A 202,710-nucleotide genomic window follows, 5' to 3' on the forward strand; every position below is an offset into this window, starting at 1 on the left:
TTGCAAGAGCTATTCCCTCTACGCAAACGTATTGCTTCTTTTCACTAAGTCTTGACTCTTAATTCCAATGATTTTCACAGTTAAATAAATTCATTCCACCAAAAAAAAGGAATAAAATTGTTAGACAGAAACAAATACAGATACACAGTAGACAGACTGTCGATAGATCAAACCATTGAACATGACTGGCATGGCTATAAAGTGCTGGTACAAGCCGAAACGTTGGAAAGACCATGGACACTCCTCATGCAGAAAAGCCTGGACTATTGGGATTAACAGGGACGTGTTTTACGAAGAGTGGGCGCCTTTAGGACAGTTACATATTATAGGAATTAAGAGTAGCTAGACACTGGGCTGAGAAGTGTTTCCTCTGCAGCAGGGATCACGCACAGATTAAACCATACACAATTAGTGGCTGAGTAACCAGAGGTGTAACCCATTTATGCACAAACTTTAACTCCCTGGCCGACGTGGTAAAACAGTGCACCAGATAACACTCTTTCCTCGCGAGACCATCTATTTTGTGAGGTACACCGGTCCTTCTTGCAACCAAACACCCACACAACACGACACCGTCACCTCCGTTTTTCATAGTGCTCTCAGGGTTGCAGGCTCCACCTCTTTTTTCACTTCAAATGCATTGATGTTCATTATGGCGAAATACTTCAATTTTAGTTACACCAGTCCATGGGACATGTCTCCTAAAATGTAGGTGTTTGTCCCTGAGTGCCTTTGTTAACTCTAATCTGGCTTTTTATTTTGCTTTTGGAGTCATGACTTCTTCCTTTCAGGGTGGCCTTTTAGCCCATGTTTGGTTCAGGACTTGTTTTACGACACCATCAGCTTCACCAAGTAAAACAGAAACTGATTCTGGTTTAGTCTAATTTAGTGTCAGTCAGGGAGAGAGAAAAATATTTATAGTTTACATAATTATCCTGTTTCAACTGCAATTATGTCACGTATAGCCTAAACCTTAAGACACAACATAAATATCTTAGCCAATCGGAAACCCCCAAAACCCTTCTTTCTGTGAGTAACCTGAGCTAAAGTTCAACGTACCAGCCTGTAAGACTAGCACACTTGGAACCAGAAGTAGGAGGGACTGCTGCCAGTCGTTCTGCTTTTATTGTACAACTGCAGGTGAGTCAGGATGCCTGTCTCAAGCAATGGATCAGTGTGCAGGAAACAACATGAGCGCGACACTCATCACCATGTATCTGAGCAGACAAACCGTGGTCAGCTCTCTCCAGAGGATGACGAGCACCGGTGCTGACACAGACTGCATAGACAATTCAAACTTGGCAGGGAATGCTGTCTCGTACTATATGGTTGCAGCATTGGCTGTTGGATTTGTCCTGTAAAGTAAACCCACCACCGTAGGTTTGCTTTATGTGAAAATGAGGGGAAAAAATACAATCTTAGCACATACTAAGATGGATTGAAAGTTTGAATAAAATATTCAGATAGAGACAGGCCCTAGAACTACCCCCACTTTGTTTTGAAATAATCAAATCACGTTCTTGATCTTTCTCAGAACATACTAGTGTCCATTATGGCCACAATGCAATGTCTTCTTGCTTGTTTGTGATGCATTTCTTCTAAAGATAAATATACTAGAACATCTAAAAAATCTGTATGTCATCCAACATTTGAAACAGCAACAATTCTTGTGGAGAACATCTGTGAGTTTACCTCTGATTTATATATTTAATCAACTTCTCAAAGTCTCTGCTTTTTCTCTGCAATTGCTATTTCACAATGAAAAAAAAAAAAACACTATCAGCTGACTCATTAAAATGCTTTGCATTGACCAATTATGGTTGAATCTGGATGTGAAAATGGTACAACATAAGGCAGAACCTGGGACATTAATGTTCATGTACAGTTGTGATGAAATTTGTGAGGAAAATTTATGAGGAAATTTCCATACTGGTGCATGTGTGGTTGGTTTTATAAATCTGCCTTTTTTGCCGTACGTACACTTCTTGTACAAATTCTATGCAATGTTTCATAAATGATCAATGGTCCAACATCCAGTTTTCAGATGAAAGTATATTCTGCATTTAATTTGGAAATCAATGTCTAAGACTGGAGGAAAAATGGAGGTACGGAATCCATGTTGCATGAATTGCAGAGTGAAGTTTCCATAATTATTGATGGCTGCCAAGTTGTCTGTCAGTTCTGGTCTTCTGGGTTTTCTGAAGTTTTTTTTCAATGCAGTCATCCACCAGGAAATTCTAGAGCACTTGGTGCTAATTTCTTTTTCCAGCAGGACTTGTTGACCTGCCCACACTGCCAAAAGCTGCTTCAATGACCATGGTATATCTGTTCTTTTTCATTAAACCTTTATTTAACCAGAAGAGTCACCATTAAGATTAACAAGCTCTTTTTCAAGGGAGACCTGGAGAGTTCTTGATTGATTGGCCAGAAAATTCCCCTGACCAGAACTCCATACAAGATCTATGGGCTTGTTGTCAAGAAGAAGATGAAGTCCACCAGACCCAACAAGGCAGATGACCTGAAGGCAGCTATCAAAGTAATCTGGGCTTCCATTACACCCTCGCAGCACCACAGGCAGATCACCTCTATGCTGCGGTGCATTGATGCAGTAATTCATGCAAGAGGAGGACCAACCAAGTATTGAGAGCATATAAAGGGACATCCTTTTCAAAAGTTTGACATTTGTCCTTAAACATCCTTTTTGATTGGTCGAATGTGATATTCTAATTTTCTGATACACAGAATTTGGAATTTTCTTTACCTGTAAGCCTTAATTACAAGAATTAAAAGCATTTTACTCTGTGAAATGAGTTTTCATAAAAAATAATTTCACTTTCTGAAATGACTGCCAAAAGGTATTTTAGATATACCTGTATGATCTAAACTAGACTATTACAGAGCAGTTGACAAATGATTTCCATTTAGCTTCCATCGTTTCACCTAAATACAACAAGTTTTTAAATAGAAACATCTACTGGACCTCAAGACAAAAATACTAGTAACATACTGTGGTCTCCCTTTTTTTTTTTTAATCCGGGATAGGATATCTTTGTCTACAATTAGGATTTTGTGGAAATATAAGACTTTCATGCACAAAACCCATGTTATTATGTAATAAAAATACTTGAAATCAAGCATAATTCAAGTGCAGATTACACCCTCGGTAAGGTTTAAAGCCATATTCCCTCACACTCACTATCCACTTTATTAGGATAACCTCACTGGTACAGGGTTTGACAGTCTATTGCCTTCAGAGCTGCTTTAGTTTCTTCCTGGCACGGATTCAACAAAGTGTCAGGAACATTTCTCAGAGATTTTGGTTCACATTACACTTGACACATAACACAGCTCCTGCAGATTTGTCGGCTCCACACCCATAATGCAAACCTCCCATTCTACCACATCTCAAAGTAGTAGTAGCTCCACTGGACTGAGATCTGACTGCCGTGGAAGCCACTGGATTACAGTGAGATCAGTCAGATGATTAAAGCTATATGAGTAGGTGCATTATCCTGCTGGAAGTAGCCTTGAGAAGATGGGTACACTGCAATCATAAAGCAATATTCCCCTTGTAGGCTGTAGCAGTTAAACAATATTTAATGGGAATGAAAGGCCCAAAGTGTGTCGAGAAAATCCCCCAATCTAACGCTACCACCAGCAACCTAAACCCTTTGATAAAAGGCAGGAAGGATCCATGCTTTTAAGTCGTTAGTGCTAAACCACCCCTAACCATCTTAGTGTTTGCAGCTGAAATTGAGACTCATTTACAAGGCGATACTTTTTCCATTGTGTTGTTTAATAGTTTTGACAAGTCAATGTGAATAAAACATTCCTCAAATGTCAATTTGCTTAATAAAAAAATATTGGAGTCATACAAACAGCGGTAAAGCTAGAATAGTTTAATTGTATGAGTCAAATATTGAACAGATGTGTGCTGAATGTTGCCTCAACAGACATGTTATGGCAACAGCAAAACACAGCTGTGCTATCTGCTGGAGTGATGATCGTGATCATGTAAAGGGAGTTTTGCCATTGATTTTCCAAAACCCCAAATGATTGGCGAGGCATGTCCGTGTTGGATACGGATGCAAGCTTGTAACCAAGAGGACTTTACTTTGGAATCTGACCAAAAGATATATATCTGTGCTCTCTACATTTCATAGTAGGTAAGGAGCTAATACTTCAATGTCCAGACTTAATACCGGTGATTGCAACATCTATGCAGGTAGGCTATGTTCCTTTGGTTTTTTCTTAGCAGAATAAAAACATCATCATGCAATCCATGAGGGGTGTTAATATGAGCTTCAGCATGCACGTTTCCATAAAGGTTTTTTTGATGCGCATTTTGAAGAATTGCATTAGAAGGGGTTGTTGGAAACGGCAAAATTCAAAATACCTCACTAAATTTCGCAAAAAAAGTTTTTACGGTCGCAATAAATGCGCTAACAAGGAGATGGAAACACATTTGTCGAATCAGTTCTGACGTAGCGAACATTTACCTCACATGACTAATCAGCTGTTTCTGTTGCCCATATTGAAAGCAGGACTGGAAGAAACAACAGATACGTGTGGACCAATGAAGAGACACAAGCATTTCAATGTCTCATCTGTTACAAGAAAGAAATAACTGAGCACATTCATTAAAGCCTCTCTCCATTACTGATTTGTGGTCCTTGCTAGCAAGCATCATCTACTTCCTGTTTATTACAGCCATAATTCGCTACAAACCAGTAAATGGAATCTCTCTCTCTGTCTCTCTCTGTCTCTCTCTCCCTCTCTCTCTCGGCCTCTGCATTTCAACCAACGTTTAAAGCGGTTTTATGCTAGGTTTCTCTGTCAAAGCATGTAGAAATGAAGCTCCTGGGAGGACGCAATCGTCCAGAATGATTGGTTTTGCAGTTGTTGCTATCGTAGTTTGCACCCCAGCTTGTCCAACAGGAAACCTGGGCTGTCTCCGGGCAAATGTGACGTCGTTTGAGAAACGTCCCAATGACGTGACACCACCTGACTGTCAGTCTTGGAGGCTCGTCAGTAACTGACCAATCAACAATTGCAATTTGTCCCAAAGTGAAGTTGCTCTTACACGCGGGAACTGCAGACCCTTCAGCTCCAACAAGATTCTGGGACTTTACCTTATGGACCTAGCATGAAAAAAATCTACTGTAGACTGCAGTAACTAATATATATATTTAAGTTAGTTGTAAGTTGGGTGTGCAAACTTGGGATTTAACATCAATTTGTCTGTAATTACCGTGAAATAACTTCACTGACACGATTTACAACTTGTTTGGAAATTTCTTTCACGGTCTTCTTTTTTGCCTTGGTAGATAAGGCAGAATGCCTTTGGTAACGCTGTCAGCTTCACTATTTCTGCCATTACAATGTCTATGTTGTTGAGAGTTGGAGTACCCTTTTGACTGGGCAGAGCAAACTTACAAGTTGGCGTCACATGAATTGTAGGCTTAATTTCCTGATCTAAACTGACAGTAGTGGCCTTCTGCTGCCTTGCCCCATCTCTTTCAAGGATCAACATGTTGTCTGTTCAGAGATTTATTCCACATACCTTCATGAGAATCAGTCATTCAATGAGCCACTGTTGCCTTTCCATCATCTCAAACCAGTGTGACCATTCTCCTCTGACCTCTGACAATAACAAGGCAATTTATTTCACAGCACTTTCACTCACTTGACATTTCTCTTTTACTGACCATTTTCTGTAAACCTGGAAGATGGTTGTTCATGAACATCTTTATTTCTAAAATACTAGATTAGCCAGACCTGCCTTTCTGGCTAATCTAGTGTTCCAAAATGTATATAAGGATATAACCTATTAACCCAAACTTTCATTAAGACTCTAGTTATGATAATATCTATAAATAATCTAGTTTTGCTGATCAGATGATTATGTCACTGAATGCTAAAATACTATTTTCAGTCTCTTACAAAAACAAAGGAGATGAAGGTTGATATAGTGTGAAATTACACTATATAGGGAGAGCAAAGATACAAAGAAAACTCATAACCTTAGGTTAAAAAGAAGTTAGGTTAGAAAGTTAGGTTAGAGAGAAGCTGTTTCCTCCGGACTGTTACAAGTGAGAGGACCTAATGTCTCTGATAAATCTCTAAGCAACGAAAAAGAAGAAAAACTCCCCCTCGGTTGCAGCTGGTAAGATCTGCCTGTGGTCTTAGTGAGAGTAAACACATTACGGACCATCGGCGGCCACCTTGAGAAAAACTGAGCATTCCAGGGTTGCTTTCCTGGCTAGAATGATAAACACATCTCCACTCCAGATATAGGAATTGTAACCACTCTTTAGTCCCTGTTTACTTTATGCTTCCACTGTTGGTTTATAAACAGCTGTAGTAAAAACTACACTGGGACTTATAAGGCTCTGTTATCATAATAAAACTGGATTTGCACTACATGTGTGTAATAGTTCCTTCGGTTTCCTCTTCAGATGGATGAGAATGATCTTGTATGAGCACATAGAGCTATTCTGATGGTTTGGGGAATACTCCCACTCCACCATGGTCTTCTGAGTGTCTTTAGTTCACCAAAGAGGTGTTCCTGGAAGGGTAACAATGATTAACTTACCAACACTGCCTCAACATTTGCAGATCTCAACCACCCTCAACTCCACTGTACGTCCCTTTAACCATTACTTATTTACCTACATACAAGAACACATCCATTCAAAATTCACTTGCCTCACTATCCCCAAAACTTCTCTATTCAACCTCTTCTCAGCTTCAGATGATAATTCAGACTTTTGTTTTTGCAGAGCTGCTCACAGAGATTGATATTCAAGCGTTATTTTGTAGTAAGCATTTCTAATGCTTACTACAAAATGCTATGCTTACTAATAAACAGTTTGGTTCCTTAGAGGTTCAGGTGTGGGGGTCCATGTCAAAAGGCACGGCAGTCAAACATAAAACAATAGAAAAAGAGCAAAACAGTGATCCAGTTCAGAAAACTGCAGAGTGTAGACTCTTACATGAATAGTCAACAAAATCAACAATCACTAACATAGTGACTCAAGGGCATTTTATTTTTGTCTTGAAGAATCATGCAAGTGGATGTGTGTAAAGTAATTTCAGAGCTGTTCCCTGATGTAAGTAAACTATGCAAATGTACATGCCCCATGAGTCACTATGGGGTTGATCTCGAGCTTGGCCCACCTCATTTGTTTATTATTTTGGGGTGGGAGGATTGGCGTTGATCCAAATGTCCTTGATTTAAAAATGTGATTTAAAAAAAAAAACATGTCAATTTTATTATTTGACATATGGGAGGTTGTTGCTTCCTTTCATTACAATTTTGTATTTTTCTTGCTTTAGTGGCTCACTTTTAGAAATTCAGTTTTAATTACAGGCTATAATGACCACGGCCTGTTTTGAAAATACGGTAAATTGTGGTATCTTGAATCACCTAATGAGACAGGAAACTCTCTACTAGTTTAGTAAAACTGGAGGTAGGGCCAGGAGGCAAAGATGTTGCTAAGGGCCACAGAAAAAGCTAGAAACGGCCCTGTTTCATGTTTTTTTTCTTTTCCTTTTCTTTTCCCTGTTTCATGTTAATACAAAGAAAGAATCACAGAGTGAGAGGAACATCAGTTTGAAAGACAGCCATGGACTCAAGTGGATTCAAATGAAAAGCCATTAATTTTCTCTGATTAGGAAAGACAAACATCGGAGACGATTATGTAACAGGAAACAGAGTTGTGAGAAAAGTCCTTGTCTTTGAGTGGAAAGAAAGGACAGAATGTGTGCATTTATGAGAACGTGATAATCAGTCTGCAGACGAGCAGAAACAGGTGTGTGTGTACTTGTAGCTAAGTAAGAATATATTTTCTGTATTTTACCACCAAAGTGAAGACTTTGATGTAAAGTGAGGACTTTTTCGTTGGTCCTGACTTTTTTCTGGGCTAATGGTTAGGTTTAAGGATTAAGGTGTCGATTAGGTTTACATTAGGGTCAGGGTTAGTTTATGGATAGGATGGAAAATGAATGGAAGTCAATGGCAAGGTCCTAACTTTGTATTTAAAACAAGGATATGTATGTATGTATACATGCATGTATGTGTGTATCAGCATGGACACCGCTGCAGGCAGGTTATCAGCTCCCCCGATAGGAAGTCTGCTCTCTGACACCTTGCTTTGGCCGTCATAACTCAAAGCTTTCAGCAGCCACAGAACACACAGAAACAGGCTCCTGCTGTAGATAACGGGAGAACAAATGTGGATCCACATGGTCCGGGTACAAACATATGAATCAAAGAAACGCACAAAATCACCACATAATGTCCAGCCTGCTTTCCCCCTGTGATGATCGGCTTAAGTATCTGACCTGCTTTTGATGATGGGAGGTGGAAACTTCTGGATCAGTTTCCATGTTCCGAGTCAGAGAGATATTTCATCTATTAGCGCAATTCAGTTTTCAAAGGAAAAAAAAAATGTTTTGGCTTTCAGCTCTCTATTTGCTGCCTTTGATCTACCTGATGTTTTTCTAAGATTATTGCAGTTTTTCAGCAGGGCTTGGAGTCATAAAGACGGGCAAACACACTCATCTGTTAATTCTCTGAAGGCTCTTTAGACACTTGATAAGACAGGATGAAGAAAAGAAAAATCCATAAACACACTTTGCTGCTTTATTTGCAATGTAGAAAATTAGCCTCTGGTTTGTACTTTAGGTTTTATTTCATATGGAAAACTGTCAGTCAGTTGTGAGATGAAGCTTTTTGCATGTGATGCGTTTGCTGTCTCAAACAGAAACCTGGCGCTGAGAGATGAAACGGCTCTCCATGCCTGCAGATAGTCATTGAATGTACGACTGTTATTCATAGAGGATATATATTTCACACAGCTAATAATAAACTGCAAATGTTGAATCCCAACTTATTTAGCTTTAAACAGTAAATAAATCCCACTTTCTTATGAATTAAAAGAACGTAACACAAACTCTACACACCTACTGTATACATACCACAATCAACTGGACATCCACCCATATGAGAGGTCCAACAACGTCCATGTTAGGAAGTCCTCGGGTCTCTGGAAAACACCTGCAGTGTTTCAATCAACTGGCATAACTATGAAGATACATATGGGCTCTGTGGCTGCTTTTTCATGCAGTGGTGATCCATTCATGATTCTCGTGTTTAGCCCACATACAACTAGGATAAAAGTAGTCCCTTCAACAACACTGAAAATGACAAAGCAGTTTTGCAAACTAAATAAGAGAGGTAGAGCACAATGAAAACAGGCTATATAAACACTGTATATCATCTATTAGGTGACTTCTAAAGATATGTGTCTGGTCCTTGGTCATCTCTCTTTGAAGGCTTCTAACCAGGAAACTGATTGTACAAAAAAAGGTTGTGACGCAAGAAGCATAGATGGACATAAAGGCTCAGGTAATTCATAGCAGCAGCACGGTCTTTTTCTCCTCATTCAGACACCGAAGTTCTCTCAGCTATAAGGTTTTGTCTTGATTTGATGTTGGATGGCGCGTCTGGCAATGTGCCGTTAACTGGATTGACTCAAGTGGTTGATAAATCCACTTAAAAAAAAATAAAACCGTCTTTCTGGCGATCAACATGGTGCATTACCACCAAGCAGCTGGAAATACCTCCGAGGCGAGCGGTTTTGCGTCATCCTAAATTTCAAACGAGAGATTCGTAATTATGACGGCGAACGGTAAGAATGGAGAAGGAGGAGGTCTGGCTCATGTGGGTAGGAGTGCTAAAAGCATTTTGGGCCCATTATCACCATTTTCCCCACCCTCCGCAGCCTTTTAAAAAGCAGTGTGCTTTGACACTGTGCCTCTCTCAGTGATTTGTACTGTAACTGCATACTCGCCTCAACAAGAAAGTGTGAAATCATGTTGGATGAGGATGAGTCAACCCAGTGCTCCTTTAAAGAAGTTGTCATTTCCCTTAGTGCATCCCTCAGTTTCCCTCCCGCTCTGTCGCTCTAAGGTGGAGATCAACACCTTCTCCCCCATTAGAGGAGTCCTCTCTACCTCACATACTTGTTTTACATTTACCTATTGTCTCCATATTCATAAAAATAACGTCTCATGCCAAATAAGCTCTCCGTTTTTTTGGTCACCGGAAAAAAAACCTTTTAACTTATTCTTTCCCCTTCACACAACCAAAAATAATTGTAACTCTCCATGATAGCCTCTGTTTTTCTCTCATATTTCAACTTTTGAATTTTAAATATCAGTTATAACAATACTGGGATATTCAAGTATTATGAATACACCTTGGGGTGTGGGGTGTGTCACCGGGGAGTGTTTCCCAGCCCCACTTTCTGGTGACGTGCTTGACCCCGATTTTATTATACATCTTAGTCACCTTTTATTTATAATGTTCTCACAACACACATATGGTTTTTGGCCCTCAGTTTTAAACACACTTGAGAACAACATGCAACATCATGACGTCTGAGCAGGCTGAGGCAGGCTCACACTCGTGTTCTCCGATTGCCACCCGCAGTCTGGGGGCTGGAGGAGGAGCAGGCCACCTGGTCTAGGGTCTTGGCTGGAGGTGGACGTTGAGGTCCGGATGATCTGCTGGGGCAGGCGCTGGCTCGCTCCTGGCGGGTGCTTTGCGGGGCCTCGGGTCCCTGGGGCCCATGGCTGGATCCACTCTGGCGTAGCTGGTTGCCAGTGGAGCCGATGGGCTCGCTCCGGCATTGTGGCTGTTGGGGGGGTTCCTGGGGCCTGTCTCTGCTCTTCCCTCAGGTGGGGGAGGCAGCTTTCCCTGTGTTGGCCCCTCTTGGGCATCTTTGCTCGGGAGTCCCTTCGGGCATATGGGATTTTGTTTCCCCTGGCGTATGCCTCGCCGCTCTGAGGGTCTGGTCTTTGGCTCCTCACAACCACTATTGAGCATTTTTCTCATGGATAAACCTTACATACACAAGTGCACTTTCACACACATACAGGTGCTTGGATTCAGGTGCTTACAGATTCACTTCTATACGGAAAACCCCTATTATTATCATCATCTTTAGCTGTCCCTTTATACATATTGTATCAATTAATACTGTATATTTTTCAGTGATGGTATCAAGGCATGGGCTGTTTGTACCTGTTATACCTTATCAGCTGGTTTTGCATCTCTTTTTGCAGGTGTAGGATTAGACTCAGAATATGTTATATTGCTCTCTCCCATTCCACTTTCTCTCCCTTTTAGCATTTTGTATCATCTGTTTTGTTAATTTTTCCCCCTCCCCCTTTTACCTTCTCATTTCAGTGTCCATTAAAAATGAAATAGTCCCAGCATAAAATCTAATAAAGTTTCTTGCATATATAAATCAAGCGGAGCACAATGGCGAAAGCACTGAGGCTCCACTTGTGAATGTAAAATCTGTTGAGCTCTTTTTGGCATTAAGATAATTCTTATTGCCACATTGCCAGATGGGAGACACACAAAAAATGTATTATCATTTCATACAAATAGATTGGAAGAATGCCTAAAATTGCCTTATATATAAAAGTGTACCAATGATGGAGCCTGCGGGTAGTCAAAGACAGCTATCCAGCCTGAAAACATGACTCGCAATGATGGGTCAAATTGTGGCAGTTTGTTATAAATCTTAGGGCAGAATGATAAATTGTGTCAATCTTGTGAGGACACTGAGCAGAAGCACACATGTACAAAAGGTCACCAAAATCCAATAGACAAAAAGTTGGCAGAACACGTTGCTTTCTTACATTAAAAGAAAAACACTTTACTGTGACAAAAAACAAACTTCAGTTTCAACTTTTTCAATAGTTGGAGCACATGTGCTTTAAAAGTGAGGGGGCCACCTGTCTCTATGCTCATCCCATCCAAAGCAACCGTATTAGGAATTGTACACAGCCTTAGAGTTGCTAAAAATCATAAGCTTTGTCTCAGAAACATTCAGAACAAGCTTCAGCTGGAGTAGGTTATCCTGAAAGACATTAAACGCAATCTGTAAGTGCTTTAAGGTGAGCTCAAGAGAGGATGAAAAGCAATAAATGACTGTCATCAGCGTAAAAAATGAAAATTTATATCAACCACATTTATGACCCAAGTCATATATAGTCAGACTTTTATCAAGTCTGACTACCCCAAAGGGCTTTACACTACAATCAGTCATTCACCCGTTCACGCACACATTCACACCCTGACAGTGGTGAGCTGCAGACTGACAGGAGCCAGGCTGACATACATCGGTGCCACCGGACTGACAACCGCCAGACAGGACAACTTCCCCAAATCCTGCGCCACCGTCAGCTGAAGACAATAATGTAAACCTTTGGTGTGTTCCTTTAAATAAATTTCTTCTCCAGATATAATAAAAGATCAAACATAGGATTTTTTTACTGAATATTTTAAAGGGATGTCCTAATTTTGTAACAAATGTATCCTATCTATCCACATAGAGTACATTATATACACACACATTTAATGTTTCACCTTGTGACCGTACCGTCATTTGCGGTGTTTAATCTATCTGTAACTTGTGGTGAAAATAAAATTAAATATAGGTGCTAAGGATCCCATGATCATGACCAACCCTTCTTTTAACCAAATGTCTCCACTCACATCTTCCTGCATGCTCTCAACTGGTTCAACTGTTTGAGCCGACTGCGTCCGTCTGCCGACTTTTCCGCATTTGTCTCCACTAATGAAGCATGTTAGTGGCAGAGATGCCGAGCTGTTCCGTGCCGGGCTGCAGCTCCTCGTACAATCACACAAACAGATACACAGACCAAGTGATTGATGAAAAGTCACAAGAGCTCTGCCGCATTGGAACTGCTGGTCTCAGGGTGGAGAAAGTGTACGGGAAAGTGGGATTTGTTTGAAAGAAAACAATTAAATATTAACATCTTTCCAACAATGATTTGTTTGCCAAAGTGCATTTTAAGAACAATTTACTGAAACAATCTAAGGGATTTTAAAGCTTGTTGCGGATACAGTAGTTGCCTTTGAGTCCTCAGAAGACAGAGAGGTGAGAAAAGCTACTATGGGACAAGTTTCAGTAACACTCTGCTGATGCAACAATGATGATAAGGAAGAAAGATACCTCTGCTGTTTGATGCAAAGACACACAGCAACTCAGAAATAAACAGTTACTCGTGAACCTACAAATATCCAGCAGTAAATTATTTACGCAAAGGTTTTCACACCTTATAGTGATGCGGTGAGTTCAGGAACTGGTCAAACTGTCGCATGTTATACGGGTGTTTCCTTCAAAGCTTCTCCATGTTTCTCTGTTGTAGCACTTGTGGCTGTCAGATATAGTGACATGATCTCTGATTGCTTTGAACACATTTTCTTCTATTTACTGATGTGAAACCATTCACCACAATAGTTATTTACTTTTCCCCATGTGTTTGCTCTCTGTCAAATCATACATTTTCTTTGACAGTCCAGGCTTATCAAATCGTAATTAGGCATGAAGTCTTCTGATTAAATTAGTTTTTTTGGTTTGAATAAAACCTAAGGCAAACCAGAAGAAACAAAAAAAATAAAAAAATAAATAAAGCATGCATAAACATGCAAATACAAAGTCACAATCAATAAATGTGATTATGCAGTCCCATGAGGCTCATTTATCAGATTAAAATGTAGCTTTTGATAACAACCCTTAAGTAGGTATCAAACATGCTTATCATTAAGCCCAGATTTCTATTAAATGTTTGTTTTATTGGTCCAATGTTATATCCTAATCTTAAAATGCCATGTCTTCATTAGGTGTAAGCAGAAAATCATCATAATTAACCAAATTTCATCAGTCTGTGTTTAACTCAATCTATATAGTGTGTTTCACTTAGTGAACAGAGTTACTGAACTAAAGGAGCCATTCAATGATATTCTAATGTACAGAATATGACTGTATATAAAATATATGCTGCCTTTAATAGTCTGTATATTATGCATACATCAGGTAGGGTTTAATGTGATATATGCAATCATTATATAAGTGGAAAGGTGAATGTCCCACAGATAGACCTACACATTAGGGACAAAGATATACATATGAAAGTAGATATTTGCACACATTGTATAATAGGACACAGCCATTGTTCCTACTGTCTGACAGAATCAGACTAAACTTTTGCTGATTTGGTCAGTTAGGATAACCACAACCATTCAAGTTTGCTGAATGTTTGATTATTCAGCGAGGAACTTATTTAAAAGATTGTATTCAACTTTCTTGAAATCTAGAATAAACTAACCATAAAACCTATTAGAATTTTCTTGAAAATGTATGTCTTGGATCAAATGTTTTAGGTTTCCTCCAAAAGCTTATCCAGATAGTTTGCTGGAATTTTGGCCCATTCCTCCAAACAGAACTGGTTTAGCCCTGTTAGGATGGTAGACCTCCGTTTTAGTTTATTTTTATTGTTAAACCTTTATTGAACCAGATAATACACCCACTGATCAAGACTTGTTACACAAGGGTGACCTGGCCAAGACAGGCAACAGCACACTTCAAAGTGGACAAGAAAGAAAAAAAAAATATATAAGAAAATAGCCATTGAAATATATAAAGTGCAAGTAATTCCACAACTAAAATGCAGGAGTTATTGTTACAGTAACAAAATCAAATTATAAACAGTAACAAATCAGGATTTAAAAACACAGGGATTGTTCAAAGGATTTCCATCACTTTTTTCTTAAGATAAAGGGAATAGCTTTCAGTTTTGAGATTTTTAGTTGAGACTGGAGGGCCCTCCAAGCAGAAGTGGAAAAAGAAAAAAAAAAGCTTTCTTTCCTGTTTCAGTTCAAACTGAAGGAGCAGAGATCTACAAGATGCCATTTGAGTGCACTGTATAGCACCTTTGCACTTTCCAAAGAAAAGTGCAGGAATAAGTCGGAACCAGCCCGACAAGAGCCTTGTAAAGGCGGCTACAATCAGTGACAAATCTCAGAGCACAGTGGTACACTGAGTCAAAGACTGTAGGCAACAGGCCATCCATTACCGTAATCAACTATTAGCAGAAGAGAGGCTGTTATTAGAAGCTTTTGAGCTCTGAGGGAAAAACATGACTTGTTTCTGGAATAGAAACTGAAATTCACCCTTAATTTGGACATCAAATGTTAATAATGAACAAAAGAAAGCTCAGCATCAATAGTTAATCTCAGGTACTGGTGACCATCTAGAGAGTTTGCTTAGGGAAGTTTTAATTTGGGGTTTGGTTCTTTGAGGAAACAGATTAATTTGGAGGGGGGGGGTGTTTTAAAAAAAAGCATCGTTTTGGATTTTGCAGTAGTGCAGATCCAGATGGAAACCAAAAAGTTATGGAATACTAATTAGATGTCCTTAGACACTCTGATTAAATTAAAGGAGTAAAATGGAAACAAAAAAGCTTTAGCTAGATCATTTATAGAAATTGCCACGGGTAACAATATTTGTGCCAAATGTGAATTTTGCTCTCCCCCACTGAATAGATGCACCTAAAATTCAAATGTCGGATTTCAAAAATAGTTTAATTTTGTGACTGTGCTCCTGGATTGAAACATTCATTTCTTTCAAGGCTTTAATCCACATCCTTATCACCGTGCCAGTAAATTGGGCTGGTTCTGGATTGCATTTCCATGTGGACACCTACTTTACAGTCTCCCTGGTGAGCACTTTGATTATTGTCAGTTTATTAGCTCCTCTTTGGGGAAGTTTCTTTATCTCTTAAAATAATCTTCTCCTGTTGATACAGAAAAGCTAAGGATTAATTATCTTTTACCTGAGAGGAAATAAGACCACAGTACCGTGGGGGTGGAGGATCATTGCACTTGAGGAGAGTTAGATTGCAACAGATTCTGCCATTATCTCAAAGACAGCACATTTTGTGCTGATGTGGTGAGAAGGTTTACTTGACAAAAATGCTTCAGATATTAAGGAACCAACAAAACGGCCCTATTTTTTGGAGGATATTAGGTACTTCATATTTTTTTTTACTCTTTTTATAACGTCAAATTGCCAGCGTCAGCACACACATGCTCTGAATCGGCAGGCCTTCACAGCTTGATTGGTGCAGACACTTCCCGACAGCGCCTTCCTGCTTACATAACCTTACCAAGGTCACGATGACGCATCGAAAAACATAAAATGGATACAGGTGAGAAAAAGAAAGGGGGAAAAAAACTGGTGAAAAAGCTGTTTTTTGGTGCCATCTCGGTCCCAGGCAATGTCACAAACAGATCTCCTTTAGGTCTGGCAAATTGCAACGCATGCGTCAGGAACCGTGAAAATGCAGGGCACATTTTTCACAAAACTAAACTTGAACCTTCACCTGACTGTTCCGCTGGGTGTATGAAAACCTCCGCTTACATCAAATGCTCAAACGGACCCTTTAGGGATACCTAATCCTCACTATAAGCCCCATGGTGGGATTCTAAAGGGATCCGACGCTCACACTTTACAAGTTATGGGAAGTCAAAAGCTACCACAAGAAGCTTTAATGCTGTATCATCTCCACTTCAGGGTGCACAACCGTGTGAGCAAACGACCCACAGTTTGTCTAAGGGCTGCTGGACAGGCTGCGGCCATAAATCTGCCCGGCTGTTACCACGCTGATTTACAGCTTCATAGAAACCATAAACATCAGCACTGAGCGGGTCCGCTGCCCTCAGAGGGCTGAATTAAGTGGTGAGAGTGTAAATTTGTGTGTCCCCAGCTTGAATCTGTGTGTGTGTGTGTGTGTATGTGCGTTTTCTCAAGGGCATCCCTGGCTAGAGATGAGTGGCGACTTTTGTAATTGGCCGAGTTTCTGAGGGGTGATTAATCTACGCCGGTCCATTGGCTGTGACGGCGGAGGGGAGGGGTTACTGCAGCTGGACAGTTAGCTGCTGTCAGCTCTCTAATCTGGAAAATCCTTCAATATTAGATGGAGGGCGGACGACCACCGGGTCAAACCGGCCTGCAAGATTTCTTTGTCCTGTCTCCTAATTTCACTAGTTAAATATTGTTTTAACCATTCCTCTATAGTTCTTAAGTGTTTTCTCATTATCTTTCCTAGCCTTTCTAGTCTGTGACGCATTAATTGGAAAAAAACGTAAATTAAACTCATATCTAATTCATATGTAATGCTGTAAAATGTAATGCCACTGAATAAAAGGACACGAAAGGCGTGTCCTGGAGCTCCGCTGGACTCCAAAAGCTGACTAGCAGCAACGCGATGATGCAACTGCAGGTTATGGAGGAAACGTCAACTTTGAACTCAGTGTAGGGTCTTGAAACTGAAGCAAGGGGGAATCCTCAATCCCAGCAACGGTCATACACGAGCAGGCTGAGACGGGCAAACAAATACTGGGATTAGGCTAGAGGCGAAGTCCAAGCTACAGGCAGATTGTCAAAGTCCTGATATCAGAAGTCTGACAGGGGCAAGACGAAGAGCAGGGAATCCAAAGACTAGAACAGGGTCAAGGCAAGGCAAGGCAAGGCAAGGCAAGGCAAGGCAAGGCAAGGCAAGGCAAGGCAAGGCAAGGCAAGGCAAGGCAAGGCAAGAAGTAAAGCTGGCCACATACTCACACTACTGCTTTCAGATATTCTGGCAGCATGAGGCTGTGGGAGCTCAGAATATAAAGGTAGGTGAACAGGTGCAGCGTGTTAACTAATGAGCTGATGGCAGAGGAGCCCAGGTGATAGAAGTGACACTAATTAACATGGAGCAATGGAGGGACGGAGCAGGCAGACAGCCAGATAGGAATCATAACAGAAAAAGGCTGTCGATGTTGAGCCCAAAAGAAAGTAAACACTGTTTGAGAGTTCTAGTAAAATTCTTTTCAACCTTTCCTCATATATAGAAAATGAATTTCTCTGTGGTGCTAGATTTGCTGAACATTTGCTTTATTAGAAAAATATTTTTACCAAGCAGCAACTTTTCAAATGCAGCTTGATCTTAGGGGCCAAAGTACTCTGTTGCGCATCTGCACTGAATCAACATGGTTTGGTTCAAAAAGGTCTGGCTGCACAAACGTTTACAAAAAAAAAAAGCTCGCTCTGAAAAGATGCTGTGAAAAGTTTTGAAAACCTCTAACCCAATACTTTCAAGCTGCTTTGGAGAGCATCAGTCAAGCCAAGGTTTTATTTTGGACATGTGTACTGAACTTTTTTTCTGAATACTGTTCAAGGAAGAAAGTCATCTTTACAAAGATGGGCCAAACAAAAGCAGGAGAGACAGATCAGGGTTAACCTGGCCATTCAGACTGATCATGTGTAGCACTCTAGTTCTGCACATGATCGATCTGAGACTGCTATATTTGAATTTGTTTGGGGAAAGGAGGGAATTTCGGCAGAAATCTCCAAGCTGACTGGGCGAAACAACTCCTAATTTCTAATGTAGGCGCGCACAAGAAGGTAAGCTAGTCAAGCCACCTTCTTGCTGTTCTTCTTCGAAGAAATTCTTATAAAACAGATGTGATAGCAGCAGCTATATATGTGTCTTCCTGCGCTGCCATGTTTGTGTTGGTGCAGCAGTGGGCTCGGCAGCTTTTGTTGCACCAGTGTGTCTGAAACCTAAAGGTAAAGTTGATTTCACTCCGATCTTCATAAAGTGCTTGGAAAGGCTGGTGACGAACCACATTATCTCCAACCCAAGCACCCAACTCTCCCTTTTGATTGTATCCAGTTTGTTTCTCTTTTGTCTTATGATTTTAAGTTGGGGCCTTGCAATGAAATTTCACTCAAATGTGCATTGTGAATGTGCAGCGGAAAGACAATAAAGTATGTCTAAGTCTAAAATTCATATTTAGTAATCAATACATTACCCCTGGTAGGCAGAAGATGTATAAATCTGAGTTTGGAGAAAGAAAGAAAGAAAAAGATATTGTTGATGAAGAAGGCTAACAGCTAGTACAAATGTGTCCTTGATTAGTGTTTTTACGGATATTAAAACAAGAATTTAAGATAGTGTGAACTCTGTATAACTGCATTTTTAATCATTAAACTTTCAAAGGCGGCACAGTGTCCTTTGTGCTATTTTGCCCGTCCCATGCCAGTATAAGTGCAGGACGTTACGTCAGGAAGGGCATCCGGGGTAAAACTTTTGCCAAATTTACCATGCGAGTCAGTAACATGATCTCCACACCAGATCGGTAAAGGCCCAGATTAACAACAACTGCCACTGCTGCTGGTGACCCACATGGTACCAGTGGAATATGGGCTAATCTTGGTCAATAGAGAAGAAGAGGAAGACTTGTCTGTAGGCAGAGAGAGCAGAGAAAATGTAAGAATCTAATTTTGAGGTCGGAGTTATAGGGCTTTACAACTAAATGAATGAATGGCTTATGAAATAAATCAAATACAACTTTGAAACCTTCATGTAAAAAGCTTATAATAAAGTCTGACTCGAAGAGAGAAGAAATAATAACACCGACAGGTGCAAGTTCATTTCCCTTGCAAAGAAGCCTGTAATCTGAATTGCTCAAGGTGTAGCAACAGAAGTTTAGCTGACAGAGCAGGATTCAGGTATACCATATTTAGCAGCTTATGTATCCAAAGTTTTGATTAAATCTCACCATAAATGAAAAAAATATCAAGATCAAAATGAGGAATTTATTATTTGACCAAGACCCAAGAAAATCAACTTAGAATTTGACTGTTTTATGTCTGCATCCTTTTTCCAATCAAAGAAGGGAGGAACAAGGAGTATCACACTTTGATGACACCGTAAGATCCAAACAGAGACTTCAGGGCAACAAGAAGACAATCAGATTTATAAGACCCACCCAGAATGAGCAGATACTGAAAACGACTTATTAAAAAGATCACAAAATGTTTTAGGCTTTCTAATGTGTTTTACTGCAATTTGTATATACACCGTTTATATATATATATATATATATATATATATATATATATATATATATATATATATATATATATATATATATATATATTACCTCAGTTTTAATTGAATACCCAGCCAGTAAAGAACTGGTACAACATGTCTTGAAATACTTAAAAACATAACTATTTCAGGGTGGGGAGGAGCCCCTGGTGTTTATGGATCCAAACACAACTAGTATGGTAGTATGAATACAGGGACTACTAAACCCAAGTTTTAAAAATAAATGTAAACTTTTTAATTATTTTTACTTCCCTGCAGTGAACAAAGTACAATGAACAAAGAACAACTTGATGCAGTCTGCTGGGCTTCCTTAGATAAATAACCAAATCTGACTTTATTGGATTATAAGGATCAAACTGGAACGAATTCAACTGAATGGAATAAGTCTGTATGATTATAATGTATTGGGATGATTATATGTCTTAATGACTGAATATAAATTGGACATGTTTTACTTGTGAAGTGCTTCAAGACCAGATTCGTTGTTAATCGGTACAGTAAAAATTGCATATGTTTTATAATTAGGAGAGTGCCTCTGTGTATTAATACTTTTTGTCTTCAGATAGACTCATGGGTTCCCGTAAATTCCTCTAAAACTGGTGTGATAAAGTAACCTTCTTTTTGCATGCATCGCTATTTAAGTTAAGGGGTTTTGTAAACAGCACTGATTACAGACAGAGCAGATTAAAACATGTGATGCTGGTCCTTTAGGTGCATGTTTTTAATACCATCTACAGAAATACACGGCAGTCATGTCTGGAAGGCAAGTTCATTCCACGGCGAATGTCTTGCCTGCGGTCCCCAAAAACCAGCGCTCCGATGTTAGAACCATAAATTAGATTAAAGGATGGCCTTTAGCTTTAGTTGTAAATGCAGGGATTAAATCTTTCTAAAAAAATGCCCAACCTAACTCTATCTGATAGGCTGTTTTAAGATAAATGATGTTATTGGAACAGCGACTGAAAATCTCCACAACCCCCCCCCAGTTTAGATCATGAGGTATAGGTAGATATGTAAAGTGCAAGCCACAATTACTAGTAAAGGTACATGTGTCACAGTTTTCCATCCCTCATAAATGATTAATTTATCCCTCTAATTTTACTGGTCTTTTTATTCAACATAAATCTTTGTTTTGTCTGTTTACTTAGTTTAATGCTCTTTGATGGCTGTCCTGTTTTCAACATGTGCAAAGAATTTTGTATAACACCTGCTGTCTGAAAGTGATCAATAAATAAAGTCTGATAGAGTGACCAGAATATTTATTTATTAATTTACTTCAATTATTCAGAATTTTATGAAATTTCATATCAGTAATCCATTACTTTTTATTTCCCAGGGTATGCATATGACACGATTCACAAAGACCAATTTCTTTATGCCTCTGGCCACTGGGCTGGACGTACAATAGGACCAGATTTATCCTTCCCCCAGGCACAGTGAGGAAATAAGAGAGGTAGAAAAAAAAAATCACCAATGCTTACTGTTAGAGAACTGCAGCAAAGTGGGGCATCTTGGGGTCAACAAGTCTCCATAAAAACAACTGGACACTTTCTACGCTGCATTGTAGCTGTTTAGGAATGATGCAAAGTAAGAAGTGTTTTCTGTTCTACCGTCACAAATGTGGATTTTTCTAAACCCTACAGAGACTTCAGCTGAAACTGTGCTTTAGTCAGACGAGAAGAAGGCTGAGCTTTTAAAAAACAAAGACTTCAGGTGGTTTTGGTGTGAAACAAAGTATGAATGTGTGGAAAACAACCAAAAGCCCACCGTTGAGTACACTGGCGCATCTGTGTTGCTGTGGGCCTTTTATTAGAGTTCATCAGAGTTCATGAGAAAACATAGAGGGCACTGTATTTTTCTCCTATTATTTGTTTGTAACTTAAGGTCAGAATAATGCCATGCTTTGTTATTTTCAAACTGTAAAGCTGTTTTTGTAGGTTTAACTAGTGATTACCAACCCTGGTTACTGAGAGCCCCCTCTTCCAACAGTGATGCTTGCATGACTCTTTAGCACACACACGTGCAAGTGCCATAGGAAAAGTTTGCTAAGTAACTATTTCTTAATATAAGGCTTCTTTTTTCAAAACCATCAGCCTCCTTTGTACTGTTATACTTCCATGTCAGATTTCAGCTGCTTATACAGAGTTGCTATTACTTAGACAACAAGCTGCATTCGGCAATCGTGCCTTTTTATTTATATGATTTTTTGCCTCTCAGAATCCGCCTGAAAAGTCTTCAGTTCATCATAGTGATGGATTTTGAGGCCATCAGTAGCGTACTTCCATACTGACAGCCTCTGTACGAACTCAACAAAACAAGCCGGTTTCCTTTCAAATCATGCTTTGTTCTTTTTACTCCATTTAGTCTACAAAGTTTGATTCAGGATGCCATGTCTGCCTGCTGAGCTCATCGAGATTTATCAATCATTTATCGTCTACACCCCTTTGTCTTTGCAGGATTGTTGGGAGGCTGGTGTGTCTATCTCCAGCGGTCGTTGGGTGAGAGGCGGGGTACATCCTGGACAGGTGGTCAGTCCAACACAGGGCACCCAGAGAGAACCTGCATGGGAAGATCCTGCATAAACACCCCAGGCTTGGATTCAAACCAAGGATCTTCCTGCAGCAAGGCAACAGTGCAAACTACTGTACCACAACGAATCCCCACCCCTGTGAAGATGAGATTTAAATATGTGTGCAGTGATTGTGGGTTCTAACACTTTAATTTAGGAGTCTTCCCAATAACCCCACTGAATTGTGCTTACAAGTGATAGGTACACGCTGTTGTATTCTGTTCTAGTTCTGGTATGCTTCTCTTACTGGCTTCCATGTTTGCAGGCTGCTGCTCTTTTGCTAAGATAAAATACCAAATGCTGCGCTCTGTTTTGGGAACCCTGGGAACTTTCATATGATTGGCTCAGGAACCAGGAAGTGAACACGGGATACACACTGATCCAAACTAGCTTTGCACCGTACCTCCAGGCTTAAAAGGAGAAAAACTTGACTCAGACATTGTCGATGGAGAGGACAGATTGTTTGTAGGGAATGTTACTTCCATCCCAGGAGACAAATGGGAATGATTTAGGTTCATTCTACTGTAAATGTCTTACTCAGTGCGCCTTTAAAAACGTAAACTTGTATGTAATTGCAGCATATGACACATCAAAGTTTGATTAGTCTTTTTGTTCATGTTAGTGGGTTATTATTATTTTCACTGTAAAAACAGAGCTAATAATATGTATATTTTTTCTTGAAATCAGTGTATTTGTCCTTGATTTGAGCTGATAAGATAATCTGCCAATGGAATGAGTATTTCTGCACTTAAAATAGGAACAACTCATCTCCATCATCTTATTTCAAGTGCAGTATATCTTATCTTATTTCAGGGGTAAAAATACTCAGTCCACTGGCAGATAATCTTATTTACCTGCCCAAATCAAGGACAAATGCACTAATTTCAAGAAAATTGTACTTATTTAGTTCTGTTTTTGCAGTGTTGAATGTGTGCAAACCATATAAACTGCCTGCTTGGCGTTGAAGCCCAGGACCTCTCCTGAGTTTTTCAGGGCCCCACACCTTGAGAACCCTTGGGCTATTACAGCTGTGGGCAATTCTCACTACAGTGACTGCTGCATTTTTACTAAATTTTGATTTCATTTATGTTTGATAAATGGAAACAGCTTAACGCTAAATTGCAAATTTGAATGAAAGCATTTACTCTTTAATTGTTGCATCTCTGTGTTTAAATCAGCAGTCCCAAAAGCATTCAGAAGCTATTTTAGCTCCTTTTAAAAGCTCCTAGGTGGATTTTATCAAACATTTACCGTAGCAATAATACAATGACTTACTCAGTCTACAAGGAGATCATGGATTTAATTAAAACGTGATCGTAACAAAGGGTTTTATTGCCTAATAAGCCAAGTTATTTTGAACAGGTGGAGAGGAAAGAAGATGGAATACAAGTAAAATATGATTCAGGAAGTGGTGTAGAGATGGAGAGAGAATAGAAATGAGTCTGTGTAGGGAGAACAAAAAATAAAAAGTCAGACATTCCCCTGAAGTGCGTCTGCGTCTCCAGAGAGGATCACAGATTTGAGAGACGAGTGACCTTGTAGTCATCCGTCAGCCCCTCTGACTCAGCTGGAGGCCAGATATCTCTCAAAGGGAGGGGGGGGGGGCGCACTAATACACGCATGTTTGAGCACAAACCCATTGTACAGCACACTGAGGAGAACATATGTGTTCTTCACACATTCTCCTTCACACCTCCACACATACAGATTTAGCTAAGGCATGAGGTAGCTTCCTGCTCCATGTAGAAGCTGTTTTCACGTACAAACGACTGCGCCTCAAGATTTTTCCCAAATAACGGCATAAAGGGTTTTACACACTGATATCCTTTGAACTGTTTTCAACTTGTCAGCTACATTCACATATGCACAGCATCTCATACATGACACATCAGAAGAAAATGTGAACATGTTTTGATCTAGATGTTCTAAATTAAATACTGAGCAGAAGGACACGGTTCACTGTGGATAGTTAGTAGCATTTATAACCACATCTCATGGCCTTCACTAGGATTGCAAGGCCATCTGTCAGTAGGATATTTATGAGGGGAAAAAAAAACTAATTACTCAAGCAGCAAGATCAAGCAAACTGCACAGATTGGACCTAAAAGTATCTTTTGACCCGAATGAGTTCTAGCAAACTAACCAAATTTCTAAACTGAGTTGTGGCAGGAAGGACTTGGCTCCTGGGGACCTGGCAAACTGAAAGAAAACAACTTACTGACTGCCCTACTGGATAGAACTGGGCTACTGAATTGGATGTTAAACTTCAAAGGAGAATAATTATAAGTAACTTTGGGAGCAAATTCTGCAAAACTAATAATAATAATAATAATAATAATAATAATAATAATAATAATGTTGCATGTAACTGTGACAGATATTTTGCATTCACAAAATATTTCCAAAGGTAATTTTCCCAGTAAAAAGGCTTTGCATACAGAACAAGGTAAAATTAGGAATTTATTGTAAAAACAAATCTCTCTATTCTCTCTATCTTATCTTATCTCTTATTGTAAAAGAAAATGTTCTTTTTTTAAGTATTGACTAAGGGTTCTTTTCCACTTAGAGGTTGCAGGGTTTTTGTTTTTCAATAAAATGAAGCAAAAGTGTGCATCAGTACTACGTCTTCAATTTTTAGTAGCAATATCGTCACCCATTTGGTTTATGCAGGCTGCAGAAAACCAGTTCCAATGGCCCAAAATAAAAATAAAAATCTATTTGCATTTTATCAAAAGTGCGGTATGGACTATGTTGTTTCAATATTTCCACGTCATATTCTCTCGACATGATGCCATCTTTTTTTTGTGCAGTGCACCCTCCTTAAGCAAGCCATTCCCAATACATTGAGTGGAGATGATGTCCTCATCCCCAAGTGTCCTCCCATTTCCTTCAAATGTAACACAGGTTATTGTAATCAACATTTTATTTAAGTTTTACTAAGTCTCCAAAGGTTAATCCCTGACTGCATTCCCAAACTTTATCCAGTTGTTCATGTTGCTTTTGGTTTTAAGGCTTTTCTCTTATCAGCTCTAGCCAGCATCTTCTATTGCTTTTGTTCTGAGGTTGATTTGCACATTTTGCACACAAAAAATATCTCTGGTACACACAAATTGAATGATAAGGTTGGACATTACCATTGTTTGAGCAGGATATTGTGACATCTCCAAGGACCTTGAAAAGTGCCCAACAGTGAAGTAGAATTGAATCTTAGCTGATTTCTTTAAGTTTTTGCATGATGTTAACCACAAAAGCAGAATATTTGAGCCGTTGCCCCCCATTAACCTAAATGTTTTGAATAAACCAATCAGAAGCTTACAGAGCAAGGACATAATGTTATGCTTCAGAATCTGAGGTAACCTTGGTGTGTAAACTTCAGACTCTGCAGAAATTTAGACAATATTATGTAGAGAAAAACAATTTCTGGAATTTAACCAATATACATAATTTTAGTCAGTCAAGCTGAACTAAAACAGAAAACATTTAACCTTATTTCATGTCGAGAAGTTAGAAAAAAAATTGTATCTTATTAAACTGTGTATGGTTTGAACTTTGATTGTTGAAACAAAACAAAAATATAACAGCCTTTATTGATCTGCTTAAGATAAAAAAATGTTCAAAACAAAAATGTTCAAAACAATGTTCCTTTCTACTATTTTCTTTACAAAAAAAAAAACATGTCCTCAAGCAAGGTTTCCCACCTGATCCCTGGATGCTGCACCTGCTGTTGCGAGAAAGAAAAGCCAAAAGGCCGGAGCTACTTTTCTCCCTAGACCCCTAATTACTTCCCGACATAAATAGGTTTCATTTCTAATATTTCAAAGTGTCTCTTAAAGAGGACTCTTTGAAATATATTCTCCCTGTGTTCTTTAATTTAAATGCTTCATGGCGAGCAATCAAACAGTGTGGCATTCCTTTTATAAATGCTACTACAAAACAAATTCAGCGATTATGTACGAAAAAAAAAATCTGATTCCTCGTTATTCTGCAACATTGTATGTATACACCTGTTCAGGAACAAAATTTTTGCAATGTGTAGAGGCCTGTTGCCATTTTAAATATAATCTGTGCTTTTTCTGCAAATTGGAAAAATCCATTAGAATAATGCCAACATGTCAGTAAGTGATGGTCAAGTATTCATGATCCGAGATTTGGTTTTATTATACTTATTCAACCAGAGAATACATGCTGAAACCTACCATGATGGGTTATGTACGTATAAACGAATGAGTTATGAAGTCAGACAAAATAAAACTATTATTGTGGTTTAGTGCAGAGAGGAAGTCTGTAGCCTGATGGCCTGAGGGAAGAGACGGATCTGAAGCCTGCTGGTACAGCAGCAGATACTCATATATGGCTTGCCAGAGGGCAGCAGGGTGAACAGGCTGCGGCAGGTTTGTCTTTTAGTATCCTGTGGGCTCTGTACAGACACCTCAGGTCACCAACACAGAGACTGATGTCCTATCTGTGTCTGCACACACATCCCATGCCAGTTTATTATCTTTCCAGTTAGGATGCCACTGCATGTGCCCTGTGAGACACAGTGATGAAACTCCTGCCAGGAAAGTCTGTAACAAACAACATGAACTTAACGAGTCTATACAATGATTTTTTTCCCCCCTCAACTGTTTTTTTTTTTTTTTTTTTTTTGGCGGGTGGTTGTAATTCTTTACTCACTATCATCTCTTGATGTGTTTTACTTGTGAGGGTCTTCCAGCCACTAAATCTGAAAGCATGCTCTGCTGTTTCGGCTGTCATATCTAAGGACACCGTCTGTCAGCCCCTGTGACAGACAGCTGATAAGTTAGCCGTCACACATTTGGCCCTGGAAAGTAGTTGGCTGAAATTTTTGGATAAAAAAAAAATACTAATAAATAATCTGTCATTTATTTAGCTCAGACCCTAAGAGAGAAGTCCATGCTGCAGCCAATTTAAGGGTAAACATGCAGACAGATTGTCTGTAGAGACTGGTTATGGATTTAATTATTGATGCGATCAGACGTTTTGCACTGACAACACAAAAATTAAAACAAGATATTTTCTCAGCTGGGAAACATCATGCTCAGAACCAACACCCATGCTCATTTCCATGGTCTGGCTGCTACCTCCTTCAGCTATCTGTAGCGTGAACTGTTCTGTGCCACCCATCCTTCATCCTTGGATTGTCATTTCCCTTGATTTCCAAGTCGTTTTGTAATTCTGTTACAAAGAGAGACTGCTTTTAGTGGGCAAGGAGAAATCCACCCTTAAGTACTTTCATAAACTCAACTTTTCCTGTGTACACTACATCATCTTCCATATATGGTAGTGTCCTGTGTTTTTAAGAGCATTGGCTTCAAAGTATCTTTATGTGTCAGAAAAAAAAGTGTAAAAGTGTTTAGAGAATATTTTCTGCTTTGTACTACTTTTTATTTATTTATTTGGGCTTTTTAAAGAAATGTATTTTTAATTTTGTGGCAGTAGTGGCCTTTATTTGAAAGTGTACTGACAGGAACAGGGTTGAGGAGAGGGAGAAGATATGCGGCAAAGGTCAACGTGTCGGGAGACAAACCTGGGACAGCGACGTCGAGGACTAAGACACGTGTAGATGGGTCACATGCACTAACCCTGTGCCACCACAGCTGCACCATGGGCTTTAAAATTTGATTGTATTTTCATTGTATTACATGTAAATATACAGCAAAAATAACTGAAGGTTTGACTAACTGGAAAGTAAAAAAACCTGCATGAAATGAAACTGGTGTTGATAAAATGCTGTAAGTACATGAGTTCATTTTTGTGTTTGAAACACTAATAGAGTAAAATAACTTTTTTTTCTTGGTGTTGTAAACATTTGTTCACTAAATATGGTGTACGTATCAACTGTTATCCTTTCATTTGCAGCTTTCTACCATTTTAACCTAATGTCAGTAATGCTTTCATTCCTGGACCTCCTCCATCTGACTGTGTTTCCTTCCATTTCACGCTCCTCTTGAGCAATTTGTAATCTACGTCATGTTATGATCTAATGGAAGCTGAATAATGCCAAAAGTATTAAAAACATTACAATGAACTTCATATGTGGTTAAATGGATGAGAATAATGGCTACAGGGACTGGTTTGGGCAGGGATGAGAAAACAGCGGTATGGTTAGCTCACCTGGACCTCCAGGTTGCTTAGCTGTCCAGAAAGCAGCTTCTCCCTCTGGCTGCCCCAACGGCTCCCACCAGTACCTCACTGAGCAGTCAGCCCCAGTCAAAGGTTTTCGGTTCAGTTTCATTTCTAAAAGGTTGAGTTCTCCTCAGGGTAAAACCTTTGTTTTTGCTGTAAGTGGTTTTCTTTAAAAACAAACAAAACACCAAACCGTGTATCCTCTTTGTTACTTTCTGAACTCTCCATCCTTGTTTGCTTGACACACCCACAGGTGATTACTGATTGTCCTTTAAAGGGGACACATGATGCTTTTTAATGCCTTCTTTTTCACAATGAAACGATTCAGCTGTGGTCTATATAAAGGGAAACTGCAATGCTTTGGTCTGAATTCCTTGTCAATTTACACCAACAAGCTCCTCCTTTACCCCTGCTCTGAGGTGCCTCTGAGGGCAACTCATTTTGGTGCTGAATGGCTTGAAAAATGTAACTCAAACAGAAAATAAAGATATCTATGCAGCACCTGGATAAACTAAATCCAACATTTCTGTAGTCCTAGAGACTCTAAATACACAAAATGTATTTAAGGGCTTAAAAAAAAGTGGATTTTGCATGATGTGCCCCCTTTAATGGTAAATAACATTCAAAATTTTACCACAACAATTTTATAAAGACTGACACAGACACTAGGCCCATTAGGAGTGTTGTCTGCCTCAGGCTAAAACACAAGGGTCAGGAAATATTAGCGAGGAATGAATAATAAATGTGGTCCAGTAAATTAATCCGTCTCCAATCCCGGTAGGATTGATTACATATCTGCACTGAAGGCAAACAAATGAAAAATTCTTGTTCGTTTCTATTTATGTTCCTGCATTTTAATCACTTATGTTGTTTAAGAGATGTCTGTATGAGATAGTAAGATGAAAATAAAATGCTCAAACATAAGCGGTGCATTGTCTTGGTGCTCATGCCTTAAACATAGAGAATGGTGGAGGTCAGAGCAGAAAAGACGGAGGAAGTTTAAGAAGAGTAAAGGGGGGTGTAAAAAAAAAAGAGTGCAATTAGGAATAGGAGGAGAGGAGGAGGACAAATACATGTTTGGTTTTGTGGTGAGCAACAGTTGTGATGGTTATGTGTCCTCTTATTTATGTAAGGCTGATTTTAGGACCATTTTAACAATTTGCAGATGTAAATTACTATTTTGTCAGCTGGTGTGTGCTGCATTTGAATTATTGCTCAGACACGTCTGCGATTTACTAACAAATTCAAACCGACTCACTAAAGCAGCTACTGAACACCATCACACACAAAAAAAAAACAGAAACACAATAGTTCTTTGTTGTTAATCTGCGGTTGTCACTTGTTTTAAAGACAAACCCTCTGAACACATCACCTTGGAAACAAGTTCCCCGTCTGTTTGCTGCAGTCCTTGATGTCAATTTCCCACCTCTGCTTGCAGGATTATAAGTCCTCAAAGCACAAAGAACACCTGTAAAGCAACAACAGCTGGTTTGAATTTAGTTTCTGCATTTCTGAAAAGATTTTAGGAGTGAGACAAATAACTCAGGCAAAATATTTAGCATTTAGAGGTAATTTGAACTGAGGAACAAACTTTCTGTTATTAGCCAGATCCCCGTTTTTGAATGACGGTCATTTTGGATTAGCTTTCAGCTATCATCATCTAATATAAACAGCTTTTTCCGGTACAGATGCTCTGTATCTTTCAAGCTGTAGATCTTGCTCTGCTTTCTTGTAGATATCCTGATGCATCTCAATAATCTAGGTAGAATAATAATAATAAAAATTTCAGTAGGTCCTCTGGATGGGTTCTTCTTTGATAAAAACATTTCATCTCTTCTCTCAGAGACTTCCTCAGTCTGAGGAGTTGTAGGTAAACTCTGCCTTATAATCAGCACCTTTGCATGGTGGATCAACCAGTTTAACGGTGACAATCTAAACTGGTTTCTGGCATGTAAAAGAGGACCATCAGCCCACAAACAGATCATTGGCGCTCTGCCAAACGCTTATTGTTCCCAAGGGGCAGACTCATGCTCGCAATTACAGCATTTTAAGAAGGGGACAACTGGACATTGAGGCCTCCACCCGTGTTAACAATAGATGGTTTCTCTCCACAAAAAATGGCTTCCTTTACTCTTCTCTTCCCTATCCAGGATGAGAACATCTTCATCCCTGAGGGTTTACCCTCATCTGCAGGCCGGCGGTCGCTCTGTCACCATGACTGGTACAGAGTAATAAAACCTTCTACTTTTCATCTTTGATACGCCCTTCCTTAATTTTAGCACAAATCACTCACCACTCGTCTCACCTTCCCTATCACCCAGCTTTCCCTTTAACCTCTCTTTTCCTCCTAAATTATGTCAACTGTGCCACCCTCACTTTTCCTGTTTCACTCAGGTTTTATAGTCTTTTATCACTTTTTCCTGATGCCAACACGATCCATTTCTCTCTCCCTCTGCCTCCGTCCCCCACATCTCTCCCCCCCCCCCCCCCCCCCCCCCGCCTGACCCAGAGGTCCTCGTTTCACAGAAATCCAATCCCCTCACTTTTCTAAACCTGCTGTTCCATTCCGCTCCCATTTTGTCACACTGCAGTGCGCACACAAAACCCCGCTCCTCCCTCATTTCAGCTCTTTTTCTCCGTCTCCACAAAAAACGGACACGCACAAACATACGGGCTGACACATTAACAAACATTTGTACAACTGCATTAACCAGATCGAAAAATTGGCCGGCACAGAAAGAAGACGACTTAATTAATCCATCAATCAAATTTGAGCTCTTGGTTGGATTTGTACACACAGAAACACACGCATCCACCTCACACGCTCCCTTGTTGCTCGGACATCCATCACAGCTTCACTGACTCCATTCAACCTCGACTTACAACCAATCACACAGAGGTTAGGGACTAACTTGTGTGTGCGTTTGAGAGAGGATCACAATCTGCTGGCTTTTCATGCCGATCTGTATTGTTTACTGTGGAAAGATTCTGCCCACTGACACCGAGGCACAGAGGATCAGCTGCTCTCTGAACCACACACATTTATCCGAGGGCTGGTAAATGTGCTAATTCTCAGCTTGAAGAACGTAAACCACATCTGAATTAAACTAAGAGGCAGTCTGGGTTTCTAAATAATGAACGGTACCATCAAAAATACAGAAATCATGATGTTGTCCATTTATTTTCGACAAATAAATATAAAACAGGCAACAAAATGTTTTTGCAGAGCATGACTTACATGTTTATGTTATAAGAATCACTCATTTTATGTAACGTGCACAATGTGTAGAGCCTAATCCTATGAAAGTAACAGGAGGTAAAGTAAGACAAAGTATGCATTAATATTTTACGGCTGTTAAAGCCATCTGTCTGGTGAATCAAAGAGAAAAAAAGTCTTCAATATGTAAAATACAGTGATACACAGTATAATCAATGTCCAACATTTTATTTTGTAAACACTAGGTCTGCTTTAACTAATGCTCGTTGTGCTTGTGTCAGGTCCTGCTCTATCTTTGGGTGCGTGGCCGCGTCATGATGAGGACGGCCTTTCACTGTTGTTTGAGGAAAAGAGCAGCTCCGGTCTGTATCCACTGGTTGGGGTTGGCTCCACAGGGCAGGGAGATGTGAGTGACCACCTTCACTCTCTCTGAGCTGGTGTACAGCGGCAGCCAGATGCTCTCCTCTGGATCAGTGGAGTCAGCTACAGAGCCCTGCAATGAAATGTAACACTGATTAGCATATAGACACTATTACTATACGTTAAAGTTGTTGACATAAAAGTATTGAAAAAATGTTTCACAGTCTGGAAGAAGGATTTGAACAGTTGCTTTGCAAAATCATTTTTGGTGCTTGAGCTTTTTATAAACAGGGCCATTTTACAAACATTGTATTTATCCGTGATTTACGTCTAGGTGCTGCAACACAAAGCAGCACCTAGCTGTGAAGTGGAAGGGAAATAATACATGTTGGTTTTTTTTTTTTTTTACCATTTTTAACACACGAAAATACGGCATGGCTTTCTGTTCAGATCCTTTAATTCTGATATGTCTTAATAAATAACATCCAATGCAAACTATCACCATCAGATGTCACCAAATTATAAAATTGAGTTTAATTTACTCTCATAATTAACCGGTCTGTGTAGACATCAGAGTTTTCTATCTGTGGAAGAGCTGCAGGGATCCAGAACCAAGTCAGTTTTGACATATTTTATAGAGGAATTGCAAAACTGTTGAAAGAAAACAATAAGAAGTTTTATTTTCAGTTTCCTGCATGCTATGCAAGGTACACAGCAGACATGTGGAAATAGGTGCTAAAGTCAGATGAAACCAAAAACCCTTTTGCCGAACATGCACAATGTGTGTTTAATCCTTTTCTCACTATTACAGTTATCTTTTTTTGGACAGCATGTTTTTAAGTGCTTTAGAAACAAAGTGGTATGGTATATGTGAAAGAAAAAAACTGCACATGACCCTTAACACATCATCCCCACAGTACAGCATGGTAGCATCCTGCTCTGGGAATGCTTTCATTGAGCGGGGACAAGGAAGCTGGCCAGAGGTTAAAGGTGCATGGAGCTAAATATGGGTCAAGTCTGCAGGGAAAGCTGAAAGAGGCTGCAAAATATATGAGTCGGAGCTGTATGTTTAAAACAATACGACTGTGTCTTTTTTTATATAAGTTTTATATAAAATGTGCTCCTAGATATAGGAGAAGGCACGAGAAAAATAAGTATGTCCAAAATATGACATTTTGATGTCTTTGCTTTCAGAGGGTATTCCAAAGGAAGCGGACAAGAAAAGCATTTAGCGATTTATGTTTTTTTATATTTTGTTTTTATATTTTTATGCTTTACATTGTCAGTTAAAACCAAGATTACACTACTGTGTTTTTTAAGGCTTTGAACATGATAATTTGCGGACATCAATGTTCTAAGTTGATGCAATCTTTTTTCAATGATCGTTTTAACTTTCTTAAGCTTCTCAACAAAAACAGCTCTTTTCCTCAAGTTGCTGTGCGTGCAGAAAGCCCCGGCTGCAGTCTGCAGAAGCACTTCGGTGTTTGAGCTCTGCATGTGTCAGTAGAGAACATGCTAACTCTGTGCAGAAAGACCCCGTCCTTCTTGCTGCAAGGAAACAATGCCAACAACTGTGCCACCGTGCAGCCCAAGCAAACTAACTAGTTTAACAAAAATAGCAGATTTTTGAAGAAACAATACTGAATCAGTTAGTTAATACATTTATTGTTGACTTATTCAACAGTAGTTAACAGCAGCAGCCATATAAGCTGCCCTCAAATTTACTACGGACTATGCTGGGCGAACCGACACGTTGTTTAAAATGATGCTCAGACTGCCTGTCAGCATAAGCTGCAACAGTATCTCATTAAGGCGCGTTTCACCCCTGCACCCAGTATCCAACAGATGTTGTGACATTTAAACATCACATATTTAAATTAGACTATAACTACCTTCTGCTCCTGTTTCCAAACTGATTCTAATGGAAATGAGATAGACACGAAATGCAAGTCTAGTCAATTTGCACAGGTAAAGCCAGAGACAAAAAGCTTGACCTATAAAACTGCTGACAGACAGAGGAGATTATTCAAATAAAGGGTGTCCCTCAGCTGTTATGTTCAAATGAACCCCCAAATGCACCTTTGATCTTTTAAAATAAAAGAAACTGAGTTTCAGTCTTACGTTCACATACCAGAATCACCCGTCTCTGTAATTTAGTTGTTGTGATCAATTTTCTTGCAGATTTGAAGGTCAAACAAAAGGTGAAGCAAATTGGAAATCAAACAGTCTGTCGATTAAAAGGCCAGCCAAGTCAGAGACAGCTTTGCCAGCTTTTTTTTTTTTTTAAAGTGAGAAAGTTTAAAGCACAGTGACAGTGAGCTACCTGTGGGGCCCAGGCCATATAGCATGCCGGGACAGCTGAGACGCTGGGGGAATCGTGTTGGTTCTCACTCAGATGGACCCCGTCAAAACGGCACCCTTCCAGCTGGAGGCCACCAACCTACGGATCCAACAGGAAAGAAGGGCAAAAACGTAAAACTGACTGTGATGACGAGGAGAACAAATAATGTCAAGCAGGAGATTCACAAGGGCAGCATACATGGAGCTCCCAATTCAAATAAGGGCCTAATGGAGCAAATAGGAACCATGAGAGGGTGACGAACACTGAGGTCACTTGATTAGGAAGTTATAAACAGATTACATGTGAGACACAGTTTGAGTGACTCAGGGATTTTCCACAGAAGGCCAGACAAAGGGAACCGTGGCACCAAATCTTTCACGCGCAGACGACTACAGCACTAAATCACTATAATCGGAGGAAGAAAAAAAAACATGAAAGGAAGCGAGAGACAAATTTAGAAAATGCATCATTGTGTGCTTGTATTTGTCTGTGCATAAGAAAGCTCAACAATTACTCTCTCTCTCTCTCTCTCTCTCTGTTTCCTTTCCTTCTCTGCAGCTGCAAACTCCACCCTTCCTGTCTCTCTTTAGACATCTTAACTAAGTGCATCTTAAATCATGCCAAGTCCTATTGGCATAACTAGAAATGAAACATTTGCTTTAAAGTTCAAAAGACAATGCAAATATAGTATCCTCGGTCACAGCATGAAGGACAGGAATTATGGGGGAGCTGAGCTGTTTGGATAATTAGGAGCCTTAATATCTTAAATATTCCTGTCCATCAAATTCCTAAATCACTCAAGACTGATTTCAAAGACGGCCGACATATCCGTCACTAATTAATGTGCAGAAATCCTTTTGCTTTCTGTCCAATTTTGTTTCCTTCTTAGTTCCTGCTTCTGTCTTCCTATTTACACAAGAAATCCTTGCTTGTTGTCTTTTACTCAATTATTTCCCAATTATCTATCAGTCAACCATTCGCTGTTTTGTTTATGGCAACAGCCTTCTGAAGCTTGATGGTAGGATCCACCGCTTGCATACATGATTTGCAGTGTAATTTATGTGCAGCGTATAAAAACCCTTGGGCGAGTGAACCGTCTGCATAGTACAGCAGGGGATTATGTAATATTATTTTTGGGTCATTGCTGTGATATTTGAGTCACAGTTGCATTGATTCTCCGGCATTGGCATCCATGTGCGGCTTACATGATGTGTGAGAGCTGCGGCTCTCAAATGGCAAAGTTTTTCTGCATCCCAAAAAAAAAAAAAAAATCAGCTGTACCTCGACTTAACTGTGACCAAATTTTGCGCACTTCTGTATTTGATGTATAGGAAAGGTGATGGAGCGTTTTTCTTTATGAGGCGTGTCTTCTAACCCCATTAATATTGAAGACGGACACACAATAGTGTGACAGGGGTGTTGGAAAGTGTGAGGAAAAAGTCATGCTTCAGAAAAATAAATATTTTATTGCTAAGTCACTAGACTTAATTGATTTTGATAACCAGCGATATGGAAATAAAAATAATTCAAATGACTTGTCAGTTGCTACATAATGTTAATCTACCTTAACTTGTAGCTTGGCCTGAGCAATTGGATTCCTCCAGGATGAGAGAAACACCAAACTATCCATTGAACAGCCGATGGATCTGAAGAAAGAAAAAGAGCATTATCGGAGGTAAGGCTTTGAGCTGCGCTTGGTTCATACCCACAAGCTTTCATTCTTACCTGGCCGTTTCTTGTCTCAGAGCGTTCAGGAAGGTATCAGGGTGGAAGAGCTCTGATAAATCAACGGTGTCAGAGAGCAGAGCCTGTCTGCTCGCACGCTCAACCCAACTCTGTGTACACAGGCGTACCATGGGACACACACACACACACACACACACATACACACACACACACACACACATACACAGACATCAAGATTTATAAACCAATCTTTTAGAAAATAAACAGACTCTGATAATATATAATTCAAGCATGACATGAATTTTCTTCCAAGTCAGACAGAAAAGGTTCAGAGGATGATTTCCAGATAATGAGTATAACTCACAATCTAATACGTGATCTAAATACTTATCATACCAGGGTAATTGTTTGGATTCAAAAAACAATTTAACACTGAACAAGTTTAATGGTGTTACGTGGCCATTGAATTGATCAAAATGAACCAATCTGCAACCTGAAAGTCCACATCTGAGTTAGACGGTGCAGTAAAAATATTAGAGAATAAAATGTAATAAATATTTGATATAAACGTGTGATTAACAGGCTTTTCCTTGCATTGTATCACCACATAAACACGCTTATGATACTCGAATAAAAACATTTACCAGCTGATGAAAATATGATATGATAACAAACGGAAATAAATTAAAAACCTCAAACTGTGGAGTAACATTTTTGCACATTTTTCTGTTCTGTTGTTTATTTATAACAGAAATCGTTATTGCTCTTTGCAGTGTTGCACAGAAAAACAGAAAGCACAGTCGAGGGCTTAGGTACCCATGCAGTCCTGACTGTTTATACAAAAAATAAATACATGAATGGACAGAAAGGGACAGAAAAAAAAACAGATATAAAAAAAAAATATGTTGGTGAGTGTACATTTGCATAGCTGAGATAAGGGTCCTGTGAGCCTTATCCATTATGCTGATCTAGGCCATCAGATTCGACATCTGCTTTGATTAGATAAGCAGCTTCTTTCTGTGTCACTGCAAAAACCATTTAGTTTTGTCCCCAGGACAGCTCATTGGGTATATATAACAACACAGTCCTGCTTCTTAGCATTTTTTTTAGTTCTATTTATGGTTTTGGGAAAATGTTGCAGAACTCCAGAAATGATTTTGCTTGAGCAGATTGTTTGTCTTTTTTAACAGCCAAGCATCTTTTCACTCAAACATGAACAATTGGAGCGGAAATATTTAAGCCATGAGAGTCAATGTAGGATTAAGGTCTCAATCTACACTCTTTGCATCTTCTTTGGTAAACAGCAAATCGGTTCTCGGTGTTGACTTCAGGTCTGGTGAAGGAAAATGCTGATAATCAAAAAGCAAAGTGAGTTAATTCGAATCTTTAGCATGGCATCATTCCACATTACGTATCAGGCTGTGACAGTTTGGACAGTTTCATGAATCTGGCTATGATCACCGGTAGGGAAACTAAAAGTTAGCTATTTCTTTAAATTTCTTTAAACACACCCAGGTGCTAATGGCTAACGTGGCAAGCTAGATTGATCATGATGATCAATCATTGATCTACACATGATCAATCTGTGTCTGCTCCCGTCAAATCCATTTAGGGAAAGGAGGGACATTCAGCAGCACTTTCCAAGCTGATTGGGCGAAGTGACACCTAATGCCCACCTATAAAAGGTTGGTATCAAATGAAAACATCGTAAGCAGGCACAAACATCTTTGTCATCCAACAATGCACAAAGCTCTTCTTGCTGTTCTTCTTTCGAAGATGAAATTGTGGATACTGACTAAACAAATGTGATAGCAGCTGCTATGTGTGCGTCCTCCTGCGCTGCCATGTTTATTTTGGTTCAGCTGTGGGCTTGGCAGCTCTTGCTTTCATCACAGCAGTATGTCCCGCCTTAAACCTCAATAATGCAACATGATTGGCCAACACGTGCTGGGTCAATTCTCTAACGGGTGCGGAGGGGGGAGTGGGACAAGATGGATTCTCGTGTTTCTGAACACACAAATACCGCAATATTTTCCTGTATTTTAATCATGTAAAGCACTTTGCATTGTCTCTGTACTGAATTGTGCTATACAAATAAATTTGCCTTGCCTTGCCTTTGCCTTGCAAGAATTCAGCGTGCAAGCGAAGGCCACACTGACACCGCACTCTTTTGTGTAAAAGTTTCTAAGAAAATATAAATACGGTGGGAATTCACAAAACGGAGCAAGATCCTCCAATTTTTCTGCAACTGTTCTGAACCCGTTATTTGCTTTATTTGTGCACCGGGCTCAGAAAACAGATATCACATAACAAATGCTGATGAAATGGGAGCAATGAATGAAGAAATCTAAATGTATCTTTTTCACTTTTTATTTACTAAACTAGTATTTTTAGTCTAAGTTTTGACCAAACAAAATTTTCCTCAAAATTTTAGGAGAAGCCATATCAAAATTAATAGGCACATGGAAATGGTGGGATAATGCATCCCTTTAACCAATTAATTAGGATTTTAAAGCATTCATTGAAGTTCAAATGTATCAGCTAAAGAAATCATTATGTGCAGTCTATACAAATATACTTCAAGAACTTGTAATGACATGAGAATAAAAAAAGATGTGCGATTACATGCGGCTGGCATTGTGCTCACACACCTTATCCTGATCCTCCTTTTTTCTCTCCTGCACCATAATTACCAGAAGCTTTTAGCAAGCTGTGTTTCTTTCTGTAAATCTGCATAACACAAACAGCCCTTGTGTTCCAGAATACCAAGGAAATTGTTATGGCTTTAAATTACATAAATATATTTTAATATGTGCTGGCTTTCCCCTAAATGAATGCATAATACCTCATTTGAATATGGTAACTGTATCAGTGCAGAGAGAGACTGCGAGGAACAGATCTGCCTCAGCTTCTACTTACAGAACTAGAACAACGCACAAACGCCAGGTTTCCCACATTTAGCAAAAGCAAATGTCTCTGTGTATGTGCCCCTTAGTTAGTCACTTTTAAGTACTGGTGAGTAAGTCAGAGGAAGCCAAAAAAAAAAAAAAAAAAAAAGTTAGAAATTTTAAGACCCATAATTTTTGCAGGCGTATGCCTATCAGGATGCTACAACAGGAAGAGGATCCCAGGGTGGCTGAACGTTTTACTACAAAGGTCCTCAGTTTCAGCCTTTTTTGTTTCCAACGGCTGAATGTCGTGAAACATGCTTGGTTTGAAAATATTGGCAGTGTAAGGTAAAGGACTACTTGTTAAAAAAGAAATATACAAACAGGAGCTATAATATAAGTTGTCCTAAGTGCTAATATATGATGCTGAAAAAGGACCAAGAGGTCACCTCCCTAATTATTTACTCTGAAATAATTAATGATCAATCATCAAGGATTTTTAAGGATTGTGTATAGTTACAATAAATGAATCATTGAGGACTATGAGACAGTTGAAAACACATCTGACAGCAAATAAGAGTTTTTTTTTCTTTCCTATGGATGAAGTTGGACAAAGCTGTTATTTATTTTAAAAGGATTTGGTATAAAGACAACTTTGTATATTGCATCTCTCTAGTTGGATGTGTGGAAAAGCAAAGTTAGTTAACTAATATCCATCCATCCATTTTCCAAACCGCTTATCCCTCATGGGATAGCGGGGGTTGCTGGTGCCTATCTCCAGCGCCCACTGGGCGAGAGGCGGGGTACACCCTGGACAGGTCGCCAGTCTGTCACAGGGCAACACAGAGAGACAAACAGGACAAACAACCATTCACACCTAAGGACAATTTGGAGAAGCCAATTAACCTAACAGTCATGTTTTTGGACTGTGGGTACCCACGCATGCACAGGGAGAACATGCAAACTCCATGCAGAAAGACGCAGGGGTGTACTCGAACCCAGGACCTTCTTGCTGCAAGGCAACAGCGCTACCCACTGTGCCACTGTGTCACCTGGTATAACTTGTAAACATAGGACAGTCGAATAATCTGCAGGATTTTTCTGCATTGGTAGATTTCCAGGGATGCAGAGAGAAGAAGTTAAGCAACCTGGTTCTGTTTGTGAAAAAAAAAAAAAAATTCTTTAGTTTACAATAAACATTTTAATTTTGGATTTTTCCATACAGCATACGTGTATTTCAGGAGGGTGCGAGAAAGTCCTTATCGTACTCAAAGAGAAATCCTTTGAGGATAAATTAAATATTGGTTGGTCAGAGCTTTTTAAAGGAGAAGTCCGGTCAAAATCAGAATTCAAACTGCTGAAAGTACTTTAAATATAAAACTACTACATACTGTGCAAAAAATTATACGTTTTTTTAATTATGAATAATTTTCATTTAATCATGTTTATGTGGAGGAATCCATCTTGGTCAAGAATATTACTGTCACCTCCCATTTTTTGTCGTCACTCGGCGGACCCGCAGTTGAGCAAGTTTCAACGCTCTGTTTATCACGGCGCACTATTTTCCAACATGGTGACGACGAAGCAGAGAGTGATGAAGTACTTAATGACAGTGATGGGAGCTCCGTGGAGCTGTCATCGTCTGATAGCAATATGGATTTTTTTAGAAGAGTTTCTTGACAGAAACCGGACTTTTGACGGAATCCAGCGTACTTATTTCCAGTGCAAACTCAGTCGGGTCCTACAGTATATATGTATACACGCGTGTGTGTGTGTGTGTGTGTGTGTGTGTGTGCGCGCTCCGCCGCAGCACGGTTTTGCCGGCGCTGCAGCGGAGCGCACACAACCACACACAGCGGAGGAGAGATCGCTGAAGTGACTTAAGTTATACATTTGCCCTCTAGTAAAAAGGGCAGGTGGTCATTATTGTATAAATATTAAAATATAAGAGTGTTCCAGCACATGCTGGGGCGGAGGGATACCACATCACATGTGGTATCCCTCCGCCCCTCTGCTCGGTGACCATCCCCGCAAATTCTAAATAAAAATTCTAAAATAAAAAATAACTTACCGAAAATCCTCGCTCTCATGTCATGTTCAAAACATTCTTCTTCAAAATGGTTGCTGCATATGACGTGTTTTCTCTCTGGCCAGAAGTTAGATGGCAAATCCGCTCTGTTCAAGTTGGCAATCCAGCAACGAGCCCGGTGGCTCATGAATCGGGAAGTTGAAATAAGCAATGTTTTTTCCACTTTTACCAGTTGTGTTGGAACATCCGATGGCCATGCACGTGGGCATTGTTGCTTCAGCAAAAAGCTCTTGGGAATGTCAGCGGCGAAGTCCTCTGGAAATCCGAAAAAATTATTGATGATCGCAGCTATGTAGAACGGCTCCTATTGACTTTGCATGGAAAGCGGAGAGAAATGCTGTCGCCGCTTCCGCTTTTCCACGCCCCAGGATGTGATGTCAAACGCCCCTTACTGCCCAAATATGGGCAGTAATGTCAGCCCCCATACACAGTGATTCAGACGACAATTTATGTTTTTATTTTCTTATTGATTAAAGATAAGTTCATTAAATAACCACAAACGTATTAGTTTTAGTTATAGCTAATGATACCCTGATTTTTCCTTGTTGACCGGACTTCCCCTTTAAACAACACAGAGATGAGAAATTGGTCGAAGAATCTCTAAATTGTGCATCTCTAGTATTGAGTAATATATATTAAAGTTAGACAGTGTATGCTAATCATACAGAGGTTATTCGGGTACAGCAGAAACATCCGAGTTTGTTATTGCTACGGTGGATTCATGAGTCTGGGGAGAGCGTGCTGCTGGCTTTTGGATCTTTAGCAGCTCTGGATGGCTCTGCCTTGATTAGCTAAGAGAATACAGAGAAGCTGCTAACACAGTTATCACTCAGCACTGATGAGCTGAAAGAGACAGTGAAGGACACTGCAGCCTCCAGACAGACATGCATGAAGACAGATAGAGTTTAGCTAGACAGTGAGGCTAGTATAAAGGATAAAACGAGAAGCATCAGGAAGATGTATGGACACAGGAGGACAGGTGGGTGTGCAAACAGAAACAGGCACAATGCTATGTGCTTCCAATCAAATAATGAAATGCATCCGCACAGAAATGAATTATTTCTAAACGTCTGAGTGTCTGTGTGTGTGTCCTAGTCTGTTGGAGCATATTGAGGTAGGCGTGCAGTCAGACACAGCTGAGAGGAGAACCCTTATTTTCTGTCACTGACCTAAGAGTGAAACTTCCTACAACCTGCTGCTTTCACATTATGTAGAAAACCGTGACAGAATTTCTCTGGCAGGTTTTTTAATAAGCGCATCCCCTGGCAACTCTGAAGATCATAAATCAAACTTTGAAGTCTTTCATCTAAAGCCTTCTTGTCATCTCAGGAAACATGGAAAACAAAACAAATGCACATAATGTAAGAACTATTTAAATAATCGCATTGGATTTAAGAAAAAATGGGAAGATTTCTAAAATGTTTATACCGATCCAGCGCCGCACAAAAATTCTGAGCAGCCCTCATATTTCTACAACTTTAAAGAGATTAGACTTAATTGTAATTTTTAAGACTTGATAAAGACCTTTAAAGGTCAATTATTTAACTGAAAATATAAAATCAGCTTAACATGTGAAAAATAAAAACCTTACACATGCCTCAAGTTAAAGATGTTATAGTATGTAGTATATTTCTCAAAGTAGTGAAGTTAAAGGCGTCTCATGCATACTGTTTTAGATAACCCTGCACTACCACTTTGACCATTTTATTTTCAATGGCAAATATATTTTAATAATTCAGTTTTTAAGACAAGATATTCATTCTGTGTTTAATACCAGACAGCTAAGACCTTTATGACGAGATGGGAATTTCTCTCTCATTGGAATATGGGAAAAAGATGCTTATTGCAATCATCTGTTTTTATTTGTTAGAATAGTTTGTGTTTACATGGAAGAAAAATTGAAGAAGAGACTAGATGGCGTATTTCATGACTGTACAGTGTTGTGTTACCTGAATAGCTAGAGCCCGTGTTACGATGGCTCTAAGGTACTGCATAGGCTCCTCTGGTCCTTCCCATTTATTCTGCCACGTTACAGGACACTGATACATTAGTGAATACACAAAAAAAGAGAAAAATAAACATTAGAAGTTTTATTGGAGAAAAACACAACACTGAAGACAAGCATGGCCAGGATAAGCTATATGACATTTAGCTGCTGGTAAGTGTCTCTATGTAAAACGAGCAGCCTGAGTCTTTCTCTCGATCACTACTAATATAAGGACTGCTGATTTGCTGAATTAAAGGTTGGTTTAAACTTTCTCAGATTTATCTGTACACTTTGGAATTAAATATATTAGACAAATAAAATAAAATTGATGATTTAAGCGCTCATCATTCATTCTCTCCCACAATCATCAATTGCTACCAGCTATCCAGATGTAACTGATAAGTCTTGGACTCTGTTGAGCTGCTCTTCAACTACTCCTAATACTTGCTTCACAAAAGCAGATTTCCACGTGAGTTTTTTTCCATGTATCCGATAATTGTACAACCTCATCTGACACGTATCATGTCATATAGGTAAGTAAATAGAATCTGAAATAAACAACACAAGTCATATCCCTCTGTAAGATCATTCAATAGAATTTAAACCATAACGTTAAAGCAGAGAGTGGAAAATGCTGGTGCTACTGCTATAAGCTCTATTATGTTAATACCATACATTTTAGAGGCTACCTCCATAATTGACTTTTACCGTTTTACTGAAGAAGCATTTTTAAAGGCACACACTGATGTAATTGCTTTTCATGTTGGCTGAATAGGGATGCAGCTCGTTTTCTGGAAGTTAGAAAGAAAGTAGTCAGCCCTGTCATGTTGACAGGGCTGACTACTTCTCATTAAGCTGGTTGACAACATTCATTCGCAAAAACATTAAAGAAGCCACTACTTCTTTTAAATAATTAGTGTGGTAGCATCTCAAGTACTCATTAGAAAAAGGAAACAGTGACAGAGTGTCAGACAAAATAAAGACAATTGGTAAGCACTGTGAGAGTACAACCACTGGTTAACAATACTAAAGTTGACATCTCATTTATAGCTCCTTATCACCCTTTAATTAAAGGATCTTTTTAATCAGTCTAGACAGTATTTCATTATGTTCTGCTCAAAAACTAAAATACCATACAAAATTATTCTGTAATGAACAGTGTCTTTTTTTCTTTTTTTTTTTTACAAAACAGTTTGAGATTAATGGGACCATTATTCTACTGCTAATAAAAAACAAAAAGGGAGCCTTTTTGCCGCAGTAAAACTAGACAAGCATTAAAACATCGATCTATGGACTACAATATTCTACACTGTTCATAGATTCATTAAATAGTGTCATTCATAACTGTACTATATTTACAAAAACAAACTCCAAAAACACAAAGAAAGAATTGCAATAGTATCCAAAAATATTGGTAAAATCTAATCTTGGCAACCAAAAGCATATTGTATTGTCTCTGGATATATTTTTACCCCCCCCCCACCCCCATCAGTGAAATAAAGCACCGGATGGGAGGCAACGGTTGTGTCTGAAACTGTTACAGCATTCTGCAGTACTTAAAGCTGTAGAACCAAAACAAATGCACAACACAGATACAAAAACGAGACTACAGGATGTGAATTTGGAGTGAACTAAAGATCAACATCAGAAACTAAATAGAAAAGACACTATGTGTGTCCCTCAGGATGAGAATATAAACATGCAAGCTGAAGTTCAGTCTGTGTCACGTCTAAGGTACAAGCAAGTGTTTTGAAAAACGTTCTCTAATCGTTGATCAGGGTGACAAATCAAAGGCGGCAGAAAAGCAAATCTACCGGAAAAAGCCTACTGTGGCATGCTAACTACATTCTTCAATTATGCAACTGCTTTCAATAAGAAGAATTTTTCCATTTATTCAAGAACCCCAGTTTTCCCTAAAGGAAAATATTGACATGCCTGTAATTACAGCTAGTACAGAAAAACTCAATGATGCCAAAGACGGCTCAACTTCTAATAAAAAATGTTTTACCAGCATCACATCTTCATATTAATGGGCTTTACTCTGGCTATAGACAGTGTGGATATTTCTTTCTGTTTTGCAGCCCTGCTTACCACTCTGCTCTGATGGGTATCTTGGCCACTTTCCAAGCAACTAATTATGTTTTACTGCACAGCTGAGCAGAGGGGCAGTGGAGCTGATCCCTCACGGCTATGCATACCATACTTTTATATTATTACAACCCCAAACGGTCCATTTTCCAAATAGATAAATCACCTCCCCAGCTCATTCTGGTCCTCTTCCACTGGTTGAAAATGGCCCAATAAGTAATGGCTGGTTGGAGCCTGTGATCTGACAGCTTTGCATAATAATGTTTCCTAAAAAGTCTCCACAGTTCATTTACACGCAGGTTTTTGATGCAGTAGCAACCACCATCTGTTAACTGGATAAATATTAGACGTAATTAGGCCTTTTTGAAATACTAGCTGAGAAAGTAAACTACTCCATGTCTCTTAACTCAGAATATCATAGAGAGCTTTAATTTTATTTGGCTTTATTAGCAACCTGTAGATACACCATATCAGGATAACCAAAAAAATAATTAGCATTTGTTGACTTTAAGTCACTTTGTCACTGTGTGTCCTCTTTGTACTGCTGGAGGAAAACTGGCTTACAACAGTGAGGTCTAAAGCATTGTCCAATGTCACTACAGAAGTCATCAGATGTTTGATACAAAATTGGCACCAATTAAATGTGGTGTTCATCTAAAATGCTCTGGCCTGGCAATTCACAAAAGCGTTATCAAAGATGAAAGTCACTGCTGTTTCACTGCAGGGTTAGTAGCCTTTTTGTTTTTTTACTCTTCTCACCATCTGTCTGATACACTGACATGTACACAAATCAACCATAACATTATGAATACTTACCATTTATTCAATGGAGACACCTAACGCTAAAGCAAAAAAACACCTTAGGTTATCCTATGGTGTCTTGTAAGAGGAACTTTGGCAGAATGTCTTTCAGGTCCAGTGAGTTATTTATGCAGCTTAGATAATGTTTAAAATCTTAAATAACAATCAAATTGGAAAATTGGGCATTTGAACATCTGATGACTCTTTGTGGTTCTCTGGTCATTCCTAAGCAATTTTTGCATGATCTGCCGCTCTATTGCAGAAAGAAGAAATGCAACTCATAGGTATTCCTGTTGTCAGGATCCTCTGAGCTGTGGACTTGTTTCTGTTTATTGGCCTCACCTGTTGATCCCCTGATTAGCACCTGTATTTAAGTTCCTCTGTTTGTTTTTCCCGTTGTCGGGTCATTCTGTGTTCACCCTCTGCGTCCTCCTGTGTTCTCCCCGTGCTGCCTGAGGTCTTGTAAGTTTAGTTTCATTAAAATATTTTTGTTTAACCCCATGCGCCTGCCTCTGCCTCGTTGCCGCCTAGGTCCTCGCCTCCACAATCCTGACAGAAATGACCCGACCACGAGAGGGCCAGGCAACGGGGCTAAAAGGAATCGGGCTGTGTAATCAGCTCTGGAGACAGCCCCTTGTGCAGCTGCCTCCTAGCCGCTCCGGGGCTCCTCCTGTCTGCCACCGCTCTGGCCAGCCCGATCCCTGGGACTCAATCGGGAGGACGCTCTCCTCCCACCATGAGCAGCTTCGGTCGCTTGGGGAAGCAGTTCAGACCACCCAGGATCTGCTGCGAGGGCTGTCGGGCCGGATCGGTCAGCTGACGGTTGCTGTCCTCGCCCGCCAGCAGAATCGCCCTTCCGCGGCGCTGCCCAGCGCACCCGGACCGCCGCTGCCCAGCGCACCCGAGCCGTCCGAGGTCTCCAGCGCACCCGAGCCGTCCGAGGTCTCCAGCGCACCCGAGCCGTCCGAGGTCTCCAGCGCACCCGAGCCGTCCGAGGTCTCCAGCGCACCCGAGCCGTCCGAGGTCTCCAGCGCACCCGAGCCGTCCGAGGACTCCAGCGCACCCGAACCGCCATCCGAGGCCTCCACTGTACCTAAGCTTCCTGATTTTCCCAGCGTTCTGGAGACCTGTGATCTTTCCAGTGCTCACGGGTCCTGCCGCTGGTCTCTAGGGTTTCGGCGGCTGCCTGAGCTGCAGCTTTGTCTCCGGGGTCTCCTGCAGCGGCGCCCGCCGCTGGCTCTGCTTTTCCGCCGCCGTTTCCGCCGCCGGGGTCGTCCACCTCGACGTCCACCTCTGGCTCTAAAGTCGAGCAAGTTATTGGTGTCTGTTTTTTTTTTTTTCTCGTCCTTCCGAAGGGCCTCTCCGCCCGCCCTGGCTGGATTTTCTTTTTTGGACTGGACATTGGTGGGCGTCTGGAATCCGCCCTTAAGAGGGGGGTAATGTCAGGATCCTCTGAGCTGTGGACTTGTTTCTGTTTATTGGCCTCACCTGTTGATCCCCTGATTAGCACCTGTATTTAAGTTCCTCTGTTTGTTTTTCCCGTTGTCGGGTCATTCTGTGTTCACCCTCTGCGTCCTCCTGTGTTCTCCCCGTGCTGCCTGAGGTCTTGTAAGTTTAGTTTCATTAAAATATTTTTGTTTAACCCCATGCGCCTGCCTCTGCCTCGTTGCCGCCTAGGTCCTCGCCTCCACAATCCTGACACCTGTCATATGGACTGTTTAACACGGTGGTCTAAAAACTCAAGTCCTCGAAGACCGGTGTCCTACAACGTTTAGATGTGTCCCTACTCCTACGAATACAAATCAAATTACCTCCTCAGCATGCAGTAAATCTGTACAAAGTTCGGCTAATGATCTGATTGAGTCGGGTCTGTTGAAGCTGAGACGTGTCTAAAAGTTGAGGACACTGGCCCTTGATGGCTGGAGTTTAAGAGTCCTGATTTAATTGGTCTCAAAAACTGTTTGGGTGAGTGTTGCCAAAAGTCTGTCAAATTATCACCAACAGGAATGCCACTAAACAAGTTTTGCCAGCAACACATCGGATAGTGACAAGGTGAGTAGTGTTAATTGTATTGTCAGTGCTCATAAATGTATGTGCAGTTTAGCTATATAAACTTATCACCTGAGAGGAGCCATTTGTTCAAAAACGCGCCCTAAACCGGTTTAATCTCCTCAGCCACAAGAATGTCAACTACTGGATTTATTACTCAAACAGATAACAGCTTCCCTTTTAAATGTTTTAACCCTAACTGCTAAACAGTTGCTTATCTTGCCACGCATGCTGACATTTTAAAAACCGGGTGTAATGCAGGTTTTAACAAGAAAAAAATGGATGGAGGCATTCTGCAAGACCACCAAGCACTGTTACGTCTTCCTATATCCAGCGTGCCAAGTTGAGTGTCTACATTAAGGAGCCAGTGAGTAATCCTGTCATTGCATCATTGCTGCGATATTTGAGTCACAGTTGAGTCAAATCTGTAGCAGCTAAGCACATGTGAGGTAAATCTTGGCTTGAGAAAGCCGTGGAGCTCATGCAGCGGTACTTTTTGACATACCCAAAAAATCTCTGGGAGCCTGGTCAAATTGTATTCTGTATTGAGGTTTAGGTCAACCTGCCGCGCCTTCATCCTGATTTACCAATTAAAGAGGACATAACATGTAAGATCCTCCTTTTCAGTCCTTAAATCCATTTTGTTGTGTGCTTGGGGCCTCTGGAAATACTGAAAAGTTGAATTAAGCCTTCCAAAGAGTTCTGCTTTCTACTACGTTTTCTTCACTTGTACATTACAGCGTTTTTGCGGAATGTCTGAATAAGGTAATAGGTGTCCTACCATGTAGCCATCGCTTAAATTTAGTAGTTCAAACTCAAGGATGCCGAAGCCATTGGTGGACAAGTCTAAATCTTTGGTTGTTGAGTGTGGTGCATATTTGGCACATAATTTCTTGCCAAAATAAGGTGTTTTTATAGAGGAACTGCTTTGTAAAAGAGGCTAGTATCAAATGTGCAGTAAAGCAATGCCAAAGTGTTATTTTCTAATGACATTGTGTCTTTCTGTGTCTTGAAATGAAAGGCAGATATGCAATAGATTGGATTACAGATGCACTAAGTAGCTCAAACTATTTCTACAGCTGCAAAAAATGTGTTAACATACTACTGTCACCATAAAATTATCTTTACCATTTCCATACTGCTTTGATAATGATAAGGAGATGTGATGCATTACTCTGTGGTTGAAAACTTTGGTCACTCCAACACTTTCTGTGGCGTCTCAATAAAAGGATTTTAAACACTTGAAGTGTGCAACCAAAACTTAGCAATTTTAAAAACATAACTATTTAAAATGTTGATTCTGGTAACCGGTGTGTGTGACAACTGAAACTACCAAAAAAGTTTAGGAACATTTCAATGCTTGAATCCTAATGGGGATCTTACAAAAAACTGATTGGGAGCTTAAAAAGAAGCTTAAAGACATTTTTGGTTAGGATTATTGGAATAAGGTCCACTTAAGAACCCGTTTTTGTATTTATTGACACCTATCTATGGAGAACAAGAGTTACACTTTGAAGCTTAAAAATTACCATGTGGACGGATGAGTTCAGATTAAAAATTTTTGTAGATAGTAATATTTTGGGTAATCTTATGTTAAAAGCCTGTAGGAAGGTTATTTTTCAGGGTCAACTAAGTATTCATAACATCTACAGACAGTGGCGCAGGAACTAGGAGTTCGCCCTCTAACCAGTGAGCTGCCGGTTTGAGCCCCCACTACATTCGTCTCAGTCGTTGTATCCTTGGCAAGGCACTTCACTCACTTTGCTGGCTGTCAGTGGTCAGATTGTATGTCAGTCTGCCCCAGGGAGCTGTGGCTACAATGTAGCCTTCCAGAGTCAGCATATGAATGGGTGAATGAATGGGTGAATGACTGAATGCAGTGTAAAGCGCTTTGGGATCATCAGACTTGATAAAGTGCAAAACAAGTACACACAATTTACCATATTAATCAGGGCACTTCTAGCATTCACTGTGCTCTAAACTATTACAGCAATGGTTGACAAGGTATGAGATTTGTCCAGACAAGGATTGGCCCCCATGGATTTCAGACATTAACCCCATCAATTAGTGGGTTGCATGTCACAAGACTTGAAATACAAACTAGTCCACTGCTGACAAATTATAGTGGAGACATATGTTTCATATTCTGAATTCAAAGTTGAGTTATAAAGGTTTGTTGTGTTTGCTTTTTGTTCTTAATCTGCTCTCAGGTGTATATTTTCGAACTAGATAAATACATTTTTACAAAACTGAGTTATTTTGCTGCTGTTTTAAATACCATTTGGCCCGCTTCCAAATGTAAAGCTCATTTCAAGGCACAATTTTGAATCGCATCTCCCGTTTTGGTGACTTTTGGTAAAAGATTATATATATATATATATATATATATATGTATATGTGTGTATATATATATGTGTGTGTGTATAAATATATATGTATACATATATATATATATCTATCTATATATAATATATATATATCTATATATATCTAGATATATATATATATATAATATATATATCTATGTGTGTGTGTGTGTATAAATATATATATATATATATGTGTGTATAATATATATATATATATATATATATATATATATATATATATATATATATATATATATACTATAATACAACAATTATTCTGTTTCTATTTCACACATTCTCCCATTTGTCTTGTATTAATTACATGTTAAACAAATAACATCATTACATCCTTTATTCCACAGCGTAAAGACAGACTTATACACCCTTTACGTCAATTGAAGCGAAAAACGTAGACTGGGTCAACTAAAATCTTTGCGCACTCTTTAATCGGATGCAGAATTTTGTTTTATCTATATACAATAGGTTTCCTAATTTAGGATTATACAAAAATAACTAACAGAAACAAACAGCAGAAAGCTTATAGATCTGAATAGGGTAAAAAGGCAAACAAAAACATAGTAGCTGTAAACTGGAGGATGATGAAATACAAATGATTGGTGGAAAAAAAACAACTAATACCTGCTGATCATTATAAAAAGAGAGAGTAGGAATCCAGTGAAGAAAGATTTTGGCCCGAGGCTTCTCTTAGGGGATTATAAACACAAAAGAAATGAAAGGGTACTCGGCGTCTGTTCCTCTCTACATCATCTTATCTGTTTTGTCCTTAGTTCAGCCTGAAGATATCCACAGATACAGATCGTGTTTGTAAGATACCTACATGTCAGCGCTGTATACTGTGTATGTGTCCCTGCCCCCCTGGCCTCGATTTCCCCTTAAAGTTTTTTTGCAATAATGGCAAAACAAATTGAGGAAAAAGAAGGCGCTATCCTGTACTACTGTGGAGGAAGACAAATAAGAAATGTGGAGAAATATAAAGATTTAAAAGCAATGTATAAATCTGTCTTTGGAGGATCTGTTGAATCTCAGTGATTTAACTATTTCATTTTTCAGCAAGTGAAAAGGAATTCCTCGGGGGAAATGCAATGTAGCCTCTCACTGTTTATCGCTTTCCAATTCACTAAGATACAGAATCATGTACCTGAAAACACAAACTGTTAGCCAGCATGAACTAGTTTTACACTTGCCAATCTTACTTATCAATGCCATCTCCGTGCATCTCAGTTTAAATCTGGTCTTCTCTTTCTTACCTCTTGATTTAGCAGGGCGGTGGCTAGTTTCTGGACCTCAGGAGTTAACAGTTGGGTCCCTCTGATGACTTTGCTCAGTGCAGCCAGAGACTGATGAATACTCTGTGGCAAGAAGTACATTTTAAATACTGAACATCCGATCTACAACAAATACCAGGTAGCTGCATAGTTGCTTAAAATGTCATTGCAGTTTTCTTGTTCAACGACAGCTTGTCCTCTGTATAGGAGATTCCCTTTTCTAACTTCAGTGATTCAGATTTTTTTTTTCAGAAACCTGAAAAAAATGGCTTGCATCTAAAAAGTACTGGATGTCTTTTTAAAGATATAGAAGATGGCTTTAGTAATAAAATAACAGGATGGTATTTGTTGTGCGATTGAGTCCTTGTCGTCATGTTTGTTTTATTTTCCCAATAAAATTAACATAATAATTAATTTAACATTTTTACACATTTGAACTCTTTGCTATAAAGAGCTGTCTGATGCATCCACAGTGCCCAGCATTCATAAAATTTAGTTTTAACTTAATTTTATGAATGAGATCAACATAAAGTAGACAAATAAGCTTGGAGTGGAATAAAAATAAGCAAAGGTTTTAAACGTTTCTGAATAAAAAATTAGCCATTGTACTAAGACATTACCTTACTTGTAAATGTCATTGCAAGTCTCTTCTCAAAGTCTTTCGAGGGTATGTCTGTACAAGCTTTGCATGCTTAGAAACAAACAATTTAGCTCATTCTTCTTTGCAAAACGGCTTTAGCTTAGTCAGATTAGACAGAAAGCAGCTGTGAACAGCCTTTTTTAAGCCTGGTTCCCGATTCTCAGTTGCATTTAGATATGGAATTTGACCGGGCCATATTTTAATGACATGACTCAATTGTACCCCTAAATGCATGTTTAGGGTTGCTGTGCTGCTGGAAGATGGACTGTCGTACCAGTCTGTTGCAGCCTGTAGCAGGTTTGGAGGGATGGAGGGAGAACAATACAGCATTACCCTGTATATTTCTCCCTCTATCTCTCCATCGTCTCTTACCAGCTCCCCTGTCCCTGTGTGACAAAAATATCCCTACGGCATGATGCTGCAACAGCCATTTGTCTGTGTAGAGATGGTATGTTCAGGATAATTAAAGTGTTAGTTTTGAGGCACACATTGTGTTTTGCATTAATACAAAAACAACAACAAAACACAACATTTCCCCTTCAAGAATTGTAGCAAACTTGTGTGTCTTTTTACATTAGCTTCCTTCTTTCCACTCTCTCCTGGAGGCCAAATTTGTAGGGCCCTGGACAGATTCCCCCACCTGAGCTATGGGTCTATGCAGGTTCTTCAGAGTGAAACATGGGTCTCTCGGTTCAATATTTGTTCTGTTTGCCCAGCATGTTCACATGGACAACCTTATGAGGGAAGGTTTTCAGTTGTGCCATACTCGATTAGGGCTCTGTGATCTGTTTAAGCTTTGGATATAGTTTTAAATTCAAACTCTGCTTTAAACTTCTGAGCAACTTTATCCATGACCTGACACGGTGTTCGTCAAGCTTTCTGTTCACTTGTGTTTTCTAACCCCTGAGGCCTTTATGTAACAGCTGTAGGCATACTGATAATGAGTTACGGAAAGCCAAATAACCAAATAGGGGACTTCTGATGACATTAGTTTGAAGTGGATGTTTTGGGAGGTATCAATGCAAACTCAAGTTACACTTGTCACATTTTTTATTTCTAAAAACATAAATAAAAACCACGTATATAAATTATGTGTGTGGTTACAACGTCGAATAATGTAGAAAAGTTCAGGGCCTATGAATGCTCTTGACAGGGCACTGCATGTGCGCTAAAGCTCAGCGGATCAATAACTGATTTAAAAACGTTATTGTGTCAATGACATTTATGTTGAATACCTGTGCTCTTTAATGAAATCTTTTGGAGCAGGCATAGACAACGCACACACACACAAAAATCGGTAAACGCCGTCTAAAGAGAACGAGAAAATAGCTTTGTCCCAGATACACACCTGGACCAGGCGGATGGCATTAAACTGCTCCAGAGCAATGAACGATAGGATCGGTGACATCTGACCTTCTGTAGGCGGCTCCACCTTCTGATGGATGAGCGTAGAACCCTGATAGAAAGCAGACAAAGGAGCACGCGCTTTTCAAAACTGCATCTAACAAAAAACAGAATACTTTCCTGCAGCACAAATAAACTAAGTCAATTTAAGCACATAACACCACGTGTACAGATTTAAAATAAATCTAAAGTACAGAATAAAGCAGATGTATGGCGAGTGAACAAGGGAACACGCACAGAGATTAAGATGTAGTTCAATAAAAATAGCAAAGTCTTAATCTACAGAGTGTTCCTTTGAAGACGAGGGATGCATGCACGCAGCTGCTGAAGAGTGAGCTATAAATGTGATAACAGAAAAGCTGCTACAGCCTGACTACAGCAGTGCTATTTAGTCTCTGGTCAGAAACAAAATGTCACAACCACATAAAGATTCTTATATTAGTTTGCTTTCTCACGCTTCTCCCTCAGCTACAAACATTTTCAAAGTAAACACAGTAAGCATCAAAAGCTGCAATCCTATTTATAAGATGAAGAGACAACGCAAATCATGAACGTAAATGTGCAAGCCAAACACTTTGGGGCACTGCTGGTCAAACGCTGCACAAGTCAACTGATGACTGAGGAGCTGTTAACTCAAAGCGTACCGCAGTAGATCCTGAACTAAGTGACACAGTCATTCTCCTTTGTGCGTAAGTAACAAAACACAACTCCGGTTTGAATGAGCTGACAGAGCGATGGGAGGCTGAGAGGCAGAGCAAAGTGGAGGTGCAAAGGAGAGAGCAAGCAAGTGTGTTTTATAGCATTCGGGCGAATAAAAGTAGCAGAGCAAGAGGACGGGAAGATGGTAGCTGAATTATTTAATATGAAGGTACATGTCCTTTTGATTTAAAAAAAGGTGCCTGTCTCCAAGCAACCACGCACAGGAGAGCTGGCTGACTGGGCGAGCCAGCAGTTATTATATTGTGATAAGCTGACGACTAATTCACAATTATCTCTTGGCTGCTCGCATCGATATAAGCACTGTAAAAATGCACAGGAATTCACACCTGTTCAATTATTGGATGCCGTGCTCTCAATTACAGTGAAAGACACTGATTTAAAATGCAGCAGATGAATTGCAGCATTCCTGCTGTGTGCTTTAATGAGCAGATCAAAAATAAAACCGACATTAAATTAAGGAAAGGGAGACTGAAAGGAGAAAGACGAACAGACCTGGTTAAGTTTCTTCCATAAGTTGAGAACAGGTGAAAGGCCATTTGACCACAGCTCCCGGTCAAACTTGGAGCCTGTTGCCACTGAGCGGCTGAGGACACGCAATTGTGAAATAACCTGCAAGAAATAAAAAAGTCAAAACAAGCAAATGGGAATTTTTCTATCATCAAGTATTTTTGATTATTGTGGTGCTTGTTAAACTGTGAAAAGGAGGTCCAAACCTAAAAGGTTTGTTGTTATTGAAGCATACAGTTAGGTTTGTTACACATAAGCTTCCATAAACACATAGCAAATGTTTTCCTAAACCTTTCCTTGTCATTTGAGAACAATGTGTAGAAGAATGTAAATACACAATGTCACCCTTAAAAGATTACAATTCGCAAAAAAAAAAAAAAAAGTCACTGCAGAGACTGTTGATTCTATTTTGGGTCCTGAAATATTAAAGTGAAAAGGGGGCATCATGGCTGTAGTTTGCACACTTTATCAAGCCATTAGCTCCAGGCTTTTAGAGTGTTTGCACAGTGTTCTTATCTAGGTGTTCATGGAGCTCTGCAGGTTCATGCATGTTTCTCTGCGACGAGAAAGACATAACATCAAATAAATTGCTTTAACTTGTCTCAAGACAACTGTGCTTTATCATGCATCTTTAAAAAGTGAGTTTATATGTGTGTGTAACAGTATGTAGGTTTTTGAGTATTTAGCAGAGAGATAAGAAAAAAATGACAACAAATTATATCAACTATGGTTTATTTTTTAAAATAGGAGAAATAGCAAGTTCTGAGCAAGAAGAACATCTAAGCAAGAAAAAAACCCTTGAGAGGTAAATATGGGTATCGGTAGTGACAGCAAGGCCAAATTGTTCAATAATTTTAGCTCATATTGCTCAGAAGCTAAAATCATTAACCAAGTAGTAATGGTCAAACAAGATATTACCCTAATAACAAGTAATTGGCTGACAGGCAAAATTACAGAACCTTGAAAAAGCATTTATACCATTTAAATATGCCTGTGCAAATTCTGAGTTATCTGGGTCACCCCAACAGCAAACAGGCTTAAATCATTGGCAACTGGCATTTTGCTCAGTTCTTTCTGAAAACATATCCAGGAGTCTTTGTCAATTCTGGTGGATACACTTGAGCAACCGCCTGTTTGCCTATACCACTTAAATCCTTTCACATGTTGTTTCAGTACAATCATAAACCTTAAATGTGCATAGCCACGTTATTTTGACTTTTTTTTTTATTTACACGTCAGTAACTCACTCTGGTTGTGTACAAAGTCTTTATGAAAGATTATCACATCCTGCTGATGTATTAATTATTTTTTTTGCCATTTTACCCTTGTTTTTGCTCAATTTGTTAGTAAATAAAGCCCTTCATGTTTATTTATAATAACAACGGAAGTACGACACTGTGCATGTGTACAGCAGGAGATGAACCAGGAAGCAGCTAAGGGCTATTAGCATCTCCCAGCGAACTGTGGAAATAATGCAGAAAGGTCCAAGAGCCATAGGGGAAAAAGTATGATTCCAAGACGGAAAAGACTGGAATGGCGCTGGGAATACAGTATGAACATTGGTGTTCGCTGAAATGGAAGCTAATGCTGCGAGGCTCAGATATGACTGTGGAGTTGATTGATATGAGTAAACGTCCTTATTAACACTGATAATAGTAACAGCAATGCTCCTCTTAGCTTCCACAGTGTGAAGTACAAACAACATTATAAATAGATCAATCGATTGATCCTTACCTTGATGCTGCGTTCCTGTTTATATTTATGAATGGGAATTTTCGTTCTCTGTGATGTTATGATATGAGGCTCTTAGAGATGTCTTAGATGGGTTTATTTAATTAATAATGGTCGGTCTTCCTTCAAGGTGAGCAGTCGCATTACAGCGAGGCATTTCAGAGGGTCATGCTTGGTTCGGCATTATTATTAATAGTGATTTAATAATCGCTAAATTGCTTTTTGATATGTCAGCAGTACTGCCGGTAGATGGCGCCACATCTGTTTATTTCTGCTCATCGTGCTCGTTGCTGGGGTTATATTTAGGCTCAAAAAGAACTATCAATACACTATCAGGAAGAACACTCATGATCCAACAGTTTTTGGTCATTTTTTATGGGTATATAATGTGGCTAAATACCCTTAAGGGATTTTTGGGGGTTTTTATGTAACAGACTAAAGCAAAGTAGTGCATAGCTAAGAAATGGAAGGAAATTAAAGAAATTAAAAAAAGAAAAGTAAAAATGAAAATCAGAAAAACATGGCAAGTATTTTTATTTGTAAGTTCACTCTACTCTGATAACCCTGAATAAACTGTAGTAGATACCATTGAGTTCAGAAGTCACCTAATTAGTGAATACGAATCTGCGGACAAGACCAACTTCCATAAAAGCCAGAACTCTGCAGCAAGGCATCACTCTTGCCTCGCTGCAAGAAAGTTCTGGGTACCAGAACTGCTGGTACCACCAGTGTGTTCTGTGGTTCACACAATTTTCTGAAACAGGCTATTAGCAGCGAATGGCATACATAAGAGATGTATGCTATTCTTATTAGCTGTCTAAATAATTATAATTTTTTGGGGTAAAATGAAGGGATTTATGTGTTAGTTCAGTTTTAATTACAGATTAAGTCGCATCTCAAAATTTTGCACAACTCGGAAAAAATGTTTTATTCCTACGAAATAAACGTGCACCAGGATTTTACTTCAGTTGTGTTTAAGCACAAAGTATAGGTAATTGTCTGGCGAGTAAGTCACTGGAAATCACTTTTAACTTACATGTCTGCTAATAATTGTCAGTCAGTCACAGCAAACTACAGGAAACACTCAATGTTCATCCACATCCACTATGACCTTTGCTGGGTCACACATCACAGTTTGACTTTAATTTTTAATGACTCGAACTAAAACTGCTGTGTGTTTGTGTGTGTGTGTGGTTAAATGCATAGCAAGCAGACATTGGTCTTTTAGGAACTAGAGAGCGTATATTAGGGGAAAAGAGAGAATTAAAAAGAGAAAACAGCAAAGTGTTGGTGACAGATGACAGCAGGAGGGGAGACAGTAACATATGTGGGGGACAGGTAAAGAAAGAATCTCGGAGACACACGCATGCACACACACACGCACACACACACACACACACACACGCACACACACACACAAGGGCACATCCATGTGACAACCCCGTAAGTGCTATATGAATTGAACAAGGTTGGTGCATTCAGTGATCACCAGACCAAAATGACAGTAGGAATGAACTTCATCAAAGGGACAGCGGCATGGGGGCTGTGCGGGCAAGCTTTAATGGTGCTACAGGGCTAAGCGTGCTTGCTAAAGATAATTACAAATAATTAGGGAAACACAAGCACCAACTAATTCTGTCAGTCGCATCAGTCTTTGTTATACATTTTTCATATTTCCTTGAAAAGACTTATGAAACCATGTTGTGTTTAGAAAACACTAAAGAGAACGGTTCACAGAGCAATAATGTAACACATTATGACTTATATGGTAAACAAATTTGCAAGTTATAGATATAGCCTCTTACAAATTTTAGAAGAGCAACAACTCAGTCAAAAAGTGAAAGGACACCCTGCAACACTGGGTGAACTGCTAAGGCACACCACAAGAAACATGAAAAAGAACTCCATGGATCATCTTAACCTGGGATTCGACTGAGATCAACACCACAGGATGTCTCAGGAGGCCTTTGCATGTAGTCATAAAATGAACATGTTTTACAAACGGAGCAGAATTATAGGAGAAGATCGATATATAAAAATGTTGCAGCAAAAACTAATTTGACTGCACAATTAGAGTACATTGCTTGAGTATGACAAAAAAAAAAAAACTAAAGCTTTCTTATAACACTGATTACAAAAAAACGTCACCATTTCCTTGGGCTGATGTCCCATTTCCTAAAATCTTATGTACTTTGTACGTCAACAAGTAATGTGTAAAATAATAATAATAAAAAATGTCCATACTGATGCATGTACTAGAATATAATTTAAAAGCTATTAAAACTGAACAAATCTGACCTGGTCTGTATCTTTAAAATTATAACATATTCCCACTTATCTTTAAGAACTTCCAACATCTTTGGCATTACTGTCTTAAATTTCAAGTAACGTTTGCATCATCCTACAGGAAGGTGTTTTAATAAGTCAAAATATCAGAGGTCAAATAAGGGATGCCTGGTTCCCTATTAAATCCCAAGGATGGTATCGGTTTCCAGATCAAGATGTTTTTGGTTAGATGACTGTATCAGGATCACTAATGAAATTTATCTTCTGATACCTGCTGGAGATCTACGGTCTGTGATGGCGTCAGCAGTACATGCAGTGAAGCTGTGCAGCTGTGCTTTGCACTGGGACCTCTTGACAGTCATATCTTATTCTTATGGGGACAGCTTACAAAACTGCATTTTAGGTTGCCTATATTGGTTTTTAGATGTAAGGTTTCTCAGCTTTTCCCAAACAATAAATACATATTTAACACTCACAAATAGCTCCACAGTGAAAGAGAGACTGTATTTAATGCTGTAGCTCCCAGTCTGTCTGTGTCATGTGACCATGGTGCAGGGCTAAAATAGCCATAAACAGCACTTGATGTGGCAGAGTGAGGTGATATCGAGTGAAGCTGAAACAATAGTTACATTCAACAACAATATGTGTTCCATTGAGGCTCATTTGTCATAAAAGTACACATTTTAAGTACAAATTCCCTGTATTAACAATGTTTCTCATTAGTGTGATGTAATATTAAATGTTGTGGTTTCATTAGCAGTAGGCCAACAATTATCAGAAATAAAGACTTGAAAACGTCTTTATGTAATTTATCTACATAAAGTTTTTGATTGAACTGAGTTACTGAAACACCTGAGCCTTTCAATAATGTCCAAATTTAGTGAATATAACTGTGATGTTTAAACCAAAATTCTTAATTCATGAAGCCAGATGACTTGTTATATGAATTTGGTCGGCAAACAATTAACTGGAAATGTGCTGCAAATGCTATGATCCATATTATCAGCTATTCAAACCAAAACAGAGAGTAAACATGCTATTGGTAGCCTAGCAGTATAGAAAACGATGAAAGAACTGTCAGATTGAGGTACACCTGCAGTAAATATTACAATACATGTGTCAGTCAGACAGCTTTTAAGAAAAAAAAAATACAAGGCTGTGCAACTTGTAGAGGACCTGTTAACTGTTATTTAGAAGTAGCTTTCTAGATTTAACCAAATTTGACAGACCATATTGAGGATAAACTGCAGAAACTCTGGTTAGAACAAAATATCTGTTGCTCTAAAAAAAAAAATGGATCAGAGAGACTGTAGTGAGTGAGTCGGTGTAACACTGATGAAATGAAGTGTTATATTACTGCACTTTGAAGATGGCAAGATTTCAAGCATGTACATGGCATTGATTTTATTTACTCAAATGATACACTGGGTTAGAACTTGGGAGAATGCCTACATTTTAAAAGACTTGGATCAATATCAGGTGACAAAAAATCCTGACTGGGACATCCCATTGAAGAATGGTAGGTGTTTTATTTAAGTTGTCTACTCTGCTTGTATATTTCAGGGTTACACATGGGAATTACACTGAGTTTACCCTGATCAAGGAGGAATAGCACTCAGTTCATCAGAGACTTACTACACCTTCAGGTTTCCATTTTACTAGAGAAGAGTTCATGATGCAACAGAATATATTTGCCCCGAGGACACGTCAAAGGTATGCAAAAACAACTCAAAGATCAAAGTTGACCATGAAAAGTTGACTTTTATATGCTTTCCTTCTTGGTCACCAGAACTCAGCCCTACTGAACTTTTATGAGCGAACCTTAGAAGCAAGCCAGCCAAGCACTTCTGAGATCAAAAGAAGCTCACTGGAACAGTGTCAAATAATGCTTTAATTGGAAATCAGATATTACAAAAATAATAATTTAAAGCCTCCTATTTTGTGGTCAACTTTTGGATCACCTTGTGTAAAGATCCCTTCACCTCATTTTTTAAAACTGCTCCATTAAGTCTGTATTCAGGAAAAGTGTGGTGGAGGGATGTGTGAGTGTATAAAGGAGGAGATGGCTGTAGGTGTGTGTGTGAACCTGGGAGCTGATGATTCTCTGTGAGGATCTCTCTATGTTGGCAGGCAGACCGAAGAACGCAGGCCGGTCATCCTCAGGGAGATTCTCCACCACACTACGGTAGTCCTGAGAGGACACACCAACACATATAGGTCACACACAGAAAACTCTAAATCATACTATCAAAAAACAATGGAAAAAATCTGCTGAGATTACGTTGTAATTTCTGCAACTCAAAGCTTAATTTAAAGTCAATCTCTCAAATTGCTTGTTCATTTGTTTAAGCTATTTCATATTTATTCGTTAAAAATGTATGTTGAAATAATTTTACTAAGTCTTCACAGACGGTTGGTTTGTGACTTAGTTTAGAATACAATTTCATAAAATTAACAAAAAACTCAAAAATACACCCGGGAAGGATTAAAATATAAATACATTTTAAAAATGTGTAAACTTGGAAGTAACTAAGAATTAATTTTTAGTTTCTACAACTACCAGAGATCGCCCACTGACGATATTACATGAGGGAAAGGTTGACTGGTCAGAGTTCCTATTGCTATTTGCATATTTCTCTGTGATTTTGTCCCCCCCCCCTCCTCTTTTTCACAGGTTTGCAATAAAATCTGTTCTTCAGTGGTATTTAAAATAAATTTTACATTGCTGCAGAGAAACGCATGAAGTAAAGCATGCATAGATTTCTTTAAAGCACAACAAAAAAAAAATAAATAAAGCAGAAGGAATTCCTGAAGAAGATCTGAACATAAAAGAGAATATAGATTTTTTCTTTTTTTTTTAAATCAAAGAGCTGCAGTAATTATTTCATATTTATAAATTCTTCATCTGAGTCGTATTAATCAAGGGAACATTCCAATAGATTAATTAAAAATGTTTAAGTCTATGTTAGAACATGTCAAAGGGTGCTTGTTCATCACAATGTTTACTACAGCCATCTGAACCTTTTGAACCTCAGTGACTACTGTCGGCTCTTGCTGCCTGGCGTGATGTTATTGAACCAAATAGACAAAGTCAGATTAGGATTTGGAAATTAGGATTGTTTAAGCACGCAATATAAAAAAAGCTTTGTACTTTTTGCTGTGGTAATTAGTGCTTCATTAACCAGCTGTGTCTGTAATATTGCTGTGCGGTGAAATGAAATGCATTACTGAAAAGTTTGTCTTAATAAAAAAAAAAAATTAAATGACTGACAAAAGTGTCCAATATTATTCCAAAACAATTATTGCTTTTAGATATGTTTGCTTTTCATTGTTCACTTGAGAAGCACAGCTTGACGTTGCACTTTAGAGGTACAGAAACCATACCACGTAACATGAAATAATGTTTTGAGTCACACACTCCAATCACTAAACTAACTATGGCTGCAGTGAGATGTTACTACCACATATTATCCTAACAACTTACCACGATGGAGCAGGAGTTTGGGAGACTGATCTGAGATGGAAAAATGCGTCCCCCTCCTTTACTCCTCCTTTGTCCACCGGAGAGGGTGGACGAAAGGAGTCTGGCAGAGAAGAACTGCTCCAGGTAAGAGCGCAAGATGCGGAGGTCAGAGGGGTTGTCTATTCGTCCACCATAGATGGCGCTCTCCAACAGGCCATGGACAAACTCCCATTGGAAAGCCTTACCACCTATGACATAAAGAATATCAACAGAAAAAATAAAGCTGAAGAAATGTGCAGTGAGTTCACTGAAAGGGAAAGGAACCTAGTCTAGTCTTGTACTGTTTCTGAACAACTTGTTCAGAAGAACATTTGGTGGGAGTAAAGTGAACCGAGTCACTTCATTTGTTGGCACAGCACACACTGTGATTTGTTCATTTATTGCATTACACAGCGAATGAGGCCTTTAAGATTTAGGGGGAAAAAGTCCAAATGACTAAAATTACAATAGAAGGAAGGGCAAGAATAAGCCTTCGATGAAAAATGGCAGATGAGCTCTGACTTTTAAAGGACAAATCTTTAAAATATCAATAATTAAGTCTTTGTTTCAAAAAAAGTTAAATGACCAGAGATCAAAAAGTGAAACTGCTAAATTCCCTTTTTTAACTCTTTCATGTCACATGATAAAGAGGATTATTTTTAGTTCACAGTTTTATGTCCAGCATCTGTAAAAGAGATAAAGTTCAAACCCTTCACCCACTAAGAAGACTGGGCTCCTTACTAAATAAAGAACAAGATGAAAACACAATGTATTTCTGGACACTACATTTAAATACAAAGTAATACAACCATATTTCTGCCTGAGGTCCCTTTCTGTTTAGTTAAACGTGGCTAAACATAATATATCAACAATTATCTTCAACATTGTAGCTATTTTATTTGTAGCCATTTTCTGATTTATAAAGGCCTGCCTTACTTTCCTTGCATTTTGTCTTGTAAGCAGTTCCAAGTCCTCCTACCTTCAAAGAGCCTGTCGATGATCTCAAAACCAGCACGGAGGTCAGATAAAGAAAATTCGTAGAACTTTGTCCAACCCTAAACATAAACACATTTTAGATTACAAGATATCCAGGGTATTTTATCCTCTTTTTTCCATCTTCAAAAACTTAAAGCTGAAATTACAAAACCCATAATAATCACATTAGTTGGATGTTTTATTCATTTATAGAGCAAAAGAGCAACTGGATGCCCAACAATAAAGTTCTAATATGTTTAACTGGTTGTAATGTTTGGGACCATTATTTATGAGTGTTGCGAAATTTACTTCAGAATGTCCTGACAAACTTACCATCCTTAATTATAATTACAAAAAACAAACTTCTGTAGTACTAAAAAAGAATAATAAAAAGTTGCAAAAAGCAGCTGAGGTTAAATGTTTGTTAAATATAAAATGTATTTTGAGAACTTTTTTAACTTAGATCCAAACAGGAATTAAATGCGTTTGCGCAACATCAAGCCTTGTCACGTCTCTGTCCTATAAATATGATTTATGATTCGCTCCTGAAAAGCATCTTGCATAGATTGTTGAAGCCTGCTCCAAGAGATCATTTGGGATTTTGTTGTTCTGACATTGATGGTATTGAGACAACCACATATAAAACTGCAACCACCCATGCTAGCAGAAACATTTCCAAAATGTTTATGCAAACACCACTCTAACTTATATACAAGTAAGACAAAAAGGAGAGTCGGGAAGAAAAGAAAAACTTCACAACAGCTTCTAAGTCACATGCACATTTGCACAGTTTAGTTTAGTATTTTGAACATCTAAATTTCAATGATAATACAACAAACAACATGTTTAGGAAAAAAGAATCATTATGGACATGTTCTGAGCTGTGGAAAAGGACACACAACTAAAAATTGAGCCCACATCTCCTTGTGCTGGTTGGTGGGAGACTGAATAAAGATGCAGGATTTTTCTCACCACTATAGCTATAATGCAGTATTTAGCGATCACGGTGTGAAAAAAATCCCTGCCTTCACACTTACCAATGACGAGGGGAGAGGAGGAGGATTAAGAGAATAGGCAGAAGGCACGACACTCACAGAGCTCTAAGAGTTTATCAGCCACAGTGATTAAAGTGCATACAAACAGATTTGGGATACTGTGTGCATGGTTCCCTTCATACTATCCATAGCTGCACACTATCCTCACAAACACTGGCTACAAGCAGGGTGCAAATGATGCCTCAACAATCGGTGAGGCGTGTTTTTTTCCCGAATATGAAAGCAAACCTATAAATATACACACATGTGCTCCAGTAAGCCGGAGTGTAATTTTCCAGAAGTTTTCATGTTTTGACTGAATGCCTGTCATTTATATAGATTACCCTGAATCAGATCCAGTTCAGCAGTTTATAAAACAAAAGACTGCACATCAGTCTTTGCAGTCAGACGTCACCTACAAACTATTCTGGAGCATAACTGCTAGAAAAACAGCCACTCATCATCAGACAAGAGCAGACCAACACATTCTGCTAAATCTAACAACACAAAACCTGACAAAGAGAGAAATGTTACTACCAAACATTTACAGCCATAACAGATCCTCACCTGTTATAAAGAGGTGGTTCAATAATTAAATCAGCTATTTTCTTAAAGGGTAACTCACCCCCAAATCAACTTTTTCTTGCTGATAAACTGCTAACTTTGTTGTCTTATAGTGCTGTCTACATATCCTGGTTATTATTTTGACTGCTTTTGTGTCTAAGATCGTCATTGTGACAGTTCAAAGGGTGTCTTGCATAGAATTTCGAATAACTATTGGTTCAAAAGTTTTTATGATGCCACTTTGAGAAACTGACTTCAGTAGCACTGCTGCTGTGGGGTATAAATATCTGTTTTGGCAGGATCCACGGTTTCATCTTTGAAAGAAGAAGAGCAAGAAGTGCCTTGTCCAGTGTAACTTGTGGTTTCTCATGGCTCCTGCTGCTTATATTTTCATTTGATACCGTGACTGGCTAAAACCAACCTTTGGTAGGTGGGCACTAGGTTTCGCGTCACACAATCAGCTTGGAAAGTTCTGCTGAATCCCTCCTTTCCCCAAAAGGATTAGATGGGAGTAGGCCCAGGTTGATAATGTGCAGAATTTAGAGTGCTACACATTATCCATCTAACTTGCCAAGTTAGAACTCGAGTGTCTCTATTCCCCGATTCCAGCTGCAAAGAGTCAGATTTTCCAACTCTAGCATAGGCTAATGGAATATTCAAGTTAAATAAAGGAAAGACAGCTGCTGATTTACAAAACAATGTGAGAAAACTATGCAAAATGGATGATTGTACAAGCAAACACCTCAGAGTAGCTAAAGCATGTGCAAATGTACATTAGCGTCTGAGGGACAGCATGAATAATTCTTGACCAGATCAGAACCCCTGCATCCATTAGCATGTTGTAAACACTTATGGCGTCTGTTGTGAGCAGCAGACTTTAAATCTAGCAGTAAATGAGATGAAGGACCTATGGAAGCGCTCTTATTAGCATTTAGGGTGAAGCAATACGTCACTGAAACAGCTCCATGCATGGGGTGGGAGACGTCATCCATCAGTGATGTTATTTTTCAAACAGTCTTTTTGTCTCCCACCACCTGCATTTGGTCCAGGGGGCATCCCAAGACAGAGATGACCATCCAAATGAGATTATCCAACCGCTTCATCTCAGTTACACTCATTATAAATGTATGAAAATGGAACATCGACATGCTTTGCAATTTTCAACCTTTTCTTTTTTTTTAATCTCTTATAAAATGGTTAAAGGCCTTAATTAGAGCGTTCAAAATCTCCAGTTTCCTACTGTAATGTGAGTTTTGGGTGAAAGACAGCATGTTTAGCACAGCAAACTCTGCTCTGAAAACAAAGTTACAGTAGTTGTTTGCACAATTATATGGGTTGGAGCTTTAAAAGCCCATTTCTTCTTTTATTTTATTTTTTAGATCCTTATGGAAGATAATAAAGCTAAATTAACACCATGTTAAAGGTACCCTATAAATGGCCAACAGCCACCAAAGTTCTTAAAGATAACAAGAAAGTATTTTAGCACAAAAAAGAAATGTCTTCTTTTAGTTCAGATTTAGCAGTGGGTCATAATGTATGTACTAAGAAACGGTTCAAAAATCATTTGTGCTAAATGAATGATGCGCCTTTTAAAAATCAACAATGCCTCCACATTTACTGATTTATCTTACTAAACTAGATCATAGCTGTGACCTCAGACTGTCACAAGTGACAGTACTGATGCTAGATCTATGGCAAGTCTGGAATTTTATCGCTATAGGAAAACACAGGCAAGCCAGAGCAATCCACAAACCCTGACCGCAAAATCATAAATCGATTTAGTGAACCTTTTCACTCCTAGTTTCCACTAGTTTGAGTCAATGCGGTGACGCAAGCAAAGTCAGTATTCCATGTTTTATTATTGGCCTGGGACTATTTTTGCACAAACCCCAGTCCATATATGCATAGGAACATCCTACACTGTGCACTGAAGGATAGAGACGTAGAAGTGAGCTCTAAGGTTGAACAATCAAAGACGACTGAGATCAGTCAAATGTGATTAACGCGCAAAAGAACACGCTTAGACAAACATGCAATGTCTCAGAGCTGACCATTAAAAAAAAACACACACACAGATGTAAAGCGTAATTGAGTGTCAGGGCTGTTTCAGGTCAGTTTGTGTGTTTGTTGCACTTCACTGCTATTCAATCAGCAGTTGTATTCTGCTTCCTGAGAGTGTAGTTGAAAAAGGCATTGGAGGAAAACTCTGAGGACATGTTTAATAATTCTTTGTATGATGAAGTGTACACTGTTTTCACAGTAATTTTGTACTTGAGTTTGGATTAATTCATTGCGTTTGGGTCTGGTCTGTGTGATGTTTGTGCTTAGAAGTGAAGGCCTGCATTGGTTTTGCTTATATATAACCGTATGGTTATTTATTATAGTAGCAGAGTAGCTTCACTGTAATAATAAAAAGATACAAATACAGTCAAAACGCATTAGAAAGGTGAGATATCCTCAAAGAAAGCTCCTTGTTTTTGCATTAAAACCAAAAGCCACTGGTTTTGTAAGGCATAGATCCTAAAAACACAGGTGAAAGACTGCCATTATTGTCCTAATAGGGGGTTTTCAGCTGACGTCACGCTCACGTGACTACTCAGCGCGTCCGCCATATTGGGTGGCAGTCGTTTCGCACCGTTGACCTGCATTGTATGACGCCTTAGGCAGTATTGGAAGTGAACAATGGGGAAAACGTATTTAATGGTTGGTTGCACGGCCCGTGGAGGTGGAGATCAACGCTCTTTCTATCGCCTACCAGCCGTAATCGTGAATCAGTGTGAAAAAACAAAACAGCTGTCTGAACAACGCCGTCACCTATGGCTGACACGGATATCCAGGTCCGATTTGGACGGTGTTAAGCTGGAATACGCCAGAGTCTGCGGTGCTCACTTTGTCACAGGTAATTAACTGTTAAGTATTTAAAACATGTAAGAAGAATATATTAATAATAGGGCTTGGGCGTCATGACTTATTACTTTCCGCGGCTGTCATGTTGACTGCCTCCGCCGCCTCTACTGCCTATTACTACCGCATACTGTACTCCCTCTCTCAGCCGTGTTTTAATTTGATTAATTTCACCTTAACTTGATTTCAACCATGGTAAACCGTTGCTGTATTGTGGGCTGTAACAGCGCAACACATGATCGCCATGGGAAAAACATAGAAACAGATTAATTTTCCACCGCTTTCCTGCCTGGAGGCGCAACCACGGAGAACAACTGTTAGTGATAACAAAGAGTCGTCGGCTCGCTTGGATCGCGGTTGTAAGTCGACCGATCATAACTTTCCACAGTATCCCGATGTCAATGAGAGTGTGTTCCAAACGTTTGAAACACATAGCAGCTAGTTAAAAGTACATTACATTCGCGAGTGGTTGTTAGCGCTAACGGTTAGCATGTGCTAACCCGTCTGAGCGCAGCTTACCTTTGAACGAGTTACAGAGATAACAAAGAGATCGTCGGCTCGCTTGGATAGCGGCTGTAAGTCGACCGAACATAACTTTCCACAGTATCCCGATGTCAATGAGAGTGTGTTCTAAACGTTTGAAACACATAGCGGCAAGTTAAAAGTACATTACATGCGCGAGTGGTTGTTAGCACTGACGGTTAGCAGCTACTAAACTAGCATGTGCCAGAGCCCGTCCGAGCGCAGCTTACCTTTGAACGAGTTGCTGTGTTCCCACTGTTTGCTGGCTTTATGATCTGCAGCTCCTACCGGCGCCAATACGGTAAATACAACTTAATTTTGCACTGGTCATTGTTCTGCTTAAATAATTAAAGCCGCGAGCGGCGTCGATCGGCCTTGCAGCCAAGCGCCTTCGCGCACCGCCCGCCGCCGGCCGCCAGCCACCGCAGAAGCATGCAACACATTTGCGTCGGATTGTTTACATTTTTACCATCTTATTAAAACTCACCCGTCCACGTATGATGGCGATTTCCTTGATGTACATAACCAGATGTGAACTGGTTGTGAGCCTCTAGACCCTTGTAAGCTCTCATTTCCTCAAGAGTGTGCAGAGGGTTTTCACCGAACACCAGGTAATGCACTATGTCGCCGTGCTCTACATTTGGCCAATCATCTGGATTACTGGTAAACAAGGCACCGTGGAGGGCATAGGGGTCCATATGGTCGATCACGGAACATTTCCTCAGATATACGTCCTTATCTGGTCGCTCTAGCCCGCTGGCGTACTTATCCATTCGCGATACGATAATACGTGTACGACAACTAGAGATAAGGAAGTGTGCCACCCAATATGGCGGACCGGAAGTTGGCCAGTGACGTCAGTGAAAACCCCCTATTCTTTATAAATACCTTTTTTTGGTAGTGACTAGCGATGGGTACGGAATTCAGTACAACCGAATTCCGTCAGTACTACCAAGTACCTGGTCAAATAAATAATTTTACCATGTTTCAGTACTTAAACGCATCATTGTGACACTGAGGGAATGGAAGAGTGGCCGATTTGAACATGAACAAAGCATTGCACGCACGTAATGATGTCAGTAGCTGCTGATCTAGTCAACAAAGCAAGCATAGTTGTAAAAAAAGTATAGGTGATAGAAAGTGCTCTAAAGTACTGGTTCCACTGTCCAAAATGTGATGCACATTACAACATCGCTACAATATTTGTGACGCGAAGTGCAAGGCCAGCGGTGGAAAAGTGTTGTGTTTCTATGATAGCAAAAGGTAACTTTGGCATACCAAGACTGTCTAAAAAGAAAGCTTTCTCCCTTTCCAAAACCCTAGGACAGGATAATGATGGCAGGTTCTGGTTATGACTGTAGCCTGGCACTCTCCATTTTTCGGTCACAAAATGCAGACATTGCTTGCTCTTACTTAACTACCATCAAATGCCATCAGTCACTGACTATATTTTAAAACCATGTTCCTTCTGGAGATCCCTTGACAGTGTGTGTCATCGTGGAAATTGGACCTCCAACATTACCATGGTCTGACAGCTCAGTGAGTAATAGGATTAATCCATTTGTATTAAACACCGTAAATGCATTAGTCTACTAGCAGCATGAATGAGAAGAATCAGGACAACAGACTGTTCTACGTTCTTAAAGTGAATGCCATTTTAAGTTGTATTATGTGTGTTCTGGCCAGCAGGCAGACTTTCTATAGAGGATTAAACATTCATAACAAAGACTTACATAGAGAAACATTCTCCAAAGGATAAGGCCCAGCACAATATGTTAAATACGGTTACAAACGTCAACGTGGATAAAGTGATCTCTGGGGAAGCAGTTATTTTTTTAACTATTTATGGAAGCCCTTGGGGATAATATAGGCATATTAACTAGTTATAAATTTAGATCTGTGTTTGCATACATATAAGATGTGCACAATGAATTGTTACCACTGTCTATAGTAGTTAGGCAACTAGTACAATATATGTTGGCTGCATTGTGATCTGGGGTTACTTTTCTTTAGCTTGAACTAGGCTTTGCAAGTGTGGCAGGAGTCTTGAAACAATCTACATGTAGATACCGTCAGTTTTGACCTAAAACATACAGCATCACTTTGAGTCCAAGTTTATGTCAAATAAACATAAAGTGGACTTTTATATTTCTCACTTAAATAGTACACGAGAGATTTTCTTATATTCTGATAAATTTAGCAAGCTGGGTCAAGGTGTAGTGGGCAAAAGTTGCTAAAAAAGACTTAGTATCCTGATAGACTTCTACAGAGGAAGGCTGAATGTTAAAATTAAATCTTTGTAAAGGGTGTGCATACTTGTGCAACCAGGTCATTAAATATTTTTTCTTTTTTTATGTTTTTTAAGTTTCCCTTAGATTTGCTTTTGACATAATAAGTCACAGTAAAAGCAGAAGCATTTTTTTTTTATTCTGATTTTGTTATATCACAAACACTTGACATTTTAACAAATGAGTGAAGATCCTTTCTGTCCAGCATATAGTGCTGGGTTAGTGTGTTTTACCTGGGGGATGTAATTGCGTCTCTCTTGACAGACAGCGTGGAACCAAGCCAGACAGAATAGAGATTGGGCTCTGGCCAGATTGCCTCCTACACATAAACAATCATCAGCATCTCACAGCCAAAACAAATACAATGCTCAGTTACACGCACCCTAATTTCCATAGTTATGTTGTTATATTACTGCAAATTGTACAACATAAGGGGAGATATTTTTTCTGTTTTTGCATAACAATCTAAAATAAGAACCAACAGAGACAATATGGTTTTGACTAGATTAAATTATTTTTAGTCTAGACTCTTTGCCTTGTAACTTTATAGGCTACATTTTTTAGGTGTGAGAAGTAAGAGAAAGGATGGGAGACGACCTTTACTGATCTGCTCTGGAGTCCAGGACTCGTATGTTCTCAGCAAATTCTTCTTTAACCCAGGGGGAGCCTGCGGATGACCAAAAAAATCAAGTCAACAATGCAGTTACCAAGGGCAAGATCTCATAATAAACTGAATTCAAATTTTCAAAAAAATAAAAATCATATTGTGGGTTTAAGGCAACAGCTCAAAACAATTAAAGGAGCACATTTAAATCAAAGTATATTATCATATGGTCTGCTGAGTAGTAGCTGGGGTTGTAAATCAGTGTCAGCTGTTTTGGTGACAGCCGACATGGATTAACAGTGAATGGTTTTGCATGTGGATGCCACAGAAGTTTTTTTTTTTCGCCTTCCATATTTTTTTCCCCGACTGGTTTTCAGTAGTCTTGCATTTGACCAGAGTCTGTGGTCATACTGGTAGCCTGGAACCTACAGAGGTTTCACAGCCAATCCAACTCAACCAGGATGGCACATCCATATGTGTCATTGCCAGATGGTTTGCTGTGTCTCTCATCACAGTCTCATACAAGAGATTGCAGGAGACACACAGTTACGCTAGGAGAGCTAGACAGGGTTCGTTAGAAGTCCCTAATCCATTAGCAGGACCAGTATCAGCTCCTATGAGCAAGGAGGAACAAGATGAATATGGCAAGGAACCCTACAAAGTTTTGGTCTTTGTGGAGGCATATCCATGGAGGGATTAATAGCCTTGGGACATCATGTTTAGGTCCGTCCAACAACACCAGGTTACACCCCTGACTGTCCAGGAGATTAGAGATGCCCTGGTCAGGATCTGGGAGAAGATACCCCAGGACACCATCTCATCTCATAAGGAGCATGCTCCGACGTTGTCAGGCATGCGTACAAGCACGCAGGGGTCATACAAACCACTGAATACCATTTTGAGCTGCTGCAATGACATTTTAGCAAATTGGACCAGCTTGTCACATTAGATCTTTTAGATTTACTTTCTCTGTGACTTTAGATTAAGCCTGTTGTGGGTTGATAATTTTCACTTTCATCAAACAATATGGCATCATTTTCATTTTTCCTAACAAATTAGAGATTCCATATCTGTGTGGATATCCAACAGGATTTATTTTCCAATTGAGATATGACAGGTTTTCAAAGTGTTCCTTTAATTTTTGAGCAGTGTAAAAATAAAATAAGGAGAGAATGTAAAGAAATCATCTGACTTGATAAATGTTCGAAAAAAGGCAAAAGAGGAATAGAGAGGAACGCATACTCTGAACAGGTGGTTCCTAGATTCTCTAAAAGTAGAATGGGAAGCTGATCCTTTAGTTATAAACCTCCTCTCCTGTGGAACCAATTCCCTGTTTTAGTTTGTGAGGCAGACACCCTGTCTACTTTTAAGACTAAGCTAAAACTTTCCTTTGTGATAAAACTTACAGAGTGGCTTAGGTTATCCTGAGCTATTTCTGTAGTTATGCTGCTATAGGATTAGGCTGCAGGAGGACACCAGGGTCTATTTTTCTCACTCTGCTGAATTGTCCTACTGTTCTCCAATTTACATTGTTTGTTGTTATTTCAACTTTTAACTTTTTGATCTCTGTTTTCATAGTACGTGCACCTGGTCTGGTGTTCTGTTAAGTGTGACATCATCCAGGGTAGACAGATCATTCGCTATTACCACATAACATAGAAAGGATTCCTGGATCAATGTGTGCTTTTGTGCTTTTTGTGTCTCTGCTCTGTCTTCTCTAACCAGATGACCGTCCACACTGAGCCTGGTTCTGATGGAGGTTTTCCTTCCTGTTAAAGAGGCATTTTCCTCTCCACTGTTGCTTCATGCATGTTCAGTGTGAGGGATTTCTGCAAAACTATCAACAATGCAGACGACTGTCCACTGTGGCTCTACTCTCTTTCATGAGGACTGAATGCTGCTTGTCAGGACTTGATACAATCTGCTAGGTTTCCTTAGATAGGAACATTTTTGACCAATTTGTATGATTTGATTGAATTTGACTTTGTGAAGTGCCTTGAGATTATATGTGTTGTTAATTGGTGCTAAATAAATAAAATTTTATTACAGTTGAAATAAAATAGATATCACAATGGCTTAAAAAGAGTTTTTGTTGTACTGACTGGTACAGTACAACAAAAACTGGTGATTGACTATACAACTCACGATCCTCAAAATATTTGAGATCTCTGCCAACTTTTCATTTAATTTATAATTAAAATAAGGAGTACAAAATGACATTTGTTCATGTATTATCAGCACTGCTGAACATTTGGTATCCCCATCTGGAGGCTTTGATAATACACACAGACACTAATGCATCTACTAAATTTGCTAAGATTTACTGCATATGTTGCTAACCCAGTAGATTAAGTGTGCCTCATTGGGTCGACTCCCAATCTTGAAAAGCATGTCTAAAACCGAACACCACAAACCATATCAATTAGCAGATTTACAGTATTGATTTTAAGTTTTAAATACTAATGCTGACAGCTTTCCTGCAGCAAAGAAACAATGAGTCTAATGATTTGGTTGGCAGTCAACTGAGCTCAGAATCTGTGCAAATATGTACAATGTCTGTAAGCTTGGCCCTGAAGTACTATGAGCTTGTCTGAGGAAAAAGAAGGAGGGCTGACTTACAGAAAGAAGAGAAAGCAGACAGGCAGAGGCTGTTTGTGCAGCATGCTTGGCTGCTTAAGCAGCTAACCCCATGTGCATGACTCCCATCAACAACATACTGAGCACTAAAGCATGCATCACATGGCAGCAATGCAATTCTGCATATCTCTACACAATATAAAAAAGTAGAAGAGAGACATGAGAAATATGTACACATTTCAGTCAGGAGGCATATTAGCATAGGCATACACTGACAAAATTGACATGGGTACATGATTCTGATTTTGTGCATATTGTATAATTTTTAGTATTACAATACTATAGTCTGAAACCATGCTCATGTGCTCAATGCTCCCACCTCATAAGTGATCTTAAGGCTGGACTGCAGTAATATTGGGGGAAATCTTGGGTGGACTTCTGCTGTCAGCCAAAGGCGAAAGCTTGCTTTGGGATGCATCCCATTTATTTCCTGTGGAGGAAAATCAGTGAAGACGTTAGATGCGTTGCACACAACAAGAACTCAGACAGAAAGTGTGGATTTACATCATTGCTGTGGAAGACTGAACCAGAACCGTCTATCATAAAATTGCTGATGGGAGTTTAGTATCCATTCCACATGTGTGTTGTGCATCTGAAAAAGGCTCACAACTGGTTCCCTGAGATATTTTGTTTCTTGGTATTGCAGGAATATGAAGTGTTGGGGATGCTCCTACTAAATAAATGAAGTCAAGAACAGCAAAACCTAAACTGATCCTTAGCAATAAGATACGGCTTCACAAGTTTATAAATAGCCCATAAATTCTTTAAAAATTGCGTGTTTAATGGTGAAATAAAATAACTATTCTTTATTTATCTTCCTAGAATAAAAAACAATACAAGCATCTGATCTGGATGCTTCTTGGCTGCCTTCTTTTGGAGGTTTTCTAGTCTGGACAAAAGAAAGAACTCACTATAGGAAGTACATATACCTTCTGGCTAGGGAAACCAAGGGATCAACCAGTCTCACATAAGCAGAAGCCAATGAATGAATAAATGAATAGATGGATGGCTTGTATTAATTTCAAGAAAACTAAGAATCATTTGAAGTTGATCGTGCACGCTGCACATAGAAAACACAGTGGATTTTATTTTGCATTTCTGTCCTTGCCTGAACCAACTGCTACAAACACATTTAGTTGCTTTGCTCTGATGGATCTGATATATAGCTAATATTCTTTTCATGGCAACACAGCAAAGTAGAAGCTAATCATAATAAATTTAAACAGCATTATGCTTTTCTTTCTTTCATTCATTTCCCCCCACTGATTCTTATCTCTTTAAAACCTTCAGCTGTGACAAATTCTTCACAAGCACTAAACATTCATCTACTTTTATACTTCATTCCTCTCATTTTTTCCCCTCCCTTATCTCTTGTTATCACAGCCTTCATGGTTGTCCTTGAGTTTCCTGCATGTTTTCCCCAACTTCACTTTCAGCTCCCTCCTTCATTCCCCTCTGTGTTACTCAAAGGTGGTTAAAAATAGCCTCCTGGCAGCTCAGGGTCTTGTGTCATCAGATTGGGTACTCGAACACAAGGGCACACACAATGAACAGTAATCAATGTGTTTCTGCAACATTTGCCGCCTAATTCATTCGCGTGGAAGCGCACATGATCACAGATAATCAAAGAACACAAGAAGTGATGGCACTCAAAGGAGGCTCTTCATCCCCTTGTTGCACGGGCATGTGTGTTTGTCTGTGATTTGTTGTTAATCACAATTCCACTTGAAGAAACAATGGTTGCTGCAGAAAGATGCAAGATGATAAAGAAAAAAGATGTATGAAGGGTAAATGGAGAATACAGGAGAAGGCCAATCTCTTCTAGTGTCAGGACAAGGAAATTTGTGAAGGCTAGAATTTATTCATGCAGTTCAGACAGTGAAAGCGACACCACTTAGCCAAAAATGTATAAGGAGATACTCCAAGCCAACAGGCTTTGTATCTGCACACAACTGATAAGAATTATTACATGAAGAAAGTCCTGATAATATCCTGACACCCTATTTTGAACAGTAATAACAAATAAATCACAACAGATTAAGCTGTGATTGTTACAGAAAGAAACACAAATATGTCAGGACTTCCCAGAGATTTACAAACACACTGTGGGAAAGATCATTAGTTCATTCTAAAAACATTGGGGCTACGAACAACGCCATTTGGGTTACCTTGGTAAATTAGTCCAGGGTCAAGTTTGGACAGATTCAGCAATGGAGTAAGAGGGAGTCGAGTTATGGGCTTGACAGCTTTTAGTTGGAAAGTGACTTCTTTAGTTTTCCTGCTTGGATAGTTAACATTCTTGTCCTGTTGTGCTGAGTTTATTAAACATGTGAGATGTACAAATAAAATCTCTGTAGGGGTTAAATTGCATAAAACATATTTAAAATGTAGAGACTTAACATGAGTAAGACTTTTTACTACAGTAGTTATTAATAGGTAAATAGAAATTTGCAATTAGAAATGCATTAAGTGTTATATATTACAAATACAATGCTTTTATTTTCAAGGGGACTGGTCTTCTTTCTCCATGTGTGTTTCCACTTGGTCCCGAAGGACGAGAGAAACACAGAAAAGTTTAAGGGGACTTTACTGAAGACTGTTTCCTGTGGGGGAACTCAAGTCATGGTTTTCAAACAAACGGATAAAAAAACAACAACTTCTGTATTAACACGAAAGGTGGCGACCACAGTGCTTTCGTTACCTGTAGGTTTATTTCATTTATAAAAGCCGTCAAATGTAAGAAAGGTGTGTTTGTAACTGAAACATTTGGTACATCTCATTACCACAACTGATCAATTTACTGAGGAGGGACATTTGGCCTGACAAAACAACAACATGACATTATTGTTTCTATAAAATCCTTTGGAAAAGTTACATATGCAGCAATATCAACTTAATGAAATAGTTTATGCAGTGATGTCATGGCACCTTTAACTGAAGTCAGTGAAAAAGTGTCTCTCTTTGTGCAGACCTCTGCTCTAAGAGATAACAGCTTGAATCAACAAGATCAAATTAAACATACAGTGAAATACAAGTACCTGAACATTTAACATTTTTTTTAAAGATAATTTATGTAAAATAGAATAAGGTTTCAGTTGCCAGTACAACATGTCACATTTTTTGCTCAGTTGCAGTGACTACTGTTACCAGCAGCTGATAAAAGTAATTTTTGGAGCTCAAATAGAGTATGATATATTTTTTGAATAATAAAGTTTAGACAATGATCCTGCCTCAAATCAACAGTCATATGTACTAGTGTAGCCCCTAACTGTTTGACACTGATCTAAACATTTCTTGTCTAATTCTGCTATGAGGAAGAGGTTCACTGAGGTCTGATCAGACTAGGTAACAATTTTTGACCCAAATGTTTGGTTAAAACCACCCAGCTTCTGTCCTCAAAGAATATTATCCAGCTTCTGGGTTAGCAAAATAGTTCAGCAGTTGTTGTTTTTTTTTTATGTAGATAGATAGAATTGGGCAGAAAAAAAGACTGACTATGAGTAAATGGGAATGCAATGTAACCTGCACTATCAACTTAAACTACGACACGTGCCATTTTGTCTCGTCTTGAGCTCTTTAAACTGTCCAACTGACTCAGATAAAAAGGTGAGCTCAACAAAGACAGAAGGTGAAAAGATGCAGGATCATGACGAGGCTAAGCTCGGACATACAGTAGGACTGACAGGATGGACATATTGACTGAAAGACAGTGAGATGTTAAAACATAATCTTCCCTATGCTGATTTCCCCCTGCGTTCTGAAACTCACTACTCCTACCCATCATATCTCCCCTTCTTCTTTTTTTTTCCTGCAATGTCTGCCTTCATCGTTCCTTGGGTTGTGTTGCTTTTTCATTTCAAGCTTCACTGCTGAGACCTCAGTCTTATAGGTGGATGTGCAAAAAAAAAACAGACCAAGAAACAGAGAGTGAAAGAGACAACCAGCCAGTTGGGGTGTTTGTGTAACCCAATATTAGGAGGAGAAACAAAATCGTCAATAAAAGCTGGAAAGTAAGAACACATGCAGAAGTGGATACAGAGGACACACAAGGAGACAGAGTTGTGAGAACGGTAAGACGCGTGAATGAATGTAATAAGTCACGTTTTAAGCCACCACATGAGAGCAGTCTGAACAGAAGGGGATCTCTGGTTCCACACGCCCACATAGGTGAGAGCACACATAAATGTGATTCTACAGACACACTCAACGACCAATTATGACCAACAGTTTTGCCTCCCAGTGAGAAATGACCTACTACTTTGATATAACACTGAACGGAGCCCCAGGAAAAGCAGGGAGCACGAATAAAATCTAAGAAATTGAGGGGAGATGATAAATCCACCAAGGGGTCAATACTCACAAAAAAGCAGATTCCAACAAATCTCACGCACTTGATAAAAACACATAAACACACACACGCTTACAATTACATATTCGGAGACAACAAACACACGCACGCACACACACACACACACACACACACACACAAGCAACTCCAAAGCCACTAATATGCCCCGACAGGTGGAATGCGAAATGTGTATGAGAAGGCAAAGGACAGAAGGTAATTTTAGATATGGAAATTTGGCCAAGCAGCAGCATGTGCATGTGAGATTGCATGTCTGTGTGTGTGTGAGTGTGTGGCAGTGTAATATTACAGATAAACACTAACTAGCTGGGCTGAAGCAAGCAATACATATGCATCATTAAAATGCAACATCCTCCGGGCTGCACTTTCCACTGACCTTTAACCTTAAACCCAACTACAACAGGCAACTTTGACGCTGGGGCAGCCGTATCGCTGGATGCTGAGAAGCTGCCTAGTCTACGGCTGTCTATATACCAAACTGTCCTTGGGTGTAACACTGAGACCTGTTGTCCCTCTTATGCATTTGTTGGTGAGTAAGCGTGTATGACAAGGAGAATGTTAGACTGCAAAAAAGGACAACAGTCACTAAGATTGAAGCTGATCCTCAATCTTTTTTAGATAGGAAAATGTAGCTGTCACGCCGACAACACTCCTTGATGTAGATGCCGTTACTGCGTAGCTTGAAAGCTGTTTTTATATATATATATATATATATTTACACATGTGTGTGTGTGTGTATAATATATATATATATATATATATATATATATATATATATATATATATATATATATATATATATATATATATATATATATATATATATATATTTAAACATTTGGAATTGGCTAAAACTGGTCAAACCTTTATGGAACCGGTCACTGGAAATTGGCCCCAAAACTGATGGCTACATCTCCAGTGAATATGGATAGTTGGCATCTAGAATGCTCAAATAATTATTTAAATTTCATTGCCATTAACCAAAATCCACAAAATACAGAATTAAAAAAAGAAAAATAATACCTACCACAAAAAAACATATAACACACACTCCTTATAGCCTTCCCTCAAACACACACAGCACAAACACAGAGAGTACCTACTTTTTCCAGGAGGGGAAGCCAGGCAGTGACAAGGTGGAGATTCTTTAAGCAAAGCCAGTCTCCATTCCGAGAACATTCTCTAAGTGTGGCCAGGGCTACATCAGCCTGTCCCTGACCCATGGAGATCTAGAGGGGTGAATAGCAGGGGTAAGGTGGGAGTGGGGTGACAAATGGAATCAGTGGGAGAGAAAATTAGATTCAGTCTTTCAATGCAATGCTGGCTTGCAAAGTTGGAGAGCAAAAATTTTACTCAATATTTTAATCCACTCCTGTGTTCGGTCAGCGTTTTCTCAAAGGGGCCCCTAAACAGAAGCAAGTCTAACTTAACTTATGAGATGTATGATATATATCAGTATGTAATTGAAAATATAGCATAAGACTGGACACGACTGGAATGCAGTGCAGTTATAGAAATTCATTAGTGACATTTAGATCAAGCGAGTTCTAGCCGATAGCACAAACAGAGCTGTACTTGTTTTTTAAAGAACTTAGTCAAGGAAAATATATGTGATACATTTTTTTAGGCTTTGAATAATTTATTTGAAGCATTTTTTTCAGGACAGAATGATGTCCTGCACAAAAACTTCAATTATCAAGTACTAAATGGACAAGACTTAACTGGCAAAATAAAAGCTATACAGGCAGGCTAAAATCCAAACATGCACTCCTATGTAATATTTGTGTAAATATGCCTGAGGAAGTTGCATATGAAGCACATAGTTTGTATTGTTATGAACATGTTTATGGCATCATTTTGGATATTTGAACACTGCACTAAACAGAATTGGTAGGGTCCATTTAAATTGGTTGGTTTTCTAGCATACAACATACTTTTAGCCATACATCATAAAATATTGGCTAAAAGGGTTGAGATTAGGGCTTTTCCAAAATCTTTATGTTAACTAGGATTCAGATTATTATACATTATAAAACCAACTGCATTGACATTTTATAAGATTATTTTTCCTTTTGAAACCCCTGATAGTGTCCACGTTCAACCATTTAGCTGCTAAACTGAGGTGAAGCTGAAGGTGTTTTTTCTTCATTAGCCTATCTCATTGGTTTTGAGCATCAGTTCTATAAACAGTGAAACAAACCTAAAGAATGATGCTATCACAGTTATGCTTGGCAGCTACAATGTTTCAAAGCTGAAAAACAAAATAATAATAATAAGACCTTCAAACACACTAAAGGACCTTGTGGCCAAAAGGCTACATCTTGTTTCATCTGTACATACATCTTCAGCTTGTCACACTTTGAGCTGTTAATTTTGGACCAGAGTCTTCTTTTGTGGTAAGCAACCTCCCAGTGTGTGGTGATATAAAATGTAAATCACTGTTGACAGTTTATAAAATAACAGTAATAATAAATTTTATTTGAAAGCTCCTTTGAGAGCATCCAGGGCCACCGTAACTGTATATATCAACAATATATCAACAATAAATCATGATAAAAACAACACACAATGCAAAGGCTGCACTCAAATCCAGAAGAATGAAAATAGAAAGTAAACCGGAATCAGAATCAGTTTATGATAGGCTCGATCCTTTGATAATAATGATGGTCCCTCAACATCTTCAGACTTAAGTCTTGACATTTGATATTTTCATAGTATTTTCATAGTTCATCCTTGAGAAAAAAATCTTACATTTTTTTCCAACTCAGAATAAGGATCTGTCTTTCAAAATATTTGAGCCTATATGTATCTTTTTAATCAAAGAATCCATAATAAATTTACATTTTAGCACAAAATTGTTGTGTTGGAAAATACATACACCTATGAGTTATTTTAAGAGCCTATAGGTATATACAGATATATATATCGATAAAAAAAGTGTTCTTGTTGGTTTCTACATTTTAAAACCTTACTTTGATATTCTATCACAATGCTAACCTAAGGTATATCAAAATATCTTTAAACACTACTTTCCCTTTGGCTATGTATAATATAACATATGATTTGCATTAAAAACTGTGATAGACAAAAACATTCAACAAGTTGTGGTAAACTCTAGCATTTACATGTGCTCGTGCTATTTTGATGAAAACCCTCTTGCCCTTGTTAATCTCCTGTGTGTTCTATATTTGTATACTGCTGTTCCCTACCTCATGGTAATTGTCGCTGCCAATAGTTTCTGCCGCTAGTTCTGCAAGCTCCTGGGATGGGTCTGCCCCTGGAGAGATGATGATTAACACCGGCTCCCACTCCATTGTCTCAGTGTAGAGACGTCGCAAATTCAGAGGAGGAGGCGAAAGCTCTTTCATACCTGCAAAAGCCGACATAAAATGAGGATGAAGGGCATGAAAGATACAACTGTAAAACATCTTAAATTATTTTCCCCATATCCCTTTTTACTCTGGAGCCATGCACTGTAACTTTAATAAAGTGAACAAACTAAATAAACCCCCCAGAAAATAACAAAAAGGCATTGTGACATCACAGATCCTAATGTGTGAAATAGTACGAGTCAAAGAAACGCTGCTCATGTGGAGCATGGTGCCAGATGGACAAAGAAATCATGGAGTATAGCAACAAAAGAAAATTGGAAGCAAATGCAGGTAAATATGAGCAAAGACACATCTGGTGCACATTAGGTGTGGTAGGCAGGGAGGTGGGCTGGCAAACATCAAACAAAGGAAGTGCTTGAATCAGGTAAATTACAAAGACATGTTGGGAAAATATGGGGGGGGCACTGGGGGGTAAAGAGAAGACAATGATTGGGGAAAGAGGAGAAGACAAAAAAGGAAGACACTAAGAAAGACAGAGTGAGGGAGATAGGGAGGGTGGCGTGCTGTGCATATTGAGAGGTAGGTTTGCGGCAGCAGAATTCACCAGGCAGCAAAAGAATACCTTGTCACCCAGCTGGTGAACAGGAGAACAGGCTCTTATACGTAGGAGTAGCTCTAAGTGTGTGACTGTCTGCATTGCTTTTCTGAAACCTTTATACTCCTGTGATACATTGATTTCGATGGTGAGGTATGAGTCAACAGTAAAATGCATGCAAGAATACATGCCCACACAGCACCAGCGGGTGTGTTGGAAAATCTAACTGGATGTTACTCGTAGATGTACATTAGGAGACACACATGTCTGTGTGAACACATGCCTGCACACGCACACAGTGCAGTCTGCTCTGACTGAGGTGAAAGACTAAGTTAGTCTTAGTTTCTTCTTGTTGTGTGCTGCCAAATGCAAAAAGCTTCACTATTGTTTACATAGTGGAACATGCAACAAAGTCCAGTGAGAATGACCTGAATAACTATGATGAAACTAAGGAAAACAGATGTCTGTCTGCAAAAGTAGAAATGAAGCATTTGCATAAGATCTGCATACAAAAATGCATACGCAATTGGCTTTGGCATGGTCAGATAATCAGTATTCGTGCTGCATCCCCGCATCCTCTGCCTGTGAATAGAAAAGTTCACCTTGGACCTTATAACACATAACAGAAAACAGGGTGAAAATAAGTGCAAAAGATAACGGCACCAGTCTTACAAAGGCTGCTGTGAAGGCCAAGACATAGATTCTATTAAATATTTTTTTAAGTACTCCAGCAAAATCACTGTATATATATATATATATATATATATATATATATATATATATATATATATATATATATATATATATAGTGCAAAAGATTTAGTATTTTTTGAAAAGCACTGCATGTGTGTGTGTTGTGTTCACTGAGGCATGCCTCTGTATGTGTGTGTGTGTGTGAACAGAGAGCAGTGCCCAGGCCTGGACTGGAGGGATTGAGTGAGATTAGCTGTAAGAGGATTACAGACCATGCCTCATTAGCATACTGATTTACTGCCAAAAACACAAACGCATACACAAAAAAATCTTCCGCTGTCCTGTTCTGATATTTCATCCCTCTGTCTTGAATGGTTTTTTTTGTCTTCCAAAATCAAAACCATGCACAATCTTATCCATCTCATGCATTATACACACACTCAGTGAATCAGTTCACTGGGAGTTTGAAGAATATCACTGTGTCAAGATTGAGCATTTTAATTCAATCAACAACGGACAAACAAGCGGGAGAGTTAAAAATGGATTCTAAAGCTTTCGGGGAACACGCAGAGGCAAAGTAAATAATGATCTTGTAAGAGGGATGGTATGTTAGACACCAACAATCTATGTGTAAAGCAAGATACTTTGCATACACAGACAACAAATACACAGATGGGATGGTAGACATTGTTGTTTCTAAGGTCACACAGCTAGCTTTGATGCAGCATATTTCTATAGAATCTTATACAGAAAATCCTAAACTGAGCATCAGATTTCCTGCACTACTTAAACTGTCATTAAACAGTCTGGGGCTAACAAACTACAGCAAATCCTACGAAACATTTTAAACAGGAAAGTTATTCGTTTTCATATTGTGTGAACACAGTTGGCAAACAGTCCAAGCTGAATGCCCGCCTGCTTTTCAAGCCAAATAAACTGTTAAATTTAACTAGGCACTGCACAAACATCATCCGAGGCTTGTTAGTGGAACTGTCTCATAGTTGGCGGGTTCAGGATTCACATTACAAATATTATTTGCCTAACAACCCCACTATCAAAAATACAACTGCTCCAATGTTTTAGTTCAAGGTAAAAACTTTCTTCCTTAATGTAGTATTCCCTTTTATTTGGACTGTTTCAAAAACACTGATAAAATATTAATGTCTCCCTTTGTTGCTTCAATGTTGCCTAAAATCATTGCTTTTAGTTTAGGGTACAAATACCACTGGTGTTACTAAAGCTAACAACAGTGCTAGAAAAGGACTCTGATGATATGAGTAACCACAAAAAGAGGCAATCCTCGCCTGGATTATTAGACACAGGAAGCCGCCTCTATGTGGGCCTACCACCTGCAGAGAGGAATGTTGGGATCAGGTGGCATGCAATTTGGGTGGAAGGCAAAGGCGGGAGTGACACACCCCAGTGAGGAGCCAATTCTGGTAATTGGCAGCTCTACAGTCAGAAACGTTGCATTAGAGACAGAAGTGACCCCAGTCAAATGTTTGCCAGCAGCCAGAACGGGCAACGTAAAATCCTACCTGAAACTGCTGGCTAAGGAGAAGTGTGAATACAATAAGACTGTTATTCACATTAGTGGTAATGACATCCGGTTACACCAAACAGTGGTCACTAAAATTAGTGTGGCTTCAGTGTGTAAGTTGGCAACAAAATATTGGAATTTTCTCTTGCCCATTGTCTGATCTGACCTATGACGGCCTGTTTAGATGCATGTTGTCATTGAACCGCTGGTTGTCTGGATGCTGTCCTGAAAAAAAAAAAACGGGGTGGGCTACATTGAAACTTGGCAAACATTTTGGGGAAATTCTGGTCTGATCAAGAGAGACGGCATGCATCCCAATTTGGACAGAGCAGCTCTTCTTTCAAGGAATCTTGCTGAATTTATTAGTACTCCAAAACGCTGAAAACCCAGCGTCCAGACCAGGAAGCAGTCAACTCTGCCGCTCCTGTACTGTTACCCACCCATTACTCCATTATGACAGTGTCTTGCCCAGAGCCAAAATTAAATGGATCAACAGCTAATCTAAAAAGAGATTTATTGTAAGTCCCAGGCCAATTAATATCTATAATTCTTTTGAGTAATTAATCATTAGTTTCCCGCATCCAAAATGCAAACCAATAAAACCACTTCTGTTTATTGAGAGGCCCTCAGTCTCAATCTTTAGGTCAGTTCTCGGGCTTATCTGATTTAGTGTTAAATACTGATAAGATCATTGTAGAGAGTGAGTGTAACATTCATTTTTACACGGAAAGTCATCGCCCAAATGTAGCCTTTAATGTTGTAGTCACTCAATTGACTTTGCTCAAAACATACAAAGGCACTGCACGACATTCTTCTGCTATTCTCCAAATTTGCATTGTTCGCTATTGTTTAAACTGTTAACCTCATGTTCTCTCTCTTTTTTCTCTCTTCTACAGCTGGCCTGGCATTCTCTTTTGTCTTGAATGGGGCCACTGGCCCGTACTACTGTAGCAGACTAGTTATGTTCTCCTTCTATAAATGGTACATTTGGCCCTGTCTTCCAGTGTTTAACCCAGTCTCTCTTAAAGACATAGCTATTGGGCAGAGCTTTCACTGGGGCTAACTGTATGCACTGCCGGATAACTGCTTCTGTTCTTTTTGTGTCTCTGCTCTGTCTTCTCAAACCCCCAGTAGGTCATGGCAGATGAGCCTGGTTCTGCTGTAAGTTTCTTGTTGTTGAAAGATACTTATTAACAGTAATAAGCCAGTCCGAGCTATGCAGTGCACTCAAATTGTTTATAATGCCGATTGGTGAAAGGCTATCTACATGAAAAAGAATGCTTATTTATTTTCTTTGTTTTAAATGACAAGAAATAGACAAAGGTCAACTGCTGTTTCTAAATGTCAAAATGATAGTCTTTAGAAAACTTTGCTGTGACTGTACTTTGAATGAAAATGTTAAAAATAAGGCAGCTTGCTTTTTAATGTACTTGAAAACATCAATCTTTTAAGTATTCCAGTTCCTCTGTCCTCTTCTTTACCTCCCGTCTGCATCTCATGTGGAAGCGTATAAGAAGCAACGAATGGAATGATGTAAAGAATCAAGAAACTATAAAATGAGTAGAAGAGGGTCCGTAGGTAGTGCATTAACATCATAATCATAAATTAGGAGCTCAAGTAAAACCCAGCAAGAGGATATGCAATTCATGACTTCCAAATTGGTATATAATGTAAAGGGAAATACTGTGACAGAGTAATTAAAAAATAACAACCATATAAAACCTCTAAATGAGGTCTGCACTCTCTTTGTAAGATTGGTTTGTTGGCAATTACAGCTCAACAAAGGCATTGTTTGTTATGGCAGAAGAACACTAAATGCAGCAATAAAATAAGATGTATGTGATTTTTGTAATTAGATGTACATAGGTTTAAAGTCTACATGGGGCGGTTTAAGAATTTAATGGCAACACAAGAAGAGATAGAAGGAACGTATAAATACTGAAGTTTTGGAGATGTGCATTATCATTTGTTTACATGCAGAGTATAATTATCGTATTTTCCCTTGTTAATAGTTTTTCCACATTTTGCTAAATTTGCGAAATTGTACACGGAAAACCTAATCAATTTGATAGTTTCAGCTGATTAAGTTTGAGTTTGTAGTTGCTATACTATATATCCCAATCAGATTTAGTTAATTTAAATATAATAGGGAATATTTCATCTGTTGTGCTCATTGTAGACATAGCTACAGCTGAATTATAATGTGATTAATTCAGTACAGAAGATATTGTTATAACCTAGTGCTTGCCAATATTTAATTGATATAGAAGATTTATGTTTTTTAGCAAATACATTTATTTTACTACTAAATAATTAAAGCTACACTTAAAAGGCATCTATTCTGATTTTATAGGATAGCACGTAAAATTTCATCTGAATAAAATGCAACAGAAATCACAAAGGCTGGGAGTCCAGGAATCATCAAAGATGGCTCGGCAAGTTAACTAACAAGGAAGAAACTAGGATTTTTTTTTTTTTTTTTTTTTTTTTGCAAGAGACATTTCTATTTAAGTCAAGCACTTTTAGAACTCCTCATTCCTTTGTCTCGAATAACAACAAAACTATCTCACTAGCTCCTACATGAAAATTGTTTCTGCACTATACATAAAACCCTGTGTCTCAGTGGAGTGTACGCAGGCTGTATTTTTAATACTTCATGATGTTTCATGAATGCAAGGGCTGGTAGAACCTGCTTATAGTAGGCATCTTGTTAATCTCAGGGTCATTAGTGATAGTTGTTTAATGTGTCTTATAAAAATAACAAAGATTCAATCCAGATAAATGACCTGCAAAAAAATTCACCCAAAACACAGATGGACTTTGACCCCAAAAAGGCTGCTTACAAATTTGAGTGAGAAGGTTTAAAATATTAAGTGTTGAAAAAAATGCTCAGCCAATTGTTACAAAAATGTCTGTATATCAGATAACCTTAATACATGTCAATGAAGGGAGATTTAACCTAGATGTAAACTCAAATGTCAATAACAATAAAAGAAAATAGAAAACTGGGTAATACACAAGGATGCTAACCTAAGAATGCCTGGACTTTGGTTAGGTATGGAAGTTTTTAGGCATCATTTTAAAAGTATATAGTGTCATTTAGATAAATGAATAAATACCTCAAAAAGATGATGATTACAGTCTTCAAAAAATATTCATACATCTAGAACGTTTTTTTTTTTCACATTACTAAAATTTACTTCAAATAGTTTTATTGGGATTTAAGGCAATAGAACCACTTCATGTTTGTATTCACTTTTCAAATTTCCACGCATGCGTCCTGTATTGGTGGGGCGCAGGCATGGTAGAGAAGGTAATATTAGAGGTATTACTGTGACCCAGTAATTTGCAAACCTTTAGCCTTACATAGGTAAAGCTATTAACAGCTATAATTACTTGGACTGATAAATACTTCTCAGGACACCAGAAAATATTAAAAACTGGACAATTTAAATATTACCTGAGTGAGTATTTTGTTTCCAACTTAACTAGTTGACAACACACATTTCAAGCCAACCAACTTCAAACTCTCTGCTTCACTGAACAGCTGAGGTGGGTAGACGGGAGATGTAAACCAGAGCTAGACTAGGGTTAAGCTTGTGCTTGTGATGTTAGGCTACAATGGGCCTGTAAACCAAAATAAAGTAATACATAATTGTAAAGAGTAAAGGAGAACAGGATTTTGAGGGGAAATGTCTCTTTACTTGATAAAGTTAGTTGAGTGTTTGCCAGTCAAGGGTTACAGTATATATCCATACCAACACACCGTCTATGGCTTAGGTCGTCTTCATTGGAGCAACATTCAAGACATAACAGGAAGTTCCAGGAAGTCAGATATTTCAACAACTCTTCACAGAAAAGCAAGAAGGACAAGTAAGCTGTATGAAGCTCCGCTCTAACCATGATACGCTGTTGCGCTCATTGGTCTGATCCCCTCAGACTAACATGCTTCCCTGCATTTTGGTTTAATTGATATTGTATGCCTGCACCACATCAGAGACTTTTTCCTCTGATGAATTTCCCAAAGAATTCTTTGTAAGCCTTTATGAGAGAAACGAAATTTTCTCTGAGACTCCTAAAAAGACTGTGTTCTCTCATCAATTTTGGAATGTCCCATGTATCAACTGGGTGAGAATATCTTGGCTCTATCAGCAATTATATAAGACCAGTTAAAAAGTTTCCATGACAAAAACTATGACATTTAGTCAGCAGAAATTTTTAATTGCATGAAAACTCGATGAAAGCAAACTAAAAAACTTATACACAATACTGGAATCTATGAGAAAACCGTTTAATATATTAGTGTTGTTTTTATCCATTGATTAAATTTTCAGAGGGAGATGAAATCCAATCATATCTAGTTTTAATTTAACGGAAAGGTGGAACATGTTGGGGTACTAGACAATGAGACTTAATCGTTATGAGCACTAGGAAGTACATGGGACCAATGGAGGTGGGGGTCACTTGTTTCCAGTGGAGATTTCCCCAGTTACAGTTGCAGTGAGACACTTGCTGATGAGTGAGGTGAAAAAAGTCTACACCAGGGGAAAAAAAAGGGCTGAAATATAGGAATGTTTATGAAAGCATGCAGAACAAGAAAAGCATGAAGATACATCAGGAAGGAGGCTGACCACGAAACTTGCTAAGGTAAGCACCCTTCAATTTTTGTCCAGAACTACCACATTGCCTTGAAGGGCTACGAATTGGATAAACTGGAAATTTATGGAAAACGTTCAATGGGTGCAAAGGTGTGTATGGAATATAAAAGAGGTAAGAACAATTCTCAGCTTAGCTAATGCAGACATAATTGGGTTTGACATTTACCAGTCATATCCAGTTAGCTCGTTACCAACGTGCACATGTTTATACGTCTTTTATTGGCAGGTATTATCTTTGAATAGTGCCATCATTTTGGGTGAATTACTATTATCTGCTGAAATGGGCGGCAGTTATATTTTTTTTCTCACAGGCACCTATACAAAGCCTGCTTATATAATTACAGGTGATAAACCCCTGCTAGGGTGGGAACAGAGGCTATTTCAAGGACACTGATGATGACACATGTTGTAGAGCCCTGCTGCTACACTTTTAGTCAAACAGAAACCTCTGTCCTCAGGGTTTCCTCCCCCTGCAGGATGGTCATGACAAATATCATAATACCTGAGATATGCACTGAGAGATAAAAGCTCTCATACTTCGGGTATTCTGCTAAGAAGACCTCAGCTTTGGCCTCGTTAGAGTTGATCATTTATGAAGCTGACTTCCCATCCTGCGGAAATAATTACCACTTAGGTTGCCAGGCCACTCTGACAGTCAGCTCCAACATTAAGTGGATAAAGAAAGGAGCGGAATCTTTAGCTTGTACATGTAGCTAACCAGGCCTCTTTCCTTACTATTATCACTTTCTACAAAGTATTACATTTATATGGGTACATTCTTTGTGACTCTATTGAAGGGTATGCAGGGTACTACAACAACCAAGAATGAGGGATATTTCTATTCTGTTGAATTATAATATAAAGTGACTACAAATCCTAGATATGTGAGTGTGAACAGTGCATTTGTATTTGTGTTTTTTATCAGTACATGAGAGTAAAAATAATTGAAGAATAAAGGAAAATATGTGTGGGTTTTATGTACAGTATGTGACATTTACTCAAGTACAGTGACATTCTCATAGTAGTGATGGTGCATTTGATAAACAAAGTGTCCTTCAGTACAGTGTGATGATGACTATGGATAAAAATATTTTTTCTTTGTTTTCAAGTAAAGTTGTTGTATGTAGGCATGAGAAGATGGATTCAGGGTATCCACACATCTTATATTTCCCAATTTGCAATGACCCAAGCATGGTCACAATGTTTTTGTTCAGAACTGATTTCCATTGAATCGGCTATGTAAAGTAAAATAATTTGAAATATTTTTTTACAAAACTGATAGTGTGTCTTTAAAGATTGTTGGGCTATTTGTTTTTACATGTCAGGGAGATTTTTTTCGTCATTAGCTTTTTTTCCCCCTTTTTTTCCCCACTGAGATCTTTTTGTTAAAAGCAGAGAGCCTCACGCAAACAAAGTCATTATACCTCAAGCATGAAAGCAGCACCTTTGTGAGAATATAACAAGGACTCAGCAGTACCTCTGAGTTGCTTGCTTTTGTAAAAGGTGCATTGTTTTTAGAAATATAGATTTCATCCTTTAGAAAGAGGAAAATTCAACCACTTCTGTGCTCTGTTTTCTTTGTTCAACACTTATCAATGCCTGGAGGGTTATAAAAACAAATTATATATGTTTCAACACTTTGTAGAGACCCTGGTATTAGTCAGTTTGGATATTTGAGTGGATGGGCTTCTTTTTACAACAGCATCAAAAGCAAAGGTGCAATTTTGAGTTTATTCATGCGTTTAAGTATGTTCCACAAGTAACCAGATAAAGTAGTGAAATGCAGCTTCTATGGACACACCCACATACTGAACAATAGCTAAAAAAATTGGCAGTCAAATACGTCTGTTCATGAAAGATAAGCTCGGCTAAAAGCTGCTGAGAAACGAGACTAGAAATCGGCATAATGTGAAATTCATGTGACGTGTATCCCGTACTGTGATTTTTACAACAAAGTTAGCATGGAATCAGGCTGCGTCTACTTTGTTATGACTTTCTCAGATAAACAGTGTTTGCTATGGGTCACAGTGTGCGATGGCTGTTTGAAATATCGCTGTTAATTAGCTGAGCATATCAGGGGTTAGGCCAGACTCGCTGAGGAGCTTAGAGTTGATCTTTGGTTTTGGAAACACGTGAGACATATGATAAAAAAAAAAATAATATGTCCATTTTCTCATTAGAAAAGCCACACCACATCAGCAAAACAAGTCAAACAGCCGTAGTACAGGAAATGATGGGTTGTTCTTTTTTGACTGACAAAAGGTAAACTGTCTGCGATTGACTAGCCCGCCTCTCGCCCATTGACAGCTGGAGATAGGCACCAGCACCACTAGCGACCCCAATAGGGATAAGCGTGTTAGAAAACGGATGGATGGATGGATGGATGGATGGATGGATGGATGGATGGATGGAAAAGGTAAACAGTTGCTTGAAATACAATAAAACAAACAAAAAACATCTTATTTTTTCTTGATCTGTTCATTTTTTAGGCTTGAGCTGTAATAAATAGAACAAGCTGTGCTATTTTGTTGATTTCATAAGTAGCTCTTTATTTAGTATGATGGGCATGAATTCTCCAAGCTGAGATAACACTACAGGTAAAAAAGGAAACAGGAAACAAGTACTTCACACAACCTCAACTGAGTTCCTTCAAGTAGCCTAAAGGGACAAAGGAGGCTGTAATCATCCATTCCTTTTATCTCCTTTTCAATCACAGCCAATTTCGCTTAATTTGAGTGAATTTTGAAGACAGAAAATATTGATGTAACTTTTTTTTTTCTTTTTAAAGGTTATTATTCTTTTCTTTCTCTGTTACTTCTTTCCTGTGGGTCAAATTACATTTGGCCTAACATCTGCAGTGGAATTTAAAGTAAAACAGATGAGATGTGCCAATGTACTTGTCTGATAAAGTATGAGCTGAGAAGAAACCTTTAAAACCTAAAACACAAATGTGAATCATTGAAAACAACACTTACCGAGAGCTTGGGAGGCAAAGGCTGTCATGGCGCTTTGCAGACGGTCGGGTCTTACTGCCTGAACCAACAGCAGCTGTGTATACGGCAGAGTTAATATAGAATTTTTTAAATTTTATTCAATTAGGAAATAACACTTTAGAAAAAAGCTTGAATTCACTTAGTTAGTTAGGAGTATGTCACACATTTCAACACTCCTACATACAACTTGTACATTCTTTCCCTGTTTTAGTATATACAGATGTAGCTCAGCAAATCCAAACATAATTAAAAGGTAAATTAATTTCAGTGACTCGATTAAAGAAGTGAAACCCGTTAATTTCTCACTACACACATAGGAATTTATTTCTAGTGGTTCTGTAGATTTAGATTATTATGACTTACAGCTAATGAAACCAACATTTTGGCTTTCAACATACCCATAAAAAGGGATTTTTCACAAAGAAATGTCATCTGACTTAAAAGTATGTACGTGAACTGTGCAGTATTTGCACATGAAGACTACGTGACAAAGGCGATGGGCCTGTGGCTCTGTCAAGATGCTGCACAAATCCCGGGTTGCTTCATTAGTGGCATCCGGCTTAATGCTGTGTTAGACCTCAAGTATCAGATCTTCTTTCTGAGGGATGGTGGCAGGTCCCTTTGCTGACCGGTCAAGCACAGTAATAGCATTGTTATTGAACCAAGAATTGGTACCTTTGGCAGTGTGAGCAGGCGTCATGTCCTGCTGGAAAGAAATCTGCATCTCCATAAAGCTTGTCAGCAGAAGGAAGTTTGAATTGCTCAAAATCTTGGCTGCATTGACTGTAAGTGAACTTTAATCAATATCTACAACGCCTCCCTCAGAAATTGAGAACCCCCCCCCCCCCCCCCCGTAATTTATATATATGTATATATATATATATATATATATATATATATATATATATATATATATATATATATATAGTTACATATGTTATATGTTTATATTTATATTTTTTGTGGAAAGTTGTGTGTGTGTATATATATATATATATATATATATATATATATATATATATATATATATATTGTTTGTATATCTGGAGCGTGTAACGAAAATAATTTCCCTCTGGGATTATTAAAGTATTTCTGATCCTGATAGACGCCAGAAAACAGAGTGAACCAACACCAGAAGATAACAAGACTACCAAAATCATCACTGGCTGTGGAAACTTCACACTGATCCTCAAGTAACTTTGATTCAGTGTCTCTCAACTCTTCTTCCAGACTCTGGGATCACAAATTTAGATAAAAAAAAAGAAATGTACGTTCATCTGAAAAAGGACTTTGGAGCAATGAGCAACAATTCCAATTTTTTTGCCCAGGTAAGATGTTTTTCATGTTCTCTAATGCAGAGGATTAACACAAGAAATTTAACAGCTGTATTAGTGACTCTCGTAGCTTAGACTCCAGCCCTATTCCACCTTTTTTTGACTCTGCAAAAACTGTCAGGTATGTAGCTGTGTGATCAGATTGCTTGGTGGTTGTGTGGTGCAGTCTCACCCCTTTCTAGAAGGGTGTGACAGGTGGACAGCTGTACTTATGTTTTCCATCTTCATCAATCAAGAGGTGCATTCAAGGAGGCACGAGCCAGAAGGAAGGTGTCAGAGCATTAGCTCTTCTGAGAGGTACATGACCCAAACCTTGTTTCCAAGAATGATCCTAGTTTCCTTGCCCCTCGACTCATTCCTGTGTTCTCTTCTCCAGAGACCATCTTCGTCCGGAACGTAGACTTGATTATTTTCGCCATTTGCCCGTTGCTTTTCGGTCTGTGTTTCAAGTTCGGAGTCCCAAGAGCCTTCCTGGTACTCCAACCACCATCTTGCCTCCTGTCCCGCTGACACCTGTCCACCCTCCTATGCTCACCACCACCGAGCTGTTCACTACCAATCAGGGGCGGTCAATCAGACACTGCCACCGCCAGTCGTCACTCTCCTCCTGAGCTCAGTCAACCATCAACCCGTAAGTCAGCCTCGGCTCCACTTTATCACCTCCTGGCTTGTTGTTGGTGCTCATCCCTGTCCACTATCTTTACAGTCAGTGACCAGAGTCCTCCCAGTCATCCTGTCCCGGTTCCTGTATCCCTCCGTCATCCTATCTGCACATCCTGTGCAATAAAAGATCTTTATTGACTGTAGCACTGTTGCCTTACAGCAAGAAGGTCCTGCGTTTCAAGTCCTACCCCTGCCCTCGGTCTTTCTGCATGGAGTTTGCATGTTCTCCATGTGCATGTGTGAGTTCTCTCCGGGTACTCCTGCTTCCTCTCACAGTCAAAAATCATGACTGTTAGGTTAATTGGCCTCTCTAAATTCTCCTTAGGTGTGAGTGTGTGCATGTGAATGGTTGTTTGTCCTGTTTGTCTCTCTGTTGCGATAGACTGGTGACCTGTCCAGGGCGTACCCCACCTCTCGCCCATTGACGGCTGGAGATAAGCACCAGCACCCCTCGTGACCCCAATGGGGATAATGTTAGAAACTGTTCCTACCATACTTTTTCCTTTGCCTTAACCTTCTTTTCATATATTATATCTAATAATCCCTTTGAGATTAACAAAGTATTTTTGAATTGAATTGATTTACTTTCCAGACAGAACTCAAAAACAAAGACCTGTTGTGTAAAACCCTGTGTGTGAAGGGTGGAAATTTGTCACACCACTGGTCTTCTCCATGATGATTTAACACAACGCTTATAGAGAAAAAATCCCTTTTGTTAAAGTGCTCCTATGTGAGAAACTAAATTTTTGGTTTTCATTAGCACTAAGCAATATTCATCCATATTAACACAAAAACATGGAGTGTCCCTGTGTGTATTTAATATATTTAATGATTTTTCCATGTTTTAATTGAATTGTTAAAATAAAGTAAATCATTTAGATTTCAAAACTTTTTTTCAATTCACTTCTTTTTTTTTTTTTACTGTTTATTTACCCAACAAATGTTTGTTAAAAGAAAGCTTGCTGTCATGACAGCAACAAGCAGGCATCACTGGCCTAAACTGAAAGCTAAAGTAAACTAACAGCTGGGGGAATCTGAAGTTTCATTATTTCACAGCTAAGAGGCTGAATGGATGCTGACCTGCTGAAAGATGCTAATCTTTCTGGTGATGGAAGATGGGATTTCCTGTTCACACTGGGAGCTTTGCAAGAAGGACAGCCAAAGGTCTGAGTCACTCAAACACAGAGTCTGGTACAGAGCTGGGAAAGTAGTCTGCAAAGCAAGAGGTGGTTAAAAATTACAAGGATGAAAGAAATCACATTAGAGGAGCAGATCTAATCTTCAGCTTAGAAAGGATTTATTTACTGACAAACTCAGTATCGAATGTAAATTGCTTCGACATTCCACTATTGATGTCTCAGGTTGAATCAAGCAGCCTTAAGATCTATTTAAATGTTTGGTCCCATTTTTAAATAAACTGTCAAATTATATTTGGAGTGTGCATACTTTAAATATGGCCACTGCTCCATGCCTCTCCTGATCAATCCAAGAAGGGAAGTCCTGATGAGAGGTGAAAAGTATTAGAGACAGAAACATCTGGTTGTGAACAGAATAAACATGCATTCTTACCTCTTTTTTAAATATTTCTCCAACAATGGATCCAATTAAAACTTCCCACTCCTAAAACAAACAGATCCATTAAAGACAGCATGCGAGCAAAACTATAATGTATGCAATTAAATTGCCACAGACTTCAAATACCCCATAGCTGGAATATGTACTCACATTCTCCTGGAAGAGTTCAGAGCGCATGCCTTTCACAAAATGCATTGCAAACATCAGTTGGTCAGCCTGAGACAAAGATGGAGATAAAAAATATTAAAGTCAATTAAATATATGCAGTCTATTTCCATTGTCTTCAGTACGTAAAAAAATAGAATATGATAATGAGTTTTAATCTAAAATAAAGGATAGAAAACAGAGCAAACAATGTTTGTCTAGTTGACTGAAAAACAGATATTGTTTCTTGTGGTGCAGAGGGCAGTCTAGTGATTTTTTTTTAGGAGAAAAGCCCTCCATAGGCTAAAAGAACTGCATGGACTGCTGCAGTTCCTTAAACAGTCCTCTTATGCACTTACCCTGCTGCCTTTCACATCTGCTTGTGAATTAAAATAGACATAGCAGATACAGCCATTAATCTAGATGCTTATCCTGCTCCCACACAGAGAAACAAAAAGACAGTTGCTAAGAGATTCCAACAGTAAACTCAAACCCTGCTAATATGTGTTTTTCCTAAATATCCGAGGAATTATATTTTGAGCTCATGTTAAAAAGAGACCACAGACGGGACTGGATAAATGTCGGGCTGGTCACTGCAGTGACAGTATCCATTTTCTTTCCTGTGTAACAACACAACAAAACATGGAAATTGTGAACCTATTTACACCCTCAATGAAACGCAGTCACACTGCCTCAGTGGTTGACATGCAAATTTATGTAAATCTAATTTTTATGCACTTAACAACTGGCTGGCAAGGACAGCTGAATTAGAATTACAATACAGGAATAATATGTGTCGATGCCGTGCTCTGTAACGTGGCAAAGAGTTAAGAGACCCTGTTAATCTAATCACTTTGCTCCAGTCGGATCTCCCTTCCGCGTAAACCCAAGTGCATATAGGAGATTGTTTATTTGCATATATAAATGCTGCCGTTGGAGAGTTTAGTAATTTTTAGTATGTTTTGTACATCTAACAAACAACAGCGTTTGAAGAGGAATTGGGGAGATTTGCTTCGGTTTGTCACTGCTTAGGAGTGCTAATTGTGCTTTTTGCACTCCTGCTCTGTGTAAACTATGTTTCCAGTTTGTACATGTAAACAAAAGGTGTTTGGATGAAGCATCAAACCCCAAACAATATTCTTGTGTCAAGACATTTACTTCTACAGTGATCAACAAAAACCAACAGTGCGAAGGCACATATGGAACCTACTTTAGATTAATTTCCAGGTTACATAAAAAAACGTATTTATCCAAATTCCTATTAGTGTGACCCTTTTCTAAGGGTTTCTAAAAGTTTATCACTGCATCCAAAGACTCATTTGTTTAAGTAAAGCGACCAACTTCATTTAAAACTTTATTTTGTAAATATTTTGTGATGTAAAAGGTCAAGCATTTTTTGCGAATGATTTAACAAATTGAAGTTATTCTTTGGAATAACAAAGGGAAAATTCCTTCTGAGCCAAGCTAACACAAAGCACAATGAACACACTCTTACAAGAACTGCCAAACAAAAACAGTCATGAGTAGGGGTGTGTCGGAGTGATATTCTCACGGTACAATCACTCTTGGGGAAAACACAACAGAATCCTTGTTTTAAAACACAGACTTAAAATATAAAATAAAAAAGAGATACCATAATTTAACATATTTTAACTAAAACAGAACAACACAGATTATTCCTACAGCTGCTACAGATGTTGAAAAAACAGAATAAACACTTGCTAAATTTAGTAGTTTTTAAAAGGTTATTTTGCACAATATTATTGTGCCATTTTGGTAATTATAAAGCAACAAGCGTATAACAAGCTGGTATTCAGCTCAGGCATAACACTTTTAGCTTTCAAACTTAGGTTTCAGAACAGCATTACCATAATAAGCATACTGGTTGATCCGCCATTTTTTGTAACCAGAAACATTTTAAAACAGCCACATTTGTCTTTTTCAAAAAAAAGCATTGTAAAAGTGTAGGAAGCTTCCTCTAGCCAGCTGACCAGCAGTTCACAGCCACAGGTGGAGGAGGTGTATTCCTATTCCGGACACAGCCAGAGAACCCTGCTAAGCATTTAAGTCACTCTGGCATCACATTAAAATGAATTTAAAACTTGGGAACAACAGCAACTTTGACTTTTCAACCGTGTGTATACATTGATATCTGTAACAAGACACTGCCTATTTGCGAGTTCTGTTTATGGTTACATGACAAAAAAATAATATCACTATAAGAAGTTTAGTATTGTTTAATGAGTCTGTTTTTATGCAAAAAAAAATTAACTGAACACAATGTAGTCTGAGTGTCTCATCAGAGCAGTGTAGACCATGCAGAAGCTTCACATGCATTTTGTTTTTTTCTACCTTTATGTTGAGTTTCCCACAGGGTAAGCTGTGCATCCCACCTTTATGTGTTCATTAGAACCTGCTATATCTCTGTTCTACACTTCATCATGTGCTGCACTGAAAATAAAAATAAATAAATGATGTTTTCTCTCAGGTAATAGCTGAGCCGCAGCTGTTAATAAATGTGTATGCTATATGTTGCTGTTAACTAAATATACATATATTAGCATCCACACGGAGTGCTTGAAAGTCCCACAACACCACAGGTAATACATCAACATACTGCCACACACAAAGCACAAACATATTACAATTAACATTTACCGCCTGATCGATAACTGCGCTGTTCACCTTTTGACACATTATTAGTGTGTTAGCCACAAAGGTTACACTGCAGAAGGGAGTTAATATCTGAGGTATCTGATTCTGTCTTTGACCTACAGGATACTGTTACAAATTCATGGACGAAATAAAACTGATAAAGAATATTCTGGGTGCTCGTCAAGGTGAGAATAAGCAGTTATATTCCTTGTGAAAGCACAAGACAGAGTTTTACTCTCGGATTTAAACAGCGACACAACTACATTTTATTATATCAGTTCGTATTTCTGTTTAGAATATAAAACAGTGTGTAAACCTAGCCACTGAGCTCAATGGGAAAATGTAGCTTTGTAGATTGTTTGAAAAAAAATGGATGCATTTTGTAACTTTATTAAAATGTATTAATTTTAATTAATGCCTGCTGAAAGATGCTAATCTTTCTGGTGATTTATTGAAATGCCGTTTGTGGACAGCTTTTATGTTTTAGGATCAACAGCTTTCAAATAATAAAAAAAAAAGGATACCTAATCTGAAGAAAAAAAAATCTGCCAAAGAACATGATTTCCACACATTGCAATCAGTAGGAAGCATCGCTTCCAGTCACTACCCACTCATCACCTGAACAAACAACCAAACTGATTACAGACATTTTCATAGATCTTCAAAAACAACATTTGTTCACGTGAACGTGGTTTACCTTGAAAAGTGACCGGCAGACATATTCATACACCATAGCCTTCAAGTTGCTCTCCAAAGCAGAAATCCTGGCTTCGGTATTTAGGTCCTCCTAAAATTTACAAATAAAAACTTCACGGTTAGGTTTGATGGACATGGATTATCAAACATGTATTTATAATATCAGAGGGAATTAAAAAAAAGGTTCCGAAAGATTTTTTTTGCTATTTTTAATTAAGCGCAAACATGCATGCTTGTAATTAATTCTGGCAAAAATCTGAGCTGGAACCTGATGAAAATTTTCATGACGAAATTGCCTGTGAAATGTATATTTTTCTTATATTCCTCTACTTCCACATCTTTTCAATATGTATTCCTCTAATGCACAAACAGACAAAAGTGAATAGGGATAAACATAAATAATCAAAAAAGAATGTATTTCATATAAGCTGATGTTTTGACTACATCTTCTGACTTTTTACGGAAAGAGCACAAATACATATCGTACAGGAAGGGCACCTGCATGTGTGTGTGTGCGTTTGCTTGTGTGGAGTCAATCTACAGCGTCTTGCAGAAGTGCTCAATCCGCTTGAACTTTTTTGGGGTATTGTTTTATATTTTGTCAAATTAGAACTACAAACTTCAATATAATTAGATTTTGCGAACAACAGACAAACAGGAGCATTACTGCGAAGTAGAAGTTAGTGAAGTGAACAGAGAAAAAATATTTTAAAATAAAAAACTGAAACTTGGCTTGTGCATATATATCCATCCCCTTTGCTATGAAGCTCCTAAGTAGTTCTAGCTGCAACCAGCTACCTTCGAAAGTCACATATTTAGTGAAATGAAATCCACCTGTGTGCAATTTAAGTGTAACCTGAGCCGTCAGTATAAACACCTTTTCAGAAAGGCCCGAGAGGCTGCAGCCCCGCTAAGCAAGAGGCATTACACCATGAAGACCAAGGAGCTCTACAAACAAGTGGCCTTAATGGAAGAGTGGCCAGAAAAAAGCCAAATCGTATTAAAAATAAGATGGGATGTTGTGAGCTTGCCAAAAGGCACATGGGCGTCTCCCCTTATGTATGGACGAATGTGCTCTGGACAGATGAGACCAAAATTTAACCTTTCAGCCACCAAGGAAAACGTTACGTCTGGGAACACATCCCATCGCCCCAAGAACACCACCCCCACAGTCAAACGTGGTGGTTGCAGCATTATGCTGTGGGGAGGTTTTTTAGCAGCAGGGAGTGTGAAACTGGTCCAGATCGAGGGAAAGATAGACGGTGCAACATACTTTATTGATCTGAGACTGGGATGGAAGTTCACCGTCTAGCAGGCCAATGACCCAAAGCATACTGCGAAAGCAACACTACTCCTGTCTTGGTAGGATACAGCTGTGGCACAGCTGCCTACTTTTTCCTTCTTCAGATGGTAGATTGAACAATGCTTCAATCTACCATCTGAAGCTTGGGGTATTGTTTTAAAATCTAACCTTACTTTATTCTCTTCTACTTTTTTTCTCCCTAACTTTCTTGGTCTCCGCGAGGCTGTTTGTTCTCTTATATTCTCTAACAAACCTCTTCACAGAACAGTCAAATTTATACTGAGAATACGATTCACTTGAGAGGACTATACTTACCCATTAGGGATTTCTGAGGGTAATTGCTTGTAGGGGATTTTATTTAGGGTTATCAGAGCCAGGGAGCAGAATACAAATGCATGCAAAACAACTTTTATATATATTTTTTTGCAAAACTTGGAATCAATGAATCCTTTCCTTTCACCTGTCTGCTGCCACTGCAGAGCAAAGCACTGTGCATGTGTGTGAAAACCACAGTGTGTTAAATCAGCCATTCAAAGGTAAAGTCCACTTCCAGATCTCATGCAACCACATGCAGCACATGGCAAATTAAAAATGCTCATTCAATACAACAAACAAAGCAAACAACACAAGGGGAATCAGAGTCTGTGAATCAGCGCACGTTTTCTGACCTTCCTACATGTACGCACACACCTACAGACACACTAGTAACACCAGTGGCAAGCAGCTGCCATCGGGTGACACTCTTGGATGACGGCGCTGGCTCTGACGACCCACACAGGATGTCAGAATTTAGTACTCTCTGTCTCACATCTCTTTGTCTGCACATCTGTGTGAGTGTTAGCGTGTGCATCAGAGTGGGCTCTGAATATCACACAGTGTTTATGGCTCAGTTAAAAAACAGCAGTGTGACACGGTCTGTGGTGCTCTCTGGCTGACCTTCGTTTTAAACGAATCACTTGATTTTGGTGCAACGTCTCCTATCCTTCCAATTATCTCTTAATGTTAATCATTAATAGCTAAATAAAGACAAGCACAACAGGTTTTATTTTAAAGCGATACATTGGGGGGATGTCAAGCCATGTAAAAGATCAAACTTTAGCAGAACACGGAAGCTTTAAACCACATTAAAAAGCATGGTATTGCATTTTAACGCAAGGTTGTCTGCATGTTCATCTAGTAAATTCAAGATAAGGGTATATACAGGTACATCCCAAACGACTAGAATTATGTGTCACTCATTTCAGATATAAAATCTCCTGTATTATATAGACTTATTACACATAGAATGAAATATTTAATATAGAATGAAATGTTTATGGCTTAGAGACAACAAAAATCCAAAAATCAGTGTCTCAGAAAATGTGAATATTGGGAAATATTTAAATATTGAAAAGTCATGGTGTCACACCTTAATCAGCTATTAAACTGAAAACACCTGCAAAGGTTTCCTGAGCCTCTAAATTGTCTCTCAGTCCAGGTCAGTAGGCTACACCATGAAGGGGAAGACTGGATATGTCCAGAAGATAGACACTGACACCCTTCGCAAGGCGTGGAAGCCACAAAACGTCATTGCTGAAGAAGCTGGTTGTTCACAGAGATTTATCCAAACAGTCATAAGAAGTTTAGTTGAAAGAAAACGTGTGGTAATGAAAAGTGCACTAAAAACAGAGATACCTCAAAAAGTCAGTGATGATTCACGGTGACATGTCATCTGCTGGTGTCGGTCCACTGTGTTTTCTGAAGTCCAGTCAACACAGCCGTCTAGCAGGAAATCTTAGACCACCTAATGCTCCCTTCTGCTGACAACCTTTATGGAGATGCTGATTTTTATTTTCCAGCTGGACTTGGTACCTGCCCACACTCCCAAAGGTCCCAAAAGTTGGTTCAGTGACCATGCTGTTACTGTGACTGATTGGCCAGCAAACTCGCTTGACCTCAACCACAAAGAAAGTCTAAGGAGTATTGTCAGGAGGAAGATGAGACACACCAGACCCAACAATGCAGATGCCAGGAAGGCCGCTATCAAAGCGAGCCGGGCTGTCATTACGCCTCAGCGGAGCCACATGCTGATCGCCTCCATACCACGCCTCACCGATGCTGTCATTTATGTAAAAAAAGCTCTAACAAGTATTAAGTGCATAGCAATGAACCTACTTTTCAGAAGTTTAACATTTAATTGATCTTTAGTAATACTCTGATTTCTTGAGACAGTAAAAAAAAAAAAAAATAGAAAATCACGATCATGGATTTGCATGATTTCTAAGCCATAATAAATAAAATTTCAAAAAAATGAAGGCTTGAAATATTTCACTCTATGTTTAATGAAGACATGAGTTTCACTTACTGAATTGAGTGTCAAAAAATATTGAACTTTTTCATGTATCTTTTGAGATGCACCTGTAGAATACAACAGCAGCAACAAGGTTGTCCTTTTTTGCAAAGTAGGTGACAAAAAAAAAAATCCTCATAAGACAGACGCAATAGTTTGTCACTTCCTTGGAATTACAGGCAATCTATGACCTTTTGTCAGCCGAAAGTACACAGCTTTTCAAAGCAACAGTTTGACATTGGATGAAAGGTTTTGAGAAATAAAGTATGAGTGGGGTGGAGAGGTGCTGGTGGACTATGTATTATGTCTGAACTGTTGCCAGGCAACTAGTAAGAGCTTCTACAAGTTATAACATGTTAATCACGATGCTACCGTGTTTTTGTTCTTTTCCTGTTGTTTTATTTTGCTATCATTTGACGACGAGAAGCTACTTCTACTGTTGGCCCCCGAAAACGCTCTGCAAACAAGTTTATAACTCAATTTCCCAAAATGTCACAGTATCTCACAAAGCTGCACCCACTCGGTTTTAATTACCTAAATAACAAAGCCACTTTCAACTTAAACAATAATATTTAACCACCTAAATGATATTTATCTGGTTTCTCAATGAAAAACAGTCTAGTGTTAGAAGAGGTGATTGAATACGGCATTATCCATCATGCTGTCAGATATATTAACCAAAAAGAAGGATAGTTTTCACTTTTGACAGATTTTGGAAAAGATGGATTACAACCAGAGATGCACAAATTAATTGGACAGAGAACAAAATCGGGCAGTTTTTCCCGATTATGTTTATTTTTAGCTCTGGGTAGTGATCAGTAGGGAAAATATTGAAAAACCTTTTTTTTTTTCCTCCATTTCATACAATGCATTAAAACTAAAAGCTCCTACAATTTTCTATCTATAGAAATGTTGATGACTTTTGCTGAGTTGCTGCTAAGAAAATCTGATGAAGGTTAGGAACATATGCTCTGTTGCATAAAAAGACATGATATGATGATTCCTTTACTTCCTGTTGGACTGAAAACAAAGGCCTCCATTAAAGAAACTGAAGGGGATTTTTTTTTTATCTCTCTTAAGTGATATAGTCCTTAGGAAAAAAAAAAAAAAAAAGGTTAAACTGACCATTCAGACCTGGAAGACAACTGCCGATAATTATCGGCAATATTTTTGTGCATTTCAAAAAACATAAAAATTTTAGAAAACAAATGATCATCTTCTACAACAATTTTTTTTCTTAATAGGATCTAATCGAGGTTTCACTGTAGAAGGACATCAAAGTATTTTTATGCTTACGTTAAGGCTCTAATTGAGTGTAAAGCATATCTAGTGGTATCCTTGAAGAGCAACATGATCCTGTTTTCTTCAGGGTAATTTTGACTCTAAGGTTGTTTATGCGTTTTGATAATGTTAAAAGAAGAAGAATTTTAAAAAGTACGAATGGCATCCTTTTACCTTCTTGGCCTGAAGAGCTCTTTGGAAGAGGCGCAAAAAAGAAGCAAGACTGAAGCAGTACATGTTGTTGATCTTTGACAGGTCTGTGATAACAAAATACATCTTGCTGGCACTCTCTGCAAAGGGCAGGTAGGCATCCCTCTCCTAGAACAAGTAAAAAAAAAACACGTTAAAGAAGACTGGAGAAAAGCCAAGAAACAGTAGAAAATAAATTTCACAGGTTATAAGGAGTTACACAAAGCACAACACATCGATGATAGATAAGAGGGCTGATATGGGGATGATATGATACAGAAATTGCTAATTAAAAAAGGATGGAGAGATTAAGAAAGGAAATGGGAGGGCAGCTTGAGGTATGATGGGATAAGGAATGTGAGAAAAACCAGGTGGGGCATAAAAGAAAATGAGAAAAGAAAAAAAAAACAGCATAAACAAAAACAATTGTGAGAAAGGACAAACATTAGTTCTGGTGTAACACTGCTCCCTAGAGGTTCATATGGTAATGCATCTTTCAGGCCATCTATGCTTTCAAACCTGGGTGGTCCTTGGGCAGCAGTAATTGTGAGCAGGGTTAGCTGAAACTACACCATATTTTAGGGTCAAAATATCCCTTTCAATAAATTCTTCCAAAGCAGATTGAGTTAAAAAGAGCTAAATAAAATAAAAAGTTTTGCAATCGTGTTATACCCAGTATGTCCTAAAATATTGTAAAAAGTAGTAAGCAGACACAAATATTTCTTTCTTCTACTGTTTAGGTAACTCCACTAGGTTGATTCACAAAATTTGAGCTAAAGGGAGGCTCAGTTATTGATGTATGTTTAGGGCAACATTTCAAATGAAAAAATTTTACCCAAAACATATGAAAGAGAAGTGTGGACCTCCAGGAAAACTATAGCGAAAAGCCTGTCGAAGAGTTTCCTAAACATCTGACCCAAGTCAAACCATTTACAAGGCAATTCTCCCAAATACTAAAGAAATAACTTCTGAATTTGAAGTAAAAAAATAAATAATAATAATTATCTAATTATTCTGGCATTTAGTAAAGTAGAAAGAATCTTGGAAGTCCTTGTTGACTTTAAAACTTTGCTATCTGTTTTTATATAAGAATGCATGTAAAAAATGTTTGTGCTTGAGTAAAAAAAACAGTGTAAAACAAAGTATTACTATTACCAATATATTTAAAGGAATACACTGCATGTTGTTTGTAGAAAGTTTCTGTCATTATGGATCACTTTGTTTTCTTGAGCACACAAATGACTTAACGGTACCTGGTCCAAAGAAGCCTGCAGCCTGTGTGATTCCACCAGCGACTCCTGGATGAGGGCACTGCTCGCCTTGGTTTGGTTCAAGCTGTCAATCAGCTCCCTGTTCTCGAGAATATTACCTTGAGCTGTAGCCAAAGTCTGATGCAAAGAAAAACAGACAGATGGGCAGGTTGTAATAGATGAGTGGGAGAGATGGGAAAAAAAGAAGGATGGAAGAGAAAGTGAGTATGTTGTTAGGTTCCTGTGATTTTACCTCAAGCCTGAAATCTGATAAAAGTGGCAAGAAGAAGTGATGTTTGGGCTCCGACGGCCTTGTGTGACGAATTTTAAGCTCTTTTTAAATAAGTGTTCACTGACTTCTAAAACTCTCCCACTCAGCTCTGAGGAACCTATTCTCTGAAGCGAAGTGATAAAAATGTATTCAAATAAATTCAAGTAAAATAGATGAGAAACCAGCAGAGCATGGAAATGTCAAGTCGAATATGGTCCTACGATTCACGAATAATTACATGTCTAATACCACTGAAGCACTGACATCAGGCTGCTGGCATTAATGCTCTCCGTGTACGGGAGTTTCCAAATGTCCCTCTGACCACACAAAAAGAGGATCTTTTAGATACATGTGTATGAGTCAGATGCAGAGGTGTCAAAAGTATTCATATTTATTATGCAGGTAGAGGCATAGATACCAGGAGTAAAAGCATAAACTCAAGCTTTTTACTCAAGTAAAAGTGTAAAAGTACTGGTTTTAAAACACTACCGATCAATCGTTTGGACTCACCTTCTTATTCAGTGGTTTGTATTTATTTTTATTACTACCCCTGTGAACTCCTAAAAGACAACTGGAAAACCATTTCAGGTGACCAACCTCGTGAAGCGAATCGAGAGAAGGCCAAGAGCGACCAAAGCAGTAATCAAAACCAAGGCAGGCGTATTTAGAAAAACCTAAAATATTAAAGATGTTTTGAGTTGTTTCATAATTGTGTGTTTGATACATAATTCTATATACTTTTAAGTCATAGTTTTGATGTCTTCGCCGTGTATCTACAATGTAAAAAGTCACAAGAATAAGGGAAAGTCACGGAATGACAAAGAGTACAGAAGTAAAAGTAATGTAAAAATAATATAAATAACATTAAGGACAAAAGCTAAGGCTGCACCAGTAGTCAAGTAACGAAGAACAATTACTTGACACGTCTGGTCAGAATGCCCCTCAAAATGGCATGTGACTCAGCATCAATCTGCCGTGCTTAGAGGAAGGCAATATGACCAAAATAAATTGTGAAATATTAGAGCTTCCTGACAATATGCTAAGGCAAAGAAATGATGACATCATCTATATGGCACATTACGTCTCTGCTCTCAAGCAAACTCAGTATTACTTTCCTGCTTTACATTAATTAAACTAATTATATGTTACAAATATCCACCTTACTTGAGTGTCATCATTGTCTAAGTTTTCAAATAAATAAATATAATTTTAGTTTGACCAACTAGTTTAACATAGAGTCTATGTTAAGACCCAGATATGTCATTGGCGTGTGGAGGTGGCTGCAAAGGGGAAAAGGGGACAGGCCCTCCTACCTAACCCAGGAGCAGACCGTCAAAAGCCACAGACAACACAGCACAGACAATTAGGGTAGACAAGGACCAGGGGGGGTCACCCCTGACTCCCTGCAAGGCCAAGGAACACAAACCAACCCAAAGGCTGCTACCTCTATCTACTAAAAACAACGGCAATCCATAAATGTCTCCTATCCTTGAAAAATGTTTGTAAAATCAAACAAATTGATCAAAATCTATTTGGAAATATTATTTTACTCTGTTACACATTTTTCTTCAATGAGCTATGTTTTTACATAGAGAAATGGTAATAAAAGATGATAGTTCAGCAAAAAAAGACAAAAAATCAACATATCATATTTTTGCAATATTGCTCACATCTAATTGTGTTTTCTTTTTCCCCTGAATGGCCACAGAGGCTTACATAGCATTTTTGTGGTAGCGGCCCATTTGATATTTGCTTTGATTGGTGTAATCAGAACGACTGTAAATTATGTACACTGTATTGCATAAATAAAGTTTGATAGTTTGCAGTGCTATTCTCTATTTCCTCTACATTTACTAATTAGATCTGCATAGGCAACACTTGAATTCCAACCTAAAAGTCTTCCCTGGAAACAACACACAATGTACAGTTACAGGCCGGTAATGAGTCCTTTTCGAATGATTCAAACTGCCATATCATTGGGAATTTATTCCAGAGAGTTTAAGCTGTACATTTCAATAAAGACAAAAGAAGTAAGCTAAACAGAAGGAAAAGCACAGCCATTAACCCCCCCCCCCCCCATGAGGCACCCACTGATTAAGGAGGATTGGTGGTGCATTGGAAAAAGCTCTTTTCCTGCAACACAGAAACATAGGATCAATAATGGGCACTGGTTGCTTCTAGCTTCATCTGATACACTGGACAGGTATAGTGATTGCAGCAGGACTCACTGCTCCTGCTTTGCCTGTACACAAAGCCTTACTCCGTCTAGTACACCTTCATCACACTGCAGTGGGAGTTACCAACTACAACATCTGCACTGCAGTGGACAATTATCCTAGAACAAAAAAGAAGCTACGCAAAGATTTTTTTTTTTTTGGTGCACAGGCTAAACATTATATATGCATAAAACAGAATCGCTATTGTCCAACGTGTATGGCTTGTTAAATGCTGTAGAATTTCTACCTCTAATAGAGATTCTTCCAACTGGGCCAGCTGTATTTTCTTGTCCTCCTCTTGTTGCAGCAGTCTTGTTTTCTCAGTCTCGAGCTCTGGCTTCTCATGCTGGATGGTCAAGGCTAGCAGCTAAAACACACACACACACACACACACACACACACACACACACACACACACACACACGCACAGGTGAGCTCAGATAATTTAAGACTGGTAAAAAAATGCCTGCAATGCAATTTTAATATCCAACTGAAAGATTGTATAGATTCTGCTCATGGAGTATTAAAGTCATAAAGTTAAATTGCATTGGGGGGGAAAAAGCATGTACAGGCAGCACATCCAGTACCTTTGCTTTAGTCTCCAGCTGGCCTGCTAAAATATGTAGCTGATGTGCTTGTGTTTGAGTGCGTGTCAGCTCAGATACCTGTCCTCGCAGGCCTGCCCTGGTCGTGGTGAAGTTGACCTCTGTGACCACTGAAGCGGCATCGGGGGGGATGAAGGGACTGGGATTCCGTGTTGCCATGAAGAGACGGAAGTCCTCGTTGTAATCAATAACTTTGTCTCCTATCTGCACCACATATCTGGGACCTGCAGTTAGCGTGTGTGTATGTGAACATCAACAACATACTGTTCCACTCAGATATGTAACTCTGTCTATAAAGGCCACTTAAAAACCTGTCTACTCTCATATTTTGTCCTTTACTTTTTGTCTTCTGGTTTTTGCGGCGCAGTATTTCCATGCCTGTGTCCTCACTCTTTTTTTCCACCTTGTTAAGCATCAATTCTAAGTGGATAACTTGCCCTTTCGCATAGTTCTTCTGTCTCCACTCTTTCTAATTTAGCTTCAAATTGACAACCTCCTTTCTCTGGATGATTCAGAGTCTTATGAGTCATGCTCATTTTCACAGGTAAGCTTTCCAATCGGAGTTATATTTATGCGATCGGTATGCAATTACCTACGAGTAAACCAAGAACTTATAAATATCAATGGTTATATCACAGGCTTCAAAACAGACACAAAGAAAACAGTATCTTCATGTATTAAATAGACCCAAAAATGCATTACATGCTAATTCTATTTTGCATGTAAAGATTTTACATTCTTAGCATTTTGGTAACAATTGTTTTACACGCGGCAGTCGTTTTATCTTTACCACTATGCATAAATGCAGAAGAACCTTCTCTCTTTTACTAGAATTTCTAAACCGTAAAGATTTTTTCATGAACTCATAAAACCAGCTTGTTGAGGCAGGTGCTAACCTTATTATTCTGTGCTTGTGCAAATAATGGAAATTGACACACAAAGAGCAAGTTTTTATTAGAAACCAAAGTAATTACAATACGAGATAGCAGCATTAATGTGACACACCTCATTTCGTCTTTAATATGTGCTATTTATTATCACTCTCTATGATGACAGTCATATGTGTAATTGGGTGATAGGCCACTTCTTAACATCATTATTAATTATTTCAAAATCCTCCTCCTGAGTACAGCTTTGGTATGTTTGACACGGGGCAAGAACTTCATATTTGTGATTGTCAAGAAGGTGTTATTCCTCCTTTGGATGTTTTATAGACATAACCGGTTTGCAGCCCAAAGGTATACCAAGGTTTGAATTTGTATTTTATTTTTCCACTGACAAATGTACACCGAAGATCAAAACAGAGCTACCAAGGAAATTTAGATTTTCCCTGCAAGATTTCCCAAAATACAAAGTTTTTAAAAAGCAAACTAAGAACACAACACTGCTAAATATGTACTCTGTTTATTTGACAGGACCATTATTTAAAAAAATAAATAAATAAAAAGTATTTGACTTTGCCCACTACCAAGCCATCATGGATACAGCTATGGATGGAGAAGCTTAAATCAACTATGATCAGCACAACTACTAACTTCAGAACTGGTACAAATCTGTTTATATTTCAGTTTGAATTTTACTATCTGACTGGTTTCCATGGATATTTGCCACTTGGAAAATAAGTAAATACCCCATTCTGTTGGCATCACTTTAATTAGTTATGTAAATTAACTGATACTATTTTAGTTTGCCAAAATGCCAAGCCCAAAGTTTTTCGTTTTATTTTCCTGGAACCGTTTTTCTGAAACTGTAAGGATTGTGTTAGTTTGGACCGTACGGCAGACGTGTGCACGAGAGGGGTAGCTGGTAGGATTAGACTTAAATAAATCTCCCTGGCTGGTGAATATTTTTGGTGGACATAGTGGGCGATTGAGCAGAGCTGCTGGAAATTTTGTTAAGTCTTAAAAAAAAAAAAGACCTTTAACAGAGAAAGCACCCCAATCCAGTATACACTTGTCCTTTTTTAACAAACCACTTAAATCTATTGTGTTGTTGCCAAATGTTCCTAAACTCCATCCAGTGTTCCCACATACTTCTCAAAACTTATGCTGCATCTGCTTAAAATACAAGTCAAAACCTTAGGGGGAGGAATAGCAAATAAACAAGAAAAAAAATTATGTAAAACACAAATTTAAAGATTAAAAGAACTGATCAGACGTTTTATGTCTTATCTAAAGTCCAAAGAGGCCTCTGTCAGTGGAAGCCTGTATATGGGAGGATAGATTTTTAATCACAAAGTGAGTAAGATTTATGTGATAGAAATGTGTGGCTAACACCTTTAAAATGTTACTGCTTTTAAAACCTTTTAGATTTCCCACCACATCATTCTTATTGTTTAAAGTTATTTTAATAAGATGACAGGAAAAGTTCTTCTAGTGACCAGGGTGGGTTTTTTTTCCTGGGTGTAAGGAGCAGAGTCCCTCCATGTTCCCCCTCCCTCACCTATTTGTATGCACTATTAAACATTTTTGTTATCGTTATGTAATGGGAGAGTTTACTTCTATCACTAAATTGAGCAGGTGGAAAGTATATATTTGGCTTAAAATTGCTTTTTGTCCCAAAGTATACTAAATAAATGATGAATTGTTCAAAATGGTCTTTTGTATTTTAAGTGTGCGTCTGTGTATCAACATCTAAATGTTTCAGATTATATTGTAAAAACCATAATAATCACCCCTATAACTTTTTAGCAGCAGCAGGAAAAGTTTTACTCTTCTAATTTAATTAAAAGTGATAATGAGATTCTTATGTAACATAAATACTTCATACTGGCCCACGCCTGATGTCTTCGTGCACAAGGGTTGTTTCGCAACTCTGCTTATATAGCAACAAGCTTCTGATAAAGCTGAAGTGGAGATTATCTACAAGTACTGTAACTATCTTCCTTACTGCATAACTAGGACTTTACTGACTTGAAAGGAGTTTGTGAACCAGACATTGTAGAAAAGCACCAGTGTGTGTGTGTGTGTGTGTGTGTGTGTGTGTGTGTGTGTGTGTGTGTGTGTGTGTGTGTGTGTGTGTGTGTGTGTGTGTGTGTGTGTGTGTGTGAATACCCTGAGCTATGAGGTCTTTCCTCAGCAGCGGATAAAGCACTGGTTCGACACCATCCATCTCCTGGATGATAAGTGTTTTTCCAAATCTTACTGCCAGCTCCACTGATGTCATGAAGTTGTTGTCCTGCAGAAGCCGACAAATACACAAAAAAAATAATTGTTCCATTTTTATCTGTTTTTTTTTTGTTTGTTTTTTTGTTTTAATTTATAAATAAGATACATTATGTTCAAACTTCAGCACTTAATTGCAATAATATTTCTTTGGTTCAATGCCCCAAGTTACAATGATAAATGTAGCATAAAATATAGCCATTCAAACAGTAAAGATTGGCTTAGTGGAGTAGATGAACCTGGAGGGAAGCAGGATTGATTGTAACACTTGGTGCATTTTTACCTGCTGGCTAATAACCTCTAGTCTCTGTTCTTTAAGGTGTGTGCGTAACCACTCTGTAGCTCGGGACGATGGGTCGATCAGGAATGGACAGGCAACACTCTGACCAGAGAAAAACAAGAAAACACAACTTTATAGAATAAAACGCAACTGACAAAAACAACTCACTGGGAAAAGGGCTGCCTAATTGTGTCTACATGCATTGCTGTGGCAGTGCTAACATGCTAGCTGACTGACATTACAGTCCCATCAGGTCAAAAAAGTTGCTGTTCTCATGTCATCTGCTCTGCTCCATCGTGCCTTTTGCGGGAATCTGATAACTAAACTATTGCAAGCATCTGTTGTGTACACTAGCCGTCTCTTTTCTTTTTCTAAACCAATTAAAAAGGTGAGAAAAGATAAAACTGAAAATTGACTAATTAAAACCTTTTCAATGTGTCATAAACTGAACAAAAGTTAAAAATAGGCACACTTTTATCACAGCCTCAAATCCATAACACTTGTTGCCAAAACGGTACTGCCCACATCACTCCAACAGCAGATGATCAACACTTTCAGCTTTTTCAGCTCCTTATATAGGACATTTTTGACCAATCTGTATAATCTGACCCAATCTGTATAATATGATTGAACTTGACTTTGTAAAGTGCCTTGAGATGACATGTTTCATGATTTGGCGCTATATAAATAAAATTGAATTGAATTGAATTGAATTTTGTTCAAACAGAAGATTAAATAACTGTAATGATCAAAAGAGTCAAAAGTCCCCAAAAAATTAAGAAAATACCACCAATGCCTTTGTTTTATAGAGGATATAAGACACGTTTGTAATAGGGACCTACAGACAGATGACAAACAAAGAGAAGGTAGATGTGGACTATGGGGGTGAATGAGGGAACAGCTGCTTACCTGTAACTTGAGTGTATTTATCTGAAGGCAGCAATGGTAGAAACAACACACACAAATAAATACAGGCAAATGCAAATGGAGGACAGGTGAGTGGCACTGATGAACACATTCCTTTCACAATGACTACAAACCCTGTACAGGACTTCGGTTTCAGTTTTAAACCATGTATAAATAAATTCAAATCTGCCACACCACTGCAATCACTCGCCTATCATTGGTTCCCTCTTGGGTTTAGAGAAACGATCCAACTTGTCATGACCCTCATTAAAGTTATAGATCACTTGTACAAAAGAAGCTCTACTGTGAACCGGCTTTCCTGTTCTTTTTGCTGGGAACAAACCAATATGGGTTTTTTTAAATGTTTCTCTGGAAAAAAAAGTTACCCCACAGATTACGTTAAAGGTTCTTATGCTTCATTCTGTGATTTAGTTGTTTCCCAATGACACCCCTTTACAGATTGTTGCAGCTTCACAAGAAATGTTGAAATCATCAGAGGCAACTTTGTTTGTATTTTTAGCTGTTAAAAGATATAAACTTGCACGTACACATGTTTCTAACTTAAAGGATGGTGGGTTCTTGGTGGTACTACTAACCTGTAGTATAACCAGGGCATTCTCCATGGAGAGGTCATCTGATGGCAGACCTTGACTCTTCCATATCAGCTGTTCACTCTCCGAGCACAGGAACGACCGCAAGTCGAACTCTGCAGCAAAAATATAACACACACAGATGCATTTAGCTGTAGTTTATACATTTTGGTTCTGTTTAAACCCTCATTGCTTTGTTGTTATTAACTTATTATTTCATAGATTTTCTTTCTGTTTGCTTTAGCTCCAGTATTATGAGTTTGTTTTCTCTTCAGAACACAAAAAGGAAGCTGGCAAATTTATAAATGAACATAAACTGTTCTTTTTTTCTTTTCTTTTTTTTTTTTTTTACCAATGTGTATTTTATTTGGCTATTCCTGTGCAGGTGTCTAAGTTTTACAGAAGCATAAAAGTTTAAACCTTTTTTTCTTCAATCCCACCAGTTTTATATACTCTTTAAGACAAAACAGGATAAACATGAATCCATTCAAAGTAGAAAGAAGCCTTATTGTAAATGTTAATTTTCAGTCACTGAAGTTGTGATAGTTTACTGAAGGGGTTTGAGCTGTGAGTATAATCAGTCTTAGGTAGTTTAACTGAGGATAAATTAGAAAACAAAACAATGCCAGGGTGCTTGAATGATTGTCTCATGTAAGTCGTTCAGAGGAGTCATTTAACAGAACAAAATGGTAACTTTTTCACTGAAAAAAAACCCTGAGACTTTAAAATTTGACAGAAATACAGGGTGATCTTAACCATCATTATTACTAACAAGTGAGCGTTGAGTAAGTATTTCCACCATATGAAGCGACACGGGGCATCAGGCCATGTGTGGGTGGAGGTGTGTTTGTGTGAAGTGTAAACACAGGACTCTGCATATGCTGGTCACAGTGTGTTAAAAGCACAATCTACGTATTTTACTCTGTAATCCAGATTGAGCCATCCACGTATCCAGACAGTATCTCCTTCGGTCTTCAGAAGCAGCGGACAGGTAGGTGATGAAGGCTGCGGCAAGCAGAGCCCTGAGAGGAAGCGTGTCCAACTCACTCTGTATCTCAGACATCTGAAACAGAAACGAACAAGACAGAGAAGATTGCTGAGCAGACGGAGAAGCAGGTTAATAAAGTATGTAACAAGGGCACAATGGGGAATTGGGAGGAATCAGAGGAAGGATTGCAAAGAAAGGTAAGGATGAAAGATGAGAACGAGGAAAGCAAGAAAGTTAAATGACAGCAACACACTTCTGCTTTGATTAGGATTCCTTTAAAGTACTTCAGTGATGTGCCAGATGATAATGGAGGATGAAATTAGGCTAACTGTGTACGGGTCTTTCTTCTTTGGAAAAAAGTTAAATACAAATTAACATATAGCCGTCCACAGCTTGGGATGAGTGTGCAGAAAAAGGTGCCGATGTGCATATGTTTAAGTGAGGCTGTATGGAATTACGTGCGCAGAAAGTAAAGTTGCCGCCTTGAAAGAGGCCATGAGAGTGTGGGAGTGTGTGTGAGTGAGTGAGTGTGTCAGCCTGAGATTGAGTGTTTTAATTAAGGCACAGACAGATGCTGCAGAGAGGAGTAAAAACAGCCAGAGGGGACCCAAGGCAGCGGGATCCATTCCTCTATGTCTCTCACACACACACACATACATACATACACACACACTGATGGCTCCTGTTGCTTCTTACATTGTAAATGAGCCCCTTTTCGAGTACATTTGTACACCCTCCCACAGCAGTGCGCATGTCAACACGCTCACGCATCCATCTACCTGTGCATTCCAACGTGTGTGTTCTCCATCCAGCTGCGATATGAGCTGCTGGGCTGCAGTGATCGTGTCCTGAGCTTTAGTCACCTCAGCCTCCAGCTTTGCAGCCTCGGCAGTGTGACGCTGGAACCTGAGGAGAGAACGAGGCGTGGGGACGGAGTTTTGTGACCAAAACACTGAGTTTATAATCATCTCAGAACAATTTTTGGTTATTTATATCAAGTTCAATTGTTTTAAGAATTATTTAATATAGTTATGATTTATTTTGTTTAAAAAAACTTCTCTTTTCTTGTGAAAAGAGAAGTTAGTCTCAGTGTCCATACCGACAATAATTTTTGCATATAGATACAGACAGGCAGACTGACCCATAGATCTGTGCAGAAGCTATCCAAGCGACAGATGTTTTTACCTATTAGTGAAAGTTGAAGGTTTAAGATATCCAGTGTATCTTTATTTATATTTGATTTGATAGATCAACAAAATATAGATAATTGTGAAATGCAAGGAAATCGTTTTCACATTTTGTACCAATAAAAAACTAAAAAGTGTTTTGTTTAATTGTTTTGCAATTGGTGGCACTGGAATTATCTGTTCCCTCTAGGGTTGAGAGTCTCTTAATTCTGAGATTAAAGTCAGAATTCTGACTTTTTTCTCAGAATTCTGACTTTTTTCTCTCAGAATTCTGAGATTAAAGTCAGAATTCTGACTTTATTCTCAGAATTCTGAGATTAAAGTCAGAATTCTGACTTTTTTCTCAGAATTCTGACTTTTTTCTCAGAATTCTGAGATTAAAGTCAGAATTCTGACTTTATTCTCTCAGAATTCTGAGATTAAAGTCAGAATTCTGACTTTTTTCTCAGAATTCTGAGATTAAAGTCAGAATTCTGACTTTTTTCTCAGAATTCTGACTTTTTTCTCAGAATTCTGAGATTAAAGTCAGAATTCTGACTTTTTTCTCTCAGAATTCTGAGATTAAAGTCAGAATTCTGACTTTTTTCTCAGAATTCTGAGATTAAAGTCAGAATTCTGACTTTTTTCTCAGAATTCTGACTTTTTTCTCAGAATTCTGAGATTAAAGTCAGAATTCTGACTTTTTTTTCAAAATTCTGTGATTAAAGTCAGAATTCTGACTTTAATCTCAGAATTCTGAGAAAAAAAAGTCAGAATTGAGTCATTTTTTTTTATTTTTTTTTTGAGTGGCCCTAATCCTCCTCCGTAGAGACAGGCTTTTCCAAGGAAGGCCTGGGGTAATTTTACCAAGGACCTTGTTTTGTAAGATTTACAGCAACACAGATCCAAAGACAGACAGTGTGTGTACTTAACTGGACTACCTGCACTTAGCATCAGTTTAAGTTACTGATATCAGTAATTTGTTTCATTGCACAAGCAAGATGTTCTCAAGATGCACAAAAATAAAAGAATTAACAGATAATAAAAAAGGACAAAAATATAGACATACTTCTCTTTTAACTTGTTGACTTTGGCTCCAACATTGTTGAGCTGATCCTCCAGTTTATGCTTTCTACTTTCTGTTTTTTTAAGGTTTCTGGACAGATAGACAAACAAACACACGCATATAAACTTTAAATTGTTTCTCATATGTTTGCATTTCTTAGGATGACATAGGATATGTATACTGTATGTGTATAATATGCTGTTTGTTAGCTGGAGCTGCACACACTCTCACAAGAACAGATTATTTCTGAAAATCCCTTAGTGTAAATAAAAGAACCCTGACACAAACCAGTGTGCTTGTGTAGAATATTATTAGTATATTAGGTGTTTTATCTGAGGCGTGTTTGTGTTTTGGCTCCTACTCCAGAAGTCCAGCTTGCTCTCTTTCCAGCGGCTCGATTCTCTCCAGGACGAAGGAGTACTGGACATTTGCTTTGACCCAGGCGGCCAGAGGAGCAGCCGCTGCGCTTGCACGCTTTGCATTCTGAGAGCAAAAACAGCACCCGCCGTCAGAAACAGCTCAGACACAAGCAGTCACAGTGTCACCTCCAAGCACCAGAAAAAGAACATCAAGGGAGTACTAACATCTACTAAAAACACATCTATTTCTCATTCTGCTGCAACAGGGGCTTTCTGACCTTAGGGTCGAAAGAAGCCTTGTTCCTGTTGAGGAGCTCTTCCACACTCTGGCGGATCTCTGGGGTGATGTTTCGAGCATCAAACGTAGCGATATCCTCCCTCACGCCACGCTTAGCCAGAAAGCTGCAGAAAAGAACAGCAGAGTTAGAGATAAAAGGAGCATTTGTATCAGCTAAAGCAGCAAAGAGTTGAATGAAACCTAGAAAGATTTCCGTTTATACCTTTTCATGCTGACCCAGGTGGTGTCGAAGACGCCCATGAGTCTCAGAACCCCCTCAAGGATGTCTCTGATGACGTCGGGGGGCATGCGGAGAGAGCGAATCTCAGACAGAGCTTCAGGCTTGATGTTGCCCACTGCACGCTTTGCTTCATCTACCAAAGGCTGTAGGGCAGCATGGTTAAGTGAGCGATGATGCAGATGGGATTACAAGCATTGAAAAGTAGGAGGGACGTCTCTGGTAACGGACAACCCAGCCGATCCAAGAACTTACCTGAACTTCCTTTAACTCGTCATCTATTTTGCCTTTTCTTTCTTCAATCTTGGACATCTCTTGAGCCATTTTCTCTTTGATCTTTTCCATTTCTGTCTTCTGGTCACTGGCATTCTGGATAAAAAAAAACAAAGACAAAAACATGTCTCAAAATCAAAAACATATAATATCAGAAATTGAGGTAGAGTATAAAAAAACTAACTCCTCAAAAAGTGAAAAAAATTTAAGATTTAATTTATGACTGGTGCAGTTTAAATAAAGTTCTGATGTAAAGGTTACATGCACTCACCACAGCCATTAGTCCCATATTATATTTGGGCCTTTGATGATTTATGCAAACCGTTCTTTTGGAAGGCCTATTATACAGCAAACTCCTTCAATTATCTTTAAAATCAAAAAGTTGTGCTATATGATATATAAAATCAGACATATATATACACATGCCACTAATATTAGGATAATGCCCCTTAGAGAGCTGCAGTTTAACCAAACATTTATTTTTTCTTAGAGTGTGCTTGATGCACGATCTTTTTATCCTGAAAAAAGGCAATTTCAAAAATATCACAAAATGCCCAACATTTACATGATTTGCAACCCCATGTTAAGTGAATTTAAACTTCCTACAAGACCTTTACATGGATTCAGGTTTGGAAATACTGGAGACAGAAACTGTAGTTCTGGATAAAAAGGGAAAGAGCTTTTTTTCCCGATATCAACCCAACATTTTGATCTAGAGCAAAACTTGCTGCTGAAAAACTCTTAAGCCCTTTAACTCTTCTAAAGTCAAAAGGTGACCCTTCTCTTCCCTTCTTTGCTGCACCCTGAGTTGAATGCTCCTATTAAGGATGCACCTCCATAAATGTCAGTTTTAGCTTGTTTCCAGCCTTCCCCTTGTCGTCCCAGCTATCCTAATTTTTCCTCCCCTGCCGTCTTGCTCTCCACAGGCAGCTGAGCTGCTCCAGTCCAAGGGGATGAGTCTAGTTGTTAATTATCTCTCTGCAAACTGTTTCCACTGACATTTGTTGTTTAACTTTCTCCCACTTCTCTCCCTCATTCCCCACAGAGCAAAAACCGACGAACTTCAGCTTCCTTTTAATCAGTCCTTACATTCAGCTGTCTGTCCTCAAGACAGAGCCAGGAAGCCGAAATGGAAACGAGTATCAGGAGATGAGAAGCCACAAAACATACAAGTGCACAAATATGCTCATACTGTAGATAAAAGGCGTTGACTATAGGAAGAGCAGAGCCAGGGGAGAGCCAGGAAAAGTTCGGTGCATTATGGGACGAGGTAGTTTGGAGGAGACATGAAGGCCTGGAGGGGGACCGCCTTTCGCTTTGCAATGATTGCCACAAACATGCACGCACACAAAGGCAGCACAGACACAAACACACACCTGCATGGAGGACGTGATTTCCTGCAGGGCAGCATCTGCCTCCTGTTGCTTGGTCTTCAGCAGGGCACTCTGCTCGGCAGCCCGCCTCTTTAAATCGTCCACCAATGCTTTGGCCTCGTTCAGCTTGGACACGCCTGCCTGCAGAAACAAACCATCTTGGGATGCGATAGAAAAGACATGCAAATGTGGGAGACTGTCGTTCAGTGGGTCTTCCATCTCGTCTGGCCCTCGGTAGGTTGTGGGTTTTATGCCAGCTTATCAATGTTCCCCTGGGTAACACACTTAACCCGAAGTCGCCTACCGATCTGAGCATCGGCGTATGAATGTGAGTGCGAACGGGTAGACGTGGCTCTAGTGTAAAGTGCTTTGAGTGGATGCTATGACTTGAAAATGCCATGCACGTTCAATCCATTTACTATTTACCGCAGCCCTGAACACATCGTCGCTAATGTACAACATAGTGGTGGCAGCATCAGGCTCTGGGGATGCTATTCTTCAGCAGGGACAATGACCCTAAACATTCAGCCAGAACTATATTGAGATGATTCAGATAAAAGTATAAGCATGTGTTAGAAAGATGGCTGATTCAAAGTCCTTGTACAATTGACCTTGCGAATAATAAGCAAAAATGTCTTCACATGTGCAAACCTGGTGGTTCTACAAAGTATTGATTCAAAGTTTTATTCATAAAAATGTAAAACTGTACATTATTTATTTTTACTCTAAATGTATTCAAGATTTTGCTGGGGTATAGCGCATAAAATCCTGACACTGATGTATTTGGTTTCTGTGTCACAAATATTAAAATGTTCAATGTGTATGAATACTTTTAAAAGGACTTTGCTCAGAAAGTTGAATGGAGAAAAGCAGAAAAATCAACCAAAGAACAAGATTCAGAGGTGGGAAAACTGGGCACGCATCACGCATGGCTGACATTTACCTGAAGATGTTGCCGTCTTGTTGTAAGCTGGTTTAGCTTCCGGCTGTGTAATGTCGTGTACACGTGCAGAAAGGCCATGTACTGGCTCGGCGTTGCGCCGTTTTCTTTACACGATTCATGGACCATTAGGAACAAACGCCCCAGTTCTCCTGGTTCTGACCCTGCTGATATTCCAAGGATGAAAATAGTTTTAATCATAAACTTTTTACAAGAAGCTGTCATTGGTTTATGTTTATGTCATAAGTTTGACTCAATCGAACATCTGGATAACATAGTTAAATGAGAGGAAACTAATAAATGGACCGACATAACAAAAGAACATCTAGCAAAATATATGTTCAGTAATCTTCTTTTTTTATTGCACTTATAGATGCAACTATTTCAAGAATTTTAGCCTGAAGAACCCAAATCTGTTTTCTGAATTATCAGTGTTTGGTTAAAAAGATCATTAGCACAGACTGACGTATATGCATTGTGGAAATTAGAAAAGGAAATGGCACAATATCCCACCAAATATTTCATAAAAAAAAATTAAACCATATAGATCATCTAAAAATATTATGAATTTTGCTCCTACCTGAGCTTCTCCCATTGGTCGCCTTTTCTTTCTCACGCTCCTCCTCTCCTTGTTCTGTTTTTGCGAGCAATAGTTCAGGAATCTGAAAAAAATCCAAAGCATGCACTGTTATAGTTTTAATAGGAAGCAATGATGAACCGTCCTTTAATCTTGCATTTTATTTATGGTTACATCGTATGCTTTTTTTAAGACCTTTTAGGGCCCTGTAGTGGTTTGAAGTCACAGATAAAACATGATAGTTTTACAGAACAGAATATGCATCAAGTTGTTGATTTGCAGCAATCCCTCACACTGATCAAGCATGTTGATAATTTTTGAGAAGAACAAACAACGCAAAAAAAAACAACACAAAACCCTGATCGCCGAGCACTTTCTGTGGGCGAGGAAATCTGATTAAAAAGAGTTAATGGCAGCGGTACCTCTCTGGTTGGCTCATTTAAAGTAAATCTTATTAGGACAAACAGAAGATGCACGGGTACATTAGTCTTGTGTTCATAAAACTCTTCACTCAATTTTTACCATATTCAAGATGCTGTTTAAATTCATGCTTATTGACGATCAAAATGTTATCAAAATACAACCAGGGCCTGATCTTCAAAAGGTTTGTACGTCCTATACCATGTGCATACTGATTATTGTGTAAAAAGCTGATCTTCGAACTAGGAGCAAAGCAATTTGCGTGTATAAAATGAGGCACATGAGTGTGTGTGTGTTTGTAAGTGTGTGTGTGTAAGGGAAGGGGGCGTGATTCACAGTCTCCTTCTCTGTCTGTCTGTCTGTAACTCACAGCAGCACGACAAGCTGCCGTTACTGTTGCCATCGTGTAACTTTAAGCCCATTTCTCATTCATAAAACGGTGAAATTGTGGATCATCCAGAATATCCTTATTCAGGGACGTGTGGTCATTCTACAAAAGCGGGTCCAGAAGTTATCGATAACTTCCTCCCTTATTGTTCCAATTGTTGCTTGCTCTGTAACTTACTCAACCGTCATCTATACTGGCTTATCCGTGCAGGTTTGCAGGGATCTCCAGCGTTTGAAGCACATTTTATTTTTTATTAAATTATTTTGGGGCTTACTTGGTTTACAATATTGACTCAAGCGGCTGTTGTGAAGTCTAGAGGTAAATCCGGCAGTTTAGAGATTAACCTTTTTTTTTTCTTTTGTTTGGATCACTGTAAGACACTTAAAGCGCACTATAAATAATATTCGTGTTAGAATATTATTCCATCCATCCATGTAAGGGGACGGGGGGATATCTATCTCCAGCGGTCATTGGCAATTTACTCATTTAAATAGGGCGGACCAAATCTGTTTTGTACGGTTTATCCACTCGGGACACAATCTTTGAAGATCAGGTGCAACACGCCCACTTATTGCTCACACAGTTTTGTTTCTTTTGTGAAGATCAGGCCCCTCAGCTTTTTGCCCAATATAAACCTCTCCATATTAGAGCACCCTCTAGTGAAAGATGTTTGCCAAACTGGGTGCTCCTTAGTAGGGTACAGTACGAGAGGTGAGAAATATCTGAGCTTCAAACTTCATTTAAATATCTATCATGATCTCTGATATGTAACCAATTATCCTTTTAGCAAGCTAGCAATGAAACTGTGCATCGCTCTCTAAGTTTTTATAATTCAAAAGCCAGCCTGGGCTACAGCTGACCTAAATTCTCATTTTGACCATGCAGCGTTGATTTGTTGTTCTGCACTGACCTTCTTCATGCTGCTCTCTGACCACCCTTCCATCCACTGGACAGAGCACTTGCGGTAGAAAGCCGGGTTGCTTTCACAATTGATGGTGAAGTTAGCATTGGAGCAGTCCATGATGAGGACAATGTGGAGGTTCTGCTGAATTCCTGAATAGCACGAGTATTGAATATTGTATCAGACAGTGTAAAGACAGAAACTAGCCTTGTGTCTGACACAGGGCTTATGCTGCCTCAGAAGATATGGAAGCTGAAATTGAACAGGGAGCTTTTTAGGAGGTTAACTGTGACAATAATAGTGCTATTGATTTGATTCTGCAACAGTAACCTCAGCCTTGGTGGCAGAGCACCAAATCTACAGCACACACTGCTGCACAGCAGGGACACAGAAGATCGGAGTCAGATAAAATCAAAGACGAGAACAACTTCTGATAGGAAATAACACATGTATTAAAGATTGGCAGAGAACTGAGGCTGAGTGTGCTGCATATACTTTCCGGATGAGAATATACTGGAATAAATCAAATAAGGCAGGCATCTATGGAATGTGACGAGGCTCATTATCCTGCGCTCACTGTGGGAAAAGTAGTCGTAGAGCGGTCTGGTGAATCCATCCTGGGATGCTGCATCTTTGAGTGATGAAAGTAGAGGCTCCAGTTCCTCAGGGGTATACAGACCAGGAACTTCACCTAAATGCGGGAAAAATGTGTTCATCACTCAGAGCTGCCAAAACACATTCAGATAAAAAAAGAAGAGAAGAACGAAGGTTTCTATATGGGTTAATGCCAAAGTACATTACTTTACCTAACTCATCAGATCTTTTTACTCAAATTAAATAGTATGAATACAAAGAAACAGTTCTACATTTAGATTATGTTTTTTTCTGTGGCTGGAGCTTAAACATGAATCCTACAAAAAACGTGCATTAATGGGTGGATGGATGGATGGATGGATGGATGGATGGATGGATGGATGGATGGATGGATGGATGGATGGATGGATGGCTCATTAATGGGGAAACAGAATGCTTCTTTCTCTCTTTATCCCACGGTAAGATGCTCATCAAATGATCACATCACAACTATATTAAAATTTCTTGTGTATTCCATACATTTTTTTCTCTTAATTTCCCTTTCTCTCAGATTTTTTAAATATGTTGCAATTGCCAATTTTAAGATTTGGTAGTATTCTATAAATACAAAAAAGTTCCTTAGATGGGCACAATTTCAGATTTGAATGTAGGAAATACCATTATGCAGCATAACTTATTTTTGCCCTGATTCTAAAGGTGCGTTCACATCAAACGTGAACAAGGCGAATGTTTCACAAAAATTCTGCACAGACAATGCAGCGAAATTTTGCCCGGCTCGCTTCACCGCATCGTCAAATAGGAGGAGCCTCTTTCTGCTTGCTGCTTCCTCCTACACCAGTGCTTCTGTGTTTTCCGTGTCTGCTCTACCCTTTGAAACACCAGCAGATCAAAGAAGATGGCCGCTACTACTGAGCCCAGTTCTGCTGGAGGTCACGTCTTATTAGGAAGGGAGTTGTTTCTCAATCTTTAGGACTGCGTACGCGTACACAGAGTCACACTATAAACTGCTCGGCGGCAAAAAGTCTAAACATCAAACTGTTTTATATGTGACACTGAGCTTGATACACTGAGCTGCTCCAAGCAGGCGTGGCATCACAGTTCCTCTCTGTTTGCACTGGGACAGGTGTGCAGTGGGAGCCTGCTGGAAAAGAAAAGGCTCTAGGTGCTCAACTAGCTAATCAAACATTTTACCATCCCTCTCCCCGTTTCGTCCCACTGGCAGCAAGCGTGGGAATTGTAGGAATCTGTCACAAGAAATGTAGGTAATAGTACACTCGACTATGAAATGTAAAATATCCGCGCTAACTCTGCGCAGAGTCAGCATGGCTCACAGTATGCACACACCGAGTATATGGGAGCCTTTCGATAGATCGCGTTTTACCCAATACTATTATAAACATAATTTTACCCTGGATCGTAACTATCAACTTAAAATGTATTTGAGTTTAAATTCAATAAGTACATTGAATTGTAAAGGATTGAGTCTGTTTTTCTCTAGATAAAAAAAAAACAAATAAAGGCAAAAGTAACACTGTGAAGGTTTACCTAATTTGATAAATATCAAAAAATAAGTAATGATATTTATTTTTTTCCCATAATTATTCCGTGGTCCTAAATCCCCTTAGTAAAAACTATATTATTGAAAATGTAATTTCAATGAATCTTGATTTTTAAATCCTAATTATGGGGATCAGTCGTATATAACATCAGGTAAAAAATTACTTAAAAAAAAACATTTGTCTTCTTCTTGGAGGAGGAGGAGGCCACTGGAAGTTTTTCTGACAGGTATAGCGGATGATTTTGCTGTAAAGTTCTTTGTTAGGTAGTAGGTCTTAAAGTAACACCCCTTAAAATGAATTCCTGGTTTTGTCCTTCCCCGTGGCTTGAAATGACATTTACTGTGAATTTACCCAACATCAATAAACAGAATTGAATTAAATGTCAAAAAATGCAATACGCACCTGAGGATAACAGACTGTTTACCATCTCTAAGAAAGCCGGGTGGACAAACTGATAATCCTCCAACAGTAAAACCACCTGCTGACCGTCCAGACCTGCCAGCTGCATCACCTAAGAGTCACACACACACACACATCTGCTTTACCCGATGCAAATACTAGAGCAGGTGATGTGAATATAAAAACACACAGAGGCATACAGACAAAATGCTTTCAGGGCCGATCATAATCTTTCTATATGCCAAAAAAAGTTAGTTAAATTACCCTGAAAGGACGCACAAACATTTAAAAAGGACACAAGTTATTTTGGGAGAAACTCTAGGAGCATTCTGCAAAAAACTCATGTAACTATCTGGCACCTATGCAAACCAAAGCTGATTAGGCCTTTCTCACCGTCTTAAGGTCATTGCTGAAGTTTTTAAGGGTATATCCACGGGAGATTTTAGGCGTGAACAAGGTGTTTCCGTGCATGTGTGACACCAGGCACGTGGCTGTGTGCCGACCCACACCGCTCCGTCCCGCCAGAAGCAGAGAGCCACCGGGTCGACTGAGAACACGGTCCACTCTGGACACAAAGTCACACACTTCCCAGAACAGCAGAAGGTCGAGCTCTTTGTTGTCACGACTGTAAAGCGCAACTCCCTGGTAGAAGAGAGGGCATGAACGGATAATTAAACGACTGAAAAATGCGACTATAAGCCAAAAAGACAACAAAGAAACAGCAAAAGTGTAACACACAGGAGCAAAATGGCATCACATAACAACATAATTTTTTAATTATAAAACAAAAAAAAGAAAAAAAAAGCTTGAAATCCAAAATGCCAAATTCTGAAAAGCAAAAGGTTGTATTTATTGACCAGATACCAAAATTAGCCTTGTTATGTAGGAGGCTAATTCAATAGATATTCTCGCATAATAAATCCAGGACAGGAAAATGTTTAGCTTTTTCTTTGCGCACCTTTTGTATAACCTGTTTCAAATCAGCAGAGTTCAGACGACCAAGCTGTTTTCCGTGAAGAGGCAGAGGCTGGCCTGGAGCCATGACGGCGCCTTCAGAAGCTCCCCATGTCACATAGAAACCATCTTCAGAAGACATAAGAACAATAGACCAGGCTATTAGTAACATATCTACATGTATACCACTCTAACGGCATGGCTGCATTTATAGTTGCATACTCAGACTCCTTTTCATGATCTACTCAACATATAAAAGAACAGATGGGATCTGTAATTCATTTGACTAAATATTTTATAAAGCGGAGGCTGCAAGCATAGTATAAAATTGACATCCTTCCAGCTGTAATCACAATTTATAGCCAATTCCTGACATCTCAAACCTGCAATATGAGGAAATAAATTTGATTTTATCACCACTGGGGACCATTTCTTTCCAATGAATGGATAAAAGACAATACTAATCACACAGTTTGCTTATAAGTCATGTGATATAAAAAAGTCAAGTCAGCTGACAGAAATGATTAATTTCTTTCAGTACGTTTTTTTAAATAACTGTACTGTGTTTTTATATATTTTTGTCATCTTCGTGTGCATCTGTATGTTTTCATTTTCCTTTCACTTTGCTGCTGGCACACCTGTGTTTCCCCACTGCTGTGAACAGACCATTAGCAGAAAAACCGCCAGATGCAAAGCCACATGCAAAGCTGTCAAAGGAGCTCGACAGTCGTACATTATTGCAATCCTGCAGGCGTCACTGGCAGTCGGTAAACGTGCATAACACGCACTGCTTGATGCAAATTATCACCGGTATAAAACCTGCTAAAAAACGAACATTAATGCCGATGATTTAGCAAAGGAAGAGCTGCATCGTACCACTCATGCTGTCCAGAGCGTCAGAGCCCCAGTCTCCCCGAACGATGGAGGAGAGGATGTTGTCGAAGTTGTGGATGTCCTTAGAGGAAACCAGCCGGTCTCTGAACAGCCTCCTGGCCTCATAAGCAACCACTTCCAAGACGCTGTCTGTTAAATTAGATTGAGCTGAAATGGAGCAGAATACGCAAACAAATAGGTTAACATTAGAGATAGTTTCACATTTCATTACTGTGGCTTTGCCTGAACCGCCAAATGGCATGAATTATTGGGGTAAGAATAAATTACAATGAGCCCTGACAAACTGGGTTTCTGATGCAGCTGGACAATACATCAAGCAAACGTCCCTCTCAGTTACAAAGGAAACAGACATTCACACTTGGAATCTGATATAAAGATTTGGAGACATAATTAGGGCTGACCTAAAAAATATACATTTTATCACCACTACTACTAACATAGAGTAGATTCCTCTTATGCGACTAAAACATGCCTGATAAACCAGAAAAACAGATTTTTAGCAGGGTGACACTAGTGTTTGTCAAGCTCTGATATTTGCAGGATCTCTGTGGACCGGGCTTGGATTCTATGGCCGCCTTCAGCACCCATTAGGTCGGTATTTGACGTGTCTGAGGGCCATGTGTACCACATTAGGCTTTGTTGTTTGAGAATGTCCAAATCAGTTATTGTAAGGCTCCCAGCTGTCTCTTTCTCAGAGCAGGACGCCACTGCAGGGAGGGCTTCTGGCAGGTGTGCGTAGGTGGGGGTGACCAGTTTGAAAAATGCTTCGGTAGATGGCAGCTTTCAATGTAATATTCATATATACACACCAGGCTCTAGGTGTTCCCAACAGAACGTTATGTCATAGCAAGATGATTCTGCGTTTCAAAATTGCTGTCAAAGGTCATATTATAATGGCTGCCTTGTGCACTCTTGACACCAAGGTTATAAAAGTGTACAAAATTGGCATTAGAGGCATGTAACGCCATACTTAGCGAAGACACATGCACAACGAAAACCGGCAGAAAAACGAAAAGGGTTTATACATACCAAAGAGAAGGTAAGCAGCAAGGCAGGGAAACAGGAGGAAGAACCAAAGTTAGTGGAAGAATTGATGAGCATAAGGAAAGGAGAATTGTGTCTATTGGCACATTTCATTAAAATAAATGACTGGACTCTCTATCACAGCAGGAACACCTTCTGCAGGGAGGAAAACGAGTGACAGACTGAGAGCAAAGGGAAGACAAGATGAAAGAGTTACAGCAAGACAAGTGACGGGAGAGAACTGAACAGAGAAGAGGAGAGAGAATGAAAAAAAATTAAAGAAGGGTGAAACTGGAGAGCACAAACAAAAAAAAACTAAGCCATATGGAGATCTTATTTATCATTACAAATGATATACGGATGCTTCAACTTACAAGGCAAAATACTTTTTTCTGTAATAACTTTAAGGACTTCACAGAGGACAGTGAGTTTAACTTTATTGGTTGCAATAACGTAAGATAAATAACATAAATAGTCCCTTCACAGAACATTGATTAACGATTTTTGCATACAGTCTAAAGAGAAAGTATAGAAAATTAACTTTTCTTAACAAAAATGCTTTTTTGTTTTTTTAACCACAATTATTTCAACATGTGTACATGTGTACTGTGACCCTGCAAACTAATCCTAACCCTCCAAAGTGTTTACTACATGAACAAAAAAAACATCAAACTTCAATTTGCTAAATTCAAATTTGGGAATTTTTCACTTACAGATAATGAAAACCTGACATTTGAGATTAAAATATTACATCTGACCAATGCAGAACATTTTCAAAACAACAATATGGACATAAGCATAGGTATGTCAAATACCTGCTTAAATGTTATTTTTCAAAAAGATACTTTTAATCTGAGAAATGAGTCTCACCAGAATGCATGTTCTAATTTATCGAACATGACCAAACATGAAAAGCATTATGTGTGGCGATAAACAAACGCTGCCAATCCCTTTGAACACATCATCTCCACTGCGAGACATGGTGGCGGCGCCATCATACTATGGGAATGCTTTTCTTACAATTAAATTTAGAGCTGTATTGTGACATGTTGCAAACGATAAATGTCTGTGTGCCATGCCCGTTATTGCAGAATCTTGCACATTGTGTACAATAGTGTTGGGATACGATTCCAAGATGACAAGAGATTAAACATTAAAACGCTGCAATATGCCTCGCCATGATGAAGATATTCTTGCAAAGCATTATTCTGTTGTTGAGGAGTGTAGCTTTGTCTGGTAAAGTGAGTGCAAGTGGTTATTATGATCTTTGGATATGAAGGGGAGCAACTTTAGCTTCAAACCACATTCTTGTTTAGCATCTTATTAGAGGCTGACAGAGTCTGATTACAACAGGCTGGCAGACTACACCCACTCTAAAAGCAGTAAAGAAGCCCCCCAATGCTTTAAATTTTTAAATCTGTCGCATCTTTTTGGTTACTTGGCAAAAAAAGAAAAAGAAACTGTGAGTAAGTGGCAGACAAGATAGGAAGGATTCTGAGAGTGCATCAAATGGGTAGCCGTTAGGAGCAAATAACATTGAAGTTGGAATCTGCTTCAGTTGGATCGTAGTATCAACATTACACTAAAATGCTATTTAAAGGTTTTTAGTGATGAGACAGCGTTTGATCCTCTGTGGTTGATAAATCAAAAATATTTAGATTTGGATGATTGAGGAACTGGGAAATTTGACACTGAACCCAATGTTGTTATTACACCTTTATTTATTCAAGTTTTTTAAAAAAAGGAGCATTTCTAGCACTTTTCTGCAATTAGGATCATGTTGAACTTAGACAAGCATAAAAAGTTAAATGTGTGGGCAAAGTCACCCCTGGACGAAATTATTGCACTCTGATAACAGAGTGTGTAAAACAAAGTTTATGATTTAAGAAATTTTCACTCTATTTATGTAAGGAAAAATAGGGAGTTTTTTACATAATGCTATAATCTATTGTCTTTTTTAGATGTATCATCACACCCCTTGAATTCAATAAGCATTTGGATGCTCTTTCTGTGTGGATCAGAGCTGGAAAAAGTCACTTGATGTGTTACATTCACTGTTACATCACTAAGAAGATGTCTGTCCTGCTGCTGCCCTCTACCATTGTCTTTCCTTCTTAGGTGAATGTCTTGATTCTGTTTTTTGTCTTACAGGATCTCTCTTCTTCATGTATGTATTAAGGTAAGGTAAGTTTATTCATATAGCACTTTTCAGTAACGACGAATCAAAGTGCTGTGAATCGTCGTGTTACGTAAATTGTGGGATTGCTGCCATTGACTTGGTCTTTCATTTTTATTTAATTTTCAATGTATAAAAAATGCCTTAACAAGCGCTCTGGTCTTCGTCTATTTTCCTTTCCTGTGCTCTCCCCTACATCTGATCCTGGTAGACGGCTGTGCACAGCTAGTCTGATTCTGCTAGAGAATATTTCTGTTCAAAGAGAGTAATTTCACTCCACTGGCATCACATGCTTTTTAGGACGAGCAGTTGCTTCAAAACGTAACAACCCAAAAATAATTGCTTGGGCTTCCTTACACTGAAAGTAATTTTTTTGTCATTTTTTAATAGACTTGCATTATATAATGAACTAAATTTGTAATGTATCAGACATTTCTCTACTACAACTTTATGTATAAAGTGTCTTGCAATAGTATCGCTCATGAATATTTTAAAAAATAGTTTACAGTTCTACAGATCATCCCAAAAAGCGTTTTAAGCTTTAAAACAATTACATTAACCACAATCATTTCCAAGTACATAAATGCATTCCAATGACCAGATTTAAATGTAAGTGAGATTTTACTGTTGACTGAAGTTACCTGCAGTCAGGTCATATCGCAGTAAGCTGAGAACCCATTCTGTGAGGACACAAGGCGTGAACAGGTAGTGACTGTGGTCATCAACTGTAAACTTTAATTTGACCTACAGGGACAGACAAAAAGAAAATATGATAAAATAAATATAACTAAAACAGACCTTGACAACAGGAATTGACAAACGTCTTTTTTGCCAATAGAAAAGGCACGGCAAGTTTATTTATATAGCACTTTTCAGTAACAAGACGATTCAAAGTGCTGTAGTATAGGGATCCTTTGCCAGGATTGCATCCACGTGAGTAGACATTTATATTACATTTGTAAAATACAGAAGTAACTGATTGTCGGCTATTTCTTTACATCTTGACCAACTATGGTGGATAAAATTTAAATGAGGTTATGTCGGGGTTTTGTGGTATGTATTTGTAGCATTTACATAAAAAGGGGATATGCTTTTACAGATAACTAAGAAAATGATCAAGAGATTCAAAGCCATATTTGTTTGTAAGACATGAAGGAGCTCGTGGAGGGCTACCTTTCGGCATAAATATTGAGTGATTAAACGAGTTCTTTCAAGGGAAACCATATCAAAAGTATATCTAATTCCGTCTGTATCTAAAGGAAACACAAATATGGACTTGAAGAAACACCCCCTGAAAACCTATACCTGTTCATAGACTTGCACAAGAGATCCTGCCAGCTGGTGTGTTTTTCCTGTGCTCGCCCAGGCGGCTTGGTTCCCCAGGCTATGATGGAGAATCGGTTGAAGGTAAGCTGAGTAGATGGTCTGCAGCTGCTCTCTGTCTGGATAGCTGAAAGCAAAGTCAAGAAATGTGAAATTAATGAAAGAATTAGAACAGAAAGTTATAAAGAGGATTATGGAAGCATGTGATTTGACTGATCTTAGGTTTTTCTAGTAAGTAGCTCCGTACTTACTCCACGGTGCAGATGCGGACAATCGAGGAGAAACGGGAGGTGAGTGAATGGGTGCCGACCGCACCTCCTGTTGACATGGAGGCCACTACCTGAATGTTCTCCAGGCTCACCCACTCCAGATTTTCATCATAAAAGCCCTTATACGTCAAAACCTGGATCAAAATTGAAGTTATAAAGAGATGTCAGAGTAAGGTGCTGTCAGACTGGAAAATAATTTGCGATCGTGTATCATCTTCACCTATCCAAAAAAGGTTAAAAAAACAAAACAACTGGACTTCTACTCTGAAGCTGAAGACGGTTTGCTTCCCATCCAGGAATGTCCGGAGTTCCAAGCTTTATAGACCTGCTGGCGATGCCTTTTTAGATCTTAGATTTGCATGTAAATTCACCTGGAACTGATCACACCTCTCAATGGAGAGTCATTAGGCCATTGTGAAACATCTTCAGAAACATGTTCAGCTTCAGAGTAGAAGTCCAGTTGTTTTATTGTTTAACCTTTTTTGGGTTGATCATGACCTGGATGACTGAAAATCTTCACTAACATATCATTTTCACCTGTTGCAGGAAGGCTATGAGGTTACTGGTCCCCCATTTGTCTGGTTTGGGCAGGTTGATGTCCTTTAAGTAAAGGACAAGGTTCTCACAGTCCTTCGGCCTGAACACCCGGCCCGTGTTTGAGCTGAGCAACAGGCATGTCTGGCTGAGCTTCTGGAGGACGTGGCGAGAGGAGGTCTGGGCGCTGCAGTGAACCACGGCAACTTGTGTGGAACGCAGCCCACCAAAGGCGTAGCGCAGGAGCATGCTAGATGGTAAACAATAAATAAAACGGGGTGAAAGAAAACATAAGAGGCGCTCAGATTTGTTTAAATAAAAAGCCTATTTTAACGCAGCTCAGTATGAGTTATGTTTGGATTGTGTCAGAACTGTGAGCAAGAATGAGAAGGAATGCGTCTGTGCTGCTTTTAATAAAAAGAGTCTCTTTGGATCTTAGGACAATGTTTGTAATAACGGACCCAAAGGGAAAGATACATATTTTATGAGGATGAGACAATATCTGGCAAGTGGCTGTGTGTGTGTGTGCCGGTGGATTGAATTTTGCTCTCATATTGTTTGCAACTAAATTAGTTGTTATTTTGTGAGAGGAATAAGCTGACAAGCCCAGTGACCCAGCTGGCACAGTGACCTTTTAGCAAGAAAGGGGGAAAAAAAATAACAGACTGAACTTAAGTGTAAAAGACAAACTGAGAATGACCATTGTTCTTTGAGTGCCTGGTGAGGGATGCAATTATTTCTAACGAAACAACTCCTGGTGTAGACGCGCACACCCGAGGCACATTAAACACACACAGATTGCATCCTTATTCGGAGCTGTCACCGCCTTCACAAGAAAGGTCAGGCTTTGCATAAAGGTTGTTTTGATTTCATGGCTGATTGTGTGATTCTGTCCAATTTTACCACCTCTGTCTTTAAAGCATAATGAATCATTCTCCACTGTGTTTTTCTTAACCTTCTTCTTCCAAGAAGAACAACATAAGCAAACAGGGTAGTGACAACTGCCCCTATCCTGTTTGCTTTAACTCAGATATGGTATAAAATCTTGAAGAAAAAGTTTGATACGCTTATTTTCAATCACATAGGAGTAAGTTAAATGAACTTAGACGTTGGCTAAGAACTGTTCATGCTGTTTTGCTGGTACTGGTTAAACGTGTGTTTAAGTATTTATCACACTAGAACTTTTCCCATTTAGTCTCAGCAAATGATTTTGAAGTGAGGAGAAAAAAAATCCACAATTTATTATTGTGGCATTAGTTTGTATTCAGCCATTCTTTGAGCAGTGTAAATATATTTTTGCAGGAAGGAAATAAAACTACAAGTATCTATATGCAAAACAGTCTTCTTCATGGCTTAGGTACATTTGCACGTTAGGCGTGTATTCATATGTGTAATGCACGTGTAATTACCCCTTTCCACAGCCCTCAGGTCCAACCACCATGAAAGGCTGCCTGTGGCGGGCTGTAAGCCATGGAGAGAAACCGTGCAGGCCTCTCTGCATGCCAGGAGTCTCTATTACAGGTAACACCTGTGTGTGAAAAAACTGCTCTAAAGTGAGGTCCTCAGGACGTTGGTATGTATAAGCTGCTAGATGGCCACTGTCCGAGTCATAGAAGGTATCAAGTGGTTTTCTGGCATCTGGCGGACTTTCCCTCGCCCAGCTCAGCAACTGCAGGAGTAGAAGAGAGTAAGATTTATTCAGGGGGTTGAAACCTGCAGATTACCGCTCAAAAGAAGAAGAACTATTCTCACCTCTTTAGCAAGCTCGTTCCGTGTTTTGAGATTGAGGTTTCCTCCAACGCCCCTTAGAAGACCAACAATAAACTCTCCCCTCTCTGATACAGCATTGAGGTGGGATAAAGAATTCAATACTGTGCCCACCAGACTAGTTTCCACCACAAAGTCGTTCTGGAGTTCAGAGAAAAGACGGAATCTGAGAAATGCATGGTCCACTCAAGATACAAGTGCCTAAAAGATATCCTGCTCATTAAGATATCCTATATCCATATCTGAATCTGTCCATTGAGCTTATTGATTTGTAGAAAGTGATTAGCAGTCCAAGAATGTTAGCTATGACAACTAAACTCTTTGTCAGATATTCAGCTGTAACTGAAAAGGTCTTAAGTTTAGCTACAGGCAGAAAACACGTCTGCTGTTTCTTGGACATGCAAAGTTCAAACATTGCTAATTAACCCTCTAATAAAAGAATATCCAAAATGTGTTTTGAAGTATTCACAATCAGATATTTTGGGCTGTTTTAGAGCCAGAGGCAATATCTCACCTGTTTCAGAACCCAGTCAAGAGCTTTTTGGAAATAGTCCCCCAGCCAGCTTTCTAGGTTACTGCGACACTCCTCAGGCTGACTCCTCAACCATGACTTGACCAAAGCACCAACATCAATGTCCTCATCACTTTGAATGCATTCAGGAACATTAGGAGATATATTTAAAGGTTGACTTTATTTTCATAGCTCTTTAAACAAGCAGAAATTGCATTAAAGTGCTGCACAGCAATGACTAAACACAACCAAGACCAGTAAAATACTACTTCATAAAAAAAACAATAAAACCAAAAAGAGACACAACTGAATGCTTAAACTTTCTTTAAACACCAACTAACCTGAGAAAAATCATGCCCATCCGGGATATGGTTGCTGGCGAGGCGCAGCTCAGGTCGTGGGTCTCAAACAGGAAGTTAACATTGGGTCCAAACTGGATACGCTCTCCACTGGGCATGGTTAACAAACGGTTATCATCAAGGACAGAGTTTAGACTTTCAACCCACTCAGGGTCAATGTCTCCATCACAAACTATCCAGGAGCTCACATCTAGAAAAACAAAAGTAGTACGATAAACCTGCAATCTTCCGAATAGTATTGTGTTGTCCAAATGGAAACTGATAGGGGAGGTTTATGACTGTATCCTAGCTGTAAGACATGTTGGTAAGCAGGACATCTCATTGATCTGTGCTGCATCTTACCTTGTGGTTCTCTGACCACAGTCCTGGCACTGTGGGTGAGAACGCCATCAGCCCATTCTCTGGTGTCCATGTCTATATGTCCCAAAAGCTGCTGTCTGGGCATGGCTTTAGGATTCATTGTGTACTGTTTCACCTTCAGAGATGAGAAATATTACACCTTCATTACAGGCCTGGGAAGGTTTGATTTTTTAACTCAATTATTAAGTTTCCAATTTTCCTCAGAATAAAAAAAGGCAAACAACCAGTGTAAATCTGGATGTTTCTGAAGCATAGTATCACAAGTAAAAACATTTATTGTGTGCAACATACAAATGTTAATTTCCAGTTTTCATCCAGGTAAACACATACTGTAGGTGTATTTCAATTATTAGAATATAAACAAATAGTAACTTAATTTTAGTAATTCAACTCAAAACGTGAAACTCGTAATATTTAGATTCATTACACACAGAGTGATATACGCTATGACTTAAAGCTAGTAAAAAATAAATCAACCTTAAAAACTATTTATTATAAAGAATATTATTATTATTATTATTAACGGAGAAAGAGCAGCATAATAATTAAAAATTGAAGATGATCAATTTTCACTTACCACTTTGCCAGTCTTGTTGATAGCAGCTCTCAGCATCCTCCACAGTGTTGACTTGCCTGCTCCGCTTGGCCCCACAATCACTACACCCATCCGTTGTCTCAGCTGTTCATTCAGCTCCATCGCTTTCTTCAGCTGAAACAGTCAACAATCAGCCTCCTTGTGGTGCCTTTTTAGCTTCTCATTTTACTAAACAAAACATTCATTGTTCATTCAGTATCTATTGTATATATTCCCACACACACCTGGCTGGGTATGAGTTCTAGCTGTGCCTCCATGTAGACTTGCTTTAATGCATCCATCAGGATCTGGTCCTCCACATCGGTGAAATTAACCCCAGAGAAGACATCTCTGACCAGGGCGTCAAACCGAGAGCTGTCTGCAAATGTCAGCTTGGACATGGTGTTTAATCTCAACGCCTGCACCACCAGATTACTCTCCTGAACTGCTTGTAGACAAAAGAGACAACATCAACGCCATTAAAGGACATGTTTTACATTGTAAACTGCAAAGAAAAAAAAACAAGCCTGGCGGAGAAGAATGCAAGACACAAGGTCACAATGTTAACTTGTCAAGTGATTGTTGCTTTGCTCTTAAACGCCCCCCTGTTAAAACTGTGCTACTTATAAAAGCCTGTCATGATCCAAGCGTTTGTCAATACTTTTGTTCTCAGCTCTGAAGTCATCTGTCTTCTGTGCAATGTCGGTACATCGTTTTCGTCTTTTTGTTATTATAGCAACGCAGAGACTAACAGAAACCCTTGGAGACTCGTGGAGTGTCTGTCTGCATGTTGGACAGATAAAAAGTGAGTAGTGGACCATTGGGACTTCAAAGACAATGGAGGAAAGAAATAAAGAGCAGGGACAGGAAAATATGGGGGGAAGGACAGGGGGGACAGTACTGGGAAGTTAGAGATGAAAACGAGTGAAAGAAAAGCAACGATGACAGCTAAGTATGAGAGAGAGAGAGAGAGAGGAGGATTTTTCACGAAGATGCGCTTATTTTTAAAGCTTTCACTATGATGTTTTGTCAGTGTAAAGGTTGCATAGAAGGTTAAATAGAATTTAAAATTCTTCTTCTAACGTATAAAGCCCTTAATAATCAAGCTCCATCATATATCAGAGCTCTGATTACCCCGTATGTTCCTAACAGAGCACTTCGCTCTCAGACTGCAGGTCTGCTGGTGGTTCCTAGAGTCTCTAAAAGTAGAATGGGAGGCAGATCCTTTAGCTATCAGGCTCCTCTCCTGTGGAACCAACTCCCAATTTTGGTCCGTGAGGCAGACACCCTGTCTACTTTTAAGACTAATCCTAAAACTTTCCTTTTTGACAAAGCTTATAGTTAGAGTGGCTCATGTTACCCTGAGCTATCTCTATAGTTATACTGTGATAGGCCTAGGCTGCTGGAGGACATCAGGGTCTAATTTTCTCAATCTACTGATTTCTACTGTTCTCCAGATTTGCATTGTATTACATTGAAATGACTGTTGTCATTTCAGCTTTTAACTTTTGTTCTCTTTTTTTCTTCATAGTAGGTACACCTGGTCTGACGTTCTGTTAACTGAGACATCATCCAGAGAAGACGGCTCACCCGCTACTACCATCTAATGTAGAACAGATTACTAGATCAATGTGTGCTTCTGTGCTTTTTTGTCTCTCTTGTTGTGTCTCTGTTCTGTCTTCTGTAACCCCAGTCGGTCGAGGCAGATGACCGTTCATACTGAGCTCGGTTCTGCCGGTGGTTTTTCCTTCCCGCTAATGGGTGGTTTTTCTTTCCACTGTCGCTTTATGCTTGCTCAGTATGAGGGATTGCAGCAAAGCCATGTACAATGCAGACGACTCTCCCTGTGGCTCTACGCTTCTCCAGGAGTGAATGCTGCTTGTCGGGACTTTGATGCAATCAACTGGTTCCCTTATATAGGAAATTTTTGACCAATCTGTATAATATGATTGATTTGACTTTGTAAAGTGCCTCGAGATGACATGTTTCATGAATTGGCGCTATATAAATAAAATTGAATTGAAAATTGCTGTGTAAATGACTATTTGAATTTAAAGAATAACTAAATTGCCCTTTTAACATTCCTCTTGTTAGAAGCAGAGTGTGGTTTCCAGGAAAAGTTTTATCTACGTCCGAGATCCAAGGCAGAAAAGCGATAAAATGTAAAAGAAAATAGTCCTATAGGAAACGATAGATGGACGGACGATTTTCCAAAGGCTCTTAAAGCTGCCAGAGATTTAGAAAATGTTCCACACACGGCCTCTAATGTCAGAGTTTTAGTAATATGAACTGCTGGTGTGACAACTCGACTGTGAAAAGCTAGTCCCAGATAATCAAACCTCTGCCTTCAGGCACTAATGAAGAACAATCTGTTTAACGTCCTTCTGATAGCAAAAACTAATATTACCAGACTTGGGAGCACAATCGATCAAAATATCAATTCATGGCACTTGCAGCTATTTTTACAGTTTGTTTTTCTTGCATCCTTCATTCACCCCCAAAATCAAATATACTTTGTTTATTAGAATAACTTCAGATTCAGAAAGAAAGCATTAGTCATATCATTTGACTGTAGAAGTGGTTGCAATAATGGCTCCTCTCTTTCAGCACTTGATGGATTTACCATCATACAGCTCAACAAGACATACATTTTTTTATATATATTTTCAAACAATTCCCTTTGCTTTCGTAAAAAAAAAAATTTTCTTTAATGACAAGTGTGTTTTAGCTTGGGGATAGTAAAATATGCTCCTTGAGGCAATAGCCAAGGCTGCAACCACTTCCCTCAAAATTTCTTGTCACACTCAGACACACAGATTGGAAGGGGTAAAAATCCCTCTGAAACATAATGAAGAAAAAAAAAACTGAGCTAGAGGGGGACTTACTCTTCTCCTTGTCATGACCTCTCCTCTGTTGCTGTAGAAGACAGCCACACGCTTTAAGCACAGTCTTCAGAGCTCGCAAACCCCAGTCATAGTGCTGCTGGGGTGTCAACAACTCCCTGGATAGACAAATACAGATCTATTTTTTACAAAGTCTTAGTTGGCTTCAGTACTAGCCGCAGCACTCGGTTGGATATTTGAGGAAATTATACTAATAATGTTGACACACACTAGACACTATGATTGTAACACTTCATGAACCTTAGAAACATGTAACAATGATAACAGGAAGTTTGTGGAATAAATAAATACCTCAAAGAATTCCCCACATTTCATTTTCTTTTTTTTTACCTGGCCAGGTTAAAGATTGCGACCAGCTTACGTCCCAGTGCTTCTCCATTTTTGAAACCCTCTGAGTAGAGGATGACTTCAGCAATGAGCTCATTGTCTGGCCGGCTCATGGCCACGGGCCTAAACAGTTGCTTCAGGTTGTCTGGAAGCTTCTGCCGGCCGCCATAGCCTTTCCCAGCGGGGTTCAAAGTGATGAAAACCCCAGAGTTCGGGTCCAACTCCACCTTGATGATAACAAAATATAAAAAGTGCTTCAATTTAACAATACATTTGCTGAAATAACACAAAACATCTGTCTCAATTGCCTGATTATGAAAGAAGCAGCTAACTTAACAGAAAATGAATAAATTACTGATTAATACCAGATCTGACTAAAGGGGAAGGCAATAAAACACACTGAGTCAAAAGTAAATGGCAGATACAGTGTAAATCTTGGTTCATACAGAAATATTGCATTTAATTTTTTTTTTTGTTTTGGCCAAACAATGTTCTGCTTCTAGCGTTTTTATTTTCCTACCTCCTTCCCCAGCAGCTCGCAGGTTTTTTTGTGATGTTTCAGGGAGTCTTGGATGGCCTGAATCTGCATGGAAACTGCAGATAGCACCGCTTCCTCTAAGCGGTTGAACTCATCGAAGCAGCCCCACGCTCCACACTTTACCAACCCAACAAATATTCGTCCCATCGACTTCACATCTATACCCTGGGAAAAGGAGAGAGAAAAAGCTGTCTGTTTCCTCAATAATAGGCCAACCATCCATCCATCCTTATCCTGATAGGGCCACAGGACTGAGCAGTAAAATAATGTCTTTCCATTAATGGGCACATATAACGAATGAGCTAGCATGTATGCATTTAAGTTCCTGTGATAATAACTTTTGAATAGATATTTCCTGTCTCTATGCATACTTTAAGTGGATTTTAAAACCTTTAAAAATGCACACATTTTTTTTCAAAATTGTATACACCCAGGTTAAAATGCTAGGCTTTTCTCAAGAGAACAAAAAGAGAGCATGATAAAGCTTCTCAATACTTTTTCCAATATTAATGTGGCAAATATTCTGCACAGTTACAGTTAAAAAAATGTTTGGGATAAGAAATAAAGAAGGAGTACCTGGTTGGAGCACCTTTTGATTCAAATTCAGCATTTAGCTCTCTGCATTCTGTCAGAATAACATGACGTGACTTTAACACAATCTACCCAAATCTATCTGATAGTGAGGACGTTTCTTGTCCATAACCCAAAACCAGGCATTTTACCAGGGGTGATATCACTTTGAGAGTCATTATAGGCCACTGACATTGTAAAGACCTAATGATAATGGGAAAAATAGCACAATAATGTTCCCGCTAATAATCAAGTAGCGGGAACATTATACAGTAATAATGCTTATCTGATTTATCTCACAAAAACTGCACATGTGAGAACAAAGACCGTGTCTGTCATAACTGTCATAACCGTGACAGTTCTATCATCCAAATAAAAAAACAAGGTCCAAATAAGACACGAAATGTTTCATCCAGCTGCTTTCAAACATTTGTTAAATTCTTCCAAGTTAAATACAATCACGAGTGTTATCGGTAAACTTTTCCTGGCCGACGTATGAAGTTTCTTTGCACCTCATCACAGTTGAACACCAACACCTGGCGTCCGAAGAGCCCCCCCAGAGCTTTGACGGATTCAGTCTTGCCCGTGCCAGCAGGCCCATAGGGGTTCCCACCGAGCCCCATCTTCATGGCCTGGGTCAGAGTCAGGTAGCACTTATCGGTCAGCGGAGTGTGCACCAACTTAGCAGCATTTCCCTGGGAGAGAGGAGGGGTGAGAGAGAGGAGTAAATCACAAAGACAGAAAAATCATAGAAGGGCACCAGAGGTATAAAAAGAAGTCAGCAACAGCTAAAAGCCAAACGGAGGTGCATCTCTGAAGGATGGATGACAGGGGGACAGGCAAAGAGCAAGTAAGTAAGTATGGCATGTGTTTGTAGAGAACTGCAGTGGGAAACAGCATTTCTCTGCACCAAGGTACAGCCTGAGCTTGTTATAGCTGCATAAACACTGCCCCCAAAAGGTCAAAAGAGAAAATAACATCCCTGATTCTGTGAAATTGTCTACATGGTGCCAAGAATAAGTGGCAAAATGTAAGCTTCTGTGCACCTCGTAAATGAATTGTGCTCATATTTGCTGTTGTCCCACCTGGTACTCGTAGGTATAGCTGAACTGTGCATCCACCATGTGTATGTGGCAGCTTTTGTCTGTTCCCATGTAGAAGCGGAGCTGTTTCTTCCAGGCCCAGTCGTCAGTACTGGAGACGCCTGCCTGGTTAAGCTCCTTCACCACGCTGATGTTGTGAATGATATCCAAGATCAAAGCTTTCAGCTTCAGTTGCAGGATATTGGAATCTAAACAGGGAGAAATGTGTGAATACAAACAAACAACCACAGTCAAACTCTTTCATGTGCATTCTGATACCATAAAGGAAAGATATGTGCAAAACAATAAGCACTATAATATCCAGTATGCTGCATGGCATATATATATATATATATATATATATATATATATATATATATATATATATATATATATATATATATATATATATATATTGCAGGTTATGTAAATAATGCATATTCTAGTATGGTGTGTTGTGCAAATAGGTTGTTTTGTTTGTTTTTTCACTGATAAATAGTTTTCTTCCCCTTTTGTTCAATATTTACTCTGGTATTTACCCTTATCCTCTACTCTTTGTTTCTTTAGAGTTAACTTTAGATTAGACCGGTTTGCTCTTTTACTTCTTCTCTTTTTTTGTCATTACTAATATTTGTGTGTAACTGTCTGTGTGTTTGCCGCTGTCACACCTGAATTTCCCCATTGCGGGATAATAAAGGAATTCTCATTCATATCTTTATATATATATATATATATATATATATATATATATATATATATATATATATATATATATATAGTTGTAAGATTACACTATTAAAATATTGTGTTTGATGAAGGGTGAAAAAGGGAATGAAACTTTTTAATCTATTAGGTGGCTCCCTTTAGAAATGCACATAAAGAATTAGAGACCCAACAATCAGGCTTTTTCTGGCAAATACCTATTCCTATTTTTCTTTTAGGCCAATTGTGATTTTTCACAAGTCAGTATTTCTTTTTAAGGACTATAACACATTAAAGGGGGGAAAAATCTGTCGTTGATTGGAGTTTTAAATTGCAACATAAAACTAGGGAATTAGAAAATCTGTCCTATTAATGCATCATAGTACATGTCCCCAACTTGGATAAATTTTTTCTCCAACAAAAAAAAAAAAAAAAAGACTATCAAAGCACACTGAGTTGGTCAATATGTTTGTATAATTATCATTTTTTTATACATTTCAGCAAGCAGGAAAAATGCAGATTTCTTCAAAGCCGATCAACTGAAATTGAGAGATTAACTAGCGCATCTCTACAGATGCCAAAAAGATCATGATTGACAAAAGAGAAAAAAATACGTCAAGTTTAAAACTTGATATCATTAGGGCGGAGAAAATGTGAATGAATGGGATACTGACTGTAGCCACTATAGAACATTTCAGTGACGTTATCAACTTAAAAATGTTTAATATGGTGGCATGAAATGCTGAGATATGCGCCTGAGGCAAATAACAAAGTGGTGTAGTCTCCAACCCGTTCAGAGGTGCAAGTAGGTTTGGCATACAGACTGATAACAGAAACCAATAATCTCTGAGTAAAGACGGTTGCTAAGCTTCACTAATACATGGGAATATTGTTTGCACCACAAATGCTGTCCCTGAAGGGCATTTCTCTTTGACAACTTCCTGATTTAAAATGTTTCCACAAAAATGTGTGCTTAATTCTAATACCATGTTTACATGTTGCTGCACGACTCATGACGTTGTCGCTCTGATTCCATTGAAGCTGGGAAGTGCTCTTTTACTATGAATCCACACTGCTGTAACACGTGCGGATAGTGGCTTTGCATTGTTCTGCTCAAATGTGCAGGGACGTCCCTGAAAAAGACATTGCGTGAATAGCAGCACGTTGCTCCAAAAACTAGCTTTCAGCATTAATGGTGCCTTCACAGATGTGCCAGTTAAGCCTGCCAGACCACCAGACCACAACAGATGCTGACTTTTAAACTTTGCACTGATAACAATCAGAATAGTCCTTTTCCTCTGGAGGACACAACGTCCATTGTCTCCAAAGACAATTAGAAGCGTGAACTCGTCAGATCACGACACACTTTTCCACTTTGTGTCAGTCCAGATAAGCTCAGGCCCTGAGAAGCCAGCGGCGTTTCTAGGGGCTGTTTAATTAGGCTTTTATTTTGCATGGTAGAGTTTGACCTGCGTTAGCTGACAATGGGTTTCTGAAGTGTTCCTCGGCCTACATGTTAACATCATTTACAGAATGGTGTTTTTTCTTTTTTTTTTTTTTTTTGCGGTGCCGCCTAGGGGTCGAACAGGGCCGGATTATCCATAAAGGCCAGTGGGCCAGTGCCCAGGGGCACCAACCATGGGGGGGCAACATGACACATGCTTTAAAAATATATTTTTCATAAATTGTTATATTATTTACTTGAAATTGTTGAAAGACCATGCATGATTCGTGTTGTGAGCACTGATATCACAATAATAATAAATGATAAATAAATCAAGATTTTTTTTATTTCAACATTTTAAAATGAGATATTTGAATATTGCTCACTGCTCATATGTCTACATGTAGTTGTGTAAGTTAGCAAATAGTAAATTACATTACAGAAATCCCCTTGATTATGTCTGATGTTTTTGACCGGAGGACTGCACGGGTAATGGGGGGAGGGGGGCTTTGAGGTATAGTGCCCAGGGGCACCACATTGTCTTAATACGGGCCTGGGGTCGAAGGTCACATTCAATGATGGTTTTCAGATTTGCCGCTTACGTGCAGAGATTTCTCCAGGTTCTCCTAATCTTTTGATGATTTGATGGACTGTAGATGATGAAATCCCTCAATTCCTTGTAATTGTACATTTACAAACATTCTCAAACTAATGGATTTAAGCAGTTGTTCACAACATCATCCCATCTTTGTTTGTGAACAACTGAGCCTAACGGAGATGCTCCTTTTATACCTAACAATGACACTTGCCTGTTTCCAATTAACCAGTTCACCTGTGGGACGTTTCAAATAGATGTGTTTTTTTTAGCATTCCTCAACTTTCCCAGTGTTTTGTTGCTCTGTCCCAGCTTTTTTAGAACGCGTTGGAGGTACCAAATTCAAAATGAGCTAATATTTGCATCACATTTCTTGATTTTGTAGTGCGTTCAAATGTATATATGTTGAAGAGGATTTGCAATTCATTGTATTTTGTTTTTAATTATGTTTTCATTTCAAACTTTTTTTTTGTTTTGTTTACATAGCTCATACCAACTGACACAAGTAATTAGAAGTTATGGCCTCCTCCAGACAGTAATCTCACAGGACCAAATACTATGATGCACAAAACCAAAAACAAAACAAAACGGGAGGAAGATTGAACATATTTGAAAAATCCCATATTCTTAGATAATGCTGAATGCATAAACACAAACTCCATAACTGCCATAATAAAGCTTACACGGGACTCCACCTTTTGGAAAATAATTCCCTCTGAATTCTCAGTAAGTAAGTTGCTCCATCTGATACATTTCTCTAACTCTTTCAGTCTAGTTGTCATAGGTGGGGGGATCTGACCTCAGACGTTTGATGGTGGTGCATTTAACAGCCGCAGTAAACAGAATACACAAGACATTTATTTTTTTTGTGCTGTTTCCAACAAAGTCTTTAGAGAAAGCCCCTAAGACGGCCAACCCTGGAACCTTCAGGAAACTGTTGAAATATTAGGCTGCAAACACATCATCACATAAAGGGCTAATAATGGACAGGTCTAAAAAATGTGCACCACAGTTCCGCCATCAGATGTCTGAACTTACAGAATTAATTTTGGCCACAGTGTCAGGTGTCCTTAAAAAAAGCATATAGTAACACTTCACTTGAACACTCTCCATGAGTTTGAATTGGTCACCATATGTGACTCTGCACATATTTTCCCATACCGGATCCGATAACTGAACATTCATCTCAGATTCCCATTTTAATTGTATTTTGATTGCATTCTTTATGCAAGGAAGGAGGAATTCATTCCGTAGCTGTTCAAATGATTTGTCTTGCATTCTATGGTGTAGTTTGCTGAGACCTCATACTATCCAATTACTAAAACACCCTATCGGCTACAGAAGGCACAAATCCTTGCAATAAAGTAACACTTGATAAAATAGAGACTTCTCCTGGCAATCTGCAAGGGTGTCTTCTACGCCGCCAAATTACAAGTGAAGCCCTGGTCCAAACACTCATCCTTAGGTCTTTCAAGGAAACGTTAGAAAAAGACACATTGACATTTTCTATTCAATATTAAGCCTTTGTCTGTCATAAATTCTGCATCCAAGCTGTTCACAGCCTTCACTGTGCAGCCCAAAAAGAATGTTTTAGGTTGGGGACTTTAAGTCCACCTTCAGCTTTCGATAACATTTGACTTTGTAACTTAATTCCTGGGTGCTTCCCTTGCCAAAGAAATTTGGAGAAGAGCTTTTCTAAATGGTCAAATGTGCAACTGGGCACTTTTACTGCTAGCATCTGAAAAATCTATAAATGTCCAGGCAGCACATTCATACATAAACTTTCTACATGGCTAAAAAACGGACAGAAAGAGAGCTTTCCATCGCTCTAAAACTTTCTTAATTTTTCCAATCACAACATAATGTTATTTATGTTTTACACAACGTCCCAACCTCATTGGAATTGCGGTTGTACTATTAAACATGTAAAATTTAGCAGGGATTAAAGCAACAAAAAAACTACTCAAATAATAAACTTTATATTCATCTATTAATCCTTTTGTACAAGAAAAAAAATCATTAATCTCTCAAGATAAAAATGACAGATATTCTGTAACCCCTTTTGAAAAGAGATGCACAACTCATGTAAGCACATGCATGAACACACATTAAATACGCTGCCAAATATGTGTCAGGTTGGCAACCTGTCTCCTCTCTGGAGCAAAGGAAGAAAAACGTCCCCTTCTCCTTTTGGGTTTAAAGCTCTTTTATGTAAAACTTGAAATGAGGTTTTCCCTTCTGCCATAACTTAAACTCCTTTAATTACCGTGAACAGTCGACAGCCTCTCCGGGTTGTACTTGAGGGATTCCGTAACGAGATGTTATCTTGAAAACATTTTAGATTTGAATAGCTGAGATTTAAGTGCAGTCACAGAATGGATCTTGTTATCTGTAAACATCCTATAAACCCAATCCACAGTGCAATGCTTCAATAAAGTACACAGATAGGTTGTCTACAACCATGCTTTAAAGCCTTAAGTCCCATTTGGCAAAATTCCTGCGGTAGGAAAAAATTGCCCCATGTTACACTTCACAGATGAAAGAATAGAAATGAGCAATACTCATATATATACATTTTTAAAAGTCATACTGGATTAGCATTTTTCACCAATGCCCCATAAAATTATGCAACTACAAGCTCAGTGGAGGAACTTTTCATCTCATGCATGAATAACAAACTACATTAAAATAGATTTTTTTTTTTGTAAATTTAAGTTCTGAGGGAAAAAAATCTGTCATGGTTTATGAGGACATATTTTCAGCCTAGGGTCATTAAGTTGTAAGTCGGCATCTGTCTGCACAGCTTTAAAAGGGTACTGCCCTCTGGAGAAATTCACACAATATCAGTCACGAGCAATTCATCTCAAAGTCCCCCGTACAAACCTACCCAAACATTTCAATCACAGTAAGATCGCAAACAATGCAAGAGGATATGAAATGCATAAAAAAGACAGCTCGTCATTGTTTCTGTCTGACTATATTATATTCACACAGACATTCTTTCACTCTATGTTTAAGTCATGGGATATTTCTGATTAGGACATCATTAAACAAGCATCAAACAGAAATGAGTCTTGGTGAATAACTAGGTATGGATCTTGAAGAAGTTCCACATAACCTTTCCATGTAATCATAATATGTCTATTATTTTTAAGAAAACTCCCAAAAGGAATATAAAAAATTTATAAAGTACACTATAAATGTGAGAACAACTAGAAAAATGATAGGAGAACTGTTACTGATGTGAAGGGTCATCCCAATAATGGGCGATATCGAATTACTTCCTTATGTTTGGGACAACAGGGCCAAAAGATGGCCTTTATGAAGAGATGAGCATAATTAATGTTGTATTTTACAAAGCAGAAGTCCGATCTTTGACTCCAGAAACTATTTCCAACTCCAACACACAATTTATACAAATACCTTTCAACCACACACTACCCTACAATCAAAAAAGAAAGGAAACTGATCAGCAGAACAGCAAACAATATCATTTAAGATTTTTCTTAAAATGACGTCACTAAGAGCTACCTTTAGTTTTAGGATTCTTTATGAATACGGGCACAGGACTATATATGGCAGGAGCTATGTATAAGGGGACAACATAGAAATTAATTGTCCTTTATGGAAAGAAGAGAGACTTCAAAACACCTTTCCACGTTTTCCTAATATGTGAATAAACCTGCCAGAAAATTATCTCGGAGAAAATGTGGGAAATATTAAGAACATTTTTCCACATCTTCTGGGATCATTCAAATAGTTTGAAGTTTGAAGAAATTTATAAAAAAGGTTCAAAATAGTTTACAAATAAATGTTCCTCTAAACGTGCAGGCTTTCTTTTTCTGTTTGAGGTTGGGGCAAAATGAGATATCTAAAATCAACCAAAAACATATTTGGAGATTACAGTGAACTGGAAGATACTAAACCGAATTACAGAACAGACATAATGCATGTTTCCACCCAAAAAGTGAATGACCATGCAGGGATGCTGCACTCTACCTGGGTTGTTTCAAGCGCTACAGATCTGAAAGAAGCACCTAACAACTACTTCTTGGTCCAACTCTACATTGAGATTTGATGTGATTTGGTTAACTTTGAGCGGTGGTATATCAGGATATACTCTTTTTCTTTTTTTTTCAGAATGAAATGAAAAGCCAGAACAAAATGTTTGAAAATAACATCAACAATAACAGACCTGTGTTAGGATGATCATCTGAGCTGGTTTCCACTGTGGTGTAGTGCTCCAATTTGCTATTAAGCTCCAGCTCCAGCTGATGCAACTTGTGCTCTTTTATAGCTCTTTCCACATCCTCAGTAAACTGGATTTGCTCAGCCAGGCAGAGGATCTACATCACACATAAAAATAAATGAAAAATATATATCCCTTAGAATTTGGAGCAAAAAAGACAAAACATCTGGATTTAGGTTGTCTTAAATTGAACTAAAAAAAGATCAGGACATTATTGACAAAATTTAATCATTTGAAACAGTCATGCATTTCCGTTTCAGCAGCACATAAGGGACTGTATGTGAAAGTGTTTATGTGAGTACCTGTGAAGGGTAGCGCGAGGGATCCACCTGCCCTTTCCTCCCCACAGACATACAGTCATTCAGCAAATGTTTCAGAGTTTCCTTCATTTCCACGGACAGCTCATTTAACCAAACCTTGAAAGAAGAAAACACTTTGATGCATCAGTCCCAGTCGGCACATCATAAGATTCTTGCTTATTGAATCAATGTGCTGTTTTAACAGCAAACCTCCAGTATGCATCATGTGTTACAGCATATTAAATCTTTCAGAAGAAGCTCTACCTCAACAAGGCTGGAGATGTGCACAACGTTTCTCAGCTCTACCACTTCTCCCTCTAAAGAACACATAGCGACAATGTTCTGGCACGGTTCGTCAAACACAACACTGTGGATGCCTGCATAATAACACACATGCAGGTTATTTTCAGTGTCTAAAGTAATACTGTCCCGTTAGATGGCAGGGAACAATAAGCACCACATAGCTGATCACACTGCAAAAATAGAACTAAAAATAAGTAAAATTTTCTAGAAATGAGTCTATTTGCCCTTGATTATTTGCCATTGGAATAAGATTTTTGCACTTAAATAGGAACAATTTGTGTCCATCATCTTATTTCAAGTTCAGTATATCTAATTATCTTAATTTAGGGGTAAGAATACTCATTCCATGGGCAAATAATCTTATTTACCTGCTCAAATCAAGTGCAAATACATTAATTTCAAGAAAACTTTACTTATTTTTAGTTTTCTTTTTGCGGTGCATAAAAACTTGACAGAAGAATAACAGACCTGCAAATAGTTTCTTCAGATGCGACTGGATGACACTCGGGTTGGTTGCCTGTCCCAGAATTTCTAAAAGATCATCATCACCAATAAAATAGAACCGTGGGAAAGCAGAGCGCTTCTCCTACAAAAAACAACAAACACATCTTCCTTTGACAACTTGTTCTAATGCTGGCAAGCCATTAGAAATGCGTTTGTACCCAGCGGGGTATGTATGTGTACCTCCAAGAACTCATTCAGCGACTTCTGGCAGCGCTGCAGCTGATCCAGTAAGGTGACCAGGGAGTTTCTGATGCCAGCCCGTGAGCTCAGAGAAACAACTCTGTTGTCTCTCTGGATGTCTGACATTATAGACCTGTTGTGTGTTGGGAGATTTTTTTTTTTTTATTATTTCCATAAAATTAAATATATAGATTTTGCTCTTTTCTATAGTGTCATGTCTTTTGCGTAACAGTCATGCAAAATAATACATCAAAACAAGCACACTAAAAAAAGAGAGCAAAGGGGATTTATAGAGGCGTATGAGACAAACAAGAAGTACCAAAACCATGCAGAGAATACCTGAAGTCTTCATCCACCCGTTTAAAGCGGGCCTCCTCTCGAGGCAATGCTCCTCTTCCAAAAATAGGCTCCAGGTAAACCCAGCGCCTCTGAATGGCATTAAGATTTAGCAGATACTCATCTAAGTCTGACAGCCGAACCTCCCACAGGCTGACCTGAGGGGACAAAGCACTAATGTTATAATCTTGGTTATTACCACTTCAAAACTTTAGGACCTGTAAAATTGTCGAATCCCAATAAATTAATGTTCACCAGTTCAAGTTTATGATAATGAAAATGTCTGCGCAGATTTAGTGGCTCTGCTCTAACCTTGTCCTGGAAGCTGCGGTAGTAGGGCGAGTCTTTCAGAGACTGCAGCAGACAGCGGTTGTCTCCCACCTGTTATGGGCAGGGGATGGTGATAAAGACAGGGTTTGCTAAGCCTTAACATTTCAATGCATAGTAATGTGCCTGCATTTCCCTCAAAACATTTTTGTGAGCTCCATGTCTGCATAAAACCGTTATTTAAAGTTAGCTCTTAAGTTTGCCCACCCCAAAAAAGTATCGGTCAAGCATAAAAAAGGCCATGTAAAACACAGCGAAATGATAATAGTGGCAACTTTTAAATTAAATGCCCAAATACTTATTTAAAACCTAAAAGTTCTAGTTAACATGCAGCTTTTTCAAAGTCAAAGTATCTTTATTAGTCTCCGTTGGGATACATTTTGCCAGATACAAAGAAATTCAGATGCAGAAAGTGAAAAACGTATGTTTCTGCATTTGCAAAAAAAATAAAAATAAAACATGTCAGTTACACTGACTTAGAAAATGTAAGAAAATAATCAGAAAACAGACTTATAAATTAAAATAATTTAGCATTCACAGAATGATTATCAGGGTAAATTTTTTAACTGTCAATGTTGTTTTGGTAATATAGTGAAGTTTCTTCCAACTCTATGAAATTAAATCCTAATCATAGTGTCCCAGAGTCTAATTATTAATCCTTCTCTCATAACGCATGTACTCACACATCCACTTCAATTAGCAAGTGTGTTTCGCACGTTTACCTGGTTGACTATATCCTTCCAGTCCTTGATGAGACTCAGCGAGCGCCCACTGCTGTCTGTGTACTCAGTGAGAGTGAAAATGGCTGCAGCGCCCCACAAATCCAGCTCCCTTAGGGCTTCTCTGATGGACACCTCTGCCTGAGCACGACTGTTCAGATCCTGCGGCAAACACAGAAAGCATATGAGAATAAAAGCACGTTAGTGGCTTATTGCTTCTAAAAGAGGGACATTTACAAGCTGTTAGCTCCCATCATCACTACCTAATACGTTTTGAAATACCCCAAAAATCATTATGTGGCCTGCCAGGGATGTGACCAATTATTGATTTGAGTGTTCAGTACAGAGATATGAAAAAGTGTGGCATGTATTTCTATTCACCACCCCGTTAGTGAACAAATAACTCATAAAGACCAAGGAACGCAACAGCTAGGTCAGGGATAGCGCTGAGCAACAGTTTAAAGTAGATATAGGTTTACTAACTCTGGAGAAGCTGCATAGAGCCACAGGCCAGGTTAGAGAATCGGTTAAAAGGACAACTATTACCATGCACTTCACAAATTTGTCTCTGCATTTAACCCATCCCTCAGGGATGGGTCAATGCTGCCGACACTGGGCGCCACACCAGCAGCAATTTGTGGTCAAGGTTCTTGCTCAGGGACCCAGAGTCAGACTGAGTTTCAAACCGTAGACCTTTGGGTCCACTACAAGACGCAAACGCCTGGCTCTCTAACCAATAGACCATTACTCCTACAATAGAAATACCTGCCACACTTTTCAGAATTTTTGGTGCAGAAAAATCATTCATACTTGAGGTATGTCTGCCAAATATAATATGAATAAAATACATTGAATATTGAGGTTACAACATTACTTAAATTTAGTAAGTTTAAGGAGTGTGAAAAGGTCTGCGATAACAAAATGAGTCAAAATACATAAATATACAAACAGAAAAGCCTCATTATTTATCAAATGGATTTTTTTTCTTTACGTAAAGCATCTAATACATTTATGCAAACAAAAATATCTCAGATATCTCAAATTATCAGAACAGATCTTTCATCTCATCCTAAGAAATTTTAGGTAGGCTAATATCTAATTCTAAACTTATCAACATTTGATTCCTGTTTTCACAAGGGACTTGAAGATATTTTCACATTTCCTTTTGATCAGATCAGTAGTTATTATCCACAAACATGTTTTTTTACGAACCTTGAGCTCCAATGCTTTCTCTGTGATGGTGTTTGCCACTCCAAGGAGGTCATTAAAGGTAAGTCTCTCTAAGGTGGTCCCTCGTGGAAGACCCAGCAAACGAAACATATCCAACCAATGGTCCTGGGAAAGGTGCTCTCCACGTACATACTTCAGCACAGGTACCATGTTCTGGCAAAGCAGACAAAGAAATGGACATAAATACGCAAACACAGAACCGTAAAACTGAATGTTTAGCCTAATTATACAGAATGACAACTTTTATCATGCTGTAATGTTTGATAAGAATAATTTTAGGTCCAAATGTCAAACACGTATAAATAATTTATTCTTATTAATAAACTGAATCACAAAAAATTAACTCAATGTGTACTTCAACGTAAAAGCTACTCTACAGCTGGCTTTACTGTCAATTTAGACAGATACTCAGTAACCTGGCCAGCCAGACTGATAATGTGTAGCGCTCTCTGTTATCAACCTGGGACTGCTGCCGTGAAATCCACTTGGGGAAAGGAGCAGAACTCTCCAAGATGATTGGGCGAAGCGACACCTATTGCCTGCCTACCACAGGTTGGTTTTAGCCAGTCAAGGTATCAAATTAAAACGTAAGCAGCAGGCGTTATGAGAAACTATAAAAAGTTAAGCTAGTCAAGGCATTTCTTGCAGTTATATTACCAAAGAAGAAATCCTGGATTCTTACAAAACACAGGTGATAGCAGCAGCTACGTGTGCGTCCTCCTGCGCTGCCATGTTTATTTTGGTTCGACTGTGGATTCAGCTGATTTTGCTTTTGACGCACTGGTATGCACCGCCTTAAAAACCACAATACTACTATAATACTAATACTGTTGGTGAACGCACAAATACCCGGAGAATTCATCTTGCAGGCAGGGTTATATTCTCACAACTAAAGGAACAATTAAATACAACCTCTAAGCACAATTCTATGCGTCTTAGTATAAAATATATTTTTTTATCAAAAAAAAAAAAGTATAAAAAAATCCAACAGAGCACAATGACCGACATAGTAATTAATACCTTGTATTTGTCTACTTCTCCTTGGAGTTTAACAGACATGGCTGTCGGTTTCTCTAGTTTTCTCAATCGGTCTTGCCACGTGAAGAGAAACTCCTCGAACACGTATGTTTTACTCCTGCAAATCCCAGCAAACAAACACATGAGGAAATGAATTCAGCACAATAGCCACATCAGGATCTCCCAGATCTATCTTAGCAGCCAAACCTGAACGTGATCCAGTCCTCTTGGGCCTTTTCTGTGAAGCCTTGCTGCCACTCCTCATACAGACCCCACATCTGACTGTGCTCATCCATGTCTCTTTGTATGTCTTCTGCCAGAGAGAACTCTGGAGGCTCCAGGTTAAAATATGTACAGTCTTCCCTGCAAACAGAAAATAGTTTTCATTATTTACAATATAACTTACTCCTGTTTGTGTTAAAAATCAGTCGGGGCTAAGCTGAGATGGGAGTGAAGAATAAGAATAGAGCAGGACATGTAGATGATCCAAAATGTCAAATTGCTCACCCTGGTCTTCCACCTGCCCATACAAAAAGCATCCGTTCAGCAAATCGCACTAAACTTACAGCAGTTTGTTTCGTACAAGCTCCATCTCCTGGAACTCCTGTTGTTTGTCCCTGATGGTCTGAAGGCAAGCAAGCAGGGCAGCATGATCATCAGTCTCGAGCATCTCATCTTTAGGTTTTAGTTGGTCCCAGCGTGCTTTGAAGCGCTCCAAATCTGCCTTGTAGGCACTGATACGACCAGCTGCATGAGTTCGCATCGCCTCTACCTAAGTATCGCATCAACATGAAAAGATGAGCACCACAGATACCACCTGTTAGGATACAAAGTGGCTAGGAAAAAAAACGTTTTGTAAGGTTAAAACAAGAAAAATGTTCTCAGAATCTCCTTTAATTGCCAAGTTTGTGCATACAAACAAGAAATTTAACTTTGGTTCCACTGAAGGCATTTTAATTACAAACACACAAAGAACAAAAATAGAAATATTATATAGTAATAGATAGATAGATAGATAGATAGATAGATAGATAGATAGATAGATAGATAGATAGATAGATAGATAGATAGATAGATAGATAGATAGATAGATAGATAGATAGATAGATAGATAGATAGATAGATAGATAGATAGATAGATAGATAGATAGATAGATAGAGTGCTGACCTGAAGGTAAAAGTCTTAACAGATGTTTTACTAGATGTCTGACTTTTCGCCAATGAGTGGAAGATATAACTCATTAACGATATAATTCAGTCAGATGATATCTAACAGTTCAAGTATTGTTTATCTCAGTGTTTCATTTGTCGCTGAGGAAGCTGGTTCGGCTGACACTAAAGTTAGGGTTCAAAATAGGATAGTCTTGGAAAGGGAACTGCAAATAATTACTTTGCTCATCTTTACCACACGCCTCCAACAATGGTACAACTGCTGGAGTTCTTCAAAGATTAAATAAACAAAAAACAAAACAGAGCAACAGTTGCGGCTCCATTTTTAGGAATTCACAGCTCTGCATGCTTTCACACCTGCTAGGCAACAGAAGTTATGTTAATAAGGTAAGAGCGGGAACAGCTGGTGATGCCATTGGTTTCATATTACCACCCACCGCTGGACTGGAGGTGTAGTGCAGTTTTTTTCACAACTTCCACAGACAAGACTAGGCTGATTTAATTAAATGTTACACAGACTTTCAGAGAAACTGAAACAGAAACCACACAAATCACCCAGAATCCCTTTTACCCAAGTAAAAATAAATCACAGGTATTTAGATCTCAATACTTTCAATTGAAAAAGGGCTTTTCTCAGGTTCTGGAGCTTTCCCTTTACACCCTAAAAGAGCCTAATATTATCTTCCTCAGAGATCTTAGACATAAGGTTGTTAAGTCATTGAGCAACTTCAGGGCTACTACTCTGACATCATTGGCACTGAAATCGTTTGACAAAATTGTTAAGGAGGGCCTGCTGTCCCACATTAAAGATCATCTGAACCCCTTCAGTTTGCCTACTGGTCAGGAAGCGGTAGAGCAACTATCTTAAACAGGATTTTAGGTCATCTGGAAGGGGCAAAAACTTTTGCAGCTTCCATTTAATCTATTTTTTTCTGCTTTTAACTGCATTCAACCCCATAATTCTGCTGAGAAATTACAGTGTATTTATTGATTTGGCCCCATCTGTTTGCCGATGGACTTTTTAACTGCAAGATATCAGCAGGTAAAAGTCATTCAGGTTCTCTCTGATGTCCTCTTTTCCTCGACTGTGTCTCCCCAAGGTTTCATGTTTTCGCCCATTTTATTTATCGTATATAGAATTTATTGCCGTAGCCAAAACCCTTACATTTCAGAGTTTGCTGATTATTCTTTTATCTTGTTCCTTCTCAGTAGTTGTGATCCTAATCACGGGCCAGTGGTCAGAGACTTTACTAAGGCATGCGAGTCCTCCTTTTTTAAGATAAACGTTTCCAAGACAAAGGAAACAATTACTAATTCTTGAAAAAACAGCCCAGTCATTATACCCGTGGGCATCTTCGGTGAAAATGTTGTTCTGGATAACAAGCTGATGTCTGAAGTCCATTTGGACTCACTCTGTAAGAGAGCTTGTCAGTCAATGCATTTTACCAGAAGCTTCATTGATTTACTGTGAATTCCACTTTTATGAGAATGTTTTGTTGGGTCCTTATCAACCTTTACTTTTATCTTTTGGGTTGGTCTTTAAGTTGCAAAAACGACAAACTGTTGGGAATTGTCAGGGTGTGCATTGCAGCAGTTTTTCTACTGTGGGTTGTGAACGGCTGCATTTCGGTAGAAGCTGTTAAGGTCATCTGCCAATCAAGGGTTCTGCTCAGGCTGTGGCGACAGGCTCCTTTTACTTTTACTAATATAAATCAATATTAGGTTCTGCTTTGCAAAGTTTGCAGTTGTGAAGTGAAAGAATAAGAAAAAGTTCAAGGGATGTGAATAGCTTTTCAAGGGACCATAGGAAAGAAAGTTAGTGCATGCTGATGTCACCTGGTCTTTGATCATGAGCTGATGGCTCTCCATGACAAGATCCAGTTTGTCCCACTTGGCCCTCAGAGACGATAATGAATCCAGACCTGCCCCAGCCACAGCACGCAAAAGGCGGTTTTTCTCCTCAGCAAACTGGAACTGAGGCAATATCTAGGTACAGACATCAAGTACAATGTCAATTGAATGTCAGAAATGTATTTGATATTATATATCAGACAGCAGAGCTATTTGACATTCTATTGCAATACAACTGTCTGACACATTAATGATTTATAATATAAACATATATATATATATATATATATATATATATATATATATATATATATATATATATATATATATATATATATATAATATATATATATAATATATGTATTTTATTAAATGTTGACAAATCTGAAAACACTCAATAGTAATAAAGAGTTAAATAAGAGGAGTAAGGCAGCCAGCTCTATGCAGCTTATGTATCACTGTTTTATAGGTTAAGCAAGGTTTAGGTTTGTTCATGTCATACTTCAGGCTTTTGAGCAACAATCTGGCTGTATTTGCCATTAGCTGCACCAATCTCCTCCATGCTTTCTGGCCGGGTGGAAAGGGCTTCCATAGATTCTGAAGCAAAGTTTTCTATTGCTTGAGTGTGACCTGAAATTAAGAAAGAAAATAAACAGAAAAAGTTGATGACTGTAAAAGGGGATGTCCCATGGCCAAACAATTGAGTAAATAAATAAGTCAGAATGCATAGAATGAAATGACTGAAGGGAAAATGTGTATGGAGTTACCTTGTATTGATTTCTTAAGTGATAAGAGCAGCAGGTCAAACAACCTCTGAATCAGGTCATCGATGGAGGTTTTCACAGGCTCACAGTTGACTATGATACAGTCCACCTTTTCCTGACTGCCAACGAAAGAGAAAACCCGTCCTGTGGTTAAAATAAAGTGAACTGCACCAAACCAGTCATTCAGGTTTCCTTTTAGATTTTAATTTTAAATCTAAAATTTATTTCCATTCCTGTTGTGATTACCTTTCAATTTTAAATCATTTGAACAGATTTTTCAGGTGAATAAACCAGTTGTTGTTTTGTGTACCTGGGGAGGCGTTCTGACTCTTTCCCTCTGGCTTTTAGTGCCTTGAAATTTCTCTCCCAATCCTGGACAGAAGTGAGATGCTTCTCCACCAACTTCTCTAAATCCACCTGGCCAAGCACCACCCACTCCTGGACAAACGCAGACAAATGTCAGTTGGCTGCAGAGCATATTTCCCATTTTTAAACAGGTTTGTGTTAAAGGTGACAGAAACTGCACGGCCTACCGCGAAACACAACTGACGAAATAAAAACAGAACTAGATAATGAAGAAGTATGAGGCTGGCTAGGGAATTCCCCCTGTGATTTAGATATGCATGACTACTGACAGAAGTGACGAGACTGTAAACTATTTCGTCGTGTTCTCTGGGGGGGTACTCCTAAGGGGAAAATGCTGACAGTAAAAACAACAGAGCTTCAGTGTATGAAAGGAGAAGCATGAGTGATCAAAGTTTCATTCTTTCAAAGAAAACAAATTGGTTGTGGCACACTAAAAAGTCTCCCCAAGCAAAAGGTGAGAAAATTATTAAATGTTTAACCTTTTTTTAATATGTCAAATCTGGACTAATGAGCTGTAAACAAATGCCTTAACACTTCAGCAATCTGAACAGAAGGTTCTACACTAACTTTGTCATCATTCAATTCCAAATTCTGCTCTGGTAAAGCACCTTGAACTTATCCTGTATAGCCTGCAGGCGGCTAAAAAGCTCCTCTGCTTTGCTGAAAATGGTGAGGAACCCAGACGCGTTTCTGTCTATCATTATGTTGAAGATAAGCTCCTCCCCCTGGATGCTGACTCCTTTGAACTGGTTCGGGATTGAGATGAAACGCTTCATCTCCCTGAAATATCGAGCTCGCACCTCCTCAAACGGCGGACGAAACTGTAAACGGCCCTGCCTGTTGAGAAGGTCAAGAAAAAAAAATAAAAAAAATAAAAGAATCACAATTTGTTCAAAACACTTTCACAATTAAAAGAAGAAAGTCTTCTTAAAAGAGGAAGAGCTGGACAGGAAATGCAGAATGGTGACATGATGTGTGAGGAGGCGGGCGGAAAACAACACGTTGTGTTAACAATTTAAATATAAGGGGCACAATGTGTGACAAAAAGACAAGAGCCCACACGAAAAGAAAGGCACGGGGCAGGGTGAGGTCGAACGTTTCGCAGCTAAAAGTACACTGACTTGAAAACGAGGTCAATGTGTATGTCAGGCAAGTTTTTATTCAGAGCTTCCAGTCCAGTCTGATACTGATGTTCGAGAGCCTTGTAGAGCTGGTGGTTCCAGTGCTGACGCCAAGCCCGCATGTCTTCACTCCTGAAGCCCTACACACACATAGGAAACACAAACACACATGCAGCTTTCACAATTATCTCTCAAATGATAAGATGTCGGTTCCCTTAAATGCATTCAGTCACTCCGCTCAGCAGGGGCCTGCATTCATATGCAGTGGACATGCATCCAAAAGTCTCGAGATAGTAGTGGAGTTGGGCACCACTTAATAAATGTACAGTCTGCACACATTCTAACAAAGATCATCAGAATCTTAAAGTTATATTAACAGAGTCAGCATTTAAAGCTATTTTGATTATATTTTTCCGCTGCTTGTATCTATACATCCGCACCATAAATGGGAGCTCATTGGCGCTGTGGTGGAGGGTAAGACCAAATCTATATTCTGTTTAGAGGCTCATCCTTGCTTTAGGAATCTGTTGTAGCGGTTTGGTTATACTTCAATTTGTACATTAAATATATAGTTTAAATTTAAGTTTACAACCAGGTAAATACAAGATTTTCTTTTATATACAAATTTGCTCTGAAACAAAAAAAGTGTTAAAACAAAAATACATAGAACTCTGTGACTGAACACCTGAGCTTCCAGAGTGGCAAAGCCCGTGCGCAGTTCCTGAAGGCCATCTTTCCATCGCTGCTGATGTCGTAGTAGGTCCACATTCATAAGTGTCACCACCTGAGAAATAGACCCAGATTGAGGGACAGAAACATAACCTCAAGTTATTGCTATCTGATTAAGCGGGGAAATAATCAGCCTCCAAAGACATGTGCTAACTGCAATAATTGAAACTAATGTGCCTCCACCTTGTCGATGAAATCAGTGTGCCATTTCCGTAACTTTCTGTTCTCAGTGGAAAGCTTCTCTGCAGCAGACTGCAGCTTGGTGATGTAAACTTCCAACTCCTTTGGATTATCCCAGGTGATCTGCAGTTTACTACCGGACTCCTTTGACTGGGAACGATGATTCTGACCAAAGAAAAGAATAAAAATAAAAATAGGTTAGTTCATAAAATCACACTTTAAAGCAGTCAAGATTCTCCCATCTTCGAAATACGACTAGTTAAACACTATAAACTGTATAAGGCATTATAGTTTTACATTTTAAAATGAATACTTTTGTCTTGTGCATGTGTTTGGAACTATTAATTAGGTGGAAACTACACTGTAATTATGACAAATACATTTAATTACTAATAAACACTATAAGTCAGCTTCTTTCCTGTTTTCCTTCTGTACCTTGATGACCTGCTCAAAGGCCAACGCAAGACTGAGCATCATGGGCCGCTGAGAGGGAATCATTTGCTGGTCAATGGTATTGTAGAAATGGGCCACCTAAAACACAAAGTGGAACTTTGTTACAGTTCGCGGAACATCCTCATACGGTATACATTCCTAAATACGAGAGATTATGGTCTACTGTCACCTGCTTTAGGACGATGGCTTGTCTGTAGAACTTGTCTGCTGTGTTAGCCGCCTGCTGTATCTTGGCTGGGATGGGAAAACCCAGAGCTGAAAGCTGCCTGACCTCCTTGAGCAGACTAACCAACCTGTCTGAGTACTGGATCTTCAGTCTGCCATCCACATGGTCCAGTTCCATGACCCGGTTACTGGCCTGAAGACTGCACAGATGGAGGGAATCAATTTTTCAGACATGAGGATGTTCAAGAAACAGATTTAAGAGATGTGAGATGTCCTGGTTTTGATACCAAAGCTGTTCATGAGCAAAGCGTTACTAGGGTTTAGTATCTTGACATAAACATAATTTCTATTCAACCTCAGATTGAAAGGGAAGACAACATAAGTCAAATCTAAAAGCATAACTGCTGAACATGTTGTCTATAAGTTTCAGTAAATTACATTTAAGATTTAATAAGACCATAATGACTTCAATTTAGAATCTACATAAATTACAATTATTATAATTTAACTTTATGACTTTATACTTAACATGCTTAATAAATCAAGTAGGTCGAATAAAACTGTAAACTTGTGTTGGTGTTTTCAGCTCCTATGAATGAGTCTTAAAGTCTTCAACTCTAATGTCTTCCACAAAGTAAGAAGTTAGCATGATAAGACTTAAAGGTTTTAGATTCATAAAAATTCCTTATTTTGAAAGAAAATCTTGAAAAATAAACTCACCAGTGACAAATGAGCTTGTAAATAAATAAAGTAAGAAGAAAACCTAGCAGAACAGCTTTCTGTTAATCCTAAAAAGGAATTTTAGGAAGTAGCTACCGCATTTCAAAACCCTATCTAAACATTCAAAATGCTTCATTTAAGACATCAGTACTGGGGTCAGGTGTCGCAGTGTTACTAACCTGATCCCTGATTTGGGGTCAGCCAATCCAGAAAGTATGTCTCTGGACCAGTCCTCAAACTGTTCCTGTTCGTACGCCCTCAAAATTTCCAGCAGATCGTCACAGAAACGCATGAAGCCCTTGAAACCAGATAGGTCTGAAAGCAGAGCCTCTGCTATGCGGACCGAGTGTTCGACCTGATGGAAGAGAGCAAACATAAAAGAGCAAAAGTCGAATCAGATCGAAAGCTGGGGTGTTTTCATGTGATCACTATCAGCAAATTTAACCAATAAAAGTGTGCTCTTTAAGTCATAAGTCACAATATTGAAAGTGTATTTACTATCTAAAAGACACGGGCAAAACCTTGTTTACCTTGTCTAACAGATGTCGCACCCAAACAATTTTGTTGACAACCTCGGGGAGATTCCTGCCAGCAAGTGGGCCAGTCTTGTCTCCGGGGCCTCCATGGCAACGGCTCTCAAAGTCATTCTTCAGGCCTTAAAATAATCAATGGAATAAAACGGGGTCAATAACGGCAAGAAATGTTGACTGGAAAGCTGACCCTTTTTAAGGACTAGCTTTCAGCTTGCACTCATAACACTCATAAGACTGTTATGAGCGAGGCACTTTGATTGAGTGGATTTATTAGTGTATTATAGAAAAGAGCCGGTAAAAAGGCATTCACTGTAAAAACTGTCGCAATTCATCTCTCAGTTTTTGCTCAACCATTTCTGGATCAAGGGAGGCGGGGGAGTGAGTATGATACAAATGTGCTCCACTGGTGAAGTTCTGACACAGGGCACTTTTAAAAAAATATTTAACACAACTGTATTTAGTACTGACTGTCGAATTACCAATATGATATCATTCTTTTCAAATTTGGCTCATTTTTGATTTATCTTACTAATGGAACTGGTATATTCAGCTTCTAAAGGTTTCATATTCATTGTGCTTTCCCTGTAGGCTGCCTAACCATCACTGTTATTCTGATTACAATGGTAAATGGCTTCATTATGATATTCAGGTTTGCACCTATGGTTTATTCCCCTAGAAAAGTCCAACTGTACAATTATTATGATCAAATGTCAAATCCATTAGCTTTTCTACCCTGTATGGACACAATAAGTCCATACAATAATCACCTTTTATCTGAGATAGTAACAGTGTCCAAATTTCTTCATTGTGGGACATTAAAGAAATTTCTTATGTTTGCATGTGAGAACTACATACCCTTGCTGTAATCTAGGAGCTTGGCCAGTAGCTTCTCTCTTTCCGACTGTAGTTCTTTGCTGATTGTTGGGCGTCTGATCAACTCTTTATGTTTCTGAAAAACCTGCAGCAGCTAGATATAAACAAACAAACAACATAAGTCCCCTCTGCAACACCTCCTTTCTCCTTAATGTGTCAACTCCTGGAGTGGCGTGTTTCAATACCTGCTGTGGGTTGTCCTGCACATCAGCGATGTAGCTCTTTAGTCTGCCAGCAACCTCCTGCTCCGATGGAGCAATTACTCGCTCGAACTGACCCACTGCTGCTCTCCAAAGAGGCTACAATAAAAATAAAACAGACACAACCTGAGGATGTGAAATATTCAGGGCCTTGAGGAGGTTGAAGAAAATGCCATCAAAGTTATGCAATCATGGCTTTATAGGATAAGATGGAGAATTTGGTCAGAATCAGATAAGCTAAAACCTAATTGTAAAAATTGTAAAAGGTCATTATAAAAATCATAATCGCTTTTTAAACAAATCAAGCTATTAAACAATTGAGAACATATTTTAATTCAGTGAGCTACATGTTTATTACACATGGTGATTAACTGAATGGTCCAGACAGAAAGGAGGGGTTAAGATCGACCGTCTAATATATAAAAAATACAATTAAATTCAGCTTATTAATGTTTTTATATGCCCAAGTTTAATAATATGAGAGAAAACCAAAGGTTTTGTGTATTCAATCAGTATTTAATACTATGATAATGATGTGCCTCTTTTAAAATTCGGCATATTGTACAAAAATTAGCACTTCATATTATGGAAAGACCCTCTTGATACAAGAGTAGTAAACTAGGGTTTTAAGAAAATGGCTGCTTATGAATTAATCAATAGTCAATCGATAAGATCAATTAACTTCAAATTAACTAAGTAATCAATAAGTTTTATCCCTACATGGCATTGTCACTGACTTGCAGCATTCACTTTTCCTAAATGAGCATGTGGCCACAGTGGAAAGTCGTGTACTTGCAGCAATCTCTCATACCGAGCATGAATGTAGCAACAGTGGGAGGGAAAACTCCCCTTTAACAGGAAGAAATCTCCAGCAGAACAATGTTTAGTGTGAACGGCTATCTGCCACGACTGACTGGGGGATTGATAAGACTCAAAAAGAGCACAGAAGCACTCATCCACCTTGGGAGGTAGTAATAAATACAACATGACTTTGAAAAGTAAGGGGTAACACGGGATTTTGGAATGGGTGTAAGACAGTATAAAGCAAAGGCTGTTGTCATGAACACAATGGATTTTTTTCACTGGCTGTTTGAGCAAAACTTGTTGGACAAAATAACATGTTGAGATTGTTGTGCAACAACATTTTTCTGCATTTAAAGTGCTGAATCTGTTTGCAGAGCATGCATGGGGACTGCAACACAGACCAGTACCCAAGGGAAATACCCAAAGAGGAATCCATTTGTAAGCCACGTGTCTTTAATTCCACAAACCCAGCAGGACTATTTGAATGCTCACAGTGCCTAGGATCTCTGTCGATCACCTTGCATGATGTGAAAGGACAAAGTGATCTGTAATGAGGTTTCGTGACTGGATGTTTAGTGCAGAACCATGATGTAAAATAAACTATTGAAATGAACACATTAGGGTGGATTATTATCACGGATTTCAACACTAGTTTTGTTTTTCCTCTTTTTTTTTACATTAATAGCACTGACACAATGAGGATTTGCGTTGTCTTTCTGAGTACTTCCTATTTGAGGCTTTGATCATTCTTGTGAAAGAGGCTTTTTTTATTTGACCAAACAAGGAAAAAAAAAAAAAAACTTTGAGGGAACATCTTTGGTTTTAAACCACATGTTCTCCCATGCTTAGCTAGTGGTAATACTCAAAAGACGTCATTACCGAGACATCGACAGCAGTTAGCTGGTTGTGTGACATAGGTCATGAGTTAGTTTGCAGGCAAAATGGGGAAGTGAGATCAGCTCACAAATGGAAAGCTCTATGAAAAAAGCCTATAATCATCGAAAAGTTGTTTTCAGGCCACTTATCCTTGGGTAATAAATGATTCTGATCTCTTTGGCATATTTTAATTGAGTTTACATACCCTTATATGAAAAACTAAATATGCACATCTTATCAACCAAAATTTTTACCATGCAGATAACTAATAAACACAACAGTTCATTTATTTAGTGAGAATTCCCCCATTCAGGAGGGGTTTCCCTGTCCGCAGATTGATCTTTACGTGCCGCCTACTGTAGGTTATAAATGCTTGAGCCTAAGCGTCTGTGCAGTCCCTGACATCCAATAACATGAACACACCACATGAACAGAGAAAAATGTCCTGTTTACTCCATACTGCGGTCTCAGCAAAGTGTCAAAGTATATCAACCGTGTGAAATTGTAAGTTTTTATGTCGGCTTTAGTTGTTTACCATAAATCGAGTTAAGGATAATTCTAATCAAATGTCATTTTGTACCAGAAATTAAGTTTCTGTAGATTAAATATTACAACAGAACTAGTTCATGGTCATGCAAATTATTAGGCTGCACAAATTAAAACAAAAATATGTCAGAAGACTGATTTACCTTAACTTTTTTAAAAAAGAGCAATTAGAAAAGAAACCTAATAACTATAGATGACATGTTTTAAAAGAGTTCTCTAGAGCTAACCTCAGTGTAGGGATTGTAATGGACAGGATTGAGTCCAGAAAATGGTTCAAAGACACGATCTGCAGTCAGAGCCTGCTGCTTTCCTCCTGGTAGCAAACACAGCAGTTTTTCATGAACCATGCGGACAGTCACCACCTGGCAGACACAGAACAAAGTATCAAATTATTGTTTTTTAATAAATAGTCCACAGCAGATCAAGACTTCACATTGTATTACATTGAAATGACTGTCGTCATTTCAGCTTTTAACTTTTTGTTCTCTTTTTTTCTTCATAGTAGGTACACCTGGTCTGGCGTTCTGTTAACTGTGACATCATCCAGAGAAGACGGCTCACCCGCTACTACCATCTAATGTAGAACAGATTACTGGATCAATGTGTGCTTCTGTGCTTTTTTGTCTCTCTTGTTGTGTCTCTGCTCTGTCTTCTGTAACCCCAGTCGGTCGAGGCAGATGACCGTTCATACTGAGCCCGGTTCTGCCGGAGGTTTTCCTTCCCGTTAATGGGGAGTTTTTCTTCCCACTGTCGCTTCATGCTTGCTCGGTATGAGGGATTGCAGCAAAGCCATGTACAATGCAGACGACTCTCCCTGTGGCTCTACGGTTCCCCAGGAGTGAATGCTGCTTGTCGGGACTTTGATGCAATCAACTGGTTTCCTTATATAGGACATTTTTGACCAATCTGTATAATCTGACCCAATCTGTATAATATGATTGAACTTGATTTTGTAAAGTGCCTTGAGATGACATGTTTCATGATTTGGCGCTATATAAATAAATTGAATTGAATTGAGGTAGATTATGGTTCCTTGGAAAAACAGCAGCCTCAATGAACATGGTACATGTTGCTTCTCATTTCTTAAACAACCATGTCAAATGACACATCCCGTGGTCGTAGAAAAGATCTCAGTCTGGTTCAGAAGGGTCAAGTCACTGGCATGCATCAAGTAGAGAAAACTTCCTAGGAGATTGCAGAAATTACCAAAATTGGGTTAAGAACTGTCCAACGCATTATTAAAAACTGGAAGGATAGTGGGGACTGCTAAGAAGGGCTACCTCGGCCCGTCTCATTCATTCTGATTCGAATATTTGGCAAAAAGAGAAGAGACAGTGAATTCAGAGGCAAAAACAGTTTAACATATATTTATTACAATTTGGAATTCCAAAGTGGGAGACACTTACAAGTTTTATCACAGCCACTGATACCTTAACCTTCTCTGCCCGTGTCATAAGTGTGTCTCAACGCTTACATGTTCGTACCCTCCTTTTCAACCCACGGGCGGCTACAGACGTGGGCCGGACCAACTTTTTTTCTAAGTTTCCTTGAGACATTGAGCCTGCTGAGAACATCTGTTTCCTGACCTTTAACCGTTAAATGTAATCTTTTACCCTAGCTCGGTTCCTGGGAGTTAACTGGAACAACACTGAAATCTTGAGAAAAGAACTTTATAAGTGTTATCTGCTTACAAGGCTGTCATATATCTCCTTGCTCCATCCCGTGCCTGCTACACGCTTACTGAAGTCTGAATCTACCTTTTGTCCTGCAAACATCCTCATCTATTTAGGTTACTGGGTTAAAGTTAACATCTGTATTACTTTAAACTACACTATTATATATTAGTGATTATATATTTCCATAACAGGACCCATCGTCTTCGAGGAAAAAATGTGGCCGGAAGTAGGGGTGGGAGATATATCCAATATACTCTATGTATCTCGAGTTTTCCTCTGTGCGATGGTTAAAATGACTTTATTGCGACCATCGAGTGTAAATTTTCATGGCAAGATTGAGCCGTTGTATTTAATTCACTGAGTTTAGTTTCTCCCACATGCTATGAACGCATCACTCGCTCCTCCTGCAAACCAGAAAGCGCTCTGATGCACACACAACAACGAGCATGTGCGCTTACTTACGTCGACGAGACAGCGAGAACTATGGCGACAGCGGGAGTTTCAGCTGAACAGAAAAATGGGTCTGAAGAAGACCAGCACTGGATCAATAATATGGCAGGGGTTTGGATTTCACAAGAAGAATGTCGAACAAAACGCGGTAATTTGCAAAACATGCTGTAAATCCATTGCCACAAAAGGTAGCAGTACTACAAATTTGTTCCACCACCTAAAATGTCATCCAGTGCAAAATTAAGACTGTTGTAAACTCCGCATGTCGACACCCCCTCCCCCCCCATACACCGAAGATAACTTTAAATCAACCAGCCGTAAAACAATTGACACTGGCGTCTTCTTTTGCTAAAACATCCCATATGACATAAAAAAAGTTTCTCGTTTAAAATTTCCCAGCACCCAAAGAGCAATGGAAATATTTTTGAGATGCTGTGAATATGTAGCTGCGACTGGTCAGTTGATTTTATAGTCACTATATGAGCTTTTGTATTTGGGATTGCCACATTTTTTATTGCACAAAAGAGCATCTTTTTATTTCAGGTTTATTTTGTGTCAGATTTTTCCTTGGTGTTCCTTTTGGCCGCTGGGATGTTCTGTTTTTCAAGGTCCAGTGTTGACCACGAAAGAGCTCTAATGTGGCAATGTTGTAATTTGTGAAATGCTTCTATGTACAGCTGTGGTTAAAAAAATGGCTCAAATAAAACTTTTTAAATAAATGTTTATTTCGCAATAAATTTTTCAGACAAAAAATATTGACACATTCATTTGAGATATAACAATGCAACTTTAGGCCCTATGTGGTTATTTGAACATATCGTGTATCGTGATATAGCCCAAAGATATTGTGATATTAGATTTTCTTCATATCGCCCACCCCTAGCCGGAAGTGATGCACCCATCATGCCTAGTGACTACTGTACAAGCCTGTGGGGGCAGCGCTATGATCTGGGGCTGCTGCAGTTGATCAGGTCTGGGTTCAGCAACATTATGTGCTCAAAGGATGAGATCAGCTGACTACCTGAGATCAAAGCTAAAGGCAGTCATGAAATATTAGTGTGTGACCCTTTTTTCTTGGTGGCGACTTTTTTTTTTTTTTGGCCAGGCAGCGTATAAAATAGTGTTCCAAGTTTCCTACGTTTTCCTCACTTTGTTAGAAAAAGATCAAGTAAGCTTTAACGTCAATGACATTTTAAAAGCAGCCTATGCACTTTTTTGACAAAATAGTACGGTGAAGCATTAAAACTTCCAATCTCTGAAACTAAGGGATTGAGCGAAACCACTGAAAAACAGCTCCACTCCATAATCCCCTCTGCACCAAACTTCCCACTTGACACAGTGCAGTCAGGCGACCGCTGTCCTCTTGGCATCTACACGGAATGGGTTGTGAGAGAGAGAGCAGCACGACTCGCCAGTCCAGAGGACACATCTCCACTGCAGCGTGCTTTAACCTGATCCATTTGTAACTTTGGATTTCATTTGGCAAAAGGTTTGGATACAGCTGCTTACCCATAGAAACCCATTCCATAGAGCCTCCTTTGCACTTTTATTGAGCCAGTCTGAAGGCAGCATAATGTTTGGAGGAAGTGTATCTATTGATTCTGCTAAACCTTGTTGACGTGTGCTCACTATGTACCTCTGCATCCAAAGCCCCCCCGCTTTATGATGTTATGCGGCCTACTACTTGGTGACTGAACTGAATTGCTGCCATTTCCAGCTGCTTCCACATTTAAAAAAATATCCCATTTGACTGTGGAATATTCAGTAGTGAGGTATTTTTAAGACTGAACTTATTGTGCAGGTGGCATCCTGTCACAAAACCATGCTGGCATTCACTCAGCTCCTGAGAGCGACCCGTTCCTTCACAAACATTTGTAAAAGCAGTCTTGGAGGTGAAACACCTGAATTCAGTGGTTTGGATGGTTAGTTACATACTTTTGCCATTATAGTGCATATGCAGCAGGGAAAAAAGAGCAATGACAGTTCTATCAGGAACACAACCAGCTACTAGGAACACTAAAACACATCTCAGGTTCTCGGTCCTTCATAGGAGACATTCACCATAAATCATCCCAACAAAAGACTGATACTGAGTCTTTAAAAATGTCAGTGTAAAAAAACAAAATTTAACACTGCATATGAGCATATAAAGGTTTTCCATCTCAGAGTGGTACTCCAGCTGCAACGGTGCCCTGCAGAAGATGGTCAGGGGTGCTGAGAACGCTATGACTCTTCCTACCATCTGTCCAGGATCTGTTTGAGACCGTATTTTTATCTCCATCAACTTTTTGAACAGCCACTATAAGGCAACTGGAACCTCAACATGACAGGAAGAATCACAAGACTGGTTAAAAAAAAAAAAAAAAAAAATGTGGAAGGATTTGCAGCTTACGTTTTTGCCATTTTTTTAAATGTTTTATGTATTTGATGTTTTATCTATTTTATGGCACTTTGTACAAATCTGTAAAAGACCGCAGAAAACTTTGTCTTGTTTTGTGATCTCCCTTTTGCCCAACGAGAAATTCACAAAAAACGTTAATGCCATCTGCTATTTTGAATCCCCCTACGTTTTCTTAAAAATGTTTCAGGGTTTACACTTCTCAAAAAAGTGAACGCCGTTTGGCTGGAATTCTTTGTGAAAAAACTAAAACAACAAATAAGAACGAGAATGTTCTTGACTTGTCTATATATGGCTCATTGTTGCTTCCTCATTTTGCATGTTTAGCAAAACAAGTCCCAATTCCACGTAAATGTGAAAACAAAACAAATACATATTAGTTCACCCACTGATTTCCCTACAACATATAAAAAAAAATCACGCCAATGTGGACACTCAAACTTTCTGCCCGTGAAAGCTTTTGTGCTCCTGAATTAAAGTGATGTCAGACCCAGACTTTACCTCGTTCAGCCGTTTTGCAAGGCAGTGAAGGGTCTGTGGGCAGTGCTTATTTCCTTTCCAAGGATGTGGAGCATGTCTTTTCCACACCTGAGAAAGAAGAGAAAGTAAAAGGTAATTTAGTCATCCATTGAATTTCTTAAAAAAATTGAGTCAGACTTGTGTCATTGAATAAACTGATTATGCATCAACTTCCGTCATACCTGCCCAGTCAAATGCTCGCAGGCTACCACCCACTGTTCACAGATGGAGACCCCTGCTCTGAGGTTCTCTCTCATCAGCACAAATTGCTCTTCAAAAATCTTAAGGCCGCTCAGCTTTTTCTGGACATACCTTCCCAAAGCTCCACCTTTCACAGGTACAGCCACAAAATAAAAAAATAAATCACATGTTTAAACAGCATACTAAACTCTGAGTTTAAGACACACAGTAAATAATATCATTACAATAATCAAACACTTATTGGTTGGAAAACGGAAATTAGTATCAGCACAAAATGTAAAAGCACACAGAGCAGTTCTAAGGGGAAAAAAATTTGTTTTCGGTTCTCAAAAAATGTCCACTTCAACTATCAGCAGTGGCCCTTTTGACTAAATATACAGAAACTGTGACATCCGTTTGCTTAAAAACAACATCAGCAGAAAGTGTTTTTAGTTCCTGGTTTTGGTTTGTGTACGTCTGAGAGCCACCCACCAATAACGTCCATGAGCCGGACCATTCGTGCCTCTGGGTAGGGCTGGAAATCTGTCTGCCTCCAAACATCATCCAGAGTATCTTTGCTCTGTTCCACCAGGTCCACGACGTCTGACATGGACAAGCCATCAAGCCCAACATACTCCTGGTGGACACACAAACACACAGCTTCCTTCATAACTGAAACAAATACCAGATTGTAGCGGTCATTATTGCTATTGTTTTTACATTTGTGGTAAAATGAAATAATTCATACTGTGAGATGCTCAACTTTTGAAAAATGCTTTGTAAATAGTTTTGTTTTACCATCTTAATAGTAAGCTTGTATAATATGAAAAAAGTTTCCCTGCACACCTTTTGTATGTGTTTGAACTGCTCAGTGAAATATGATGCCCTTTCTCTCACTCCGCTCTTCTCTGCAGACTCGGAGAGATCTGCCCAAAACTGGAACTCATCATTGGGTGTCAGGATTCCTGCAGCAAATGTAAAAAAAAAAATCAAATTCCCATAGAAATCTGCATCAGAACCATTTAATATTGACATACTGATTATTTTTCCTCGTATACTCCACTAGACCTGAATACATCGCAAATCTTGTTTTCTTTTAGGCAGAGATGATGATTTATTTGAGTTCATTATTCATATTATTCAAAGCAGATACAGCGGAGGAACACATTTAAATCTATCTGCAGTTTTTTTAAAGAATAAATTGATAATTTTAATTTTTGAGAAACTTTTTTTCTCCTAAATAATTTCACAAATGAATAATTGATCTCACTGTAGTGAGAAATCTGCCTTTTGCTTACTTAGGAGAAATCCAGCAGAAATCTTGGGTGTCCATTGCTGAACGCTAAATCAGACCATAAATAAATCTACAAATATAGATGACAATGCTATTAACACTAAATAGACCCAGTGGTATTCATTACCATATCCTAAAAATTAAAATGACCACTTGTATGACCGCCTTGAAGCTGCTGTTACCTTTGACTATTGTTTTTCTTTGAATTAATGGGCTAAATGAGGACATACCCAGGACATCATCTTCTGTGTGGCCCTTCTTGCTGGAAGGTTTGGCCCCAGACTGGCGGACAACAGAGCCCAAGCCCACTTCCAGCTCATTTAGTAGACTTGCAAGCTTAGGATCGAAAGCTGAGCGCCAGCGCTCATCCTTGAAGAATACAAGTACTTATTAGACTAAAAAAACAAGCTGACTTCTACTCCAGCCTGGCTACAACTTAAGCAAATGTATTCATATTTGTATTTGCATTCGTTCATTCGGGAAGGCGTGTTTAAAAACTACAGTACGGTAAATGTCTCAGGATGTGTTCAAGTAAATATCTTTATACATGCTGGGATTTGTTTCCCTTGACAGTGTGAGCACCAGGAATGTAACTTAACCTGCAAAAGTCTATGCAATTCTTATATATATATGTATATATGTAAAGAGGCCAACCTGAAGCAGGACAGGTGCAAAAACCTGCTTTACAGCCTGATAGAGGGTGTTGATGGGAGATTCCAGCATGGACGACACCAACAGGCTCGTATCGAGGTTCTCTTCTGTGATCACAGTGGGACGCAGTTTGAAGAAGACCAACACCTTCTCTTTGCTGTCCCCCAAAGCTTGAATCTGTACAAAATAAAAATAAGTAAAATGGCACAACCTTTCTTTCAAGTTGAGAACTATAAAATAAAAATTGAACAGAAACAACAGTAAATACTGAGGTCTCTCACTCTTGTACTCGCTACTAAAAACAGTTGCGTCTTTATAAATGTTAGTAATGTAGCCCTTTTCAGCTATATGTTGTGTGTTACCTTATTAGACAGGTGAAGGTCATTATCATGTCTTGTAAAGGACAAGATGAATTCATTTCCATCATCCAGGAAGTTATTCAGCTCTTCCTTGTCAGCCAGGGATGAAGAAGGCTTTACACCATAGAAGTTTTCAGCTGTGCTCAGAACAAACCTCTTCCGAGCGTCCTCTGAACCACGGGGCATCTTTCAGCTCGACGTTGGGAACTAATGTTGGCAAAGCACAAACATAACACGACCCCTCTATTTGACAGCTAGGCATTGATAGATAATATCGGGGCTGCAAAAACACAAGTAAAACATGAAGCTGCAATACTGTCACTGAATAGTGATTGTGATGACAAGATCAATTTAACATTTATTTTTTTAGATAAAAATATATGGCAGGTGTGAGAGCTGAGGGCTGCAAAAGTTTATCCAGTAGGCATAAAATATTACTGGCACATAGTATTTAAATGCAAGGCATGTGAAATATGGTATCCAATGAAATATTGCATCCCAACAGCCCTTTGCCGTTGTAATAATGCACCGACTGATTGCAGTTGCAGTTTAAATTCTGGCTTTTTCCCCCTCGTCTGTGTTTCAAATAAGTAAATGAAACACTACTCAATAATTATCGATATCGACTGATATGAAAGGCTTATATGGTGATACAGTTTTCAGCCATATCACCCAGCAGCCCTAGCTCTACCTAATATTGTGTACAACAGTGGTATGGTGCCCAAGTTTCACTTTATAGTACAGTCATCTTTACCAGTCCTTTAAAAGCAATTGGACAACAGTACTTGGAATTTGTTTTTGTTTTTTATTATTATTATTATTAGTAATAGTAGTAGTAGTAGTTGTAGTAGTAGTATTTGTTGTGCTGACAAACAAAAAGCACATTCTTAACCATTGGCACTATATAAAAGGTTGAGTTCTCTTAACAGAACTCAACCTTTTTCTATAAGTCCTTACATTCCCATTACAAACACAAAGGAGACAGATCACATACAGTCTGCTAATGTTGTCGTTTTGCTTTGTTTGTTTGTTTAATGCAAGTGCCAAGCACAATCTCAGAGCCATAGATGTACAGCAATTACAAGACCTGTTTTTATTTGTTTGTTTTTCTTTCTTTTTTACACTCTCAACTCTAGACTCTCCGAGCAGAGTAATGCTTTCACACCCTTTATTTTCGCCATCAGATGGGGGATTTTAGAAATATTTGTATTAGGTGTCCTTGCAAAACGTGCAGTTCTCTTGACTTTTTCGGAGCGAAGCACAACTAGAGGTGTTCAAACTTCACTATTTGTAAGAGTCTTACAACATAATAACTCTGTTCCGCGATTAAAAGATCCTAAACATCAGATTGTTCTATTTGCACCCGCAAGTCTAAACTGTGACCAATGCTATTCGGAGAGCCAGTATACTGTTACAGAGTAGCAGTAGCTCTGACTGGACGGCTAGCGGCAGCTTCCTAGCTAACGTTAGCTGCGCTTTAGGGGATAAATGTTTAGCGAATCAGTCAGCAGGCGTAATTGTAGCACGCTAGCAACACGTTGAGTTGTGCCTTTATTTACCTTTTTGTATGAGAAGGTTGTGTTTTCGTAGCTTTTGGTAATTCAGTCCATAGTTTGACGCTATTCGCTACAACGTTTCCAGCAGAGCTTTTCTCAACGCTAGCGTGGTTACCACGCAACGAGGTGGTAACTACGACTCGTTGTACTACGTAGTATTACGTAAATTTACTTACGTAGAGCAGATGCGCAGCCAGGAGGGACTTCAGCAACTTTAATTGTGATTGTTTGGTTTTGATTTGCTTACTCTTTTTTAAGTACTGTACGAGGTCTATGGCTGGAGAACTAAAAGTTAATTTATTAGCAAAAAAAAAGAAAGAAAAAAAAAGGAAAAAAAGAAAGAGATGTGCTCCGGATTTGCTTTAATCCTTTAAACCTATTTAAACAGAGATTCACCTTAGTCTGGTTTCCTTTTCCGCTTCACCCAACTTTTTTTTTTTTTTTTGTAAAACTGTGACAGTTTTTAAACCATTTCAAAATAAATGCAGGGTTATGTGCAGTGTTGGTCACCCTCCACTTGTAGGAGTTTGTATTTTGTCACAGTGTCACAGAAAGCACACTGTTTTATGAGCAGGGCAATTTTTTCTTCTAATGCTTAAGTCAGGTTGGGAAATGTGCATTAGGGTACTGTGTGGTTAATTATGTTATAAATGCAGCATATTGTGTGTCTGCTAAAACGTTTGCTGGATGAGGCTAAATTTAGGTAACTGACATTTTTTAATTACTAGCTGACTTTGTAATCATTGGATTTTGTGACCTGCATAATTGTAAGAACACGATATAAATCCACTGCAAAATGCTCCACATTCATATAAGCTTTTGATACCTTGATTTGGTTTCTCAATAAATTTTAGTCTGAAATGACTGAGAACAGAGGCTAAGGAAAATCTTGGAGGGTCAGTAGGTAATGAAGTCTATAGATCACGTTCATTGATGATGATAGATTAAAACACCATGGGCTGAGTCATATTTATTTCAGGAGTTTTAAAAGTAAAAAAGTAAAAATGAAAACGTGCTACATAGTGTTTTCCCCTTCTCTGTCCTGCATCTATTGATATGACGTTTGGCTAGTTGTAAAGTTCAGATTTAAACCACTGCATGTAGCTGACTAATACTGTGACATCAGAAAAAAGGCATTACCACACTCGTAAAATCTGTGGCCCATAATATGTAAAGAAATTTAAACAGTACAATAACCCTATCTAGCAGATTTTATCCTGAGATTACATACAATTAAATGGAAAAATAAATTGGCTACATATTCAGGGTCAAGATAACTAAACAGTGTAAAAAGATACCGACAGAGCTAAATCACCATGACATAGTGCCAAAAGGAACCAAGAATAAGACTTTATTAATCATACCACACCAATTCAATTCAATTTTATTTATTTAGCGCCAATTCCTGATACATGTCATCTCAAGGCACTTTACAAAGTCAAATTCAATCAAATCATACACATTGGTCAAAAAGTTTCTTATCAAAGGAAACCCAGTAGATCTTGTCTTGACAAGCAGCCTTCACTCCTCATGAAAGAGCATAGAGCCACAGAGAGAGTTGATGGCTTTGCAGCAATCCTTGAGCATGCATGAAGCGAGTGGAGAGGAAAACACCCCTTTAACAGGAAGGGAAAACCTCCTGCAGAACCAGGTTCAGTGTGAACAGTCATCTGCCTCGACCAACTGGAGGTTAGAGAAGACAGAGCAGAGATACAAAAGCACCTGTTGACCCAGGATTCTTTTCTATGTTAATTATAGTTTGAACTTTATTGATCTCACATTGGAGAGATTCACTTCTGCATTTAATCTATCCCCTTGGGGAGCAGTGGGCCACCACAGATCAGTCTGTGGTGAAGGGTTTTGCTCAGGGACCCAGAGTGACAGTATGTGTGAGTTGAACTTATAGCCTCCAGGACTCAAGAGCAAGGCTCTAACCACTGGGCCACCACCCCCAATCACAGGTGGTGATTGGGGTGTGGTGGTGGTCAACAGCACCAAATTCCTGGGGGTGCACATCACAGACAACCTGACCTGGTCTGTGAACACCACGTCACTGGTCAAAAGGGCACAGAAGCGACTGTACTTCCTGCTGAGGATGAGGAGAGCCCACCTGCCCTCGCCCATCCTCACGACCTTCTACAGAAGCACCATAGAGAGCATTCTGACCAGCTGTCTCTCTGTGTGGTGTGGAGGCTGCAGCGCCTCCGACTGGAAGAACGTGAGGAGAGTGGTGAGGACAACAGAAGGGATCATTGGAGCTCCTCTTCCCTCCATTAAGGACATTTCATCCCAGTGCTGTGTCCCAAGCCCATAACATCATCAGAGACCCCTCACACTCCCACCATGGACTGTTCTCCCTGCTGCCCTCTGGGAAGAGGCTCCGCAGCATCCGCTGCATGTCCACCAGGTTCTGCAAAAGCTTTTTCCCTGTTGCCATCAGACTGTTGAACTATAAACTGGACATTTGCACATCTGCTTCACCACATCTCTATCAGGCATTACCAAAGCTGCCGAACTCTTAGTTTCCCTTTACACAACGGAAACGCATTTTTGCACAAATGCCTTTTTGCACCATTATTCTGCACGTTAAAAATGGGGTTTGGACCGCATACAAAACGCCGCTCATCAGTGGATTGGGTGCTCTGTCTTTGGGATGAACCAGTTTTTGTCTGAGAGTGTTATTAGGTTTGACATTTACTGGTATGTTGTGTTTGGAGAAAATTCTCGAGTTCCTCAGAAACCCCTGACACATATGGAATGACAATGTTCTTGCATCTCTCTGTTCTCTCCTCGATGGTGTGTTGTTTTTTTTCTGCCAGATTTGTTGGTTGATTTGACAAAAGCCCATTCTGGGTAACCACAAGCTCGCAGTAATTTCCTGACGTGCTTGTGATCTTTTTCTTTCTCCTTTGTGGCAGAGGGAATGTTCTAAGCCCAGTAACTCAGAGTTCTGATAACAGAAAGTTTGTGCTCCAGTGGGTGATGTGAATAAAGATAGAGATATTGGTCTGTGTGTTTAGGCATCTGGTAAACCTCAGTTTTGAGACTTCCATCTTCCTCAATGTGTATCGCACAGTCCAGAAAAGGTAACATGTTGTTCTTGGCATCCTCTCTGGTAAACCTTATTACGCTGTCCACTGAGTTCATGTGGTTGGTAAATGCCTCAACTTATTTGGTTTGGATTTTGACCCAGGTGTCATCCTCATATTTAAAACAGTGAGTTGGTGGTCTTCCCTTGTAAGCACTGCCCTGCTCTCCACCTCATCCATGTGCCAATTGCCCACAATGGGTGACACTGGGGAGCCCATAACACACCCATGTTTCTGTCAGTAAAAGGGATAAGTCCATCAAGTTACAAATCTGGTTTGGTGTTGAATTGGTTCTGTCTTTTAGTGATTCATCATGGTCCAACTGAGTCCTGACAGTGTTCACTGCCTCTGATGTTGGAATGCAAGTGAAAAGAGAGGTGACATCAAAGGAAACAATGGTTTCCCCTGGTGCCAGTCTCAGGTGTCGGACTTTGAAATTAAGTCTGCAGAGTTTTGTATGTGGTGTGGAGTCTTTCCAACCAGCAGAGCCAAAATTTTTGCAAGATGTTTTACAATGTTTTATGTGACCGAGTTAATGTTTCTGACAATGGGTCTGAGAGGTACTCCTTCTTTGTGTGTTATTGGAACTCCATAAATGCATGGAATGCCCTCGCCTGGGTACAGCTGATAGTGGCAGGAGCGATTGATTGCTTTCTGTTTTCCCAGTTTTTGTAGAGAGTCAGTTATTTTATTGTTGTAGTTATTGGCTGGGTCCCGTTTCAGGGTCTCATATGTGCTACTGTCCATCAGTAGATGCATTATTTTCTCATGGTAATCGGTTGTGTTAAGTACCACTGTGCATCTGCCTTTGTCTGCTGGCAAAATTGAGATGTTGCAGTCTTTGCTGAGGGATACTTTCCTGTGGAATGATGTTTGAAATGGGCAGCGGAGAATGCAGCTGTGACTTATATACTAAGTTCTTCTGCTTCTGCCGCTGCCATGTTGTTAATTCTTAAGGTTGATTCAGTGGCAGTGATGAGTTCTGGTATCAGAAGTTGCTTAGGGGTTATGGCAAAGTTGAGACTTTCGGACAAAACATTCATCTGTCTGTGTGAGTTCTCTGTTTGAGAGATCTTACACCCACTGGTTCTGAATGATATTGCGTGCATTCTCATCATGTTCCCCTTTCTGTAACCAAGCAGTAGCAGAAGTGGCACTCGTTTTCACTAGGAGAGACTGGAATCTTCACTGTTGCCTTTCTTTGCTCTTAGAGTGTTGAGAGGTGAGCCTTCTCTGTGAACCTGATTACCTCCTCCAACAATAGCTCTGGTAGACACTCTGACGGTTGTTGTTGAGTTTTTTATCTCCTTTGTAAGAGTGTATCAAGAGTGAAATTAACCTGTCTTATTATTTCACTCAGAATGTGTCCTTTAATGTGTCCTTTAATGGAGGACTTGAGCCGTATGCTGTTAGGGACCAGTTTTTGTTGTCTGCATCTCAGACTGAACTGAAGGTGGTTTCTGAAATCGGCAAGCTTTCTGGACATACACTCATACTCTCGCACCAACATAAGGGTATCTTTCCCAAATTGTAATGCCTGTGCAACTTCTCAGTTATCCGGGTCATCGCAACAGCAAACAGGCCTAAATCGGAGGCAACCAAACTTTCGTTCAGTTCTTTCTAAAAACAGCAGTACACCAACTACAGGTTGCTCAAGTGCGAGCCACCAGAATTGACAAAGACTCCTGGATAGGTGTTGAAATGTTTTCAGAAAGATCTGAACTATCAAGTGTGCATCCTCAAATAAAATATTTAAAGAAAAGCTTAAACACATTTATTCTTTCTGGATTTTAACTGTTTTAATTATTCTCTCTTACTTTTATGTTGTTTCCATGTATTTTTTGTAATTGTGTTATTTTACAATGTTGTTTTTCTGTTGTTTTTTTTACTGTTTTAATGCTTCCTTTTATATTTGTGTGGTTCATTGCACAGTAGCTTGGTCAGCTCTTAAAGCTCTTTAATTATTCCTATTTATTTAACATACTGTGGTGAAGTTGTGCTCATAGTCTTTCCTCCTTTTAGATCAGGCAAGCTGTTAAACACATAATCTTAAATCAAAGTACCAATAATCACTCACAGGACAACTTCAAACTGCTACCTACAACTGGCGCCAGTTGAATAATGATGTATAATACAATGCAATTTTCCTTATTGTCTGTTATCTTCTATTTCAGGCAGTGATCTTTCTTATGAAAGAAGGTTTCACTTAATTTGTCAAACTTTGATTCAAACAAAAGAAACGTTTAGGACACATTTTTCTTTTTTAAACAGCCAGCTCTGCCATTTTCCCTCATAAGTAAAGCGTATTTACTAAACGATCTGCACCATTCAGCTGGCTTTATGACGTAAGTTCTGAGTAAACTATACATAAAGTGAGGAAGTGAAAGGTTAGAAGTGAGGACACTGGTCAAGCGAAGACAATAATATGAAGAGTTAGCTGAGCCAAAAAGCTCCATCAGAACAGCTCATAATCTCAGCAATTAATCAACCTTGGGTAATAAATCGATTTGCTCTCTCCACTGAGTATTTATTATCTTTCTTTGTTTTATGTGACACAGATAATAGGTTTTGAAACATATGATTTCATCATTAAAAATAAATAATTTGTGATAATTGGTTTATTTAGTCAGGATATCCCTGATCTATGTATATTCTCTCTTTTGAAAAAAAAAAGAAAATAAAAGAAATGATCACATTATTCCAATTTAAAAGTCTCCATATTCGTTGACAGGGTGTTTTTAAATTACTTTAGCAGATTTGTGTTTACCATGTAAGCCGGCAAGTCTTCTGCACAAGGTTTTTCTTAAACACCCAAAATAAGAGCAAAAACCCACAGTAAATCATAATCCTTGAGTGTTACATTTTTAGGTTTCTATTGTTTCCCTGTTTACTTACTTTTTTTGTTGATTATGTTTCTAAGGTGTTCATTGGTTCATTCCTTTGTCTTTGGTTTCTTTGTGTTCTGGTCTTTTTATACAATATGTATTACTTTCTGTTACATCTTCCCCTTGGTTTAACAGTTTATTTGCAACTTGGTTCAGCCACATTTATGTTAATTAGTCCCCATTCCTCAGTTTCCCTCCACTGATCCTACCCTAGCTGCTTCATACTATCTCCTGATTTACTGACCTGCATTCAATGTCATTCTCTACTTTTCCCTCAGTAAAACTGAAGGGTTCTCATTGTTTTTCAATGAATCCTTCCATTAAACTGCTTCATTCTCCATTGCCTAGGTTCACTGCATGGTTGTTCCACACCAGTCCAGTGTCTTGTTCTTTTCATGACACTCTTTGTGAGTCATTATTTTTTGTTAAAGACTCTTCACTTCACCTTTCTGCCTCTGGTTCTGCCGGCATTTGGGTCCAACTAAAACCACCCATGACACAGTAAGGTTTAATATCATTATTGTGGCCCTCACATGTGGAAAAACCTTCCTGCAGACACATGTGCAGTAGAGACATTTGGTTTGGCTTTATTTTCATTCCAAACTTATCTTAAATTGAGTAAACTTTTGATTATTTTCTCCTTGCTATACCTATTGTTTTTTTTTTACCATTAAATTGTATTGTATAAAGACATTTATAACCAGTGTTTAACAAACCAATATCACCTCTGTTCATTGGACATCTTAACCCATCCAGCTTTGTTTCACCCCATACTATTTCTTGTTTGTCATTACTGTTTTTTTTTTATCATATAGAAAAGATTGTTTGTCACCTGTGAAAAGTGCCCAATAAATTAAGAAATTAAGGCAAGAGTTATGGCTAGAAGGGAATTCTAAACATAATGAACTTTGGATAATCATGATAAATTAAGGATAACTCGCAAATAATAAGCAATACCAAATTATACTCTCACAGGGTATCACACAACTTGTGAACATGTGTCAATTTGGTGTTTATTTTGGCATAACTGCAACTGGAACGGAGGCTCTGTCTAGAGTCAATCATTAAATTTAACACAGACACATGAGAGAGTTAATAAAGCACTGAAATTTGAGTTAAGAAAGGCCCAACCAGTTTAATTTACGAGTTCAGGTTTCGACAGAGTTCTTTAAAGCTAATAAAGGTCAATGCCTGCTGCTTTCCTCCTCGCAGCAGACACTGCCATTTTTTGTGGAGAGTAACAAATGTAGAGGATGCATTCACATGATATAAATGTCCCTTTTTTCATTCAGATTCCACAGTAACACAAAATCACAAAGCAGACTAGTGTGGTTATTTGGAATACCCTGACCTTTAAAAAAGAAAGGTGTCAACAAAAACGATTAACAAGGTTCACTGGAAAATGTAAATAGGGCAGCTATTATGTACCACAACTGAAATGCTACAATGCATTGAAAAGAGAAAAGTATTATTAACATGACACTGATTAGACATGGTTGGCTCAATATGACCAGTGTTCATGCAGCAACCTTTTCAGGCAATAGTTAAAAAGCAAAGACAATTCGATTTTTGGGAGTTCAATTGAGATTTCACCAGCATCACATAATGTATATTGAATGTAGTAAATTTTGAAAGTAGTGAACAGACTCTGTTTGACTACCACAGACCTGCACTCAAACATGTATCCGGCTTATCAATTATATAAGGAGTAAATGTAACATTTGTCTTAATTATTAGAGAACTATGAAGAAAATAGAAGAACTGAATCTTGTTGATCAGCATCGGTCATTTGCTTGTTTTTTTTTTTCTTGTTAATAGCGAAACAAAACAATCATCATTCCCAGTAATTACAGCAACTTTACCTTAAAGAGAAAGTTAAAAAATATATCATAATAGGTTGAGCAACAACACGAGAACTGGCAAAAGATGTCTCTTCAACAGAAACGGTTATAAATATCGCAGAGGAAAAACTTGCCTCACTTTGTCTTAGCAAGGCAGTAAATGATCTGTGTATTTTAAAGTCACAAATTGAAAGTCTTTCAGCAACTAACAAAATGGCAATCTGTTTTTTTTTCATGGAGAGAATGTTTGGGGTTGTGCTTCTGAAGCAGCTTTGGAAAAGATTCTGGATACTATAATAAATTTGTCCTCTGCATGTAACCCATCCCTTAGGGAGCAGTGGACTGCCACTGTGTGTCTTGCTCAGGGACCCAGAGTGGTAGTTGAACCAGGAAGTTTGCAGCCTCTCCAGAATGCAAGCATCCTGCTTACTAACCACAAGGTCACCACTCCCATGGCTGTGCATGAAAATATCAGTACAGAGTATTACTAAAATCACTCTGTTTGGCAGGGACGACCAAATCACATTCAAAGTCACTTAAATCCCTTTTCTTCATCCTTCTGATGCTTGGTTTGACCTTCAGCCAGTTGTCTTCACCATGTCTAGATGCCTAAATATGCTAAGCTGCAGCCATGTGGTTGACTGAACCATTGATTGTGGTAACAAGCAATTAAACAGGTGTACCTTATAAAGTGGCAGATGAGCGTATGTTATTTTATACATTTAATATACTCCCACCAACAATGTCCATGAACCAGACCACTTATATCTTCAGGGTAGACCCCTAAATAATGAAAGTTTTTCAATCAGTTTTGAAATTAAACAGAGCTGATATTCTTGACATTTTAGGTTTCAAACTTTAAGCAGTTTTCTAAAGGATGTAGATTTAGGGACTGAGATTAACACGGATGAAAGCACATTTTGCCACTTCCTATTTATACCCTAGGCCTAGGGAAACAGAAAGTATTGGATTTCTTTCTGTTTCCTTAATTACTTACCCATATGAGTAAACGCCATTAAATTCTAGGCAATATTTGTCTATTTGCTCAGTATTAGATTATGCTAGTGCAATAAAATGTGCATATATTTTAATTTGATTTTAATTGATGTGGATGTTTCTGTGCTGTTCTCTAAACAGCGCGATGGAAACAAATCCAGTTTCAGTTCCCCAAAGCTGCCTATTTCCACATTGACCCACAACAGATGACACATTATATCAAAATAGAAAATAATCAATAATCACATTCTCCATGAACCCTGGCAAGCATTGTTCCTTCTTCAAGTTCCACTACTTGGAAATGCCTTCACTCACTTCTCTTTCATGATAACCAAAATCAGCCTACAGACTACCAATCTCCTTTGACATGATCTTACAATCATTTAATTTCTCTCTGGGATAAATAAAGTATTTTTGAATTTGAATTGAATTGAATTATCTTTCTGCTCTAACCCCATGCACAGTGTTTCCCTAGGCAGCTTCATGCATTTGCTGTAAAATATTGATAAAAGAAAGGATTTTGCACAGGATTTAGTTTTGGTAAAATCCAAATGTCAGCACACAAATAATACTATCTTATCACATGAGCTGTCTCTCAGCCATTTATTATTTAAGAAATAGCTTTCGTTCTTGGGCAAGGAGGTTAAAATTTTAAGAAAAGGTGTGGTTCTGCCTCAGTCAGCTAATAACTTCGTCATGTCATGGATAGCCTCCTGAAACAGGTCCAAGTTACACTTTAGAGGATGATCAGTCTGTTCAAAGATCAATCTATGGTATATCCCGTCATTTGTAGGGGGTTAGTCTTATGGTAAAACAAGACCCCCTTAGAGTTGATTATGGGTTCACTGTTCTCTGCTGGTCAGTACGAACAAAAGGTTGAAATGAAGTTGCTGTTGTTGTAGTGACTTGGTGACTCCAAGATGTCAGTCTTTGCGACTGTTGAGTACAGTGTTGACTGTTTCCTTTTACGTCATTTACCATCCTGTTCACTGTGTTTTATATAGCAAAATAAGCTTTTAATGAATGTTCTCCTTTCTTTTACACTTTGAAGGGAAATGGGCCTCTCTAACACATCACATCTGTACCTGAGAGGGAAAAAAAGGCCTTGGAGGACGAAATCAGAATTTCCGAGACATAATGATCAACTTAAAGCAAATTAGAAATTTAAAGTTTCTACGGTCACATTTATTTCATTGGAACTGTGGTGGATTGGTGTGGTATTGATCACGTGGTGTCAGCAGTGATTGTAAGATCACCTGTTTTGCTCACCTGGGGAGTTGTCAATAAGTGGGTGATGGGGGATTTCTACTTTTTACTGACCGCTTTAAGCGTTGGATGCCTTTTGTACTTTTTGCCTTTGATCACGGCTTGAACCTGTGGATTAGTTTTTTTGCTTCATTGCAACTGGTGTTTTGAAGATCAACAACAATAAAAGGATCTTAACCGCAGCTTGGACTGAAGTTTTGAATAGCGAGCGCGTCAACAAGAATTCCCCTATTCAGCCGCTCGGCGACGCAGAGTTTGTTTGACTGTCGCCAATAGGAACTATGGGGATAATTATGTTAAAGATGCTTAATCACCAGAGAGACATGTCCTTCAATTAAAGGTTTTTATTGTAGGATTATGCACCTGTAATAAAATATGTTTTTTTTAAGCATCTCTACCATGGTGAGTGTTAAACTGTCTCTAAATAGAAGCTTAATTTGTAATAATAAGGAAAGCTGAAAAAAAGTCAATACTAAAAGCACTGAAGCAGCTCATCATGAAAGGCTTATCAACCCAGGTTTGTGAGACAGACTGACTTATTTATTGCTGAGGGTCAATGGTAGGGGACACACTGGACAGGATAGTAAACACACATTATGAAACGGTAAGCTATTTCATGGTCAAGCCTGACTGCCATAAAAAAGTTTTTAAAAATGTAAACTTATTTTCCTTAGCCTTATTATGAGCACGTATGAAAAGAGAAATAAAACAATTTGCCTCGGACCAGGTGAAACAAAGGGTTGTATTTTTAGGCTATCACATGGCCATGTGCCACCAAGTTCCTGTCTGACTTGTTTTAAATCTGCTGGGTGCAAAATTAAAAACGTCATTACCTACACTTTGGGGCCTCTGTTTTCTTCTTAATCTTATATCATTATATCTTCATCCTCAAATTGGACACTGCAGACTTTAGAATTACGTCATCAAAGTATAAATAACCACATGCTTTATGGCTCTTGTCAGATCTGAACTTTAACCTCATATAATGAGTTAACTTGCTATTGCACTTGCAAGTTCCACAAATGCCATCAGAAACCCTCTGAGCTGAAATAAAGCTCCTCCACTGCCACCTCATCCAGCAGGACACTTTCTTTAAACTGGACAAAATACAACATTTCCACCTTTTACACTGAAACAAAAGAAATGGGCAAACACACACATTGTTACAGAACATTGCTGAGGCTACTCAGAAATGTAAATACAGTATTACAGACAGCATGGACTAATCCAGACAGTTTTTAGATAAGGGAACTCACAGCTTCCACCTTGTCTCACTCATTAGTGCCTCTTTTAAAGCTATTACCTCCTGAAACTCATCCCTGGTTAACCTGCTGGAACAGGTTAACCTGTATCATGTGATACAAAAACAAAACAAATAGCTGCTTTTAATATATATATATATATATATATATATATATATATATATATATATATATATATATATATATATATATATATATATATATATATGCTGTGAAAAGGTGGCTCTACCTTTGCAATTTAGGTTTCCCATCAACCTTTATTAAGATTTTCAACTATTCTTCACTTAATACTAAAATATCAATTGTAACTGTGTTTTATGTTACAATATCATTCCCCCTGTCTATTATGTTGAATCCTGGTTGTTGATTCCTTAACTATCTTGAGCTAGATCAAATCTTTGCTTAAGATGACTTCTGTGACATTTGTAATGGCCTTGGTGAAATGCAATGATTAAGCTGTAGAATGCTTGTATTTGAAGCATTGCGTGGATCTAAGCAGCCAACAACGAGATCTTGAATGGTTTATCTGCAATTCTCTACCCTCATCTTGTTGCTTCAAAACCACTTACATGCAGGTGATGTCAAATTCCCAAGTCATTCACGACTCTCCCTGCATACTGTAAAGAAAAGAAATGGGAATCCAGAGTTTTCACCTTGTCAGGCTGATGTATTTTTTTTTTTCTTCCAGAGGTATCAGGATCAGTGCTGGAATTTGTGTTTTCATTTATGGAAAATCCCTGGAATTCTTTGTTTCTTTATTTTAGTGCAAGGAGAAAATAAAGGCGTACTGGGAAGGTCCGTTGACTTCTTACGGGAAATCTGTCAGCAGCAGCTCAGCCCTGTAAGGGAGTGCTTACCCAGTCCAGGGCATTCCCCCTGGTGTTAACACAACAGGAAACTTGGAGTAACAGGAAACGCTAACACTAGCCGGTGGGGTTCCAGATGAGCTAAATCAGGATGGAGGAAACTTGATTTTCTAAAAGAAGGAATTATATTAAACATAAACACCTTCTTAACAAGGGACAGGAGAGATTTTGCTCATTTATTTTTCTTTTTTAATGGCAGAAAATAATAAAAACAAATTGAAAACGATATTGAAAACCAATCAAAAAAATGTGTGCAAATGTTCTCAAGCTATATAAAAGACCTTAAAACAGAAGTGAGGATGTTCTTTAAACTGCATAGAAATCAGCGCAAAACAAGACGTGAATGTGAAACCCGGTGGTTTGTTATGGTAAGTTATGACAAAGCGGCCGTGGGAGGAAGGTGTATTTCTGCATTAGAATAGAGCTCCCAGGCAACCTCTCAGATAAATGTCAAAAACAGACCTGCCTGACGATAAAGGCAAAAGTTCAGGGAATCTGTGGCTCATTTACTCACCGTTTTACACACCCTGAATCACACATCCCTACTGTTTAAGGATTTACCGTCATTTGGAAGATCCCCTTCACTTTTTAGAACCCTGAAACAAGTGAAAGTCAACAATGAGCGCGGCAGCTACACTATACCCATTGTAAATCGTTCCTATCCAATTAACCTTTTCCCATTTTTTCATGTTATCATTAAAAACCTCATTGTGTTGTTTTAGGATATATTAGGAGGAATTTTGAAGCAGAATACATGGTCAATGTTTTTAACAAATTCAGTCTGATAAAAGTGAGGATTTGCATTCTGCCCCATGCAGTCAATACTTTGCAGAATCATAGCTGTATTTATGTCTCTACCACCTTTAACCATAAAAAACACACAAAAAAAACACTGTTTGACCACATTTCTTTGCAAAGTACTTCAAGCTCAAATTTCATGTTAACCATCTAAAATATCCATTTTTAAATGTTCAATTTCAAAGATTATCACTTTGATCTAGGTCTGAACTTTGACTGGGCCATTACAACACATGCATTTACATTGATTTAAACCCTTCTATTGTACGTCTGGCTGCATGTTAAAGATCACTGTCCTGCTGGATGGTGAATAGGGTGTTTTCACTGACGTCACTGGCCAACTTCCGGTCCGCCATATTGGGTGGCACACTTCCTTATCTCTAGTTGTCTTACACGTATTATCGTATCGCGAATGGATAAGTACGCCAGCACGCTAGAGCGACCAGATAAGGACGTATATCTGAGGAAATGTTCCGTGATCGACCATATGGACCCCTATGCCCTCCACGGTGCCTTGTTTAGCACTTATCCAGATGATTGGTCAAATGTAGAGCACGGCGACATAGTGCATTACCTGGTGTTCAGTGAAAACCCTCTGCACACTCTTGAGGAAATGAGAGCTTACAAGGATCTAGAGGCTCACAACCAGTTCACATCTGGTTATGTACATCAAGGAAATCGCCATCATACGTGGACGGGTGAGTTTTAATAAGATGGTAAAAATGTAAACAATCCGACGCAAATGTGTTGCACCGCCCGCCGCCGGCGGGCGGTGCAAGGCCGATCGACGCCGCTCGCGGCTTTAATTATTTAAGCAGAACAATGGCCAGTGCAAAATTAAGTTGTATTTACCGTATTGGCGCCGGTAGGAGCTGCAGATCATAAAGCCAGCAAACAGTGGGAACACAGCAACTCGTTCAAAGGTAAGCTGCGATCAGACGGGCTGGCACATGCTAGTTTAGTAGCTGCTAACCGTTAGCGCTAACAACCACTCGCGCATGTAATGTACTTTTAACTTGCTGCTATGTGTTTCAAACGTTTAGAACACACTCTCATTGACATCGGGATACTGTGGAAAGTTATGTTCGGTCGACTTACAGCCGCGATCCAAGCGAGCCGACGACTCTTTGTTATCGCTAACAGTTGTTCTCCGTGGTTGCGCCTCCAGGCAGGAAGCGGTGGAAAAATTAATCTGTTTCTATGTTTTTCCCATGGCGATCATGTGTTGCGCTGTTACAGCCCACAATACAGCAACGGTTTACCATGGTTGAAATCAAGTTAAGGTGAAATTAATCAAATTAAAACACGGCTGAGAGAGGGAGTACAGTATGCGGTAGTAATAGGCAGTAGAGGCGGCGGAGGCAGTCAACACGGCAGCCGCGGAAAGTAATAAGTCATAACGCCCAAGCCCTATTATTAATATATTCTTCTTACATGTTTTAAATACTTAACAGTTAATTACCTGTGACAAAGTGAGCACCGCAGACTCTGGCGTATTCCAGCTTAACACCGTCCAAATCGGACCTGGATATCCGTGTCAGCCATAGGTGACGGCGTTGTTCAGACAGCTGTTTTTTTTTTTCCACACTGATTCACTATTACGGCTGGTAGGCGATAAAAAGAGCGTTGATCTCTACCTCCACGGGCCGTGCAACCAACCATTAAACACGTTTTCCCCATTGTTCACTTCCAATACTGCCTAAGGCGTCATACAATGCAGGTCAACGGTGCGAAACGACTGCCACCCAATATGGCGGACGCGCTGAGTAGTCACGTGAGCGTGACGTCAGCTGAAAACCCCCTATTATCACCCTGGTTTCTGCCTCGGCTCTAACCCCACGGGTAACTCCGCGTCTGAGTTTGGTGATGATGTTTTCAGGGTAACGTGTAGTGTTAGCTTTCCACCACCAATCCTGTTTTTGCAAGTAGACAAAACAATCAATTTCTGTCCTGTGTGATCAGAGCATCTACATGTTTTCTGTGTCCCCTACATAGACTGTGCCAAACTCCAAAGAGGACTTCCCATGACTGACTTTTTCCACTATGGTTTTCTTCTTGCAATTCTTCATTAAAGGCCAGGCTTGTAAACCTTTAATGTCAACATGTTCTCCCATTTCGAGCAGTGGATTTCTGCACGTCCATCAAAGTTGCCATATGCCTCTTGGCTGTCTTGATAGGTTTGGCATAGTGCTGTACTCTTTCTGCTTTCAGATGCCGCTGCTGATTCTTCACTCATGCAAACCTCTGTGGCCTTCACAGAAAATCTGTATCTCTAATAAGATTAAATAAAATAAAGATGGAATGACAGGTGATATAAGGCAACTTCTGAGGACAATCGGCTGTGGGAGATTTTATTTAGGGGTATCAGTGTAAAGGGGTTGTAAATAATTAAAGCACCAAGCATTGTTTCTTTAATACTTCAAATCATGCAATACATTGTGTTGGTCTGTTATGCAAAATTAACCTGGCAAGCCAGATTGATAATGTGTAGCATATTACGTTCTGCACATTATTAATCTGGGTCTGCTCCCATCCAATCGGTTCGGGGAAAGGAGGGACATGCAGCTGACCTTTTTGACCTGATTGAGTTATGCAACACCTAGTGCCTCACTACCAAAAGTTGATTTTAGCCAATCACGTGAATAAAACGATGATGTAGAGGACCGATTGTTTATAAGGAATGTTACTTCATCTCAGGCGACAAATGAGAATTATTTATGATTTTACAGTAAACATCTTACTTATAACTCATTTAAGCTAGTCAAGGCACTTCTTGTTGTTCTTCTTTAAAAGAAGAAATTGTGGATTCTGACAAATCAGATGCAATAGTGCCAGCTACGCCTGCGTCCTCCTGCGCTGCCATGTTTATCTTGGTTCGACTGTGGGTTTGACAGCTCTTGCTTTCATCACAGCGGTATGCTCAGCATTAAACAATAATGCCGCAACATGAGTGGCCCGAAAAAAATGTTGGTTCGGTTCCGAACGACTGAAATAGGAGCAGGACAAGATGGATTCTCGTGTTTGTGACCACACAAATACCGCAAAAATTCATCTTGCAGGCAAGGCTAACATAAAATCCTATTAAAATACACTGAAGCATGTTGTTGTAACCTGGCAACCTTCAAAATTATAAATTATAAATATCCTGTCCAGGAGTGACACTGAAAACAACCCAGTCTCACTCAATAATGTGTAATAGACACGTCGGTCCACTGGAGAAAATGTAGTATTATCGTAATAACCTAGTGTCTGCATTTGTTACTTCAAGGCTGGACTATTGTAATAATGCAGTTCCAAAGCCTTATGTTGATCCAAAACGCCGCAACAAGAGTTATGATGAGAATTAAACCTTTCCTTTGTGATGAAGGCCATAGTTAGCGTGGCTTAGGTTATGCTGCTGGAGAGCATTATGACCACTCTCTCTCTCTCCCACATTTTCCTACTATTCTCCCGTTTTAAATTATTTGCTGTTATGTAACTTTTAAATTAAAATTCTCTCTCTCTGTTTCTCCTCTTCAAAGACGCAGCCTCTGGCCTGGCGGTCTGGTTAGCTGTCACACCTTCCAGGAGGGGGGTATTGGTTGGGCTACTGCTACAAACTACTTTGTGTTTTTCATGAAACGCACTCACACTGAGCCAGGTTCTGCTGGAGGTTTTGCCTTTCCGTCGACGACAACTGGAGGAAACGGGTTTCATTTAGAAAGGTGAGATGGATTCTGAATGAACTGGAAAGTTTTATGTTGCACAGCCGTCAGGTTTTTGATGGAGTACTTCATAAGAGCCGATGAATCTGGGAGAGTTTGCTGGAAACAGACATCAGTGGTATGTGCTCGGCAGATAGACGGCCTCTATGATCTGGTGGATGTATGGGAGCTGGGGACATTCTGCGATCGGCCGTACGATGTGCTCTTAAGAGCTGTAATGGTCATATGCAAGATTCATTTACAACGGCGGATGTGGTGATGAACAGATGTGACTGACGTGTTTTGTTCATCAGAGGGAAAAAGGGACAGTTGAAAGCCCAAAGATGACTCCAAGGGAGAAAAGCCTGTAGCGGTAGAAACATAGAAATTATGGCCTTATTATACCCAGGAGTGGGACAGAGGGGTGGATGTTATTAAGGCAGCAGGAATAAAGGATGAAATGTTCTGATAACATGAGAGGAGCTGGCTAATGGATTATATGAGAGGTGGTGGAGCAGAAGGGGAAATCCCATTGGTTCAGAGGTAACACATTCAAATGGTCTTAAATCAAATTGTCTTAAATCAGGTTGTTTTAGTAAATTCTAATTTAATTGCAAGTCAAAGTGTAAAGAAGCATTTCCAGACTTATTGCTTTTTATACCGCAAAGGTGGCCGTGCTGTAAAGAAGATTGTGCTGTAAATTGAAGTGTAATAATTCACCTGTTCCACTTCTCTGAACCTTATCGCAAGCGAGGCAGACAAAGGATCGTGCGATTAAATACTTCTGCACAGAATAATACATCTAACATCCTAATGCTAGGCATGCGTCTTTTTTGCAGAATGTAAATGTGATTTCTACTAGAGAAACTGACTCATTGTCCGGTTTCTAACTAAATCACCACCCTTTCTAAATGTCACATTATTACCTTTGCAACTGCACATGCCTTAAACACAACAGTAAAATAGGAAACAAATGAGCTACAACGTGAGTCATAACTCCTCCCCATCTCCCCACCCCTTCCTACTACAGATAAGGAAGAGAATAAAGGGGTGTATTCATTTTATTCGACAAGACAAGACAAGACAACATGAAGGTAAGTCTGCTTTCTCTCAACGAGAGCAACTTTTAATACTTTCGAATCCCACAAAGGGTGTTGATTGTGAGAGAGGAAACTGAGCGTCAGTCAGTAACAAAAGGCTCTCTATAAAGCAATCATGCGTGTCTGGGAATGTCTGGACAGGAAGTATTTGGTTTTCAGCTGTTGTGTTGTTTATAGCACTATCTGTTACTTATATATCCTTCATCTTCCAACCTGGATTCAGTTTGCTAAAATTCCTCTAAACTCCTGTCTTCTTGTTGACTGATTTTCAATAGCAAACCAGATGGTTAAATCTGAATTGACTGAAAATGAGGAAGCATACAAAAAGAAAAAAAAAAACAGCGTATCTAATCTCTTATCTCATTTACTTAATCGTATAAAGTAAACAAATGAACCTTTTCTGTAGAGTCTCTCTTATCTTTACCACCGGTATCACTCAATAAAAAAAAAAAAACTAAACTTTGCTTCTCTCTGTTTACCGTCCTTTGGTAATGTTTAAACACATCTTGTTGCCTGAAGTGTACTGGTTGTGTGGGATCGGTAGTTTCGGCGGCTAAAGCGAATTCGAAAGGGGTGTGACGTGCTTCATCATGTAGAAAATCCCAACCTGTTTCATTCTGACGTCATCGGTTTCTAGATAGAAAACAGAAGTAGGCTACTAACACAAACCTGTTCATATTGTCTTGCATAGCAGACTGTAATCCCTTTGAACTTGTTCCATTATTTAGGGGTCACCAAGCACCAGAAAGTTTGTTCTGGGATACAGAGGAAAGTGAAAAAAGTCTCTCCTGTACACTTTTGAAAGAAGCCACCAGTGCATGGCAGTCATGTTAGCCTAGCTCGGGGGTCTCCCCTCTCCCCTTTCCCAGGGGGTCGCGAGACACCTCCGGGGACCAGAAAAAGATTTTATGCTGATGTGCTAAAATATTTTGCATTTCCTAATTTGTGAAACACTGAAGTATAACTTTACCAGACGCTCACCATTCCTCACTTTTAACGCTGGAGAAAGGCTGCAATCTTTTCTGAGTTCTTATGGAAAATACTTTATTCTCATAATTGTACATCTTTATTTCCAAAATATTATGACTATTTTATTAATCCTAAAAGTCAAACGGGAGGCCTCCAGTCTGTGGCACTGGTACTTTGGTGTGTCGCAAGCTGAAACATTGGATACACTATATTTGGTATTACATGTGTGCTCTCATCTATTCTATTGCTTTCTATATGTCAAGATCACGGAAAAAATATTGCCTGTTGTTGTTCATATAAATAGCTATGATTATCACCTACTTGGGTTGGTATCTCCTTTCTTGATACTAAACTTCTTCTGTACTGTCCATGGCATTATTGTTTGACTCCTGGAAATTCCCTCTGATTTTAGTTTCTACTAAGAAGAAAAAAGGAGTGCCTCTGCTTAATTTCAAATAACTTGGAAATACTGTGTGTGTCGTAGCCATTTCGAGGTATTTGGAGCGTAGTGGCAAGATCTATTCTTAAATTGGTGTGAGAAGCAGCAACTGTTTTCAGCGTTCTTTTGATGTTCTTATTTTAAGGTACCATTAACCTAAAACCTAAGCAAACAAGATGTAAGTCTCAGCTTGGGAATTTCCTAACAGCTAAAGTGGCTTCCCGTAAAAAGGTGGGAAAAAATAATTTCCTCATCGACAGTTTTAGATACCATTTCATCTTAAACTAGTTTATAAATAAATACAATAATCTTCTCTCCCTCAGGGAAGCAGGTTACAGAGAGATACAGATTGATATTAAAATATAAAACAGTCGCTGAAGGTACCTCGTACACAATATTAAGTAGAGAACAAAGGCTGTGCGCCTTCGAAACAGACTCTTTCTGTTTGTGCTCCAGGGAATTCCCTGTTGCCGTTTGCTGAAATGAAATGCTGGCTTGTGCTCAGATCAGACAAGAAAATCTAAAGGTTTCCATGTAAGAACAATCAAGAGCAAGTCAGGGATTTTAAATCAATTGTTTTTTGATGCCTTTATTCTAAATAAACACTAACTTTGGGTAGATGTGGTTTAAAAAAATCATTAGTAAATCACAACTTCGAATATTTAAGATTGCCAAACATTCACGTGATGACAGAAGTCAGTTTGTAAACTTTCAAAGACAAAAATCACTGTCTGCTTTGACTCAAGACTACACTGTGTGTAAATGTCGATTCAGCTTGTCCGGTTCAAGTGCTTGTGACCAGAAGATCATCCATCGTCCTGCAGTATTTAACTTGTGTTTTTGTTCTCAACAGGCATCAATGTTTTGGCAGACTCTTCTGTAAGTCATACTCCCATTTCCTATTGTGTCACTACGATTATTCCATTGCAGCCGCAGACAGTTACTCAGTATCCATAAATAATGTGGCCACAGATCTAAAGTCATTTATACCTTTAATGGCCCTTTATCGTAGCACACATGAATGTTCCAGAAAACTGAAAGCCTTAACATAGTGCCGATTTACAGTACATCAACCAATCTTATCAGGAAACCACAACCACAATATCCTTTTCCTTGTTATGTCATTGCAAGTGAAAATAGAGAGTTCAGTCTTGTAATTGCACTGAAGTGATACAAAATTCAAGTTAAATGATAGTTTAGTAGTTGGTAGCTTCTTAGATTACCACGAGCATAGTTACGTAACTTGAAATGTACAGTACAGAAAGTTTGTTATGTCAAATTGGTGGACTGCCATCTGCACCAATGTGTTAACTTGATCTCCCTTTTTAATTAAGCCCAAAACTATTTGTACCTTTATATTTAGATTCAAAGCAACCTTTGTATCTACCACATGATTCATCTGGCTGTAAGCATTATAAGTACGTTTTAAGTGTGCCAGCCAGAGTCCCCGACTTGAATCTGGTCGAGAATCTGTGGAGCCAGCTAAAGATTAGGGGTATGGGAACACACCTTACAAACTCAAAGACAGTGGAAACATGCAAAAAGATTTTTTTTAACAATTATAAGGTGCATGTCAATAAATTATTGCCATGGGTTATTAGAAAAAGTATTAAAAAATATTTTATGTTGTACTTGCTACAATTCAGTAGGCACTATCAGTAATTATTCCGTGTCCTTCCACACTTATTGAAGTCACTTAAATTACTGTCAACTTGTGTTCTGTGTATGTATTCTTGGGTTAGTTGCTGACAACCAATGTAAAACTGGTGTGAAATTCCCAATTAGAAATATATAGGAAAAATAAATTATGTTCAAAACTTATTTTTCCCCTCTATAAATAAGTTTAGAAGGAAAGATTAATGAAAAGCAAATAGATGTTCCACAATAACAGCACCAAATAGTGTCCCCACTGACATAGCCTGTCTAACACACGTTTAACATGTCTCTTAGTCATTAAGCCTTCCACTTATTATTTTTCTTCAACGGTGCTGATTCAAACACATAAACAGTCAGAGTGATTTCAGTAAGACACCACCCTGGTCACTGGCAAAATTAGGCTTATGGGACTTATTGCGTTGAAATGTGATGCCAAATCATTACATCGTATGAAACCAAAAGTCCCCAAATGTCCCAAGGGTGAGAAAACAGAGATTTCAAATAGTCACAATTACTCATTCTGATGCCTGTTCAGAATGAGTAATGAGTAACAATCTGAAACATCAAGTGATCTAATTCTCTGCTTCTGTTTTTGTGTGGTCACATTTGTATAATAATGGACAATCTATGTATTTGTTTAGGGCTGTTTTCATGTGTATTATAACCTTTGTAATGTTCATTAATGTTACACTCTTGCAACATTTTAAAACAGTATGTTTTTTGTGTATATCTAGGAAACCAAGACTCCTTTGTCTGCTGCTTCTAGTTTTAAAGATAACTGGACTCAGTTCTGTTGATACAGGTGAGTAGCTCAGGTAATCTGTAAAGTAGCCTCAAGGATATTTAATCTAAAGCGTTTGGTCGAGGATATGTGGATAATAATCACCTATTTTCAAAAAACCTTTGGCTTGTGTAGTTCAAATAATTAGACATCTAGTTCATCAGTAAAGAGCTATTCAACCTTTTTGTTTAACAGTAAAGGATTTTATCATCCTATTTATTCTATGATGGTTTACAATTTCAGGGACATTTGTTAATTGGTTAATGTAAAAGAAAAAAAAAAATCACCAACTTTGAATGGAAACCAAACCATAGACAGTTTTGGCACTTTGATAAAACAATATAAAATGTTGCTGTAGTTTGTGTAAAAAATGTGGTGATCTGTAGAGAAGTCAGTGATTACTTTGAAAGGTAATTTTTAATTAAATTGTAGATCATTTGTTGGCGAAATACCTGCTGTGAGCAGAAAACGTAAAATATTTCTTGTCACAGCAAGAGGCTGATGAAAAAGTGGTTTAAATACAAAATGTAACAGTTTGTATTTAAACTGTCAAAGTCAATGTTGTCTTTTCCAGGCAGAAATTCTGACTGGAAACACTTTAATGTTCTGTTTAAAGTAGGGTTTTCACACAGAAAGACCATGGATATATGCTGTAGTGATGAATAAACGCTGAAATGTTCATAAATTAGCTTTATGTAAACCTCTATTTTTGAGACTGGAGATGTTTCGAGACTGCTGGTTTAGATCCTCTCGCAGACTAGCTGTTAGCTTGAGACTGAGGGACCAACTACGTATTCTAGATTTATAGTATAAATCAGCAAATTAGTTTGTGTGTGGTTTAGTATTTACATAAACGAGTGTGGCTCATATGTACTAACTGTGTTTAAGAAAGAAAAGCATTAGTGTTTTCATTCCAAATAGCTCTGACATGGTTAGCTATATTTGCCAATGAAGAGCTTTTGTTCAAGCGTAAGGATTAGCTTATTTTAAAAGATAAACTATGTTGTCAGTTGGCCCAAAATGCTCTCAATATTATCATTAGGAAGCTTAATTTATTTCTAAAATTCCTGTGTAGGCACTGTCCTTTAATTTTTTTCTGTGAAATTAAGAGTCATCAAATCTTTAACCTAGAAAAAACCCCACTCCCACACAAGATTTAAAATGAGAAGTTTTCTCTAAGTGATAATACACTGCTGGTTAATATTTTATTTGTTATTAGTCAAATTCCCCTGAGGGTATTTTACTGCAAAATGTGTCCTAATATATTTTTTTTCTTTTTCAGGACGTAGTGATCCGATTCAATATAAGGGATGGTCGGTGGAAACGTCAGCTTCTACTGTCCTGTAGACGAAACGAAAGAAGTTGACATTGCTGTACTTCCAAAAACCTAGTAACCGACAGTTTTCCTTAATGGATACTATTCTACAAAACCCATAAAAACAACACAAAACAACACAAAATTGGACCTAAACAAAACAATAATGTACATGTTTGATCTAAAGTTGTCTGACAGTGGAGACTACGAATGTTATTATATGTATGCCAATACAAATATGGTTAAGCCAGCGAGGGTTGAGATGCATCTTACTGTCACAGGTAAGCAAGTTTTTAACTTATATGATATACTCATGTTATATTGTTGATGGTGAGGGATGGACCGTGGATATGTCAAAAGTTAGTCAAACAACCTTTAATTAACTGAACAACTTTAATTTAATTGTCTATTGGGAAGGGGGGGGGGCAGAGATGGAAATTGTTTGTTTAAAGTCAATAATAATTTTGTATACAAATTTTTTCCAAAAATTTTTGTATAAATTTGGCTAGATTAAAGCTGGTTGTTATGCTTCTTCTGCTTTTTTTGAGCCAGAAATAAGCTTGTTCACATATTTGAAGGAGACATTTTTTTTGCTAAAAGGTTCTGCTGCTGAGGGTTTTATTTGTTTACAAGTGAGAAGTGAATTTGAAATTCAACTAATAGAAAAAAAGTTACAATGCATTTTTTTTCCTACATGTTAATGTTTCACATGAAAACAGAAATTGATCTTTCTTACATGATATCTAATCCATATGTTGACTGCATTATCAGCTTTCTATTTGCATGAAAATCTTATGCTTGAACAAAAAAAAAAAAGATGAAACACATAACTTTCCCTTTATTTGTCATTCTTGCAGCCCTCTTCAGTAAACCTGTAATCTCAAAAACCTGTGATGAAAGAAACGGCTACCCATTGGACTGTCATGTGAAATGTGAATCACATAACGGGTTACCGAAGAAACAAATAAAGTGGAATGTACCTGAAAATAGTAGCAGAGACTTGTTGAAGGAAACCAGAATGGATGAAGTACCGTCCAATGCAGGGCTGGTTAATATCTCCAGCACTGCGTACTTTAACTGCTCTGTTGATAACCTGACGGTGTCCTGCTCGGTGGATGGCTTCACCTCAGATAACATCTCCGTGTGTAAGTACTCAATTCAGACAGGACAGCAATGTCTTTACTGTACCCTGTACCTCAGCAAGTTTTGTGTATTCATTTCAGGGAATAGCTGAGGAAACATTTTTGCATAATTTTATATCTTCACTTTTTAGAGAACAGTCCAGTTTTTGACTGAGAGGTTTGTTCAAGGCTAAGGGTCGGCAGTCAAACCATCTTCTTCATATAGTGCTTATGTTGGAAAATTATAAAGATATGCCAAAGAGTTTTTCAAGACAAAAAATAAAAGCTGACTGAGTTGCCTATATGTATAGCCCTAGTGCAGCCCTACCGAGACAAAACTGTACACCAAACACTAAGAAAAGCGTTAATCAGAAAACAAAAAAACAATCAACGAGCCATGGTAACTGTGGATCCGATCGATAGGACACATATTAGTCTTACTCTCCTCAAATATCGGCTTTTCCAAAGTGGCTAGAAAAAAATGTTGCTGAAATAAAACCACAAGAAGTCCTTTTTTTTTAAAGATTGGACACAAGCGTGTTCCGGGTACACGGCAAACATTTTGAAGATGAGAGACCAAAACAGACTTCTTTTGGCCCACTAGAAAAATACTGTGTGTGAGGCATAACATAGCACTCCTGTCAGCAACACCATCCCTTACTGTGAAACATAGCAGTGTCAGCATTATGCTGTAGGGAACTGTATTCGTCCAACAGCCACGGAGACGCGCTTGAAGTTGTTAGATACTAGAGTTTGTTCAGGACAAATCCTAGAAGAAACTGTTAGAGCTTTCAAACAGACTAAGGAGAGGGATGGATGTTCATCCTCCAGCAGGACCTAAAAACCCTGAACATGGAGCACAGATACATGGAGAGGTTTAGATCAGGGGTTTTCAGCCAGTCTGTTCGAGGCCCTGGTGTCCTGCAACTTTATGTGTCCTCTGCTTTGGCACTCCTGAGTCAAATAATCAGGTCATTAGCAGGACTCTGGAGAACTCGACCCATGTACTGAGGAGGTAGTTCAGCCATTTGATTCAGTTGTGTCGGACCCTGGACACATTTAAAAGTTCCAGGAACCCAGACCTTGAAGACCCAACTGAAACCCTGTGGTTTAGGCCAAAGCATATTCATGTGATAGAATGGCTCAATCAAAATCGGAACCTAAATCCAAGTAAGTATTTGTGGGAAGCCCTGAAAATAATGTTCAAAATGCTCTCTCAACCAGTCTGACTGCCTGATTGCTTTGTAAAGATTAGAGGTAAAAGAACAGGACAAACAAACAAAAAATATATCAGTTTGTGCTTGTGGGCGTGTAACGTTGGTAGAAACATACTATACCTCATAGATCTTACAGCAATAACTGCGAAAAATAATGCTACAATGTATTGGCTTGAGAATAATGAATATAAATGCACGGGACATAGGTGAACATTATCTTCTAAATACTTCGGTGTGTTTTGTTGGTCTATATTTATTGCTGTTCTCTTTTCAGATTTCTATTTCTAAAAAAAAAAAAAAAAATAGAAAACATGTTTTCTTTTGATTTGACCATCATAATTATACATTGTTTGCGTTGCTCAATCTGATAAAATCCCAAAGAAATTGTGAAGCAACACAGGAAGCAGGGAAAGTTTTGCAAGGGCTAAAAATATAGAGCAGATCAGTTGCTTGACCCCCTGTGTCCAACTTGCTGAATAATTAAAAAAATAAGATCAAATTGAATAAGCTTTAGATATTTATTCTAGTGTCAACAAAAACACATTCTCCCCTAAAAGATCTTTATATGACTTAAGTTTACTCTTGCACTTACATATTTAATTCTTTCCAGCACGTTTCTGATGATATTTTTTTGTTCTTCTCTGAAGGTCCTTCTAAGCCCCCCCCTGACAAGCCTGGCCCGTCCATTGTTCATGTAGCTGCAGGAGTTGTTTGTACTCTTGTGGTTGTGCTGTCATTGGTTTTGTACATTACATTAAGAAAGAGAAACAAGTAAGGACAAATTACTTCTTCTGAGATCTTAAAGGTGCATCATATTACACATCTGCATCTCTGATTCACTACAGAGAAATGTGCAAACAAAAATGCAAAAACTCATAGTGTGTGTGTTTTCTTTTACTTCTAGGGCCAGCAGTACAGCCAGAGGCAGGAAATGGACACCCGGAGGAGAGTTGCTGTTTATTTTATTTTTTATTTTTTTACATAAACACACACAAAGTTATTAGCTGATATAAACGCATCAAAGCAAAACACACTCACTGAGAACAGAAGGCTGGAAAGTTATGCCCCTGATTGAAATGCCATTGTTTGCAACTCGTTCTGTCTACCAGTTATAATGGGACTCACTCAAAATAATTGTTCACTAATTATATTTTCCTCTCTTTGCTTTGCTGCTTTTCTTTCGGTTGCTTCCTCTTCCATCCAGTGAGGTCATAGCTATGAACGATTCAAAAGCAGAAATAATTGTAATTGTAAAGATCTGGGGAAAAAAAAACAAGCCAAAACATTTGGACTGCAGCTCGCCCGTCCTGGAGTACGGACCTCAAACCTCAAACGGACAGCTGACCTAAGCCTGCACGGATATGCCCCCACCGAGTCCGACTCACCAGGGAGAGACAGCGCACTGTCAGAGCAGAAGGAAGTTTTTACATTCAACTGGGGAAACTGCGTCACTGAACAACAGTGGTTAACTTTCTAAAGAAATGACATTTTCGCCGCGCCGTGGTAATGTTCTCAGCACACAATGTAAAAGCACACGTCATGGAAACACGTCCATCGAAGACGAGAAGTAAAACTAAACCCACCGCCAAGACTCCTCCGTAACACCGAGTGTTGCTGGAGCAACTTCTCTACGTTTGCATCTGCTGATCCAGTTTTTCATGTTCCGGCATCACTATTAAGTGAACGTTTCTGTAAATATTATAAGTCATATTACAACGACGAAAAAGTTATTTTATATAACAGAAAAAAATGTGTTAATTTTTGCTAGAAATAGCTAGTAGCATAAGCTGTAAATGACTGGATGTCAGTATTGTGTTTGCACTGTTTTTGTGCAATTTGATAACATACTTCAGTTTTATTAAGTGCAATATTTATATCATGAAGATTTTGTTTTTCTTCACTGTAAATGAACTTTGACATTTCTTCTGGTGCCTGTTCTCGTGTACAAAAATGTTACCAGATATGTTGTTCTGAGACCAGCTATTTAAGTTATTGTGTCCTACTTTTTATTGGTTTAACAATGTTTAAAATGTGTGTCTTGTTTAGGGCGCTATCTGTTATTTCCCTTGCTATGAATCAACAGACAGCTCAAACGAGCTGCTTTCATTTCCTAAAATGTGTGCTACAGTTCTCCTCAGGGACACTTCTGTCTTTTTTTTATGTGACTAGATTTAAAAAACAAAATTCTATGCACATTTTTAGGGAAACAATAAACTATTTAATCCCAATGCTGCTGGAGAAGATAATTATATGCCTGGACTGTAGCTGTCTAGAATTAAATCATTTATAATTTAGAGGGAAAAATCATGTTTACATCTTCCCTCCAACATCACACAGCAGATGCATTCTGTTCTGGTACTGAAAAATTTACTGTGGTGCGAGTGTCAACGGTATGGACACAAATTTTAATGTAACTTTATGTACCCGCCCGAGACAATTTAGTGCATAATTGTGAAGCATGAGGAACATTTACATGGCGTTAAAAACAAAGAAAAACTGAAAAGTATGCTGTATATTTGTATTTTTCGTTTCTTGATGCCCCTAAATAAAATGGAGTGCAACCAATTGCCTAAGTCATTTGTGTCCGTAAACGTGCAGTTTATCCTTAATATAGATCCTGCTTCTCTGCGAAAGCCTCCGAAGTTTGTTTGAGAGCATCGGGAACAAAGGGCATCAAGAAGGCCAAGGAACACAGCGGTGAGAGACAGGAGAAAGTGGTGGAGCAATTTAAAGCGGGGTAAGGTCCTGAGACAGTAACCCAAGTACATCTGACCGCTGTTCAGCGTGGTACAAACCTGCATGACATTGTCACCCACCCAGTCTGACAGGTTGGATGAGGGGAACAATAGTCAGAGAAGCAGGTAAAAGGCACATACTGTCACAATCCTGAGGTGTTAGGTTGCGGTTTTCATTTTCTTCAATGTACTTCAGCATTTTTCTTGTTATTTATTGTGTTCTAGACATTTTGCCATATACTGTAATTTTTGCCATTTGGGGTTTGCCGTACATTTCATTTCCTTGTGCTCATTACTGTCAGGTGACTTTAGTTTATTTCTTATCTCTATTTCTTTTCTGTTGTTTATGTTCTCTTATTGCGGCCATTTTTATTTTTTCATTGTAGATTAGATTCTTTGTTCATCTTGATTCTTATTTTATATTATACTCTGTTGGATTTCCTCCTGTGTTATTCTCTGCTCTCACTCTGTCCCTGTAAGTTCTTGTCCTTCTCCCTCAGCTCTGCTTCATTTTCCCCAGATGTTGCTCCTACTCACCTGACCGCTCCTCACCTGTGTCATCCTACCTTTCTTCATTCTTCCTAGAAAGCACACTTCCCAGTCAAAGGTTTGGAGTCACTTTTACATTGAGTGGTTTGTCTTTGTATTACTACCTCTGGGAACTCTTTCAAAGCCATTTCAGTTGACTAACCTCACAAAGCTAACCAAGAGAAGGCCAAGAGTAACCAAAGCAGAAATCAAAAGGGGTGTGTTAGAGAAAAGTTCAATTTACAAGATGTTTTGAGTTATTTTGTGTTTGATACATAATTCTATATACCTTTGAGTTGTAGTTTTGATGCGTTCACCATGTTCTGCAATGTTGGATGTAAAAATAAGGAGAAGCCATTGAATGACAGAGGTGAGTCCAAATTTTTGACTGGCAGTGTATAACTGTTGCTTCCCATGTTGCTTTGCCTCTGTTGTACTGCGTTCTTCCTGGTCTTTTGCCTCCTGCCACCCTGACTCCTCTGTGCCTGCTAT

The 202,710-nt window shown here is 38.8% G+C and overlaps 2 protein-coding genes and 1 long non-coding RNA gene across 9 annotated transcripts; 2 read left to right on the top strand and 1 right to left on the bottom strand.

The window, feature by feature from the left end:
- Positions 1-31,697: 31,697 nt before the first annotated feature.
- On the bottom strand, positions 31,698-173,775 carry LOC105923379 (cytoplasmic dynein 2 heavy chain 1). 7 transcript variants are annotated; one of them, XM_036149657.1, is made up of 96 exons: positions 173,675-173,775; positions 172,119-172,322; positions 171,760-171,933; positions 171,336-171,474; positions 170,658-170,776; positions 170,304-170,448; positions 169,814-169,959; positions 169,614-169,700; positions 164,816-164,950; positions 162,348-162,461; positions 162,145-162,256; positions 161,287-161,411; positions 160,936-161,111; positions 160,041-160,236; positions 159,854-159,949; positions 159,422-159,583; positions 159,195-159,293; positions 158,510-158,649; positions 157,997-158,225; positions 157,333-157,460; positions 157,026-157,141; positions 156,761-156,888; positions 156,244-156,393; positions 153,804-154,009; positions 153,445-153,600; positions 153,241-153,355; positions 152,203-152,373; positions 150,994-151,152; positions 150,257-150,325; positions 149,948-150,102; positions 149,609-149,741; positions 149,393-149,510; positions 148,886-148,998; positions 148,625-148,738; positions 148,269-148,419; positions 141,336-141,541; positions 140,763-140,945; positions 139,663-139,845; positions 139,146-139,369; positions 138,798-138,913; positions 136,158-136,357; positions 135,916-136,047; positions 135,321-135,453; positions 134,961-135,168; positions 134,623-134,752; positions 134,094-134,249; positions 133,751-134,010; positions 132,345-132,591; positions 131,790-131,941; positions 131,521-131,665; positions 130,857-130,959; positions 126,999-127,163; positions 126,127-126,251; positions 125,562-125,810; positions 125,172-125,280; positions 123,194-123,307; positions 122,626-122,768; positions 120,911-120,992; positions 120,334-120,494; positions 119,394-119,531; positions 118,000-118,113; positions 117,730-117,890; positions 117,508-117,631; positions 117,232-117,353; positions 116,874-116,960; positions 115,418-115,544; positions 114,572-114,713; positions 113,657-113,766; positions 112,158-112,256; positions 111,764-111,887; positions 108,771-108,934; positions 108,353-108,472; positions 105,622-105,756; positions 104,354-104,497; positions 99,268-99,357; positions 95,922-95,987; positions 95,766-95,816; positions 95,643-95,696; positions 95,277-95,408; positions 92,182-92,254; positions 81,598-81,758; positions 79,492-79,617; positions 74,342-74,452; positions 71,379-71,448; positions 71,015-71,100; positions 63,474-63,549; positions 62,477-62,703; positions 61,079-61,183; positions 54,961-55,077; positions 53,693-53,800; positions 51,687-51,788; positions 43,074-43,163; positions 36,187-36,296; positions 36,026-36,107; positions 34,444-34,560; positions 31,698-32,253 (listed from the first exon to the last, which is right to left on the bottom strand). In XM_036149657.1, the coding sequence occupies exons 2-96, from the start codon at positions 172,299-172,301 to the stop codon at positions 32,092-32,094; spliced, it is 12,912 nt and encodes a 4,303-aa protein (XP_036005550.1). In that variant the 5' UTR covers positions 172,302-172,322; positions 173,675-173,775; the 3' UTR covers positions 31,698-32,091. The 7 variants fall into 7 exon arrangements, with proteins under 7 accessions (XP_036005550.1, XP_036005547.1, XP_036005545.1 ...); XM_036149654.1 differs by lacking the exons at positions 170,304-170,448; positions 170,658-170,776; positions 171,336-171,474; ... (1 more) ...; positions 172,119-172,322; positions 173,675-173,775 and adding an exon at positions 113,064-113,084 and having other exon boundaries at positions 114,563-114,713; positions 120,334-120,497; positions 126,999-127,145; positions 169,814-169,941; XM_036149652.1 differs by lacking the exons at positions 170,304-170,448; positions 170,658-170,776; positions 171,336-171,474; ... (1 more) ...; positions 172,119-172,322; positions 173,675-173,775 and adding an exon at positions 113,064-113,084 and having other exon boundaries at positions 114,563-114,713; positions 169,814-169,941.
- Positions 173,776-191,402: 17,627 nt separating this feature from the next.
- On the top strand, positions 191,403-196,604 carry LOC118566735. Its single transcript, XR_004933255.1, has 4 exons — positions 191,403-191,451; positions 193,719-193,744; positions 195,256-195,323; positions 196,585-196,604. It is a non-coding gene; the product is annotated as an uncharacterized LOC118566735 (long non-coding RNA).
- An 8-nt stretch (positions 196,605-196,612) lies between these two features.
- Positions 196,613-201,696, top strand: LOC118566762. Its single transcript, XM_036150134.1, is given in 4 exon segments — positions 196,613-196,898; positions 197,475-197,762; positions 199,603-199,726; positions 201,570-201,696. Coding segments are annotated over 4 exon segments (825 nt in total).
- Positions 201,697-202,710: the final 1,014 nt, after the last annotated feature.

The sequence above is a fragment of the Fundulus heteroclitus genome, chromosome 18, assembly GCF_011125445.2.
Source record: "Fundulus heteroclitus isolate FHET01 chromosome 18, MU-UCD_Fhet_4.1, whole genome shotgun sequence".
Taxonomy (NCBI): Eukaryota; Metazoa; Chordata; class Actinopteri; order Cyprinodontiformes; family Fundulidae; genus Fundulus; species Fundulus heteroclitus.

Coding starts and splice junctions, on each gene's coding strand:
- LOC105923379 (XM_036149657.1), bottom strand. CDS start 172,301: ATGCCCCGTGGTTCAGAGGACGCTCGGAAGAGGTTTGTTCTGAGCACA. Junction 154,010..156,243: donor AGCTCATGATCAAAGACCAG/GTGACATCAGCA, acceptor TGCGATACTTAG/GTAGAGGCGATGCGAACTCA. Junction 95,697..95,765: donor GAGAAATATTTAAAAAAGAG/GTAAGAATGCAT, acceptor ACCTCTCATCAG/GACTTCCCTTCTTGGATTGA.